The sequence below is a fragment of the Polyodon spathula genome, chromosome 8, assembly GCF_017654505.1.
Source record: "Polyodon spathula isolate WHYD16114869_AA chromosome 8, ASM1765450v1, whole genome shotgun sequence".
Lineage (NCBI taxonomy): Eukaryota > Metazoa > Chordata > Actinopteri > Acipenseriformes > Polyodontidae > Polyodon > Polyodon spathula.
In genome coordinates, this window is record NC_054541.1 from 7,679,161 (window position 1) to 7,952,299 (window position 273,139).

The 273,139-nt window shown below is 39.1% G+C and overlaps 9 protein-coding genes across 17 annotated transcripts; 2 read left to right on the forward strand and 7 right to left on the reverse strand.

The window, feature by feature from the left end:
• Positions 1 to 1,915: 1,915 nt before the first annotated feature.
• On the reverse strand, positions 1,916 to 37,274 carry soga1 (suppressor of glucose, autophagy associated 1). 2 transcript variants are annotated; one of them, XM_041256548.1, is made up of 14 exons: positions 36,084 to 37,274; positions 34,087 to 34,311; positions 29,061 to 29,219; positions 16,672 to 16,734; positions 14,887 to 16,158; positions 13,189 to 13,344; positions 12,579 to 12,704; positions 11,887 to 12,117; positions 11,211 to 11,363; positions 9,808 to 9,975; positions 7,705 to 7,956; positions 6,354 to 6,424; positions 4,716 to 6,135; positions 1,916 to 4,247 (listed from the first exon to the last, which is right to left on the reverse strand). In XM_041256548.1, the coding sequence occupies exons 1-14, from the start codon at positions 36,909 to 36,911 to the stop codon at positions 4,101 to 4,103; spliced, it is 5,271 nt and encodes a 1,756-aa protein (XP_041112482.1). In that variant the 5' UTR covers positions 36,912 to 37,274; the 3' UTR covers positions 1,916 to 4,100. The 2 variants fall into 2 exon arrangements, with proteins under 2 accessions (XP_041112482.1, XP_041112481.1); XM_041256547.1 differs by having other exon boundaries at positions 13,189 to 13,347; positions 36,084 to 37,273.
• Positions 37,275 to 40,314: 3,040 nt separating this feature from the next.
• osbpl2b (oxysterol binding protein-like 2b) lies at positions 40,315 to 55,782 on the forward strand. 3 transcript variants are annotated; one of them, XM_041256550.1, is made up of 14 exons: positions 40,315 to 40,416; positions 45,136 to 45,293; positions 47,438 to 47,576; positions 47,674 to 47,749; positions 47,843 to 47,977; positions 48,420 to 48,517; positions 49,129 to 49,311; positions 50,291 to 50,398; positions 50,490 to 50,579; positions 51,005 to 51,128; positions 51,406 to 51,534; positions 52,527 to 52,650; positions 53,044 to 53,134; positions 53,240 to 55,782. In XM_041256550.1, the coding sequence occupies exons 2-14, from the start codon at positions 45,257 to 45,259 to the stop codon at positions 53,340 to 53,342; spliced, it is 1,437 nt and encodes a 478-aa protein (XP_041112484.1). In that variant the 5' UTR covers positions 40,315 to 40,416; positions 45,136 to 45,256; the 3' UTR covers positions 53,343 to 55,782. The 3 variants fall into 3 exon arrangements, with proteins under 3 accessions (XP_041112484.1, XP_041112485.1, XP_041112486.1); XM_041256551.1 differs by lacking the exon at positions 40,315 to 40,416 and adding an exon at positions 43,231 to 43,484; XM_041256552.1 differs by lacking the exon at positions 40,315 to 40,416 and adding an exon at positions 44,448 to 44,476.
• Positions 55,783 to 58,407: 2,625 nt separating this feature from the next.
• On the forward strand, positions 58,408 to 63,002 carry LOC121319288 (proteasomal ubiquitin receptor ADRM1-like). The gene is made up of 10 exons (XM_041256557.1): positions 58,408 to 58,516; positions 58,904 to 59,123; positions 59,472 to 59,588; positions 59,811 to 59,931; positions 60,240 to 60,326; positions 60,548 to 60,629; positions 60,935 to 61,212; positions 61,616 to 61,773; positions 62,071 to 62,173; positions 62,307 to 63,002. Exons 2-10 carry the CDS (start codon positions 58,914 to 58,916, stop codon positions 62,411 to 62,413), a joined length of 1,263 nt encoding a protein of 420 aa, XP_041112491.1. The 5' UTR covers positions 58,408 to 58,516; positions 58,904 to 58,913; the 3' UTR covers positions 62,414 to 63,002.
• A 639-nt stretch (positions 63,003 to 63,641) lies between these two features.
• Positions 63,642 to 150,337, reverse strand: LOC121319287 (laminin subunit alpha-5-like). Of its 4 annotated transcripts, none has more exons than XM_041256555.1 (82): positions 150,265 to 150,337; positions 143,519 to 143,586; positions 130,606 to 130,887; positions 125,978 to 126,130; positions 110,001 to 110,118; positions 107,149 to 107,267; positions 105,540 to 105,710; positions 105,309 to 105,406; positions 100,763 to 100,878; positions 96,979 to 97,097; positions 96,577 to 96,667; positions 96,139 to 96,273; positions 95,982 to 96,044; positions 95,600 to 95,740; positions 95,376 to 95,513; positions 94,686 to 94,820; positions 94,413 to 94,547; positions 94,141 to 94,278; positions 93,990 to 94,042; positions 93,764 to 93,863; positions 93,188 to 93,240; positions 92,982 to 93,087; positions 92,637 to 92,736; positions 92,242 to 92,398; positions 91,503 to 91,641; positions 90,203 to 90,345; positions 89,879 to 89,985; positions 89,639 to 89,792; positions 89,198 to 89,361; positions 88,967 to 89,075; positions 88,768 to 88,865; positions 88,404 to 88,611; positions 88,135 to 88,261; positions 87,864 to 88,003; positions 87,495 to 87,610; positions 87,188 to 87,399; positions 86,852 to 87,056; positions 85,800 to 85,944; positions 85,350 to 85,490; positions 84,981 to 85,142; positions 84,284 to 84,397; positions 84,061 to 84,144; positions 83,606 to 83,836; positions 83,286 to 83,399; positions 83,020 to 83,147; positions 82,629 to 82,709; positions 82,273 to 82,487; positions 82,006 to 82,106; positions 81,736 to 81,919; positions 81,260 to 81,403; positions 80,716 to 80,867; positions 80,515 to 80,625; positions 80,269 to 80,380; positions 79,334 to 79,498; positions 78,895 to 79,091; positions 78,645 to 78,761; positions 78,139 to 78,293; positions 74,784 to 74,925; positions 74,579 to 74,678; positions 74,379 to 74,492; positions 73,924 to 74,109; positions 73,552 to 73,694; positions 71,763 to 71,939; positions 71,513 to 71,649; positions 70,985 to 71,138; positions 70,565 to 70,698; positions 70,094 to 70,256; positions 69,599 to 69,724; positions 69,228 to 69,382; positions 68,764 to 68,896; positions 68,462 to 68,605; positions 68,189 to 68,319; positions 67,871 to 68,032; positions 67,207 to 67,324; positions 66,811 to 66,968; positions 66,306 to 66,495; positions 65,885 to 66,037; positions 65,391 to 65,550; positions 65,165 to 65,292; positions 64,769 to 64,862; positions 64,251 to 64,370; positions 63,642 to 64,042 (listed from the first exon to the last, which is right to left on the reverse strand). In XM_041256555.1, exons 3-82 carry the CDS (start codon positions 130,879 to 130,881, stop codon positions 63,894 to 63,896), a joined length of 11,061 nt encoding a protein of 3,686 aa, XP_041112489.1. In that variant the 5' UTR covers positions 130,882 to 130,887; positions 143,519 to 143,586; positions 150,265 to 150,337; the 3' UTR covers positions 63,642 to 63,893. The 4 variants fall into 4 exon arrangements, with proteins under 4 accessions (XP_041112489.1, XP_041112488.1, XP_041112490.1 ...); XM_041256554.1 differs by lacking the exon at positions 150,265 to 150,337 and adding an exon at positions 150,173 to 150,242; XM_041256556.1 differs by lacking the exons at positions 91,503 to 91,641; positions 143,519 to 143,586; positions 150,265 to 150,337 and adding an exon at positions 91,158 to 91,287 and having other exon boundaries at positions 130,606 to 131,052.
• Positions 150,338 to 157,910: 7,573 nt separating this feature from the next.
• rps21 (ribosomal protein S21) lies at positions 157,911 to 160,418 on the reverse strand. 2 transcript variants are annotated; one of them, XM_041256559.1, is made up of 6 exons: positions 160,365 to 160,418; positions 159,723 to 159,807; positions 159,057 to 159,120; positions 158,868 to 158,939; positions 158,391 to 158,446; positions 157,911 to 157,966 (listed from the first exon to the last, which is right to left on the reverse strand). In XM_041256559.1, exons 2-6 carry the CDS (start codon positions 159,770 to 159,772, stop codon positions 157,960 to 157,962), a joined length of 249 nt encoding a protein of 82 aa, XP_041112493.1. In that variant the 5' UTR covers positions 159,773 to 159,807; positions 160,365 to 160,418; the 3' UTR covers positions 157,911 to 157,959. The 2 variants fall into 2 exon arrangements, with proteins under 2 accessions (XP_041112493.1, XP_041112494.1); XM_041256560.1 differs by lacking the exon at positions 157,911 to 157,966 and having other exon boundaries at positions 158,387 to 158,446.
• A 2,294-nt stretch (positions 160,419 to 162,712) lies between these two features.
• On the reverse strand, positions 162,713 to 172,173 carry LOC121319291 (CDK5 and ABL1 enzyme substrate 2-like). Its single transcript, XM_041256561.1, has 9 exons — positions 171,604 to 172,173; positions 170,273 to 170,365; positions 169,762 to 169,839; positions 167,990 to 168,098; positions 167,542 to 167,695; positions 167,058 to 167,158; positions 164,684 to 164,790; positions 164,313 to 164,517; positions 162,713 to 164,148 (listed from the first exon to the last, which is right to left on the reverse strand). Exons 1-9 carry the CDS (start codon positions 172,140 to 172,142, stop codon positions 164,008 to 164,010), a joined length of 1,527 nt encoding a protein of 508 aa, XP_041112495.1. The 5' UTR covers positions 172,143 to 172,173; the 3' UTR covers positions 162,713 to 164,007.
• A 1,283-nt stretch (positions 172,174 to 173,456) lies between these two features.
• On the reverse strand, positions 173,457 to 182,678 carry ccm2l (CCM2 like scaffold protein). 2 transcript variants are annotated; one of them, XM_041256564.1, is made up of 10 exons: positions 182,481 to 182,678; positions 180,738 to 180,905; positions 180,433 to 180,516; positions 179,842 to 180,025; positions 179,310 to 179,413; positions 178,454 to 178,589; positions 177,860 to 177,923; positions 176,846 to 177,005; positions 175,584 to 175,722; positions 173,457 to 175,080 (listed from the first exon to the last, which is right to left on the reverse strand). In XM_041256564.1, exons 1-10 carry the CDS (start codon positions 182,508 to 182,510, stop codon positions 174,803 to 174,805), a joined length of 1,347 nt encoding a protein of 448 aa, XP_041112498.1. In that variant the 5' UTR covers positions 182,511 to 182,678; the 3' UTR covers positions 173,457 to 174,802. The 2 variants fall into 2 exon arrangements, with proteins under 2 accessions (XP_041112498.1, XP_041112496.1); XM_041256562.1 differs by having other exon boundaries at positions 178,830 to 179,413.
• A 7,470-nt stretch (positions 182,679 to 190,148) lies between these two features.
• LOC121319317 (XK-related protein 7-like) lies at positions 190,149 to 241,091 on the reverse strand. Its single transcript, XM_041256625.1, has 3 exons — positions 240,507 to 241,091; positions 195,093 to 195,292; positions 190,149 to 191,550 (listed from the first exon to the last, which is right to left on the reverse strand). The coding sequence occupies exons 1-3, from the start codon at positions 241,049 to 241,051 to the stop codon at positions 190,607 to 190,609; spliced, it is 1,689 nt and encodes a 562-aa protein (XP_041112559.1). The 5' UTR covers positions 241,052 to 241,091; the 3' UTR covers positions 190,149 to 190,606.
• Positions 241,092 to 269,049: 27,958 nt separating this feature from the next.
• Positions 269,050 to 271,359, reverse strand: LOC121319293 (transcription factor Sox-18A-like). Its single transcript, XM_041256565.1, has 2 exons — positions 270,569 to 271,359; positions 269,050 to 270,025 (listed from the first exon to the last, which is right to left on the reverse strand). The coding sequence occupies exons 1-2, from the start codon at positions 270,909 to 270,911 to the stop codon at positions 269,151 to 269,153; spliced, it is 1,218 nt and encodes a 405-aa protein (XP_041112499.1). The 5' UTR covers positions 270,912 to 271,359; the 3' UTR covers positions 269,050 to 269,150.
• Positions 271,360 to 273,139: the final 1,780 nt, after the last annotated feature.

The following is a 273,139-nucleotide window of genomic DNA, read 5'->3' on the forward strand; positions in this document are numbered from 1 at the left end:
AATAGGCTAATCCTTACCACTTGTGGTCAATTGCAAAAGGTTATAAAGCGGGTGTATCGCTGGTTTGGGGAGGGTGTGGAGTTAAGGAATTGAAATACTGTGTTTGCTGTGTGTTGAACGGTTTTACTGGGTATAACTGGATCTTCTGTATGACAACCTGCTATGTGTACCGACCCTAGCAAGTGACCTGACTACAATTTGGATAAAGTGTGTTTTGAACAATAAATACCCATACAGGTATTACCTGTTTAAACACAAGCTCTGGGTACCTGTGTATTTCTCCCTTACAAACACTGTGTGGAATATCCCGAAAGGTGACACTAGTTACCGACGCAAGCCAAGCTTTGTCACAATTGAATAAAAGAATGCTGCCCCCAACTTTATCTGCTTTGAGACAAAAATCTCCACAGTGCTCCTAGGTGTTCAGTTCTGTAAAATGGTCACCTGAATGAGTCCATTCTTTGAAACCGGGGCTCAAGGAAAGTAAAGTCTTGTTTACTCAAAGGGGTAGGACGGATCCAGAGTCTTGCTTACTGACGTGTGTGTGTGTGTGTGTGTGTGTTTGTGCAGCTATTTAGAAATGCTAAACCAAAACAAAAAAAAAAGGCTGGAGGCATTAGCACATCTATTCAGATGAGAGTAAAAGCAGCAACTGGCTTGAGGGACCCCTTGAACCCAAAAGTAACTGCCAATCCCTGCATGACAACAACAACATTATTAATATGTAAGAATTTGGAAGACTGGTAACACAGTATATCAAGGGTTGATACAATACAAATAGAATAAGCCAGGAAGGTTCGCTTGTGTTCTCACGCTCAGGTCACCCTAACAGACCCTAGTTTTGTTAAAGCCACTTTTCAATAAAATAACATGAAATAATAAAAAAAAAAAAATTACAGGAGTCTGGTTTTCAACAAACATTTATTGTGAATGATGGCAAACAATAGCAATGATATTTGAGCTGACAAATTCACAGTTCAAATAACCCTCCCTAGCCCCCAAAACCAAATGTTAATTTATGTCTAATGTCTTTTCTTCTTCTTTTGTACAGAAATGTTTAACTTCTGATGGAAACTAACGGTGAATAGGCTTCTTTAACACTGAGCAAAATGCTCAAAATCATTAGCCATTAAACTTTTCCTGCTCAAAGATAGAAACAGAATATAAATGATCAGGTTTATATTTGTTTTAAGTTACAATATCCTGAAAAGATTTTTTTTTTTTTTCAAAAACAGAATATTTTTAAAGAAAGAAAATGTACAAGCATTTCAATAATTTAGCAAATATTAACAGTACTAAGATTTTTTTTTTTTACAGCTACATGATGAAAATGTTTTATTGAATGAATTTTGCGAGTGAGTATGTGCATTTAAATAATGCCTAGCAGGTTAAGTCAGAAAGATCATTCTGGAACACTCTTTGGAATGGTTATTGATGTTCTAATTCTTATTGGCTTAGTGTGTGATTGAACCTCTGAAGTGAAGTAGGACATAGAGGGATCACTGACTTTTAAATTTCATATGAATGCTACTGCTAGACACAGTGGGTTAGGGTGTAATTTAGATGAAAGTCTTTAACTTGATCTGAGAGGTCTGCCATTTGAAATGTGTTCCTAATGATCATTTTGACTAAGCCTACAATCCAGTATTTTGCTATATACAGTATAATGAATCTCTTGGCGATATGCAATAGATGCTAATCACTAAAACTGACTCTAACTTGCGGAAACCACGGTTACGCCCTTTTTATATATACTTTTTTTTTTTTTTTTTTTTTTACAAAAACAGATGCTGTGCTCCCAATATTAAACGTAAATCAAAAACTGCTCTAAAAAAATCTTAACTTTACAAAATAAAAAATAATAATAAAAAATAAATAAAAAGCTACCACACCCAACTATTTACAACAAGATAAAAAAAAAAAAAAAAAAAAAAAAAAATCTGAAATACATTTTTTTTTTTTTTTTTTAAATAGACTAAAAACTGCAGCTTACAAACTGGATCAGTACTTTACAAGTTTTCTGAAGTAATTGATAAATATGTCTATGCTATTTCGGCATTGTGTGCATAAACGATTTCATTCACTTTTCTAATTATTTTATTATTTTTTTAAATTCCACAGGTAAAACACACAGCAATTTGGAAAAGTCGCCCACAGGACTAAAATGAACTTTATGCAATGTTAGCGAATGCTACAGCATCCATTTTACGGCTTTCCAGGGTGTAGAATGGGTAGATAGCACACTGGAGCAAAAGCAGATAAACTTGATTTGTAGGTTGGTTCAATTGGAAAGGTTTGGAAGTTATGTGGTCTGCTCGTAAGGTTTTACTGAAAAGTGTGATCACAGGAGATCTGAGGAGCGAGGGTTCAAATACAAATGAGCCATTTTGTCAATCAGTCTGAATTCACGAAAGGCACACAGATCCTTTTTAAACACAACTTCCATTTCTTTGAGTAAAATGAACTACAAGCATGTGTTCAGCTAGGAAAGGGAGCAAGGTAGGGTTAATAACAACAGCCAGACAGTGCTCTCTGTTGTAGATTGCTTTGTACAGCAGTCCCTCATCTGAAGAAGTTAATGAATATTGACACAGTAATGCCTAATTTTTCCTTGGAAAAAAATATCATTTCATTTGACAGTAATCCTAATGTCATATAACAACATCAGCATTATTAAAAAGTACCATGACTACATCCACAGCACATGCCAGTGTAGACAGTATCTGTGTTTATATCCTCAGATTATGGAACTCTGCTTAATGCACTAACCAAGTTTGATTACAAATGGATAAAGGGTTGTCTAGATTAAAAATTCTACTGTGAGGTACAGGGCGTGACAATGAAACAGATCAGACTGGCAGAGCAGAATGTGACGGCAGCTTTTCAGGGTGGCTTGCAAGTGTAACTGACAGCGGTTCAAAGTCACAAAGAAAGTCTTTTTCTGTTTTTAGAAAATATGTTTATAGGAGGCCATTAATGGGCTCTAATACATTAGTAAAGGTTTGTGGGCTGCAGTGAAGTGAAGTCGATTTGCACTACTGTATATTCATTTATGTCAAAAAGTATTAATACCTATCCTTTATGTAGCTACCACAATAGAAATAAAATCTGTTCTGATCCCATGACAATACGCTTAAACTTTGTGAAAGCTAGTCATTCATTTATTGTATCAGCACCATTAAGATTACAGATAGATATATAACACAATACCTTACACTGTAAAATGAATCCCTTGGTATCAAAGTAATATAAATATTAATTATTAAGAAAGAAATTAAATTCAGCATGATTTCTTTTTTTTTCCCTTCGGTCTTAGTGTTAAAGCATCTGTCCTATCAGGCTGATGCACCACCCTTCATTGTAACATTTATTTCACCAGGACCAGGAGTTCATGTGACGAGAGTCAAAAGTGACAAACTCTAGGCTACTGCAATGCAGTGAAGTGATGGGGTTCAATCTGAACCCATAAGAAGTTGGTGGATTGAATGGCCTTTTGAAAATAGGTCCCAGGTGACAAGTGCTCTCCAAACTGCCCGGTTTGAAACCCCTTTTTTAGAATGGATAAAGAGAAATGTTACAAAACTATATTTCAGACAGGATTCCAGGGCTGCTTTTTCGAGCTAAAAAAGTTTCTCGAAAATTTCCACCACCCATTAATTTGCAATACTTTGCCAGGCTACGCTAGCAAAGACAAATAACATTGTTCATCTTCTCTATCATTCTGGCAGATTTTGCTAACACGCTGACTATAAGGCCCAAGTTAATTCCCTTTTTAGTAGGAGGGAAATGCTGCAAGGCCTTACAAGAGCTAAAAAAAAACTTTTGCGATGCAATATATATTTGGACCTTATTCATTGTGTGTTGCTTGCATCCAAATAAATATGCTTACAGTTATAAATTCATGTTACTAGTCTAATATTTGGCTAGTCATCAAAATACAGTAAACAGTATTGATAATGAAAAGGAGATCAGCCCAGGTAACATTCCGGATGCTTTTAGCTCATGACTTGGTATGGTTTAAGTGAGCCTGGTTTCCTCCTCGTTCAGGGCAGAGCTAGCCTGTGTTCTGGGCAGGGTGCCCCAGTACGAGGGCAGCGTCTTCACTCGGCTGCCTCTCCTTTCTCTTCAGCTGCGTTGGGATCTGTGGAGCGTAGCTTGCACTGCGGGTGTAAGTGACGGGTGGTCGATCGAGAGGGACGTGCAAAACAAGAGGTGAGCGACTGAGATGTACAGTCACACGCTGCATCCTGTGAAGAGGGACCGTGAAGTTAGTACGCTGAAGATCAGAAAGGGGGCTTGTTTTCATTACTCAATACAGCGGGGGATTATTGTGCAGGTTCTCAAGAGCACAAGGCCGCTTAAGTGTATCACAGCATCACTGTGCCACTTATATCCTGAAATTACTTAGGGTTAATGACAATTATCAGTATGCAAAATAAATAATGTAATATATATATATATATATATATATATATATATATATATATATATATATATATATATATATATATATATATTTTTTTTTTTTTAAACTTTAAATGGAGGGCAATATTAATTTATATTAAAATTTATATGTTATACTTAAATATTTATTCTTTAAAAAATGATTTAGGAATCGTTACCCGTTATTGTTTCCATATGTGCATTTTAAGTGTTGCTAGTAGAAGCTACAATCTTATTTATTTCATAAGGGACCACGGAAAATGGAAATTTACCTCATTTGAACTCATGCTTATGTTTCTCGTTATAGAATCTTTGCTGCCATGGTTTAGGTTGTCTTTCATGCACTGCTTCAGAAGCCTCTTGTTCACAATCTTTGCAACGCTATCTGAATGGGTATTTCCGAGTGTAGAAGACACAGCAAGAGCACCATCTAGTTTCTTGCTCCCATCTTCGAGGACGGCTTCTTTCTGTTGTCTGTCCCCACCAGGACCAGGAGTCTGCGTCCTGCCACAGACGTTACGGAAGAATTCTTGGACGATGCCATACTTGGGAACTTCTGCCTTGGTTTTACTCTCCTGTGGGATTCCCTTCCATAGAGACTCGGTGCTACCAGAGTGCTCCACCACGTTGAACAAGCTGGAGAGCCCATCGTTGAGGCCTCTTAATACGGGGCTGTCTCTGGTGGTGGTAGACCTGGCCCATGCTGACCCATTCTGTCCTCGGTGGTGGAGGTTCCACAGGCTCCGGTCTTTAGAGCTGTCCAATTTGGATGAGGATGTCGACAACTTTCTCTGCAGCTTTGGAGAGCCATACTTGGGTGAATAACATGGACGATCAATTTTGCTGTGGACCTTATCCAAAGACGTCGATATCTGCCTGCTGCGGGCTGACATCAATGAAGAACTCCTGGGTGACCAACTCTTGGAGTGCAGGCTGGTTCTTGGGCCCTCTGTCTGCAGGCCAATGCTGACAAACTGTGTAGTTTGGGTGGCAGTGGTGGTGACCCCCACAGTCTGGCTAGCAGTGTCCTTGCACTTTCTCTCCAGAGAGCTGGAACGGATGGCTTGCCTCACGCAGTTTGTCATTTCCTTCATGTCGTCGCTCAGGTTGCCAGATATCTCCAGGCTGTGGAAGGGCAAGGGTAATCCTGCAGTGGCCACCACAGTGTGCGGCACAGAGCTGCTGTCCAGGAGGTCCCTGTGCTGCTTAGAAAAGTTGCAGAGCCATCTGCCGTACGTGCTTTCTGAAGAATTTTCTGAATCTCCAAGATCTTTGGGCTTGGCAGTAGTAAACAAGTAGCCTGGCTCAGCCATCATCTTCTCCTCATTTTTTCCCTGCATAACACAGCCTTCCATCCTGCGCAACACGGGCGGGCTGTAGTAGATCCGGATGCCAGTTTTATCTGGCGCAGTATAACTCCTCTGTATGTGTTTCTGGGATGGGTCATGGTTGGTCATTGTTGGACCATCCCAGGTCTTGAAAGGGTCCAACTTTTCAACCTTCTCGTTTGTCAAATACTCCCAGTTCTTCTTGTTGAATTCCCCAAGGTTGGAGAGGCTGTTGGCGATAGCCTGGACACCTGACTGACCCTTCTGGTCTATGTTGTTGCCATTGTTGCTGTTGATTGTTGGGACGAAGGGAGAGGAATCTAAGAGGCTCTCAAACTTGGACATGGAAGAAATGGATTTGGTCCTGAAAAAAGAAATCCTTTTAGATGCTAGCCAAGTATACATTTAAGGCATGATTCAAGTCACCTTACAAAATCAGATTTTAATAAGAAAAATCACCTGTCAAGAGGTTAATATATGTTCCTTTATTTGTCAGTAACACAAAAAATAACAAAATATAGAAATAAAACGAACATAACTTAATAGCCTTTGCTGATTAAAAAAGCAATCGCATTATCTCACCTCTGTAGATTTGTTCCCATCGCATCTGGTTCACAGGATGTTTCTTTTTCAGTAATTTTTTCGTGTGAAGTCTGTAAATGATCATATATAGAAGTGCTGTAAGTATCAATTACCAATGCGGTTGTGTAAACTCCAATATATAATTATTAAACCTGGATTAAATCAAAATGATAGCATTGAAGAAACATGTTACTTAATGGCACAGTAGTGGAGCCATGTCTACAGTGGCACCATAATTTTTGCTTAATTAATGCTTAAATTGTGCCATGGGTGCATTTGTAACCTAGTTCCATAGCCTGGGCTATTTTAAATCACAAATCTATGCTAGAGAATAAAATAACCACAGCAAGCAATACAATATTGTCCATGAAATTTGACAATATTAACACATTATAGGTTAACGCATACTCCACTATTGTTAAAGACAATTGTTAGAAACAATGAGGAAAAGCTGTTCTTCCATTGAGGAACACCGCTGCAAAAGGACATTTTTGAACAGAGTATTTTTTTGCTATTTTTCAGGACTGGGCGTGTATCCGAGGGAAAGTGAACCGAAGCCTGGGCCAATCTAATCTGTTCCTTGAGAATGGGATTGGAAAATGAAATGGAGAAAATAGTATAAAGACAGGGCAAGAGAGTAACTGCAGCTTGCCACCTCATGAAAGAGGGCTAAAAGTCCAAACTGAGTTCAATTAGAACAGACTGTTTGCTTTAGAAACAAACAGAAATTGTGACATTGTGTCTTTAGTAACAGCCTTGCCTTACATCAAAGACATTTTGTCATACTCTCTTTGAATGATCCCCATCATGTTTACCAGATTTACAGCTCTTTCTATTCTATTCTATTTTATTCATAGAGACACAAATAGATTAAAATAAGTAAATCAGTATATTTCATCTAACAATGACCTCACTCTGTATTTGTGTGTGTTTTGTCATATAAACGCATGCATTATTAGTCATCTAAAGTCATCTAAATCTAAATGTATTATTAGTCATACAATTAACCATCCTCACCTGTCTTTGTGACTAACCCTATAACAGCAACTAGAGAAATATAGAAATAGAGGCTTTGAAAGGTGTGGCATCACCTTCCTGTGAGGACAGCAAGCAAAGACAGAACAGTCACAAACCCCTCACTTACAAGCTGACAACCCAGCACACCTCTTTTTTGATTAGACAATGGGAATTTTGCTAGTTAAACACAGTTCTCCTGGCTTTTTCTTTGGTTTTCTTATTTTTATTCCTCGGGTTAAAGGTAGTAGACTGAATGTTTTTATTAGATTTTTGAACGTTGGTTCTACTGTGTAAATATGAAAAGCGGCAGTGTTTCTCGAAGTGTGTTTTTTACCTGGCTGGTTTTGCCCGGGGTGTTCTGGAGTCTCTGCTCCCACTGTCTCTGCTCCTGCTTAAAGCGTTCCAGGAGCTCCTGCTTCTCTCGGCTCCAGTTCTTCTCGCTGATCTGCAGCTGCTTGGTCAGGTCCATGACTGCAGCGTAGGAGTCGGCCAGCAGGTGCTGGTGTTCCTCGCGTTCTCTTTTCAGAGCAGCTTTCAGCTCCGGAAGTGCCTTCTCCGGGCCAGCCTTCCCTGCCTTGCACTCCAGCTGTCAGACACAAGTGTTTAGAATAACTCCAGGTTACCATTCCACGCAGGTTTGGCTTGACTCAAGTGCTGCTGCACACAATACCCTTTATAAACTCACCTACAAAACTGTAGAGGTCTCAAGTGGGGCAAGATAATGGCTTGGTTGAGTCGATAGCCTGATTACAAGCAAATAAAATAGACCTTACCCCCAGAAAACAGGAAATAATAATAATACTTTAGCCTGAGTTAACACAGAACACCATTGCGATGAACAATAGCTTCACTCTATCTAGCAGGAAACTGTTCAATTACTCCCATTTAATATGGCACAAAGAATGGCCTCTCCAACGTGATTCAGATCATCGGTGTTCATCAAGCAGTTCCTAACTGCGGCAGTTTCAGCTGAATGCATAAAAGGAAACTGAGGTCTACAAAACACAGCAATCGCTTCAGCAACCATCTGTTAAGTTATAAGACAGCTGAAGGTTTGTCTTTAAAAGCCTAATGGGAGCGAAAAAAAAAAAAAAAAAAGCCAGAGCGATAAACAAATCCTTGCTGTGTGAAAGTACGTTGACAAATAAAATTAATTTTTAATACATACATTTCCTTTGCCTCCTTATAAAAAAATAGTGGTGTACAAATTCCATGAGGTAAAAGTTGTCAATTTGCTGTGAATGTAAAACGGATCATGTTTATGCGAAATGGTTTTGTCTCAAGGATGGCCTTTCAAAAATAAAACAAAATAAAAATGAAAAGCAGAATCAGAGTCCTTTTGAAATTCTATAAAAACAGAAAGAAAGTGCGGTCATAAACAGACTTTGCAAAAAGCTAAATTGCCAATCAGCTCGACTAAAGGGCTGAAAATACCTGAAATACTCTAGTTATTAAGCAAGTTTAAAGACCGGTCATTAAATTGAGCTGTTTAGCATTTCAGTTTAATGACAAGCTCTGGCGTAATGCTCGACTCGAACGTTTACAAGGTAATGAAACTCAAACCACAAGCATGGGCACAACTTTGCTTGTCAAAGGACAAAAAAACAAGGCAGTAAAGTGGGATAGTAATGGGGAAACGGCAACTTGACAACCCTCCAAGAAGAAAGTGCACCCTGTTAATGCAGGACCAGTGCCTTGGCTGAGTGTGGCTGTCGACCTCTCAGCATTTCACACAAGTCTGGTTTGGAGAAGGTACAGGACAGGGGATGCCAGACAAGTTTAAATAATAGCCCGGGCCCCCTCTGTAAATGGTGTTCTGTTAAATCTCTTTGTACAATTTGACTGTGGTGCTCTTTACAGAAACACTGAACTGTGGCAAGCCATAATATTTGCCTTCCACAAGGAAAAAAGATAAATGCACTAAGTGTAATTCACTACCTTATAAGTTTGAGAAGTGGATCCTGGCCAAATTCTTAAGCAGGTTGAAATTCCTGGCTAAATTTGCTCTGCCATGGCTGGTTTAATTAGAAAGACTATTTCAATTTCCCTATTAATGGGAATCGGAGAACGATCACTGGGGAAAAAGAGGATACAATTAATTTTATTCACCCTTCTATTTCATATATTAATTAATATAAGTATTTATAGTTATATATATATATATATATATATATATATATATATATATATATATATATATATATATATATATATATATATCTTTTTATGAACCCAGTTCAGTAATTCTGCTAATTTTGTAGCATTTTGTATACGGAAAAAATGGTTACCTCATATAAGGCTGTCATGCATTCACGTCTTCCGTATGTCCCTAAATAAAGAATGTCCCCACATGAGGTCACCGTGCATGTAAGGGTTAATAAATGCAAAATGTTTTGCAGTACATTAGTCTGGAAGGTAGGTGCGGAAAGCCACTCACTTGTGTGGTGTGGCACTTGAGTTCGGTTCTCTCCACCTCCCAGGCAGACTTGGCCTTGGCGAACTGCTGCGTGAGCTCCTCGGAGCCACGCCTCTCCTCCTGCAACTCCGTGCACAGCTCCCACAGCGCCTCCTTCAGGTCAGCCAAGGCACTGCCCGGCTTGCTCGCCTGCAGAGAACAAGGCAGCCGTTTACTTACACTGTCTTTGTGTCAGCAGAGCTGTAGAACAAGAGCGCTAACCTTTACAATCTTGAGGTGAGACAAAAGCCTGACTGAATCATTAACACTCCTGTTACTTTGATTTGATGACTTCCCCCATGCTTACTCTGAATGTAGAAAGAAACAGTGCTATCTGGAAATAAGCCAGACATGTGAAGATTCAGCTGCTTGTGGTGGTTTAAAGCTTTTGGAGAACATTGGTCACAAGGTTGAGTCTGTCTTTCAGTTATTGCATTTAAATCCAAATATTAATTTGTTTGCATTCAGACTAGAAGGTGTTCAGAATACTGTACAGTCTTGTTAACTTGTGTTTCTCTCTTTCTTTAGAAGTGGAATTGATTGGATTACCAATGATTTTAAAAGTTTTCTTTCCTCTCGTTGACATATCAACGTTCTCATGATGCATTGTTGATTGGTTTGTTTTCCACTTTTTTTCACTTTGACTCCCACTGATCCCGCCACATTAGTATGTGGCAATGTTGCCCTGCCCCTGTGTGTATTTCTGTGCTGAATGTTGCATGTAGTGTGTTAATGTTGGTGTATAGTCATTGGTACACGGGATGTAATATGGGTTACGAGCAAAATGGATATTTGTATTTAGGGACGAGGATTGCACAGCACTTCACGTGCAGGTAAAATGTAAAAATATGTGAGCACAGGGAATTGCACTTATTAAATCACGTGCAGTTCCGAGACTTGAACTGAATGATTGATTAGCAATCAAGACTCGGTACAGCTGCATAAAAGCAGCATGTTTTCACTCACTCGGGGTTGTGTGTTCGGTGAGTGGAGAACGTGATTGGAGACGGAGGTTAGAATGATTTTTGTTTTGGCTGCCAGTGTTGTGTCCTGTGTTATTTTTGTTTTTACAACCTTTTATTTTCAATCTGTTCAATTATTAAATGCTGAGTGAAAACAATCGCTCAGCTTCATCAAACTCCACCTCTGTGTATTTTGTGTCTGACGTCACCCACTACAGCCATCTTTGTGACAGGAACTTTAGAGATGCCTCAAGAAAAATGTGTCAAAGTGAAAATAAAGTCAGGACAACAAACAATATCAGCAGCAATAATGTGTTAATGCTTCTTATGAGAACTGAGAAGATGCTGTTTAAACCCTTGTTAGAACTCCTTTGTTCACAAATCTTCAGGCTAATAACTATGCTGTGCTATCCCCAGTAGTACCTGCTTGTAATTTCTCTCCATGATGCTATCAACTCTCTCCAGGGTTACAGAACTCTGAGATTTCTCGTCTGCGGCGGTGGTCTTGTTATCCAGTTGGTGCAGAACCAACTGCTCTTCTTCAATTAGCATGTATAGATCCTTTACGCTGCTAACCTGCAAAACAAGCAGAGGCTTCCAGTCATTTCTCTGGTTCAGAAAAACAAAATAAAACTGGAAGAGCCCAAGCAACCCAATTTTTATTGTAATAGCACAGGAGCTAAAGTAAGAGAAGATCTTCAGAGATCATTCCTAAGATTACAAATATGACCAACTCTCTTATCCCCTATTTATTACTAAAAACAAAGCTGATTTGCAGAAGATTTAGTGTAAACCCTTAGTATGCATGGATTAGGATTTAGAGGGGTTTACAACTCTAGCTGGGTGCAGTTCAAAGTGATAAACTATAGCCAGTAGATTAAAGTTTCTTTAAACACTGGTGGAAAAAGGCAACCATAAATATCAACTTTGAACCACTTTTATACAGACAGCAAGTGAAGGACATGGGGGGCTGGCTGGGGAGCAAAGTAAAGTATTAGAATGGAAAGTGGATGAGTAGAAATGAGAAGTCTTTTACTGTCATTTTCGCCCCTTTGCCCCATTGGTTGCCGGGGAGAGTGCTGAAATGATTGGTTCTCACCTCCAGGAAGTCCGGCCTCTCATTGTCCAGCTTCTTGCCCAGCCTCCACTGCTTGAGGAAGCACTTGAGTTTAAGAGTGAGCAGCAGGAGGCCCTGCTTGAGCTGCTGGGACTCCTGCACCATGAGGTTCCTCTCCTGGCTCCAGGACTTCTGCTCCAGACGGGTTTGCAAGCTCAGGCTCTGCAGCTCGAAGTCCCTCCGGAGCAGAGCTTTCTGGTGCTCCTCCTTCAGCTGTACAGGAGAGGAGGAGCAGCGCAGAAGAACATAAGAGCGCCGCCCTGTATCTTTTCCTCACCTTTTTTCCCCCAGATGGATTAATTTAACAACAGTTGCCAAAACCATAAACAGCTGTACGACCGTCACGTTTACTAATTACTAATTACATATTTTCGAATTCTGTTCAACACATAACTTTAAACAGAGCATTCCATTGCAGCCAAAATGCAAAAAACAAAATGTGTATGTCCTCCATAATTGTACATCTCAGCTTTTCCTAATGCCTTTCCAAAAGAGGCATTTTTCCAGTACCTCATTCCCCCAAGCCCCCCGCCTTGAACCATGTTGCTATTGGTAACCACAACAGCGGTATTGTTGGGGGACTGTTATATAAAGTGTTTCTGTCCCAGCGAAGTAAAGTAGAAAGCCATCTGAACTGAATTGAAAGTGCTCCAGTGACCTCATTCCGCACCGACCTGAGCAATCCTCTGAGTGCAGCTCTCGCCTTCCTTGCTGCGAGTCTGTCTTTCCTGGGAGAGCTGCTCCTGCAGGCCCCGGATACTCTCCTTCGCCTCCAATAGATCTGACTGCAGGGCTTTGATCTGCACAGCGAGCCGCGGGATGAGAAGAGAAGAGAGGCCAGTGAATACATGAATCACCAAACATCAAAAGCTCTGTTTCTTTCCAACAATTTAGATTTACCATTAAAGCATTTCAGCGACTTTAGTATTTATCACCCTGCAGGACTATTGCAAGGCCTTCTCATATTTAAATTAGCAGTGTGTCTGTTGACTACACTGGGGAGTTCTTGAACTCTTAATGAAATTACAATTTTTGGGGGGCTTTGAAGCACTAATAAAATTCTCATGAATACTGTCACCAATGATATAATGTACCGTGCGACATGCAATTAAGATCCATTAACGTGTGTACGTTTATACCTTTAACAACACTATGAAACAGAAGACCATAGCACACACAAGAATATGGCTTTACAGCACTAGAAACAGACAGTTCCTGAGGAGACGACAAACAGGATGTATTGGGAATTGACAATTCTAGAGGGTAAGGGGTTAAAACATGCACCTCAGTAGGGTAGGAATCCTGCTCGTCTTGTTTGAAGGTCTTGGACTCTCTGTTGGTCTCTTTGCTTGGATCCCCATCAAGGCTGTTCGAGTAGCCCCCTGGCTGTCTGTGTCCCTGGCCTCCTAGCTGCCACTCCTTTTGGTCCCTAAAGTCAGGCTGCTGCATGCATGCATGGGCAAGTTAATGAAAATAAAACAAAGGATAAGGAAAGGGGAGAAAGGGGGGGTGAGGAGAGGGGAGGGGTGAAGGGGGGTTTGAGGAGAGAGGAGGGGAGGGGAGAAGGGGGGCGAAACAGAAAAAAAACACAAAAAATGGCTCTTGTAAACATTGAATAAACTACAAGACAAAGAAAAGTAGGTAAAGGAAAAACAGCTTTATCACAGTGGCACAAGACAGTGTGGACAACAAAATCAAAAGAACAGTGAGCAGGAGGATGGGCTGGATTTGCTGGTGGAGGGGGTTGGGGGAATGGGGAAAGAAAAACAAAGAGAGAAGAAAGGGAAAAAAAGTGTGCAAACACCAGTTATGGTGCCCATGCAGTGAGAGGGAAGAGGGAGTTCTAACTGACTGCAGAGGTGTCCAGGTTTAATAGAGCTCTGTACTAACTAGCCTGCATGTTCATGGAAGGCAGCCCGGGCATTCTCAGCAGTCTCGCAGTGAGTAACAGTCAACCTTGAATCCTTTAGTATACTCTCTGGTCATTTTGTATTAATTGTGAGTCACACTAAAAAGCTGTACTGCTGCTATTTAAAATATACAAGGGTGTTTTTTTGGTTTAAAACAATAAAACTGCATACTGTTATGATTAGACCTCACAGACAGATATAATGGAATAAGCCTCTTATAGACTGTGACATTCTTTTGGTGTTTTCCTATTACAGTAGTACTGCTACTGTATGAGTCCTAAAGTTATCTAACCTTATTATGCCAATACAAATACCAGTGAATCCTCCAATCCTTCTTAAAATGAAAGTACTGTTGGAAAACAATTACAGTTGTTTTCGCAAGGGGCACCAGTTGTTTCGATGACTAGTCCAAGTCCTAGTATTTTAGGCAACCGGTAGACCGGTAGACTAAGTTCCACTTTGATTGGGGCAATAGATACACTTAAAGGATTACATTACTGAGGCCATGTGAAGTTAAATATTTATGATGCCCCTAATCATTAAAAGACTACTTCCTGACATGGGATTTATTGGAACCACGTGCACTATCAAAACAGGAGGTGTCAGGGGAGATGCTTTGTGAGCAAATACAATCCCGGCAGGAGTTTTGTTTGCAAGAACCATTATAACAGGTATACAACACAGAATGAAAGAACAAACTCAAATCACATCATTGCATGGCAAACCTTGTGTTTATATTTGTATCCAGTGGTAACTGATGGCTGTATGACAGTTAGACCCCACATAGGCATCATAAAAGCGTTTTAAGAAGCCCAGTTGCCAGAACAACCTTCCAAAACATGCACACGCCATTAGATTAGAGTTCTATCTATGTACTGTTTTGTGGTGATTTATTACCATGCAGAAATGGGTGTTATCTTGAAGTATTAGTGGCTTGACATTTTATTTTTTTTGGCCATGATGTTAGTTTATATTTGTTTTGTTTTTTGTTAATGCAACAGCAGAGCATGGTAAATAATGCAAAAAGAAAAAAATCACTGCTGGGGAAGTTTGGTATAGAGGGGATTCTTACCTTCTGGTCAGTGATGAGTCCTTTGCTCAGAACCTCTGGTGTAGAGTCTTGGGACACTGACGTCATTGTTGATAAAAAGCTTCCTGATTCTGTTAGCATAGGTAATGGCGAGTCACCTTCTATTTGCTCCTTGAAAGATTCCTTGAGGTTGTCTACCTTCTCCATGAAGGAGATCATTTCCCTCTGCAAAGCACTCAGCCTGATATTAAGGGCACTAACCAGCTTCAGGTCACTGGGGGCTTCGTTTTTCTCAACACTTTCATTCAAAGTCTGCTCTGTGGAATCAATAGTAGGACAAACCTTTGGATAAGACCCATTAGAGTCCGATATCAAAAGATCTATGGCTTTGCTAACAAGTTCAGCCTGGTCTTTGATGGTCAGCATGGCCTCGAAGTCTCTTGTTCTAAGGAATCGTGGTGAAAAAACCTCATAATTATCTGGGTTCTTGTTGTTTCTTATCCCATTTGGCCTCTCCCGGTCCTCCCTGGAATCATTCTCCCCACCGATGGGTCCTTCTCTCCTGATCGGAGTTGGAATGCATTCGGCTGAATCTCCAGCCTCTGCGTCCGTCTCCATTGAGGGGCGTGTGGACTGGTATGAGGCCAGGTCGCAGCGCTGGAGGTTGGAGAGAAGGACTCTGTTCTCATACTGGAGCTTCTTCACTTTCCCACTGAGCTCGCCAATCAGGAGCTTGGCGGTCACCAGCTCTTCCTGTGAGGGCTCGCTTATCACCGAGCAGCTGTCCTCCGACATGGTGGTGTCAAGGTCATGCTCCGATTTGTACTTGTTCAGATCGTTCATCAAGAGTTTGTTCTGCTCCTCCAGCTCCAGAAGGGACCTCCTCAGAAGATCGGCCTCCTCTTCCACAAACTGGAGGTGTCTTTTAAGCTCCATCGTGCTCTCCCCACACTCCCCGTAGCTGGCCGAAGCCAGGACCAGATGACCCTGGAGCTCTTGACTCTTCATATCGTCCATTTCAGCTCTCACGCCACGGTTCTCTACCTCAAGCTCCACTATCCTCCGGCTTAAGAGGTTGGCTTCTTCCTCTACCAGCTTGAGGTGGATCTTCAGCTCGGCCTCTCTGGAGTGTGGAGAGTCAGCCATCTCATCTAGAGAGAGAGAGCTGTCCAGGTCTCCGTACAGAGACCTGTACTTGACCAGGTCTTCTTTCATGCTGTCGTTTTCCTTGGCCATCTTGGTCAGCTTCTTGCACATGAGGGCTGATTCCTCTTTCGCAAAGTGAAGCTGGCACTTGAGGTCGGCGCTGTCCTCCTGAAATTCAGTAAATCCTTTTATACAATGAAACTGTATGTCTTGCAAAACACATTGCCGGTATCTAAATACATGTATATGGATGAGTAGTAAAAGAATGTACGACCCTGTCAGTGGAACAATGGGTGCTGTTTGTTCCCCTTTAATAAGATAAAATTCCTGAAGTCTTTGAAACATGTCATTATCTTGGGTGTTTAAGTCAAGGTATACTCTAACAAGATGAAGCAAGAGCTTTCTAAATCGTTTTCACTTGGCGTGACTCTTAACCCTACATTGCAGTATTTTAAGTAACAGACTATGGCATATCATTTCAGTAAATAGCCATGTTCAACCACACTTTCCCCATATTCTGTAATAGCGGGTTTGTATCTGCCAACAATAAACGCCTCATACACAAACCCACATACTGACCCCAAGGCAACAAATTATAAAATGCGTTTTACTGCCAATATTTGGCAAGAAAACTAAAATCTCAGACCAAGTAACAGTAAAAAAACTAAAGAAACACGTTACCTGGGGCAATGACTTCTTGTCGGTTTTATTAATGGCCCGAGCTCCTCTTTTCTTCAGAGAGTTCTAAAAGACCAAATACATTAATGCACCCTGTTATTTCATCCGTGATTACTGTCATCAGGAATATTTTACAGCAAAGCTCTGGTAAATTTACCCATTCATCATTTCAATGCAGGTTTCCCATACTGTACAGTCAAATACCATTCTATTAATAGGGCTGCTATTTAAACATACTGCAAACTGAAAAGAAAAGGAGCAGTAAGATTGCTTATTTGGGGGTTGATTTTTAATCTGCCAGCATTGTAAGTAAGAACAAAAATATCCATAGAATGGAATGCACTGCTTCTCAGTGCAGCAAACACCAGGTCAAGTTATTGAAACATAATACATTGAAAGAACTGAAGATATTGGTAACTTTATATTGTCTATGTGGCAATTTGGCTCTGAACATATAAATGTGTAATACATACAGATAGCCAGCTTTTTTCCTCTTTTGAACCCGCTGACAGGCAGTACAGAGGGCAACACAACACTGCTGTCTGAATGATGTATGGCACACCAACAGAGAACCGGTCGCCCCTCATTGTTCAGGCACATGTTACTCCTAAATCATTTTTTCAACATTATTACCAGTTTACTTGAACCACAAATTACAAAGTGTGGTCTCTTATTGTGCGTGACAATATGCACAACACAGCAAAGAAAAGAAGCCCATCTGGGGAACTCTGGGCAGTGAAATCAACCCATGTAGGGTGTCACACTCTGTGTGCAATTAAATGTTCATTCTTGATTAGTGATTTATAACAAAAAGCTGCTGGGATGTTCATGTTAGTCCAGGCGACTGGGTTTCCTTCCACCAGCTCACGTAAAAATTTTTTTTTTTTAAAAAGTATGAACAGTTACATATTGTAAAATGTGGTAAACATAGAGAAAAAAGAAAAACAGCCTTTTTTTCTCAAATGTGTGAGTCAAAAATTCTTCACAGTGTTACTATGAACTTGTGAAACTAGAATGACCCTCTAGGATTACAGTATGACAGGGTAAGGGAAGTTCCAGAACAGTTACTCAAACACATTACTACAGACCGGCAAGTGCCCGAATCCCTCTCGGCCAAACTGATGCAATCTCCCATGCAGTGCTGGAAACCCAGGGCTGGAACATTGCAAATCACTTGAGTCACAAACATTTTCCAGAAAAAATGAAACAGGGTCTGCATGACTTATAAGAAGAAATAATCTCAAGGCTCATTTAAAGATGTTAATAATAATGTTTCTCTGTGGAAATAATATTATAGTGATTAAAAACTGTTTTGTAGGGGGGCGGGGGCGGGGGGTTATACTGAAATTGTGCAGTATTTTGTTTCATTGAAAAATGTTCCTTTACATAATCCAGCAGGTTTCCTTGGTAAATAAAAAGTGTAATAAACAATGGGCTAGATTCCCAGAGCTATTTACTCCAAATGGTCATTGCCACTATTTTTGTCTGATGTGTGTAAAAAAGCTAAATATTTCCAATTCTAAGACTAATAAGAAGCAACAGTCTGCTCCCAAGACCTAGCATCAAAAGTGATTATTTCTAGTCTGGTAAGTTTTCTGGGTGTGTTATTGCTCAGTGAAAATATTATGCTATTGCCTGTTGACAAATCTCCTTCTATAATTAATTAGATTTACTTGAAATGTTTCTGTTTAAATTTCATTTGGCAATAACACAGTCATGCTGCACTGAATCACGGTGAATAATAAAAACTACTTCTCAGGGTAGTATAATTTCCGTAACAAATATTTCATGAAGCAAAAAACAATGGTGTTTAACCAAACTATGGTCACCCTCATAGCTGTACCATATCAAGATTCATGAAAAAATAAAGTCGAACTACACTGCAATGGCATTTACTTTCTATGGAGAAGATATTCAAAAGCAATCAGCCGCACTGTTTAAGGGGCAAGGGCGGGGAGTTAAGAAGATGCTGAGTTGGCTAAATTGGGAATGCATTGCTTGATGGGCTTTGATCGTCAAAGATAAGAGGGGTCACAACCCGAGAAGGGAACAAATGAGTCTCACTTTCCTGCTAATGAAACTGTCCCTGCTTGAATACATTGAGTTGGGGGGCAGGGTATTGGTAATGAGCTGGGGATCCAATGGAGCTCTCGAGCAGCAGCACGATTCCATTTCTATAGAAATAACCTTTTTTTTTGTATTACTGAAAATATTTCTGAACAGTTGGTGCAATTATTTATTTATTTATCTGGGCAAATGACCATGTACTGTATGTATTTCACGTTTGTGTTAATGCACAAACAGAAATATTTTGAAATGGCCCAGCTGTAAGTATAAAAGATACCAGTATTCTAATTACAGTAAAATATAAGGCTATACTCATATAGGGATATCTAGGTTCTTATTTAATTCAAATGTTACCTCTCTTCTATCAGAGATATGGGTCATGCACTACAGAGGGTTCACTTTGATACATCTGAACCTTCATAAAAATGCTATAGCAGTCTAGTTACAGAAAAATATAAGGATACTTGGCAATGTTGAAGTGCTGAAGTGAGATTGCACTGCTGTACTAGTGCAGTGTTTATATCATATAAACACAACGAAGGTTGTGTTTTGCTGAGCTGCACTGTGAATCCCTACACAGTGTGTTCCACAGTGACTGGGTGCTCCTCAGGGAAAGCAGCTCATTAGTAAGCCTTGCTGTGTGTGGTTGGGATTGTAAGACTAGGAACAGTCAGCGAGACACTCCACTTCCAGCAAAACACAGCTATTGTTAATCCCCAAACCCATAATAGCCATTAGCAGCAAACTAGTGCTTCTGCTCTGAGCCAATGAGAACAGAAACCTTATTAAAAACAAAGAACCCTGTCCCTTAATGATCTGTTTGACTGTGCTCTTCAGAAGTGTTTAACTAGCTAGGCATGCTGCAAACTCCTTCAAGGGTTCAGTGTGTTTCCATGGCAACGGTCTGTGCCTTCAATTACCAGGCCGTCAGCAAATGGAACAAAATGGAACAATAAACAAAAAAAAAGGAAGAACTGAAATCCAATATTGATAAACCAAGCTGCATTTTATAAGGATTTCAGTTTTTAATTTTAAAATGAAATAAACAAATAGCATGCCACTTACTTTTCAAACCTGTTTTAATTAAATAAAAAAGCATTGCAATTTCTAAAAATTGAAGGCTCTCCTGTTTTTCTAAACTAATCTTTATGTTCTTTGCACAGCACAAGCCATATAGGAAACAGTCAATATCTAGAATTCAGTTCAATACATCAATGAACAATGTGAACAACGCTGGAACACCCTATATCCTCACACCCCTCAACATTCCCTAAATCTGTTCTACGGGAATTCTAATTCTAATGCTTCAGTTTCATTGAAAAGGATCAAAGGAATGCCAGGAAGTAGAAATGGAACTTAAGGAAAAATTACAGAATGCTTGGGAGGCACAGCTAAGTCTCCTCTCCCCTCTGCCTCCCTCCACAATTGCTAATTTATATTATCCCAGCCAAAGCATATGTGGAGTTGCTGAGAAGACACTGTCCCAGCAGGCCTTTCCCCTAGGGACACCTAGGCAGTCATTTAATTCAAACTCTACCCCTTTTGTATAATCAATGCCTGCTGTAGGCCTACCTCTTTCATTCCCTCTCCAGCCAGAGATATGGGTCATGCACTAAATATGGTTGACTTGGGGACACCTGAACCTTCATGAATCAAATCATTTTCTTATACACAAGTGCATACAAAGGCACGGAAACCAACTGTGGTGTGTTCCCTAGGCATTTATACACCTCTACAGGGTGGTGTATGGCCAGATTGTGGGAATGTAAGGGAGCACATTAAAAGGCACTGCCCTGGGTTGATGACAACAGTGCTGATCAGAGCAGCCATGTGTTTATTGAGGAGACAAGACTGCAGCGAAGGGCGAGCAGCATTCTGGAGACAGTGAGTGACCTGACCAATCACCCAGCCCTCTGCCCCAGACAGGCAGGCATTCTCACAGCCTGCTGAGGGACAACCCATCCCAAAGCTGACTGACCTCTCTGGCACAGCCCTTTGGAAATAAATGCACTGCAAACTCCTGCGAGAACACGTCCCACTATTGCCGAGTCTTTGCCAAGCATGATGTAACGTCACCTTGCAACATCAATGGTCCATTGGTCAAGGCAGGACAGCAATCCGCAAAATGCAAAACCCTCCATGAAATGATGGCCCCTATGAGGTCAACAATAAAAAGCCTTTTGTGTAAAAGTAAAGATTGGCCTTGAGACACTGAGCTCCTACATCACTAAAGGCCACTCAGTTCTCAATGCCTTCCTTTTGGCAATGTCATCATGACCCGTCTTATCTGCAGTCCCAGACTTTTATATCAAAGAGACTAATGAAAACATTTGACAAACCCAAGAAGTGTTCACACAACACTGATCAGCAGCTGTGAAGTAATTGACATGCCCTTCAAAGGAGGGCATGTAATAATATTGGTACTGCTATCACAAACCTCTATTGCTGTTTTGATATAAAGAGATGTCACTGCTACACATACGATTCTATTGGGTATTTAAACAAGCAATAGCCAAGGCAAAATGTAGCTTTATTTAACAAACATTTAGGTTCATTTGATTAATTATAGTACCATTTTAAAAGTTGTAACTGGTAAGTTTGTTTGGCAACTCTTTCAGTAGTAAGCAAGTTCAAAGGAAGGTTAGACTGTGAATGTATGGCTGTTTATCCATTGGCAGGACAGCAACAGATACACTTCTTGGATCAATTAATATCTGTTCTTGGTTTTGCATAAAAGTTACTTAAACACGTCTTACCACAGTGCGACCAGGTCAATCCTGTACAATTGGGTTGATCCTCCTTTCCCCCCTCCCACCCCCTGAATATCAGAGACAGACATCCTACAGTGACTGCCATTTTAAGAATGTTTCATGCAATTGATGGTGGTGGTGCTTGACATTTCCATTCTCTAACAGCAGGGGAGCTCACTATGGGAGCTCAGGATCATCTACGCAGTTGACATTTCAGCAGAAAGCTGTGTCTATGAAACAGAATGGCCGTGACACACATCCCAAAGTGTTTCACTGCCAACAGGAGCGCGGTGTATTTGGACAGACAAGGAAACTCACAGTACTACCTAGAATTTATCAAACTGTTAAGTAACTGGAGTTTTAAATTGAATTCAGAACTAACTAAATACTACCAATAAATCATGCCTAATATGTGTAACAGCCACTTTGCAGGTCTTCAAAAGGTCACAAGAGACATTGAAAAAATGTGGAAATAGTCCTAATCTTCACTTTTTAATGCATTTTCTTCATTTACATTAATATAAATACATAAACAAACAAATAAATAAATAAATAAAGAACATTTAAAAAATCAAATGCACATTTAACATAATATGTGCTTCGGTCATATAGGAAAATGTGAAACCAACGAAAGAACAGTTAAATTATTTTGGATGCAATATATTATTCAATTGCCTCTGTTCCAACTTGTGTTTGCAAGCAAAACCCATTGTGATGGTTGGCAATGTTTTAAAGGGTTTTCAAGGAGTTAGTGGAGTTGAATTTCAGCTTCTGTTTTCTTTAAGAAAAAAAAGAGTTTTCAAAAGCTCAGCAAGGTGATTGAGTACAGTGTAGTTCTACGAGCATTGCAGGCTCAGTGTCTGTCTACCAGTTAGAGTGCAGAATGTAAAGAATTCCCTCTCACTCACTTGCACATTCAGCTCAGGCAGCCAGACTGGGCAAGATGCCTTTTTGATTGCAGGCTTAAATTAAGTTCTCAGTCCCTCAGGAGACAGTGTGTAACAAGCCTCCAGCAGCCACAGAGAAGGATGTTAAATGCTAAGCTCCCCTTATCAGATCATGTTTTCGCCCTCACACCTGTAGAAGCAATCAAGTGAAAATAAGAGAGGAGTGGGCAGTATCTGAATGCACTGTTGCTGTGTGGCGATGGGCGGCATTGTGCAGCTTGATGGCAATTGTCAATGGCAGACTGATGACTCAACAGCATGCAATTATTATTATTTTATTTTGTGTTGAATTAAGTAGTTAGTGAATGCCAGTGTTTAATAGTCTATTTGTAGAAACAGGGAAAGCACAGAAAAGCTGTCCCCCCCCCCCCCAAGCACACACTGTGGGATGCATTCATTATTCATTTTGGCAACAGTCCTTTGTACAGTACTGTAATACAAGATGTCCTTATATCAATAAATTGTTCAGTTTCTTATTATATGAAAACACGGTGCTATTGTCCTAAATGTGTACACATAGTTCACTAACTGACTTCTGCTCTCAGATCTTACAGAACTACTGCACAGAATATTTTTGCTCATTAAAAATGTAAAATTATTTTTATTGTCATGGGCTAGATACAGAAATGCTGGAGAAGAAGCAAATACCAGCTCTTTAATTCCCTTAACCAAGATGTGAGACCTCAATCTGATGGGCTGGGTTGATTCTTAAGCGGTTCATGGAGAGACAATGGGCTGCACGGAGGTTGAGGAGAGGGGTTACTCTTCTGAAATCCATTTCGACAATAACCACAAGCCGTTTATAGCCAGCAGCATTCTAAATAACGCTTCAATGAAATGCTGAGGCGGTCTTCATTTTACCAGAGCAGTTTCCATGCGGGACGATTGAAACATCAAAGAATACTTTTTTTATCCCTGTCTCCTTTTTCCACGGTACTATATGGAGCAGAATCCTCAATAAGAAGTCTCTTTTTGTTATGCCTGCTGTATCGTCCATTGTAGAGTGAATGAGGCCTCTTGCCAAGATCCTGTCCTGCAATGCTGGCAGCTGCATTAACAGTTCAGTTTATATAAGGGGTTGAAAGAGGGAGGTTAGTGAGTCAGGGCCCCAGCAGCTGGTGAGAGCAAATAAAATGCCAGAGAGAATTTCAAAATGAATCTTGGGGCAGAATCCACAGTGTCTACTCAATGCTGCCCTTGAGTGTTTTTATTCTTCTTTTTCTACAAATTGTGTTTTTATGAATTACAAGTCAAACCTCACGTTTATTTTCAAAGATTATCTCCGAATAGTGACAGCACTCCAGTGAAAGAAGACATGCTATATAAAAGGGACTTCTGTATCGCAAGCTACTGCTACAAACCTAACTGCTGATTATTTAGACAGCGATTTGTCACAGGACAAGGTGACTCAATCTGGATTTTTTTTGTGACAAATAGCAAAGTTGAATAGCTGTGTTGAACATCCTATATATATATATATTGCAACGATATCATATATATTATATCTCTAATATATATATATATATATATATATATATATATATACACACACAGTACCAGTCAAAAGTTTGAGTACACTTGCTGGAAACTAGGTTTTCTTCATAATTGACAATGTTTTACGTCGTATATGTGTCTGTAAATACTTGCAAATGAAAACACATGTTACAATATACAAAACAAAACATAAGGAGTGTCAAGAAAGTTCAAGAAAATTGAAAATTGTCTCTAAATCTTGGATTCCTCAAAATAGCCACCCTTTCCCTTATTAACAGCCTCACAAACACAGGAAATCACCCGACATGTCTTCCCAGGTCTTCTGCAGCAATTCCCACAGATGTAGGGCACTTGTGGGTAGCTTTGCTTTGACTCTTCTGTCCAGTTCGTCCCATACAGGTTCTATGGGATTGAGGCCTGGAGACTGGGCAGGCCAGGTCACTAGATTGAGTTGTCCTTCACTTTCCTTCTTCGCCAGAGAGTTCTTGCACAACTTTGAGGTGTGTTTCGGGTCATTACCTTGCTGAAGAATGAAGGACTGCCCAACTAGATGTAATCCTGATTGAATGGCATGCCTCTGAAGTATGCTATGTCACCAGCAAAGCAACTCCAGACCATGACACTGCCTCCTCCATGCTTGACAGTGGGAACCACACATGCAGAACTCATGTGCTCACCCTCTCTGCGTCTTACAAATACTCGGCGGTTGGACCCAAATATTTCAAATTTTGACTCATCGGTCCATAAGACCGACTTCCACTCCTCAAACGTCCAATTTCTGTGTTTTTTGGCCCAGGCAAGTCTCTTCCTCTTATTCTGCACTCTTAACAATGGTTTCTTTGCAGCAATTCTTCCAGTTAGGTCAGCTTCACGCAATCTCCACTGAACAACTGATGTTGAAACATCTGTACTTCTTGTAGCATTTAGCTGAGCTTGAATTTCAGGGGCAGTTAATTGCCAGTTTCGCAGACTTGACTCAAATGAACTTGTTCTCTGATTCTGAAGTCACCTTGGCCTGCCTGACCTTGTTCGGTCCTCATGAGTGCCAGTTTCTTCAAGTCGTTTGATGGTCTTGGCCACAGCAGTTACAGACACTTGCAAAGTTCTTGTTATTTGTCTTAAAGACTGACCTTCATTTCTTAAAGTAATTACAGAATTACATTATTTTTTCTTTGCTTAACTGAGCGTATTTTGCCATTTTCTGCTCCCTTACATTCAGGAATGACAAATTTGTTCCTATGCTACCTATATTTATAGTACTCATGGACCCTCACCTGTTAACAATAATTGGTGACAAAGGGTTAATTAGGTAACATGCTAGTTAACTCAGAGAACATCTAACAAAGACACTTTTCTACTTTGACCAGTGTTCTAACACTGTGTTATACACATTTCAGACTTTTAACTGACTTGGGCTTCAGACTGAAATCCTCTTTGGGTGACCATTTCATTTTAATTGAGAAGATTTACATTTTCGTTTAAAAATGTAATCTTTGAATGCAATTCACTTATGATTATCAGCTTATATAAGTACACATATCATATGAAATATTAAGTGTTTATAGACAAGTTTATACAGTTAAAAGCATAGATAATCATGAAAAACCTGGTTTCAAGCTGGTGTACTCAAACTTTTGACTGGTACTGTATATATAGTGAAACATCCAGATTATATTCCATAGTAAGAATAGAACAACAAAGAAAAAAAAATACTAGAAACGCCATTGATAAAACACATCCGGGATTCCATTTACATTCGTCCAAACAACACCAACTCAATACATAATTAACCAAAATGATCACTGGTTTCTTCAGAAAGGCAGGAGTTAACCCATTCAATGCACACTGCAGCAAGCTATCTCAATAGATGGGAATTTTAAAAGGACTGCAAGAAAGTAGGACAGATAGGAGGTAAACGGTTAATGTTAACAAACTGTCTGTAGTTCAAAATGATTTCTTGCCTCCGGGTAGATACTGGTATGACTGACAATTCTTACACAACAGCCCAGCGGCTCCTCATCTTCAATTTCCCCTTGAGGCATTGACGTGGAAGAGTAGTTTGGCTACAGTCTACAATTAGAAAATCCAAGGCACTTTACAGTCTTCCTATTTAAACAGAAGTCCTTCGGAAACTCCCAGATGCCAAATCCAGTGGAAGGAAATATATGGAAATATATATAACGTTTATAACATGTATAACGTTCACATAGGGGCATCAGAAGAGCTCAGATACAAAGTGTTGCCACCCCACATGGCTATGCATTGTGAAACCTGTACAAGCCCCCATCTCAAAAAACCACAGATGCGTGCCAGCCAAATAACTATAAGCAACTTCAGTTCACTCTTCATACAAAAAGGTACTGGGAACTCTGGTGCTCAATAGCTTCTAAATAAGCTATATGTAAATTATAAATAAAAACATGAAGGAACTGCTACTACCGCAGTAGAAGTTTCTGAATGTCAGCTGCAAGCCCCCCCCCCAGGAGCTACCGAAAGCAAAACAAAATGGAAAACAGGCGGTCTCTGTTTTACTCATCTACCGAGTTGATAGTTTCACTGTTAGGTTTGAATGGTATTCAATTTCTGAGATAACCACACGGGACACTGCATCATTAATATTACAAATTCCTTTTGAATATGAGCATCTCTTTCAATGTTGAATTCAGCTGGAAGATCAACCCTGTTAAAGGAGCTTGATGACTTGAAGGCTATGCGTGCTGATTCAAGAGGACAGACCTAGCCTGGGGGGTGGCCAAGGGAGATGAATGACTGCATGAATTCTGCCAGTCACCAACTGAGGCACTGGATGCATGAGCTCTGAGCTTGAAGCAATACCTATCGTTGCAGAGTCTAATTACAATCATTTCTTAAAGGGACCACAAAGTGACCGTCTGCCTATAGTAACCATTGTAGTGAATCAACTGTAACAAAATCTCATGTTTACACAGTATCTTAATTGGTTATAATAAACTTTATTGCAGTTCTAGAATTGTTGATTTAATTCAGGTCCAAGTGACTCAATCCTCTGTCCCACTCTATTCAATCCTCTATCATCTCATCCTTTGCACTCAACACAGCTCTGAGAAAGAGAACTCTCACCCCTGTACTATTACAGGTCCAATACAGGGGTCTTCAAGCTAACACAATAGTCTTTTAAAAGATCATTACGGAGTTATGAGCAACACATGTGAGTACAGCACCTCCTTAAACACCTGCTGAGAAGATTTGACAAAAAGGTCAGGCAATGCAAATTAATCTGCTCATTTGCATGGTAGTTACAAATTGTGGCACAGCCAAACCCCAGAAAAAAAAAACTTTAATATGTATACTACATGAGGATCTGTTGCTGTTGTGTTTTTATTACACATACAGCCGCAGCCACATGGGGGAAATTATTACGGCACAAAGCCTTACCGTGGAAACGAGAAGGTAGACTATCAATCAAACCATCTGCACTGCTCCTTGTACAGCAAGTAATGGCTCTCGAAGGACTGACATTTTCATTCAACTCATTCCAGTTCTACTGGAGCTGCATTCTTGATAACGAGTGTAACATTGCAGAGTGATAACAGTAAATCTGTACTCTGTAAACAGAAGCTGTGATCTGAACGGCAGTGCTAGAACGTAGGGCTGAGGAGTAGCAGTTACAGTGGTGTTGTTTTCATCATATACTAATTATGCTACTCTATGTTGGTCTGCTAGCAACATTGTCTCTTATGGTTATTGGTGCATGTAAAGTAACTTCCTTTTCCAGGACCTATACTGTGGATTTACCTTGCCTTCCTATAGTTGTTAGAATGCTACAGTATACTACATCATAGTTTTGCATTACAATTCTCGCGTAGGCATTTACTGCAGTATTCTGCAGTAACCTTTTAATATAAGGGGTTGATGGAGCAAACATTTTAAAACACTGAAGATGATACGTAACTACTTTTGCTTGGAAATGGGCTGTAGCAACCACTACAGTCGATTCCTTTGTTCTGCCTTTATCTTAAGGTATAATGACGGTCATTGATAAAGGCACTAGCTGAATCTTGGTGTATTCTGTGCTACTTGATCTTCAGTAACTAACCTGGGTGTGTCCACTATTTTGTTGAGATATGGCTAATGACTTTGGGCACTCTTCATTACAGCACAGTTTCAAATCCCTGCAAGGCTGGATATGATAGCACCAGCCTGTCTCTCTCGTCTCTGTTTAGGTGATGTTTCTGTCCTAATTACCTGCAGATCAGCACCACTGGTGTAGAAACACTAATCAAAACTGAAATGTAATGAAGGCTCCAGTTTCATATTTAACACCAGTAGTCTATTTAAAGCTACCCATTATTCCTGGCTATTGTTTCGAAGGAGCCCTTTCATAGAAGATGAGCTTCACTGTTTTTTCTGTTTTTTTTTTATTGCTGCTAAAACTATATGGAGTAAAGGTTGATATTCCTTGTAGAACTGGTCTAATAGACCACGCAGCAGACAGCATTACAAACATTAAAACCCAGACACACATCAGCTAACACAAATCAAAACTGACAGAGGGGAAAAACATTCTCCTGCACATCAAGGCCAGGTCAGTTCACAGATTACTGTACACAGTTATACATCATTTGGTATAATATGTAATTCTTTCAAAACAGTGGACCATATCTTGACCATATACTGAATATATAGTACAGGGAATAATTATGGAGACACTCAATATACGACATTATAGTGTGTAGCTTCCTATACAAGCAGTTTTTAAGGTCATTGCTCTAAATGAATTGCTGTCAAAAATGTCACCAAATCAGCCACCGCAGTTAGAGAGATACTAATAGGTCTCAAAGACTCCCACTGCATATTAGTCTCACCTTCCAGGTTTTACTATTAGCTTGATTAACCACAGTGTACATGATTAGCCACAGTGTAGAGGCATATATCAAACTGCTACGCATGGGAGTCTTATTTTCATCCCTGATGTGTATCAACATGGCAGAAAATAGTACTGCACAGCTATGGTCAAAAGTTTTGCAACACCTAGATTTTTAGGGCTGAGACATAATTAAACAAACAAACAAAAAAAAAATATATGAACATATTTTATTTAACATCATGTAATCAAAAAAACTACAAAATGATATTGCAAAGGTCTACCCCCTACCTCCTTGGTTTTGTCCAGCTCTGTCTGAAGGACCTGCTTGGCCACGTCCAGCTCTAGGAGTCTCTGCCGCAGCTCTTCGTTCTCCTCCTCCAGCCTGCTCCGCTTCCTCTCCACCCCGTCCAGCTCGTTGTGCAGGCGGATCGAGACGTCCTTTGCCACCTGAGAACAGAGCGCAGGAACAGGGAAACTCAGACACAAGCTTCTCAAACCACTCCCAACAGTGAAAGATCAATAAGAGTCCAATCCACCACAGAGCCAATATACCCTTCATGTTTTTTTCTTTACATTTTTAGAAATTTTAAAACAGTTTGTGCGAACTCGATGGAGTTTGAGAAGTGGCCTTGGCAAATATTTAAAAAAAAACATACATGTATTATAAAATAGATACATAATGTGGTGCAATTATGCATGCAGTGACTGAAGGGGTTATGACAAAAATCTGTGCTGGAGTTGGACACACATGAAAACAAGTGTCTGCTTATATATATACCAACTACACTTGTCTAGGTAAATTGAAGGACATGTCTCATATTGTCAGCTACATAGTAAGTTATTCATTCATGTAAAATATATGTCCAGTGGTTAAAGAAAAGGGCTTGCAACCAGGAGATCCCCGGTTCAAATCCCAGCTCAGCTACTGACACACTGTGTGACCCTAAGCAAGTCACTTAACCTCCTTGTGCTCTGTCTTTCAGGTGAGACATTGTTGTGACAGTGCAGCTGGGTATAGTTCACACACCCTAGTCTCTGTAAGTCGCCATGGATAAAGGTGTCTGCTAAATAAACAAATAATATATACAATATAGAGTACACTGTGGGGAAATAAGAACAATTGGTCAACAGGAACCAGGAACTTCATCCATAATATTCACAGTTCGGGTTTGTGTAATGGCATTGAATGGAGTTATTCATACAATATGAGTGTTGTATAATGGCAGATGTGTAGAAGGAGCATTAAGTCAGTATTGTATCGCACTGTGTTGTACTATTGCACAGAAATACAATTAGAAACATTGGCCGTTCAGGAAACCGAATATTATATTTAAGGTTCTGCCTCTACTTGGCACCAAACGGAACTTCCCCTGTGTGTGTGTATTTATTGGAATTCTCCTCTTATCAGTCAACCAGTGTTACTCTAGTCTAGCTCTTCAACTATTTTTCTTTTTTATTTCTGCTGTTCCTGGGCAAGATACCAATGAAATGCCATTTAATGTTTCCACTATGGTACCCAACATTTAGACTTTCTATATCTGCTGCAGTGACATCCATCCCAATAAAATAGAATGCCAGCTATGTGACCATGTATGACCCCATTTACACACTGAGGGAAGTTATAATTTTACAAGATCACAATATATTTGGTCCTGCCAATTGCTAGTTCGTTGGCTAAGAGCAGATGGCTCTCAATCCTGCCCGTTCTGAACCGGAACTCTCCTTTAGATCCTGGAGGGTGTGAGTGTCTATATTATAGAGTCTTAGAATGCTTACATCTGAGTTTGTAATCCACCATCTGCTTCATCCATGGATTTAACAGGCACTCTGGTGGATGAGCACCATAGGCCTTAACATTCTGCTATTGCACCAGAAAAATTAGCTGCTGTGACTTTGAGAGGGATTTTCACTGAAGGCAGCCACTTAATTATTGCCTTTTTCATTCAAAGTTAGGTGTACCTGGGTTTGCTAATGAGGTGACAGGTGGATAAATTGCAGTTTAGTAAAAAAAAAAAAAAAAAAATATATATATATATATATATATATATATATATATATATATATATATATATATATATATATATACTTTAAAAATGTATGTATGTCCCGTTTTGCTCAGTTAAGACATGCTTTCCCTGTCATAGGATCTTCGCATAGCACACACTGCCACCCGGTGTTTTATCTTTGAATGAAATGTGCGCGAGCTTACAGCCTACATACTGGTTCTGCACAGTTCCTGATATGTTTGGATGTGTTTCTATGTGTGCTTGTGACTCTTACAACTTGTGAATGGCTTGGTGGATTGATTTAAAAAAATGTTATAAGGGGGGAACGAAACATGAACAGTTACTGATTACTGTAACAAAGTGTGGGAAAATAATGAAACGAGAATAAAACCATCCACTACAGGTCTCTTTGCCAGCCACAGGAAATACATCATTCTTTTTAACAACAATAAGACATAATCAACATATTGCTGTGTAGGAAATATAATGTTGAGCATTCAGGGGTCATATATTAGCATGCATTGGATCAAAAGGGCTAAGTTTGTGCCCTCAGCTTGATATGACATCATTAGAGATTGTTAAACACCAAATGTTAAGGAATGTTCAGAATTAATAGACTGTGTCATCTGGTTGTGAGCATCTGAGGGAAGTTCCAGAGTTAAGCTTGTGACCAATTAACTCTTAATGTAAGGACCGCCTCTTGTATACATCTTCAACAACACCACACCAAACTTGTGTTTTAGTGATAATAAAAAGGTGAGGTCACCAAACATGATCAAATGTCAAATCAGGCAAAAACTGTCTGTGCGTCGCTGCTGGATAGATTAATTACAGCCCCTAGTACCCCAGGTGTAATTACTTTATAAAAGCACCACAGGGTAGTTCTTATTCGTGATGGTTTATTTGACAGGGTTAACACTTCTCAGGCTACCAGTGCTGTTCAAAGGAAAAGCAGACAGACAATCCAGATTGTGAAAGTTCTCTAACATAAAGTTCTTTATGACCTGTTTCAGTCTGTAGCCGGGGGCTTTTTTAAAGTGCTGTTTTATTGTAATTGTACACTTTTGCAAGCCATTAAACACTTGTATATTTTCGCCGTTTGCTGCACATAAAGGTGGAATAAGTACATAGTTTAGATGGGTGTGGTTTCTGTACAAGCATGCACACGTTTTTTTTTTATTCAGTTTGGGCATGTGCTTTATTTATTAGCTGCAGAAAATGGTACAAAAATATTTGTATTTGATTTCCATAACCACCTCGGGGTTTGGAGGTCATTCCAAAAAAGTATTCATTATTTTCTGAAAAACTCCTGCCTAAACCCATTTTTTTTTTTTTTTATAGCAACTGAATAATGCAGTTGACGGATCCAAAATTCCGCTTTCCGTGATTCTGGAAACCACAGGGCATCTGTTGTAGTCAGCCAAGACACCTATTCTTTAACTGATTGATGCATTCTAGCTATTGCTGTCCATTTAATTAGACATACACTGAATTTCTGTGGCTATAATGGCATTTAAAACATGTGTGCTAGTAAAATACATCCCCCACCACAGCAGTTAATACAAAATGAGAGGAGAAACGGGCTCTTCTATATTCTAAAATTGCAATCACAATTGGAGAGCAGTTCTATAGGCATACGGATAGACAGACATGGGACATGCATCCCCAGTGCTCATGTATCTTTATTATATTTATGAGTCTATTGCCAGAGGCCAATGTACACTATCAATATGTTCACTGTTGCGAATGTTGACATAGGCAAAATCTGACTCTATTACATGGTGTTCAAAGCAATTTGGAGGCTGGAAATGAGACATCTGTTCACCCAGTATAAAAAGAATCTCTCACAGCCGCAAACCTGAAGCACAGCACATAACCAGCTAAAAATACACTCTGCAGAAAATGCTTTGCTTGGGAATGGCACAATTGCCAGAATTTGTGCTACTTCTATTCCAGATCAGTTTTAAAAAGCTAGGTTTTGGGTGTGCACCACACTGTAAAAAGAACAGGGAAATGCAGCAGTCTAAGTAGCAAAGTGTTTTGATTCACAGAAGCTTGACCATCATAACAACAGTCAGGCAGTCTTCCCCCAGTCTCTGGAGCTCGAATGGCTTCTTTCCCAGACAAGACTTCCTGCCACTGTGCTTCAGTTTAAACAGCCCACAGAGTGTTCAGTTAAACAAAGAAGCACAATGTTAGAAGTTTTTATAATTGCATCATTTAAAAGTGAGGGACAGCAACAGCAGGGCTGCTGGCAGTGACGCCCCCAGCCCCTCACCCACGTTAGGTTTTTAAAAAGGCCGTCTTGTGCAGCTACATTCCGTATGGTATTTTACAAATTGCTACCTGTAATTCAAGCCTTGCCAATTTACCGACCTAAGAGTTATTAAACAGAAAACGAATTAAGGCCATCTGTGAGGGTGGAAACATTGCACTTCTAACCATATATAGCTTGTTATCTGATAAAGACCACACTGTTCAATAAAAACAGCTTACTACACATCCAGTGTGCGTTTTACAGCATGCTCATAGAAACAGTAGTACACCCATTCAATGCTAATGGGCCTGCACTACCAAAGAACATTATTATACACTTTCTGCACACAGGCTGGTAGACCTGACCTTTCAAAGCAGTCATTGCCATCTGCACCATGTTTAAAAGCAAGTGGACAACATTCTAAAGGTGCTTGTCAGTTTGCTCCAATACAAATACAGACAATGCAAATCAGATTTAAGACAGAGTGTTTTTGCAGAAGCATGAATTTAGCAACCGCAATATAAAATAAAAGCTGATGACAGTGATTAAGCCCACCATTTGAAGGTCTCTAAAACTCAGTTAAAGTCATTTAAGGGTGATTTCTAGGAGACTACACCACAACTTATAGTATTATATATATGATATTGTATATATTATATGAAAAAATAGCATATGACCGAACCAAGGATAATTTTGCTATGAATCTGCTATCTGTACGAGAGTAAATGAGAACAACCCAACTATAGAAACAAGTACTATCTTATCCCCACTTTGTTTAAAATGCAGAAAATGTCCTGAATATCTACCATTGCACAGGAATGAATGAATGTATTCTTGCTCTGTCCGTACCATCAATAAACTACTGAAGATTCAGTATATGTTTAGGATTCAGGTTATTTTCTTAGAAGATGAGAAAACACTTCAAATAACGTACTTGTGCTGAGCTGAACGCAGATTCTCCAGGATTCTCCCCTATAGCCAAACTCATAATGTTCACCGCTATTCCGCTCTCCTCCTGTGGTGGTTTTTGACAGTAAGCGTGAAAGGGTACCTTGACGTCTTGCTCCAGGGTGCGGATGAACTCCCCGTCCACCTGGCCGGTCTGGGCCACCCGCAGGCTCCTGCGCTCCACCTTGCGCAGTCTGTACTGGAGGATACGGCACATCTTGTTGGCCTGGTCCAGCTGTTGCCGGAGGTCCTGGAGCTGATAAACGTCCTCTTCCAGGTACATGTCCCTCATCTCCAGCATCTCCGTCCGCAGCTCCTCAATCTCATCCTGACGCCAAAAGAAAAATCAGAAAAGGCTGAACCACAGCGCGACTTGACCTTTTAAGCTGCATCAGGGGGGAGGGGGAAAGGGGTAAGGTAAGTTACCTGGACCGTGTGAAAGACCGTTCCAACTGTTCCAGTGGAACTGGGCCCGGGCCTGTCAGAGGCCCATACAGAACCTATAAAGGCCCTGGCATTGTTTCAGAGAAGGCTAGGAAGGTCCTTTTTTAAAAGCACTTCGTGTTGATTGGGTTTCAGTGTGTTATAAAACATAGATTTAAATGAAGCATTAGTTAAAGATTTTATATGTATTTTATTTTTTTTTAGTTGAAGTTGAAGCTAAACACATAAGAGATATATATATATATATATATATATATATATATATATATATATATATATATATATATTTGAAATCATTTTACTGGGTGAAGACATAGCAGTTGAAACACTGGGGTCATTAAAAAACAAAAACACAATCATATATAACCATTGCTAGGAATGCAATTACCTTATATAATTTAAATAACAGTAACTGGAAACACCAGGTAAGAATCTTGGCAATAGAGCTTTGATGTAGAGATTCCTTAAAATGTTCGAAAAAGAACGCCATGCAGATCTTTGGCAAAGCACGAATGTAGTTTAGTTGATTTAAAACGCATACAAACCTGTACTACTGCTATTGTAACCGCTGCAGGTGTACTATGAGGAAATCATCTTTACTGTACACCTGCACACCCCATAAAGAGCAGCAGTGATACACAATATAAAGAATTTATGAGGGGGAACGTGCAGTGTGTGTAACCCTTTAATGCCTGATTACAGTAACGCTCACATACAGAAGCACCGAATCTAGGTCATCCACTGCAGGGCTCATCACGTGGGTGCCTCATATAACAATAGTACAGCTGTGACTGCCACGAAATGTTAGAATGCAGCATTTGGATGGAACATTATTGAAAGACAATGCACAGCTGCACTACCGTGCGTACCAAAGCAGATGAACGGCTCGCTGCATTTCACGACCTACATGTTACAGTTAATTACATAATTACTGAATCAATTTATTAATCTGGCGAGGGTGGGTTAAAATGTAGAAATCGTTTGTTTTTTGTTTTTTGCAATGAAGCATTAGCAATGTACAATACCACACATGCTTTTGCCGCTATGTAATTACTGTATGAACTATTCTTTTATGAACAATTACCTATATGACAAAATAAAAGTAGCATAATGGCACAAATAATAAATGAGTATGCGGTGGAATTGTCAGTGTTATCAATATGTTGTTTTTATTGGGAGGAAAAATATTGTATACATGATATTTTAACCCAAAAGGGCTTTGTTTTGGAATAATCATTAAAAGTGTATTTTATTAAGTTAAGTGAGATTCCATCCAGTTATACTGAATCTAAAAGACCTGCTACTTCTGTAAATTACGTTTTTCAATACCTGGCTACTTTAAACCAGAGGATGTTAGACTGGGCAAATCAGCCTATTGAACCTTCCCTGCACATTTGTATGCAGAAGGTTTATTACTATCAGCAGTGTATTGACTCCCCCCCCCCCAATTTCTGTTAAAACCATGCTCTTTGAGACACATCACGGAGCCTGACCTGGGTGTAGCCCTATTTAGAAATAAACCTGCTGTTTATAAGCTGTTGCGGTAGAGGGAAGGTGGTATCAAGTATTTATTTATTATTTTTTTGCGAATAATATTATATTTTTATTGCTATGCATATAAAATGCCAAATTATAAGACACAAAACAAGTGCTTACTTTTAAGTAATCATTTTCAGATCTTAGTTCATCGATCTCCCTGATAAATTCTTCCTGCATCCCGTCCATAAACTCCTCCGTTAGGTCAGAAAATGCCAGCGACGTACTGACATGGAGGCGACTGTCAAGCGAGGCAACAGAGCGCTCGTCGCCGGGGGAGATACTCTCTTCCCCGGTTTCTACCCCGAAGGACAGTCGGTCCTTGTCCACGGGCGTTTTGTCATTCTGGTCACTCATGGTGTCAGATGTGCCATTTTCTGGGTCCCCAATTTGTTTTTCGCCATCGGTTCCTCCACCCCTGCTGCTTGATTCGGTATCGCTGCTCAGAGCATCCGCGGAAAGTTTATTTTCCTCCGAAGCGCAATCAGAAAGCTCGGAGCTGCTATCCGTAGGAGACAGTTTCCCGGGGGCGCAACCCGAGTCTTTGCTCAGATCATCGGATGCATTGCTGGCATCCGATATCTTCCTTCTTGCTGCTTTTACCGATTTACTAACACCGGGACTTTTGTGGGCGCTTGAAATAGACAACGTGGATTTAGCAGCTTGCTTAATCTTCTCGTGTTTGAGCTCCTTTGAGCTCCCAGGGCTGCGTCTGGACGCCCGGCTACCGAGATTGAGACCCCCAGTCCTGATGCCTAGGCTGGTGGCTGCAGACCCATTGTTGCTTCTGTTCTTAGCCAGGGACCATCCAGGGACATCTCTGGGTCTCGCCGGCGAAGGGGCTCGGTTCACCTTCTTCTTTCCGTTGCTGCTGTGGTGCTGTGCAGTAGGTTGCTGCTGAAATTCATGTGGTTGCTGTGGCGCCGTATCAACATTTGCACTATCCATTTTTCACCTTGGTCCCCTTTCCTTAGTAAAACAGATTTTCCAATTTCACATCAGCCTTTGTCTTGGTCTTTCATTGCTTAGGCAAAAGAACAAAACAATTCCCAAAGTCTACCGATAGAAATACCCTGGCAAAAAAAAAAAAACCGAACCGCTTTGTTTGATCTTCCGTTCTTTCCCTTTTTTTTGTTGCTATTTGTATGTGATAATAATCTCGTTTCGGTTTTTTTTTTTTTTCCCCGTTAACACGCCTAGCTATAACGCCTCCCTTTTTCCTATTCAAACATTAGCAGCACCACGACACTGGCAGTAGTTTAAGATTTCTCCTCCCAGCGGCCGGTCTGTGACGACACCAGTCTGGTTTCCTCAAATGATCTCAGGATTTCACAAGCATCGCAGCCTGTTCGTGTAGTAAACAGAATACAGTACAAGGGCGACCTCACTGTAAGGTGACTGTAAAATAGCCCAGCGAAGGGAGCTATTGACAGTTTCATAGCTAGATGTGCAGACTGGTGTCTTACTGAGTTGCACCAGCCACGTTTGAAAAAAAAAAAAAAAAAGCTTTTGTAAATTCTGGTTTAGGTATTAAATATTAGTATCACGGTACAACATTTTCATGGCTAAGAATTCACGACAGCCTGCTCTAAATATTCATCCATTAAATCAATCTGCAGAATTTTTTCAATAGTAGCGTAATTTCCTTTGAGCTAATTTTCGATTTCTTAAGATTTCTTGACACCCGTCATTTCCCCCTCCTCTCACACCTCCTGCTGTCACCTATCTTTCCATCTCCCACCTTCAATATCAGATTCAGTTCCCTTCTCTTTCAATATTGTATGTGATGTTCATTCTATTACCCTATGTATAGAATAACCAGACAACCTCTTATTAATTCCACTGCTGCCGTGCTCTATACAGACGCCCTTGTTCTGATGCAATTGACTGTCACATTAACAATTCAACGAATGTAAAACGATATTAATGGGAGCCCTTAATAATTAAGTAGTAATTCATGTGATACACAGTGCCAAGCATATCACATAATTACATTATGAAGCCTGTTTAATTGCTATATGTGTACAGTGTTAGAATGAGTATTGTTTCTGTGGACTGCTAAACCATGTTTGTAGACTTGATATACTGTCTGTAGAGGAAAAGAAGAGCACGTGAAAACTATATCAATATAGAATATATCAGCTCTAACAAAACGTAGTCTACTTTATAGCATACATGTTTGATGCAGAGTGCAGATGTAAGAATAAATGTTGAGCATGAGTCCATATTATTAACTTTGTTTTTTGGAAAGACAGTTTTAAGGAAAAAGAATACTTATGATAAACAGAGGAAATGTGTTTTTAGATTTAATTATCATTTTAACAAATATGAGTTAATACAATCTAAATAAATTGTGCCCCATGTAATTTGTTAATTGCATTTGTTTTCCCCTAAACTCTTTCTACTCTCCAGTTGAAAGTAAATTGAATTTGGCCTTGTGTCACCACAAACCAATGTGAATGCTTGAACCCTGTTAATCGCACAGGATACCTTTCCAACATCCTGGGTGGACGGTAAACAAAGTCCAGATAGGACAGTACACCTCGAGGTATTATCAAATTCAGGGCCTGTGGGATTTTATTAAAGCAAGACAAATCATACATTTAAATATAAAAATGACAGTAATAAATGATATGTATTATTAAGTAAATGACAGAAATGCAGTTGCCCAAAAGAGAATACTCAACCCTGTGCATAGATCTGAACACAGATGAAACAGTGTATAGATAGAGCGATGATAAGCGCTTACAATTAATTATAGGAGTGATGTTAAGACCTGAACAAGCTCCGCCCTCTCCCTTTATGACGAGTTCACTGGCAACGCCCACTCTCTCAAACTGGGTTAATTGCATTAAGGGAGATGTCAGGGTGATGAATGAGTTCCTGTAAAGCAAACACGTGAGCTGCCCTTGATCAAAATGCTGTGGAAATTAAATGTATGCATCAGTGCCTCTTTACACTGCGATACACATAAATTCGTTTAGTGTGTGTATATATATATATATATATATATATATATATATATATATATATATATATATATATATATATATATATATTATATATATATCACGATCACAACATAAATTATATCAGGATTTCGAAATTTCAAATTGTGATGTCACATTTGCATGAAATCTCGACATAACAAATAACGCTGTAGTGTTAAAGAATAAAGCGCATTTAAAGGGAACCAAAATCCCATAGGGACTCAGAGGCCTACCTATATGAAAAGGGCATCTTTACTAACTGTTACAGCTATCCTAAATGCATATAGATGCATTTGTTTTTCATATGCGTGACCCCTTACTGTTCATTCCTTTAAATCATAAGTGAGTTTTGCAGTACGCTAAAGATTTTCCGGTGAACCTGCTTCATAGCAAGGGTACCTACACGACAGCACTGAAGTAACGTAAGTGTCGAATGCAATGCACTAGTATTCTTGCGCCATCTAGTGGAACCTTATGTGAAATGACACCATATAATATATATATATATATATATATATATATATATATATATATATCTATATATATATATATATACCGGTATATGGCACGTATACGATATTTTATTAACCTCTAGGAAAGACCCACTACGGACAGCATGGTGTATATGCCATTTTATCTGATGTCCACAAAATATCTTTCAGTTTTCTTTAGTACGACTAAATCTGTTAATATTGGGAGGGAAAAATCCGTTTACGATCATCTCAAAATTCAAATCAAAACATCTTTGTCAGGGTCATCGTTCAATTCAGCATAGCACTCTACTAAATGCCCCTCACATATAAATCAGCAACGCGAAATTAGGCACGTTTGCATTAAAAAAAGCAATTGCTGTATCAAAGTTTACTAACTACTACCGATGTAATTGTTAATCACGATTTACGCATTTACGTTTTTTCTAAAGTGACGTCCAAATACAGCGGTAACGCCATGGCTGGGTGCGTGCCAATGGGTATGCAATACACAAAAGCAGTATAATTTTAACATACTTGTTAAAATCTCATATAAACACGTTATATGTTTTACACCTATAAACTCCAATGCATTTTAATATGTGTGTCAATTATCATGGCCTTTGCAGAATGTGAATTGAAAAGACCGAATGAGTGAATTCCAAGGTTTGCTGTACAAAGGAAATCACAGACGCTTCTCCCGCAGCACTAACAGCCCTGGGCTGCCTCTGGCTCCTCTATTCGCTCTTCTGAGGGCATGTTCCCACATTAGAACGCAATGTTGTCCTTCAGAGCAATTCCCTCCCTCGGCTCCAGCTAATTTGTTTACCATCACGTCAGGCGTCCTCATCCTGACACGCAATAGGCGGGCAGGGCTGTCAATGAGTCCGCCCTTGTAACCACTTCCGCCTCTGTGTCAGTAGGTTGTGATTGTGTCTGTTAGTCTCGCAGAACGAAGTGTTATTAACAGTTCCTGACGGCGAGATATTACAGGTAAACGCATGGACATTTCACTTGCGTTGTATTTTATTTTTTTTATGGTTACTCAAGTTTTTTTTTTTTTTTTTTTTTTTTTTTTTTTTTTGTAGTTTGCAATGTCGTCTGAGGCCTAATACCAATCATACTACCACTGTGATATCTTTTATCGATATAAACGAGCACAATGTAAGGTCCGTAAGTGTCATAATATGTCGAAAGTGAAACGGCAGAGTAAACTCATCAGTCTGCTGTCCTGTTTATTAGTAATTTAACTCGTAGCGTGTGTGTGTGTGTGTGTCAGGCGATCTACTGGGTAGTTTGATTTCAATAAAGTTTAACTCTTAGTTTCTTAAATTCAGAAAGCAGGATATGTAGTATGTTTATTAAACACGACCAGTGTGTAGTTTTGACATCTTGGGGGTCAATCCAACTGATCTAAACGGCTGCATTAAATTTTGTTTCGAAAAAAGCTCAAAGGTTAATGACAGCTGTATTTTCTGCGCTGTTTAGATAAGGTCATTTGCTGATTATCTTTTGAGCGTCCTCAATTTGCATAAATTCAATCTACAAAATCAGTTTGCTCCATTTTCTTGACTGTCTTGCTAGCGGCAGTCAGCATCTTTCTTATTTTAGTGTCTTTAGTGTCCCCAACGCTATGTGTTTTTACCTTCAGTTTTAAAGGAACTCATTTATATAATGAGAAAAGGCTATAATACTGAAATTCACAGGTGGTCCCAAACTCTTGCACATTACATGTGTATATAACAATTGTCTGCTTGAGATAGTTTCTTATAGTTTTTCCTATTACCGTACTACTGTTAGTAGTCTTAGCTTAAAACAGTCTTTATTGTGATCTCACCATTGATTGAATTTCTAAACAAATAGACCTATGCTTTTAAGGTAGTGGTCTTAATTCCAGTGCTGGGTTGGGTTATCTTTTATGTTCATAGTATGCCAACACAATGGACAGTTCAAAATATTCTCAAAGCATTTTTAATTATTATTTTTTTGAATCTGTGCAGTTCCTCAGATGAGAAATTCCAGGTGGTAGAAATTGTGGTCAAACTATGAATCTGGAGTCCCAACTGGAGTAGAACCTTAATATACCAGTTACATTTTTGGACAATAATTGTATTACATATGTACTTGCGTTATATAAATGTATGTATATTGTTAGTTAGAATATATGAAAAACATGTCAATGACCAAACTGTAGACACCTCCCAGGCAATGTTATACGGAATTTGTGTCAGAGGTAGGTAAATAGCGTGGCTGTATACTGTCTTGAATAATTAATGATCTCAGTGATATACAGTATATGCAAAATGTGAACTTTTAGTGGCATGAATAACTAGATCACCTTTGCCATAAAGATGAGAGTTATAGAGCTGAACATCACTGCCTGTAGTTGTCTGAGGCATCATTGTTAAATCCTCTATATCTTGCTGTGAATGCCAAGCATGTGGACAAGCTGTTGCAGGGCCCAGATTCTTTGGAAAGAGTAAACTGATCAAATTGACTTAATGATGCCCATGTTTTAGAGAAGTTCATTCTTATTGTTTTCAAGTATTGACTGTCATTGTCTCAGGTTAAACGCTGCTTTGAAAAAATGTATGTAGCAATTCAGAAGTCAACATGGAGTTAAAAGCTTAAAGAATTGTTAATGCTGCATTGTTTGAACTCTTGGTTTCATAAATTCTGTAGAGAATAAACCATCCTTATAATTTTGTGAATAAAGGCAGTTGATGGGAGTCGTCCTGTATTGTTTCTGGGGAATTTGTACATCCATCCCCTAATATTTTTTTTTTATAAGATGTGCCCAACCTGTCACACATCTACCTGATGACATTTTGAAGTGGTAAAATGGCCAGAGGAGATTCATACTGTCCTGTAGGGCTGGTTTGGGATTTATTTGTATTTTTGTAGAAATTGATGCCCAACCTTTGGTATGTGGACCTTTGTACTGAATAGTGTGATGTTACAGGATCTTTACTCTTTTTATTAGTTCACAACTGTGACTGGTACCAAGCGCTAAGCTTGTCTGATCTGTCTCTGACCCACACACTTTCTTTGTGGATTGGTTAGCCCTTCTTTTAAAGCTTCAAAAATAGCTACTTTTCAGTTTTGTTCAATACAGCATTGTTAAGAAACAACATAAAAAAAGCTAATTGAAATACAACATGTGCCACTTTTTCTTTTATAAAAGGTAATTAAATGCACAAAGCATCTGTCTCTTTTTCTATGGTTTCAATGGTGCAGCAGTGGGTTTATTTATTATCATGACAATACTGCGAATTATTCTTAGATCGCATGTCATTTGCTTTTTTTCTGTTCTGTTAAAGGTGCTTGGTAATACAATGCATGTTCACATAATTTTAGCAGATAACACTTAACCACCAAACTTGCTATCTATACTGAACATATTGAGTACATATGTATATGGGTGACTTATTGTTAAACACCATTAACATTGGCTTCATTCTCAGATAATGCGTCAGGGCTTATCAATAGAGGTTCATATTTCCTCACATGCCAAGCCATGCTTGCCTGTTGCTTAGGTTCATGAATGTGTTATCAGGGCTTTCTGCTGCCTGCTGTCAGGTGGGATTCTTTTCAATGAATTGTTCACGTGGAAGCTCACAGAAACTTGCTGGACGCTAGCTGTAATGTGAGTACCAGGGCCCTAATTCTGCTTTGTGTTTTGGGACAGAAAGAAAGCCTCCTCGTTTTACTGTAAGTGTAAATGCACTACAGGTAACTCCTGCATGCTGCTATGTACTCTAGGCTACGAGAGTGTGTATGTTGTTTTAGGGTAAGACCCAATATTTACTGTATGGTTTCGTAGATATCTGTAATGGTTCAGGGTGGGTGCAGCTGTTATTGTCAAGAAAGCTCTGCTGTAAAGGTGACTCAGCTAGTCAAACAAGATTCCATTTAAATTCACCTGCTGGTGTGTTTGTTCAAACTGAAATGTAGTTTTGTTTGAATGACACATCTCTTGGTTAAATCTGTACCTAAGTTTCTCTTGCAGTCTTTCTGTTAAATATGGGGTGGGGGGAGTACTGTAGTGTGTGAAGTCTTTGGTAAGTCATTGTTTGTTTGTTTATTTATTTATTTATTATTTTACCTTATTTTTAAAATAAATGCTTATTTTGTATTTGTAGTCATCTTTATTCCTACAAGTCATAGTTTATTTTATGTTATAAATAAGGTTGTTTGCAGTTCAGTAACCCATATCATCCAAGTTGTGATAGCATAGATCTATTTTTCTTGTGGCTGGTTGCATCTAATCTGTCTGCATGATTATGAACACTTCTTCTAAAGTTTGCTTTGTAAATGACTGATTTATTCATCCACCAGCACCAGCCACCTCTTCCTTGCATTCTCACAGTGCTAATGAATAACATCATGTGCTGTGGTTGGTCTATCCTTTTGGGTAGTGAACAAAAAACTATTGTGTAGATCAGTGAAGTATATAATACAGCAAATCATCTAACCTTCCATTTCAAACAGCCGTTACTGGAACAACCCCCAATGCAATGGTTTATCTGCACTGGGCAAAAATGTGCCTTTTTTCTTTCGACCTTCAGTATTAAGTCATTACTGGATTGCTGGATATTGTAGTCTTTTGTGTAGCTTCCTGGATTTGTTAAATCTGCATAATCAGTTATTATTATTACATTATTATACCTTTATTACAAATTTTATTAAGTGGGAATTACGCAACATTGGGAATTATAAAAAGAACAGCGCTGTCGTTTTTTTAATCAAACTGAATGTTATGCAAAACATATCACTGGGCATGATTCAGCGTTTTCTGTGTAAAGTATTGCTAAATACAAAGTGTTGTTTAATTGAGGGTGAGTGTTCAAGGAGACATAAGGCTCTGCATTGTAAGTTCTGTATAGCGCTGTACTGTAAGGTGCTGTACGCAGGTTTTGCTCTCTACTGTGTGTTTGTATGTGACCATTTTGAAAAATGTTAGTTTTCATTTATTGCAGGGCTTCTCAAACTCGGTCCTGGGGACCCCCTGTGGCTGCTGGTTTTCGTTCCAGCTGATCTCTCAATTACTTAAGTAGACCCTTAATTGATTACAAAAGTACAAAAAGATTTAGAAGTGAGTAGTTTTTCGAGATTTACGATTATACTGTATTTACAATATAATCGTAAATCTCGAAAAACTACTCACTTTAAATCTTTTGTAGTCATTTTTGTATTACTTTAGTATAAATACATGTTAATTTGGATTCATATGTTGTTTTTCTCTGACTTTATGTGAACGAAAAGACACACATTTGCCCGTTTTCCCATTGGAAATAGTGATATTTTGAAATATCACTGTCCTGGCCACAAAAGCAAAGTTTGTGGGGAATAATAGCCATTTTCTATACTTTTGAGGCATAAGCAATTAGGAAATAACACTTACTACCCAGGAACAAAAATTGTGTTACATAGTGTAATCAGAACAATGCTGCTATACTGAAATGTAGAAACATCATCATCAGAATTCTGTTATAAATGTGGAAAACATTTACAGCTGCTTATGTGTTTTTATGGTTATTACTGATTTTTGATAACATTACAAACACAAAACCTAGACTAGGCAAGGACCTTGTAGCATGGTATAGATTTACAATCAGTAAAGATATTGTACATGGACTTATTACATGTCTTTAAACATGAACGTGATTTTAATTTTTAATTTCTCTTTTTTTTTAATTTTTTTTTTTTAAGATCCACTTCCTAGATTAAGAAAGCGAGGAATCTGCAGTACAATAAATATTTCCTCCACTCATAAGGACAATGTACTGAAGGCACATTACAAACAAAAGGGTACATCGTTCCACATTAGAAAATGAACAATGAAGATGAGTTCTATGATGCTGTTACAGGTAAGACTAAATCATTAACATCTTCATTTACTGTAAACAGAGCTACCAGTGTGCTGCCACCTGGGGAATTGTGCAACAAAAAACTGAAACCAATATCTTAACTGAATCTGATGAAACTTTGAGGGTTGATGTGCAGTTCTGACACCTGATTCGCTAAGGTTGATCTTGGTGAACATTTGTCCGGTGTGATTATCTTTGGGCATTTGCTGTGATATATTATTCTGCAATAATAATAGATGTGGTTGTAGGTCATGGTGATCTTGTTTTTACTGACACTTGCAAATGAGTCATTTATGTCCTTGATAAGGATAAGGCTGTTACCAAGCAGCATCCAAAATACCACATGGTGGCCCGTGCAACTTACTTTACACATTTACACTTTGGACTGATGATTCTTGTAGTCACCTGCTGGGGATATAGTGTAGGCAGGTGTGCTCTGCAGTATACTCTACTCCCTTATGTATGTACATGCTTATGCATGTCACTGAAGAGTTCTGCATATACACACTGTAGACTGTAGTTGCAGATATCAAAATACATGATAGAAGTTGTAGCAATTTTTTTTTTTAAATTAGTGCAAACTTTACATTGAGGTAGACATTTTATTAATATGGAAATTGCTATTTTATTTTCACGCAATTCAAACCGGAAAGTTAGGAATGTCTAAAATGAATTATTCATGTAACCACAAAGGTGCAAACATTGCCTGCGTGGTTTTTCCAGATGCTGCTGACGAACCTTGTTGCAAAGGTGTCACACTTGTTCTTCTTGTTTTCATGCACTGTAGGCTAACTACAGTAACTTTAAATAAGTAGCTTGCCTTGCAACCAGATTACTTTTTTTAATTTAGATAATATAGATAAGGGCAACTTAACTGTAAAATGACACGTTGATAAGTAAAATGCAACCTATTTTCTTTTTCTTTTTTTCTTGTTTTAGTTCTAAATGCTGGTAAAGTAAGTTTTCTACTTCTCACTTGCTCCCTGAGGGGATGGGGTTGGGAGGTGGGCTTTTAAATTATCATTCTGAGTTTGGTGATCTTTTCTTTTTTTTTTTTTTTAGAAATTGAAGGAAAAACTCCCAAGAGTAATTTTTTTATTTATTATTTTTTTAAATAAAAATGTAGTCGTCTCCAATTTTTTACCCCGGTTTTCTCCTCATTTTAGTGTGCCCAATTATTATATGTATCTTCGGCACACAGCTCCCCACCCCCTTCCCGACTCCGGGGATGGAGGCTGGAGCACGCGTCCTCCGAAACGTGCTCCTGCCAGTCCATCATTTTTTGCACTGCGGATCCACAGCGAGGCCACCAGACCTATAGCGCCGGAGGATGACACAGATCTGGCGGCTCCACTGCAGAACCACAGGCGTCCTATCAGCCACAGGGGTCGCTGCTGCCCTCCCTACCCGGGTAGCGCTCGGCCAATTGTGCGCCACCCCCTAGGAACTTCCTGTTGCGGTCGGCTGTGACATAGCCTGGACTTTAACCTGAAGAGTAATTTTTTAAATGTAGATATGATTTGTTTGGTTGCATTCCAAGTACAGAAGGTCATTCTTTCAGGGATATTGAAGCTGGGACACTAGGGATTTGATTGTTACCAATATGAAACTCTTTGCTACATGGTCTGATTGTAGTGTGAATCGGCACAGGAGTAGGACTGTATCCAATCTTTAGCCACTATTTTGTCCTTTTGTCAAGGTAGAATATGGCGTGGGAAACTTCCCAAGTAGGTACTTAAAGCAGACTTAAAGGAGGGGAAGTGTTTCCCTCTTTTGGCATGCTTTAGTTTGCTGATCACAAAAATGAGTGTCTAAAGTTTTTTTTTGTAACATACTAGGAAAATGTGTTAATACTTTCCTACCCCCACCCCTTCAAAAAAGAAATAAACAAACTACTTACAAAATATGTACACATATTTTGCATTTATGTATTGATGTATTATAAGCAAAACAATCATTTTGGCTTATGCATTATGCAAAACATGACGTAAGCTGTTGACACAAAGAGTTTTGTTTGGCCATTCCAGCTCATTTGATTGATAGGTTGATGGTAAAGTCGTTCCTTTCAGCAGCTTTATAACATCTACTCTGTGTAGGCTCTGATAAGTCATGAGTTGCTGTTTTTTTTTTTGTGTGTCCTTCAGGCTTGGAGTCTGATGAGTCCTATGAAGGCAGTGCAGAAATTAGCTCTAACGTAACCAATACGATTGTCAGTGACAGCAACAGTGCAAAACAGACAACGAATGGGTCCCAGCCACAGGAGAATGGAATCCGGAAACAAAGGTGCAGTGTGCTCTAATCAAGGTTAAAGGGGTTCGTATTGGTGAGGTTGAAAAGGATATATAAAATATCTGTTGATTTATCTAAACTTGTCTTGCAGAACTACCTTGCCTGCTCCTATGTTTTCTAGAAGTGATTTTAGTGTGTGGAGCATATTGAAGAAATGCATCGGACTGGTAAGTTGTGAGTCCAGTGCATTTACAGAGCAATGCTGAACTATCCTCTAATTACAGAAAAAAATAACTGACTTTTTTTTTCTTGTTGTTTAGGAGCTGTCCAAAATAACGATGCCTATAGTTTTTAATGAGCCGTTGAGCTTTCTGCAGCGAATCTCTGAATACATGGAGCCCACATACCTCATTCACAAAGCTAATTCCCTCGCAGACTCCGTGGAAAGAATGCAGGTGAGTAAGAAGCGTGTGTCACAAAGCCTGCCACCAGGATGCATTCAGGAAGGATTAGCATGCCAGGAAGTGCATTGCATGAACATGATCGAACATGTTCCTTAGATACCGATATCAATGAGTGAAGAGGTTGATCTATAGGGAAGACTTGATTTCATTCAGCCTCTTTGATTAAACTTCATGTAAAGAAATGTCATCTCTAGGTATCCAGTTCACCTGTTTCCATTCTAATATTTTAACCACAAAATACATATACAAGTAGATTCTAATACCTGCATTGAATACTTTCATTAATAATCTTGTCCTTTGAGAATCAATGTCCCTTTCATTTCTTGGCATCTGCCTTCAATAATCAATATACAGCTGTTGAGTTTGAAGAATCATCCTGTCGCAGTGGCGCCTAAACCTGCTTCTGTTGAACACAGGTTGGTTTTTCCTACAGGTTGTAGCTGCGTTTGCTGTTTCTGCTGTTGCCTCTCAGTGGGAGAGAACTGGAAAGCCATTCAATCCCCTATTAGGAGAAACATATGAACTTTCAAGGTAAAAAAAAGGGTGCTATCCGATCCGCTGCTTTTTTTTTGACATGACATGTACATTTTTCGAAGACTACTGGCACCTTGACCATGTCGAGTAACAGTTTCATCCCTCGAGTGATATGTTTTTCCACATATATCTCCAAATGCTTTATTCAAAGCATACATTTTTTCGCCAGTTATGTTTTGTATTTTTCACCCGTCTCCAATTTGGTTAAGCCCAATCATAGTTATCCTATCATTTTTAATATTCTGTTGTGGTTTATTGTAATAGCTCGTATTACTTTGAGGGGAATACCCCAGAAATGTTTATATCAATTCTAACATAACATTGACATGGTTGATTCTCACAGGACTAAAAAGACACAGGAGGTCCCGATGTCCTGTAAAAAAAAAATCAGAGGACCGCTTGACAAAATTAGCTGGGATAAAAACAAATGGAGAATTCACACAGGACTACGTTTCACAGATGTCAGTAAAAGTTCAGAGGCCACCTGTTTGTTTGGTGATTTTTAGTCCTGTGCGAATCAGGCTTAAGTTGCATTGTGGCGTCTTTATAGTAGACATAAAGCTGGTCTTGATTTATACTGAAATCCTTCCTCTTCTCTTTTTTTCTAGGGATGACCAAGGATTTAGGCTTGTGTCTGAGCAGGTCAGCCACCACCCCCCCATTAGTGCATTTTATGCAGAAGGTCTCAATAACGACTTCATTTTCCAAGGGTCTATTTACCCCAAGCTCAAGTTTTGGGGGAAGAGCGTAGAAGCGGAGCCAAGGGGAACAATCACGCTAGAGCTACTCAAGTAAGCTCCCATTTAGTGCTCATCACTTGAAATGCCTTTTGAATTTTATTGTTTATTTTTTATGTGTTATAGTTAGGGCTTCCGATTTTTGGTTTTAACCGATAAAACCAGATAAAACACCCCTGATATAAAAAAATAAATAAATCGGTGGATAGCCAATAAACACTGAAAAACTGTGGAAATGGTTAATCTACTCACGTTGACTTTACTCTTTTCCCATTCTAAAAAATAAAACGTACTACAAAAATAATACTAAATACATTTACCAGTGCTGCTGGGCAATGTCCCGCCTTCCTGACTGATTCGTTCTGAAGACTTTAAACCTGCCCCAACTACAGAGTAACAGCACATTCCTAAATTTCTCCACTTGCAAGATTTAAAACGAGATTACAATCAGGATGGAGGCTTGTTAGCAGGATTTAAAGCTGTATTACAGAATTGTGGCGAAATGTACAAAAATGCCTACACACAAAAACCCCAGAAGAATGTGCCGTGACCATTGGGGATTTCGTTGTGGAAGACAGCAAAGGAAAGAAGGCACAACTTAAGTGTGCAAGTACTGTCGAGTTACTATACGTATTTTAACACGAAAAAAACACTCCAGCATTTTGAAAAGTAACCGAAAACACTAATTTCATCCAGTGTATCAAAAACGAAAGCCTGAAAAAAACGATTTACATAAAACTCGAAAATAGCTCAAAATAAGCACCAAAAAAACCCAATTAATAAAACCTGAAAAACAGAAGCCCAAGTTATAATTATCTACTGTAAAAAAAAAAAAAAAAAAAAAAAAAAAAGCTATCATTACCGCCCAGATATCTGTTTTCATTTTCCTCAGCCCCAAACTTCTTTGCTGTTTACTGAACAGACTCATTTTCTTAGGAATCTGTTTCTCTAGTGTAAATCCATATTCAGCAGCAAAAGGAGTTCACCTGCTGAGAAAGGTGTTTATATAAGTCTATGTACTTTTTTCTTCCAGGCATAATGAAGCCTACACATGGACAAATCCTTCTTGTTGTGTACATAATGTTATTATAGGTAAACTGTGGATCGAACAGTACGGAACGGTTGAGATTATCAATCACAGGTAATGTTGTGTTGTGTGTTATACTACAGTATATAGCAATCTTGACTTCAAACATACTCATAGCAGACTGCCTATGTTCCCTCCTTCACAGTACTGGGGATAAGTGTGTTTTGAACTTCAAACCATGTGGAATGTTTGGGAAAGAACTCCACAGAGTAGAAGGTTATATTCAAGACAAGAAGTAAGTGTGGACATTTTTCTTCTAGAATGGTTTTTCCCCCTATACCCCCCCCCCCCTCCCCAATCTCTTCAAATCCATATTCAAATCTAATTAAAATGTACCATCTTTATTAAAAAAGAGCTTTTTGAAAAAACTCAGCCCTGATAGACATAATTGGTCACATGATCATACTACCCTACACTGACAATTGTCATTTGTCTTGTCACCGCCGGTAGCTTTTTAAAATATTAATTTCAGGTAAGTTAAGATAAATGGCCTGTATTTTTAAACAATTTTTGCTTGACCACATTGCCAATGATGTACCCACTCTAGAAGGATGTATTAGGACCTAGTCTATCTCGAAAACACTGAAAACTATCTCTACTGGGGTTGATGTTCATCACCAGATTTGGTGCTCAGATGTTTAATGTATTTTCTTTAAACAGTAAAAAGAAGCTGTGTGTGATTTATGGCAAATGGACAGAATGCATGTGGAGTGTAGATCCCAGCACATACGACTCCTTCAAAAAGTCTGAAAAAAAATGGGTGGAGCCAAGAAAGCCCAAGCAGGTAAGCCATGTTACGTTCTGTTGAATCGATTGCGTGAAGAGTGTCCATTTCTATAAGGTGTACAAGTTGCCTAAGAACATCTGTTTATAGAAACCTGAGCGACAAAGGAAACACAAACTTTTTGTGTAACATAAGTTTAACTGCTATTTTAAGCTACTTCTATGTAGCAGAAAATGGCATTTTACAGTGCTCTTGTTCTAGACTGTAACAACTGCAGTTTGCTAACTGGCATTATGCGACACACTATCTAACAGCAATTTGGTGTCTTTGTTCTCAGAATGATAATTCAGACAGGTCTGAGAATGATGAGGCTGATGACATGCCTGAAGTTCAGGAAACAGTTCAGGTTGTTCCTGGTAGTAAGCTTCTCTGGAGAGTTGCCTCAAGACCGCCAAACTCCACACAGGTGAGAATACACACATTCATTAAGTTGTGAACATTTCAACAGGGGTGGGAGTGTTCAGTCTATTGACGATTCTCCGTCTTAGTAAAAATATTTTGGGAACTGTGAAAAATGAGTGTGTGTTTGGAATGTGTAATGTAGCAATGGCGGGTGCTGGCGAGTTGAGAGCTGATTTTATAAGCAAAAAGCGAAAAGTTGTTTTCAGCTTCTTGCAATTGACCGTGAAAAATATGCATTTGTAGGTTGTGTAAAAAAACAAACGAACAAAAAACAACTTTTTTGCAGCCAACAACACATTTATAGAACTTTGATATATTTTTAAAGATTGTTTCACTAGTGACTCATTTGAATGCCGTTTGACCTTTGACGTGGCGCAAATACTTCCAAGGTTAGCTCAAAGATATTCTAGTTAATAGAATAGAAATAAATGAAATATCTTTGGTTAGCTGTACCTGAGAAAGTGCAGTGAAAACAAGCAGACATATTTAGCTGGAAACGAGGTATTCTCAGCACAGTAATAAGTTTTTAGTTTTGTTTGAGGCAGCAAGAACATAGCCTAGCCTGTGTTTTTTTTTTTTTTTTGTATTTGGTTGACAGACGCCCGTATGCACGGCACCTTAGCGGTAACAGCTTACTATGATAAGCTAAGAAACAAGCAATTTACAATAAGCTAAGAAACAAGCAATACAGCTTTTTTTTTATATATATAGTTTCTGTTTGCTGTTTTGTAAAATGAAACTGTTTGTGCAATTATTGTGCACAAGTGTGTTTTTTTTTCTGTAGGTTGTATATGCATATTTGCTTTGCATTTGTAGTGTATAGGCTACGTGCAACTACTGTTAAAATATAAACTGCTAAAAATGTTCGCCTCGGCACCATACATTTTCCCTCTTGCCTAGTTTGCTCTACTTCCACCCTTGTTTCAATAAAATGACTCCAAGCATTTGAAACATAGGGTATTGTCAAGTAATGCTATTTGTATGTTTTGCTTTAAGATGTACAATTTCACTAACTTTGCTGTGACTCTGAATGAATTGGATCCAGAATTGATAGGGGTTTTAGCACCAACAGACTGCCGCTTTCGTCCAGATATCAGAGCTATGGAAAATGGAGATATGGGTAAGTCTTCAAAACTGAACTAAAACCTAGTGTTGTAATTTAAAAGTCATTACAGATGTTCTTTTAACATCAACATATAATATAAAGTAACATCAATGGCGTTTAGAACGGATCTCATGTAACATACACATTATAACGATAATAACTTCAAAGCTACATAATGTTGCCCACCAAAAAAAATTAAATGTTTAGGCAGAGCAACAAATGTTTTGGCATCATTATAATGAAGGCACTAGATAAAAACAGTTGTTTCCTTGAATTAGTTTTACCTCCAAAATGCTTTTTTTTTTTTTTTTTACTGTTTCAGACATGATAACCTACAGAAGACCTCTTGTTGAAATGCTTGTTAAACTGCTAGTAAGTTGTTATTTTTTGTGATTGAACTTTTTACAGCTTTGGCCAGCAGAGAGAAAGAACGATTAGAAGAAAAGCAAAGAGGCGCTCGTAAGGAACGCGCCAAAAATGAAGATGAATGGAAGACCAGGTGAGGATATAATGCCAGGACAGCAAAGGAATGTGCATGCTGAAAATCTGCACATCTTTTATTGAACACAGGCTTATTACAGGACATTTCTTTACCCTTTTATAGGTGGTTCCAGTTAAGCACAAACCCACACACTGGGACACCAGACTGGATTTTTACCGGGGAGTACTTTGATAGAAAATATGCTGACTGCCCGGATATTTACTGAGAGAAGAACGAACTTCCATCAGCCTGCCCCATATCATCTCAAATTGGAAATTATGTCAAATTCCTTACAAATGTTTTGGCTTAATGCCATAATTAACAGCTTGTACAAACCCCTTCCAATTGCTGAGACCAAACCAGTAATTTAAATGATGTTAAGCAGTTTGTTAACCAGAAGATTATTCTGAAATACTGTTTTAAAACAAGCTGCAGCATCCAGTGCATTTGTGCATATAAGTTGCTGCTTACAACATCACTTTTGTAGAGTTTAATACTATTTACATATTTAAATGTAGGTTGATATTTAAAAAAAAAAAAAAATAATAATAATAATAGGATTCAAGCCAGACAAAGTTGAGTTGAAAGGATTAATGGAATATATAGTGTGTTCTTAAGTCCCAAAACAGTGATGTACTTTTTTATGTGTGGTCACACATTTAACACACTTGTGACTCAGCTGATTAGGTAAAATGCAGTGTAGATGGTGGCCCGACTCCTCAGCACTGTGCCATACCGGCCCTCGCAGGCTCCTTAATGAACCTCAGAGGTAGGTGCTGCATGTAGTGGTATCAGGACTATTCTGTTGTCAATGTAGTGGCATCCCTTATGAAACGCACTGTAATGTTTCCAGTAAAGCAATGCAAACTGATTCATCCACTTAAGCTTAAAATAATACAGGTACAATATCACCTGCAGGGTGAAATAAAAATGAAACCAATGATCGGTTCAAATATTTTGCCCAATTCTGTAAACTGGCTCTTGGTTTCTGACTCGCCTAGACCGGTGGTTCATTGATTCATTTATTGTTGGAAATATCCGTCACCATACCCTTGAGCATTACTGACAAGCAATATATATATAATATATATATATATATATATATATATATATATAGTGAGGATAAAAAAGCTGGTCATTTTAAAGATGTGTTTTTTCACATGCAAGGTCTCAATTCAGAATGGTTATTGAATGGAATATTTATTAAATTAGCTGACTGAGTCCATAGTCAGTGTGTGTTTAAAGCAAGCAGTCCTGAAGGCCGTGCAGCATTTTTCATTAGAGGAAAATGGAAAAATGAATTATGTAATCCCCTTTGTAACATGTTGACAAAGCAGATATACGGTACTTTCTCAAAAAAGTCAACTACCTTATACGTAAAGCAGCAATACTTCACTAAATCTCACAGATAGTTTACCTCTTCTTGTTTATTATGTCAGACTAAACTAACAAAAGCATATATGTGAATGTTAATTTTTTAAGCTCAAGCAATGATGTATTTGACTGTACAAATGAGGCACTTAAAATGACCAGATCTTGTTTATGTAACCATTGATGCTGTTCTGTTGCCTATGAAGAAGTACAGTTCTGTTGTAAAAATGTCCATACCAACAAGACTAGCAGAAACATGTTGTTCTTTATTTTGAATGGCAAAGACCTTATTTATGTGTATCACATGTAGAACATTTAAGCGACCTGTAGCTAACTTTCAAGCACGCTGTGAAAACCAACTTTCTGCTCAGTTTGCCAGCGATTGGTTTCTATGTGTTACCCATCAGCAATACTTACAAAGAAGCAGCATTTCTACAGGCCTATAGATGTTTGTACATTTAAATATTTAGATGTGACCTTATGATGACATTTTATTTTAATCGGTGATTAAAACCAAAAGCTGCTTATGGGGGGTGGGGGGTGGGTTGGGGTCTAAAGCCATATTGATTAAGTTGACTAGTGGTATTGCCAATACATGAGTTTTGGGGGTAATTTAACTTTACAGCTGGAAATGAGCTTGTATTTATTGCTAAATCAGTAAATACATTACTTGCAAGTCTTGGATAGTTTTTATATATATATATTGCAAGCATAAAAGGACTATGTCATATACTAAGCACACATTTAGTGGTATAAGTCCTTAAAAGTAAGGGTTCAAAGCTTAGTCAAACAGAATTAGATTGTTAACTTTCATTTAGCTTTCAGTAATTCAAATGCAAATAAATATAAACTAACCCTGGCTTATCCACTGAATGTATTTGTTGTAAACGTAATGATTAATTATGTGCTTAACCCTAACCCTGAAAATAGCATTAATTCCTAAAGTGGGTGGCTTGCAGGAATATGTGTTGAATAATTTCTATTAACTACTGTTTAAAATTAAATAAGAAAATAAGGTCTAATTTTAAATGTAAACAACAATCTAAATACAGCCACCCTTTTAACTATGTTAAATTCTGCACCATAAACTTTTTATAAATAAAACTTTAATTTGACATATGTTGCAAGGGGCTAAAGAACAAAATCTGAGTTTGTGTACGAGTAGAAACTACAATAGTCTTCATTAAGAGTAAATGTTGGGTTGTAGTTTTGCAATTGGTAAGGTGTGAACAAAGAATATGTACAGTAGATACTTTTAGAATAATATAGTAATAATAAAATAATGAAAAAACGCATCTCTGATTGCACTATGTAACACAATTTTTGTTCCTGGGTAGTAAGTGTTATTTCCTAATTGCTTATGCCTCAGAAGTATAGAAAATGGCTATTATTCCCCACAAACGTTGCTTTTGTGACCAGGACAGTGATAGTTCAAAATATCACTATTTCCAATGGGAAAACGGGCAAATGTGTGTCTTTTCGTTCACATAAAGTCAGAAATACAAAGATGACTACAAAAGATTTAGAAGTGAGTAGTTTTTCGAGAATTTACAATTATACAGTAAATACAGTATAATTGTAAATCTCAAAACTATATGTATAAATACATGTTAATTTGGATTCATATGTTGTTTTTTTCTGACTTTATGTGAACGAAAAGACACACATTTGCCCTTTTTCCCATTGGAAATAGTGATATTTTGAACTATCACTGTCCTACTGTAAATACAGTATAATTGTAAATCTCGAAAAACTACTCACTTCTAAATCTTTTGTAGTCATCTTTGTATTACTTTAGTATAAATACATGTTAATTTGGATTCATATGTTGTTTTTTTCTGACTTTATGTGAACGAAAAGACATTTATTTTCCCATTGGAAATAGTGATATTTTGAAATATCACTGTCCTGGTCACAAAAGCAAAGTTTGTGGGGAATAATAGCCATTTCCTATACTTTTGAGGCATAAGCAATTAGGAAATAACACTTACTACCCAGGAACAAAATTTTTTATTTTTTTTTTGTTACACAGTGTTGTCAACTATCTTCCATATTCGCAGTTTTGTTGTCAGTGGTTCTTCTCAAAAACACCTTCATGCTCCATAAAGCAATTATAATTTGACTGTAGTGTTGGCTTTTAAAAAAAGCATTTCCAGAATCTATGCAAACGGTCATCAATATGCACTTCACACACAATCTATATTGACAATAGACATACTTTAGTTGGCCTTTTGTGCTTTTTGGCAGCTGGCTGATAGGAAGGTTTACAGTTTATCTTCAGGCTTTATGATTTGATGAATGGGTTGGGTTCATCCAGAAAATGTGTAAACTTTCATTATTAATGTTACAGTAGGACAAATGCTGAAAGGTATTGCAAAAGTACTCCGTTTTCTACACACATTGTATAGAATACATTTAACACTACAGCTAGTTGTATGAATATAATACAATTTTCTGTCTCCTGAAAATGTAAGTTTGGTCATTTGTGAACTATCAATATGGAAATAATGTACCATCATAACAAAAACAAAAAAAAATATTTTTGATGTATACTTGGTTTGTGGAGTGTGTGGAAGAGAATACTTGCCTGTGTATCAGTTAGTATCCCCTTTTTTGGCTGTATTTTATTCTTAGTCTGTTATTTGTTTTGTTTTTTCTCTGTATTGTCTCAACAATTCTGTTTGCCATATCAATGTTGCCTGAAGAAAATAATAAAAATGGCTATTGTGAAATGGATTTATTTTTATAGTATTTAAATTTTTTGAAGCCCATCCTCCTAACTTAAAAAACAAAACAAAACAAAAAAACATGAATTAGAAAGTGTCTGGGTTCTATATGAATATAAGTATGCTGACAGTTTAATGTAAAAACTATTTACTAAGTGAAAATCTTCCTTTTGGAAATAAGTTAATTCTTTTTAAATAAAAAATTATGTTGAACAGCTTTTGTATGTCTGGTTTTGCTTTTTTATGAGTATTGTAATTATTTTTAAAATGTCAAGTTTCCTTTTGAGCCCTTATCCTCTGAAGAGCACAAATAAAACAAGCCACATCCCCGTAAAAGCTTCTACACACCGTAAACCCCTTTTGCATCTTTTCTTTATTCATTTTCAAGAAACTGAATATTTGGCGTACATTTTAGCAATGAAAGACCAACACTACAACTGCTCTATAGTACAATTAGAATATCTTTAATTGAGCTGATGAATGCACATAGTGTCATTAGCTAGAACTAGGGGTTCTACACAACATCTGAGACTGGTAGTTTTAGTTTCACATTGTTCTGTTTTCAGTTAATGTTCTGCAGTCAATTCAGAGCTCTATGAATCATCTGTTTTGCAGTGTTGATGATGAATACAGCCTTCTTGGGACCTGTATTCGGCCATGCTGTCAGGCTAATTGTCTCCTGATGTCTATTGTTTTGGGGTTAGGTGTTTGATCTGACCTGGGCATGAATTAAATCAAAGCTCATGGTACTGCCATATTCTTTATAATGGGCTTTGTGGGTTCAAGTTTGACTTGAATAAACACATTATTCCATTCCACATTTCCAGCGCCACTCAATTTGTTTGGGCTTATGATTGCAACAAAATAAATAAATAAATAAATACAGGTTGCGATTAGGTAAAGGTAGAAAGTATAGGTTTTTAGGTGAAATCACTTTTAATCAAAATTCTAGAAAGCGAGATTGTTTGTACAGTATTCAGTGCCAAAATATTTTAAACATATACTGTATATACACAATGTCAATAAAGTTTTGTTAAAAAAAAAAAAAAAAAAAAAAAAAAACTGCGACTGCGCAGTTGTTTATGACACAGCAAATCCTCTCTACCGAACTTGACCATTTGCGGTGTTTTTCTTTTGATTGACTCTGAATGCGACCAATCGACAACAGTCTCTGTTTTGCCTTTCTCAAGCTTATCCAATCAGGAGACTAGAAGCCCGAGAGTTCTGAAATTGAGGAAGGAAAGTTGTTTTATGTGTAGATCAGTTTATATTTTGCGTCCTGTTTGAAGATTGAAAATAAAAGGTAATATATATATATATATATATATATATATATATATATATATATATATATATATATATATATATATATATATATATGTATATATATATATATATATATAGAGGTCAAAGAGCCAGCTGCCCAACGTTTCGATAGATTCTCAGAATCTATTTTCTGGTCATTTTACGACATAGCTGCGAATGCTGTGTATCTTAGACTTAGATCGTTTAAATTGCAATACTAAATTAGGACAGATTATATAAAATTGTATCTACCGTTACCAACGATTTAATGGACACAAGACTCGTTTTAACGCAACACGCATGTATAGTGTTCTCGGTTGTAACTACAAGTTTACACGTTCAGAGGAAGCAGTAGGTATTCAGTTTTCTTTTTTTTCTTTTCTAGTGCCAGCAATATGTCTTCTGGAGCGCTGTTCCCTAGCATGGTGTCGGGCTCTCGTGGCTCCTCCAGTAAATACCTGGTGGAGTTCAGAGCTGGCAAGATGTCATTAAAGGGCAGTACGGTCACACCAGATAAACGGAAAGGGCAGGTGTACGTCCAACAAACCGACGACTCTCTGATCCATTTCTGCTGGAAGGACAGGACTTCTGGCAACGTTGACGATGTAAGGGCTTTTCATTTATTTGGGACAGAAAGTGATGGGTTACATAAGCACGAATGTAGAGTCGTGCAGCATGTACTTAAATAAGGTCAGCTGGACACTGACGCTGCAAGGCACATTCTCCCCATGTTTCAGCTGCAGTGACCTGTGCAGGTGAGTGGAGTCGGAGTTCATTTCATGTTTTAACCTGTAATTTCTTTTTTTTTTAATACCTTTCTATAGTGAATAATTTTATTTTTGTACAGAAGCATTGAAACGCGGTCAACATGTTTAATCAACCTGTACTCTTGTGCCATTGCAAGATTATTATTATTATTTTTTTTTTAATGAATCCTATTGTTTTGATTTCAGGATCTAATCATTTTTCCAGATGATTGTGAATTTAAGAAGGTCAGCCAGTGTACCACTGGGCGAGTGTTTGTACTGAAGTTCAAGGCAGGATCTAAGCGGCTTTTCTTTTGGATGCAGGTAAAAAACAAAAAAAAGTATAAAGTCAGCGTCCGTTTTTTCTTTTTTCCTTCTCATCTGACTTGGTAGTAGCAGTGCTGCTCATTTATTTATAGTTATTTATAGTTAATCTCTCCATACAACATTAAAAACCCCACATAGCCTTTGTTATGATCAAAGTTTTTCCTTTTTTTTTTTTTTTTTTTTTTTTTTTTTGCCGTAAGGTGAACGAGTTCCTGAAAGCCAAAAAGTGATAAAGATGAAGAGAACTGCCGTAAAGTGAACGAGTTCCTGAACAACCCGCCCATACCTGGAGCTTTGGGAAGTGGTGGAAGTGCCGGCCATGAACTCTCAGCGCTGGGAGGTGATTTAAAGACCTTTCTGCATGTCGCTGATAAGTTGCTGTTGCTGCCACCAGTGTAAAACTGCTTGTTTGTCCCAAGACACTGCCTTTGAAGTGCCTAGGAGTTTATTCATTTAAATTCATATAGGGGCAGTGTATCAAGAGAGACATTGGCATTACAAGCAGTTCTGTAAAAAAATGTGTTTCGTTTTTTTGTGATCCTGATTTACATGCCATCTGTGGTATAAAGCTAAATGATGTTGTTTTTGTTCTTGCAAAGATGGTCAGTTCTGGCAATTAAGTCTTGTTGTTAATGTTCCAAATTGCAGGAGAAGGAGGCTTGCAGAGCCTTCTGGGTAATATGAGCCACAATCAGCTGATGCAGCTAATTGGACCAACTGGCCTAGGAGGACTTGGTGAGTTTCTGTAGTCTGAGAGATTTTAGAGTTGCACCCTGTTCATTACAGTTATTGCCCTACATCCTTTTAAATAGTTTTATTAATCAAGTACAACGTATGGCCTTATTACAAATTTGATTTTGTGTATATATAATGGGAGAGAGCATGGCATGAAAGATGGTCTGTTTTTAGTAGAGCCAGTGTAGGTTACAAGTGTGTCTGTCTCCCTGTCTTTCTAGGTGGTCTTGGTGCCCTGGCTGGGCCAGGACTGGCTAGTTTACTGGGTGGTGGCGGTCCTACCACAAGTAGCTCTTCCTCAAGGTAGTAACAAACCACCTTGCGCTCCTCATTTCTTGGTCACATACATATACAGTCAGGAATACGATATTTTAAAACGGCACACATTTACACTGATTCACGTTATAGAATTTGAGATATATATATATATATATATACACACACCACAATGTACATTATTTTCCTTTGCTTGTTACGGGATTCTTTGGGTTTCAATTGTCAACAGTTCAAAGAGGAATGTATATCTAGCAGTAGTGCAAAGCAGTATAAATTGCTGCTGCATTGCCTCTGTTTCACTGTGGGGTGCTGATTAACTGTCTTGTCTTCAGCTCCCGTAGCCAGTCTGCTGCGGTCACTCCATCTTCGACCTCTTCCACGACTCGGATCAGTTTAGCCTCTGCTCCTGCACCAGCCACTCCTGCTGCCACAGCCACCACTGCTGCCTCTCCCACCATGACCCCCACCACCCCTGCAGCCAGCACCACACCCACCGCCACTGCTGCCGCAGCAACAGCAGGCAGCCCCACGCAGCCCATCCAGCTCAGTGACCTGCAGAACATCCTGGCAACTATGAATGTCCCTGCCATGGCTGCTACCGGACAGACTGGTGAGTCTCTAGCAAATTTTTAAATTTTTTTTATTTATGTAGTTGCTCATCTCTTGTGCGTTAAGTGCATAGCATCTGTTGTAGAAAATGCTTAACTGGCATCTACCTGTTATTGAAATGGTTTCTTTAACTGTATTATGATAATTTACTCATTTTGTTAAACTGCAAAAAAAGTTGTCTAAATGTAATGATAAATTACATAAATACAGCTTGTGTTCAGATTTTTTTTTTTTAATGTACTTTTAATGGGTTAATGTAAAATAAGATATTTTGTACAAAAATCAACATGACCTATGAATGCTATTTATGTTTCAACGAGTATCTCGCTACAGATGATCTGAACCTTCGCTAGAGCATTAATATACAAGTCATTGTGTACTGTGTGCCTCCTTTTGTAATTCAGTGGACCTGGCCAGCGTGCTGACGCCGGAGGTCATGGCTCCTATTCTGTCAAACGCAGATGTGCAGAAGCGCTTGTTACCATACCTTCCTTCAGGAGAGTCACTGCCTCAAACAGCAGAGGAGATTCAGAACACATTAACATCGCCACAGTTTCAACAGGTAACTACCAGCTTCTCTGTAACCTTTTCTAGATGGCAACTGCAGGACAGGGTTCAGATTTAAATTTTTTTTTTTTTTTTGTAGGATTATTTAAAGTCGTATAATGTACACACGATTTGTAAATATTTTATTTTCAGAATGCTATTCTTAGCTATATTCTGACTTCTTGAGTTAACCAGGGCCTGATTTTTGATTAAACTAAACTTAGACATTTGTTACATTAAGACATCTGCATACTATGAATACAGCTACCTGCTTTCTCCCTTGTCCCATCAATAAGCCTTGTTTTACTTACAGGCAATGAGCATATTCAGTGCGGCACTAGCTTCAGGACAGTTGGGTCCACTTATGAGTCAGTTTGGGTTGCCTGCGGAGGCTGTCGATGCAGCAAATAAAGGAGGTAAGTAACTTGAATGGATACACTTAGATAATGACACCTGTTTCATTGTCATTTAAGAGAAAATAAATTGTATTTGTCGCACCGTTATGTGGAGAAAACAAAATCTAATAGCTTTAATGAATTCTGTCTGTAGATGTAGAAGCCTTTGCTAATGCCATGGAAGGTAACGGAAAGACAGACCCAAAAGAAGGGGATTCAAAGGACAAGAAAGATGAAGAGGAAGACATGAGTTTGGACTAGATTACACAGTAGTTAAGCATTTATTCAAACTTTGTTAGGCTGCAATTCTTAGAACAGGGATGTATCTTTCAAATGCTTCACTTAATGTACTCTACTTTTATATAGTTTTCCTAAGCTATGCACCAATAAAGCATCGTCATGAAACAACACTTATTACTCCTGGTGTGTTAATTATTTGAAATGTTGTAAAGTAGATATTAGTAGGGTATTGTTTAATGATGTTTTACAATTAGAATGTAATGCCTGGAGAGGGTGGTTTTGCAGATGTATGTGCTATATATTAGGATAGAAATTGGCAGATATGAAAATGTTAAGAGATCAGTCGAGTGGAACAGTTAACTTGCGTGGACATGGTTTTAACTAAAATAAAATGATTGCATGAAACAGTATTGGAATATATGTAATGCAAGGTAAAATGTTTAGTCACCTTTTATAGATTTTTGCTGCATAAACCAGGCAAGCTATTATAAGAAAGACTTGATTTGGTTTACATTTTTCATAATTCATGTCCCCTTATCTGTATGCTGTACATATGAGTAATGTAATTCTGCAAATAAATCTAGCAATAAAACATTTAAGCATCTCGTGAGGGAAGCTATGTTTTTGTAAATCGTCAGCTGTTTCAACTGCTCAGATCTCCTAAAGTATTTGAGGTGCGAGATGGTGTCCATGTTTTGGGAGCTTATCTTGCAGAATACAATGGTATCATTCATACCAATATGTCATCCTATATATCTACAGCTCCCCTAGATGACAGGCATTCCTGATTGTGTTGTCATTAGCAGCTCTAGACTGTCTGAACTGCATGCAGAAACACCAGTAAAACCACATTCCAACAGAGGCAAAACTAACACTGTTTTATCTTGTGACATTTACTGTCAGTGTATACACCCATACAAGTACAGAACTGTCAGCAGGACAGGGCTAATTGACGTCAATTACTAAAATGTTTAAAAGTGATAAACTTACTGACACCATAAACAAAAATGTGTACCAATGAGTTACTACAATTATGCATACTAAAATGCAGGGGTCATTCATAATAAACTTTTTCAGGTTGAAATATAATATATATACAACCATTGTTTAACAATTTTTCCCATCATACCAAACAGAAAAAACAACAACTTTTTACAAATCAAATACAGTAAGTGGGTGATAATGCAGGAGTAAGTGCACATGTAGATCTGGTGTGAGGGAGTTGTGGAGTTTAAAAACATTTATTTTCTAAACTGTGCCACCTGCTGGAGAAAATAGGTTACAGTACATTATAAAACCATAGCACTTTTGCTACACAGAAATGGGCCTACTGTTAGTTACTTTTTAATATTAATTTAGAAAACAGTGCAATTAGCAGTTTGAAATGAAAAATGCAGTATTCAAAATATAAAAATATAAATGTTTAAATTCATCTATACACTTGTTTTTTGGTGTTGGGACATGCTGTGAACATGTTGAGCGTTGTTCAATGACATGTTCTCTACATAACAGGACAGCCACCGACTCCAACTGCACCGTAGATAAAGCCTGCTCGGGATAGATGGACAGGGGATCGGTTGATGACGAGATTCCTTACACAGCCGTGGAAAGAGGGGCGTGGAGACAATAGTCCAGGTAGGTTAACAGTGTCTACGGACAAAAAAGAAAAGTTAATTTGTCATAAAAGCATAACCTATTAATTTCAGATATGCTAGACGTTTTGGTACAATATAAAATGGTCCAGGTTTGATCAGCTTTGCCTATTGGTTGCAGTGGCACGTTTCAAAATGGAACAAAGGCATACCGATTATTGTGAAACTAGGGTACATCTGTTTACAAACTATAAAATGCCCCTTACCTGGCACTCCTCCTAAATATGCCGTCTCTTTGGTACTGGATGAGTGTGGCCACGTTGGTCCTACAGCGTGCTTTCCTTCTGTATCGACATCCAACTGAATAACGTTGTTGCGTTTAATAACTGAAAGTAAAACAATATGCTCACCTTATGCAAAACAACAGGCCAAGCAGATTCAGGCTGATCTACGTCTACATAACTGCTGTAATAATATGTTTAGAACAGTTAAACAATACATTAAAATGAATTGGGTACTACAGAAACTCTGGATTTCTGTCGCTTGGATGTGAGAAACATTTAAAAAATCGCCCACAACGGCAGTAAATACAAAATGAAAGCTGATCATATAGTGTTGTAGATCAAATATGTAAATGTGACTAACAGAAGGAAGGAAAGGTTTCTCCATATGTCCACAGATTATGATGGTCTCAGTAAACTGTTGAAGAAAGCCATAAGCAAGCTGATGAGTTTGAGTGCTGGGCATTGTCTCGTGTGGTTTCAGGAGTGGCTTCTTCTCTTACCTGCAATGTGGTGCCAGCGGCCGTTACAGAGAGACTGCTCAGGGGTTACCGAAGCTGAGAATTCGCCGCCACCGTTATTTACTTTGACAGTCACCTAAAGGAGCAAAAGCAGGACAGGTTTATAAAGTTATTTACAGATAATGTACTTCTTCCTTATGCAAAAAGATGTTAATATCCACCAGGTGGCACTGTTGCACCACAAGCACCTCTTGCACTAAAATCTTTTAACTACAGCAGGTGTAGACATATGGTACTGGATGAGGGAAAGCAGAAACTACAAAATGCCTTTATCTAGCTTAGATACTAACATTACCCAGTGCTTATTCCAGGGCTGCATCCCAGTCCCTTCAGAGCAAAGTACTTCCAATCAGAAAGACTGAAGCGATCAGTATTTACCTCCTGATTTTCTGCATAAAGAGTGAGGTAGTGTCTCTTCTTTCCGATGTGGAACAGCAGGCCTGTGTCAGTCACAGGACGAACCTCCAGCATCATTTCAAAGTCCTGAGCGATTGCAAAAGAATTGTCTGAAAAAAACAAGGACATCCACAAAGTGAAGTACTTATTCAAGCTATTAGCCACTGACCTTTTACATACCAGTTAATACATTTGTTTTTTTTCTTACCGAGCGTGAGATGCCCCCCGCCAGCTGCGAAGTAGACTCCATTCTCCAGGCTGCTCTCGAAGCAGGGGCCCACACCGAAGGTGCTGGAGGGGGGATCCAGCGACTTGCCGTCCAGTTTCAGGTTCTTGATACAGCCGACGAAGCCTCTCCCCGATAGCTCCTGCAAAAATAAAGGAGTCAACACAAGAGCTTGACACAAGCTACCAGTGTGCCAAGGAGGCTAAACGTCCACACATTCTCCTGTCACCTCTTTGGTAATGTCTACATAGAGTGTTCGTGAGATATGTGCAATCAACATACATAATGTTTGGTTCTAGCCAAAAAACTTCTTAACAAGTGAATACTGTAAATGCAAGGCATTTACTTTTTCTTTAAAACTAACACCACTGAATTTCAGATACAAGTCCTTAAACTGTGCTTCCATTCTGGGGATAAATGAAACAGCCATGTGAGCTCTGGTAAAGCCTGGCACCATGCCATTGCCCGTTACTTACTGTGGTGAGCGTCCTGCCTTTCCCTGCTGGAAAACCTCCCACATAGAAAGGTGGATTGACCAGCAGCTGCCCAGTGCTGGACAGCGTGCCGGTCTGAGCTTTCAGACCATCAGTGACCAAGTGGACTCTGTTCTTCTCTCTGCTGAAAAAGACCTAAAACAAACAAAAAAAACCCCCAAAAAACCACAAGATCCCATTGTTACATCTGTCAAGCTGCAAACAGCTTGTTTTCAATGTAATATTCTTTATTTCTGTAAAATTCCTAAGAAAATGGACTTTAAATTAAGAAGCTTGTTTATGCAAGGTGCAACAACCACCAATGTAGCAGCAATTGCCAGCAAATATATGACTTGACTGATGGAGAGACTTCTGCTGACCAGCAACATCCTGCTTTTTAACCAGGGGAAGAAAGTTCACTCACTGTATGCCACTGGCCATCGTTGTGTTTTTCTCGGCTTCGCATTTTTAGTTTCTTTCTGGCGATGCTGATCAGGAGTACGAAACGTCCGTTTGACACCGAAAGGGCCATCAGCGAGTTCTCCTTCTCATCAGAGACATAGAACAGCAATCCGGAGGAAGAATTCAGCCACACATCCATCGAAAAGTGGGACCTGTTTAAAAAAAAAAGTAAATTAGATTGTTAATTCAATTAAAATACATAACAATGCACTTCACCATGTAAAGTGTGCCATACGTAATAAATCAAGGATATCTGATGGGTTTTAAAATGCTAAGAAGTATAATTAAAACAACATAAATACTAATAAATCGAGTTCTCTTCCTCATGCACTTTCACATTATATCCAATGGTACCAACCCTTCTTTTGGGTGCATACCGAAAACTACTCAACCTTTGCCTTCATTTACTGCACCTTGAATTGTGTGGCACACAGGTTGCGTTTCAAATGAGTGCATTGTTGTTTTACCTGTCCCGGAAGGACTCTGGGACATTGTTGAATTCCAGCCGGCTCGTCCCGGAGCCGCTAAACTGGAATGCTCCACTAATGATTTTGGGCTCTTTAGACCGACAGGATCGCTCCACAATACGATTCCGGGATGCTTTAAGTGTGGCTTCAGACCGCATCTGTGAACAGAAAACAAGGGGTTCTGTATTACAGTATAATGATAAATCACAAACTAACGTGATGTTTTATTTATTTAAATATCAACTAATAATTACACCACACCTGCAACAGAAAGGCTCCAATGACATTAAAAAAAAAAAAAAAAAAGCCTAAGGGCGGGTTTCCTAAAGCAAATACACGCAGTGATGTCAGAAAAGAGTGTGCTGGGGTTAACATTCCATCTCATTCAATTCTTACCTTGTTCTTTTTGGCTAGCGCCCGGATCTGCTGTGGCTCTCTGCTGCTCGGACAGTTCAGAGACACCTTCACCAGAGTGGACTGCAGGAAGTCCACCACCATCTGCTCGTCGTTCTCCCTGTGAGAAAGGAAACACAAACACTGTCATTTTAATACAATGGGGCTGGAGTTCTTCACTGCAGTGTTAAAAACACTGAACAGAATCGTCACTTAACCTAACACTCTGTTATACTGTCTTGCCCCAGCAGAAGGAAGTTTAGAGTTATATTCCTACTGCTATGAACTACATAGTGAAGGTTTATCACAAAACAAACTGATTTCAATGACAAACGTTGAAAAAATCTAAACATTTGTCATTTAAGTTATTTTAATATGTATTAATTACGCACTACTGATATAGTTATGGGTGAAGGCTTATCCTGCACTTGAAGTGCTGGGGGAAAACTAATCTCAGTGGATTTTGAATGTAAAAAAAGCAAGCAAGCCAGCATCTTTAATGATATACTATACAGCTGTGCTTTTGATGTACAACAAGGAACACTTTCCCTCATGCAAATGTTGTTAAGAGAGACTGGATAACCGTCCAACAGAATGGTACGCACTGCGGATTCCATTTTCAGATGATAAATATCATCAATACAGAAACAATGGTGGTGGTCCTCACCTTTTAACAAACATGTTGCTGATGCAGCCAGTCAGGTTGGAGCCCAGGGTAGAATCCGGAGCACCGCCCAAATAAAACTTTTCCAGAACAGCTTCCCGGGGATGTCGCTTCCTTCTCCCCGCGCTGCTGCCCTCCAAAACATTATCCACGTACAGCCGGACCCTGGAGAGAAAAGACGTTCGATGACATCGGGGAAAATGCTGAGGATATTATATAGCTAAACCTAAGGAATGGAATTACTTTACATCTCCAGTTAAAACAGTGTACTCACTACAAAACAAAAGCTGTTTTCTTATCTTCACAAAGTGCTGGACCTACCCGTTTCTGTTGAGGTATAACGCCACGTAGTGATTCATGTCGTCAGAATAAAGGTTTTGGGTTTTAATTGCACCACTGTTAGAGTTCACCACCAGCCTGCTATTTTCCAGTAATACTTGGCAGTGTCCCACCTGTGAAGAAACCAAACCAAATAAAAAAAGAGCCCAGGGACTCACAGGTTGGTTTTTAAAGCCTGCATGCACAGGAGCTGTTCTCTACGAGCCATTCCATCCTGTCTGCTGTAGCCGATCGTGGAGGCTATACTGAACGTACCGTGGTTTTGTGGTAGAACAGGAGTCCGTTACTCTGACTTGTCCTGAAGCCGAAGCCTGAGTAGAAATTATCCAGCAGACTGGGGACATTGTCTAATGACAGGTCCAGGTATCCACTGCCTGTGAACCTAGCTGTTCGAGCAACCTAAGCAAATCAAACAAAAGAAGTTCAGATGGATTCCCATCACTTTACTTAGTCAACACAACATACTACAATAAAAGATGTCCAGGATTTATAATATACAGCTATGGCCAAGAGTTTAGCATCACCATATATAATTATTATCTGTTATTTGTACTTACCAGGAAGTCTGGAGAGCACCCGTGGCTGACCCCAGTGGTATTCATGCGTTTCAGGTCAATGTATTTGTCTATAGCCTTAATGCTCCTAACGCAGCCTTTGATAGATCCACCGTTAGGGAACAGAGGCTTCAATCTAAGCAAATAAAATAAAAAAAAAAGACGCCCATTATGAAATCACATCACATCATTTATTCTGCATCCAACAACCCATATTTACCTTCTTTTCTGGAGGTGAAGATGTTACAAAACGCAGTTCCACTGCCTCAGAATACAGCGAGTCATGCAGCTGACACAGTGCAACAGTGAAATTAAAGGTTTCACTTTCAGTTTAATTAAACCAACATTAGCAGTCACAAGCCCAGGTTTGCAGCAAAGCCTAAAACTGATGCATCTGCTTTGTGATAATAAGAATTGCACTAGTTTTCTTTTTTATTAGAGATTTGATTAGCTTCCAGAATGCTTACTTGTTGGGAAGTACCTCCTCCGGCACGCCTCCAATGTAGTAGACACTGTTAAAGTTCAGCGGACTGCCGCTGTGCTCCACATTAAAGGCCATCTTTCGCTCCAACCTCACGTACACTTTCATGTTACCATTGGGTTCACGAAGGATGATCTGGATCTAAGGAATGGATTGCAGTGATTCAGAACAGCAATAATAATAATAATAATAATAATAATAATAATAATAATAATAATAATAATAATAATAATAGATTTCTTTTCATTAAATAATACAGATGCAAAATAACCTACTAAAGTTCAATGTTCCTCATTAACAATCCAAAACCAAGTAAAGCAAATGAGAAGAATAGGTAGGTATCAGTATAAACATTACCCCTTTGGATTTGGCATCACTGATTTTTAGGTCTGTATTGGAAGTAGGGGCTTCCTTAAGTTCACCATTGAAGTCATAGTAAAGTTTCAAATTTCCATCCTTGACAGCAATGCAAATGAAATGACCCTGAAAAAAAAAAAAATTATAATATATATATATATATATAAACATTTTAAATACAGGAAGAATATGCCAGGAGGTATCCCCATAATTCCAATCCATCGCTTGTTTAAGCGATGAGTATAGAGTATATATTATACGCATTCCTTTTGCCTTTATCAGTGTACAGCCTAGAAGAGCAGACTAGAAGAGGTCTTCAATTCAATGTGACCTGGTCAGTTGCTTGGTGTTGGTTACAAAAGATTGTTTCACCGAGCATATACCTATAGATCTCGTCTGAGCATTCCTCTGCTAGAAGTGGTAGCGCTCTGCCAGTAGAGGCAACAGAATAAACCTGTTTTGGGGACGCCTGGCTCAGTTGGTGAATGGACCTACCTCTCCCTCAAGGAAGAACAGGATGCCGTTATAGGAGAGCACTTTGACCTCCTGCTCAAATCGGCTTGTCCCAGGTAAACTGGACTGGATTTCAACTGCAGCAAAACCAGAGCCATCAAAGTAGGAACCATCGTTGATCCAGGGCTCTGTGACCGACTTCTTTCTGAGGGACAAAGGCAAAACAGACGGGATGGCCAGAAGAATATTTTAAAAAATATATATAAATAATTCTATCATCATCATCATCATCATCATCATCATCATCATCATCATCCTACTAAATACACATACCTATCTTCAAGAAGCACTGGGAAATGTAATAATAATAATAATAATTATAATAATATTATTATTATTATTATTATTAATATTACATTTTTGGTAATCACTCATCTCACCACACATCTGGGACAATGACTGTGCACACATCCTTTTCATGCTTTCTATCTGTTTATTTTACATTAAACTCACCTTCCACAGGGCCGGTCTTTGACCGTGTCGACCATGAAGTTCTTTTCGAAGTTGTAAAGGCTGATGACCTCTTCGTTCAGGGAATCCATCTCGATGCAGCCTTTGAATTTGCTGAGCTGGAGCTCAGGAGGGGGCTAAAAAAGAGGCAAGCTTTGATTAGAGGAGCCGCTAACATTTTCACAGAGAAACACAGGGGACTGCAGGGGACCGATATATATTTCAGCGATTAACCTGCCCTGCAGGAGGTATGCATTGACACACTCCCTCTACTGCTAAAAGGTTGCAGTGTGTCCTGCAGTTCGGCGTTTCTGTCAGCCCACCTGACAAGGTCATTTTTAGGTCCCGTGAGAAGGGGGACCCAGCTTCTGTGTAAGTAAATTACTTCACTTACTTTTTCTAGAATGTTACAAAGCATCTTACCAAGAAGTCTGGAGGGTAGCCACCCACGTAGAAGACGGTGTCGCTCGGAGTGAGTTTAAGTAGACCTTCGTCTCCACCGGCCACAGTATTTCCCTTAGTCACAAGAGAAGTGGTTTTGTCTACAGTGACAGACATCTGTCCATACTGCAAGATCCTGGGAAAGGAAAGCAAAATAGCAATATAGCAGTGCTTTACCAACAAGACTAGGCAAGGGTAGGACTGTTTCAATTCAGTGTGTATGGGGTTCAATGCTCAGCATAGGACTAGGCACATAGCAAACCCCCTGTTAATAACACCAGTGAAGGGGGTTAATCATTCTGAACATGTTAACTGCTACCCCAAATTTCCCAGCATCCCTCTCTGGTGAGCCAAACAATGATTTTATTTTAGGATTGCGATGGGACTTGAGAACATTGTATTGAATCTATACATGTAACACTCATTATTCCCATCACAGGTAAATTAATTTTGCAGCAGGCACATTTATGGTCATTCTAGGAACAATGTATAAAGTTAAGAGAGGCCCACCTTTCTAATTTGATCATGTTGAAAGCGTCTGTGCTGATTGTTTGCTCGTTTAGCAGCTCGGCCGTCTTGCCTCCCACGTTGAAAAACCATTTCAGCTTCTTACCCTCGATCGACATGCCAAGGAATGCCTTAGTTGCCTAACAGAGAGACGAGACAGGGCTACAGTGAGACACGCCAGCACATTCCTCGCCATTTAGGCGAAGGTCGGATATCCTGGGAGTCGTTTCCTTCATCTCGCAAAGAAACTTACATCTTTGTTTCCGAGGTAGAAAACAAACTGCTTCTCTGACTCGGTCTGACGTTTCTTCTTTCCTTCGAGCAGGGAGATGTAGAACTTGAGGCTGGTGTATGGAGCCACATCCAGCAGGTTGTTGGGGTTTCTCAGCTGCACGCCTGAGGTACCATCAAACTTCATTGGCACACTCACCTGTGTACAAACAGACATGAATACAGACAAGGATCAGGACGTATGTAGCTGAATACTGTGCGAAGTTGAAAAACTATTCTGAATATTCAGCTACACATGGATGAAATAAACACAGTTATGCATATGGAAAGATGTAATATAAAATAAGGAAATCAAACTTTATTCCTGTTTAACACTAGAAGCCCTCGTCATTTTGGCGGTTTTTGGTTTTAAAATGTAATTTTCTCCAGCTGCGTGTTCATGTACCTTTCTTTCTGTCTCTATGTATTAAATATTCTCACAAAGCATGAAACGCAGGAGTGCAGAAATAAAGGAGATATATTACATTATACCTAAAAGCTCGGGGAGCAGTCACATTGACGGCCACACAGAAAGCAATTGTATTTTGATTATACAGAACGGTATTCTACTTTATTATTTTTATTTACCAGTCTGCAGTGTGTTTAGCTGTAATCAGACTGGTCTAATCTCTGTCTGAGTGAATGACTGACAGTCGATTGTTTTCAATCAGCCTTTTGAAGGCTGGCACCTGCTTGCCAGCTGCGCTTCGATTAGCATCGGGACTAGTGAAAATAAATACCAGAGACTGTGGAGTTTTACTACGCCAAAATATGGAGTTGATGTTTTGGATCAGATGGCACAGAAGTATTCTGTGATATCTGGCTCCCGACGGTGGTCTGTTCAGGTGTTTTACAATGTATTGGACCTAGCAGCCATCAACTCCTGGGTACTTTACAAAGAATGCACAGAGAAGAATTTACCAAGGAGAGAATATATTTTATAGTTAGCACAGGAACTTCGCAAGAAGCATTTGGCACAGAGGGAGACTGTCAAGTGTGTACCTACAGCTGAAGCTGGCAACCCCGCTGAGAGCTGCAAGAGATGCCAATGCCAGGTTGGCAAGTGCAATAAAAATAAAACTTCGGACAGCTGTGCCCTGTGCAGAATGGTGGCGTGGAGAAGCGCATTCTCTGCGTTGATTGTGAACAGCCCTTAAGGTAAAGGAATACCTTTTTGGTCGAAAAAAAGAAATAAATTATACCTTTTTATAAATTCTTGTGCTGTTCGCTTCTGTGAAATTATTTTTTAAAAGTTGATTTATCTACGTTGTTCAGTTACTTTTGCTCATATTATAATAAACCGATTGCTGTTAAGTAAAAAATGTATTGCTATCGTTTGTTTTACAAATAAGTACAGTATGTTGTAAACCGATATCTGTTCAGATGTTTATTTACATCTTCTTGTTTTGATTTGTAAATAAATGTTCTTCGGTTGTTCAGATGTTTGTGGTGTACTCAAAATAAACTCACTGTTTCTCCTTTCGTTACTGAACGGAGAATACAGCCGCCAGAAAGACTGCTGCGGGGCTTCTAGGTATGAGTCTATCTCCAGTCCTTCTAGTGTTAAATGACTTGAAGTCCTACAAAAAGACAGTAAGTCTCGGTGTACTGAAAATTGAAATGGGCATTGATATACACTAAGATTAGTTTACTGGTCTTTATGTTTTGCGTAGAATTTTCTTTCTTATCCTACAAGGTGAAAGCACAATTTCAAGCTGGATAAAGCTACATGTTGTTGAACGTGCCTCCTTTGCAGTTTCTGATGCCCATACCTTACTGGCAGCGTTCCGAGCCTGTGAGATAAGATCCCGGATTCGTTCAATGTTTTCGGAAATGTTCGGCATCTGAGTCGACCGGCTTTGCAGCTTGTCCAGTTTCTTGATCAGCAGCGGTATTGTGTCTCCAAGCGATCCAACTGTTATGTCAGTCGTTGCAAGAAAGAAAATGCAAAAGCTTGCCATTACAAACCACAGGGGAACCAAGATCAGGAATTAAAGAATTTCAACTGAATTAGGAGGAACTGAAGCAAAGAGGAAAGTCAGGGTCTGTGTAGGAAGGTTTATTATGGAAAAGTGGTCACGGTTTTTAGCATCTACTGAGAAGAGCAGAAAGACAGCATGTGCTCTGGCAGTACTGTGCTGTACCTGAATTGTTGGCATCCTTGAAAGCATTTTTGAAGTCCTCATTGGTGCCGCTGGAGTTGCCATACTGGTCCTTCCACTGATCCAGTTTCTCTTTGATGGGGTTCAGGGTGCGTTCCACGTTCTCTGCTTTCGTCTTGGCGTCTTCTGCGGCCGCCTTGGCGTTTTTTATATTTTCCTCGGTATTACCTTGAGTGTCAACAACTAGATATAAGAGCCTTTTAACAGGCATTCCCGCCTAAGCAAGACCTGTGGAAATCTGTGCTTCGTAAATCTAATAGTGCCACTTACAAGTGTCAGTTATGCAAATTGTACTATCCATATTGAATACACGTTATCAATTTGTCTTTTAACCTTTCACATTTTTTATTCCAACCCAGCTGTATGGTTTCAGAATTATTAACCTTTTCCAAATAGACAAATACATATGAATAGGTGACAAGCGGTTGACCTCCTACCTTTGTCGATGTTGAGCATGCTCTGTGCGTCTTTCAGGTCCTTTAGAAGCTGCTCCTTTTTGTCTTTGGCATCTTGCTGTCTTTTCTTTGCTTCTTTGAGTTGTGGCTTCAGTTCTAAAAGGGAGGCGCAGGGGAGGTCTCATGTTATTACATATCAAGGAAAACAGAAATTAGTTGTGTTTCAGACATTTTTCCCCTACCGTTCAAATTAGTTTGCACATTCCTGGCATCCTCAAACAGCTCGTTGCTTCTCTTTTTCAGCAGGTCCGCTTCTTCACCAAGATCTTCGCTCTTCACGTTCTGCAATTCAAAGCCATGCTTTAATTTGTGTTTTAATGAATCCACACTACATATTCCAATTTTGGGAGAGAAGTCATGCAAGTCCGACAACAGGAGAGGACAAACCTCCAGTGCATTGGTAGCTGCCTCATGAGCATTTTTCGCTGCATTCTCTGCATTCCTGACTGCTTCTATGATGCTGGAGTAGGCGTTGGTGGCGTTGATCGCCCGCTGGATGAACCCGTCTTGGCTGGTGTCCTGAATCACACTGTGGGAGAAGATGGAGAGAGGGCTGATCAGTGGCAGCGCAGCGAAGGTCAGAAAACTGGCTCCCAGTATAAAACAGAGTGCCTGGGGATGATCTGCATAGTCCAACACATATTATATATAGTTTTTGTCCCACATCTGCTTTTAACAATATACGTATTCCTTCGAAATTAAGACACAGCCCAAATTTCTAACCCTCAATTTGAGGAAAAAATAAAACATCAAATATGTATTTACGGAGATCACATGACCTGCCGACAGGAATGGACACCCGAGTCTGCTGTTCCCTTCCACCCTTTAAACTTTATCCGGGCATCATAAAATATGGGAGATGGCAATGAAACGTGATAAAGACAGGAGTTCCACACCATCAAAGAAAAGGTTAAAGGATATGAGTACCGACCTCCCCGAGTCACAGCTGTGTGCTACCGTTGTGGAGTTGCTGAAACAACAGCTCAGGGATTTGCAGCCCCTAATGAGACAAGTGATTCGGGAAGAACTTCAAGGTTTAACTGAGAGGCTTGGAATCTTGGAAAAGGATTTGAAAATATTTACTTCCAAGTTTGACAATATGCAGGTAACTGTTCGGGCGGTCAAACAGGAGTCAGCTGAAACCAGACTCACTGTTTATAAATTGCAGGAGAAACTGGTCCAGTACAAGGACAAACAGCGCCAAAATAATCTAAGGCTTGTTGGGTTAGACTAGGGATGACCCTTCTAAATTCCTCCAACATAATCTTCCTAAATGGATTCCAGCTTTGGAGGGCAGATCTATTGAGATTGAAAGAGCCTACCGCATCTAAAGCAGAAAGGAAGGCCGTAGAGACAGTCCGCCAGGCAATTCTCGCTGGAGCTCGGACCAGCTCCACCCTGGCTGCTCACTTCACTTTTTCCCGGATTACAGCAATGTCACATATCAGAAGAGACGGGACATGGGGCAAGCCAGGAAATGTCTGATTCACAAGGGAATCAAGTCTTTCCTGATTTATCCAGCTCTGGTTAAGGTGTTTCATGTGGGGAACCACTACCGGTTAACCGGTACTTAAGGTTTGATAACACTGACATTACAGACTGCTCAACTTCTTGACAAATGTGGTTGCATTTGTGCTATACTGTGTTTTTTTTTTTTCTTTCTGCGGGGTAAGGTGTATAAGGTTAAAAAATAATAAGCTGATATACAAATATATTTTGTCTTGTGGTTGAGTTTGGAGTCAGGGGGTGGGTTTAGAGATCAGAGTGTTACCTTGCTGTGTTGGGGGGGTGTCACGGATCAGCAAAGTTTTATGTTTTTGGCAGATGAGAGTTATTTCTACCTCTCTGCTGATTGCCTTGTGTTTATTGTTAATATGTTTCAGTGCTGACTTTCTACAGATCTGTTCTTTATTGTTCTACTTGCCAATGCTTGCCTACAAATACATTGTACTGTTTTGTATACCATATATGTGCGATTTCAATTTTAACTGGTATATTATCTTTTCACACAATGTGCTCGTTGCTGCAACTAGCAGAACGCACCCTGTGTCTGTCTTTATTTAGTTTGTTTTCTTGAGAGAGGTTTTCCTTTGTAACCTTTGATCCACCATGATGGCTGATATTAACATTGTATCTTGGAACGTCTGTGGCTTAAATACTCCTGTAAAATGCACAAAGCGTCTAGATTTTTTGCCCCGCAAAAGGATATCTATTGCATTAATACAAGAATCTCATCTTAAATCTGATGACATTCACTGCTTTCAAAATAAAACACTTTCGTGTTGCAGAATACTCTTCTGCAACTAATAAAACTAAGGGGGTTCTTATATTGGTAAACAGGAAACTTATCTGTTGAAGGACCTGGGGGTGACGACTCAGGGTGTTTTGTTTATTTGCCAGGTTCCTTGAACAGTGTTAAATTAGCTTTTGTTTCAATTTATGCGCCTAATGATTATGATATTAACTTTCTTCCTGGTATAGCGAATGCTTGTCTAGATTTCTCCAAGCACCAGTTGATAGGAGATTTCAATGCCGTAAGTAATCCAGTTTTAGATCGATCTAATCCCAATTCCGCTGATAATTGTTTGAACTCATCAGTGGTTTTTAATAATTTTATTAGATTTACTAATTTGTGGGATACTTGGCATTTGAAGAATGATAATGCAAAGGACTACACTTCTGCTCGACACAAAACCTATTCTCGGATTGACTATATTCTTACCTCATCTCATCTTGAATATGACGTACTGCCAATATTAAATTTCGGATCATTCTCCTGTACTGTGTAATATAACACCTACAATACACCCTCCACGTGCAAAGAGATGGCGTTTTAATACTTCTCTTTTACAAAGTGTATTACACAACTTAATAATAAACTACAATAATTTATTAAATTTAATCTCAGTTCTGCTAAGAATCCTCAGGTTTTCTGGGAAGTTTCGAAGTGTTTTCTGAGAGGTAATTGCACTGCATTTTCTTCCCATAGACACACCTCTAGAAACAAGCAAATTATTAACCTTGAAACCCAAATTCAAATTTTAGAAAAGGGCAGAACAGGCATTTTCTGATGATAGAGCAAAACAATTAAACATTCTCAAAACCGAATTTAAAGCCCTGACCTTGTCGTGAGCAGAATTCCTCAGTCATCCCACCAAGCAAAATTATTATTACCACAGGGAAATACCTAGTAGGTTACTGGCTCTGAGACTAAAGCATAATGAATGTTTGGCAGCAATTAGCGCGATTAAAACTGTAAATAATATATTCGTTACAAAATCTAAAAGAAATTAATAAAACATTTCAAGAATACTACTCCAAATTATATACATCAGAGACCACTACGGATCACGCTGCTTGTAAAACATTTCTAAGCGAACTAAATTTACCTAAACTGGATCCTGATCAAAGTAGAAGAATTAAATCAGGGAATTAAATCTATGCAAAAGCATAAGTCTCTGGGCTTGGATGGCCTCCCCCCTGAGTTCTTGCTAGCAATATGGGATATAGCTGGCCCTCTTACATTGAACTCTATAAACTATGCTATTGAAACAGCCTCTTTTCATAGGGATCAAAAAATGTGTTTTATCCTTCAGGATCCCTAAATCTAATATATATATATATATATATATATATATATATATATATATATATATATATATATATATATATTATTGATATCACACGCCATAGTTCAGCCTCCCTCACTGCTGGTCTCCCCGGGGCAGGCTGGGATCTGTACCTGGAGAGGTTTTTGGACAGTTGGTGGAGCAGCTCTGCGTGTCTCTCTGCCTCCTCCACGATGGGGATCTTGGTGCTTGTCGAAGCAAACTTCTGCACCTTCTCCATTAGGCGCATCCTTGCTCCATCCAGATTAGCAGCCAGCTTCTCATAGTCCTGAAAACAACAGCGGTAATTACTTACAGGTGCAGTTTTACAATCATTTCATTAAAGGAATCTCCTGAAAAACAGCAATATTGCTTTTCATTTGGTTTGCAAGGACGAGTGGAGTTTGTAGAAGCTAGAATACGTTTGATTCACACACATCCTTAACTACTGGCATTATAATGATATTATTTTAACACAAACCAAACATGTATGCCTCTTAAAAGATCCAGAATCTTTGATGGTTCACATATCTCTACACATGATACAATTGAGACTTTTATAGTTATAGATAATTACTGTATCTACGGCACCTTTTAATTGAAAAAATCTAATATCTCAATGAACTTTGGCAAACAGTACCTCTTTGGAATCCTCAAGCATTTGCAGCACGTCTGTAACCTGAAAGAGTGTGTCCTCTGCCATCGCCAGCAAGTCCTTCACCTCCGCCAGCGCTCGCTGCAGATCACTGTTCTTTTTCTATAAAGAACAACAGGAGAATGAAAAGCTCTGCAATAGAACGCTCTTCGTATAACATTTTTCCACAAGCAATATGGCTGGTGCATGTAAAGGAGCAGTGTGGCTGCTGAAGAGACCCTGCGAGGCTCCGTACCCGGCTCTCGTCCAGCAGGTTCTCGTTGCGGTTGTTCAGGTCCTCCACCTGGGTGGTCTGGTTCACGGCTTGGTTCAGCGCGTCCCTCAGGTCCATCAGCTCTGTGTTGTACTTGGTCAGTTGGTCCCTAATGTCATCCGCCAGTCCACTGTTTTCCTTTGACCGTTTCACCATGTCTTTGTCCACTTGGCCCAGCACTGAGCAACAGACCACAACGGGAAGGGTTAACATTGCCGACCACTATGACCCTATGAGTCACACCACAGCTCACCCACAGTTAATGCAATTACTCATCTGATCTGTTGCCAAAATCTTATTTAAAAGCCTTTTTAGTTGACATTACAAATACAAATGATCTCTACTGTAATTCTTGTTAATTCCTGACTCTCTCATCCATTGAGAAGTGTAATTGAATGTTGCTGGGTCAAGCGATACTCACAGTCTTTTGCCTTTTTCAGCTCATCTTCAGCTAATTTCTTCTGGTTGCAGAAAGCTCTGTCAGTCATCTGCCTCAGCAACTCCTCCACCTCGGACAGCTTCTTCCGAAGATCCTCTGTTGAATGGCTCTCATTCGCAGAGGTTTTATTCACTAGGCCAACGCCATCTGTGCACAACAGCATAAAACAGCAATCTGTACAATGTAATATTTCTGGAATCATTTCAAAGTAGGGTTGAAAAACCTCATGATGTCAAGGATATGTATCAAATGTAGTTATGTGGCGTTTTATTTCAGAATATGATTCAGTATAACAGACAATATCTTGTTAAGTGTGATGCTTGAGGCAGACCTGGGGTCAAAAACTATTGTAATTGTGCAATTCTTAATTACAATGTAATTGTAATTGCACCTTGGAACACCTGCATAATTGTACCATATAATTGATCAATTACTGTTTAGTTATGCATTTGTCATTCGATCATTATTCTTGTATACAACCACTTTTGGTGACCCCATTTGATTGAACTTTTCTGAGTATTGCTTGATTATTTAGAATAAACAGGGTTCATGTGTTAATGTGTGTAGTTGCTGATGTTACTTTTTAGTGTAACTAATTACAATTAATTATTGCAACAACTGTAACTAATTGTAAATGATCAAAATAGCACTGTAACTGTAATTGACCCCAGATCTGTCTTGAGGTATCCTTAAAAACTCCACAGGACCTACATTATGCGGATGTAAAAGCAGGGCACATACCAAGGACTGTCAAGACATGATAATTTAATTTATCTTGAACAAGCTCTTCTTGGCAGTCGTAATGATGGTGTATCGAGATAAACACACTTCAGGGTTTCTACTGTGCAAGGAAGTATCAACATGATGCAGTTTTGGATGTTTGAGTTGAGCAGCCAGTTTGTTTTGAGCCTACATACCTTGCACAGCCCTCATGATGTCCTCGATATGCTTGAGCAAGTCCTCTGCACGCTGGCGAGTCGCAGCAATGTTGTCTTCCAGCTTGTGCACTTTCCTGTTAGCTAGCGCAGCCTGCAACAAAGGAAAGAGATTCAGAGGAGGGCTCATCCAAACATGTGCTCGAGAGACATTTCACTAAAAAGGTCCTTGCTGTTCTAGAGGATGCTCTGTAACACATTCCAGATCCAGGGCATCGCAGAACCTACCCTCTCCCCCAGCATATCCAGGTCCTGCGAGAGATTCATGTCTTCGTTCTCCAGTTCATCCACTTTCTGCTTGTTGTCATCCAGCACATCCTTATAGTCATATAGCTTGTTCTGAACAAAAAATAAAAACACGAGAAAGAGTTCCTTAGTGTTACCATTCTTGTTACGTAACTGTTTCCACTGTGTCTGGCGTGTACTCACGGTTACGCTGTCGATGGAATCGTTGAGGGCCCGCAGACGGCCCCAGGCGATAGAGCTGGCATTCAGGTTGGTCAGCTGGTCTCGGATCCCTGGGAACAGGCCCTTCATGCTGTCCAGGTCATCCAGCAGCACCACCACACAGCTGTCACAAGCTGTCAATCAAACTCACACTCAGCTCAGCTCAACAAACACAGGGTTCTAACACATTAAGTATAGATTGGCTAAATATCTCCACTATTAAAAGCTTCAACCTTCACTGTGTCTACTCTATTTCCCCTTATAAAAGTTTCCCATAGTAAAAACACAGCAAAGGGTGAAAAAATAATAAAAGAATGGCTAAGCATAGATAAGCACTGTAAAGCCCAGGAGAGGTATTGTAAAGCATATTAAAAATGGTAAATGGTATGACAACGGGAAAAGCATGGAGGGAAAAAACTGCAAAATTACGGTAAAAAACTACTATGGTAAACATTTATAAGGGTCTTAATGTTATTGTGTTTATTATTTTTAATTTTGCAAATTATTCAAAAAATTCTCTACTCACTCTGACAACTGAGAGAGCCCTGTCCGTTCACCACTGGGACGGCAAGCTTCTGAAGACAGGAGTCACACTGCTTCCCAGTGAGCCCATCACTGCAGGTACACTCGCCACTGCGAGGGTTACAGGAGCCCCCCTTACAATCACATCCTGGGAACAAGAGACAGCAAGAAAATCACACCCTGCAGTCTCTCACACATTAAAAAAGGGAATGCGCAAGTCTAGCCCTTCCTGACCAGGTCTCTTTTCTAGCTGTGTTGTTAAAAAAAAAAAAAAAAAGAAGAAGAAGAACTCACACATGTAAGGTGAGGGAAAATCCTTCGACCCCCCCCCCCCCCCCACCCCCCCCCCCCCAACCCCCCCCCCCCCCACCCCGCCCCCCCCCCCGCCCTCTTTTCCCCCGACCCCCCCCCCCCCCCCCCCCCCCCCCCCCCCCCCCCCCACACCCCCCCCCCCCAGTAACATAGCTTGATGACACTTACTTGTGCAGCCGTTCGAGGTATAGCCCCAGAAGCCAGGCGCACACTGCAAACACTGTGGGCCGCTCACCCCAGGCTGGCAAGAGCACTGCCCGTTCTGTGGGTTGCAGGCCTGGGTGAGAGCAGCGGCACTGTCACAGTCACATCGCTGGCACCCCGCGCACGAGTCATAGCCGTAGAACCCATCCTGGGAGGGACGGAGCATGGGTCCATTACAAACACTTTTTACAGTTATATTTTGCACAGTATCCTCTACAATGAGAAAGCCCTTACCTTACAGCGATCACAACGGGCTCCAGTGACACCAGGCTTGCACTGGCACTCGCCAGTTCGAGGGTCACATGATGCAGTCGCACACGGGGAGCAGTTACACTCTGAGAGAAACAAAAAATACAATAGTTTTAAGTCTGAGCATGAGCAGAAGGGACTAAACACTAACAACTAGCCTAACGTTTCATTCTCAGAAGATTAGTGTTTCAGGGCAGTCTCATTACATTAAGTGAATTCTTGAGCAGAGAATGTGAATGCAGCTGGACCTACTTGTACAGTTCTTGGCTATAATTGCATCTCCGAAATACCCAGGAGCGCAGATTTCACAGTGAGGCCCTGCAGTGTTATGCATGCACCCGATGCAGACACCCGTCAGAGAATCACAGTCGCTGAACAGCATGTTCGCATCTGTGTTGCCATTACATTGACACGGCTGACAGGAGCTACCAATCACCATTGGGTTGCCATAGAAACCAGGGGCACACCTGCAGATCAAAAGCAACACAGGTACTTGTTAGACTTGCTTCATGGAATAAGTCATGATACCTTGATATTATATTCATATTATACTCAATACAAGCAGTAGTTAGTGTTCTGCTACAGAAATGATCACAGACGGCTCTTACCTTTCACATTTAGGACCAGAATAGCCAGGCATACATAAGCACTGCATGCTAGTGGATCTCTCAACACATCCAATTGCAAAGCTGGGGGGGGAATTAATGAACAAAACAATTTCAATACAAAAGAAATAGTCCCGGTAATTGTACGTTTAAAACAAGTTTCCGAAGCCGGGCAGCTGACCAGATCAGCTGAGCTAAAAGTTACTGCTTAGTGCTAGCAGGAAACTTCTCTTCGATTTATGGTCGGATTTGATCTTTGTAGAGAAAAGCCAATGCTGGATTTATTTTGCAGCACTGGGGAATTCATCCTGGATTGCATCAACCTACATTAAAAATCAACCCCTTAGCCTTATTTTGACAAAGGCCTGTTAACGGGAAGCGGTGAGGAACATACTTGTTGGAGGAGACCTGGAGGGGGCAGGGGCAGCCTGTGCATGACTGGGTCTGCCCAACAGTGGAGTTGCCAAGGAAACCGTTCCGACACGTCTCACAGTGATTCCCCTCCGTGTTGTGCTGGCAGTTCTGGTGGGAGGAAAGAAAAAAAAAAAAAAGCTGAATTCAAAACAGTTTTTTTTGTACTGCATAGCGTGCAAGCAGACTCAATCAAGAACTGTAATGATTTCATCAGTGTTAATGTACATGGTCTGAATTTACACTTACTACACACATCCCCGAGCCAGGCAGGCACTCGTCCGAGTGCCCGTTACAGTTGCAGGGAACACATTTGCCCAAGAAGAGCCCTTTGGTGTCCCTGTAGAAGCCTGGGGCACATTCCTGCAGAGTGGAAAGAAGAGATTAACAATCATTATCAATACGATTCAATGACAAATAAATGGCACAAATAATAGCCCTCCACTCATTTTCAGGAGTACATTTTGTAATCGTCAGACATGTTGTTGCTTTAGGAATACAGAGTACACATTTTGGACTAGATTCTCATGTTTCACTCTTAAGCAGTGGTGCTTGAGTTTCTTGGGTACCTGGCAGGAGTCCCCACGGTAGTTGGCAGGGCACATGCAGATCTCCACATTGTTGGCGGCACTGCCTGCTGTGGCCTGGGACGCCCCCTCCAGAACAACTCGCTCCAGTGACACGGACACAGAGGACTGCGAGTGCAGGGCGCGGATCTGCAGCACCTCCAGACCCACCAGGACCATCATGAGCTCCTCCCGGGACACGCTGTTCCGTGTCTGAGCGTGACGGAAATTACCCTGTGTAAACAGCACAGGAATCAGAAACTGAACAGTACACTATTACCCACCTAATACGACAGCTGTTACTTTACAATGAGAAACATATAATGCGGGAAAATAGCCCAATATCCATTGCAGACAAACCTACTGATCTCCATTACAAGAAAGTATATTTTGCTTTTTAGGCTACGTCACATGACACCCAAACGCTGCAGACTCTTGTGAATCAGGGGTAGTTCTACCTCAGTCAGATGGACGCTCCCTTCATGCAGTTGTCCAGGGTCCGGGTAGCTCTTATCCTGGTACACCAAGGTCATCTTGTTCCCCTGCAGAAGAAGAAAAAAGTAATGTGTTACTTAATATAAACTGTGCCAATGTGACAGGACCTATAGCATTATATTTTAAAGAAGTGAATAATGTCTGGTCTAAGCAACTCTTCTATGCTACAAGTTTTTAAGGCAATACCTTCAGAATCACATCGGGACGAGCAGATTCCAGAGGAGGAGGTGCAACATCGCCCCTGATAGGTAGAGACTGGGAGTGCAGCCGGTAACGCAAGAACCCCCCGTATGAGGAAACCTAATGGGAACCAAGTTCAGAGCCAGTATTTAGCTTTTCCAACAGTTGAAGTATCTCATGTATGTATGTGATGGTAAAATTAGGAGAATACATCTGTCTTGTCCTGGAATAATCAACAACAACACTTTCGTCTTGGCTTTCTTGCTGCGATGCTCCGCCAATGAGTTCACAATTGTAACTTCTTTAAAATCTTTAATTGTTTTGCAGTGTGCGTGTGTCGCAATAATTAGGAAACTGTTTCTGATACTGCTGGTCCCTTTTAAACTACTTCAAAACAGATCAGCATTAACCTGCACAAAACTGAAGTAGCAGTAAAGGCAGAAGGGTTTGCCGGTTGATTATCATTGCTTGGCTCTGGAGATGAAGGGGTTAAGGGTTCTAAAGCTGCTTTGGATTTAAACTTCAAATCAGTGAAAACGGCATTCAAAAGCCCCCCTTCACCCTTTAATCTCAGACAAAATCCAACAAAACCCACAACAACCCTGCTGATCTGATAACTAATCCAGCCGTCTGATCTTCCACCTCCATTGGCAGTTTCACTATCTGATCTGCTGCTGTCTAGATGCAAGGTCCGTTTCCTCACCCTGTCTCCATGGTAACTCTGCGGAGCATGCCAGTGCAGATCTTGATAGACATCGGGCACGTCCCTGAGGTCTGCCTCCACCAAGCCCCGCTCCGGGCTGACAGACACTGCCAGCTCCTGCCGCTCCCCGCTCAGCAGCACCCAGCCGTTCATGTCCACTGTCTGTGTGGAAAACAGGCAGGCCCATTCCCTTTTTTAATTTCTCTAGGTAGTTTGAATAGATAGTTACTTATCTTTTGCATCAAATGGCATTTATTAAAGCATTTGTTTCACAGGGAAATATCGTGACTCCTAAGAGGAGTGATACAAAACAGAATCAATGACAATAACTTTGTGAACAAATGCAGCTAAGAGTGGTGGACTCATTACCTGGGTTCTGTGCTTGTCAGAGCTGCGACAGCGATCAGTCGCTCCGAAACAGAAGCAGCTGGTGCAGCCCTTGGGATTGGCAGGGTCCAGGTGGAAGGTCCCAATTCGACACTGGTCACACCTCGGACCTTCCACGTTTTCCTATCGGGGAGAGTATAAAGTTTAAAAAACAAAAAAACAAAGAGATTCTAAATGTGTGTGGACTAGCTTAAGTTGGGTGTTTTGAAGGATTAGTCGTTCCCTTGTGTTAGTTTAATTGTACTACTATTCCTTCTAGCTGACGAGTTTTCTAAGGCGATCTTCCTCAGAGAGAACATTGCGATTGTATTTTTTTTTTTCTTCAAACAGAAAATCAAACATGTCTGTTACGTTACGTTTAAATACAATTCTTTAATGTTTCTCAAGTGGATAAAAAGGGGGAAACAAGATGCCATACCTAGCAGCACTCACCTTACAGTGGCACTGCCCGGTGACGGAGTTACAGATATCATCCTCGGTGCCTGCCTTGCTGCAGTCGCACTGCCTGCAGTTGGGGTAACCATAGAAACCAGCGGCACAGCTATCACACTGCCGCCCGATAATTTTGTCCTTGCACCTAAACAAAAGGTTTGAGGTTAATCATTCCTCCATCCATCAAGTAGATAAATGTTAGTGCTAGTGCCTTCACTAGTGAAAGTTGAAAAAAAAAAAAAAAAAAAAAAAAACTTAATCTTCTGTGAATAGGTAAAAATAAATTTGTGATGAGTAAAAGAAATGAATAGGGAGATATTTATGATACGCAAGTCTGTCATTCAGTGTATTTCTAAGTATCTAATTAAACCCTTTCATGCAAGAAATAATGAGAAAAAAAGCAGTTTTGGGTGTGTAATTAATACATTTTTTCTCCATTGCTTTATATGCTCAAAAAATGGCTCTCGTGCATTTGCGTCTTCCATATGTCTCAATTGAAAGACCAGAAGTTATTTTTATTCGTCCGCATATAAGGTTACCATGCATGAAACAGTGAACTTGACACCTGTTCTATACTGATGGTTTGATTGAACTGCATTCAAAAAATATCTGGTGACAACGAGACAGAACCTACAAAAGAAGTGACTGAAGCTTTACTGCAATTTAAAGAAAGCATCAGTTGTAGCCAGACGGTCTGTGTGCATCTGTAGCAGATGTTATAGTTCTGCCGTTTTACCTCTACCAGTGTTTCCTAGAACATCTTTACAACCGGATTGTGTTGAGACAAATTCTAGGGAGATCCACATTCCTGTCCTATCACAAAGACTATGTTTTTTTAACCCATGATGCTTGAGGGTCAGTAACGCACAACAGTTATTCGTGGGCCAAAACAGCAAGCTGAGCAAAGATGTACTCAGTGCTTGGAGTTTACACAAGCTTTCAAGACACATTATTGGATATTTTATTACACCATACAATATCTCCAATTATTAACTCCTCCATTTAACCAGCATGGTTGTCCCTGTGTCACTCTCGGCTTCCACTGCTCTTACTTGCACTGCCCGTTCTCGATATTGCAGCCCATGTCGGTGAGCGTCTCCACCCCTGAACGGGAGCAGTTACACTCCTCACAGCCCACCAGAGGGTGGCAGCCGAAAGTCTGGGGCTCGCAGATGAGGCACTCAGGCTTCACGGTGCGTGGTGGGCAGATGCACTGTCCCGTCACGTCGTTACACAGCCGCGTCCCACACTGGCATGCTGGGGAGAGGGTGGCAAGGGAAATCGGGTCAACTGGTCAATAAAACACCATGAAAAGTGTATGGTGTATCAAACAAAGCCTTGTGCTGTAAAGGTGCTGATGGTCTTTTCTCCCCATTGGAAGCACTCACGTCTGCAGTTGGGAAAGCCCCAGTAGCCGGTGGCACAGCGTGAGCAGTCTCTCCCGATGACGTTGGGCCGGCAGTTACACTTTCCCCCGAAGGTATCACAGGCTGTGCCCACAGCGCCCGCCTCGTGGCACCCACAGGGCAGGGCGCCATTGTTGTAGAACGCTGAGAGCGAGACGGCAGATTCCCGGCAGAATGGAGTCGAAATCGTAGGGCTGGGGAGAGAGAGAGAGAGAGAGATCATGCCTTAAACTTTTATCTTGTGTTGTCTGAATAAAACCCATTACTGTACAAAAAAGGAAGTGCTTACTTGATATAGAAGCTATTGGCTCCACAGTGGCTGATGAAGTCATAGGACTTGTCCAGAGGTTCCTCCACAAGATAGTTGGAACTGTAGCTTGCCTCTGGGACAACCAGAACATAGTCCTAAAGAGAAATGCATAGGTTTAAAAAGGATCATAGAGGATTTGATTGCTCAGGTAACAATGGTATTTTGGGAAAGGGGGGGGGGGGCATGTCATTCTAAAATAGTAGCCAAAATCCTCCAATGGAACTTCTTTCTCTTGGGACAGAAGACAGATGCATTTTACAGTATATATAACAGCACTGAAATGGCAAATTCCCATACACAAGGAAAGTAGCATCAACACAGGTATGCATTTTAATGTTGCGTACATACCAGCCAGACCGTTTTGCCCCTGGGAACTTTGATAGTAATGAAGACTTCATTGTCCGTCACATCCAGGATGATTTGATTTTCCGAGATCATAAGACTGCGGCAGCCAAAGCCGTGTGGGCAGAAAGTGGCATTGGCTTCCCCTGGCAGAAACAAAGTCAATTTATTTATTTATTTATTTTTTTTTAAAGTTCCGTACATGCCTATTGTTAAGGCTTTTTTTTAAATAGTTGTTAACGAGGAGAGCAGTAAAGCTGATAAAGGTTTAGCTTACCTTGCCAGATGCGGCCCCCGTTTAAGTAGACTTGCACAGGGAAGGTAGGGTGGTTGGGCTGGTAAAAGTGCAGAATAAAGGCGTAGCGTCCCAGCGTCTGAACACGGGTCGAATACACAACAGTGTTCTACAGAGGAAGGCAATATTCAGGCACAGATGAGACAGCAGGAATGGGATGCCACATGAACAAGCACATTCTGCAAAGGTGAGTGATTTATTTATGTTTTTTGGCTATCCAAGAAATACACACCACTCAAAGTTACTTTTACCTGGGAACCATCAAGCCGTGTCAGCTCTGGGTTGTCTACAGCAGTCTGCGGTTGGTTCTTGACCTGCTGCGTCCCCTTCAGCCTGTCTGCAGAGAAGGTTTGTGATTCCATTGAGAGGAGATGAGCCTCAGGAAGCAGGGATGCCAGGCCATCCTTCAGGACTGTTGACTGGGAGGGCGTCTGGAATCGGGAAGGGATACAGGCACCACTAGAAGAAAAGAAGAAGAATCCATTAGGCAACAGTTTTTTCAGCATTAAATCCTCATTTCACAAGTGTGGAACATTAAGGCATTTTTTTTTTTTGCATTGAGAAACTCTGCACGTTCACGGAGGCCTGTTATAACTGCTTATATTTTCAGCTTACCTGTCAGGTGAAAAGGTCCCATGTGTACTGATACAGTGCATCTTGGGTGCTACGTACTCCATAGTAAAATTTTCATGAGGGATTAGGTACACCTTGTACTGAAATCAAAACACAGACACTTCAGCTTCACACAGCCTGCATTTAAAAATCCTCAATGCATGTTCCTCAGAATTTGAAAGCGTTTTACAAAAAATCTTACCAAGAAGAAATTAGCTCTGTCTGCAATGAACTGCACATCTCCATCTGTTATTAGTCCGAAGACAGCCACACGATTCTTGCTATCAACAGCCACTCCACGGCACAAGAAACTAGATCAGAAACAAAAAGCACTTTAGTGTCCCCAGCACTGTAGGGAGCAGAAATACCATACAGTTGATATTAAGTATTAACTTCAGGAGTGAAATCAATTTCTAAAAACAGACATGGTTACCTGTACTTGCAGCTGTAGAGAATGATGCTTTCCTGTTGAGTCTGCCTTCCTGGTGTGTTCACAGAGATGCTGAGGGTTTGAGACGATTCGTCTTCGTTCACATACTCCACCACCAAGACGTAGCCACCAGGTCGGGGGACAGTTATCTTCAACTGCACGTTGATCTAGCAGCCGTGGATCAGGGACATGAATTCAGAAGGACATCAGAAATTAAACACACACTTTAACGGTAAGCCAGTTCAACATTTGAAATTTCCTCGCTCGCTAAATACAAGGCACACTCACAGTCAACAGTTTCAGATACATACGTTTAGCTCTCTTTTCAGTGTATACATTCGCCATGTATGCCACATTTATAAAATTGTGGGTTTTGTCAGTCAAGTCCCAAGGAAAGAACATCTCTTTTGTTTCGGTTTTTGTGTTCTTCAAAAATCAACTCACGTCATTCCCGCTGCAGATAGCCATGGGAGGGTGTCTCGGGGTAAGGGTCTTGCTCTGGCAACGTCTAGGCAGGTGGTTGTTAAACCTGCAGGTCCCGTCAACACCAGGGGCTGAGAGGAAATCATTCAGAGAGAGATACTTGTACAGCAGGCAGCTGTAGAGAAGAAAGATCAAACAGAACTCACTCATTAACAGAACCACAGGCAGGTCTGGTCAGAGCAGAACTTTACAATGGCTTACTTTTTCTTGGCTTCTTCGGGGCTGGGTTTGTACTTGCAGGCCTCTGTGACTTTCAGTTGAAGGACAGGGGCTTCATAGTATGCACTAGGCAACAAGACCAAGAAATCCTGCATAATAAGAACAAAAACACCACAAAAAAACGAACATGCATGTTATACTGTATGTCTTGAAGATAACTAATTAACAAAATTCATATGAAACCTCCTGGTATCCCTGTAACTAACACACAGAAGGCTGTAGATTTCTGAAATCCTTTACAAATCTCAGCAGTTGTGCTATTTCTAGGTAGAGGCCCCCTTATCCAGGGCTGACATGTATCCTCACCAGCAGAATGCCTTGGGCCTCGATGACGATGGACCAGGTGCCAGGGTTCAGGACGAAGGGCTCCACGAAGCTGTTCTGGGGCACCGTGACGAAGGAGGGCTCCGAGCCTGGGGCAAAGATGATCTGCTTGGACTGGTCTGAGCCTGGGGGAGGTGGGACAGGTTGGTATCAAACACATGCTACTGCCAGTGTGGTTAGGTTCTTAAATCATAAAATGCAATAAATACAAAAAAGTTTGTTTGTTTATGGTTTACTTGATGCTGCCATATACCAGTTATGGCACAGACTGTAATTATCATGACATCAGAGATTGAGATCAAACTGCACAAAAAATCTCAAGACATTTATTTCATTTTGCATGTGTTGTACAACGATACTAGCCACAGTATTTAACAAGGGGGTTCTGCTCTCTACACCGGTTACCAATCCTGTAGAACGTGAACCGTGTAAAAGAACAAATGAATTACGAATATGCCCACAGCATATGAGACTTGCATCAAAGACCGTGGCCTGGATTAACTCTACTATTATAAAGCACCTCTGTGGCAATGCCATAACCTTTAAATTTTAATCAGTGTTTATTAGGCGCTTTTGAGATCCGTCATTTTATCCACAATAAAAACCAGTACAAAAAAAAAAAAAAAGTTACAAATGTGATCGAATGTCTTTTTGAAATCCAAAGCATAAGTAGGGTACCCCTTTAAGGGTTCCACCGTCCGTTTCAAGAAGCTAAACCGTTAAGCAGGACAGGAAGCAATTCAATTATTCATTTCAGGAGGAGGGAAACACTTGATTTAATTACTTATTGGAGAAACAATTAATGTTTGGCTCAACAAAGACATCGTTGAACAAACGTAGCTCCTACAGTCACTGCATGAGCTTCACTTTCTCAAAAACCATTTCCCTCCAGTTAAAGTTCACCGAGCTGGGTGATGGTGAAAGGCCTGTTCCTTACCTTGCCTTTTTGCCTGATATGCTGTAATTTTACCGTACGAGACGGTAGCTCCTGAATTTACATATCTCAGGATGAAGTTGTACAGATAGAGTTCTGCTTCCTTCACGTGCACTGCAATTCTCACTTTACTCTGTAAAGAAATAAAGGCGTTGGGGTGCGTTAGCAGGCCTGTTTAAAGGCCTGGGCTGGGATTCCCAGCTAATCCACTCCAGGGAAGCCCAAAGAAGAACTCTTCCACTTGAAACAGGCCGCTTCAAAACCTGGGGCAAGGAAATAAACTACCAGACAGCTGTAAACCAATAGAATAAGTGTTAAAATAACATAAGATGGTAAATTAGCACTTACAGTTGCTACAGAGAACATGCTTTCCTTCTTCCAGAACTGACACTTTGCCTTTGACGTCTGTGGTACCCCGGTTGACGTAGCGAAAGACTACGTGAAACAGGTCAGGAGAGCTCACATTGAAAGCCACCACTACCCTTGGCTGTAACAAGAAAGAAAGCAAAAAAAAAAAAAAAAAAAGCAAAAGCCATGCCTTAATACCACCACCACTAACACAGCAAGCCAGAAAACCCAGCGCAAGCTATAAACAAACCTAACGTCCTAAATGCCAGAGCTAACAAGTTGACGTCAGACTCTGCTCAGAATGCACTTCTTTCTTCGAGGAAAAAAAGAAAGACGGCACATATCAAAAACAAAAAGGTGCATAGGGGCTGGAAAAAGTGTTCAACAGTTACAAGAAAGTCACAGTTTGGTTTCTTAAAAACTTACCCTTAAGACTTTTAAAGGGCTAAATATTTTTGAGAGACCTTAGGATGCTTTTAGAAATTAACTGTTGCCAGCCTTTCTTGCAGAAAAAATATATTGCATTCAATTATTATTCCTTACATTGTTGTATGGCATTTCTTTACTGCATAAACAGTTTTTTTTTCCATGACGTCCTTCCTAAATATAACACAAACTGTAACAGATGGAAGTACTTGCAAAGCTAAATAAATATCGGTCTGCTGTTTGTCCCACTAACTTGTGGTCTTTTTATTCCTAACATGTAACTTGTTGCGATGTATTGCGGATGTCTGTTTACCTGTATGGATGACATCTGGGCATAACCCCTCCAGCTGAAAGCCTCAAACTCTAGAGGATTGTAGTTGAAGCGCACTGGCCTGCCATCCAGCATGGTCCCATCTTCAATCTCAAACTTCAGATGATGGAGATCAGGAAAGTAATGGTTCCTCTTTGGCCTGAAATACGCACATACAGAGGCAAAATCAGTGCTCACTAAAAGCCACGACAGTTGTGCTGGACAGCCCTGCTTTAATGCTATATTGGTGCCAAGGCACAGACCACTGGACACCAATATTGAACTGTTACCAGATGGTCACAATACTGATAAAAAGGGTAAAGTGGATGGCACTTTTCTCATTATAATGTTATGGCTTTTGTTCAGAAATAAAAAGGCACTTATTAGGATATACTCACTGCTGGCACTTGAGTCCTCCTACATTCTTTCTACACTGGCACCTTCCAGTTCGATCATCACAAGTCAGACCTATAGACCCGCCGATATCACACTGGCACCCTTAGGGAACAGAAAGGAACAGAGCTGAATGGTCCCACTGATCCATTACAAATATCACAATTCCAACATTGAGGTTGAATGCATTTTAGTATAGGTAAACAAGGACACCTTAAGCAGATGGGATTTTAACTACAATATATCTGTTTTCCATATCCTTAATACAGTATTAAACATAATCCCCAAAATGGGTTACCCATAAAATATCTGATCAAGGATTCATCTTACTCAACTCCCAAGCAACTCACCCTGACATCCAAAGAAGTCTGTCCTCTCCAGATTGTTGTAGCCATCCTTGCATACCGAGCAAGTTCGACTGCACACGTTAGGCTTGCAGAAGCACTGGCCATTACCCTACATGAAGAAGATGGAGGCTTTCAATTTGATGAAAGACTGGAACTGAGTTTTAGCAACTGAAAACTAAAATCAAATGCAGCTGTATGAAAATCCTAACCTGTGAGCATTCAGCGACTGAGCTGATCGTGCCTTCTGTACTGCAGCGACAGCCTGGCAAAAAAACAAAACAAGATGACTGCGGGGCCACATCTGGGAATGACTGGGAAACCAATCATTAAAATGTGATTTCCTTGTGGGTCGGAGAGGTAGAATCCAGACATGCAAATGAAACCAGGTCCTTTAAAAGATGTAATGGCAGCACACACTGAACCACACAAAAAATGCCACTCCAGTCAACATTAACAGAAACCATCCTGCCAGTAAGCAGTCACTGTTTACGATCAAGTGGATGCTATACAAATCCACCTGGATTAATATAATTCATTCATCCCTTCGGTCCTACCATGAGATAGTGAAACACCCACCAGACTGCACCCACTATATTGCGCCTGCATAGCCCAAAACTCAAAGAGATTAGACATTCCCCTATAGCTGCAACATTTCAGGAAACAGTTCGCAGGCTGTTATACGAGTTACACAGTAAAGAAGGAGTCATCTTAAGTAAAACAACAAGTGCTGTAGGAATGGAGAGATTTAAAAACAACAGCTACATGATGGACACTGCTTCTCTTACTAGTGCATCCGTATGGGTTATCTGGAGTGAGGTTCCAGTACAGAGGTTTGCAAGTGTCACAGGCAGCTCCTTGGACGTATGGGCGGCAGTCACAGGAGCCCTGCACAGCAGAGAACATCCTTTAGTTGCATATTCTTTGTGGTGCAAAAAATGAGGTGAAAAAATGAAGAGAGCATGTCTTCGTTTAACAGTACCATGCAAGAAGACATTGAGTTTCTGAACTTACAGCTGAAGGCAAAAGCCCATTCTGAATTGACCCATCAGGATTGCAAGAACCAACTGAAATGCAGAAGAAAAACAGCATGATTCTCTATTGAGCTTGACTGAAAATAAAAAATAAAAAAAACACATCAACATGGAAAGACTAGGAGTGTTACCTTGACAGAGAGGGAAGCCGTAGGCTCCGTGTGCGCAGGAATCACAGTGCTGACCTCCCACGTTCGCAAGGCAGTTGCATTGGCCAGTCTCCTGGTTACAAGAACTGTGGCTAGAGCCCTCGATAGAGCACTGGCATGCTGAGGAAAGGCAGGGAAGACCACAACCATGAACAATAAGTATTTCCAATGGGAATACACTTTTTGACCCACATTTCCATGGTGCTAATCAACAAAACAATAAGGAACAATTCGGAAGTAATATGCATGCTCACCTGTGCAGCTGGGGTATCCATAGTAACCAGGTGCACACTGATTACAGGTTGGGCCAGTGAAGTTGGGCCGGCATTGGCAGTGGCCAGCTGGACTGCAGCCATCACCTGCCGAGCCACGAGGATCACAGGAGCAAACTGCAGACATTCAAGTACACAAAGTGACTTTAAACCACTGCTTCTGTGAAGGCCACATGTTTTTAAAACACTAAAAATCACGATGTAACAGCAACTGGCGAATTCTGCACGTCTTTACAGCAGCAGCTGACTATGTACCTTGACAATTGGGGTAGGAGTGAAAGCCAGATCTGCACAGCTCACAGCGAGGTCCGGTAAACTCCGGCTTGCAGAGACAGCGGCCTGAAGGGTCACAGCCCTCTGGTACCGACCCCACTGTGCTGCACCCACACACTGGAGGAGAGAGGAGGCGGGTTAACAAAGAACACCACAGGGAGAAAAACTGTACATCTGAACCCATTTCACACTGGAGGAATATAGTCATTCAAAAAGATACCAATAAAAAGTAATACACTGCTAGAAAAGCAAACCTTCACAAGGCAATCTGGGCAATACTACTGTATGCAACAATGAGCTTGGTAAACCAGGGAATTATACGTGAAATATGAACAGGCTTTTTTTACAGTAAATATTTCATGCTATTGCAAGCCACTAGTTTAGGGTGAGGTTTACTTCTACAATGATTTATGGTCTCCAATGGTCAACACACACAGTGCCCAAAGGAGATAAGCCACACAAAATTCCCCATATATGGTGCTGTAATGACATTCCTCTTGCAAGTCCAAACCTGAACACTCTTTTGAAAAGAAGCCTCTACTCTGCAGAATTGGGGCTAACCCTTGCAGTAATGAATACAGTACACAATCCCAGAGTGCTCTCCAGTCATAATATTTTACTGTGGCCCTGGGCACTAGTGTTAAAGTACTATTCCAAGTCCTCCACACTTACGCTGGCAGAGGGGGTAGTTGAAGTACCCTGGCGCACACTGGTCACACAGGTACCCCAGGAACCCACTGCGGCAGAAGCACTGGCCTGTCTCTGCATTGCAGCCTCCATCAAACACGCCCGGCCCAGCGCACTGGCAGGCTGGGGAAACACAACATCAGGGAGGGATGACTTTGACATGTGCTGAAGAAAAGATTTCTTCCATTAAAAATCTAACCAGCACTTACGTTGACAGTTCAGTCCGAAATGCCTCGGGGCGCACTGATCGCAGTGAACTCCCTCGAAGTTGGGTTTGCAGACGCATATCCTGCTCCTGGGGTCTGGCCGGCACAAGTTCCCCTCTGTACCAGCAGCGTTACACTCACAGTCTATAGAGGAATGAGGAGAAGACTGGAAATCAGTGGCGGGGAAAAAGCTATCACTGTGTACCTTCAACGATATGTGCCATTATTAGCAAAAACAGGGAAACATATCTAAAGGTGTCCCAATACCTCAGAACATTCCACTGCAAAGCACCAAATTTGCAACAAGGATATAATGAATAATTATGGGCCTCCGTTTTATAACAGATATCCCATTAAACTGATAACAGGAGATTAAAGAGCTTACTGATTATGGATCCAGCAGGAGGAAGCAGTTCTCCATTGTCCGTATTTGGGTAGATAGGAACAGCTGAAGAAAACAAAACAAAACATTCCACCGGTCAGACACAGGGTCCGATCAGGTCATGTTCGCTGTTAGTGTGAGTGCGAACTGCAGGACTCACGGTAACAGACAGGGAAGCCAGTGTATCCCTCTGCGCAGGAGGCACAGTTCTCCCCCGTGAAATTGGGCTTGCAGTAACAGCGCCCGGTCAGGTCCTCACAGGTCCCGTCAGTGAACTCAGAATCACAGGCACAAGCTAGACGGGAAAAGGAAGGCAGAACAGACAGAAAAGAAAGATGAAGCTTTGTGAATAGAGCCTAGTTTCTGTATACACCATATGAAGAACACATTAAGAACACTACTTTTAAAATTAAGAAAACATGAATGTAAGACACACAGGGCCATATTTTTCAAACCATTTACTTCAGTCTTTAACTCGTGTTTTTTTAAAAGAGGTAAAACACCTGTTAATTTAAAAAAAAAACTAGAAACAAACATCATATGCTTTCTATAAACATCTTGTAGAGTGCGAACACACACCAGACATGATGACACCAACCTGCACAGGTGAATGGCGAGTCTACTGGGTGGTCAGGTGACCTGTAGTAACCAGGAATGCAGCGTTCACAGTTAATCCCAGTGGTGTGGTGCTGAGAGAGAGAGAAACATAAAACACAGACCACTACATAACAATCTCACTACTGACCATTTCATGCTATTGCACCCTATCTTTGTAGTTTTAAACTTGTGGTGGTCTCTAAGAAAACTTCTAACAAACCCAGCAACTGCTCGGGCCTCTACTGCTTAAATGCGACATAAACCTATCTTCTAAATGGAAAACTACAAATTGAATAGAGATAGCATTATATTCCTCCCTCGGACCCTGGAAATGGCTGCATCTTGCTTTGTGCTGTGGTTCCATTAACCTGCACAGCTGGAAAAAAGAAGGAAACACAAGTACCTGACATTCCATGCAAAATCCTCCTCCCTGGTATCTGCCATAGATATCGACACTGGCCTTCCTCCGATCCACTTCCGGGTCATAGTAACAGTCAAATGAATGGCTGTTGCAATTACAGGCTGCAGCGGGGAAAAAAACAAAAAAAAAAACAAGCTGCATTCCAAAGAAGAGAATTTGCAATTTGCTAAGCATGCTGCAGGCTCGAGTAAAAAAACCCTAAATAAGCTTTCTGCATACATAATGTGCTTGTTTTTATTAGTATTGTTATTATTAGTTTTACATTTTTTTATGTTGCCATGTACATTGAACAAAAATATAAAACGCAGCATGCAACAATTTCAAAGATTTTACTGAGTTACAGTTCACATAAGGAAATCAGTCAATTGAAATAAATTCATTCTATGGATTTCACGCGACTGGGAATACAGATATGCATCTGTTGGTCACAGATACCTTTTTTTTTTTTTTTTTTTTAAGGCAAGGGGTGAATCAGAAAACCAGTCAGTAACTGGTGTGACCACCATTTGCCTCATGCAACGCGACACATCTCCTTCGCATAGAGTTGATTAGGCTGTTGATTGTGGCCTGTGGAACACGCTGTCGTACACGTCGATCAAAAGCATCCCAAACATGCTGAATGGGTACATGGCTGGTGAGTATGGAAGAACTGGGACATTTTCAGCTTCTAGGAACTGTGTACAGATTCTTGCGACATGGGGCTGTGCATTATTATGCTGAAACATAAGATGATGGCGGTGGATGAATGGCACGATAATGGGCCTCAGGATCTTGTCACGGTATCTCTGTGCATTCAAATTGCCATCGATAAAATGCAATTGTGTTCGTTGTCCCTAGTGTATGCCTGCCCATACCATAACCCCACCGCCATCATGGGGCGCTCTGTTCACAACATTGACATCAGCAAACCGCTCGCCCACATGACATCATACACTCTGTCTGCCATCTGCCCGGTACAATTGAAACCGGGATTCATCCGTGAAGAGCACACTTCTCCAGCGTGCCAGTGGCCATCGAAGGTGAGCATTTGCCACTTGATGTCGGTTACGATGCTGAACTGCAGTCAGGTCAAGACCCTGGTGAGGACGACGAGCATGCAGATGAGCTTCCCTGAGACGGTTTCTGACAGTTTGTGCAGAAATTCTTTGGTTGTGCAAACCCAGTTTCATCAGCTGTCCGAGTGGCTGGTCTCAGATGATCCCGCAGGTGAAGAAGCCGGATGTGAAGGTCCTGGGCTGGCGTGGTTACACGTGGTCTGCGGTTGTGAGGCCGGTTGGGCGTACTGCCAAATTCTCTAAAACGACGTTGGAGGCGGCTTATGGTAGAGAAATGAACATTCAATTCTCTGGCAACAGCTCTGGTAGACATCCCTGCAGTCAGCATGCCAATTGCACGCTCCCTCAAAACTTGAGACATCTGTGGCATTGTGTTGTGTGACAAAACTGCACATTTTAGAATGGCCTTTTATTGTCCCCAGCACAAGGTGCCCCTGTGTAATGATTATGCTGTTTAATCAGTTTCTTGATATGCCACACCTGTAAGGTGGATGGATTATCTTGGCAAAGGAGAAATGCTCACTAACAGGGATGTAAACAAATTTGTGCACAAAATTTGAGAGAAATAAGCTTTGTGTGTGTATGGAAAATTTCTGGGATCTTTTATTTCAGCTCATGAAGGATGGGACCAACACTTTACATGTTGTGTTTATATTTTTGTTCAATGTCTTATAATTGAGTTCAACAAGAACCTATACACAAGGCTGCATTTACTTGACTGAGCTGTACTCCATTAATGCAGTGAAGATTAAAACAATTTAAATTAAAAAGGTGCAAAAAGATGGATATTCCAATAAAAAGTGGAGAAGCAATTTTACATTCAAGGGAAATTCTCCTTTCTGACAGCAAACTGTTACACCACAAAGCAAAGCAATGACAGCATCTACTTCTAGAGACCCCTAGGTTAGCAGAAGAGGTTACAGAAAGCACAGCCATGTGGGGCCACACACTTTCAGTGCGACTCACAACAAAACTCTGAGAATTTCCAGACACAGCAGTCCAAGCACTCAGAAGTCTAAACCTACAGGAAATGGTGGGGCTTAGAGGACAGAGCACTTGTGCGCAGCAACCCAAGGGAGGCAGCAGTGCTCGTTGACAGAACAGGAGGAAAGAGCAAGAGCAGTGAGGTGAAGGAGGAGGAGACCCTAGGGGGGAGAAACATACAGCTCTGTGAAACAGTGAAGTCCATTTACACAAGATGAGAAAGAACACACAGGGAAACCCATTTAGAAAAACAAAACAAAGACCACCTTGGACACAAACAGTTTTGGTCCCTTCAAATTCATAAGTCATGTAAAATGTGATGGCTTTGGAAGTCTAGGTTAAAGATGTATTGGTGGCCTCAGTTGAGTTACTAGTTGACAGATGTCATAATCAAAATCACAATAGCCTACAATTGGATACCTTTTTGGTGTCTTAACACAGCTTGGCCAAAGCTAGCTAGCTGTTGTTGAGATACACACTGTTAAACATGCCTAGAACAGAGAGATTGTCCACCTAGGTTTCCAGCAGGGTTCCTCCCAACCCAGATTGGCTGTGGGTGTCACAGAAAGTCATTTAGATAGGAGAGCTGTATAAGTGAGTTCTACCAGGTCAGCCAGGGACTTAACTGAGAGATTCCTAGCTGACAGATGTCTGATTTCCGTCTCATGCTAATTGGCCCTTTTATTGGAACTTGTTAAATGATAAGACTGGGTGGAGATGGAGACTGGACCTCTCACAGGGTGGTCTGCCAGGGCAGAGTAATGGGGGCAGCAGAGAACACACTGTTGAAAAAACTAACAAATACAAATTCAGCAGTACAAATTCCAGCCCCTGACTGAGAGACGTTAACCTACTTTTAACTTAAACCTACTGTAACATTTTACTCTCCCGCAGAAGGAAAACACCTGTAGAAACTATACAGTTTCAGTTTCTGCATTTTATTAAGGAGGCTTTACATTTGACTCAAGAGGCGGGCAAACATGTCTTTCCTTAAAGACTGTATGCAACTGTCATACTCCTTTACACCCACAGTGTTTGTTTCATCAATGAAATAAGCAGCCATTCAAGTCAATGATTAAAACATACATTGATACACTAGCTAAAATGAATGGCAGAACTGAATAGTTTTTATAGTACTTCACCTCCATCCACTAAGTACACAGAGTGTTAAATGTGTGCATGCCAACCTGCACATCTGCCTTTCCGCACAGCGCCGCTCCCTCGACCTTGTAGTGTGGAGGACTTGTGTTGTTTTTGGCTTTGCCATTACACTTGTCAAACACATTTGTTTAGTTGTTTAACCTAAATGCTGGGAATCAATTCAGAAAATTGGCCCATTTTATACAATTGCCGTTCTTTACATTGGAGCTGTGCAACAGGATATCCAGGGAAAAAATAAAAATAAAGAAACATCAGCAGATTAGAACTGATAAGAGCAGTGCCAGAGTTTAAGACAGGGGTTCAACCCTGGAACCACGCATTTCCGATACTCCACGCAATCTGTAAGAAAACTGAACACATCTTGGAGTGCTAAACACACAAAGGTTTGCAGATTGAGAAGATTATACTGTTTCAATAGATGGAGGTGGGGGGTTAAGCATACAAAAGACACTGGTTACTTATTTACACATTTGAAATGAGTTTGCTACCAAATTAGAAAACCCAGCGAAACATTTTTTTCCCCCCCCCGATATGATACTGTTGTGGCTCCATAAAGTTGCACTCACGTTGACACTCATTGGCATTGTCTCTAGTAGCTGGTTTCCATGGCATCTGGTTGTATCCCGGACAACACTGGTCACATGACCCTCCACAGGTGTTGTGTTGACAATCACACTGCAGCCTGGAAAATGACAGAGAAAAAAGTAATCTGAGCCTCGTCAATTAATCAACTAAGGCAGCTAGAAATTTAATTTCAGACCATTAAGCACCGTTTACCTCTAACTAAACAAACACTGGTACATTAGTATTAATTAGTCTTTTAGCAGACGCATTTCTCCAAAGCGACTTAGAGACTAGGAAGTGAACTATACATACACACCTGCTGCGTAGAGTCAATTACAATATGACCTTGGTTTTACGTCTCATCTGAAGGACTGAGCACAAGGAGGTTAGGTGACTTGCTCAGGGTCACACAGAGTCAGTGGCTGGGCTGGGATTGAACTACGAACCTTCTTGTAGCAAGCCCCTTTCTTTAACAACTGGACCACCAAGTCTCCTACATGCACTTGTCATCTGCCCACAGTACATGTTCTAACATAAAAGCAAAAAGCAAAATAAGTGTAGTATTGTAAAATGTAAACGTAAATAAGATTTCCTGTTGACCCCAGGCATGAACACAGTTATAAAGAAGTGTTTTCCAAAGGCAAAGTGGATTTTTCCAAAATGCAAAGTGTTTTACAGCAATTCAATTAGACAGCACGACACATCTGTAGCAGCTGAATTTACCAAGAATATGACCTTTAGACCTCTGCGATCGTGAATTATGAATGAAAACCCCAAACAGAAACAAAATTGTTTCCAGAAAACAGTTCTGCTTTATGGTCTCCACTTAGCACAGATATTCTTCCCAGCTGGTGTTACAAGAACACACACAAACAGTATGTTCACCTTTCCTGCATTTACACTTTTCATGTTTTTTAAGCAGGCTTGCAAGTTTGCATTACTTCCTTTAACCATATCTAGCACCTCCTTCCCAAGTTAGAATAACAGGTACTTAATACATAATGGAAATGTTATAATAGGACATTACAGAGCAAGCTATACACTGTTGCAGCAACATTTACAAATGCTTACATAGTACATTATTATATCTCCTCAAATACACCGTAGGGTCTTTGGACATACAGTAGCAATGATGACCATTTCATTTAACAGTTACACCAGCCATAATGAACCAAGCACACCCTGGTAATGCCATGGCAGCTTTGGACCCACGGGAACCATCAAGCACACCAGCCTCTTGGCAACGACTAGGTGTCCCAAAAAATAAACGGATTGATCCTTCAGTGATTTCAGAGCTATCACAACAATAACAGGTCATCGACAATTACTCTGCTAGCTTGCCAGATGTGCTTGGATCTAACCAAACACACCTGCTTTTAATTGGTTGTCTTTTCCAATCCAAGCTGGAAGGGTCTGAAGGCCAACATCTGGCCCCTTGTTAGAAAAGGGTGGAAACAAAAGCTACAGCATCAAGGTTCTGTCCCAGTTATAAAGTTCTGGGTTACGCTAGTACTGTAATGTAATAAAACTTGGCAAGAAACATAGAAGCACTTTAAATGAACATTGTTACATAAACATACTGCAGTAATAAATCAACCCCCTCAACTGTCTCACAAACGCATTATGGCTTTAGCACACAGCTAAATTCAACAGACATGCAAGAACCTAAAACAGCTTTAAATCAGCTTTCCCCAGCTGTAATCCTGGCTTGCATCAACTGCTTAACACAGGATTGAGTGCCGGGCTGTCATCTCAATCTGAGGGGCTCCAAGACATTATACAAATTCCAGTGATGATAAAGCCTCACTCCCCTCCCCTGACCCTCTGCTTATCCCTCGCTCTCCTGAACTCTCACATCAACTCTCTCCCAACAAGCTGCATTCCAATGTGCAATATATTAACACCACCCAATAACCTCCACTTCAAATACCTGGGAAAGGGAAATAAATAATGTTCAGAGTTTACAAATGCGTCATCATAATTTCAAAGCCCATTCCCACTTGGTGCCTTTGAGAGAGCAGCTTGGTTAATTTGAAAGCATATATAAATTAAGGAAAGGAAAAAGTTTACGTAGCTGTAATTAAAAGCTAGCGGACTAGCAATGAATGAGAGCCGATAACAGCACGCACTGAATTCTAAGCAAATCGTATCCAAAATGTGTCCTGTTCAATGATCTAGCACATGGGAGATTGATTGGGATTTGACACTGCAATTACAGCTTGAATAGAAGTTAAATACAGCCTCAAGACAGTGCCTTCTCATACAGACCCTATATACCTTTGTAAAACACATACAGTATACAGCCAATGCAACAGGGCAGATTCTAATGACCAGCAAAACATTCTACCTCAAAAATGTCAGTTTCGGGTACAGTTTTCCACAGATGTAGTTACTAACAAAACCCCTGAGGCTAAATTAGGTTTTGGAAACTGTCCGTAGTTTGTTTTACAAAAAAGGCAAGAACTACAGAGGTTCAGTTTGCTTTTTTAAAGAAATGGGACTTGGAAAGGGGATGTTTTGAGAACGTACCTGGTCTAGGCAGGAGGAGACCAGAATTCTGACCGTAACAAGGTAACAAGAATGGCCTTCATCAAGAGCAGTGTCATAATAAAGCCACAGTAAAAAAAGTTGTTTGGTTCAGACTGACGGAGGATGTCATCTCCCTGGTTTGTATTGGAAGTCTACCACCCAAGTACTTAAAAGGCCCATTCAACTGCTTATCTTCATGATCTAATGGGATAAGAACTCAAGGCTCCTGGAAAGTTCCATGCTTGAGGTTTTGCAGAACTTTCCAAGTTGAACAGATTATAGATGTGGAGAGGGTGGGATGAGGGCAAACTGCTCTATTCAATCAAGATTTTACAACCCATTATCTTATGAGCATTAGGACTTGGTCCAAGATCTTTTGGCTCTTGTTTTGTTTTCTAGGTGATCATGTAGCATATGTACTACAGATCTTTCAAAGGCAATGCTTCCTGGTTCCTAATCGCTTCCAGTTTCATAGTTTAAATCGGTCAATGTGACCTACAGCACAGCTCACGAGGAAGCAGCAGGCATTTTATTTTCTTATCTACAGCTTTTCCTTTTAAGTATTTGCATATCTTTAATGTAAAAATGACAAAACAAAAAGTTGAAGCACAATGAAAAGGGATCAGTGTTAATGTTGAGAATGCTGATAAGTAGTAAATTGATTTAAAAACCTTGGTTATCACATCTTTATGAGATCATGGATACATCCCTTTCTGTGCCCTTTTATGCTGGAAGTGGAAATAATGCTGGGATGACTGATCATGGAGCTGCTTCTTGCGTAGCTCAATCCAGATAAACAACACAGTTAAAACAACAATTGCACAGTCCTAACTTACAAAAAAACAAACACAAAAAAAAAACCCAACAACATGTGGGTCTGTGGATTATTTAGCATGCTTATCAAAATCAGTCTCAGTTCTATCTTTTTTCAAAAAATAATTTTGCATTAAAATCAAGGTTTTACAATGAGGAAAGATCATCACACACAAGCAGCTGTGTTTTAATGAAACCTCATCCGTTCCAGTGAATCATAACTCCCCAAAGAGTCGGGTTGATCCTTTTAAACAGATCGACCCTGTGACAGACACATTCTCTAATGCAGTTCACACAGCTAGTCTAATGGCCAACGCAAAACACCTGGGCTGATCGTAGAAAAATAAGAGGTCTAGGTGACTGCTGTGCCAAAAGGTAATTAGCGAAGTAACAACAAAAAATTATTTGTGACCTGCAGCCATATCACCTTACATTGTGATCTCTGACAGACATTACTCTAAGCCAAGTAACATTGGACCAGATTAGCGTCTAGACTGCAACAGCAGTGAACACCAAGTTCTTTAAGAAGTGATTTTAGTGACTTAAGCATTGTTTAATGTTCCTTTCTAACAACTTAAAAACCAATGACATGACAAGTAGTATAATCATCCACACAATATATTGTTCTTATAAATAGGCACATACTGCAATTGTTATTTTTATTGATGACTTCATAATATTTGGTACAAATGTTCAGCTAATTCCCATGATGTGTTCCAAAATTAACTGTGAATGCTAAAAATATATTTTTAGCATTCCACATACAATGTGTTTGTTTTGTCTGACACATTTTCTGCTCTTGAGATAATAACAGATTTTTAAAAGCACTGCAGAGCTATTTTTAAGCTTATAGACAGCTTTACTTGTTAGCAGTTGCCTGGATGCCTTATCTGCTATATGAAATGCAGACAGAGTACTTTAAAAGGATATCTGGTCAATGGGAAAGTAGTTGCAGAGTTGATATAATTCCAAATCAAACATTACAAATGATATGGTTTCACAATCCCAGTAAGCCCATAACATTAACAGAGTCATGCAGACCACTAGGACTACTCTTTGCATTAGCTGTGCATAATTTACAGCTGATTTCATAGACCATGATTATTACTTATCTTGGATTACTTCACCAATAACAGTAGGTTATTGCTAATCTAGATCTGTGAAATCAGCCATTTAATGAAGTTCAATACAGGACAGTGAACCTACCTGTAAGGATTAGTAGGGTCCTTGGCATCACAAGCCTCTGCATGGCCATTGCAAACACAACGCCCCCCTATGCTGATATCCTTGATGCTGTAGTAATACTAAAGAGGAAATAAGACAGTTTTTTTACATCTGCGTCTCCAAACCTGTTTTGAATAGCTATTCTTTTTTAACTGTTTTAAAGCATCACACACGAAAGGTTTCATCGCAGATCATTTGGACAGCAATACCCACCCTCCTGGTGACAGTTGGGTCGCGCAGAGCTTTGCCCATGAGGTGCCCCAGCAGGGTGTTGGTCCTGAGAAAGCGCAGTCTGATGTTGGTGGCTTTGGTGAAATTCCGCAGGACGGGTGAATAGGAAAAGTTCATTGCCCCGGGCCGACCATTAACCAGGGAAACAACAATCTACAAAAACAACTCCAGGTTAAAACGCTTCTACGGTAGAGAAGGTTTGCTCATCACCTGTATGGAGCATTATAAATCACATCCCCACTGGAACCCATTAGCAGCAACTACACTATACTTTCGCTGAGTGTGCTCTCACTTGCAGAACATAGAAACAGATTACGTACATTAACATCAGGGTTTTGTCAGTTTTCTGTTTAGATTTAATGACTTATAATATGTTTGTAAGCATTTGGTGGTTGCCTCTAATCAAGTTGAGAGGGTACTTTCTCTTGCACTCTTTATATGACAAACTTGACACGCTTCCCTCAAGGACCTGACAGAGCAAACAGTGTGCGAGAAATACACTCTCGACTTGATTAGAGGTAGCCACCAAACACATTACATGGCATGGTAACGCAACCCAACATCTAATCTTTATGCATCTATATTAAATTCTTAAAAGGGTATTCAATGAGAGATTTAAATTCACAGCTGTGCATCTGTAAGATAACAGGTTAGGATCCAGGGGGCTTATCACGACACGTGTGTGTGTGTGTGTGTGTGTGTGTGTGTGTGTGTGTGTGTGTGTGTGTGTGTGTGTGTGTGTGTGTGTGTGTGTGTGTGTGTGTGTGTGTGTGTGTGTGTGTGTGTGTGTGTGTGTGTGTGTGTGTGTGTGTGTGTGTGTGTGTGTGTGTGTGTGTGTGTGTGTGTGTGTGTCAACAGCTTTTAAAACTGAGTTCACGTCTCCATTACTGCTGGACTCCAGCTTTTTTCAACATTATTTATTAATCAAACACTAACAGAAATTAAACAGAATCATATAAGATTAAGATGCTAAAATCAGGCTTTGCCTTGTGCCTAACAACATTGCTTTATGCTAAATTAAAATACAACAAATATAACAAACAGTCCTGCAGCAAATTATGCTGAACTATTGCATAGTGTGTCTATACAGAAGACACTGAAATTAACCATATTTTTACTTGATATGAGAACTACGTTTATAACTGATAACTAATGAAAACAAAGGAACAGGCTGTGAATAATCAAGATCCCACTGATCAACAATTAAAACGAAACAGCAAATCATGTTTTGTTGTGACACACTCTGTAGCACAGTGGTCTCCAAACCCAGTCGTTTTGGTTTCAACCGAGCTCTCAGTTATTTAACTGAATCAATTATCTGTTTAATTAGTCAAGATTAAAATGTGTTCCAGATCTTTAGCCACTGATGATGTAAAGACACCTATAAAACCAGCAGGACCGGCCATCTCCAGGACCAGGGTTGGAGATCCCTGCTATAGCATGTACAAACAATTCCTATTTCTCTGCCACTATAGTAGCTGACTTCTAAAAAATAATCCAGAGAATATAATCTGGTCTCCTATTAGGCCAGGGACTGCTACTTTAAATTAGTTCAGTGAAGTTCCAGTCAAAGAGCTTTTTGGAAATGTACCTCGCCGTTCTCCAGTGGGACAATCCTTGAATATTCACTGGTGCAGATGACATCATTGTCCTTGGTAATGCGCTCAATCGTCCTCTGGCCAAACCTTTCAATGCAGTCCCTCTTCGAAGCTGAAATTGCAGTGGATTCAGTTTAAAGAACTGTAGTGTTGGCGAACCAAGACACAACCATCTCTAAAAGGATAAGCTACAAAACTTCAGTGGGACAAAAACTTGCTCTAGTCACGACCATTCCATCCCTATCTTCATGGAGTTTTTCCATACATGTTCATTACTATCATGATAGGGATTGCATGGGTAGCTAAGGAGTACAAATAGGGGAAACAGCAGGGCTTTTACAGTCCTCATTAACCAAGGAACTCATTTCCTCAGCAGGCTAATTATCCCAGAGTAACTTGAACATACAGTTTACTTTAGTACACACCTCTCTTCCAGTCACACTACCAGCCTACCACCGCACAATCCCCAAATACAAAAATAGTTGAGGGTTCAAAGATTAAAAGGGTCCTAAGATTAAGAGAGTGTTCTTTTATTAAGGCTGACTATTTTGACAAGCTTTTTGTGCTGCACAAATCACACACTGTATCTGGACAGAGACTCTCTCGAGCCAATGAAGGCGTTTTTCAGAAGGACTGCCCGAGTTGGTAAAAACTCATCTTATACCGATACTTGGTAGTCTACCTGAAGATTTCACACACCATGCAAGTAGACAGAAATTTTGTCAGGAACTGGTGTTACAGAATGGACAAGCATCTCAACAGTCACAAAAAATATAAATAAATCCTTAAACAATGTGGGTGATCTCTACTGTATGACAGTACACACAGCATGCAGAATCCTGTTTAGAACAGAGTCCGGGAGGCGAAGAGGGTCCGCTGTACAGCTTTATCACGCAATACTATACTAATACTTTTTGCATTTGGCAGCAAAAGGTCCATGAAGTTGCATATGGCACGCTTACTACAAAAAAAAAAAAAAGCAATGGGTCTCAAACTGTTATGAAACTAGTATCTGCACCTACCAACTCCATGCTAGAGTTGCGGATAATATTACCAAACGAGGGATTTCACTGTCACACCTTGTTCTGGACATATCTTTGAAATTGGAATGAAATCAAAAACAGCAGGACAGGACAGCAGCACAGTGGTGAGCCCACAGGCCCTTTACTCTGCAAAGCAGAATCAATTCACAGAATCCTCACTTTCCACCCCTACAACCTGACATACATTCACACACACAGTCAGAGGATGACAGCAGATTACTAACCCACACCAGATCATGTTGCTGGCCCTTTGATGTGCTCAATACACAGGGATCAAGGAACAAATGGTGAAGTTTGCTCAACCGACATCAGACACACACAACGCCCTCTGAAACACCACCTTTTCAAACATGGCAGCTATTTTATGCATAGAAATGAAAAGCAGGTAATGCACACCTTGGTAGGCACCAACAATCCAAAACAACACCTAGAACATTCTTGTAGATCTACTGCTCCAGTTCACAGTACATCTGAGATTCATTTTTAAGACAGATGCCAGGACAAACAGAATGCATGTCATACTGATGATATATAAGCACGGATAGAGCCATGGACATCCAACATGTTACAGGCTATTGTAAATTTTAACTGTTTTGGCTTATTAGATTTTATCCAAGACCAGGTTTAATAATGTTCTTCTAAGGAAGGGGTCTCCAATCCTGGTCCTGGATGGCTGGTCTCCCTCCTGGTTTTTGTTCCCTGTACCCTAAAATTACATAATTAGACCAATTAAGCTTCTAATAAGCACTTAATTGGTCCAATTAAGTAATTCAGTTGGAACAAAAACTAGGAAGGACACCGGCGCTCCAAGACCAGGATTGGAGACCCCTGTTCTAAGGCATAGATTGATCCCCTCCCCCAACTGAGGAACCAAACCCAAGTCCCTCCATCCAAGTGCTAACTGGATTCAACTTTCTCACACTGGATGAGATCAGGACCAAATGTGTGTGTCCCTCAACTTTATTCAACTTCAAACAGTTTTTCCAATGGGGACCAAACAAGACAGATTTCAGTTGCTATATATACACAATTATTGAATGGAGGCGCTTCTAGACTTCAGTTCAAATACAGCATTTTTCTCTGGTTCTGTGTTGAAAATCTCTCCGAAAGCGGTTTGAACAACAAAAAGCATAGTGTCCTTGCGAAAAATACAGCCAATAGGAGCCAAATGCAGAATCAACAGGGCTCTGCTCTCTTTTTCTCTCTCTCGACAGAGAACAGCAGAGGAATGTAGCTGCTTACTCTCATGAAATGTACAGGGACAACATTCCATACAAGCACATGTCAAACACAACAGCTCCTTCAAGCTCCCACAGGGCTTCGGTTCAAATTACAAAGATCCTGGAGGTCTGAAGGACTTCATTGGAGAGGGATGCCAGCACAGTGCTGATGAGTTACATGACAATCTTACGTTAAATTAAAAAAATACTCTTGTGCTACTCTGGAACATTTGTGCCATGGACTGAACCAGTTTATGCATTTCAATGGACAGTTTCAAACAGATATCACTTGGTGAGCAGAACATTTTTCTTTTTTGGGCTTTCTAAGCTGTAACGGTAGAATCCAATTATCCAAAATATATATTTTTTGCAGTATATTGCAGGGATATGCAACTCGGAGCAAGTAAATGGCAAGCTTTTGTCTCACAAGGCACATCTATAGGATTGTGATTTGTAGGGATCCCACGTGAGAATCCAAATTCTAATCCAAAGTTCTTAAAACCACTCCACTCCAATATGGCTAGTTGACAAAAATGCTTACAGTCTCAGAAGGAGCCACAGATAATCAGGACTCATACTCACAAGCAAAGTACTGCCAGGGCTGGTAGGTGTCTCCAAAGTTGATGGATCTTTCAAGTACCCAGAGATCTGGCCTAGGTGAATTGGCAAACTTGATGAGCACATAGGCAACGTGGAAGAGCTGTAGGGAACACAAGCAGAAAGGTTAGCAGAGGCCCTCACAGTAGTGGCTGGTGTTAGATCTTTCATCCTGGGATACACGATTCACTGATAAAATAATTACATTTCTTCATTGTTGACAATCAGTTGCCACCTTTCAGATTTCATCTCAATTCAAAAGGCGACCAAGAAGTGTTCGAAAAAACTCACCAGGAAACCACTTCCACCGACGATTCACTATGATTACAAAGGTTGAATTATCAAGAAGAGAAATGCTACTGTTAAACAGTTGAAGTCTACAGTATGCCTCTACAGAACACGAAACCCAACCATCAGATGTGACTGGTGACCACACCAAAAACACACAGTATGTGAGGGTTTAGAGGCTGGCAGGTACCCATTAACTGTACTGTAGCTGCTCCAAATATCCAGTGAGGCGAATTCCTTATTAGTGGCCTAGAGAAACACTGCCCTAGTAAGCGAGTTGTTCTCCGTTACGGTTCAGTTCCCACAAAGCTGCGTTCATCTGCTTCTTGGCAGAGCCACTGGGAGAAAGCCAGCCAGTGAACTAATGCATTCCTTCTGCATTTGGAGGGGTATCAGTTACTTTTAGTTTATACAACAGATCAATTCTGTCCAGTTTTGTAGTAATGTAAGTATTTGTTCTTACTGTATGTCTTACAACAACCTTGATTTAAATAAACAAATTTTATAACAAAAAGATGACGTTTCTTTTAAACTGACTGCATACAACGACAACAGGCTAATACTACTACATAGAGTACATTATAAATGTAAGTATCTGAAGAATCCCCATTTTGTAATCCTGAGATAAAGGAAGCCTATATAAACCTTTATACTACCATAATGCTTTGAAGGTTTGCCGAATCTTCCAGTCTGCTTGGCATGTGGAGATGATTAAAAAGCACAGCGAGTTTTAATTAGTGCAAGTCCCCCCGCCCCCTCATATCCAGATCCGCCATCAATGCCCAACCCTTAACGGCTACCCTGCAAAGCTGGTCAATAAAAGACAACCCCCCAGCCATCTCCAAAGTGTATGCATGCTCATGACAAGTACCTACCAGCAACTGTCACACAATAAACTACACCTTCCTATTAATATTGTTCATGCTCTTGCTTGACTGAAGAAGTTGAACTTGTACAATACCTTTCATCTAGCACTAACTAGAAGTCCCTCATAAGTCTACTTGGTATCGATAAGGGAGATACTGTGCCTACATAGAACAATAAAAAGATTCATAATGAAAACTTGGTAAAACCCATTTAGCAAAGAATGTTAAGTTCTTGACATTGAGTGAAAAGGTATAGTAGACTAATAATGGCAAGTGTGTAACACAATGCAGGTACCAGTCAGATTTTACTACTATATCAGTTTAAAGACATTACATTGTCATGGGATAACACTCCTAGACTGTGGTTTATGGGAGGAAGTGTACATTGTATTCTGTAATCTGTCGGTAATAAGGTGAACTTTTACGTCTGCAAAGGTTTACCATTCCTTTCCCATTAACCCTTTAAAATAACTCAAAACAGATTGCTGATAACATCTAAAATCACATTACTAACAAGTCTTTAAACATAACCAACATAAGCCATGGTACTGTGCTTGTGCACTCCGCAAGAATGCAGTTATTCTGAACGTCCTCCCTTCTGTGGGCTTCTTGATTGGTTCATTACACAGTATGGGGCTTGGTGGCAAGTGCAGCCAGTATTTTAATTTACAGGGGTTTGTGCTTGTGATGGCTTCCAATGGCTGTACAGTATCCCAGACAGAGCAAGGTGGTTGTACTGGTGTATGAAGTACAGTCACACCCTGTACCACTGTGTGATGAAATCCCAGGTCCCTATCAGACAGTCTGTAGAGTAGTCATTATGCTCTCTTTGCAAACACGCCCCCCCCCCCCCCACGGTGATTAATCCAAAAAGCATCTTGGTAACCTGAACACTATTCACTGTCTCTTAAAAGGATTTCCAAGGGGATCCTCACTAGAATTTGTTCTGGTGATCACACTGGCTAACTGACCCACGGTCTTGTCTGGGTGAATAATGAAGTGCTTATGACAACTGAAGATGCTTTAGGGTAGAGCTACCACAGCTGTTCCCGTCAATACACCCGGTCGCTCACTCCTCCGCCCCACTGTACTCAGGAATTCACCAGCAGTGCATCTTAATTGAAAGCAGCTTGCTGCAAAGTGAACCTAGAGGTTCTCTGGTTCATCTCCAGGAGGAAGCACCAGGAAGCAAGCCCTAGGCTGGTTTACATCAGACAGGTTACTTAATTATGAACCCAGGAGCACAACATGAGGTTGTGCATGATACGTGCTGCCGCTCCCATGATCTCAACATCTTTACTGTTTTATGAATGGGATAAATAATAAAAAAAGAGGGAGAATTGAGCGAATCATACAGGATGTGAACAAGAAGGGCAACTTGGATAATGCAGACCTTCCCATTCCAGCAGAGTTCAATTTATTTGCGACTACTGATGTGGACAGTAACTGAAATGCTTCTCTTGTAAACCTTTTCCATACACAAGTGTCATGCTAGGCAAGAGCTGGGTCTTATTTGTCTGCTTGCTTACTTACTTAAAAATAGCTCTTAGGCAAATTGAAATGGCACAACAGGTAAAACGGGACTGTGATGAGTAACGCATCCTCCACCATGCACAGTATTAATTTACTTAAATAAATAAATGCATAAATGCAAATTACCCAAACATGTCGCGTTAGCTTGCATTGGCTCTTGCGCAATAATGAAAGCCTGGAGGCAGTGTGGGGGTGGGTTCAAGGTTGACGACACAAGGCGGTGGCAGAAATGCTAAATCCTATTTACAATAATGCTTTCAACATGTGCCTGCAGGTTCCTTCTTTGTATTTCAGAACAGCAGCTCCCATCCACAAGAGCAGATTAAAAGACAAGTGCAGAACAAAGGCGTTCCGGAAATCCCAAACTAATCAGCAAGTGGTGTGTCAAATTAAATATATGTGCATTAGTAAAAGCATTGGTCTTTATAAATATATTAGCCCATAACTTGCAGTTCACATGGAGCACCCAGCCTTACTATCACATTTCAGATGATCTGCATCACACAGTGCATTGTGTTATTTCCTAGGATTTCTTTTAAGAGTCATGTTTGTTTTTCAATGGGGCAAGTTTCCAATTGGGCAGGAAAAATCAGGAGGCATGAAAAACAAATGCGTTATTAAAAAAAAAAAAAAAAAAAAAAAAACACAGTAGAACCTAAAAGTTACAGTATAAACTCCATAGTCATCCTGAGCACATTATTTGAAACCTTAAATAGGGTCTTACATTAAAAGATGTCAAAGAACAAAGGCTGAGGTTTCAACAGTTTAACACAGCTCTCCTGGCTTTTCTTTCTAATTATCTCTCTTCATGTTAAAGATGCAGAACTTTATTAATATTGTAGGCATTTATTAAATCACTGAAAATAAGAAGTTCAGAGTTAGACATTTCAGTCTTCTCAACATTCTCCTTTCCTGATGAGTTTGGAACTTTGGGGTTCCACTGTACAAAAATATCTGTCTGACAGTTCCCAAACCTGACCCTCGTGGTCTGTGACGTCTCCAAATCACCCTTCCCGAACCTCAGGAGTGGGTCTAGTTTGCAGAATCCTATTTGATAACATTTCACAGGCAGTCTTGAAACAGAAAACCACGCCTCTGTGTAAACACTGGGATGAGAAATGGTCTTGCACGCCGATACAGTCCTGTCTACAGAAGTTATTCATCCAGAAATAGGTAATAAAAGTAGTCATATAAGGCCTGCAGAAAGAAATTATTACTGCATAATCGATGACCTAATATTTTGCCGTAAAACTAAAAGTAATTTAAATATACGTACATAATGTTTGTGACGAGAGCAGTAGGTAAAATTACAACTATTAAAACAGCAGTGCTGCTTGCCACAAACAACAAGAAACTCCAGAAGAAATAGCAGCTTGAGTATTCCCCTGTAATTCATACAGATTTGCTGCCATCATTAAAAGGTGCCTCAGGCAGTAGAAGCTAAAGAATGCACTTCTCAAATAAAGCCTATTCATTTCTTTATACCTGGAGGCTGTGGGTTCTTGAAACACCTGGTTCAAATACACTGTCACCGGCTTTAGCACCATCTGAACCAGAGACAGGTAACCCAGAGACCTGCTCCTCACTCTCAGCCTGCAATTACAGGCTCCACCAATAGTACTGATCCACTGCAAGCAGACACTTTAAAAGAGGATTACAAAATTCCAGATGAATACTTTCCTGTGGTCTAAGATCTGAAGAACACCAATTTCCAGACTTCCCTTTACAGGGATTAGCAAATGTTCCCCAACCCCCCCCAACTCCCAGATCACCATTGACTTAGATTTGTTCAATTACACGTACTCATTAAAAATCTTGAAATAAGGATTGTGTAGGTAGGGTCAAACAAATACCTTCTGTTAACACAGCTTTTTATTATGTACAGTATACCATCCATTTACATATACCATCATGACACACAACACATGCTCATATTGTAGACGTTCTTAAAAACTTTTGACACTTTTGAACTTTGTTTTGGTAAAAGCACAGAGTACTGGGAATATTCCAGAGAAAGTACACATTGTACCACAACGCTTGAGAGGAGTTCCTGTGCACCCAGTATGGCTAATTAAAAAATCCTCATGGAACCCACGCCGGACAGCTTCAGTACAAATTAATATCTTCTGCCATGGCTCAATTGCTTGTCATCTGAGGGAGTGGAAATCATTTTTGTTGTGTCATCTATTCTAAGTCATTTCTTCCTCCTCCTAGCCACAAAGAAGCCCACATTTCAGACTAATGATCTGCTGCTTTTCAAGTGCTCAGTTTTGGAGATCAGAGGAAAGGCAGATTAGATATTCACTTCAAAAACCTCTGGCTTTTTAAAACCAAGCTGGAACCATGGCAACTTTATATATATATATATATATATATATATATATATATATATATATATATATATATATATATTATTAAAAACCACTGTAATACCACCAGACACTGTGGACTCAGCTGTAACTTTAATCTTGTTTCTGCAGACATACAATTATTTAGTGCATGCTGGTTAGATCAGATAAAAGTGTGGCCCACAAATGTGTATTATAAAATAATTCAAACAAAACTCTTTAAAAGAAAAATGGGCCATGACTGAGATCCCTGTCATGGCTAGTTGGAGAAGTCCATCAGAAAGCTACAGTACCACACATGTCTGGACCAAGTCCATGAGAGAAGAGATAACTCGCCCCCTGGAAGATAAGCCAATTGTTACTTCCAGCAGATTCCTTGACTTAATTGGTCCCTCAAGCCCTGTTTGCAGAGGCTTTGCAAGTACTGTAAAACAAATGCTGGGATCATCCAAGGCTATGAGCTCCTTGCCAAAGTATATATATATAAATATACATACTGTGTGTTCTTAGTGCCAAAGAGAAATTAACTTAAAATTAATGGTCTGGCCAAAAATAAATGAAGGAACATAGAAATTACACTAACACTTCACCTAAGAAATGCCATTGTAACAAGCCACGAACTGCAAGATAAAGTACCATTCATCTTAACTGTCTTTGACAAGCGTATGGAGGTTCTCTCCTTTTTAACAATCAGCTACTTTTGGCAACAACATTTCTGCAGCTTAAATGAGTTTCTCGACTAGAAGTCCAGCCAGACTAAATAACAACTGCACACGTTTGACACCCAAGGGGTACTGCAGTCATAGAAACACTGAGGCTACTTTAAAAAGAACAAGAAAAAAAAAAAAAAGTCAGCCATAAATGCCTTTTCGTTTCCTAAAGCAATTTGCAGTGTTATGATAAAATTGTAAACGGAACATACCACACTGTTTTTAAATCTTAGTAGTATAATTACATAAGACTCCAAAAGAAAAACACATGAATACCGTAGCAAAAGATCTCATGGACAAATACAAATGTAATGCCTAGCACTCTACGTAAGCCAAGAAGCTTGTCTTCCAGTTTATAATGGAACAATAATAATAACAATAACAAAACTGAAGCAATGAATACCACATTTATTACAGAACATAAAACCATAGCTCAACACAGCCAGAACAAGGCAGTTTCCTGCGCCAGCTGCTTTACCAGTTTCTCTGTCAGAAACACCTGCGTTCAAGCAGTGCTTAAAGGGTTACTGTCAAGCAAAGTCCCTTGCACAGGCAAGCAGGCCATGTTGTGGCTTCTTGGTTGGCACTGGCTTTCACTTGTAGATCAGAAATCTGTACCGCCTCATTTTCAGAATCAACACAGTTATTTTAGCAAGCGAGAACAAAAAATATTTAATTGCAGCCCGGGCATCACATGTCCCTCTGAAGGTAGCCACTGACAGCCGGTGACACATTCAGAGTCTAATACAAGCCATTTTAACCTCACCTCAAAAACACCATAATACACAATCCCAATGGCCAATAATGCAAATACCAAGAGCAATGGGCAATTGCCAGCTGGTTATTCTTTTCAATTGGTAGTAGTTTCAATTTCATCTCTTCCGAGTCATGTGGCATTCAAGCAAGTCACTAGGAGTGCAGGGTTCTGATAAAAATCCAAATTCACCAGGCCTACTGTACATCACTTGCTTAAAATGGATTCAGGGTGAGTATCCAATGGCTCTCTTCACCTTTTCGAATGGTTTGTAGAACTTGATTTTCAACTGGAAAGGAACGGCTCTGGAGGTACAGCACCTCTTAACATACTTGCGAACATTTGGAAACTGTTCAGCGAGACGCTCACGGGGTGGGGGGTGGGGTCATATGCATCATACACATGGGAGGAGTAATACACGTATCCCCCACAACTCAACAAGACCACGACAATAAAAACAGACATAATGAAGCGTTCTTCCCTTTGTATAAGTTAGTGATCAGCAGATGTGTCAGCCACATGAGAGCACAGCGTGTGGTTTTCACTAACTCTACTGTGCAGAATAAAATATTTTTTTTCTATAGGTAAATATCGGGACTTTCTTCCTATGCATCGGGGCGTGGGACATTTGCTGGGAAATTGGGGCTGTCCCGACCATATAGGGACTGTTGGCATGTATGCCTTAAGCATTTGGGTCTGGACTGCTTGAGACAAATGGTACCAGACCCAATCCTGCAGCTAGTGTACAAGCAGAACCACAGGGAGTTTGGGGAGAGAACAGTAATGATGTTTACTAAAAGGCTCTCCAGACCTCTACGGTCATTATTTTAAGGAAAGGTTGATGCTTTTTGTTTATGTTTTTTAGGCTCCACATTGGCCCACAGGAAGGTGGTATTTTTGTGTGTAAACTTAACCACTTAACCTTTCCCCCCACAGTACCGGTGAAAGTGGGTGTCTATAGCTCATGTTTTCACAATATCCTGCCAACCCTTTTCATTGTTACTGTTACATCCGTCAAAGATGAACAGGAGCTAAACTTTGTGAGGAGAAACACAGAGGTAAACGTTACTTCTAAAGCTGCCTCATTAAAGGCACAGGCCAGATATCATCACGGCAGCCAGTTTTGAGTGATGGCCTTGTAAAGAAACCTGGGATAAGGAGGTGGGGGGGGGGGGGGGGGGGGTTGGGGGGGATGTTAAAACTTGTCCACCTCCAAGTCAAAGACTCAGAAAAAAATTAAACAGCCGACGGATCCGAGGAGCATGTTAAAAACCCTCACAAACGTCAAACTGACTCAGGATAGCTTAAATCAGCTGTAAAATTCATAATGAAAACCAACCCAGGCATGGTAAAACTGGGCTGCTTTCCTTTTTCATTCACATATTTTGTAATAACAGTACTTAAAAAAAAAAAAATGCATTTGTTTGTTTATAAAATAAAAAGTAGTCAGTGTGAATTTTGTTTTTGTGTTTAGAGCTTCTCTGTCCCTGATATTTAACAGAAAGCTAAAACTGCAGTTTCTAACACAATATCAAAATATGAAATATCCGCGCGATATCCAGTTTCTCAGTAGGTTTCCCTCTTTGGGCAATATGCGCAGGGAGCTGAGAGTTAAACTCATTGTTCATGCTAGAGTTCCACCCCCACCCCATCCCCCAGGCTTTATGACCTGCTGAAAAGCAGTTGTTTTTGGTTCTCACCAAGTTTACCTTACAAAAAACCGCTGTGACAACAGAAATGATGATTGGCTCTGTGCAAGTCCTGTGTTCTTGACATACAGCGGGCTACTCGTTTTCCTATGAAGTATATAAATCTTTGAACACTCTCCACTACAAAACACAAGCAGAGGCTGGAGCACTTCTAAAAGACCGAAGCTTTGTCTTTGTAGCCACTGCCCTTTTGATTCTGTCATTACTAGAAAGCCATAAGGGTAGTAAGAGACAGATGGTAAGAAGCTATACAGCCTGGAAAGGTAAATCGGGCAATCCACTCGTATTAAAATCGCACTGAGGTTCAGGGTTCAGACTAACAACAATATATAGGCTCGTTAAGAATGGACAAGCGTATTCTAAAAAGACTTTTGTACAGTGTCATTCTTGAAGGTGCTTCCGAATACTGAAGATAAGAACAAACACCACCATTACAGGCTCAAGTCCACTAAAATCTGAAAAGGCACGTCTGCGGTTCAGACACGAACAGGATACAGGCCCACACAACAAGATCATAATAAAAGATGGCAAGTCAGAAAGCCCCTTTGTCTGCAAGGGAGGAACAGTCGGAAGCACCTGCCGTTTTTGCAAAGAGGTAAAGACAACAGTTTCAACATCCACCTTCCTTAGTACTAACCCTCATCTACTATACCAAGGAAAAAAAACAAAACAGGCCAAGTAAAATACTTCAAACCTATATGCCATTAAAGGCCCATTGTAAGAAGGACCACCCAGTACCTAAAGCTTAGGGAATTCAAAACACCCAGGGCAAAAGACAAAAACAGTAAGAGGCCTTTTTACTTTCTACATGCCAAGAAGAGTACTCACTGGTATGGGGATAACAGACTAAAGCTTAGACAACATGAATTGGCACTGGGTAACATCAATCAGAGGTAGATTTCTATATTATTTATGGGAGACCTCACACATGGCTATAAAATCACGTACTAAATTGTGACCGACTCTAGCATGGCAGATTGATGATCTCTCAGAGTTGTTATTTACTCTTGACAGGCAATTTGGCAATACTCAGAAAAAAACTGGTGGGAGGTAATTGCGTCTTCACAAGCAGAATGCCACGCATGGACAGTAAAAAACCTACAATACAAGCATTCTCTAATCAAGTGTGTGCCTTCCTTTTATCCAAACATCTCCCAAAGCAAAGTTTAACCAGTCAGAGTTTCCTTCAGCACCTGTCCCAAGGTTTAGACAATCCTATCCATAACTCAACGTTTGCACTGGAGTAAAATAAACTGTAAAACATCCTAGCAATCAATGTGGAGGGTGGGGGGTACAGTAAGTGAGACCACTGTGCCTGAAAGATGTAGAATCTTGCACAGTCATTCTGGGGGTCTGGTTAGTGAACAGAGAGAGGTAATCGTATAGAAATTAACACTTAGAAATGTGAAATTCAATAGATTCTCAATCAACAGTTTATGAGATGAGGCAAGTAGATGTGCTGATAATAATTCAGTCTAGTTACTATAACCAAGTGATAACGTAATATGCTTTTGAAAATGTATAATAATTGTTACCAATATTAAAATATTATGTTGGATGAAAATTTGTCAATTTCAAGGGCAGTTATGAAGCAATTGCTACACCATTCACTATTAAATAAAAAGACACTTGCTTAATGCTTGTGGCCAATAGCTAGTAAGAAATTCCACATCTTGTGTTGGCATCCCACTATTTTGTGACTACAGCTAGCAGCTCCGGCATGGGCTTGTGAGGCTGGTTTGCACATTTTAAGGAATTGTGGGTTGAAGTATGCCCTCCTTATCTTGAGTATTGAAGTTAATAAATATTATTATTTAAGTCCTTGGACTCTGACCATTTAAACAACAGAGGTTCTCACAGACACACAGAACACTTGGAAGTCTTTGATTTGCAATCACAGTGGAAACAAAAGGGTCAATCTGAATTCTCAGCACACCACCTTGGGTAAATACTAGATGAGGGCCAATTAAGGAAACATTAGCTCTTGGTTTAACCATTTTTCCCCCTATTTTTTAAAGAGCAAACAGGTGGTGTTTTAAGAGCACGACATGCTTATCGTGGGAATTACCTCCCCAATTCAACATTGTAAAATCGAACCAGACTGCAACATCTCACCAGAATGAAAAGGTCAGGTCCTTCCGAGCAGTTACTTTCTGAGGGATAAAATACTGGAAATTGCTGAATCACTATGAAGAGTGCATGTTGCCTAAGTTGTATCTCAGTTATTCCATTTTTAAAATACATATGAATTATGGCAGCCTGGCTATCACTAAAGCCTAGAGCTACAGCCCCGCATTCACAAGAGCAGTGTAAAGTATTTAGCACCAACAGGTACTGTCATATTACCCACTTCATACAAGAAGTGCACACACATTTATCAGTTACATTCAACACAACAATTATATTATATCCCTTAATCAGGGATAGGTGTGGGTTGCTATAAGTGGTACTAAAGCTCGTAAAAAAAAATAATCATGTCTCGAGGCTGCCGATTCATATATTGATTTTAATAACTGTTTTAAAAAAAAAAAAAAAAAAGCATGGCCATAAGCCAATGCAGCAGGTGTGATCCTGACAAACAGGTGAACGCCAGTATCTGACTAATAATATACAACAGGTGTGATCCTGATATACTGAGTGAATGCCAGTGTGACTAATAATATACCTTATGCCAACAAGACTGGGTTTAAGTGGTGGAATCTGGGACCTGTACTGGTAAAATGAACGTTTGATTAAATCCTTCAACGCCAAGAGATCTTATACAGAAAAACAGAGTGCCACAGGATAACTAATTACATGAGAGTGTCTTCATAACTGGAAACTAAATCAAAGTGGGCACAGGCATACACAGATCAGTTTGCTGCTGTTTTGGGTGGAGCTACCTTTTCTAGACCTGTATACAAGTCTACAGTGTTGAAAGAATGAAAGTATATCCTTTCCGCGACTGTCAAGCTGTCACCTCTGCACATTAATCATTCAGCCTTGTGGTTCATCTTTTCTTCTGCTTTAGTCTCAGACCTCTCCTACTAAGGTTGGGTCTACAGAGCTGAGTGCAGCCAAGCTCATTTTCCTGCTCAGTAAGCACGATGAAGGAGCGAGGGGTTGGGAGAGAGAGGAGATCTGACAAGACGGCTACAGTTCATGTCCTGACAGCGAGGTAATCACAGGCCCCATACAGCGAGAGCACTGTAGGCCCCTCCTTTGCAGGAGCGCTCCACATACCAAGACCATGATACCCCAGCGATCAAGGCTTCTAGAATGCTCTTGAAAGACAGAACAAAGCCCATATTATCTGTAGGTGTGTGTCACCAGGTGTGCATGTTAGATCATTTTGAACTAAATGCATTTCTGATTTTTTTTAGATGCATGTTGTTTCTCTGTATGGGGGCGCTTTAGAGGTCAGGGACACGTATCAGTTAACAACTCTCGCACTACATAGCAAGCTTTTCAATAGCCGTGCCAACAACAGTCCATGCTGAGTTCCCAGTCTGTACACGTGCATTGCAACGGGAAACCGTGAGAACTGGCAGGGTGTACGGATCGCAATCAGAAATGTGTGCGTTAACGGAATGAGAGGAAACAGAAATTAAACAGAACAAGGGCTGCTGCTTTAATGCTGTACGCAGCTCAAATGAAAGTACAGTAAGGAGAGGTTCAGTCACAGTTCAGGAAGTCTTGTCCATTAAAAAAAACAACTGAGAAAAGGGCAGTGTATATCCCCACTGGAATAGAGGCTGGAGATGTTATCACTTCCATAAACAATCAATTTGAATGGAGGACCGGATTCTGGCACACTGTGAACCACAGTCAAAGAAACTGCACACACTAACATTATGGCTATAGCGACACACTAAGCTACTGGTCTGGTTGACACTGGTACGATTTAGAAATGAATGGCAGAAACTTCACTGGGTTAAAAGGATGACAATGAGGCATATACTTAAAAGGGAGAGTGTTCCAAGTTTCTTTTAAAACATAATTATGGATTCATCTCAATGCTCAAAAAAGATAGTCAGGCAGATATAGGAGGCTTTGCAGGGTCAATATATTTTAGTGTTGCTGTTTAGCTCTGGGTGTCCAAAAACAGCTGCAGAGGACGGGGTTAATGAAATGGACAAAGACCACAACCCGTTCTCTACCACAGAGCAATGCTAGCATTACAGCAAGTATGCACTCCACAATCTACCTCAATTTATACACATTGCTTCATCTTATGGCAATTCTCCAGGGGACAGTATGGAAAGGAGCCATGTTATGACTACTTATTTGGCTTGCTAGCTAACACTTGCTACTCTCTCATTCTGACTGACTCAGAGCACCCACCCCAGCTTGAAACAAATGTTCAGTTGAGCTCTCCTGTGCAAGAGATTATTCAGTAGAATAAGAAATCAGGGTCTCTCCCTTCAGAGCGTTGGATTTGACCTATACATTACAGCAGACATTATGTTCAGTATACCCACCAACACTGTAGCATGACAAAAGCAGCAGGCCTGAAGTCAATACAAATGTTCAAAAGGTATTTGGGGTGGAACTCCCCTACCATGCCACTCAGCGGAACTAGCAGGCAGAGGTTACACCAGATTCTCTTTGCAAATCCATTTTTAGAACATGAAGAGTTTGCATTCTTTCTGATTCTCACAAGGTTTGGCTCCAGGGAAAATGGCGACTTGGATAAATGGAATTAATCAGGGAAACTTTAACAGCCAACCAAAAATGCACTCGCCAAATAAAATCTTTTAATGACATCAACCAAGTAACGTTCACTGTTACACCTGAGCCTAAAACAGAGAGTCACATTCGCCTCTCCTGGCTGGACTGATTATAACATACAGAATATTCATTTTTTTATTGGTATCAGGATTGATGTGTGATTACATAAGTTTTTTGGACATTACTTAGTTAAAACATGACGTAACAAGGCCTCTTTCATGTTCTTTAAAATAATTTTTACATTTCAATCACAGACAACACATAAGGAAATCCTAGGGTGTAACCCCTACTGTATTTAAACATGACGCCTATAACCTGTGGAATGAGCCAAAGTATTTCAACAGTAAGCAAAGCACTAATAAAAGAGATTCCACTTTTCCAACATCTGTGTAGTAGAACCTAAAAATAAACATTGAAGCATAAAGAAAATCCTGAGAGAGAGAGAGAGAGAGAGAGCGAGAGAGAATCGTTATTGCCTATTATCTTTTACTCTTTTTCAAGTGTGTGATTTGATTCAGCCCCAGAACACGCATAGAACAATACTGAAGAATCCCTTGCCATAATACTGACCAGGCCCAGTGTGGTGTGAGTTCAGCACCTTAAGCAATGTAGCTTACTGTGTTTCACATACTGAAAGAAAACCAGTGGTCTATTCAGTGCTAACCTCTTCCTTACAGCCCTGTAATTAAGACTGCAAGCACAGACAAGTGACTAACCACAGCAAAGGGGTAGTTTAAAAAAGTCATGTACAGCACCACAGTAACAGCAGGAATGCTTGAACCCTTTACCTGAGGAATCTCCTATTTCTGATATCTTCTGCATCTGGAATAACAGGGCTAGGATACTCATTCCTGAAACCATGTTCTAAAGTCAATTAAACACTGTGTTAAAAATCTGATTTGATTTGAACAGCTTAGTGAACAAATGTTTTAATTCCACAATCACTGGAGGTTTTCCATTCAGTTCTCCAGGTTTTTTTTTATTTTTTAAAGTTCATACAGGTTGTTTGAAAGATAAGAATAGCATATAGTGTGTGGAATGTATGAGGCAAACATTATCTTCAAGCAGTTTACACACAATAAGGTAAACAAAGGACAGAAAGAGGACCTGGAAATGAATGCTCAATGAACACTGGGCGTGGCGATCAACTGTTAATGTTGTTGTGCTAGGAGGCCCCCATAGGGCAGTGTGAACTCTTCTGAAATGCAGTCAATACAAGATCATATCACTATTTTAAAATGAGCCCCTCCACTGTTTCTTAACAGAAGAAATAGACAATACTGTAATACAACTAGTAAGAAAGAAAGTTGCTGTAAGTAGTATTTATTTGGTATTGATAAATTGTGTTCAAACATGTTACTGCTTTCAGAAAAGCAAGAGCAAACACTTGCTTCTGAATTCTCAATAAGTTTAAATGAGCAGAGGGAAATTCATTTGACATAGGAATCCAAAAATAACTCAAATAACTTCTGTCAGTTTAAAAAAATTGTAAATAAATAATATATATATATATATATATATATATATATATATATATATAGCTGTGATTTCAAAAGTTGTACAAGTATTTATGAAATGGCATTAAACAACTTTAGAGATCTTGAATGTATAAACTTTACAGCTCCATTATTTTTGTCACAATAAAACCTGTATTCATACTACTGAAGTAGCTTATTCCTACAGTATGTCATATTTTGGTGTTCTTAATGTTGGTTCCACCATAGAAAATGTTTTCCGATAGTCCTTCCATAAGCTGTTCCCTCCAGGGAATCTTTCAGCCCGTCTTCCAATTGCACCCCAAGCAGTCTCACCAGCGACAGCTTGCTGAACAGAATACACTTCTGAATTCATACAGTGTTGCTATTATAACTGTGGGCTGAGTACTGCCTTCACACTTAAGACTAACAGTAACAGCATTATACGTCACCATCTTCTTCTTCTAAAAGCGTTCATCTGTGGAATGCATGGAATATTGTACAGTGTTTGCTAGCTATGTATCATGTGTGTGACAATATCACAATTGCAGAAAGGCTCAAGGGAAAATTCGGTTTTAGCTTTGTACTGTAAACTTGCTGGTTTGTGTTAAAATATCAAAAAAGAACAAAAAAAAGCCAGGCAAGGGAGAAATTAGCAGATCCCTTCAGGTACAGACAGAGATCAGGCTAGCATGCTAATACTGCTCAGAGGTCAAGCAAGCAGCAACCACCTTCTCTGCAGATACCCGGAATCCAATTCAAGAAAGATTTCTCCCTAAAAACTAAACAAAACTACCCTCCTGCAGCGTACGCTGCATTTCCGGTCAGGAATCTCGGCAGAGTCCTGTTGCAGCACAGCCCTATCATGCTGTGTGCTCCAGGGTTGCCCGATATATCTTTATAACAAGACAGTTTATTGACTCATAGCTTCAAGTCACAGGTCTTTAATTACAGAGATGGGGGGTCAGGGGGGTTTACAACTAAAGAAGTACTGATTAACAAAATACAGTCTGAAATGGCAGCGTAATGAGCTTGAGAAAGCAAATCCACCATGAAACAGCTTTCATAACAAGTGCTGGTTTGATTGTATGCAAACTGATATACGATTTCCTCTTGAAAGTAAAAATGCATTTAGATCCATCCTACACACTGTGCTCATTCAAACTTATTTATTTATTTATTTTTTTTAAGTGTGAATGTTAGGTACCACAAAAAGCCGAGAGAATTTGTTAATAACAGGAAGCACTATTTCATCGCTAGTCTCTTTCCAAAAGACAGGTACTTTTTTTTAAAGTAAACACTAAAAGGAAAAAGTCAATCATTTTACAGCCAGCTGCCAGTTCTTTATTGGTGTAAGAACACTGCAATTAAAGAAAGAAACACAATCTGTTAAAAAAAGATTTTACCAATCACTTTGCAACAAAGCATGGATGAAAATAAGATTCATATATATCACACACTTGCAGTTTCACATATTCCTGCTTTTCCTATGAGCTTGATTAGCCACAGTGCATATGTAACAAGCTTACAAAAAATCAAATTTGCTCAGAGTCAGCCAGACTGCCTCACCTGTCCGAGGTCCAGGGTGACATTGACCTCGTTGTACTCCAGGCTCCGGGAGAGAGGCGGGCTCTGCCACCAGCGCTCAGTCCCGTCGATAGCATTGGTGATGGGGTGGGCTCTATCGCTGTCCCCAGCTCTGCAAGTGTCGCAGTACTGACCCTATAGACCGATGGAAAAGAAATGAGTGGAGGGTACTAGCAACACATTAGAGAAGGCAGCATCATCAGAAAAAGAAGGTGAAGGTGATTTCTCGTTCCAAATGCCCGTGCATACTTTCATCACAGAGATACAGACTATATGTGCTACATTCACAGCATTGCATCAGATTTGATGTCATTAAGGAGAACTAGGAGGTCTAAGGAACACTTGCTACTAAAACCGAAGCAACTTTGAAATGTTTGTCTACTTGTTTAGCTTACATTGTAAATGTTTGTCTAGTTTGCTTCACTGATTACACAAAGTAGAAAGATATCCACTCCAGCATCCACATCTAAACAAGCTGGCTGTACAGGTGTGAGCCTCTCAGCTGGATCTTCCTCAGCCTTGCTTAAACCCAGGGCTATCACCACACCTTCATTGGACTGAGCTGTAAAGAAGTTACCAGAGAAAGGTTTAACGGGTGGAATGTAATCCCTTTCGAGATCCAGGACTTCACACACTTTGGAGTTCATTATTGCTATTTTAAACTACACAAACTGAATGTCGTCCCCCCCCCCCCCACCACCATTGCATTTGTTAAAGGCTTGTGTTAAAACCGACGAGAGGCTCAGCTCAGGATCCTGACCTTTTGTACCTCCTGCTTTCTTTCACTGGTTGGCTGGCTGCTTGTGAAAGATTCTTAGGTTCACTTTTTTAACTTTTACAAGAATCCCTTTAAAGTGCAGTGTTCAAACATAGGCTCTAGAAATTCAAGGCACAGTGCAAACAGTAGGGTTTCAGCCTAACATCTTTAAAAGGCAGGAAAATCTGTATAAAGCAAAAGCACCCAAACTAGTAAATCAAGTCAACGTTATAGTTTTGACATCTAAATATGTTATTTCTTATATGCAATTGGCATATCAACAATAATATTTTTGCACTTTTATGCAGTGTGACGGAACAAGTGAAACACGATGCAGGAGGTCCACTGAAGGACAGCCTGGAGTAAACAGATGTGAAAAATAGGTGCACAAGTATCTGTGCTTCTCGCTTTGTAAATTAACAGTCAAGCTTTGAAATAGTTTTTCTGCTAAACTGATAGAGGCTTATTGCAGTTTCATTATGAATATCAACAAGGACTGTTTGGAATTTGCTAACTTGATTAATGTCACTGTTTATAAAAGAAGTTCATGTATGGGCCAGAAAATTTGACTACCAAGTGGTCGGCAAAAATAAAAAGGGTACTATTATGCTTACCTCAGTCCTATGATAACATTTAAGGATGAAATGACATTATTTAACTTAACAAATTCCAAACAGTTTTTACACACATTTGGCAAAGCTGGTCTAACAACCAGAATGAACTCAAGTCACTGCAGAACATTTCAGAGCTTAGAATGCCCTCAAGGCAGTTATAATCATGCCTTCATTTTAGATCCTGTTATTCTCAGGGTCTCCTTGTCAGACTGATATTTTAACTACTGAATATAATTTCATAATTATCCCAGATTAGCACGATTGTGAGAAATGTCACTTACTACATGGCTGAACAAATCTAAATTAGTGCCAAAGCGTCATGAAAAAAATAAAAGCAAATGTGAACCCGTGGATCAGCAGTTTATGATGTTAAACTAGCTCTGGTCTGGGTGACAAAGTGTCTTTTTCAATGGAATTTAAAATGCATTTTACCACCAAAGAGTGACAATGAAGGGCATTGTCGTTTCAAAGTTCCACTTATGAAATATATACAAAATGTCAGTGTAGTACACAAGCTACGGTATGGATCTGTATGTATGCTACTGTTCCAAGTATTCTCTGATGTATTTTTATTTCCTGCTGTCTGTGCTTATGGTAATTATCAGAGCTCATCCTAGACTTGAGGGCATATTTTAAGAATGGCATAAACAATTCTGGAAGTTGTGATATGCACTCTGTCTGCTGTAGAGATACACTCACCAACTCACCTCAAACAACTACATGGGTCATTCTACAAATGCTGTGGCTTTTGGATCTGAAAATTTCTTGGAAATGAAACTCACCATTCATTAAGAAAAAGTTGTGTAATGCATTTGTGAACATCTTATCTTTCATACACAACTAATGTTAGAGCTTAATGGATTTCAGTTATTTAAATATTTTTAATCAAATAGTGGTTAAGCTGCTTTTTTGTCAGTGGTGTTACTCATACTTAAAATGCAAATATTGGTTAACCACAATCTTATTTGTTAATTTTTTTTGCTCAACATGTTTAGGAAAGGAATGTCTTCTAACAATTCTAAAAGAACAGTTTTGTAATTATTTCTTTTATTTTTTAAAGTAAGCGTAAAATTGCATTGTATGCTGTTTATCGCTTGGAGCTGGCCCATTTTCCCTATAATTTAAACAACAATTGAATATGTTTCAAACTCGCTGAAGTATGTCCTTAACACATTTTCTTCAAATAATGTTACAAGTAGGCATACTGAAATGATGAATATTTAGGTTGTGGCATTCTTGTTATCAGAACATCAATCCTCCGTGCATTAACACCACTGACACAGTGTAATACCAATGACATTGACACATTGTTGTATCAACAAACTTCATTTATTTATGAACTGTTAAGAAATATAACACATTTTGAAAGCTGACATTAGTTTAAAATACACTGAAAAATATCAATTAAGATGTTTTATTCTAACAATTCAATCGTTTAAAATATTTTGAATACATTATATTTTTTCTCTAGCCCATCCTACCCTTACTCCTGGCCCCTAACCTCCTTTTACGACCTTGCCTGCCCGATCCTGACCTAGCCTCTGGCCCTTGCTTTTGATAAGCTATTAATCTCCTCACCTTACCCCAATAATCTTACCCTCTTTCTTCACCCATTTTTTCAGAGTGTACAAATTCTAAAAACTTGTAAAGCGCCTTAGTTAAAGGCACTATAATAAATGCTAAATAAATAAATAAATACTTTTTATGTTGAACATTTGTTTAGGAGCTGGATAATGTCTAAAAAAAGACACAAATAGCCAGTGATCTTCCCCATTGTCAGTGGTGTTACCGGCAAGACCAGTAACACCACTGACAAACTTGAGGAATGAGAGATTTTCCAAGATGGAGACCATAGCCTCCAAGATACAAAGTTAATCAACCCTTTATGTACCAGTTAGGTATTAAGTGTATTTGATATTTTTGCTGAAATTACATTTTCCCATCAATAAAAGGAGGTAACACCACACACCACACACAAAATAACCATATAATTCATCAGATTTATGGGAAAGCGCAAGGTTGTGCTCACTCACCATGTGCTCATCACGCAAGCCCCGCCTCCAGTGACCTTTTGCAACAGTAAGGACTTCATGAGGCCTTTTTACTTCATCGTAACGGAAAATTTTCATTGTGGTTAACACCACTGACATTAAATTGAGTGACACATTTTAATTAAACATTTAAATAATTATTTAAGGCTACTACTTCTCCACATAGCTAAACAAATATTTAAATACACTTCTTAACAACCAAGCGTTAAAAACTATCAAAATATATATTTTTTACACTAGAAAAATGTCATAACACCTCTGCTCATAATATGAGTGACGGACAATTTTCATGCACTCACTGATTTTGAAATGTAAAATAACTTGCAGCTAAGAGTAGAAAATAATGTGAATATTCATAAAGACCTTAATTAAACTAAGTATTATGTGATTATTTGCCATTTTTATTTGAATTTAATTACTATAAAGGTGAGTGACAGCATTTGCCACCGCATTTGTATAATGACCCAAGCCCCACTACCACGCCCGCACATTATACACGATCCGTTCTTATCTGTACTTTGAAAGAATCAGACATTCTTCAAGGGGTAAACCTTTGTAGAAAGGAGAATTGTGTAGGTCCTTACTGAAAACGCACTTTTCGAGTTGGGTTTTTCATTGTGAACCTAATCTCAGACATATACATTATATTTTTGTGAAGCCGAGACAAACAATGTTTTTTAAAAAAAAAAGTATGCTGCTGGGTTAATTTTACAGGTTATTTGGACTGAAATCCATTTTGAAGCTTTTATGTTTTAAAAAAAAAAAAAAAAAAAAAAAGGAAAATATGTTTCTATGCATAAATAATCCACCACTGGATAAATCAGTTTCAACTAGACAATAAAATATACAGTATATACTGTTTATTTGATCTACTAGACATTCCCCATACAGATTTACAAGACATAACAGAATCTGGAAATTGAATAATTCTAAAGAAACGAGTGTTGTATTTTTTTGCAGTGTATATAATACATCTGTACGTTATCGTGCATCTCTAAATGCAAAACTGTTGTCTAAAATAAACAGGTGTAAGTTTGTCTCTAGCTTTAGAAAACATAAAAAAATTAAAACATATATCGCAGTACAATATGGTGTTTATGTCTGGTACATAAGACCACATAAACAAAATATTATTAAAGCGCTTTCTTTAACCAATAATAACAGTCAACAAACAACTCTGACATGCACCTGGATAGTCTGGCTCGGATCCCCCGATACTGGCCCTCCAACAAGTTTGCAGTAAAGATCCTGGATAGTTTTTCCGTTTCCATCTTCCCCACAGGTTGCGGTGGCCGTGATTTTAGTGCCTTCTGCTAAATTGAAGTAAGGCGGATGCAAACTAAATCCATTCACTCCGTTTGAGGGCAGCGTCTGTCCAGAGACTACCGATACAGTAGATAAGATCACTAAAAAGCAAGCAGTACAAGCCATGGTCCCATTTAATTCCACCGTTCTTTTCGCCATCTCCACCTGGGAAAAATAAATTAAAATATACTAATCCCGAAGAAAATAAATGAATAAATGTACAGCCCGTAATTTAGTTCAAAGCCGCAGTACTGTACAGTCTATATAGTCGACTAACTCACAAGCACCGCTGCACCTCGCGTCCAAGTGAAAAAAGAGAGTATTGGGATTCTCAGCATTCAACTCACCAGGGAAACCTAATCAACTGATGATGCATCAATTTCGGTTCCCCCCACTCTCTCCCTCCCTCCTCGTTTTTCTCATACAATAAGAGTTTGATGTTGGCTTTAGATCTTGCTTAGCAAACAATGGGTAAGGGAGTTTTATTATTAATTCTTTGATTGTGTTGTGTAATTGGAGATGCTTTTATTTTGGGGTCGTGAGTGGGATGGACGGAATTAACCACTTTGCTTAAAAAAAAAAAAAAAGAGAGTTCCTGAAGTGCCTTTGTAACTTTGTGGAAGATCAAGGAGGGTAAGATTGGGCAGTAGAGCATGGTTAAAGTGTAGCAAAGTGTAATAATAAGCTGAAGCATGAAGCACAGGCAAGCATGATAAATCAAAGAGAAGTATAGTAAAGACCACGAATAACTATGAAAAAGCACAGTAAATGCAGAGCATTTAAGAAAGTGCAAAAATACAGTGAACATACATGGCTTTACAATTGCATAACACAATTGGTCACCTTTATCTTTATGCCAAAGTACAATTTTTTGTGCAGATTATTTTGTGACAGGAAAATGTAACCTATCTTTATGCTTCAAACTAGGAACAAATAACGAAGGCACACATATGAGAGTTTAAATTAACATTTCTACACTCACCAAACAAATCTGAAAATTGTAGACCTTGATTTATGGTCCAAAGGGACCATGCATTCTGTTATCACTGAATTATCAGGACTCCATTGTTTAAGCAGAAGGCACATTTGGCAAAAGATGATCAGATTCATGGGATCTCTGCAAAAGCAAAGGGACTTTGTGTGGGTGGATGCTGCATTACCTTCCTTCCTGGGATTGCTCCTAAAAATACAGATCAAATCTCACCCATGGATGAGGGAGCAAATAACAGTCATACTGAAGCTGGCCAATGTCCAGAATTAACAGGATGTGCTTTTTTAGTGACCCTTCGGAAAAAAGTGACCAGTCATCTCAGAATAGCCATTCCTTTTTTACTGTGCATGCAAAACTGTACAAGCTTACAGTACCATACTGCAGAACTATAATGCAGCCACTCGGAGCTCCGTCATGCTTGTGTTGTATCTTTCATCACAGAGCATGTGTTTGTGGCTGAGAGGGGGTTCATTCATTAACCATGTAACCAATGCCACAGGAGGAGTGGAGCGCAGAGAGAGAGACACTAGGATACTCAGGGGAATCAAGGGAGCTTAGTCGCTGCTGTACTTTTTGTTTATTAGAATTATAAGTTTGTTCAGTGATCTTTCATCTCACTCTTTTCATCATGTTTTAGCATGGACTTCCATGTGAATGTGATATAGAGTCTGTCTGCCCTCATCAAATATTCCAACAATGACCATCTCCCAAAACATATTTAACAGTTCAGAGGAAGGAGACAGGGCCTCGCCCACATTACAATTATACAACAAATCATAAAGTTTGAGATTTGTGATTTCTTTCCCAAAGCTGCTGTCTGGTTTCTAAACAACAGTTTAAAACCATTTGATGAACACCAGACTTGTTATTACAGTAATGATGAAACAAAATAAAATAATTCATAATGAAACAAAATAACTTATGAATACAATTCTAACAGCTGCAACTACCTTAAACACAAACTCTCTCTCTCTCTCTCTCTCTCTATGTATTCAGAGGGTAAATGGGTAAGATAGAAAATTTAAGTGCCTTTGAACAGGGTATGGTAGTAGGTCTTAAAACGGCTCATTGAAGAAAGAGGCCAAAGGAGGCTGACTCTAATTGTGCAGAGTAACAGACTGGCTACAGTTAGTCAACTGACAGTCCAGTACAACATTGGTGCCGAAAGACCCATAAAAGAATGCACAATTCGTCGTACCTTGACGCAAATGGGGTATGGCAGCCAACAACCTAACAGAGTTCTGCTTCTCTCAGCAAAACACAAGAAACTGCGGATGCAGTGGGCTAAGGAATGAAAACACTGGACACTGGAGAACTGGAAAAACATTGCCTGGCCTGATGAATCCCGGTTCCTGCTGTTTCACGCTGATGGGAGGACGAGGGTATGGAGAAAACCACATGAGTACATGCATCCATCATGCCGCGTGGTGGTGGTGTGATGGTATGGGACGTGTTTTCATGGCACACATTGAGCCCCTTGATAAAAGTGGAGCAACGTTTGAATGCCACAGGATATCTGAACATCATTGCCAATCAGGTGCATCCCTTCATGGCAGCAGTGTATCCATCTGCTAATGGATTGTTTTCAGCAGGATAATGCCCCACGCTACAAAGCTAGGATTGTCCAGGAATGGTTCCACGAACATGACAGTGAATTCAGCTTACTGCAGTGGCCTGCCCAGTCACCAGATCTCAATCCAATTGAGCATCTGTGGGATGAGATTGAACAAGCTATTCGGAGTAGAGATCCACTACCAGCCAACTTGACACAACTGTGGGAAGCATTGGAGTCAACATGGGCCAGCATCCCTGTGGAATGCTTTCGACACCTTGTAGAGTCCATGCCCTGACGAATTGAGGCTGTTCTGAGGGCAAAAGTGGGTGCAACTCAATATTAAATATCCAGCATTTATGGAAAGCATGACACAATTTAGTAACCAGAACCAAAATAATTATTGTATATTTTATATTGTAAACAATCTTTGATCTTTAATGAATAGAGCTGTAGGAGATTTTAAATGTTTTAGGATTGTTTTCTAATGAACCAGGGGGATGGGGGGTCGTTAGAGTGGATTTTGTATCCAGGTGTGCTGGGGGCCCGGCAGAGCTGAAGAAAAGAAGGACACCCTAAGTATCATCTGCTTCTCTTTATAAAGTGCTCATCACTGTGCTTTCAGATTTGCAGGCTAAGTAAGCAGCCTTTTGATCTTCTCTTGAAGCCATTATCTTATCCTTTGGCTTTGAATGAAACTGCAAAGGACACTGAAAACGAGACCCACTCTTTCACTCCTCAATACTGATTGAATCAATTACACATGTGGAAGATGCTCCAATGCCTGGAAAATAACACAGAAATAAAAGTAATTTAAAAACATAAAGAAACTCAGAAATCCCAGAGGCATAGGAATCCAGTCACACCAATCCAGTCTCAATGAGAAAGATATCTTCCCAGGGGTTAAGCTTCTAATTGCTGTTATTTTCAGAGAGCAAGCCATGCTGGGCTTGAAAGACAGCAGCATCGATGACTCTCAGGTAATGATTTGATGTCATGCTCTCAGAGTTTAGCCTAGGGCAGCACTGTGCATTTGCATTAAACACTATTATGTGTAAACAGACACACTTTGAAGATCTGTTACATTCTAGAGACATCCAGTAGAGGAGTTTCTCTGGATCATTTCCATTTCATTTTAAACTTTAAACGCAGAGTTGGGGTTCGCAGACGTTGGGTTGTATCCCAATATTAAACTACTGCATTTTTTGTTTAATTTTTTTAAAGTTATATTTTAATACCAAGCATATATTTTGGAATAGATTTATTTAAATCCATTATATATTTATGTTTTACCCCTTCAATTACCCCCTCAACTGTATTGAGGTCTAAAAGGTCAGGCCTGATTATGGACAACGTCTTCAAATGCACCTTAAAAAGTATGATCCTATTATTCTCAACATGGCTTATTCATGTCTTTAACTAGAGCTGAGTTGTATTGAACATTTATAATTGGGCAAAGCATACAGGGCTTCTGGTGGTCAAATGCTAAAACTGTGGTTTCTTTGATTTACGCTCCAGATGGTTAAATGCTAAATGTATTGCTGTAAGGATCATAATCACACTTGGATTGACTACCCAAATAAATCCCAGGCTGAGACAAATTTAGCTTTGGGATGGTGCCACTTGGAATAGAATTTTAATGTTACTCAGCCGCTCCAAGGCTTCTACTTTGAAGCACTATTATAGGCCTTGTATTACTTTTAACCTGACAGGCATTGTACTGGCAGCGATCTGCTTCATCCACCTGCTTTAAATTATAATGGAAAAATCTGCTGGAACGGCCTGCATTAAAAAGTCAAGTTAATTGCTTGTTTAGTTCAGGATGAAGCCTTAAATTCTGCGGATTAAACAGTCAGCCGGGATTGTTGTGGTGTCTGGGGCGGGAGGATGTTTGATTAAAAAAAGAGACATTATACTCTTGACAGTTTCCGCAGCATGAAAGTTACAATGTGAGGGTGGTCTAGGTTTACACCACTGGTGTAGAGCCGAAATGTGTCGGAGCGCTATGCCGGTTCTATTTTCTATAGGCAGCAGTGGTGCAGCCCAGTCGAAACGCGCATATAAAACAGGCATGCTAAGTCACATGACTCACACACCCCGCACAACTGATTCAGTCAGTAGTCCTCTTGATGCACTAAAAAGAGCATTTGGGACTTCTATTACAAACTACTTCTTTAAGAAGGCTAACAATGCTGATGAAGACAACAGCTACAGTGCATTGAGTAAGCAAAGCTCTTCCATGTGAGATCCTCTCAGCTGTGCTAAAACTTGTCTCAGACATCATCGCTCTGCTACTGACACACACACACACAAGTAAAGTAAAGCATTCTGACAAGATGGAGAAAGAAACTTTCTCACAAATGCTTGTAGAAATGAGATAAATGCATTACGTATGAATTTGTTTAATATTTCTTGATTTAGAAAATCTATATTTTAGTGGTGTTCCAGTACCTTCAGATTTAGGACTACACCACTGGTTTACACTAGATTCATCCTCACACTAGGCAATAGACAGTAAACACAGTGATGTCACCCCTGTGTTATAAAGAAGGCGGCTTTACATTTAATGTCAGGATTAAAAATGTGCATTTCTCCTCATGAAAGCTAGGTTGGCTGCCTGCAGGTTCATTAAACAGAATCCCACCTCCTTAGCCTGTTGAAGCCTGTGCATTTGGTAGTTTTGTACTAAAGGGAAACAGATAGTTTTCAAGTAGGCTCGAGGCATGTTTGTGTCTTAATGCTCAAAAGATTAAGCCCACCATCCCCAGATTCCATGCGCACCTGCTCGCTATCAAAGATGTCATGTACAAAGCCTCAGTATCAATATCTCACAGCAGGAGAAGCAGTTAGGTTTTGTACGTTATTAAAATGTTAACAAAGACTAAATGTTAGGTTGGGAAAGATTTGAAAGCCGCAATACCGCAAGAGTCACCTGGAAATACAAGGAGAGGGGAAGAAAAGGTAACAATCCACTCAATGGAAAGTAAAACGATGCTCATGTGTGCTTTGGTGATGCAACAAACATAGCAAGATATTTGCTGAAGAGATTGAACAGAACGGTAACCTCCATGCTAAGGGGGTCAATGCCCTGCCAAAGACACTGGCTGAGTGTCACTGTACGTCTCATACCTGTACTTTTCCAACTATAAAAACAAGTCTTTTCATTGAATACACAGAGCTACGTTCTCAAAGCTATTTACTCCCAGTCATTATTAGCATTAATGTTTTCACAAAGGAGAAACACATTCAATAAAACCAGAAATAACCAAGTAAGGCTTTTAAGTCAGGTAATAAGTTATTTGTTATTCATTTCACACTTAATTAGTGCTTTTTCCATTCAGAAAAAAAAGTGCTAATGACTATGTGGAGTAAATAGCTTTGACAATTTGCTCACAGTCTTTGATCTCAATGATCTGTGAAGTTGGCTTTAATGCCTTATAAAACAACAGGGTACCTGATAGAATGGATTAAACCTACATTCACCGATGGGTAAAAATGCTGAAGGCAAAAGAACAAAGGAAAACAAAAAAGAATTGGGAAAAACCAACATTTCCAGCGTGTGAACTTCTCCAGCTTATTACAGAGTTGTATTAACTAATGGCATAGATTGACTGGCTTTAATTATAGTGCTGTTGTGTCGAACAGTACAAAGCCAGCAGGTGTTTTTCTCACATCCTACCTGGCTGGTGTCCAGGGGATGACTCTGCCATGGAAACCACATGCCGCTCTGGTGTTCATCCTGAGGAGCAGAGAGCAGACAGTCTCCCCAGACAGACAGCCCCCCTCGCTGTTTCCCAGTGCCATCTTTAACATTCTGTTAGCATTCATTCTATACACAACCCGGAATGGTAAAAGCTAAAGATTGTGCAATACATGGAAAACGGGAATTTTTCAAGTGCTGTGCCATGTGGATTATCAAGTTAAAGAATTAAACAGATAAACAAATGTTTATGTCCCATCACACTGATATAAGGTTATTTTAGTAATTTATTTATTTATTAATATATCAAAAAAATTGTAACATCCAGTTGCAAACATCAACCTACTGTAGCTAGCTGCTAAAAATACAGGTTGCTCAAATCTCATTTGCAGTGGCTAAATAAATAAACATATACATACATATGCAAAAAATACAGCAAGCAAGCCATGGCCCATGGATTTTCAAATGGAGAGTCAGAAAGTATACTGTTAAGAAAACTTGAGAATAGGGGCTCCCAGTCTCGGGGGAAATGGCTTTCATTTCCTGCACTTTAACCCCTGGTTCTTTCAAAGCAAACTGTTAGATACTTGAGTATTTCATTAGGAAGTCTTTCCCTAATGTAACACGGTCTTCATTAACAAGCAAATATAACAATTCCAAGACTGGCTGTACTGTCAAGCTGACATCAACAGGCGACGGGCGTGCATGTGAGCAAAGAGGAAATGCCCCAGTCACTCACACCATATCTTAAGTGCACACAGTCAATACAAAAAGCAAATATAAACTGAACCTCTCCTTAAGACTGCCATCAGTCCATTCATCTACTTCATGTCTTCCTATACTGAGAAACTTATGAGTAGCTAAGGAATCCTTTCAGTGAAACATAAGCAAGCAGTTACCTTGGCAACAGGTTATATGCACTCCACTCATCTTCCCATTGACCTTTGCTGTGTGACTAATACCAATTGTCCCTTGTTCAAGCTGTTTGGAATGTCGTGCATGCTTAGCCAGGCAGCCAATACAGCAAAGGCACCATTAGAGATGCACTTTACAATGAACCACTCAGGTTACATCTTTATCTAATTCAATTTAAAGAAGAACAGGGGCAGACTGCTTTTTATTACCATAAATGGACTTCTGAGTTTGTTGCTAGCATTACCTTAAAAATCATTTGTTTGAAACTTTGTAAGCTCTTAAGCCCATTTTTATTTTCTCTCAGAGTTAAGTATCTGTTCATATTGTTCACTAGACTATGATCACTGATTAAGTGTTAGTGTTTTACATACTGGTGAACTGCTTTCAAGATCACAGCTGCCTCTCCTTTGAAGTTCAATGGGAACTTTACACAACACATAAATGTTTTCCCTAACAGAAAATGAATTGCATTGCAACATGTCATAAATAGCATATAGACTCTTCAAAATGTTCTAGTCTTGAGTAATAAAAACAAAATAAATATATAACATGTCTAGCCAGTAAATATTAACAGCTACTAATTTAGTTATTCTGCTGTAGATCCATATTTCATACTGCATTGTCCATTGTTATGTTTCTATTGTGTTTTATTTTTACTGCAGTCTACCTCTGTATAGCTTGTGTTTTCAGAATGTGTATTTTACTCTGTGATTTGATGTTTGTCATTATTTTATAAACTTCTGAAATTGTCCATTTTTTCATTCTTAAGGTCTCAGAATACAGTGTTTTAAGCAGTGTCATAGATTCCGGCTGCAGTGAGCTGTGTTGCTGCTGGAGGATTGTATCCCTGAAACTTGTTTTTAGGTTTATTCTTTCAGAATAAACCTCCCTTCTTTGCCAAACTACACAGGTATTAAAGACTGAGCAGCAATGCAGTGCTCCCTCCCTCCCTCCAGTTGAGAGAGACAGGATACACATCATTTTGTTCAGCCAGACACATCATAAACACCTAGTGGCAATTTCTAAATAAAGTTTGCATGAGTGAACACTAACTTTAACAGATGAAAATATTTGAGTGCATTAGTAACACGTTTTAATAACCTTGTCTGTCAATCTGCATGACAGCCTGAGCTGCAACATCTGCTCTGTGCATTGCTTCTGGGTGCTGCTTTTTTCAAACCTAGCATTTCATGTTTAAATAAGAAGCAATGCTCACTGTCACTGGCTGATTTATGTTTTAATTTGATCATTTTGCAAGTGCAATTCATGCACAGTTCATGTCTGCATACACATTGCTATTAATGGGGTGTCTAAATAGTTTTATGAAAACTCTCTCCGAGCAGCAACAATACTTTCCAGCATGGCTTTCAACGCTGATGTTTTATTAAATGATAAAAGGGTTTCTGGCATGCTCCATGCCACCCCTAAAAGGCTGTGTCCCACATTCAAATGCTCTTGAATGCACATCAAAACTAGATAACTGGCTTGTTTGGTTTTTTTTTTTTTTGACAATATTAAAGTGGGGCTTAATGACAGTCAGTGACTTGACTTAAGTGACTTGCTCAGGGTCACACAGTGAGTTAGTCAGCGGCAGAAGTAGGATGTGAACCAGTGACCTTCTGGACCACAAAGCTGTATTGGAACCATTCCGCCAAATGTGGTTCTAAACAGAATAAACACAAGCCTGCATTTTCCAGGACAATCATCAGCATTAAAATCAACTTTGAGTTCCGTGAGAGTCTGTCACATAGATGGCTGTAGTGAGTGACGTCAGACCAGGAACCAACAAATAAACAACAGAGAGGTGGAGTTTGGTGAAGCTGAGCGATTGGTTTCGATCAGCATTTAATAATGAAACAGACAGAAAATAAAAGGTTGTAAAGACAAAACACACCGGACACGGCACTTTCGCCAAAATAAAGAGACAAACAAAATGGACTACACAGACAAAACATGGTGAGCTTGTATTTTAACTATTACTATGATTATTACCTCTGTCTCCAATCCCGTTCTCCACTCACCGAACACACAACCCCAAGTGAGTGAAAACATGCTGCTTTTATGCAGCTGTACCGAGACTCGATTGCTAATCAATCATTCAATTGGAGTCTAGGTACAACTGCACGTGAATTAATAAAGTGCAATTCCCTGTGCTCGCATATTATTACATTTTACCTGCACGTGAAGTGCTGTGCAATCCTCATGTCTAAATACAGATATACATTTTAAACAACTCGTGTTCCACAGACCCATTTATATTCCATGTACCAATGACTATACACCAACATTAACACACAACACGCAACATACAACACTGAAATACACACAGCGGCGGGGCAACATTGCCACAGAGTCTCAGTTAATTTATTCTTAAAAAGCTCAGTGTCCAAATTTGTTTTTTGAGAAAAAAAAGAGTCTTCTAGCTAACAGCTTGAATCTCTAGCATGCAGATGTAACTGAATGTTTTAGATGACTGCGATTGAACCTGTTCCTTCTCAATTCTTGACATAAACCAAAACAGGCTCCACTGTGAATAAGCCTTGAGGAAAAGTGTTTTGTACATGCTTTGCAGACTTTTCAACTGCTTTTGGCACGCACTGTATAAACAGATCTAATACATCAACTGACATGAGGCTGGGCCGTCTTCTACCAAAGCAGTGCATTCAGCCAAGGGTAAGAAACACTGGTAAATATGCACTGAGCAGCCTGGTGACAACGCTGAGCTACCAAAATACAACTATCCTGCAGAAAGACAGAATGGGGCTTTGTATGGTGCTGAACAGATCACCACAAGCAGCTGGATCCAGCAGCTATGGGGGTCAGAACCCCCAAGTGTTCCCACCATAGGGAGCTTTACAAGACATAGAAATATTTCCCTTACAGATTTAAGGGCTTGTAACCAGAAGGTCACCGGTTCAAATCCCACCTCTGCCACTGTCACACTGACTGTGACTGCACAGCATGTAGGAAAGACCATTCCTCAAGGCTTATTCACAATGGGGCCCTGTGGCAAAGTGACAGTAGCAGGTGTGGTGCTGGTGCAGTAATCCCAAGAACAGACAACAAAGTACGGGTGAAATGGTTTATTTAATGGTTATTAATCTAATGGTCTGATGACCAGCCAGCAAATAGTAATGAGCTGGCAATGCACAACAATGTGTATTACACAGTAGTGAAAAGGGTTGCAGTCCCGTAAACAATAAGCACAGTACTAAACACACACAATTAGACACACACACGATCACAAGTCCAAAGTGAGTGCTCTCAGTGCTTGTGGTGCAGTACAATATAATACGTGCTACATTTGTGAACAGGTGGTGATAACAGTGTTAACCGTGACTGTAGTGCGGTATTGATCTGGCTTTGTGCTAGCCCATATCGACAGCTCCGGATCTGTGATTAGCCATCTTGTGATTTAACAAACAAGTCAATTACTAACACCACGAAAAACAAACAAACACTCATGAAATACTTTTACAACGTTTTCTCTGCGTCTCACACGGTCCTTCCAGTTTCTCAATATAAACCAAGCGAAGGAAAAGATTTACGATTCTCCGGCCCCTTTATGCTATCACGCATGACCCCTTGGTAAGCGATTATAGCTGTCTCTATTGTTTACAGCTGATACCTCGTTTACAGTCCAGGTCAATACGTTCCTGCAACGGAGTCTGGCCGCCTTCCACGATGACCGACTTCCCGACCCAGGAAATGAACTGTCAGGCCAGCCCATCCAAAGACTACCCTTTTCACTACTTAGCGCCCTCACAGGTCGGGAGGGAGCTTTCCAACCAGAACTCATATTTCTGTCACAGGCCTGTTTTGGTTTATGTCAAGAATTGAGAAGGAACAGGTTCAATCGCAGTCATGTAAAACATTCAGTTACATCTGCATGCTAGGATTCAAGCTGGTAACTAGAAGACTCTTTTTTCTCAAATAGAAATTTGGACACCACGTCTCACTAAATTGCAGGGCCTTGTCCTTTTAAAGGTAGGGATGCCACTCTACACTGAGCTTTTTAAGAATAAATTAACTGAGACTCACGGAACTCTGCTGATTTTAATGCTGATGATTATACTGGTAAATGCAGGTTTGTGTTTATTTTGTTTACAACCCCATTTTGCGGAACGGTTCCAATACAGCTTTGTGGTCCAGAAGGTCACCGGTTCAAATCCTACCTCTGCCACTGACTCACTCACTGTGTGACCCTGAACAAGTTACTTAACATCCTTGTGCTCCATCCTGCAGATGAGATGTTAAATCAATGTACTATTGTAAGTGACATATAATGCACAGCCTACCTCTGTAAAGCGCTTTGTGATGGTGGTCCACTATGAAAAGCGCTCCATAAAAATAAAGATATTTTTAATTACTATTATCTAACCTCTAAAGGAGTGCATTTTGGCAGTGTTTTTTTTTTTTTTTTTTTTTTTTTTTTAAAGTAAAATCTCAAGTCATGGGGCTTGGTGGTGCAAATTCATTATCCTTATATGCCTTTCACCTCTGGAGAAATGGTGTTGAATCTGAAGTGAAATTAGTTTGTATCATGTTAACCATCCAGCAGGCGCTAGTCCTCTTCACAAAATAGAATTGGTATTGAATAGCATGTGGCAGAACAATGCCTTTATCATGGGCAGGGTACAGGTATACATGTTTGTTCTGGCATGAAACTGAAAACTTAATGCCTGCTTAGCTGTGCAATTTTGTGTCTTTCCATTTAAAAAAAAAAATTGAATAGAAATAGAAAGCAGTTAAAGCTTATGCAAGACAAAAAATAGATGGCAACCTCACAAGTTTGAAATGTCCTCAGTTACCTGTTGGGTTTTGAGAGTCACTGTTACAAGACAACTCAGTACTCCTCGGATAAACACACGTCACAATGGGTATATAGTGAGAGCTGTCTGTCACCAAGTCAAATAACTGATTGATTTGAAGTCAGACCCAGAGAGAATTGCACACACACACACATTTTAGATATATATATATATATATATATATATATATATATATATATATATATATATATATATATATATATATATATATAAACCTAGAACTTAAAAAAAGTAAAGACCTAAACAGTTGTTGTGTAATAACCATAAGTACAGGGTGCATCTAGCGTAGACCAGTCTCCCACCCTAATATATAGCCCTTAAATTTGACCTGCTCGTTATCTCCTCTAACAAGCACTGTGCCCTGTAGTTAGGTATCGTTTGCATCCTTCTCTGGTGAAGGTCAGAGTGCTGTGTTGACAACATTATATATAACAGAGTACATCAACTCGACAATAATAACCTGCAAGGTTGCAATTACCGAAGTAGTTTATAAGCAGCGCTAACAATGACTGCAGATCAAACTGACACCGCGAATGACTAACAATGTTCCAGAAGTTACAAAAGATGCTTAAATTAATAAAATGTTTCCATCATATTAATTTCAATAATAATAAACAATAAAACAATTAGACAAAGTAACCGGTTCTCCCTTAAAAATGACCTACCCCTCGACATGCATCGGATTGTATGACACCACTAAACTGAATGGTGTTTTTTGTTAGGTTAGATTGTGTGGAAGCTGCTCTTTGATATCTTGCTTGGATCAGGTGTCTGCTTGCTGTGTTGTGTCTGTGGCATTATCATACCTTTCTTAACTTTCCAGCTGGCCTTTTCAGGTTATTTCTTGCTTTGATGTTAGCATCTTCTGTATATGCTGCAAATAAAAGATTGTTTAAAATAAAAGCACCAGCAGCATCAGCAAGCACATTTTAAGCAGCAAAAGATACAACCATTATAACTTCTATGTAGTTCATAGCTAACTGTGTTTTTTCATTTAGAAAAAATCAGCATCTAGCCCTATATTATAGTAGGCTAAATAAAATTGCAGGCGAAACAAACTAAATTTTAATTTCTTGATCTGCTACTACCCTTACTCCTGGCTTTCTGCCCATCATGTTTCATGTTTCAATGTTTTTTTTTTTTAATTCTAGACTTACAATGCTTTACAGGAATGTACCTTGGGGATACAAAGTTAATGTTTTGTCATCCTAGTCACAAGAAAGGTCATTTACTTTCTGATAACAACCTTTATTGTAATAGTTAACATGACGACAAAAGCCACACAGGCTCTTACAAGACAGGATCAGATACCAATTCTTAGTAGTTTGAAAACCAGACATTCACTCTGACTATTGATATTTGGTACAGATATATTCCTATGCCATTCATCTTCCGCTCTGCTTCATGCTGTATGAAGTCTAAACACGTGCATGTCAGGACCAGAAACGGTATGGTCACTGCCAAGCTGCCTTTCTTATATCACTTACATAATGGATTATTATAACAGCAACTCTTTGAGAAACACTGACAATGCAAATCGGTAACTGACACCTATACCCATAATTAAAAGCACAAGAATATAAAGAGCGTTTTTAAGAACCAAGAATGAAAGGAAAAAGGTCTGGAAAACAGTGATCCATGCAGCATGTGCCGAGGTATTCGTGACACAAAATAACTCTACTTTTATAGTATGGGGCAGTAGGGCCTATAAAATAATGGAAAAACTTGAAGAACATGCAGGCAGAAAGGTTCTAGAATACAAGTTTTACAGATAGCAGGAACATTATTACTTTACTGTTGCTGAGCATTATATGTGTGTGTGTGTGTATATATATATATATATGTATACACACATACAGTACTGTGCAAAAGTTTTAGGCAGGTGTGAAAAAATGCTGTAAAGTAAGAAAGCTTTCAAAAATGGACATGTTAATAGATTATATTTATCAATTAACAAAATGCAAAGTGAGTGAACAGCATCAAATCAATATTTAATGTGACCACCCTTTGCCTTCAAAACAACATCAATTCATCTAGGTACACTTGCACAGTTTTTGAAGGAACTCGGCAGGTAGGTTGGCCCAAACATCTTGGAGAACTAAACACAGTTCTTCTGTGGATTTAGGCAGCCTCAGTTGCTTCTTTCTCTTCATGTAATCCCAGACAGACTCGATGATGTTGAGATCAGGGCTCTGTGGGGGCCATACCATCACTTCCAGGACTCCTTGTTCTTCTTTACGCTGAAGAGAGTTCTTAATGACTTTCGCTGTATGTTTGGGGTCGTTGTCATGCTGCAGAATAAATTTGGGGCCAATCAGATGCCTCCCTGATGGTATTGCATGATGGATAAGTATCTGCCTGTACTTCTCAGCATTGAGGAGACCATTAATTCTGACCAAATCCCCAAATCCATTTGCAGAAATGCAGCCCCAAACTTACAAGGAACCTCCACCATGCTTCACTGTTGCCTGCAGACACTCATTCATGTACCGCTCTCCAGCCCTTCGGTGAACAACCTGCCTTCTGCTACAGCCAAATATTTCAAATTTTGACTCATCAGTCCAGAGCACCTGCTGCCATTTTTCTGCACCCCAGTTACTGTGTTTTTATGCATAGTTGAGTCACTTGGCCTTGTTTCCACGTCGGAGGTATGGCTTTTTGGCCGCAAGTCTTCCATGAAGGCCACTTCTGACCAGACTTCTCTGGACAGTAGATGGGTGTACCAGGGTCCCACTGTTTTCTGCCAATTCTGAGCTGATGGCATTGCTGGACATCATCCTACTGCGAAGGGAAGTAAGCATGATGTGTCTTTCATCTGTTGCAGTAAGTTTCCTTGGCCGACCGCCGTGTATACGGTCCTCAATGTTGCCCGTTTCTTTGTGCTTCTTCAAAAGAGCTTGGACAGCAGATCTGGAAACCCCTGTCTGCCTTGAAATTTCTACCTGGGAGAGACCTTGCTGATGCAGTATAACTACCTTGTGTCTTGCTGCTGTGCTCAGTCTTGCCATGGTGTATGACTTTTGACAGTAAACTGTCTTCAGCAACCTCACCTTGTTAGCTGAGTTTGGCTGTTCCTCATCCAGTTTATTCCTCCTACACAGCTGTTTCTGTTTCAGTTAATGGTTGTGTTCCAACGTACATTTTGAATTGATGATCATTAGCACCTGTTTGGTATAATTGTTTAATCATACACCTGACTATATGCCTACTCTTGCCTAATCCTTGACTTTGTGCAAGTGTGGGGTGCAGAAAAATGGCAGCAGGTGCTCTGGACTGATGAGTCAAAATTTGAAATATTTGGCTGTAGCAGAAGGCAGGTTGTTCGCCGAAGGGCTGGAGAGTGGTACACGAATGAGTGTCTGCAGGCAACAGTGAAGCATGGTGGAGGTTTCTTGCAAGTTTGGGGCTGCATTTCTGCAAAAGGAGTTGGGGATTTGGTCAGAATTAATGGTCTCCTCAGTGCTGAGAAGTACAGGCAGATACTTATCCATCATGCAATACCATCAGGGAGGCATCTGATTGGCCCCAAATTTATTCTGCAGCATGACAACGACCCCAAACATACAGCGAAAGTCACTAAGAACTATCTTCAGAGTAAAGAAGAACAAGGAGTCCTGGAAGTGATGGTATGGCCCCCACAGAGCCCTGATCTCAACATCATCGAGTCTGTCTGGGATTACATGAAGAGAAAGAAGCAACTGAGGCTGCCTAAATCCACAGAAGAACTGTGGTTAGTTCTCCAAGATGTTTGGGCCAACCTACCTGCCGAGTTCCTTCAAAAACTGTGTGCAAGTGTACCTAGAAGAACTGATGTTGTTTTGAAGGCAAAGGGTGGTCACAGCAAATATGGATTTTATTTAGATTTTTCTTCTGTTCACTCACTTTGCACTTAGTTAATTGATAAATATAAACTATTATATATATGTCTATTTTTGAAAGCTTTCTTACTTTACAGCATTTTTTCACACCTGCCTAAAACTTTTGCACAGTACTGTATATATATACACACACATACACACAGTGGCTCTCAAAAGTATTCACCCCCTTGGGCTTTTCCACATTTTATTGTGTTACAACATGGAATCAAAATGGATTTAATTAGGAGTTTCTGCCACTGATCAACACAAAAAAAGTCCATAATGTCAAAGTGAAAAATAAAATCTACAAATTGTTCTAAATTAATTACAAATGCAAAACAGAAACTAATTGACTGCATAAGTATTCACCCCCTTGAGTCAATATTTGGTACATCTTTGGCAGCAATTACAGTCATGAGTCTATCTGGATAAGTCTCTACCAGCTTTGCACACCTGGACACTGCAATTTTTGCCCACTCTTCTTTGCAAAATTGCTCAAGCTCAAGCTCTGTCAAGTTGGATGGGGACCTTTGGTGAACAGCAATTTTCAACTCTTTCCACATATTCTCAATTGGATTGAGGTCCGGACTTTGACTGGGCCACTCCAGGACATTGACCATTTTGTTTTTAAGCCACTCCAGTGTGGCTTTGGCTGTATGTTTGGGGTCATTGTCCTGCTGGAAGTTGAATCTTCTCCCAAGTCCCAGGTCCTTTGCAGACTTCAGAAGGTTTTCCTCCAGGATTTCTCTGTACTTTGCGGCATCCATTTTGTTCTCTATCTTCACAAGCTTTCCAGGCCCTGATGCAGAGAAGCATCCCTATAGCATGATGCTGCCACCACCATGCTTCATGGTAGGGCAGGTGTTCTGACGATGATGTGCGGTGTTAGGCTTGCGCCCAACATAGCACTTAGCGTTGAGGCCAAAAAGTTCTATTTTGGTCTCATCAGACCACAGAATCTTCTTTCACTTGGTCTCAGAGTCTCCAACATGCTTCTGGAAACTCTAGCCAAGATTTGATGTGAGTTTTTTTCAACAATGGCTTTCTTTTTGCCACTCTCCCATAAAGGCCAGTTTTGTGAAGCACCCGGGCTATTGTTGCCATATGCACAGTGTCTCCCAGCTCAGCCATTTAAGACTGTAACTCTTTTAGAGTTGCCATAGGCCTCTTGGTGGCCTCCCTGATTAGTGCCCTTCTCGCCCGGATACTCAGTTTTTGAGGACAGCCTGTTCTAGACAGATTCACAGTTGTGCCATATTCTCTCCATTTCTTAATAGTGGACTTTACTGTGCTCTGTGGGGATATTCAATGCTTCAGAAATGTTTTTATATCCTACCCGATTGGTGTTTCAGAAGAACCTTTTTCCGGATTTGCTTTGAATGTTCCTTCGTCTTCATGATGTAGTTTTTGTTAGGAAATGTAATAACCAGAGACAGGTGTATTTAACCTGAAATCACATGAAACACCTTAAGTGTACACAGGTGGACTCCATTCAACTAATTATGTACCTTCTAAAGACAATTGGTTGCACCAGAGCTTAATTAGGTGTGACATAGCAAAAGGGGTGAATACTTATACAATCAATTATTTTCTGTTTTATATTTGTAATTAATTTAGAACAATTTGTAGATTTTATTTTTCACTTTGACATTATGGACTTTTTTTGTGTTGATCAGTGGCAGAAATTCCTAATTAAATCCATTTTCATTCCATGTTGTAACACAATAAAATGTGGAAAAGTCCAAGAGGGGTGAATACTTTTGAGAGCCGTGTGTGTGTGTGTGTGTGTGTGTGTGTGTGGTGTATATATATATATATATATATATATTATATATATATATATATATATATATATAAGATATATGTATATAATATGTATGTATGTATATATCATATATATACACACAAGTGACAGATAAAACTACACATGCATAGATATATCTATGCACACATATGTATAATATATATATCTATATATATATATATATACATACATACATATATATATATATATATCAATATTTATACACACACACACACACACACACACACACACACACACCACACAGTACCTTGCAAAAGTATTCAGATCCTTGACCAATTCTGTCATATTACTGAATTACAAATGGTACATTGAAATTTCGTTCTGTTTGATATTTTATTTTTAAACACTGAAACTCAAAATCAATTATTGTAAGGTGACATTGGTTTTATGTTGGAAAATATTTTTAAGAAAAATAAAAAACTGAAATATCTTGCTTGCATAAGTATTCAACCCCTGTGCTGTAGAAGCTCCCAGTTTGCACCGAAGAAAGAAATTGCCCTAACGAGGACACAATTACCTTACCATTGGCCTCCACCTGTGAACCATTAAAGTTCCGGTCACATTTTCTGGATAAGGGATGCTTCTCATCAGCAGGGGCTGGGCATCTTGTTACAATTGAAGGAAGAATGGATGGAGAAAAACGCAGGAAAATACTGCAAGAGAATCTGCTTCAGTCTGCTAAAAAACTGAAGCTTGGGAGGAAATTCACCTTTCAGCAGGAAAATGATCCCAAGCACAAGGCCAAAGCAACATTGGAGTGGCTCAAGAACAAAAAGGTGAATGTCCTACAGTGGCCCAGTCAAAGTCCTGATCTCAATCCCATTGAGAATCTATGGCACTATTTGAAAATTGCGGTCCACAAGTGTCGTCCAACCAACCAGAACAACCTGGAGCAAATCTGCCAAGAAGAATGGGCCAAAATCACTCCGACACTCTGCAAAGCTGGTACATACTTACCCCAAAAGACTTAAAGCTGTTATTGCAGCGAAAGGTGGCTCTACCAAATATTAATGTGTGGGGGTTGAATACTTATGCAAGCAAGATATTTCAGTTTTTTATTTTTCTTAAAAATATTTCCCAACATAAAACCAACGTCACCTTACAAAAATTGATTTTGAGTTTAAGTGTTTTAAAAAAAAAAATATCGAACAGAATGAAATTTCAATGTACAATTTGTAATTCAGTAATATGTGAGAATTGGTCAGGGGTCTGAATACTTTTGCAAGGCACTGTATATATACGCATACAGCAACAGTACAGTACAGTAATAATGTTCCTGTTATCTGTAACAATTGTATTCTAGTAACTTCCTGCCTGCATGTTTTCATTATTTTACAGGCCCTACTGCTATTTCATTTTTACATTCTCCTTGGCCATTGTTTACAAGTTCAGACCACTAAACTCATTTTTCTTGTGATCAGGGTTGGGATCAATTACTTTTTTAAAAATCAATTCCCAATTCCAATACCAGTTCCCATTCCCTTTTAATCAATTCCAACACATCACTGATCAAAATTGCAATTGGCAGTATTCTGTTAACATGAGCTTCTCACAGTACAGCAAATTACTTACACTGAAGCCACTGTCAGTCAATGAAATTGGCTTTGAAGGAATTGGAACTAGGGTTTATTTTATAAAGGAATTGGAATTTAAAAAGCGGAATCCGTCCCACCCTTGCTTGTGATCGATCCTGTATTCAAACCCAGCCTTCCATGAAAGGGCTGAAATCTGCCTGAAATAGATCCCAGGTGGAGCACTTCTACTGATTCTCTGAATACCTGTCCTGTTTCCTCACAGGGTTTCTCCACTTCCATCAGTGGCGCACCTGTGGACAAACAAGAACGGCTTAAACAGGCTTGCTGAGTGTTACCTCCAAAATGAACAAGGGATTGGAACTGACAAAAGCAAGCCAGAGCCTTGTTCTATTATTCCACCGTGAATTTCCATGGGATACATGAGCGCTGGCCTCCCTTGGAAGGGTTTCAGGTGCTCTGACAGTTCAAACAGCGTCACTTAAAGCTGTGCCTCAGGCAATGGATGGATGAATGCCACCTTCTGTAACCGGAGAGGAAAAAAGGACATTCCAAGAATGTTTTGCTTCTTTTATGTTCAAGTCACTTTATGAAAACAACTGATATAAAAGCGAGTAATGTAGGACATTTTAAAACATCTCCAAAATTCTGCATTTTCCATTTTGTATTTTAGGGCCTTTTGTACTCTAAATTGTTATTAGCACATTTTTTAGATAAAAGGAAAAAATGTGTTAAAATTATAAAACTACAAACAACTAAAAACTGCTTATCTACATCTGGGTAACTGTTTCTGCTTTGGTAACTTTACTGGGTGAATTATCCTTTCTGAATTGAATGCTAAGTGAAGAAAAACACCCTGATCTTAACAAAGACACCAACAGCCACATTTTCAAAGTGTTTACTCTAATCTTTAATCAAGTCCTACTGTTTGAAAGGTGACAATTCAACAGTAACGGATAAAACTGAGAAACAAACGAAAGAGATTAAGCTGCCTCCAATTACATTATTGTGATGTTTTATACTTGTTAAGCCAGTAGGTGTTTTACTCCTTAAAAAAAAAAAAAAAGTCAATTAAAGTGCTTTGAAAATAACCCCAATTGTTTTAGTGGATTTATTAAATTTATTTAAATATAAAAGTGCAATTTTGTAACAGACAGGGACTATGACTGGGAGATTAAAAGAGTTCCTTGGTTGGCTTGATGGAAAGGCTTATTTTCAGAAAACTCTCAGAGGACCATCTACAGCTTATGCTAAACCACTTTCCATCCATTAATACACAGGCACTTGCACACCCTCAGATTCTCTTATTGATCATGCTACAAGAACCCCATTTCAAACTTTGGTTTGACTGTATTTGAAACGAAAAGGGAAACAAACATTGTGTTTTATTTGATGTAAAATCGAAAACACACTAACCCTCTGTTGTAGAAAAAAAGTTGTTTTGTGTGAGTTTCTAATTGGGTGCAAGAAAAGGCCGAGGTGTGTTACAGATCCTAGTCTTGAAACTGCTCTGCTGGTCACAGACGATGAGAAAAAAAAGGTACCAATTAAAAAACTGTAAAACTGCTATACAGTTCTGACTAATCAACTGCTGTAATTGATTAAAACCCCTTCAGCTAAACTATATCTTTTCAATAAGATAAGGAGAGCACATTCCAATGTATTTTCTCAAGCAAATTAAAATGGCTGTGTTGTAAATGCTGGCAGCTTTGTAGATAAGAGGAAACACATCAAAGATACCCTCTTCTAACTGAGCTGCTTATTATAAACAGTACTGCTGCCCCTGCCAGGTGCAAGTGGCAAAACATGAGAAATTGGCTGGAGTGTGAGTTTGGTGTGTGTGTGTGTGTTTCCGTGTATTGAGATTACCTGGGTCTGCAGCTGGGAATCTGTAGACAGATCATTATAGCGTTCTGTTATACTCTCCAGTTATGGTTGGCTTATTCTGTAAGCCACACTTTTGTTTATTATATCCTGCGACCTAATGACAGAATTCTGACAAAACATAATATGGATTAGCACAAATTGACGTGATTATCAGAAGGTATGTGACCTGCTTTTGCACAGACATTTATTACAAGTCACATCTGATACTATATACTACATGCTGATACTATTATTAGTATTCATCTTAACACTCAAAATACATTACAGCCATGCGGGCAAATATAGAAAAAAAAATCAGCTATTACTATAAAAAGTGAAAAAAAAAAGTTGCATTCAGTTTCAAATGTCAAACAAATTACCCTCCTGTAAAACGGATGATTCACAGGAACAATGAAAAGCACCATGCCTAGAAGATGCAATGATTCCTGCCTTCAAAGGGGTTAGGATGATAAGAGAGGTGTGACATTACCCTCCTGTCAGCAAAGTAACCACACAAGCAAATACACTGCTAAGCAAATACACTCAAGAGCATTGGAAAATAAAAACAGCTTGCTAGGTTCTTCAAAGGGCTGGTAAGCTGGTTAGCGCTTACTTTTGTAAAGAAAAGTTATGAGCTTTTCTGTCAAGTGTACCTTCTCACTCCCAGGATCCTAGCTAGCCATTTATTTCTGAACTCCAAAGGAAAGGTGCAGATTTTTCTTTAGGTTAATTGAAGGGCATTTTCTAGTTACTTAAAAGGAACAGTTTGTGCATGGCTTTACTTCTGGTGGGGGACAGATAGATAGATAGAGTTATGAAAAGTAACAGTAAAACCAAAACAAATGACAATAACATTGTCATCTGCTTCCAAACTGAAATGTTAATTTAAGGACACCAATTGGCCTTTCAGTGTTTTAATTTTGTAACATTTAAAGTTTGTTTTACAGAAAACAGTTGTCAATTGGGTAATCTTTAGCAGACACATGTTCACACCTCGACCTCTCCCACAGAACCAATGATACATACAGAATGCCAAACCAAGTTCAATGTTACCGAAAGAAGCTGGAGACAAGACTCAAGTGGTTATGTTCAACTATCAGTTGACAGAAAAAAAAAAAAGTTACTTATTTTCCAGAAAAAATAAAAATATATATTTTTTTCAGCCTAGGGTCAAAAAAGGCATAATTTTGCCCTGGAGAAAATGCTTACTAATCTATACACCTCAAATTCCACTTTTCTTTATAGAAGGGCAGTCTAGAGCTGCCCATTTACGATTCAGCCAGCTGTCCGAACCTTTCAACACAGCCTGCAATATTTACAAACAGCAAAGACTCATTACAGTGTTAATGTACCTGCATTCATTCTCACCTCTGTTACTGTTGACTTCCGGACTGGTGAAGTCAAAGGTTGACCCAACACACACAGGACCCCAGCAGTGTCACATAACATTCCTATAGGTGTAGTGTTCAGATACTGTTTCTAAAACAGCTTCCTTAAAATGGGACAGCAATGTAGTGTTAACACGAACTGCTTTACTGATGGACTGATGATCGGCCTGTTTGTGATTTAGAACATTGGTCCAATGACTTCCCATTTGAGAGGTTGCAAAGTGAATCCAGTTTTACAATCAGTACTAGGAAGCAGCCACTTCCTAGTTTACGAACAGTGAAGGCTGCAGTCTAGAGGATAGATAAATCTGGGCGCATTAAGGGTTTGCTAGCACCACCTGCTGGGCAGCCAAAAAAGTACACACATCCTTCCTGAATTAAAGTGAAAAATCATAAAAAAATAAAATATTACTTTGTAATAAATATTGATGGATGGATGCAAATGTTAAACAATCCAGCAATGTATCTGCAAGTCACAGCCACCTCCCGTGGGATTTAAACTATTGCACGGCCTATTTCTTGTAAATCTCTTTTAATAAAGAAAATAAAGTGTTTCAAATTGAGGCTATTGGGGTTAATAAACCTGGTGATTGTCTTGAACCTGCTGCCTCTGTAAAGTTGAAAACCTATTGGCTGTCTGTGAACAGCAGATGGTAATATACAGGCAAACAATCACTGCTTTTTAGCAGCACTAGGGGAGTAGGAGGTTCTGCTCAAGCAATAAGCCAGCTGCCTGGTGTACATACACACTTGTAATCAGATGCCTGGTGTATATACACACCTGTAATCACACTGCTCCTGACCAGATATGGCTAAATAAAAACTTGATCTGGAGACAGAGATCTGATCTCATCCTCTTTTACTCCTAGTCTAAATATTATAATCAGGAAGTATACATCAATTGAATAAACTCCAGCATAGACAACAACAATTTACACTACTTTTGTAAATAATAAAACAAGTTGTGAAACAGTAGAGTTCAGTAATATGGGTGAACGGACGCCCCCTTAGAAGAGTTATTTACCTTTGCATATACCACCCATAACTTAGAATACATCTCAGCATAGATTTAAAATGTACAACTTCTCCTCTCTGATACAGGCACTAGCCATGACATTCATCATCTTCAGTTTCATTAGTTTCACCCTTGCATTTTCTGTTACTACTTAGTTGTAACAGTTGTTACTTAGCAGTGTTTGGATACAGCATTGTAACTGCAAGATCTTTGTTTGTAAAGAAAACTGATGCTTCTCCAAAAGGGTCACATTTCTACTAATCCTGTATCTCAGATGGATCTTTTCAGCAGTGATGAGACAAGCAGCAACACGCATCAGTTGTGTTAACCCTATCGGTATTGGAAAAATACATTCACAAATTTAGCACACCGATTAAAACACAGCATGGCAATTCATTTAGCAGAATGCGTTATGAATACAGTCCCAAACATCTGAATTCAAAATCTAATGGGTAACCAGCTATTTACACTTCAATTGTGCTTGGCAGTTTTGCTTTGGATTTCACTTTTATTAAGCATAAAATCACCCCCAATATGTCAACTGGAAATCTTTTAAACATCAGAATCAGTTCTGCTTGGCTCTCCTCAAACCCCTTTTTTAGCACTGGAGACAACAGGTTCCTAGGCTGTGTTTAAAAACTCCCCTGCGAATTCTTCATGCTGTTCCATTACACAAATCTGAAAGAATGTTGCACTTCATTAGAGTTCAGTCACCATTACGAGGTATTCTGACCTCACCTCCCACCCTTTATTCCATCAGTACTCTCCAGCTGTGAACAGGGCCATATAAAGACCCTCTCTTCAACCTGTGACAATATCTCAATCTGTCAGGACAACTTCTAATTCGAACATTCCTCTGGTCATGAATATTAGACATATCTTAACAAACTAAGTAAAAGCAGCACATTTTCTCAGAATCTAAATTTGGACTATAGAAAAGTAGGTGCTAAAATCATTGAAAAATTGGAAACATCAGACCTATTAAACTGTGCAGATAATGTTTACCATCACACATCCCATTAAGTAATCCTGATCAGTACTCTCTAGTTACTTTAAAACATTGACTAATTCACTCTCTTTGTAAAATACACCGAACTTGGTGGCTTTGTACATTAATTACTTTACCAAAAACAGTTAATAAAAAGCACTTTCCAGTCAAGTGACAGTCCAGCTCCACGTGATACCAGTGACTGATCTGTGGAACTTTCTGCCAAGTCTTTGGGAGCGAGTTTCTAAGAATTTCCCAGCTTGGTGCAATGTAACCGTTTAAGGCAAAATCAGCTTTCTTCTAAAGGGCTAACAGCAAGAGTTCAAATTCCCTGTCTAGGAACACGGATGTTTGCATGGCTTACATCATCTGTAATGTATATGAATCTAGAGTGAGACAGAATTGTTAAACTGTTTTAATTCATTAAAACCCAACAAAATAAAACCAGGGGTCTTCACATTGTCCTGTTGCAATATCCAGTTTACTGGTCAAGAGAAAAAAGCAAAAGGATTAACGTCCACAAAGCTGAACATGAGAAATCATGGAGTTTGAGAAACCCAAAAGCAGGAACATGTTTTAATGACAGCTTCTGCAAAATGGGGGTGAGCACCCCCAGTAGTAGCTGCATTGAGTCTGATGTAGGAATGGATCCTCGAGTTCAATCAGTGTGATGGACTACAACTATAAACACTAGAAAGTAGATTTATTTATTTGTTATGTATATAACTTACTGAGAAACTAAAATAGTTTTTTTATGAAGTGTATATTTATGAAGACTGTCTGAGATCCTGTCATAACTGCAGCCCTGTCAGTTATCATAGATACAGATTGCGCGCTTAACTGGTGGCCTGCATAGAATTGCTTTATACTACTGTATAAAAAACACTGGCACCTGCACTGCCTTCAATTGTAACCATCTTTAGGGCTACTAATTCTTTATTCTTGGGAATAGCAAGTTCCTTTTTTCAAAAATGGCCAATTCCACCCGGCCACACACACTTTCTATCAACGTATTACCTAAACATGGCATTTGAACATAAATATAATGTTGATAGTTAAAAAGTAAATTAAGTAACCACAATTTATTTTTATTAAAGCCAAGCATTGTTTTAATAAGACTCTTGTTGCAGTACTAGTAAGTAAAGCACCTGAAGACACTTCAGACCTGTGTTTAGAGACATCACTTGACTCATTTCTGGCATTAAAATAAGTGGAAAACCCAAGCATTAAAATTACAATAGTTCAGAAAATAAAATGTACAGCACTGTTGTAAGAATCATATTTACAGTCTTCCACTAATAATGTAATTCAGTCTACAAAGAAGTTTTGAAAAGACCTGTATTCTATTGCTGCTATTACAATAACAAAAATGAGTTTAGTAAGTCTAGCAATGTCATGTGAGAGTAATCCTGTGTACTCCACAAATTTAGTTTTACTGTATTATAATAACCAGGTCACAATATGACACACTGATAAAGTGTATTTATTGACTGACTTGTTGCTCTAAACAGTTTCACTGCTGTGTATTACCTGATTGTAATTTAAGGAGCGCCCCTTTTAATGTAAAAATGCATAATTAATTCTCTCAATTGTCTCTTTGCTAATTCTGCTTTATTTGCAAGATTTAACAAGGTATCTCCAGACAAAATCTTTATGAAACAGTGTGTAGTAACTATATTTTATACACAGTAAAGCAACCAATGTCCGTTGAGGAATGTATAGCTAGAAAAATAGCTTTCAGCTTGTTTGTCACATAATATTTAATTAAGAAACGGCCATGGTTCAATATTGCTAATTATAGATTTACTAAAAGGCTGGTGGCATGGAAAGAAATAAACTAAACAATAATTAAACACTCAATTTCGCTTACTTTGGGGAAAGCCACAGATTGAGCGCAGTACAAGCACCTTAGATCTAAGTTTTTCAGCATAGAAGAATGCAGTGCTTTGCCATTGATGCCGTCTTAATTGCTTTCTTGTTCTCTACATGTTTACGACTGGCAATATGATCTTTTAATGGTATTGACTCGTACATAAACCAATGGAATGACAGCAAAACTATCTATCCCACCGTCCTCACACAGATCATCAGATTTTTATTTAGCTCTAGTCTTTTACTGAAATGTTGCATTTTTTTCCTGTTGGTTCAGCTGCCATGTTGAGTTTCAGCAGACAAGTGAGCAGTCAATTACTAAATTGAACATGCAAAAAACAAATGCACACGTATGTGTTCAGTTACTATACACTTAAATGTATATTTGACTGAATTAATATTTTGATTTCATTGTTTCAAAACACTTTGATATTTCTGAACTTGTCGTTTTTTAAAAGGGAAATAAAACAAAAACTGTCTTAGCAGGAGTACTGTAGGAATAGGATTTATATTAATGTTTACTGGAGTATTTATAAATATTGCTGAAAGATGGTGTTCTTCACTGATTAGTATTCAATTATATGAAGAGTTTAAAAATGCAAAGTTCATGAGCAGCAAACGCTTGCTTCATGTAATGGTGTCCGAGCGATTTCTACACAAACATGATTTGCATTTTTAGAAGGAAGTCACAGAATCAACTGCAAGACAGACAAATATGCTTATGTTAATGCTTTCCAATGATTCTCTCAAAATGATGTTGGAGTCTCGATTGAGATATTTATGATAACTTGGAATGCTGCTTATGACATTCTTGGCTTTATAGTCAAAACAAAAATAAATGACAAATTGCATTCATCTGTTTTTACTTTTTATTTTACAAAGAACAAGTTTAGCATCCTCTGTTTCAGTTCCTGAAAAGTGAAAAGGGAGACGTTTAAGGAGATGTTCAGCCATGATTTAACAATGAAACTACTAACCACTACTTCACCCTTATGTAAAGCTTCATTTAAATATTTTACAATTCCAAAAGTGAAAGCTCACATTAAGTTGTGAAGATATATTTTTACCAATAAACTGTTTTCTGTAACCAATGACACCTTTATTAAGTTAGCTGGCATGAAAACAAAAGCTAATTGAGGTTTTGTATATTATCCCTGTATTGGGAGAAACTGGATGTGCAGATTGTTTTTAGTAATAAAATGAAAAGTTTGCCCTCCTGTGCATAAAACAAACAAAAAGAACAAAATACATTGGTAGTGTGAGTGGCAACAAACCATGCTATATTTCAGTATGGGCTAATGCCTTTATCAGAGATGTGTTCTCAAATGTACTCACTTTGAGACTATGCTGTCCTCCCTCGCCAGCCTCAAGATAGAGTCATCAGATTCACCCTGAAATAAAGCCACTCACTTATTTTAAATGCTGTAGACAACACTGAAATCCATGGCATTTGCTCAAAGAAGTTTTCAACGGTTGGTTGACCACAAAAAACAGCATCTGTAAACCCCCTTTAGACTACCTAGTGTCAATAGAAGCTGCCGTTTAACATTTCAATGCATTATTTTTTTTTTTTGTATGCTCAGTTCGGGTAAGAGTTGAAATGTACAATGCATTTGCAATGAACGTTGATTTTTTATTCTTACAAACGTATGGGAGCTGTTTAAGGCAACAGCCATTCATACAAGAGAACATGAGACAAGTGGTCTGGGTGAATACCTGAGGGAAATCATTCTGCACATGGCCACGTGCTTTAGAATTAGGCTTGATTTTTAATGAACACACCACAGTGCATTAAAACAAAGCTATTCTTACCATTCTACGAATAGCTCCACAGATGGCATAGGTCTTGAACTGCCCATTGAACCTGCCTGTTACCTTGTCAACCTAGAATAAAAAAAGTTTAAACCTATAACATTACCTACACAATCTCAATGTTCACTTTTTGCCAAAAGTTAATTCTACAACAAACAAAAAAAGTCCAACTTGCAAGCACAAACTTACCTCAGCAATGTTGATCTGGATAGAAGCATGGTCCTTGGCCCCAATGATTCTGTTACTAGCAGAGCTGAAAAAAATATAGCGTCAACTATAAGCATACAGTTAATTCATCATGGAATTATCTCCAACTGTAATTTGACATGTTACACACATTCATATTAACACAGTACAAGAAAGTAACAGTGTGGATATCAGGGAGAAACACAGTGCATTGTATTAATCATGTACTGTAAATACACACAAGCAGTGTGTGTGTCAGGTACAATAGAAGTTCCTCTTTATCCAAACTGCGCCAGGTGGAGTTTGTAGAAAAGGCTGGTTTAAACCCATAGAGTTGATATTGGTGTAAACTGTAAAACGTTCAGGGACAAACACCTCTCTCACAAGGCAAACCCACCTTGTGATAGATATTTAAATTAAGGCCCGGTACTGACTTGAGTAAAGGGTTTATTTAATCTTCAGGTTGGAAAACACTTGGGCTATAACCTACATCAATGCAATCTTAATTACAGGAAATGGGCACATCCATATGCAGCAAATATACAGCGGACAAATAGTTTGAATGGAATACTACTCGATGTAATACACTTCGAACACGTTCTTTCACAAATGGTAGTTTACACATACTGAATTTCCTCAGGACCATAGCCACAGTTCAAAGTCACTTACCATTTACGGGGGACGTACAAGTCCACAAATTCGCCAGCATCGTTCTGCATGTTTGTTTATTTGTTTTCAGATGTCACACGGTGACCTATAAAACAGAAATACGTTGTATTATTAAACACAACGGCATCCACACAGATTGTAAAGCCACATGTGTTCTACAATTATAATTTAATAATTTATAATCTATAATTTACATATAACTTGCGTTGTGAAGCGTCCGTTGTACTGGTACATACACCGCTGTCTTAGCAATCGCATGAAAAGGCCAAGGTACCAGAACTTCACAAGCTTGCAGTGACTCATGCACGCTTTCTCTAAATACAGTTAGGTATACTCTTCGAGTCTATACTCTGAACGCAGAAACTGCATTTTAATCAACTGGCCACGCGTTACGGTACACTTCATAAAACACGCAACTGCAAATGCATACACAGTCACCACACATGTGGCCGGTTCCACTCGGTCCGACTGCAGTATTTTATTTAATTTTATTAAAATCCATGTTACTACAAGAAACACAAAAAATATATCAACATAGAACAATCACTTATTTATCTTCACAACTGGGAAGGAACTATTTATTATTTTGGAGTTTAATGCGCATTGTTTTTACATTTTCCCAGAGCAGCTCGGTTCTCTTACCTCCTCACACAGTAATGGCTGACACGGGAAAGGGAGAACACTGCCACAGGAAGCTGTCCTAAAGTGGAGGTTCACAAAAACTGCTTCCGGCTCGCTTCTAAACGAGTGTTACTGAGTTACACAAACAGTAAAAGTTAAGTAAAAACTTATTTGGAAGTACAGTAGGGATTACATTTTCTAAACGTGGCTTTAAACATAGGTATGTAGCAGGGATTAATGCTTATTGTCAGTTAGTTAAAATAGGTGATATATAATCAACGTTGTGTCCTAAGTTATATTTCGATTGATTGTTTACAGTAGACTACAAACCAGCTGTGCAGTCCGGACAGAGAAAGATGGCAACCCTACTCCCATCCCCATGTTATTATCTACATATACTTTGAAAGCGGTACTTTATGACTTCTACATTTTCAACATATTTGATTTCTTACAGTACGGAATGTACTATGTTTTAATATCCTAATATGTGTGTTTAGTCATCATCTATCGTTCCTGCTTTCATGCAGTAACAAAATAAATAAATAAATAAATACAAAAAAAATTAGTAAATGTGTCAACAATTGAAAAATCTGTGCTACTGAGTCCATGACATGTATCTGTAATGCAGGCCTACAACCCGAGAAGTCTTGTCATTTGCATTTCGGAGGGCAAATCACCATTTAAATTAGCAGCTTGTATAAAAACTACCTCTAATCTGCATGCATTGCACTGCAACAACGACAACGACAATTTCCTGCAGTCAGGTGTTAGGCTAAGATTAGAACTTGTTGGTTTAGAGTTTTAACATCAATTATAAAAGTAGCGATCCGGTGCTTTTACAGAGCTATCAACAGTAACTGTATCGTGGGGTATTCACAATATATTGCCGTGCTGTAGTGTCTCAAATTGAAATACGAACAGCCTGACAGGAAACACAGAACCAGCTGAGTGATACATAATGAGGAAATATATTTGAAAAGCTATTTTCATCAGTTATAAAATAGATAATTAAAAATAAGTTTCCATTCCCAACAGCAGTTACTTCACAAACTGAGTAATACAGTATGCGACATGGTCACACAGACACAGAATTAACAGTTAAGCCACGAGGTAATATAAATGCAGGCTATACATTACAGAACATAAAAGAAAAAAAAAAAGTATTGTTTACTATAACTTCCAACTGAAGGACAGTACCCTGTCTTACTGCATCTTTAACAGCATTTATGTTGAATCAAATGCAGATGTGTGTATACAGTAGCAGCATTGAGAGGTTATGATTGAACAGAGATAGCTGACACAGTTCAGCTACAGATTCTGCTTTAGGATTGTCACAGTGTTAAAGCAGGACTCTTAGAATTCATTGATAAATTTGTCACAAGCAATAATATAGAATAGACAAGTCTTATTGGAAAGATGCCAGACAGGCCCCCTCACATATAACTGAATTCTGAAGCACCGTGTGATTGTAGCAAATAAGTCCTAGTCAAAATAGTCAGTGTCGACGCAAAGACCAAGTTTCTCCCCAGACAGTAGGGCTTGCAAATAGATGATGCAATTTATCCATTTTGATTAAAACAACTGACATCTTGTACTGGAAAGTTATTAACTTTTTACAAATACTTTAACTGGTATTATGATTCAGGCCCTTGTGCTTCACTAGATATAGCAGTGAGCCCTGAATAAACTACACACCTGATATTCCTACTAGTATACTGGGACAGCCTACTTTACTGAAAGATACTCATCTTTTCTTAACCTTTTAAAATAAATGGTTAAAAGCATTCTTTTTAAAATATCTAAATGTATACAAAACCAAATACCAAGCCTAGACAGATGTCTTTAACAGTGATTACTTAATTAACTTAAACTCCATGATCTGCTTATAAAAAAAATAAGATGTTTATTTTTATTTCTTCCTGAGAACATAAAATATGACTGCTGGCTTTGAACAATGCTGAACAAGTTTTCTCTTGCACATAATCATTGATGTCATAGCAGTTTCCCACCACAGCTAGCATTTGCAATGTTATTTATACAGGCTTTATAAAAAAATAATACCAAAACATTATATTATTCATTATTTTTGGACTAGGATAGTTCAGTACCCTTTTCAGACAAAGTGCAAATATCAAAATTAACTTTCTGACACTTGTATTGGACTGTAGTGTACAATAGAAAATATTTTGCACTACTTGCTGGTTAACAGATCAAGTTGTCTACAAAGTTAAAAATGTGGTAGGACACTACTATTGCAGTATTACACACAAACTCCATATATATATATATATATATATATATATATATATATATATATATATATATATATATATATATATATATATATATATATAAAACACACACACACACACAGTTTTATTTTATTCCCCACCCAGGTGTGAAAACAGACAAAAGCTATATATGTATTATATATTTTTCTCTCAATTTCAGTACATATAACCATTGCAAAAGTACCACCAAATTATGCAAACCACAAACAAATGACTACAAAAACCATACAAATCACAATAAAGATAAAACATTTAAAATAACAAGTTAGATTAAGTTACTGTAATTGCTTTTCTAGTGGATATTGACATTTACTAGCACTAACTGGACACATTTTATATTCTGACACAGTATAGTAGTATTTGTATTACTTTCTATTATGTACATTGTGCTTTAAAAAGAAAAAAATCATAACAATATCAATTGGATTCAAGTAAAAAAGGGTGGGGGGTGGGGGAGTGGCTTTAAAAATCACTAATATCTAGTTGCCATATAAAGCAAAACACACAGCTTAACAATAAAACAGACTGACAAGCAGAAGATTATTGAAGTTTTCAACATTGTAGCACTACAAAATGTGCTTAAATGTAACACCTCTAACATAGAGTGCTGGACTAGATGTGCAACAAAATGCCATGTCCATAGAACCAGACTTGGAAGAACAAGCTTTTTCAAATATAATCTTTGCAGTTAATGTCTTTCATTGCAGCGATTTGTTTGTGCTAACAGTTTACTGAAAGAAAGAGTGTCAAAAGAACTTGCATATGTTTTTTTTTTTTTTATATAAAATTATAAAATATTAAAAATAGGAACATAAATAACAGCACTAAATCCGAAACAAATAAACATCTAACCAAACCTGAAATTAGAGTACAAAAATTTTTTGGTAAAATTAATTAAAACCCCATATTAGATGAAACTCCTAACCCTACAGGCTAAGTTTTTGATTACTCTTTATTAAACACTTATTGAAATGCATATAGAATACTTCAGCAAACACACATTTAGGAACATTTTCTAATTTATGCTTAAAAAAATATTAGTAGTCACAAAATGTTCCATTTACTGGAATTAATTAAATAACTTCAGTTAAAATGAAGCTATTTATATATAATTTTATTATAAAACTTTATGCTTCAAGAAATGTTGGGTTTTTGCTACATAACAAGTGCATCTTGCATTTCATATCTTTAAATTTGGAGACTAAATGCTAAATTTGTACAGCAAAATGGACAGAATAATGGTCGTGTTTAAAGGTGCATATTATTGGTATCATGCATTTTGGCAAGTTTGGGAGAGCTTTTTAAAACTCTGGTAGTTTATTTTTTGCAGTGCAGCATCTCAGTAGTGTCCTGTACCAGAAGCATGACTGGGACTAAGGTTTCTGGATGAGACGCCTGTAGTGAGGCATTACTTTGCTCTCAGGAAGATAGAGGGCCATCTCCAAAGCAACAAGGACGGTAAACTCAAACAGGATCAATTCTCTTCGGTTTATACGGAATCGCTCTTCTAGTTTCTGTGTTGAGGAAAAAAAAAAAAAACATTTTTCGAAAGAATTAACACATTTTTTACATGGTTACATTTTTGGTTATTTTTATATAATTTTGTTTTGGATTTGTATTATCATAATAATGATATGTAAAATCGACAGTCCATACTCTTTGAAACAGTATAACTTACATCAAGAAGTTGCTGGACTTCCAGCTTCTTGAGGTCACTGCTGATTTTGGCTGCCAGCAGCACACAGGCCCCACTGCACAGCTTGCGGTTCTGCTTGTTAAGCTGGCCCTGTAGCACCAGCTTCTCAAAGTAGACATACGCCATGGCCACTGTCACCGGCTGTAGGCTGCACTCCTCTGCCACTCTCAGCATCTCACGCTTCAAGCTGCAAGAAAAAAAACAAAAACAAAAAAAACCTTTCAAATAAATATGTTTTACCTGTTCAAAAAGTGGGAACTGTTAAAAAGGTTTAAAATGTTTTAAGTAAACAAGCATTAGCTTCTTAAAAAGAAAGTGCAGGCAGAAACACACAAAAAGAGCAAGTTACTTACCTTCTTATCTTGCTCAGTGCAAGTTTTATGTGAGGAAACTTTTCCCTAAACATTTCGTTCATGTCTTTTTTGAGATCAGATGGCTTCACATGTTCTATTATGGTGGTCTGAGGATAAGAAAAAAAAATAAAATAAAATTATCACGTTTTGGTTTCTATACACATGTAACAAACCCAATCCTCAAGCAATGTCCAATAACTAGTATTTTGTGACGGAAATACAAATAAACTACCCTGAACAATATAACTCTCCAAAGCAGTAGGATTGCGCGACAGAACCAAGAAAAATTGCTGGGTAAGTCAGGATTGTTTACAACAAATAGAAAATAGGAAGACAATTAAACCAGCAACACCAGAGTTCAAATAGCAGATGTTATTGAATATGCGTGGAATATTATACTTGAGACAGATGTATCAAACATTTGGTGTACATGAGTTTTAATCAGACAGCATTTGAACCATTCAACATGCTGGCCAGAACACGCATTAATACCAGTCATAGGACAGATCAAAACTTTCTGTAATGTACAGCCTAACCTAGCCATTGTTGATTAAAGTGTTTACCACTCGTAAAGTCCATCAGGCAGTCCTTATTGAAAACAAAACAAAAATGAGACTTCTGTGCTGGGTGCTCGTTAATCCCCAATAAATAAACAAAAATGATAATCCAAAACAGTCAGAAACAGCCCAGATAATCCAGCAGCAAAAAAAAAAGATTCCTCCCCATTAGGGGATCTCATCCAGTTCTTCCTTAGTCCTGTAGAGCTAGGAGTTTCCACCCAGGTAAGAAGACAAAAGGTGATGATTTGGATAATAAATGAATTAGTCACTGTTGTTGTTCTTAGGACTCAGTGGTAAACATTTTGAATGGGTCAAATGCTGTCAGATTAAAACTCATGTACACCAAATGTTTGATACATCTGTCTCAAGTATAATATTCCACGCATATTCAATAACATCTGCTATTTGAACTCTGGTGTTGCTGGTTTAATTGTCTTCCTATTTTCTATTTGTTGTAAACAATCCTGACTTACCCAGCAATTTTTCTTGGTTCTGTCGCGCAATCCTACTGCTTTGGAGAGTTATATTGTTCAGGGTAGTTTATTTGTATTTCCGTCACAAAATACTAGTTATTGGATGTTGCTTAAGGATTGGGTTTGTTACACACAAATATACATTAGCCTTGTTAAAATAGGATAGACTTAGTGTTGACGTAAGGCCTCCTCATTTCAAATTCCCTAAAACATTTAGAATTTGAAATGTAAAATGTTTATAAAACCACAAGACAGCAAACATGAAGTCATCACATTCCACTAGCCTGTTGAGACAATTTAAAAGTGGATACCAAGAACAGATATCACACAGGAATGCAATAAATAGTCTGGTTCTAGTCAGTAGTATGGTTATATATATATATATAATATATATATATAATATATATATTATGTGTTATTTTTATACATAAATTTTCTTTAATAATTATGTAAGCACTTTTCGAATTATGACGTACTCAGTTTAACCGTAACAGGATAGGTTGTATGGTCTGTGGCACTGGGGGTCAGTGGCACAGGGGGTATAATCTACCCATTATTTAAGGGCTACCATTTAGATCAGAACATGAAAGACGCCTCATTATAATCCAAACTATGTCTTGTCTGTCTCGCTGTGATACTAAGGCCTTGTTAAGCACTGTGCAAAACACAAGATCCTTTGTAATCTACTGAAACAATCTAATACCCAGGAACCTTGCAGATGTAGGACAAGTCCTACATTTATATTTAGAAGCTGGTATCAGAAGTTCTTTATAAAAAGCAGCCTGTTTACTCTGCAGTCACCTTTCAAAGACAAAGCTGTCATAGCTAAGCTATTTGAATATGAGCACCTTCAGTTTTATTGTGACAAGAACCCTAGCCAGTTCCCCAGACTTGTCTTTGCCAAGTTCTCCTAAGGGCTATTCATGTTTTTTTAGTGGCATAAAAAACAAATTAATTACGAAGCAAGTTTCAAATGTAACACTACTTCCACTATGTGTCCTAACATTGTCCTTAGTGTAGCAATAGATGTGCTATTTCTAATAAAATGAGTCAGCTTGGGGCTACTTAAGTGTGTGGTACAAACACATTTGGTCAACTTTAAAATTAATACATGGTAAACTATACTAATAGATAATACACATTAAATACAAAGCATAATACATTGTATTATTATTATTATTATTATTATTATTATTATTAATAATAATTACACTAGGGGCAAATGGTGTACTATCAGCCTTTTTAAATACGATTTACAACACCCCCCCCCATCTGACAGTGTTTCTATTGTTAGGATAGAGTACATTCTCATAATCCTAATAAAATCAATACAGCTGTTACCATGTAGGATGCGAAGATGAGGACCCTCTTGTGTTTCCCACAGGGCCACTGAGGATCGCTGAGGAGATTTGGATCATATTCTGCCACATCTCCTGTGTCACCTGGACAGCCAAGCATCAAAAAGCGAATCAGTAAAATGCATTTCAGGAGCAACAGTACATCTTCTTGGAAACGACACTGTACCCCATTCTCAGTGATTCTCAGGGAAATTGGGAAAATGTGTTCAAAGAATCTATTTGCTACATAGTCATGTGATGTTATTTTCTATTACAGGAACCAACTATCATCCACCAGGAGCTGCTGGCAACTTATCAGTGTATGTCTGAATATAGCCAGCAACACACACACAACGTACATTACAATAAACAAAACAAACAACATTTTTTCACACTTCAATATAACAATGCGTTACAAATATTAAATATTATTTTAAAAGTTGTTTCCTGTCCAAGAATCCTAATCCCACTTAAAATAAAAGACATACCTAGTTCTGAGGCTGCAGAAGTAGTTGTGAACCTTGCTGGAGTGAAACTTCTATTGACATTGACACGTGGTGTTGGAACTACAATTTCAGGTGGTGGTTTCTTCTGTTTAACCAATGCATTGGTTGGGTAAAGGAATCTAGCATATGAAATGGTCTGCAAGACAACAAAATTATGAATGAGCAGAATTAACAAATCAACCTGCAAACCACACTGCACAGCATTTATTGGACATTCAAGAAACAAAAACAAACAGCTCCCAACAGCATATTAGTGTATAACTTTCAGTTTGTCAGTTCTGTTTAATCTGACTTTAAAGGTAATCCTGAAACATGTTTTTTGTAACATTTAGGTACGCAACTAAGAAAACCTCATAACCATGCTTTCTGGTACAACAAATATGTGTGGAAGCATTGAAAATAACAAAACCAATAATAGCAGGCTTCTTACCCTTCCATCGGCTCCAAGCTCGACTCCCTCCAGCCTTGGGACCGTCTCTGTGGTGGAGGCTGTGCCACCTGAAGAGTGCCGCTGCCTCTGCCCATCCAGCTTGGAGTCACTGTGCAGGCAAAGAGGGTGTTGAGAAATAACAAGTATACAAGCCAGGTGTGTGGACTGATTAAAAGACTGGTACAATACACAAACAATTAAAAATAAATATGAATACAAGATTCATATGTGGTGAAATATACCCACCTACTCTCAATCCATCCATCCAACTAAGCTACAAACTAAGTGTATTTTCATTCAATGTAATCACAGCACTAAGATTTTCATCCTTTGCACAGTGGGAGTAAGATTTGCACCAAGTCTCTTCATGCTGCAATAGCACAGTACCACTTTTTATAATGAACTTTACAACAAAGCCCTGACTTTCAGGTCAAGAATCTCTAAAATCAATAGTTTAGAGCACAAAATCCTCTACCTACATGCAAAAGTGCATTACAGAGCACATTTCTCCCTGGTGCCCTATACAAAGGTATACTTTATTGATATTACTGTCATTATTAATATGAAGCTGGTGATTTAAGGCTTTGTGTTGATACTCAACAATAAAACTAATTAAGATTACATGTCTAGACAAACAAATTTAAAACAGATTAAAAAATAAAAGATAATTAAACCAACCTGAATCACATAAACCAGAAGATCCCAGATACAATCTTGAGTTTTTAATTTCTACAGAGCCTGGGAAATCTCTTCTTATATCTACATGAACAATTTATATAACCCATAAACAATTCCTTTCCCAGCTTTCACAACTGCATTGAAGATCTAATTCACAGGGTACCAATGCCAGGTCAGGGCGCTATGCTTCTCTCTGTGCCTCTAAATCCCACCAAACAGCAGAGGGAATATTCCACTTAAGAAACAAAAACAGAAAATGCCAGCAGCATACTGATGCTTTGTTTTGTTAAACCTTCAGTTTTATTTTTATCTTTATAAACAAAACCAGGCCTTGTAATTAAGAAAAATGGAACAGAAGTACAGCTGGAAGAATGAACTGAAAAACATGTATTGAAGGGTGCTCTATAGACCACTGCAGACTGAATAGCATTACACCATTTCTAATCTTATTCACTAACCTAGAGAGAATGGAGGTGAAACATAAGAGATTGTTAACCAGACTTGAACCACTACAACCAGGGAAAGAAGCGTGGTCCAATAGTTAGAGAAAACATCTTTTAAAATCCAGACAACAAACACAGAATACTGCTGTTCCATGAACTGTGAGATGTATATTGATATACTACAAACATATCTGATGCACCAAGGACTGCTTCTTTTTAAAGCACGGCCACAAACGAGTCATGGGATGTTTATTCAGAGAGGGAAATTAACCAAACGAAAAGCTACTTTTACATCTTTGTAACAAGAGAGCAGTATATACACTTCATTTATTTCCCTGGCTCACGCAAAGAAGTGAACACACCCTTCCTAAAGTAAACATAAAACTCCCATTGGACATCACTATCTAGACAATGCTTCAGTACAGAGTTTCAACATAGGTGTCTACATTTAGGGACAGATTTAAAACTAATGAAAAATGTAAACTCCAATGTGGTTCAATTCAATTTCCAGTGCGCATATAGGCGTGTGCTGACAGAGTCTAACAGTTCAGATAGAAAGTCCTGTCTGTTAAAGACTTGGGGTGGCTGCTGTATGCTACAAAACAGAATGGGCATTTTAATCTTGTAAATATACTATGCACTTACTCTTACCCGATGTGAAAACTTGCTCCATAAGGCAGTATTGAAAATGCAGCACACAAAGACCTTTTGGCACAGATAAGAACTATCCTGGCAACAGAAAACAGGAAATATTAGTGATGAATGCCCTCTAAACTTCTTGCCTTGAGCCTGTTAAAGTTGATTTCTCTGGGAGAAAATGTATGAGACAATATATATATTTTTTTGCATTAAGCCAAACATAATAGTAGAAGTACCTTCCATTAAATATTAAACTATTCTGTTGCTGGGCTCCAGAATCTCCTTGTAGTTTTGTAATCCAGCTTCTGGTCACATTTTGCAGTCACCTAATCATAGACTTTTCTGTGTTTCAGCATCAAAGCTACACACACCGTGATGGATTATACTTTTGGCTGACAATTCAAGATGGCTGATAATGTCCATTTTAGTATTTCCTCTTTACAAAATATTACTTTATCTACCACAGAACTAAAATATGCTGACAACATTGCGAAAAGCACAGTGATTGTATCACTATGCATACCTGCTGTTTCTGGTGTCATACTGTCTCATATTCTTGATAAAGTGAACTTTCTTCACACCTCTGGGATGTAGGGGACCTGACAAATTCCTAGATCTAAGCAGAAAGGGGAAAAAATGAAGTAGATGTAACAATTACATAATACAAGTCAATTGAGTACTCAAGGTATAGACAAAATGTGATATGAATACAGAAGCTACTGAACAGTCTCCTCCCTCTTTGCCACTGGGGATAAAAATGCTATTAAAAAAAAAATCAATTGTCTATTTTGGAATCTATTTATTCTCCCAGAATGAAACACACTTTCTACAGCATACATCTCAATCTTAACAGGCTCATAAAGAAATAAAGACAAAACCTTAAGGCATGGTGACCTTTTCTCAATCATTTTGCACTGGATACACAACAGGGTATACAGTACTTTCATTATAATTTACCAATAATGGTTTTGTTTAAACAAAAACAAAAAAAATGCTTAGGGTTGCCAGTTTCAATCTCGTTGAAATTCCTAATGGCCTGGCATCTTCTGGCCATTTCAAAATCAGATTAAAAGTAGACTACAGCAGACCATTTAGGTTAATCCAACATTATCCAGATTTGCTTCAAATGTAAAGTCTGGCAAACAAATTCAAGTTTATTTTCTCCCCAGCAGTAAGCTGCGTGCCCATGTGTACTGTGAAAATGCTGTATTTGTCTTAGGAAACACAGATGAATAAATAATGATCATTTTAAATGGAGGGGACAAACATCCTTTTTTTAGCAGGTAGTATTAAAACCTGGTGCCAAATACAAGAGGAATCCTCTCCAGAAAGCTGCTAACACCCAGTCTTTTATTTATTTGCATTTGAAGATTTAAATTTTGATGATGGGTTGATGCTCTTTTCTTTTTGATATACCGTATGCTCCTTACCAAAAGTGTACTGTATATTCCCCAGTGAAGCCCACCGTACTGGCAACCAGTAAAACACTGTTGCCGTGTTGCTCAGTTTATTATTCGTCATGGTACTCTTGTCAACTCTTAAGTGAAAGTCTCATATTGGCACCAGGGTACCTTCAATAAACTTTCCAATCCGAAAGCTCCTCACTAAGGACCTCTCAGAATGGCACAACTAAACACAGAGCAAATATATAGTACGTATACGTGTACGATTCAGACCGATTGCCCCGGTCAAGATGCCAAACTAAGTTTTGAATTGTCATTGTGACGAAGTAGTTTTAACTTTTCTTATAGTAACGTTACAGTAAATAGAGTTATAACGAGTGTATAACTTAACGACTGTAAAGGATGAGTCGAGAATAAAACGAAAAGATACCGCTCCTGTAAGTACACCTACCTGTGCTTCCGTGTCTCCAAATTCAAATTGTTGCAGTTCTGTACAGAGAGTAGAGTAGCAGGCTTGGTACAGCAGTTTCCTAGGAGTGGAGTTTGTGGCAGACCGCTCGGTGACAGCAGAAGAACAGTTCCTTGCTGTGTTAAAGGGCCGACCCCGCTTCCTTCTAAAAACACCTCACTGCCAAAAACAGTGTTAACTTCAGAGTTATTGGGTAGGACCAAAATCGGGAGGCCGTTGACAACGCCGCTCCTCGGCGCTTGAGTACCATAAGCGCCGCTCAAGGCGGCTGGCAAGTGGGCGACTGTTCCATAGCTGGTCGCTGAAGCTCCGCCTTCTTTATCCTGGATATCGGCCTCTCTGTTTTTGTGGTTATAGTTACCATTGCTCAGGTGATAAATGGGCCGCCCATCAAGAGAAATATTGTTTAGGAAAGAGAGGGCGGCCTGCCTTCGCCGGGAGTCTCTACTTTTCCTCTGGCGGTCTTTAAGAGGTTTACTGCTGTTCAAAGCACTGTGCGAACTGCAAGCTGCAGTCGCCATTCTTTGAATGAAATAAAAAAAAAAAAAAACTAAACACCGTCAACTCCGGATACATGCCACCCGACTTGAGACAGCAGCCCGCCCCCCGCTTTCTATTGGACTAGACAGGAGATATGCAAAACAGGTAGAGGGTGGGAAGCTGTCTGTCGATAATATGTATTATGTTTCACTTGTTATGTATCAATATACCATGGACAAACTAAATATTTTTTTAAAAGATGCAAAGGGATGTTGTACTGACACACACACACACACACACACACAAAATTAAATCACCAACTCAAAAAATGCATATTTTCTTTTTTTTTTTTTCAGTAAACCAACTTTATTTGTAGCATAGCAATTACAAAAGAGTAATGAAAATTTAGTTGATAGATCCACCAACATATTCTTAAAATATAAATGAAAATATTAAGTAATATTTGACACCTGAGTAAGCTTTTTGTTTACAATTATGTGTCCTTGTTAAAAGGGTAAATCAAGGGTAGATAGATGTCTTTTCTCATATAGTGTAAAAGTTTCCTTTCATGGGAAATTGACTCTTGTTTCCCCATGCTTCATCTGTACATTCTATGGATTCTGCCCCTGGTTGAGCACACCTCTAGGTGTTTTATCACACTTTAACAATGCTTTACTGTCGCTTGCTATACCATACTAAACTGTCAGGATATGGAGAAAAGAGAGCAATCTCATGCTACTTAATAACCCTGATGTTTAGGAGTGGTTTGATTCTCCTTCCTCTCTTCTACCTCTGCTTTGGTGTCTTTACAGCAAGTCTTTTTTTTTTTTTTTTTAAAGAATTCTGACGAATGCTAGATATATACTAGTAACTTTATATTATTATTTTTGGTTGCCTCACAGTTTTTCAAAAACGATGGTTTTACTTTTAGGTACAGTAGGTAGAGGAAATTACAGAGAGGGCTATAGGAAGGACATACTTGCTTTTTTCACTCAGTTAGAATCCCAAATCATTTGTATGCTGCTGTGCTCTCCTGTTAATATTTGACAAGCTTGTCTTGTAGTAAAGTACTGTATTAGGACATAATGGGGCACATGGGCTCTCCACTAAACCTGTCTCGCAGGGTTGCCAGGTTACTATTTCCACCTGACCATTTTCTACCACACGTGTCTTTACTGACAATGAATTCAGAACACGAGTGCACCCCCAGTGCTGTACCGATGTGACGTGACTGGAAAAGAAGGTGGTTCTACAGCAAAATGTACTGGTTGCGATGAATATGGGTCTTGACAGATCCACATAAAGGTTGTTTGGGTTTGATGAATACACAAATAAAGCAATACCGCACTACAAAGTCCAGTCTGTTCTGATTTATTGAATCCATCTTGAGGAGTCTTTACAGAAGTATTTTTTTCTTGAATAGTAAACTGTATGGCAAATGATCTAAGCATAGACAACAGCCGAGAATCACACATAACAGATAAGAAATAAAATGTAGGAAATAATAGATTAGTACTGCAGATAATACAAAGTATTCCTTTATCTCAATGTCTTGTCCTGTAGTAACACTGGGCCTGGCATAGTTTAAATGATTAACATATCTTTAGACTAGCCTTCATTTCACCACTGGGACCAGATACAGCACAGCAACAGTCTGCTTTATGATTCAGTTATTGCTTGGTTTGCAACAATAGTGTGAGTATTCTAAGATTTCTATGGCATTGTTTTCTACTGCATGTCTATAATGAAGGTGTTATGAAGGTCAGGTGTTTATGAAGGGCTTGATAGCACCCACATGAATACAGGTGGGAAAGTAAATGAATTAGATACTTTAAAAAGCATGTACATAAACTGGTTGGATTAATTTCAAATTGGACAATTTTCTGGGTGTAAACAGGTCTAAACAAGTGGAATTGACTGTATTTATTCTGAAGGCAGCTGAGTTTACAGGACAGTTGGAAGACTTGCACAAAAGGCAGCAAGTGTTTTTCTAAAATTGCTTAAGGACAAAGGCGACGTGTATAAAAAAAAAAAAAAAAAAAATCCTGTTTTGCAGTTCAGCGTGGAGAGTGTGTTCATTTGAAATGGCTGACAGTTTAACTCCTCGAGTAACAGCAAAGCAGCCATTTCATTGCTGAGTAGAAAGAGACTCAGAGGGTGGAAAGTACACCTGACCCCTCCAGGTACTGCTGAGCATGCACTTCAGATCCATACAGCCCTGCCTAATAGGATGCTGTTGGGTTCACCTAGCCCCGAGGAAGGTCACTCACTCAAACACTGCCAGGAACACACTACACCATGTGCTGCACTGACTCCTGTTTTAGAATCGCATATTGCAATGCAAATTAGAATTGTTCTATTTTTTTATTTCTATTCTGTAGTCGTTTTATTTGGTATGACTTTTTATGTTTGTGTTAAGTGTTGAATGATTACTTTTCCAATTGATTTTCTAATTTTAATTCTTGCCGCCTTCTCCTGCCAGGACCCCTTTGGAAATGAGATGTATATCTCAAGGGTTCTATCTAAATAAATACATTTGTATGCCTGAAGGATTTCTTTTTTTAAATCAACCTTAACAGGAAAGATTGACAGACATATTGGAAATATTACACACTGTAGTCCCAGAATCCCCAGCTTTATTGCGGCAGGATATAGGAAGTCCTATATGTAGTGTGTCACTGGCTGAAGAGCTCTTCTCAAATCACAAATAATGATCCTCTTCCTCGATGACCTCGATGTCCTCGCAGCCCAGTGCCTCGATGTCGTGAGTTATGTCGGTGATCATCCTGTTGAAGTTCTCGGACTCCGAGCGCAGTGACCAGCTGTCGTAGCTGCGCACTGCGGAGGCCGACGTGTTGCTCATGCTGCGCTTGATCCTCCCAAAGCTGTCTGTCAGGATCCCACCCTCTCTGATTCCAATGCTCTCCAGGAAGCTTTCAAACACGCCCACGTCATTATCTGGGATGAAGGGTCTCATTCCTAGTGCACGGGAAGACACGAAGAGCTCACTGGGTCAAAGCTGAGAAATGTACACTGAATAACCATATATTCTGGAAGTCATTTAGTAAATAATATGTTCTGTAAAATTACATAAAAATGTGGCTTAACAGAAAAATAGAAGAAAAAAAAACCCAGAACGTAGTCTGTTTCAGTTTTTGAAAGGAAAGTTATTTTGACAATAATGTTTTATCCCAGAAAGCTCAACAGTGGACCTGTTCACCAGTATGAAATCTCAGCTTTGCTTTCCTCCTGCTTTAGAAGTCGCAAAGAACTAAGGTAGAGGCAGCTTTGCTGTTTTGCAAAATGTACACCTTGTTTTTTCACTTTAATAGCAGTTTATTTTTCTTGGTGTAAACTTTACACAGTAGCAAAGGCTTAGCACATCTGAGCCCTCTGCATGCCAGCTTGCCAGCTGTTGACATCAATGCCAGAAGCCAGGGCCTGAAAAATCAGCAACACATGAAACAATGTAATCCTCTTACCTAACAGAAGGAATTTCCTTTTCTCTCCATACAGTTGAAGGAGATCAGAGCAGTACTGCTCGATAGAGGCTCCCATTCTGTATTCTCGTAGAAGGAGGGCAAAGTGCTGGATCTCTAACGGGGAAAGCTTGCTTCTCAGCTAATAACACAGGCATTTAAGTGAAGAAAACATACACATGATTCGCTTTTTTATGGACCGATAAACAGCAGCAGCTTTGTAAGTATCACTGACAGTTTGATTTTCATTTTACAAAATAAAATAGTGCAAATTGACAGTTTTGGTTTTTACATGTACCATACACTTTGGAGTCAAGTCAGGTGGACACATGCTTCAGCTAGGGCCTTCATCAGTGTACAGTATAAATAATAAAAGTTGAATTAAAATATATATTAGACACCTTGATATTGATGTTAGACAGTCTTTTGAAATGTATCAGATAGTTTGTATCCAATTGAAATGATGTCATACTAAAATTAGCTGTTTTATTCTTCTTATTTACTTACGGTACTGTATATATTCTAAAATATATGGTTGTGGCAGGGAGAGATCTGTGCTGACTCTGCTGGCGTGTTCACAGTACTGCAGGAAGAGGGCGGCAGTCTTCCAACAACCGCCTGTGAGTCATGGCAGTGACACGGAGAGGTGGTAAGGTAGGTGTGTGGACTTTCCCCCTCTCTGAATGGCTGAGAGGCGAGTCTTGGCAGATTGCTAGCCCTATAAAAAATGCTCTGCTGTTTCCTCAGGTCTGCCCACTTAGACGCGCCGAGAGTGCGGAAGCTCTGATTCAGGACCGGGAATCAGCCGGGAGAAAAGAAACAGTTTCACAGCGAGACAGAGAAAGCGGGGAACCCTTGGGCAGACCCCGGCGTATTGTAAAAGAGCAGGCTAGTTAGCCGACAGAGTAGGACGGTGATCCGGGTCATGCGAGTAGCGGCAACCGGGATAACGCTGCCGAGTGCAGCACCTTTTATTTGTAGTTTTATTACTGTTTTATTTTCCCTTGTTCTCCCTTGACTCGCCTCTCAGCCATTCAGAGAGGGGGAAAGTCCACACACCTACCTTCCCACCTCCCCTTGTCACTGCCATGACTCACAGGCGGTTGTTGGAAGACTGCCGCCCTCTTCCTGCAGTAGTGTGAACACGCCAGCAGAGTCAGCACAGATCTCTCCCTGCTACAATGGTGCATAAAATTCAAGCTCATTTCTACCCACTGAAGGTCAGATATTCTCTCTCTATGACAGTATGTGTATTGTATACGCACAGTTATCATGTATTCCTGTAGAAGCTCGACTCCTGCATTGCTGTGGTCGCTCTCACTGCACAGTGTGGCCAGACTGTGCCGGGACTCCCTGAACGACAGCGATGAGCTATCACTGTAGTTCTCACTGTAGTACGGGTCAAATGTTTCCTGGGAACCATTGCTAAAGGGACAGAAGACAAGACCACTTCACACATGGGTGCTGCAGTAGATTCTTCAAAGCTACTTGCAAGACCCAAAGTAAGGTGTTGTTTATTTTTGGTTTCATTCTTCCTGGCTGATGTTGATTTGGAGTACATAGCTTTGAGAATCTTGCTCAGTGTGTGTGCTAACACTTGAACAACTGTGGCTGCATATTCAAATTGGCACTGATGTTCGCTTGTATCGATAGAGTCAATATCCTTCCTGGGGTATACTGGGTGTTAACGTCAGGAAGCTGCACAGTTCAGGCAACTATAAAGACAAGTTTTAGATCATACATTTTTAAAACAGGTTGTAATTTTTGTCTTAACACTAGCAGCAACCACTAGCAGATGGCACTAAGCGTTCCAAAATTTGAAACTGAAGATTTCCAATTCAATTAATATCACATACCAGAGGCTGTCTATGCTAGTTCCAGAATGCTGAGGATACTTGATTTACCCTCCAGTACTACGGTACAGGGACAGGATATATTAATGACTTCTTCTTCTTGCTGTCAATCAAGCATGGTTCAGAAGCACAAAAAATTCAGATAAAAAGAAGATGACAGATTCTCCAATGTAAGGACAAAGGTCACACCTTAGAGACCAAGCTGTTAAAACAAGACTTTGTAGCCGAGACCCCACAGTGACAAATGGCTCTGGTATGAAATAACTCTTATCTGACAGCCTGACTGGCAGTGGTCAGGGATCCTAAGACCACGAATGCTCCTGGTTGGGACTGCTGTGTGCCCCATAACACAATGCAATCATTTTCCATGGACTCGATATCCAAGACGCACAAAAGAAACAGCAGAAACGCAAACGCTTCACTCACAAAGAGCTGCAGCAGCTGAAATCTGCATCGTAGTTGTATGTCATGTCTGTCAGCCGGCTGTCACCTGGGAAAAACAAGAAAAGGACTGTTTTTTTTTTTCATCAAATTGGCCTTGAGATTATGCTTGTGCTTTTAGAGTTTTAACTATGAGAGCCCCTTTAACACAAGCAAAGCTGAATAGAAAGGATCTATCCACTCCAGTGTCCAGTGACAGTTCCAGCCTGTGTCCTTACTAAAACTAAGACAAGCTAAGGATGGATCTATGCTATACAACGTTATGCATAATACTGCACCCTTACTGTTCTACACATACCAAGATTACAATCAGTTATAAAACAACAAGCATACAATCGTGTGGGTTTGTGACATCCCTACTACATCAACTCATTTACTTTTCATGAGGTATATATCTATGGCACAAATCCTGCTATGTGTGCCACACCTTCTTCTGTATTACCCGAAAGACATACACGTTTCGCAGACTCTGATTAGCACTGCTTATGGACTACCTTAGCTAAGGTTACCTTAGGCAGTCCAGGTTAGTGCTGATCAGGGTCTGTGAAACCAGCCGACAGGCTACAGCTGCAAACGTACTCCTCTGCAGAAGCCAGCGTCGGTCAGGTGTGGAGGTGTAGTGATATCCCGCCCGGTCGACACACTCAATCGTCTGATCACCGTAGATGATCTGAAACACTTGGCAAATCAGAGCGCAGTACTCCTCTGCTGCATCCTAAAAGCAAGAACAATAAGACTCAGGGCTGGCAAATAAAAGGCTGAAACCTTCCAATGAGAGTCATTCCATCTCAGGCTGGTTCTAATCAGTCCAGATCCGTGGCTGCAGTGCAGGCGTGCCGGTGTATTGCCGCATCGTGCACAGATATACGTTGCTGTGACTGGGCTTTGCTGGACAGAAACTCATGACGTAAGCGATAGATAGCATACAATTGGTATGGACGGTGTTCACACTAACCTTGTTGGCCACAGCCAGGATAATTAAGTTACAGTATGCATCTGGGCTGGGGGTGGGCTTCTGGGGGTCTAGTGGGTTGATGCCGGTGTTTCTTCTCTCCCAGCTGCCGTATGACTTGCCTCGTTCCCAGCTCCCGCTGTAAGCCTGTCTCCGTTCCCAGCTTCCCCCATATGTGTGCTTCCTTTCCCAGCTACCCCCTGGCTTTCCAGTATTCCTCCTCTCCCAGCTTCCCCCTACGCTGGCTGTGTGCCTCCTTTCCCAACTCCCGCTGACGGGTCTCCCGCCAGTTTTCCGGGTCGGTCTCCTCTCCCAGCTGCCTCCCACCTGCTTGAGCTCCAGACTGCCCCCTGGATGTTTCCTCTCCAAGCTTCCCCCAGTCTGCTTCTGCTCATGAGGGCCGGACATTTTCCAGTCCAGGCTGCAGATGGTGTGCCTGCGTTCCATAGTGCCCCCTGCTGGCCGGCGGTCCATAATGCTCACCGTCTGCCTCCTTCCCTCAATGCTGCCCTGTTTCTTCTCCAAGCTCCCACTCGGGTGTCTCCGCTCCAGACTGCCCCCTGCTGGTACTAGGTCAACCCCCAGACCTGGAACAAAATTAGTTTTCAGCTGAATGGTTTGAATTAAAGATATATTCAATTCACGTCCATTCTACAAAAGCACTAGTAAGCCTAATAGGAAAAATATACGGCACACTCTCAAACACTGTTAAAATGTCATTGCCGCCTCTTTTTTTACTTTCTCCAAGTTTGCTGTATCATACCTCCAGAACTTGCCACTTTTGAAGAAATTACCATTCATAGAAAAGGGCAACAAATGAGTAAATAAGAAAAATGACAACACTTTCAAGCATTTTATCTAACAAAACATTTTTATGAGATGTGGCGGTCAGTCATAGAGGGTGCAAAGATTCACATATTCTTTGCTGTGCTGGTGTCATCCCTATCCTCAGTACCGCTCATTTAATAATTAAAAAAAAAGCTTCTTTAGTGCTTTGAACAGATGGTAGCAGTACCTGTTTTGAGAACGAGGAGGTGCAGTGCATCGTCCTGCAGATAGGAGGCAGCAGCGATCTCATGGGTGGGGATTCGCAGGATGAGCTCCTCGTTGTCTCTCCAGGTGAGGAGCAGGCAGCGGGCTGACAGGCTCAGGATACTGTCCTGCTCAGGAGTCGTCTTCAAGGGCAGCTCTTTCAGTTTCTACAAACCCAGTAGTACCGCAGTTTTAAATCTAAACTCTTAGCTGGAAAGGCTGTTTCTGTGTCTACAAAGAAAGTATGGCCCAATAGGCAACTGAGGGCTGGTTAATAATGTTGCACCTTCGTTTAAATTAAAGAATATATTGGAAAATAACCTTCTAAATAAGTTATAATGCAGGGGAGGCCAACCCTGGTCCTGGAGAGCTGCAGGGTCTTGTGGTTTTCATTCTACCTGAGTTCTCAATATTTTAATTGAACCAATTATTTTCTTAATTTGCCAACACAAAAATGATGCTCAGGTCTTTAGCCCCTGAACTGGTAGGATTGTATCTCTCCAGGACCAGAGTTGGCCACTCCTGATCTAAAGCAACCCATGTCTGTTACATGCAGAAATCAATCTCTGCCTACCCTTGCCGTGTCGAGAAGCTGAAGGAGTTCATCTCTGCTGGATGGATTTAATGAGCATGACACCCAGGTTAAATGACCTAAAAACTAAACGAAGAAAACAAAGATTTGTTGAGGAAGCTAGGTGGAGCAGCATGTGATTCATGCCTTTTACTGCAATCCGACTCAGATGACAAGCGTTGAGGGGGTTTGGTGGTCTCAGTTTAGCTCCTAGTGGACACTATTTCCTGTGTGGAATGTTTGCATATAGGTTTGGTAAGTCACATTTAAGGGGTACCCCTGGTTTTGCGTGATGAGGACAGCCTTACTTTGACCTCCTTCTCTACGTAGTCATCGAGGAGTCTCTCAGGGTCGATGAGGTAGTCAGGGGGGTACAAGGGGACAGAGTGCAGGGGTCTCCTGTATAAGCTGCTCCTGTCTGCCTGCTTGCGCGCAGCTTTGGGAAAAACCAGACGCTTGATGGGAGAAACAAAACCCTGCAAAAAAAAAAAAAAAAAAAAAAATTCTGAATAGAACCAGCCCTGGAAGCTGTACCAGTTCATTTCACAAACGGAATCTGTTCTTCAACACACTGCCTCATAAGTCTGTTAGCTTATGTCCTTAGGTAAAACAGAATGGATTTTCTGTCATGTTTTCATGCATTAGTGTAGATTAAGAAACCTGACATAGTGTTTTGACCTATGACTCAACTGAAAACTGGATTCGTCAAGGATACCACAGCAAACAAATCCACACATGTTTCAAACACTTTTAATACTTAGAGAGAGCATGTTATGCATAATTATGCTTTGGGTATGTATTAAAGTGCACAGAAAGAACCATCAGTTATGAATTACCCATTGGCCAAGTTCCTTTCGAATTATTTATTTTGATAATTCAACTCAGAAAACGGTCATGCAGGCAACTTTCAAATTATAACAAAATAAATCCTATTTAAGACTGGTGTTACTGAGAAATACTACTATAAAGCAAACAGTACCATAATACAAAATGGCCCAATTCAATGGGCTTCTTCTGCTTGGAGGGAAATATTTAGGAATTTCATCAAGTATTTCATATAAACTGCTGCCTATTAGCTCTTTTATTGATATTACCCTGGGATGCCACAGTAGACTACTACTACTACTACTACTACTACTACTACTAATAATAATAATAATAATAATAATAATAATAATAATAATAATAATAATAATAATAATACAAAACAATCATTTACAAAGTTAATAATCATGTACTTTCTGTACAATGTGAAGTGCAACAGCAGAACAACTAAATCAGAAAATGCACTGCTACTAATAACAAATGCATTAATACATTGATTATTGATATAATTACTCAACAAAACAAACAACAAAGGGCCCTTTTCTCCAAAAATGTAAAGAGGTCTGGAGAAATACTTAGTTGTCACTCTTGTTTTTGCGTAAGTTCTTCAGTTGTTAATGCTTTAATGTATTGTTATTGAAATGGTTTTTAAAAACGATTTGAAATGTATTTTTAAAGACAGCTTTACGGTGAGGGAAGTTATAAAACTCAGCCATTTTAATGCTGAGATAGCCATCCATTTCCACAACTGTTATCAGCTAGCCAGAACCACGATGCTTAACAACGGAACATAGAACATTGCTATGTGATATTGTGAGACCTAATAACATTCGTCAGTGTTGTTTTGTATAGACAATCCTGTTACAATCCATAAAATGTACTGTATGTAGGGTTTGGTTCATAGTTTTTTCTTTCTTTCATTGTAACAATAAGGCACCTTAAAAGGGTGACTACCACAAACGCTAATAATATTCATGTGTACTTTTACAATAAAATAAAGAACATTGAAATTCAAAGTGTAGATTTAACGTATTAAAGACAATTTAAAACAAGTTAAAATGCTCAAATCTCTTCCATGATTCCCTCAAGGAAAACAAGGAAACTGGAGGGTGGGTTTAATTAGAGTTCCTGTCTCCAGTTTACGCCTTTCATTTCTACTTGCAGACAGTGTCTGCTGTTACTGGTGAGCTTGGCAAACAAAAAACAAGAAGACAAAGAAGACTCACTCTTTTCCCCTTCTTGGTCTCATATTCCATTCCTTCTTCCCACCTTGATCCAAGCGCTGGGAATCTTTCTCGAGTTGTGTGGGGATATTGTGGTGTGTGCCTGTGGGTCTAGAGGCTGCTGTCCCATTGAGGAAACCTTGTTTTCCTGTGCTAGAGGAAACTCCACCAGAAGTCCTGATGCAAACTCGGTACAGCCTCTGCTATCCTGGGACTGATAAGGGCTCACGTGAAGCAGCTTGTTTTTCAAACAACACAATAACACAGTAGGGCAGTAGCCGGACTGCGTTGGAGCATATAGTATAGTGAGAGCAAATATAAGAGCACAGTAATCTTTATCAGCCTCTACTGGTGTCACAATTGCTCATATTTCACTGTAGCCTATATATTTGGTTGTGTGTTTTATTATTCCTTTATTGTTCATCTTGTATAGCTTTATGAAATAATTTTATAAATCTTAACTGCATTGCACTTACATACGTTATGTCCTGTAGGTCTCCTGTGTAGTTTTGACAAAAACAAACACACCATTATTATTAATACAAGTATCACACTAGAAGCCTTATTTTCCTGTAGTTTGCGCTTCCTAGGTAATTCCACCTTTAATACCTTCTGTTCATTAACCATGACCTACATGCTTTTGCCCTAAACAAGCTGAGAAGGTGTATTAACAAAAAATTGGAAGTGTAAGACTGAAAGACTATGTGAAAGTAAAGCTTTCTTCATCCTAAACTGATAACATGAAGGAATTAAAATACAGGTTAGCTCTAAATGGGTCTTATACAAATTTCCATTCCAAGTTACAGGGCTCTATTGATGAGCTCTAACTCAAAAGTTAGTTGAAATCTGTTCTGATCAATCCGACAGTGTTTGGTACGCATAAACACATCTAGGTTACAGTTAAGGAACCCAAACACCACTCAGCACAACTTCAATAAGATATTTTTCTTCCCTTCAGCAGAAGCTGACAGTTACAGATGTTTCATATTTTTTTGTGATGTTAACCGGGGTTAAAAGTTGAGACACACAAACAAATAATAATAATAATAATAATAATAATAATAATAATAATAATAATAACCTAAACATGCAGAAATGTCAAAATAAAACATGTTTCTTACAGTGCTGCTATCTCATATCTTTGATCAGTAAAAGTACTTTATTCATTCCTGTAAGTCAATCGATTTCTATATAAGGGTTTTGTTTTGGTGCAGTAGCTTACTTCCTGCTTACTAATGGCAATTTCATTGTGCACTTTAACTTTTGTGAAGTGTTCTCTCTCTCTCTTGTGGTCTGAGTTAATGCAGCAGTTATTTATACATTATGAGTACAGTATTCATTATTTTTATCAAGCTATGTTGCATTGTTCAGCCTTGTTCATGCATGTACAACTCCTTAATCAACTAGAATGTTCATTAGTGGGAGTCTGAGAACAATGGGTTTTGTTCCAAAATGGATATTAATATCTATGTCCATTGACAGGACCTGTACATTTGTGGGAATGTGTGTTTTGAGAATATCCAAAAAATAATGTAGATTGGACAGTTAGAACAATATCAAATGAATCTTAATATAATAATATTGAGAGCGACATATTTCAAACAAGATGAACGCTGCAACACATTATAAATAATGAGAGAAACAGACTTTGCCAAGTCTTGTAATCTCATCAGTTACTTGCTTTCCACATGCTTTTGTACCTGTCTGACTTGGGTACTTACAGTGTCTAAGGACCAATTCAATGAGCAAGAGTTTATGGACCAATACAATGGATTATGAGCAATACTGGTGACATGTACGTTTTTTTTTTTTTATCTGTCAACCTAAGTGCATTAGGATGTTCTATCAAAACTTGCATGAGGTTATGATCACTTCACCCTATGATCACTTGTTGGCCTATCCAACTAATTGGAACCTCCACTCACTCTCCAATGTATATCTGCTAGCTTCCTGTGTGAGGCTTGCTGCAGAGGAGGCTAAGCTCAAACCTGCATCATTAACATCCTTTACATTCGGATAAGGAACTAAAGAGCAAGTTGTGAAGAATGAAGACTCTCCATCTTAACTCTGACTGGTTAGATTTCAGTTTGTTCCAGATGGAGACAAACAGGCTTTCAACACGGTAGCAGTGGCCCAGGGAAACCTGAAAACTTTGTCTCCTGAATATGTGTATTGATTTTCTTTCAGCTGTAAATTCTTGTTGGTGTTTTCGTGGTTCTTTGTAACATGATTTCATCTACTTCATTGTCTACAGACTGCAGAGAATGTTTCTTTTGAATTAATCAGCATTTTTTTTTTATTTTTTTTTTGGTTTGACCATTTATTGTTTAATTAATAGAAAGAGCTTGGTAATGATGAAATTGAACATTTTAAAGAAAGTTAGCAAGACACAATGTAGAAAACAATACATGAATCTTTGAATTATCGGCTATATAACAGCACTAGTAAAGAAACTACTAAGAAATAAATAGAAATACAGGTTCAAAAGCTGTACAAAAAATAACAGCTGAGGTAGATACAAAAATTACTTTAAAAAGCAAATTCAATTCCATACACACACAAAAAAAAGGAATATTCACATGGCACATTTACAATCAACCATGTCATACAAATAGTGTCAGCAAAAATCTATGAAACTGGCTATGTGTAGACACACTGGAGCTGTGTTACTAGAGCTGCTTACAGTAATAATAATAATAATAAAAAAAAAAAAAACAGAAAATCAGACAGCAAACTCAGGAGTGGCTGAGACTACACAACTAATAATCATGAGTTTGCTGGAAGTTATCTTGAGCTGAGAATGAACTGCTTAGTCGGTTAATTACAAGTCTTTGTCAGTTAGATTCCAAATTCAATAGTCATTTTACGCCTGCACACAGAAGCCCCTGAGCTTAGAACCTTCTTATTGCAGAACATCAGACTAGAATAAGCAATGCATGCAGGAGAGTCGCAGGCTGAAAATAAATATAATATGCCTTTCAATTAAAACAAAACAACTGCTAGAAACAGGAACTGTCCAGCTACCAGGGGTGTCATTTTGAAAATGTTTCTCCTTTTTTATCCAGGAGGGGGAACTATTTGACTGCATTTGTGAGCTGGCAGGAGCAGATGAGGTACCCAGAGTGCTTCACCTCCGCACAGCCGCCAGGTGATGTTTGCTGCTTCGCTTACACTGCTCAAGCTGTTGCTGTTCTGCGTTTTGCATTGAACTTGGCCTCTTGATTCACACGCTATAGCCCCCACAGTGAAGCTAATTGAAAAAAAGCATGGTTGCTGATTTACTTAATTTCATCAGACGTACTGCAGTGAGCACAATTTTGAAGGGATGCATTTAAAATGCTACGGCAGAGTACAAAGCTTGTTGGTGGCATTGCACTGTTCCACTATTACACCTTACTAAATATTACAGTACAGTAAAACCTCCTACACAAACTACCTTATTTCTAATGCACTTTTTATTAGTTTTGATGTTAACTGATATACATCCTTACAGCAGACTGGCCCTACAGGGTCTTATGGAAATGGCAAAGATTAGTCAAAGCCAGTGTTCTGCAATGCCTTCATACAACACAGAGGTTATTGTGAAGTGGCTGTTCTATCACAATGAGCAGATCTTCCTGAGCGTTTACAGGATATTTACATTAAAACACAATGCTGTTAGGACTGGGACTCCCAGCTCAGGTCTGGACTCGCCACACTTAGAAAAACCTTCTCTATTGTGATGCTTAATGACCGTTTCAGCCAATACAACTGACCAGGAGACCAGCCAACCTCAGTTCCATAATGCTATGATAAAGTTATACAAATGCCACTTACAACAGAAGTGGACCAACAATCCGCTAAGATGCAGTAACCCTCTTTTCACTCTATTTTAATACTGTGAATCAAAAAACATTTTTTTTTTCAAGAACTGAATGTTCCAATAGTTTGGTACATCTCTCAAATAATGAACAAAGTCCCAGTCAAAACACAATCCCAGTTCTTAGAAACGCTACAAGCTTCCCACAGATAGACAAATTGCAGTTACCACCCCAAGCTGGAAGCTATTGTAGGGAGTGGGGTCCAGTTTGATAGGGCAGAGAAAAATAGGCTCTAGAATTATTAACAGCCTATTATTGTTTTCATTAAGGCCTTAGATAATATCGTTTTGAATCCAAGTTCACCAAAGTGTGAGATCTTGTTCAGGTGACTTCAGTTCTTTATAATGTTGAATTGAATACCAGCTCTGTTAAACTGATATCCTTAAGAAATAGCCCATTGTCTAAAGAAACATATTTTTACAGACACAAATACACTAAAAAGATATACGTGCACCGTAATATGTTTGGTTTTAATAGCCATGGTCCTCAGTTTTAAAATATCTCAGTGGAGGTATTTAGAGATCTAGCTCAATTGAATAGATTCCAGTACGTATTTTGAGAATGAGATCTTGCGGACCCCCTAAAATGTGCAGCGGACTCAGGTTGGGAAACACAGCTCAATACAGACAGCATGTATAGTAAGCCTCCAGGGGCCATGTGCAATGTGTCATTTTATGTTGTAAAGCTGGACGCTGTGTTAGTTCAATCAAAAAACAACAAACGAAAAGAAATGGGCTTTGACCAGTTGCTTGTATCCAGCATACTGTTCACCCCCAGCCTTTTAACACAGTCTCATCCAGCATTCAGGCATAGCAGTTTCAAACTGATCTGTCACTAGAGCATTAGTCAAGGAATCAAACAAAATGTGGTAAATAAATAAATTGGAAGAACACAAGAAAAGAAACATAGTTGACATTTCCGCCAGACAGGTTGGTATGTCTTAAGCAGCTGCTAAATCAAGACAGCATACCACTGTATGGGCTTGGCAGTAAGACCCCATCTCATTGGCTGTTTCGTACAGCACTTCTAACCACTAACTCATTGCATCGGTCACGCCAGCGTAGATGCTTCAAAGAACACTCAAAGAAACAAAAATAACATATTGCATATTTGTTTTTTAAGGGATACTTTTTTTAATAGAAAAAACACATACTGTGAGGTGATACAGAGAAACAAGTTATGACTCATGCTTTTTTTTTTTTTTTTTTGAGAATGTTTCCCGGAACAACCGTTTATTTTATTTTACATTTATAAATTTGATAATATTACACAAATCAAAGAATGGTGTGGTCACCACAAAGTTTACTACACGTTCATGGGCTCGCTTCAGTGGTTTGTTTTGTCCTTACCACTTTTTGCCACTATCAACTTCTGAGAATAAAATATGGAAATCTGGGTTGCTATAGAAACCTATTCAAACCAGTTTTACAGCAGAAACCGAGTCATAGATAAGAAATGAAAACACAAAATAGACAATCAAAATAATCGATGTCTTCTGCAGGGGTTTATTCCGTAGAGCTACAAACATGATGAAGTGTTAATCGACACACCTGAGTTTAGTGATTCCACTGTACATGCTTTGATAGAGCCCAGAGCCCTCTCATTTTTTTTAAACACATACATTTATGGCCACCTTTCCAATTGTATTTCATTTTCCCCAAACACTATCGTCAACTGTGAGTCTGCACAAAGATGGAGCCTGACTTCTGGATTTACCGAATCTGAGTGTATTTAGAAAGCTGACTCCTTTCACATCCTTACTGTGTATTTTAACCTGTGTCAAACTGTTTCTTGGGAGCGGGTAATTACAAATCAATGACAATGCTGTAAAACAAAAACAAGAAACAAAACAACTAAAACTGACAGGTAATTTGTGTGGTGTTTTGAATGTGTCTCAGCAGACAACTCATATGAACAGCACTCCTAGTTATAGCTCTAGATGGCAGTTTAATGAATATTCATGTTGAGTCAAAACAGAAAGTAAAGGGTTGTATTTGAAGCACATACAGTCTTACATTACAGCTTTACATTGTTTTTACGGAAATATAGTACCAGTAATAGGCATTTATTTGTGAATTGATTCCTTAATCCTTTTATCATTTTACAAACGAAATTTAAATTGAAGTCTGGTTTTGCATTACAGGGGAAATTAGTTTAGTGGTTTCTGGTCTTTAATAGTTCATTTAAAACAAAAAACACTGAACAGCTCAGCGTGTTTTGGCACAGCTGGAAGCCTTCCTCTAAATCAGCCCCAGATTGAATAAGCACAGAGAAGAATCAAATCTCTTGCTTCCACAAAGAATAGTCTGTGTGGTCAGGTTTGAGGCACATTGGCAAATCATAGCGGCAAAGACTGGCCCCGTGCCCATCTGCCTTACCCTTGTGGTCTGATTTTCAAAAGCTGGGTTTACTAAAGAATTAATCTGGAAGGGATGAAGAGCATCGCTTCCTGTGCCGTTTAATCATCTGAAGAAAACTGCTGCATTTTGTGTTTGTGCTCTCGGTTTGTTTTTCTGAAGCATTTACTTATATCCTAAAATATTAAGGAACAGGTAAATGTTGATCTATCAACTTGAAATTCACCCCCTCTGATCTAACAGCAGGCTGACGGCTTCCAGGAAAGTTCAGCACCAAAAAATGTATAGATAGTATCCCGGGATGTCAGCAGACCAGGTGTTCTTCTCTTTGAGGCTTGCACGACCAATTCAGTGCAAACCCCATGACCATGGCATTTCCAATTGCCAGCACCCACCAGTAACACACAGTAAATAATACAAGATTACATCACTGACCCCACACCGAGGGTCTCCCACTCATTTTTTGTTTATTGTTGTTATATGTTTTGCAGTGAAACACTGGTGATAATAAGGCTTCACTGTATCTGTGTGGTTTCTAAGTGGTAACTGTAGTATTCTCAGCTGTAGAACCAATGTTGAACTCATTGATACTGAGTCCTCTGTGGTTGCCCCAAAGCTACTGTCCTCTATTTGTTTTCTGTTCTGTGTTCTTCAATATACTGCTGCTTTACAAAAATTCCTTGCTACCTTCCCCGTCACATTGTCTTTGCACATTACACCCTTCTTTACATGTAGAAAGTCAGAGCAAAACCGAGCAAAAACTTGTAAGCTGGTTTTTCAAATGGTAGAGATAGTTAAGATGGAAGTGGTGAGTTGGCAGAATATGTAGTAAAGTGTGTTTGTGAAAGAACATTTCTTGGATTTGTTTAAGTCGGTTAACACAGTGAGGGCATAATGGCATATTGCTAAACGTCTTGGTTACTCCACCTATTTCAAACATCTATTACATGTAACGCATACTACTACAAAGATACTAAAGTGAAGTCTGCCTCGACGTATTTCATTTTCAGTCATGAGAAATTGCAATAAATTGCAGATTAAGCATCATTTTACTTTAACAATCTCAATATTAGAGTGGTTTCAAACAGCTTCTGACAGTCTACCCATTCACTTTAAAACATATCCACAACCTATGTACCGTTTTTAAGGCTGTCAACTTCAGCCATTTTGCTAATTTCCTAACTACATTTAGTCAACAGTTTTGTTGTGTATATATATATATATATATATATATATATATATATATATATATATATATATATATATATATATATATATATATTATTTGTATATAATGAATTAAATTAAAGGACTTGATTTTGAACCGGTTTTGACATTTGAATCCGGAACTGACTGTGAACAAGTAGATTCTGTTTGGTTTTTATTCTGTCTGTAACATTTCCAAAGGGTAAACAAAACAAAACAAAAAAAACAACAACAACAGGACATGGCCACTTGAGACAAGGTTGCTAAAACAATTTGCTAACCTATGAGAGATCCTTTACCATATTGACGCAAACCAACATACAACCTTTTGCTTTTTCATTAACATGTTCACAGGTAATGTATTTCAGTGCGACAACTGATCAGAATGTGCATGACCCGAATCAGATACAGTCAAATGCAATTTAAAATGAGTTATTTATTCATTTATGTATTTCTTCGGGACAGCTGTAGTCACAAAGAGCCAATGGAAATCTGACTAATGCAGTCACAGCAGTAAAGTTTGAGCTGCCCCCTTCTGCACAAGCTCTGGTTTTCAAACGCAGCTGTGCTCGGCAATCGCTAGTTCTGAAGTTAAGCTGCAAGGTCAGGAGTTCCGTGACCACCCCCTACCCTATCTCAATGTTGACTGCACAAAGCCTTTCAAAGAGACAGGTTACCTCACATCAGCCTTAGAATTTGAGCGTGTCTACACTGTGGTTTCATACTCCATTACTTCCTTGGGAGCACTGAGGCTTCGGTACTGTAGCCGGGGGGTGACAGGAGAGGTGTGCTCCAGTACTAAGATAGTCTTACGCAGCCTCCGGTCAATGAAATGAGCATCCCAAGCTGGATACATCTTCCTGGGCAAGTCTATCCTAATGACAGGCCCTTCTGTCCGTGGAGTGCGAGCAACTGGGGTTTGTGGGACGCTTGGCCTCACCTGAAAAACAGGCATGCAGCTGTCCCGGTCCCCTGGTACCTGTTCCCTTTCCGCACCCATAGTCCTCTGTAGAGATCTAGGGGGACTTGTTACAACATCTGGGGGAACGGCAGTAGGTTCTGGCCCCTCGTCCTCCACACAGCCCCACTGGGACCCAAACAAGGGTCCATTTGGGTGCAGCAGGCAATAGTAAATGAACATGAAGAACATTCCAAGAGCGAAGCTGCAGACCACCACACAAACTATGATTAAGGCGTAGAAGTCTGTGGTCTGCGGATCCCGGTACAAATACCAAAGCACCGTCAAGGCAGCATTTTCGGTAAGGGTAATGAAATAGTAGATGCACATTCGATAGCGAGTCCGCCCCTCCTTGACATTGAACCAGCAGAAGATGTAGATGATGCCCACTACCATGTTGTAGATGATCTCCTCCCACTTGGACATGCAGAAGTTCGTCTCACCCTGGATGATCCAGAAGGTCATGATGCACCAGTGGGTTACGATGAAGATCCCGAAGTAGAGCTGGAACACAGAGACAAAGAGGGCAAAGGCGATGGTTCGAGCACCGATGGTGAAGAGGTGCCACAGGATCTGGATGATGACTGCCTTATATGACAAGGACATCTTATCATCGCGGGAGTCACGGAGTACCTTCTGATAGGAGGCGATCACCCAAGCCAGGGCGACCAGAGACGCAGAGGCAGACAGACCTGCATGAAAGAAATAACAGTACTATAATATCAATATACAATCCTTTTTATTAAAATGTATAAATTGGCTTTGTGTTAACTGACTATCAACAGTTAATTTTATTCATGTTTTTTTTTACTATTAGACTGTTTTTAATTGTTCGATTTTTTTCAAACTGAACTCATTCTAGATATGATAAATAGTAGCTGGATTATTGGACTACATGAAAGTACTAAATGCACTGAATTTATGGCCCTTTTGTCAGCTGTTTTAAAACACATTATTCCCAGGCGAAACTCCATTCTGATCAGACCTTTAGCAGATTGTGGGCTGTGCTCAGGTCAAGCTCCATACTGCGTTAGTGGCAACCCCATGTGGTGTTACAGTGACCAGCAGGCTCAACAACACTGAAATATTCAAGACTCTTTCATGCTTAACATCTGTATCATTCACCAACAATATTCACATGAGCAACAAATTCATTCAAAAGAGTTCACAAGGTAAGCAACGGCATCATTCACAGCTAGATCACTTTAGTGTCATCGGCTTGGTTTTAGCTAGGGTTTAGTATGATAATTAGGTCTACTTTGGCTGTCTATTAGAATCATTAAAAGAACTGAAATGGAAGTGGTACAATGAGGCCAATCCCATTAGTCACTTGAAAATCACGAGAAAGGTGTTGAAAGCACACAGACACAGAAAGTGTACTACATTGTACCAATATTATTTCAGTAGTTTTTAGTAAAAAATTGTTTTCAGACGCTGTTGGAGGAAGCTTGCAGACGTCTACTGCTCTGTGTTTTACTGATTTCAAAGCTGTCATAAATATTTTATACAGTTCCTTTCTCCTTCCATTTGGATGAAAGCCAGATCAAGGCACATCTTAATTAGCTGCAGCCCTGCTCGGCTGAAAGCATTATTCAATACATCAAACTCCTTGGCTACAACTACTGGAGAAGTGTGTTCAAGCTATTTGAATAGAATGTCTGACAATCTTAATTGAATCTAACATTATAAGAAGCAGGTCTCACACAAGCAAATAAAAAAATGTATTAAAAAAATGAGCAGTTGTAACAGCCACTGTAGTGCGAGGTTAAAATATCTAAAACAATGAATGCAGACAAGCATTGTGCCTTGTGCATTGTAGGTTAAGATTCTTGCTTGCGGTATGTGGGTTTGCTGGTACATTTGTGCCATGACCCAAATGGAATGCATGAGCTGCAGCCAGTCACCGAGGTTAAGAGGGGAAGGGCCTAACAGGCAGTGCTGAGTGATGCACTGCTATTACAGATTCTATCCCCTGTAGAGGAGATGACATGAGATTAAAAGCTCTAAAGCCACGAAAGCAGATGAGCCTGCCTCTTTTGCATTGTGGTTAAGCCACTCCCTTGCAGTGTGCGGGGTTGCCAGTTCACGGCCAACCTTCATCCTTTTACACAAGCATCCCAAGATCTGTGATGTTTCAAGACTGTACAACTACCTCCATTTCATCTTCAATGGCATGGTTTTTAAATGAAGTTTGTGTGTTTTTCTCCACTGTGAAAATAAATGAAATTTCTTACTTTCTTAAGTACAGTAAATGGGAGGTGGAGCGTAAAGAAAGAATTCATAAGATGACTGGAAGATGGTAACCCTAAGTATTCATTTTACATTGCTCTCTCCATACGATCCAATCATTCACAGATTTGGTTAATTCACTGTTAAAACCATGTTGGCAGTAAATTGTACAAGCCCAATGTTTTACTGTATAAGGGTCCTTTACTAATTCACTGTTTTTAATACTTTCAAGTTTTTTTGCTCCACGCATTTTTCCAGTAAGAATCAATAAAACGACTTAGATTAGTTTATTTCTAAGGTTTCCCTGGTATGCCTGGTGTTTCTTCATAACTTTGTTTGTGGCGCTATCGGTTTCGTTCTCATGTCAGACATGAAAAATTACAAAAAGGGAATAAAACCTGATGCTTTAAGATGAAATGTTTTATGTCCATAAGGCTGGATTATTATTGTTGGGTGCACCATGACTTTGAAACATTGCTTCTCCCGATACATAAAAATGGACAGCATGTCTTCATAAAGAACGACAGCCTGGTTTCAATTTAAGAAATCATTTTAAATTCCGTCGGGCCTATGGCTAGCATGTTTCATATATACATTTTGCATATGAAATTTACATTTGTTCTTTACTGAAGTCATGGCTTTGAAGAGTTTTAAATTAATTCTAATGATAGCCAGGCCCGCATATACAACAGGCAGTTACAGAGTCTGAAGCCTACGGTGCATTACCTTCTTTTACCGCACGGGGTTCGGTTTTGTACATCAACTCTCCTCCCCTTCTCATTGCACTAACCATATTTGGTCACTGGTGGCAAAATTACTATAAATGGAATTACAATGGCAACATTCTGGCAAAAATCAAACATGAATGTAATAAGGATGATCCATAATACCAAGGTTTTCGCATACCGTTTGAACGGGTGGAGGTAAAATACAATAAGAATTCCCTTACAGATATGCTTAAATGAAGCCCCATGTTTAATGTACTTTGTCAATAAAAGTCTCCAGTCTGGTTCAATGGGATGTTTAGGCTTGCAGCTTTTTATCTGTGAAAATAATGAGGCGCCAATGCCATAATTTGACTCTTATTCTGGGGATCTGGTTAATAAGTATTCCTTTATCCTGTCACCTTCTGTTAATGTTTTTTCACTTATGATGATTCATCCTGCCACATTTTCAATCACGCTCTTTAAAAGTGCAAGATGTTTCTTAGAGATCTCTCATTTTTTGGCTCCTGTTATCAGCCCTACGTTGGCTCGGTTCATGATTAAATAACAAAAGCTGTAAAATATGTAATACGTAGATGAGGGTCCCAAGAGGTTAACACATCGTGTAACAATGGTGTTCTCTTGGTGAATGCAAATGGAGTTTAAAGTTTGTTTGGAGAAATGATAGTGCCTTGAAATCATTAACAACAACATCATAACCTTCCTTTGCTAGGTAATGTATTGTTCAATCAATGTTTATTTGTTTCCCACTGTCAATTTGAATACAGTAATTAAATATTAATTCCTATCAATGCCTAACAGCCAAAGACAGATTAGAACACCCTAGTTAGTATTCACAAATCAGAAATGACACTCAATGGCTAACCTACCCTACTATTTCCTTACCAATTTATGTAATAGGAATCTAAGATTAGGAAGGCATCTTAGGCTTGTAATTATATACATCTTACTTCTGTGTTGCCTGGAAAATGCCTGTTTACTCTCTTCAATCCTCTATAATGAACACTTAAGTTGTTTAGTGACTATAAATTAGATACTTAAAAACTGCCCATGCACACATATGGTCATTGATATAACAGGTTATAACTTTGGGTAGCAGCAAAGTTAGGGTCCTTGATGATCTCATAGGCACAAATATCAATGGTTTTGCATTATTCATTTTTAAAAACATATTTTTAAGTGCAACTACATTCATTTATCTGCACCATCTTAGAATTTAGCAGTCATCCGCTTGACTGAAGCCTCAACTAACTTACAAGAAACGGATTGCCCATCCTTACCCTGCAGCGGCTCCACCTGGTTCCTCTGGATCATGACGCTGAGCTGCAGGACCAGCTGGGGGGCGCTCTTGAGGAAGGTCTCCAGCAGACGCAGCATGTTGATGTCCGCGCTCTCGAACATCATCCGCCAGTGGAAGTGACAGCGTTCATGCTCGCTGCGCCAGCGGCTCTGGACTCCCAGGTAGAGGGCGCGCAGATACCTGCAGAGGTGGGTTACATATTTCTAATCAGAATAATGAACATAATATAATGAGACATAATAAAGTGCAGATGATAGTTTACCCATAATTGCACTAATGTGTTTTTATTTAAAGGAGTAAAATTACTACTGTGTGGTCTTAGACACAACTGGTGTACACAATTTGCATGTGGTTGGTGCGGCAATATGATGTGCCCAATCGCTGCTTTGTGCGTGGGCAACAAAGCTGAAACAGATCTGGTCAATCATTTCTACTGACAAGTGATTATTTTTACTAGATATGCAGATGAACAAGTCTATTGATTTGCGATGGTTGTCACCCTGAAGTGCTAAGCTCATTCGTAAAGGATCGAAACCCATTCGCACAAGAAATACTTCTGCATGAAACAATTATCACTTTAAACAAGCATTCAATACAGGTCTCAGCCTGAGTCTAAGATAAAATGAACCAGGGCTGTTTGCACATTTATTAAAACATTCACTTCAAGTCTTTTTTTTCTCTAGTAATGTGCAAATCTGTAAGCCATTTCCTGATGTCAGTTTGAGACAGACTGCTTTTGAAAGCATATATACAACGCCATATAAGTCTTCATATGAGTTTTCCCAAATGGCCATGAGGACTATTTGACCCCATAACCAAAAACTCCCGTTTTCAATCCTCTATTTCTGCTTCATAAATGTTCATTTCAATTTGAGTCCCATGCAAAGGGAAAATGATTCCAGAACAAAAGACCCCAAAAGACCCCAGGACTATTATTTCTCATCATGTCTGTCAGATCCATAGTTAACTCAGACTGTGACAAATAATTTAAATCAGCACAATAAGTAGGCAGAGATCGGCCACATTAGGGAACTAATGAAGATTAAAAGGCCTACAGAGGAGCCATCCATAGCTGGATATTATAAAGAAACCGAGAGCAGAGCTTCAAAACAGACTTTAACCGGAGTGACGGTCAGTGGTATAGAGAATATCCACTTTGTACAATAATTATTTATGCCAAGGATGACTGCAGTTATTTTTAAAAGACTATATAAATACTTAACATCTGTTGGGTGAACATATTAAAAAAATAAAAATAAAAGCAAGCAAGCTCTGTATTAGATTTAGAGCTTACAGATTTGCAAATCAAGATATTTAAAAACACTATTTCTGTCCTATGACTACCGAAACTCTATGGTTTTAAACTATGCGGCATAGATCGAAACAAAAATGCAACATAATGTGCTCCTTTTTATCTCAGAATTAGAAAACAGCCTTTTCTTTCTAAAACGAATTTCTCTGCTGAGTATATGGCAGCGAATAACTACATACTGTACTTTATAAACATGACAGCATTAAGGCTATGCTGGCATTTAGATATGCAAGTGGTTTCACAAGTGCTTGTGGCAAAACTGTACAGGGACCTGTTTTTCAGCCAACGCTAACGAAAACAATGCTGCCTTGCCAATGTAAACACAGAACAGTGAGCCAACTGAGGGATGACACTATTCAGCAACATTCCAGCACAGCAGTAAGAAAACCTATTTATTCTTTACATGCTGCTCTGGGCAAACAATGATTCAGCCTCACAGCCTGGAGCTTGCAATATTTAACATGCTGAAGCTTGAATACCTGAAAAGCAGCAGTTGCTTTGCTAAGTACAGGGGAAAACCACAAAAATGCTGTCAAGTGTACTGCCAGGTCTTTAAAATGAATGCCTCCATTCACCACAGCAGCCCTACCATTGTTTTCTAGAAATTAAAACAGAGATAATCATGAACTTTCCTGGTTGAATGCTTCTAAATAATTACTATGATTTTTTTTTTTCTCTTTCGGCCCAGCTGTCATTTTAAATGTGCTTTTCTAACAAAGTTTTAAGGTGGTTTTTTAAATTTTTTTAATTTTTTTTTTAACGACAACATTCTTTTTAACATTAATTAAAACCCTTATTTTCTGATATTATTATTATTATTATTATTATTATTATTATTATAATAATAATAATAATAATAATAATAATAATAATAATAATAATAATAATAATAATAATAAGATTGTCCCTCTCAGGATTTTGTTTTGCATTCTCTTCAGTTCCCCAGCTGGGAGAAGCGCTCCCCCCCCCCTTTCATCACAGATCTAGCTTCAAACCTGGAATAAGGGTAAATAGTCCTTCCTCTGCACCCTGTACTGGCTCGACCTGGTTCCACTGGGTATATTCCATAGGCTGTTCTAGATACATGTGAAGTTATTGCTTTTAGTGGGATTTCATTATAGTATAGTAGACTCTTGCTAATCTATACCCTGTTAGTCAGAATTGACCTGAACCATGCTGACATGCAATTCATGCTAACAGCAGCAGCAGAAACAAAACTTCAACATTATTATTCTATGATGAGGGTATAAAACATTTACAGCAGCCTTTGTTATTCAAAGGTTTATAACTTATTTATGATAAGGATCAAAAACACACCACAATGAATACTGTACCAGGTACTGAACACAAACATATTTTAAAAAATCTGTGTCAAATTCATAACTCTCATGGGTTCAGGTGGTCTCCGTCCAGTGTCTGTGAATAACTATTCATGACAAAGACAAAGTGCCTGCTATCCCAACAGTGATGTTTTGGTATGCACGGTGCTATCTATGAATACTGAATCTATTATATATTTGTAGTTCAACAAAATGTGTTGTTTATCATCTAAATCAAATGGATCTGTCAGAAGACATCACGCATACAGAAATATCCAATCCCATATAGCCCCCCTACCAATATAATGGCAGATAGCTTTGAACTATATTTGTTGGTTCATGTTTCTTCATTGGCTGGGCTCACATGCAACATAACAATCCAGTCTTTGCATGCACATGAGGTGTCATCACCATTTTGATCACGCCTACTAATGTTTATTATTCTAACCCTTGACCCGACCCATGCAAAACCAAGACTTCCATATGAATTTGATCAAACTTCCACCAAGGAGCTTTCACTTTTACAATTACACTTTGCTATTTTATCTAAAGAAAGTGCATCCACCCTCAGTACTTTAGAAACTGTTTAACTGCATCAGCAATGTTCTGGTGTGCCACAGCCAGCAAGCTCTCCACCAGGATTCAGTGTTGTGTGGGTCTTTTGTCTTCCCACAGACTGATCCCCCTCCTGCTAACATGCCCTTCAAACTCTTGTGTGTCTTCCTAATTTATGGCTTACTAACTAGCTAACTAACAGCACTGCCTCTAGGCCTTATCTATCACACCATCTATCACATGGTTCAGCTCCGTTGCATCTCATTGACTCATGATGTGCCTACATAGTTCCTCATAAAATATTCACACACTACATCAAACAAAATATTTCATATTGCACCCTAACCATCAATAGCATAGGTTTACCATACATAAAGGTCACTTTTGCTTTTTGTTGTGTCCCTGTGCTAGACTATCAATTAAACCCCAATTATAACAAGGAAACACACAAGTACCGTTGTTTCTTAATCATATGACCCAATACGGCTCTCTCCATGCTAACATGCTGCAATTATGCCAGACAGAAAAAAGTGTAATCAAGGCACAGCCCATAATTAATAATCTGCTGTTAATATTTTGCTGGGTGACTCTGTTCTTGTGTCTGCAGGGAGGATAAATCATCACTGGCTGAAGTGCGGCATGTGATTGCTATATGCTTTCTGCCTTTGATTAGTTTTATCTCTGCCTACAAAGCTGTGTGGCACCGACAGCCTATGAAAGAGTAATAGCTGTGCCATTCACATCCCTGTCATACATCCTTAACAGTAATTAGCACTTACCATCCCCATATGTATGCGCTGTAAAGGGTTGTGTCTGCTGCCTTCACAATCAAAGCTTTTCAAGTCACACAGACCGAGAAAGGCACATCAAAGAATGACATTTTATCATGACGGATATATAGATCAGCTGTCTCTCTGTTGCAAAAAACACAATGCACGATTTGTCACTATGTGCATTTGTGCCATTATTTGTACATTGTGTACTGTAAAGAAACACACATTTGCTGACACTTGAAATCAATCAAAGTCACACAAAACCCTGCAAAGTCACACCACCTGCTGTAATAAAATAAAATAAATAAATTATTTGTGACATGACATGACATATTAACCCTTGCAGTTGTAATGCACAGTGGCTCTCTTTGATATAGCACTTTACACTACTGATAATTAGTTGCTCTCCATTGCTTTGTGTCACTATTCAGTTTAGGATGCCTTTTCTGTATCAGACTTGCATTGTTCCAAAAAAATCAGACAATTCTGTTCTGCTTTGGAAACACAGGCAAATGGCAGCTTCCATCTGAAGAGACCTTTGAGGACTTGAAAGCTATAGAGTGTACAGAACACTTAATCTAATAATCAAACCAATCCATACATCACATATTTTAACCACACGTCCCAAAATATTAATGAAAGTGTCTCTGGAAGCTTTTTACTGAAAAACAAAAACCCACGACAAACTACTTGTTAACATTAACTCCTAGGAAATACAGCAAAGAAAGCATTCTGAAGTCTGGCATCTTTAACAAGTTTTGAAAACATCTTACGTTTCAAAATTTCAAAGCACTTGACAAATGGAAAATTGTCACTTTGATGTCTATGTTTGTGCCATCTTCTGCCTGAGAACAGGGCTGTCACTCTCATTGCAAGTCTTCCTGTGGTCAGGGATATTACAGCTAATGGCCTCAGGTCACACCACATTACACCAACACAAAGCTACTGGCCCTAGTGCTGGCGTGATGTGTTAGTAAATATTCCAAATCGCTCTACATACCCACATAGGTGTTCAGATGCTTTTTGTATGACATTATTGGTCACCCCACCCCCCCCCCACCCCCAAAAAAAAGCAGTCAGAATGACTCTTTAAGGAATCATCGGATACTAGGACAAGGCCTGGGTCCCATTATGCATTTCTCTTTTTATTTGAACATACGCAGCACCCCCAAACGAGCGCATTAGAAATGAAATTAACACAATGCGGTTTATAAATAGCTGGTTCTCTGTTCTCCTCGCGGTTGATCAAAGGGAAATCTGTGCACAGTAGGCTCTCCAGGTCCCCTGCACAGTACTGTATGTTTTTGTATTTAAATAAAGGTCCTTGTAAACTTTAAAATCCGATGCAATTCATTTAAATAATACATTTTAATCATTGTAGCTTGGAACTGGTGTTTATCTCAGCTGGCTGCCTGTAAAAAGTACCCATAATTCTGATCTTAACTATGAAGATTATAATTGTGTAAATGTTCTAAACAGCATGTACGGCCAAGTTTTTTTATGATAATGAAATGGATGCTGTAATAAATACACATTTCTTATTGGTTTATTGAACTCGTTTATAGCATAACAGATGTGTTCTTGTTGTTTGACTCATACCTGCAGACTATAGTATATTAACATACAATTTGACATAAGATGATTCAGTCTCAGTTCTGGAATCAAAACAAAACTAAATGACACCAAAGGTAAGGGAACCCCATTCAAATCTAGAGCTTTACCTTTAACACAATAACTTCAGACTAATATTGAGTACAAAGCCTTGTGCGCAGATCAGAGACGAATTAATTGACCAACTCAGTAGAAAGGTTTAACCTACTTAACCACTCTCTAGGCAGTGCGTGCCTCCAACGGCCCTCAGTCTCAGAAAGCAATATATATATATATATATATGCATTTGTTTTAAAAAAAAAATATGTATATATATATATATATATATATATATATATATATATATATATATATATATATATATATAGTATATATATACATACACACACACACACACACACACACACACACACACACACACACACACATTTTTAAAACAAATGCATTATCGTGGAAATTGATCCTTTCAGTCCAGTCGGGCTTGCTCTGAAGAAGTCTTTTTTATAGTTTCAGCCCTGCTTAGACCGGGAATCTTCAGAAAAAAACATTTTTTATCCACCACCTCACCCCCTCAAAAAAAAACTTGCACAGTATATTTCTGACACTTTGTGAGAAGAGGCTAAACTTTGCTCACACAACACTCCTTTAATAATTTTATTCCATTAACTTTTATGCCGTCTATAGAAATAACCAAATGTTTTTTTTTCTTGTTTGATAATTAGTCGATCGAAAATAATTCAGGGGTCGCTAGGGGTTAAATATATAAGACATGCAGGAGTTAGGATTGACACCCAACCTCTAGTACATTATCTTCAACAAACAAACAATTTGGTTGATTAAGTTCTAAAATACTGCCAAGGCTTGGCTCATCAGTGAATGCAAATGGGATCATAGATCAGTTCCTCAATTGTCTGGTTGTTGCTGCAAGCATCTATCATTTATAGTTTCCCATCGATCTTGGAAATGTAGTGACTAAAGGAATATTTACACAGTCCTAAAAGAGAGGACATTCAGACAGCTTTAGTAGACACTCTTTATTAGTACAGACAATTTCAACCTTTATGACCCTACAGATGGGCAATTACTAACCTCCCATTGACTGTGATTGTAACAGACTCTCATATCACTCAAGATTCCATCCATATTCCATGAGCTATTATAGTGTAGCACTGCTGCAAGAGCCAGCATCAGAACTACACGTTTTTATTTTCCTGTGCATGCAATCTGTAACCAATCTGCTTATACCCTTATTAAAAAGTACATTATACACATCTTCTAGAAAGCAAATTTATTGAGGATTAGTTTATCTATGTTTTTTTCCCATTATAATATCTACTTACCTCATGGTGTCCACTAAGTATTGAAGCCCCTGTGGCTTAATTAGACCCTGGAGAGTCCACCAGTCACTGAAGACCACAGGGTACAGGTTAAAAGGGGTCAATAGCTATGTTTAGGTTATCTATGCGCAGAAATCCAGTGCATTCTTTTTTGAGCTCTCAGATTTAACATAAAGATGCTAGAATCGAGAGCTCAGAGGAGGGGATAATAAAGAGATAATCGCAACAGTCTACCTTGATAAAGTGCAAGCATTAAACAATCACTGATTAATAGATTGCCAGGAGGCTCCATTCATCTCATTATCTCAGGATGCCTGGGGACAACAAAGCTGATAATTCAGCACCCTCATGCGCAGACTTGCAGGGGGGAGCAGTGGGAGCAAATTGAGAAGCACTTACCTTGTTCAAAGCTTGTCAATTTTCAATGTTTGAAGGAATTCTGAAGGCCTGGTTTGAACTAGCAAGTTCAAATCCCATCAGAACAAATTCATATGTGCATGTGGCACAAAAATATGCATTCACAAAAAAGCCTTTTGAGGTATTATGGGCTGTATTTGCTACACTCTAAGGACCAGTATAAGAACAGCTTTTAAAGTAATGTTTCTTGATGTCTCTTGTAACTGTCTTTAAAACAACTGTTGAAAAAGTTTTCGTGATCTGAAAACTTGATTTAATTATTTAAAAATGGGCTCCAGAAAAAACAAAACAAAAAAGAAAACCTAAACGACCCATACAAAACTTTCCTGAAAACGGTGCTTAAAGGTTTTTGAATGAGGTCATAAAAAATGCATTTACATGTAATTATACATTCAAACCATTCACAGGAATTCCTAAATTTGTATTTTTTTTCCCTTGGGGCCTCTCTACAGCTGCTGTGCTTCCCCACTGCTATTCTCTGGCAGAAGATCCACAGGGAAGCTAAACTTTCACCTGGGATTTGCATGCCGCACTCCATTCATACAAAAGCATTAGGTGGAGACACACCCTTTCTCTGCTTGCTTTGTATGCAGATTCACATTTATACACAATTCTCTCCCACCTAGATGTATTGGGACACTACTGTGAGGCAGTTTTTTTTTTTGTTTTCCTATACTGGACTTATCAAACGGTAGAGCCAGTATATAGAGGGTCAGTATTATGACACATTGTTTTTTTTTTTAAGGTGTTGTGTGCAATAAATACTAAATGTCAATCCAATCCTAAACATCCAAATCAAAACAGTCCAAAATATGTATTTAACTTTTGTTTTCAAAGTTCTTTAAAGCATATTTTTTTTAAAGGCTGTTTTCAAGTTTAGATGTCACTGTCTGCCAACGCCTTATAAAACACAATGTTGCGTTATCTTTCTGTAGCTGCGCCAGCCAAGCGAGGACCTGCTCCTGAAGTCTATCATCTCTCAAAATGTGCTGACTTTACCATGGCAACGAGGGATGTGAATGCAAATGCAACCCGCGAACAGCTCCTCACAACAGGTATCAATCTGCTGTGGTCAAGTGCATGACAGCAACGGCAGATGGGATGAGGAGTGCTCTTCATGTAGGTTGAAATGAGCAGTGAACCACACAGAGCTGTGTGCCTCTTTCAATTTTACATTTCAAAATAAATCCATACTGTCTATATATTTCAACTGTTTACCGTTTATCTGCCTGCAATGTGTAACAAGCTTTCTTCCCTTTAAAGTGTAGCAGATCCATTTTGAAGGCAGTAGACAAATCCTTTCAAAAGCCAGAGCATTAGCATGGCAGTTGACACAGTGGTCAGTCACAACAGTCACAATTGCCAGTCCTGCTGTCTCTGTATCTAGTGTGTCAGTGTCACCAGTGTCTGCACATCAGGCTTGCAGTTCCACTATAATAACCCTTCTGAGCTGGCCTTAATATTCTTATTTTTTTCACAGGAGGGATGAGGGGTGACAGCCTAATTCTTGTGGAGCAAAATGAAAAGTTGGCAAATAATATGTATTTAGGATCATTCTTAACTAAAGATATATTTTCAGTTTATAGCTGCAGGTGACACAGCCTCTTCTTGTCTGAACTGAATAGTGCTCCTGATAAAACTGTCTAAAACGTCAACTGTAATCTACCAACAGAAATGGACAATTATCTCACTGCAGTGGGTATATGTGACACCCAAACTACCTCAAACAGATTGCATTTAATACTGGGTGACAGTGAAGGCTATACTACAGTAGCACTGAACATTGTTAAAAATATAGCCTTAATATGCAGACTGCGTAGCTGTACTGTTCATACATACATACATACAATATCAGGTTGATATAACTAGTGTAGAAGGAATGAGGTACACAGAGGGTACAATAAAGTAAACGAAGTTAAAGAAAAAGGTTGTACCAGAATAAAATCTGTGAATACATCAAAGAATTAACATAAATGTGTTGCTGTGCCTTTAAAAATCTGTACTTGCAGAAGTAAATGGTAGAGTGAACTACACAACCCATAATCATTAGCGTAACGAGCCAATGCATACTGGGTAAGGAACACAGGTTTAAATTGACTGGTGAAACTAATGAGAAGGGGGTCATAGGAACGGCTGGAGAGTTGAGTTTGGAACATAGAAACGACAAATGTTTACGGTGTTGGAGTTTGAGCGAAGTAGTTATATATGAGAACACCTAACTACCTGCAAGGGAGAGATGGCATACCTTAGAGGAATCTAGATTGAACAACGACGTACAGTGCAGTTTATTAAGAAGAAAAGCTATAAGTATTCTTTTATGATGGATACCAGGTTGTGCAAATCAACCTTAAAATGCAAGTCGGATTTTTAAAAGCCAGCAACTGAAGTGTATTGTATAAACCCAATGAAGTACTGTGGTTTAAAACCCAATTGTAAGAAGACTAGCGTTTCGCATAGTTTATTGAATCGCTGTTCCCGAGCAAATGGACTGTGTTAATGTGCACAAATTGTAGAAAGGGAACTTGCATTATGTGCGGAACTGTCTTTTAAGTTTCCTTCCGTGCACTGATAACACTAAGAACCCTTGGAAAGAATACCACAGTTTGTGCACGCAGAAAATGCCACGACTGTTTTGGTACAGGGTATGGGGCCTTAGGTAACAGCGTGTTTATTAGTTTTATAGTTGTAACTGAACAGAGTGTAATATACAATGCATTTAAACCTGTGAGTGTTAAATCTCTGGGCCACGTGGTACGAAGGCTGACAGGAGCAGAGATGTTTGCACACACGGTGAACTGGGAAAGAAGAAAGACACTGTGTGCTTTATTGAAGGACTGTTTTATTTTTAAGTTTGGTCACTGGACGGTATAGTTTTAACTTTGAATCCTGTGGCATATAAAGGACACTTCCACCAAGTTCCAGGAGGGGCAGTAGTGTCCACCCTGCAGTGCAGGACCTTGGTAATTTAGGAGGGGCAGCGCTGAACCAACTGACTCACTCACCGGGGGGGGGGGGGGGGGGCCTGATGGAACGACGCCCCCTAGAGGCTACTTGGGGAAGATCGGCCAAAGGGAAGAAACAAAGCAGGATTAAAGTAACAAAGGATTATAATGGTTGGGAGTGCACATTATAAAGCCAAATATACTCGCCTTGCAGTTCCACGCCAGGAGGTCTAAGTGGACGGTAAGCGACGGACCCGAGAGTCCAACCTGAACTTGAGAGGCACTTGTTGAGAATTAGACTTGGTGTCCTACTCAAGAATGTTTCGGTGTGATTCACGCCCTCAAAACTTTGGGGGCAGTCTGTTGTGTTGTGTCGTTAGGGCCAGAAAGAGTAGCAGAATAATAAAATTCACTGTAGTTCTACATTTCCTGTGTCGTGTCTATCTGTTCACCCTGTTCTCCACCTTCTGGCTATCCTACAAATTATACGTGACTAATACCAACCAATCACACTAGATTGATAAATCATTAATATCGTGCTATTTAGTGCCTCTAAAGCACTTTACACATGAGCATTTGGTTATATATCACCCTCAATAATATATAACATACTTTAATGTAGCCAGCTGTTCACATCAGTTAACAATGATCAATTCAGGTATATTAAGCAAATGTAAAGGTAGTAAATCATAGGAAATGAAATCATACTACCAACATGATTACAACTAAGATCATACTGACCAAAGTATTTTCAGCCAGGAACAGATGATTTACTTCCAAACATAATTTATAACAAAATCATTTTATATCATAGTGTAGATGAATATGTTTAATCTGCTTTTAAAGAAATGTTCCCCAGCAGCAGAAGGGCACTAAGCTCTTCTGGACCAGAAGATTAGTATTATTCTAAATAATTTCTTATGCTTCTTTCTGTTGAAGGAGGGAATTCCAATTTATATTCAACCCTCATCCCATACAGTATTCTAGAATGACTATTCCTTTTAAAAATACAGATGCTTAATGCATGCCTGTCACTTGAAATTGTATTTATTCAAGCACTCATTTGCATTAAAGACAAACAGTGCTTGCTAATTTAACTCTCAGTATTCCTCTTTCCATCCATTCCCTGGTTCTTCATTGGGATCATGCCAGTGTGTAAAGCTGAGGTTAACTAAGGAAGCACAGTTTATCCCATCTCAAACCCCACCTTGTTTGATCCAGAGCAGGCTGGCAAATCCATGTACATGATCTCTTTCTGAGACTCTTTATACACAAATGATCTCTGAAAATTTACAGAAAACCTCTAGTGACAATTTACCTGCCGACTTTCATAAAACACATGCCTGTCTGGATTAACATTTTCCTCACCCAGTTTCATCGAAAAGCATCCTCTATTTTTGGTTCTGAATGCACTCATGGAACCCCCCCTACCCCAACATTAATGAACAAATATGAGCATCCAAATGTTCTGAGTAGTTATATGCTAGTCTTATTACAGTCTTTTTCATTATAAAATGTGCAGCTTACACTATCCATATATTCATTTAGGATTGCTGAATTGATGAAAGCTGTTGCACACCCTCCATTCACATAAGAAATCCAAGATGGAACTCTGGTATATAGCAGATTGCCCTTTGGCATTCTAGTAAACACTAGGGATGTCACGGTATCAAATTTTGAAAATATACCATGGTTATTGTGGTACCGCGATATTATGCCATTTTTTTGTAATCCATTTTTAGATGACTATTTTAAAGAAATGCACTTGTCAAGTTATTTTTTAGCAAGAAAAATAACTTTAATTTAAAGTTTTAAAACAATTACAACACACTGGTACTACAGTTCTAGCAGACACTACCCAACTGTACTGGAAGTGATGTTCACTCCAGCTCACACAGGCTCAGCAAAATAATGCTGCTTTTTTATTTCAAATTACTGTGGAGCAACACCAACATATCATCATTTTCTAGGCTCAGTCTGGAATGACAAGGATGTGACCACTGCAACTGAGCATCATCTTTATCAGTTTGGGAGGAATCCTATTAGTTAAGACTGGAGTTTTTAACCAGGGGTACGTGTACCCCTTGGAGTACATCTAAGGGTCATAGGGGAGACGCAAGACAACTCAGAAAAGCAAAAATAAAAATGAAAGTAAGAGAAAATAATTTTTTTTTAATGGTATTATTATATATACTCTAAATCACGATGTATACTTATTTAATCTTTGTTTAGCAGCTCAAAGTAAACGGCTAATGAAAAAAAAACAAAAAAAACACAGTCTATCACGTCCACATTTTTCCCGGTCGCGTTTCGATTACGTGGATTTCCACTCTGATATATAGATGAACCAGGTGTCTGGCAATTGCTCCTGGAGAGCGGTTTGTTTTGCTTGCGATCTTTGCTGTTTTCACCTTGTCCTGTTAGTGAAGCACCGTGTTTCTGCATTTTTTAGAAGCATAAATGGTAAACATGAATAGTCATCATTCTTTGACGGTTTTTGTTTATTACCACAGCTGCATTTTATTAATAGCAATAGCGGCTGGTTGAATATGTGTTCAGTGTTTGACACTTGCAACAGAAAAAACAAGGAAAACACAAGACAGAAAGTGCAAAGCAACATAAAGTTATACAGTGTCTTTGGATCATTTTTAGTTAGTAATTAATCATAGTTTTATCTCGAGGTTAATGTTTTTGATACTGTACATCTTAAAGGGCATACAGTTATACTGAGGTGAGAAGTAAATAGTAATGTGACAAACATTTACAGCGCAGACTATGTTATATTATTTATAATGACTTTTCCCACTAGAACGCGAAAGATTCCTAAATACTACCTTTTAACTGTTTGCATCCAAGTTTTAAGAATGAGGCCTACTGTTTGGTTTTCTGTCTCGGAAATTTGTCCCAGACCGTTATAAAATTATATATTAAATAAACAGGAGGAAAAAGAAACATGTTAACCAGATTATTCTGCCTTTTATTGCAACTGTGGTATCGCTCATTGAGCGAAAATTGTAAAGGGTACTTTAGATGAAACCTCGACAGAAGGGGTACAGTTTAAAAAAAAATTTTAAAACTCCTGAGTTAAGAGAAGTTGTTACTGAGCAGTAGCCAATCGAGTGCGCTTTAAGACATGCAGTGCCCGCCCACTGATCTCTCAGCAGAGTGCAAAACTTAATGATGAGAAGACAGCGCCTGCAAATTTGTTTTTTTTTTTGGACTGCATGTTAACAGCAATGAACACAAAGGAAACATGAAAAGTTAAGGTGGGTATGACACCGTTGCAAATTTAAACGGCATCTAAGGAACTTTTTTTTAATGGGAATAAAGTTGTATTTATATTTGAATACATAAAACCAAAATCCCTACAAAACTATCAACGCGAGGCGATGGCAACATCTGTACAGTACAGTTTAAAATAAAAAATAAAAAAATAATACAAATGCCTGTAGCATCTTAGACTTGGTTACATAGTAGTGAATAGACTTTTTGATCTGCATTGGTGTGTGCTAACAGTGTTTATCTTGACTGATAGGATAGATAATAGCTACTGTTATTGCTTTGGTTTGGTAAATGAATAGGAAGGCAGTGATGAAAAGTTACAGTGTCTTGTTCTTGCTGATATTTTCGTGTATTTGTTTCATTTCCTGACAATCACCTTTGCTAGCAATCATTGTTTAGTAGGGCGGTTTATATTAAATATGACGTCACATATTTAATAACCTACTCAGAAAATCTCATGCATGGTAGCTTTCAGAACTTGAGATGTCTGTGTTCATTAGTTAGTTCTAATGAACACAGTGGCTCACCGATGGACAAACAACGAATAAAAAAAAAACGCGCCCATATCACCTTAAACTGTGTGAACTCAGTAATCGCGGTATAGAAACATGGCTGTGGTTTCAAAACGGTGGCAGTTTATACCACGGTTTACCGTATAACCAGTGTACTGTGACATCCCTAGTAAACACAGTGGTGTTGTTACCATATGTGGAGTATTAGTGTAAAATGGATGCCTTACTGAATCTCCTCTCTTTCAGTCAGGTGAGAATGCCCTCATGCTTGGTACTAGTAAAAGGAGGATCTCCATGGTAATGAGTCATGTGCACCCCCCCTGGAAAAAACAGAAATTACTGAGGCAGTTCCTTGGAGAAGCCAGCAGCTATTCCAGGCCCACTTCTCCCAGCGCAGCACACCTGGGAGTAAAAAGAGACTTGGGGATATGAAGAGGGGAAGTAACTAAAATTTGCCAATTGGAAAAGCAAGAATAGGTCACATTTTTAACCGTGTACCTTATAACTCAGTGTCGATGCTTTCAAATCCAATGCAACACAGTTCTTCAGTCAAGGCCACGTTTGTTCTCTTGTCTTAGTGAGATGCCTTCTCATTTATTCCTTCCCCTAATAGTGATGTCAGACACACCACCTACTACATCCCCTGATGACCCAATTAAAACACAACTAAACCATGCATGTTAGAGCAGAGCTGTTTCTCATAATGGAATACTGACCCCCCAGAGCCACCGTTGGGCCCATCAGAGCCTGTTGAAATGGCCCAGTTTACTTTCTTCCCCAGCTTGAAACCCATTTAAAAGTACCTTGAACACATAACAGTGTGACTTGAATGTTGATTCACGACCGAGATGACACTCTTACTCATATTAAACCCTAACAATAATTCATCATGAAAAGATTTTTAAGTGTGACTGGGTTTTTAATCAACAATGCCATATTCTGAATCTTAAAACAAAATGGCTTTCCACTCAAAGGAACTGCAGCAATGGATTCGAAAAAAATGACACCCAAAGAGAGACTACAAACTAAGCCTCATACACTCAGCAGCTCTGCAGTCGGTAATTATCGCAGTACGGAAGCACAATGTGAAGCCAGGCAAAGTCAGCTACATGAATTAGCCATTATTGCTGATCTTGCTGTTTCCATGGAGACCTCTATCAAGTACAATACCTTTTTAGTGTTGGGGTATTAACTGCTAGGCTCTTTCATAGAAATCTATAGAAAAGCAGAGGGAACACAACTTGTTTCTTTTTATCCAGCTGACACTGAATACAACAGCTATCAACTGGCCATTTAATGGCTTGAATTTTCAGTACATATCAGTAGATGATTTATAGATACTTCTTTTGGAAAGATTTGTGTGTAGCAGAGAAGGAGGGGGTGGGGAAGGGAGCACTAATCAACCCAAACTAATCTCATACAGAACTCAGCTTGAAGTCTTTATCTTTAATTTAATGGGCACACAGAATTGCCTTGGCCATGAGTCTGATTATCATAGTTACTGTAATTTAGTTGAATGGATGATCAAAGGATTGTTTTTTTCAACTGCACCATACTGAATATTTTACATGTGCATTTTTTTATTTCCTGGGGTATCTGATAATCTTCCTGGGGTATCACCTGTCCGGTTCCTTGTTATTGATGACTGTTGGTTTAAATAGGATTTCATTTTACTTTACATTAAGGGGCTCGTTTTACAAGGTAATCAACATTACCCATGTGGTTACATGGCACTATAATGACAAACGCAGTGTATTTTATGTGTTATTATTATTATTAGTTTATTTAGCAGACACCTTTATCAGAGAATAGGGTGTGTGAACTGTGCATCAGCTGAAGAGTCACTTACAACAATGTCTCACCCGAAAGATGGAGCACAAGGCGATTAAGTGACTTGCTCAGGGTCACACAGTGAGTGAGTGAGATGAAGCATTCAGAAAGGGTTAAACCCCTACGTTTGCTACACTTTACAGCTCCATATGGGATCACTGCTCAATTTAGCACTAATTCAGTGCACTTTTACTGCACCGCACATCGATATCTTCTCTCTACATAGCTGAAGTTGTTGTTTTAATTAAAATACATGCTTTAGTTACTAGCAGAAAATAGATGGAATCATTAAAACAGACATAATCAACTGCAATGTCTTACACTATGACATGATTCAGTAATTCAAATGCAATTTTAAATTAAAGATGGCTTGCTATCGAATATAGATGAAAGAAGTAAAAAGTCCACATATAACCTAAAGGAACATTTTCTCACCATTTTGCATTTTATTACTCTGCTCTGATTGGGTCTGAGCTACTGTTTATCAAGGTGTTCTGTACCTCACCGAACAACACTCCAAGGTGTTGCGGATATTCAACCCTATTTTAATACCCTGGAGTGTCTCATTGCATTGATACAACATGTAGTGTCAATCCAGGACACAATCTCATTATCAGGAGCGACTATCTCTGATCTTATACATCCAGGGTGCGATTTGTCAAATTTCCAGTGGGGCGAAGATAAAATAGACAAACAACAAAACATTGTGGCAAGCTTCGATACACCTGTAGTACACAATTTAAACAGTTAAGAGAATCACTAAGTTACTTATTTATTATACTGAATCAACTGCTAAAAAATCTTTAGTGCAGTTATTTTTTTTTATGGATATGGTCATACTTGCCAACATTTAGAAACTGTTCATCATGTATATTATCATAAAATAGACATATCCTTCAACTCAACACCACACGACCATCATGGCCATAAAAACAGACATAATGAAGTGTTCTTACCTTTGTATAAGTTAGTGATCAGCAGATTCAATTCAATTTTATTTTTATGCAGCGCCTTTTGCAACAGGTCGCCACCAAGTGCTTTACAAAAACAAAACCAATACATGTTACTGAACAACAGTAAGCATTAAAATAAAGAATAGAATAAAAACAAAACATAATATATAAGCTGTATAATGAAAATATGATTTTTTTATTTAGTCTTCTCCAATTTTTCACCCCAGTTTGTGCCCAATTATTATCTGTATCCTTGGCTCACCGCTCGCAACCCCCCCCTGCTGACTTGGGGAATGGAGGCTGGAGCGCGCGTCCTCCGAAACGTATGCCTGCCAATCCATCATTTTACACACTGGATCCACGGCGATGCCATCAGACCTATAGGCCAGAGGACAACCCAGATCTGGTGGCTACACTGCAGAACCACAGGCACCCTATTGGCGACAGGGGTTGCTGATGCTTGGTGAGCCGTGGATTCCCCTGCCCACCTAAGCCCTCTCTACCTGGGCAGTGTTTGGCCAATTGTGTGCCACCCACTAGGAACTCCTGGTTTCATGGTCAGCTGTGACATAGCCTGGACTTGAACCTGTGATCCCCAGACTATAGGGCACATCCTGCACTCCATGTGGAGCACTTTTACTGAATGCACCACTCGGGAGCCCCTTAAAAATATGATTTTAATCTAGATAAAAAATAAAATAAAATAAATAAAAAACAGTGGGAACAATATAGTGGGTAAGAGGATATTAGCTCTTCTGGATGAAAATGCCAGGCTATAGAAATTAGTTTTTAGTCTAGACTTGAAGACATTGACTGAAGGGGCTTCTTTAATTGTGATGGGCAAGTTGTTCCATAATTTAGGTGCCATATAACTAAAAGTTTTCGGAGCGGCTGATTGAGGACATAGGGTTCCAAAAGATCTTTAAGGTATTGAGGTGCGAGACCATTTAAAACCTTATAAATTAGCAGCAACACCTTAAACTCTATTCTAAATGATGCAATGATGCCAGCACCAGGGTGATATGGTCTTACCTCTTGACCTGAGTTAAAGTTATAGCTGCATAAGGTTGTACAAGTTGAAGATGAGAAATAATGTTGTGGTTAGTCCCAGACCATTGTAATAGTCAATCCTAGAGGACATAAAAGCATGCACTAATCTCTCTGCATCCTGCCGGAAAGAATACTCAGTCTTGCAATATTTCTTAAATGAAAAAAGAACATTTTTGTGACATTTTTTATGTTTGCTTTGAGAGAAAGTTCTGTATCAAATATAACACCTAGGTTTTTTACTTCTGCCCTAAAATCTATAGAGTCCCTTAGATAAAACATAAATCAAATGTGTATCTTCATGTTTTCTCTGAGGTCCCAGTATCATCACTTCTGTTTTGTCTGAATTAAAAAGTTATTAAACATCCAGTTCTTAATGTCAGCAGGTATTCAAAATAGCAGCCAATACATAGCCTTGTTTAAGAGATAAGTAAAGCTGAGTATCATCAGCATAACAGTGGAAACTAACTCCAAGTCTACCAATAATGTCACCCAAGGGTAACATATAAAGAGAAAATAAAATTGGGCCAAGAACTGAACCTTGAGGGATCCCACAAGCAACCTCTGATAAAAATATATTTTTTTATAAACTGAAATCTGTTTGAGAGATAGAACCAAGAACCAAGACAAGACAGTGCCCGACAATCCCACCAAATGTTCAAGACGATCAATTAAAAGAGAGTGTGTCAAAAGCCGCACTTAAATCAAGTAAAACAAGAACCAAAGGTGAGCCCAAGTCAGAGGACAGCAAAACATCGTTCACTGCTTGGATTAAAGCTGTGTCAGCCGCACGAGGAGCACAGTCTGTCGTTTTCACTAAATACTGTGCAGAATAAATGCATTTTTTTCTTCCTATGCAGGAATCATGTTATTACAGTGTGCTACTGATCTTATGGTCTGAAGTGCTGAAACCGAGATTTTTTTTTTTTTTTTAAGTCAGTTTGCGTAAAAATGATTCAGCATACATTTATCATTTTAAATATGTTTACAATTTCCTGAAGAAATCACTGTTCAATTCAAAATCTTTCATCGTGGAAAGTGCAGACCCAGGAATAAAAAAAGAAGAGCCAGGGAAATCCCCCCATCAAATTGCACCCTGTATATAACAGTTCAAACCCTTGCATTTATTCAGGATAAATTTGTACCTTTGGAAACCTGTGATAACAGCAGCTGTATCAAATGGTGAGGGATGTGATCTTATCAGGGTTTCCAGGATGAGCGTCTCTCTGAATCTAGTCCCCTTAGCTCTTGGAAAGTGCTTGCCAGTGTATTTCTAATTTTAGCTGTCATTGTATTTAAAAGCAGCAGAGCTAAGAAATATCCAGAGCCTTTAAATCAATTTCAATTTTGGCATTTTGCTAAATTGGCATGTAATGGTGCCAACTCCAGAATGCGCTTGGGTTTAAAATAAATAACAGAGAATTGGAGGCAACAAAGGAAACCAAAAAAAAAAAAAAAATGTATTTTTGATTTTGTTTTACGCTTAGAGAACAGTCTATTTTGTTAACCTGAAACAGTTCAGGGCATGGGGCAAACAGTCTAACTAAGGCGCCTCCCACAGCAACAGGCCTGTGCTGTCAAGTCTGTCTCATTTCCATGTAAAAAAATGAAGATTACAGAGCTAAACCAACCAAAGACAAATGTCGGAGAGATACTGGGCCCTGTTCACAAAGCTTGAACTTGTGAGTTATTTAAAAGGTAGTTTTTTTTCAATGTAATTTCCCTCTGAATAAAATGTAGTTTGACTTTGTTGGCTTCAGTGGCAACTGTCTAGAAGTGTGTAATGAATCAAACAAAGAAAAAAAACATAATCTACATGAATTATGCTGCTTTTTAAACTTGCCAGATACATGGACCATCTCATTCAAGCACTGAATAGTTTTTACGATTCCGTTTGGAAGAGCCTGGGTCACAATTGCTACACATCAATGAGTGTGTGCCATTTGAATTGTCTGTTAATGGGTTGACTGTAATTGACATCAAACAAATGCTATGCAGCCTGTTGGAGGGGAAAAATTCTTCTTCAGTTCAGTGTCTATACTCGGGAGCTTGATTTTTCTTGCTGGATTTGAGGATTAATGTACTATTGCTCATGGTCATAGCGAAGGTTCCAAGGAGGTACTCTTTTTTGTAAATACTATCCAGTACAGTAATTATTCTATAAAACACAATTGCTGTGTTATCTGTGTTGGTCCACAACAATGAAGAAACATAGAATCTGAAAATATACAAGCTTTCATGTACTGTAGATCCCTTCATCAGTTAAAAATGGACTCAGGAAAATAAATTGCATGTAACGTTTAGTATCAGAATTATAAAACCTGCCCCCACTGCTGTTCATACTTGCTTTTAAGCACAAAAATGCACAAAATACAAAAATGTTGCTATATCTGTGAAGAAAAGCAACTTTATTATCAGTGCATATCAGGAAAGTACTCATTTTGGAATTTATCTTGTATTCATTGAAATCCAATGTTGGGTGAATTGCACTGTTCTAAATTGCACAGCATTACTAAGAGGATGCAAAACGTGGTCATCATTTTGCCATTCCCATTCAAGCTGCACTACTCTGTGAACGTCCATAGTTTATCTTGTATTTTTCATACGGGAGATGCATAAATGATAATGTCCGATTGTAGGTTGGTTTTTTGCTCAGTACCGTTAACTGCAATCTGTAACATTAGCTTGGAAAGAGTAGGAATTAACACAGATAGACAGCCACTTTCCTTCTGCTACCCTGTGTTCTGAAAGTCTGACATCGTGTAGAGTAATTAAAGATGAGCTCTAGGCTGAAACTACCTATTTACATAATCAAGGCGCAAAACAAACAGGAAGGTTCCCTTTTTAGCATGTGGTTCAGCAGTTGAAAGACACTTACCTATCAAGCTGCTTGCATCAGCCTAATGCATGGGAAATAATAACGTTAAAGGCATGATTAAAACAATTCTATTTAATATATAATAATTTTCTTTTCATTCTTTGGAGCATACACTTACTAAAATGTACAAAAGAACATTTGTTAAAAAAATTATATACCTCGAATGCATAAAATAGGTAGTTCATGACTTAAGTTACCTTAATCATTACATTTTCTACACTACCTAGAGGATTAGAAAGTGAAGAAGTGGATTTCATTTTCCCAGTGACATGTATTAATGACATTCCAGATTATCTGACTTTTCCTTTCTTAAAACCTTTCTTAAGAGGTACAGGGTGCTTATCTACATTTCCACAAGCGCCTTTCCAAGCATCACCGGCACTGAAGAATACTTTAATACAAAACCATGCATACATTAACAGATGCATAGAAATACATAGTTTTATCCTGGAGAATAAGAGTTTTACATACAGTAAATACATACATGCATTCTTTCACACACAGACTTGTGTACCTGTCAAAGATATATAACGGCACACATTTTTCTCAAGCTTGATGATCAAAATTAATAAAAGCTACAGTATACAGTACTTCTATAACCAAAATGTATTTGTGGAAAATTTAACAATGTGAGACACACACACACTCTCTCACACACACACACACACACACACACACACACACACACACGTTTTAAATTAAAGCAACAGTTGAATCATTAACCCACTTAATAATTTAGTTTGGCAGTGTCAGATATATGACATATCCCCGTGCATCAGGGGCTTCCTTAATCTGTATGTTCAAATGTTAGGCTTTTTCCTTTACATAAAAGCAGATTAAATACTGTAGTGGAATGTAAAGAAATATAGTTGCATTTGGAAACCACAATGCCCTGTATTTTTGAGCTTTATATAGAGTAGGCTTCAGGATGCCCGTGATACCAAATGCCATTTTAAAATCAATCACTTCTAGTGCTACCAACCTATAGTACCAACAGTGCCATAGAAAGCTTCAATTCAACTGATTATTTAAACAAAACCAAAGCAACAAGAAACCAATCAGTCAGAATTTTTTTTTTCATAAGACCCCATAGTTAAGCAGAGAGCGTGACAGAAACATGCTGATAGTACAATAACCTTACTTTACTAATCAGTGGAAATTAAGTTTGATTAACGAGCAAGGACCCTTTTAGTTATTTTACTACAATTAACATTGATCCATCGCAACCTGCATACACAAGCATATAATGATTGCTTTCTGTGCATGCATAAATAATAGCTGTCTTTAGGGGGGAAGGAATAGTGTTGCTTTTTGCAGTGAGTCTAATTCACAGGACCAGTACATGCAAGAGCTGCTTATGTTCTCTTAAGTATCCCCTGTTATGATTAATAATGCCACATAATCCTCACTTCCGATCTGGAGATTACCTGACTGCAATTGCCAGTGATGGGAGGTATCTTCTCATCAATGGATTAGTGGAGGGTACGCAGGGCAAATTAATGTGTAAAAAGTCTTGTAGGTGGAGCTGGACTATTATAGACATCAGTAGAGGTTACATAAGCAAAAAGACGTTAGTTCTGGTTTTATTATAGCCTAATATCTACAATACCCCAACCGCACCTACCGGTACTTCACACAGTCATCGAACGCACACCCCATGGCTCACTGGAGAAGTGCAGTATATTGTGTTTGTTTTATTGTGAGCAAAAACAGGCATATCAAAGATGGAAACAGGACTAGAAGGGAGAAGTTTGTGACTTGAATATTTTGAAACTCTTACAGGAGATAAGCAGAATGTGTGTCTGGGAAAAGGAGATGATCAATCGCTTTTAGAGTCTCTATCCTCTTTTCTATCTTAGATCCCAGCATGTCTTTGCAGGTTTTCTATCAAAAGCAGTTTTTATTTGTTGTGTTTCTGTGTTCTTGTTTGCCTCCAAGTGATTCTCTGGCTTCAGCTTTGAAAACAGACAGCATCAACAATGTATGACTTATATAACAACTGAGTATGGCTTTATGAGCCTGGGTGGGGAATAGGGTTTATTAAAACGTGCAATACTGTAACTTCTGCTGCCGTGTTGATGCACCAGTGCAGCACTTCATCAACGTGCTTTTATAGCTGCTGGGCAATGCAGCCCAGACAGACAATTCAATTCACTGGATGTTTACTGAAAAATTTACAAGAGGAGCACAGCATTGGAATTGTGTTTGAAAAAAACAACCTGATCCTTTCAATAAAGAGGTGTATCTGTGGAAGAGAAGTTGAGAACTGTGGAAGTAAATACTACAGGCAAGTTCCCTCACAGACTCACAGGCACCTGACTGTAGATTTTTATAATTTTTTTAGTATTTTATGTAGTAAAGGTGTGAAATTCAGAAAACCACGGTACAGTGCACTAAAGCAAGCCAAAGATAAGGCTAACCCTAGAAATATTAAAGCACAGCTCACGAAGTATGAGAGGCCAATAATAACACAGTAAACAGGATGGATTTATAAAAAAATCTAAAATACAAAATATTAGTGACAGACTGTTGTGGGTCACACTCATTACCAAAAAAGTGGATAAATGAATGAATAGTAGGAAGCTTTCCACAAGTCTATTTTTATGATTAATAGATTACAGGGAGGAAAACTTGTCAATATGTCATTCCAGAAGCTTCTATTAAATGCATAAATACATAGTGAAAGTTGTCATTTTCTGTATATATAATAATATATACAGTAGCAGCACATGTTATAAATAAGTTGTCTCTCTTTGAGCAGACCCAGATGCCCAGTGAACTGAACGCTGCTGCTGTTACCCCAGAACCTCTCCCTGGGTTTACTTACAGCTCGGATGAATGGCTTGCTGGATGTGGATTAGAAGATGACTGAGACTGGATGGATTAAACCACACCATCAAAAATACTGTACACGGGTGTCATTTTTCATTTCTCAAAGGAAGAAACATCCCTTGTAAGAATCATTCATGGAGAGAACGACCACATTTTTTGTATACACACATATCGCCCCACTGCATTGACATGAACACCAGCTTTCAACAAACACATTCTCTTACAGGTACAGTAATTACATTTAGTTTACATGGAAAGGTTAGCATCATTTTATTGTAAGCACTGATGAAAAACACATTATTAATGTTTTGATGCCACTCACTGAGAAGTACACCAGTGTTAAACACAACTTTAAATAATGCATTCAGATGCAATTACTGTCCCAGTTGTGGCAGGCAGCGATAGTGGCCTCTGGGCCCGCTTGCTGTGTTTAATAGATAAGTAGCTGAACAGGACAGGCCAATGTCATTTGATGAGCTGAGGAAATGATTTTACTATCATCCTCAATTATCACATCTTGCTTGCTAAACCACTTTCACTAAAGGGTCCTTATCTCTCTGACATTGTTTACATATCCCACAACAGCAATGCAATGCTGACTCTGAAACTGAGTGGCTCATATAAATGTTTGCTTCATTTCCCCTCTTGTATCAGCACCTTTTAAATGTCAGAATCAGACCTGCTGATGTGAAATGGTGCTGGAAACACTCGACAGGATGTGCTCAGAATATCTCAGCTTCGGCAATGTGGTTAACTCAACACGGATCTGGAATACAGATTGAAATACTGCAAATCTGCAGTCTAAGCCCTTTTCACACTGGCATGCTCTACCAGGATTACCCTGCCGACCTGAGACCTCCCCACCTGGGCGGTGCACGGCCAATTGTGTGCCACTCCCTGGGAACTCAAGGGGAACGATCGGCGATGGCATAACCTGGACTCGAATCTGCAATCTCCAGGCTAAAGGGCTCCACGAGGAGCACCTTTACTGGATGCGCCACTCGGGAGCTCATTTCACACTGCTATTGATAAAGCAGAACTAACCTGGGTGACAGATGCAAGTAAACAATGCGCGTATTGATGCCCTGGAAGCAGCTTGTTACAGACGCTTCCATCCAAGCTTCTCTGGATTGAACCATCGGCCCAAACGTTGATTAGAGGACATGTTTCCTCATCCCTGCTGCAATCTGGCTCATGGTGTGGCAACAAAAATATGGCTATACAGAATAAACAAAAACGTTCCTTGCGGAAGTGAAACCGCTCAATCCACATCAAAGCGTGTTCACCCACAACCTGGGTAGGAGTGCCATTGCGAAAGGGGCTTAAGAATGAGTGAGCTCAGTGTTGAATTTAATTAAAGAAGATATTGTTCAGCTGGTTTGCTGTTCAGTTGCCAATATTCAGTTAGACTTCCAAACACAGGAAGACAATTTAAAAACCTGTGCTGCTGCTGCTTCAAAAAAGAAAAGATAAAAAAAGGATTCAGAGCAAAAAAGATGACTGCGTGGTTTAAGAACCTTGCATTGTATCTAAAACATCCTACCTGAGGGTATAGTGTCTCTCAGCAATGCTGGGCACATTCAAGAGCAGTCAGCATGGCTGTACTGATACATCACGGGCAGCATCTGAAGATTAATTTAAGAACCCAGCTCCATCAATAATTTGTTTGGTTGCATCACATTTTTACAGTAGCTACAGGGTCTGACTGTGTTTTCAAAACCTTTCATGATTTCTCTAAGGAATTGTTTCAACAGGATAGCCTAACTCAGATGTCACACAGGGGATTTTTTTTTTTTTTTTTTTTTTTTTTAGAAAACTAAAATGGTATATTAGGTTGCACTTTTAAAAAGCAACTACAAACCACGATTACATTAATAGTTCTCAATTTGAATTTCTTTCTTTAATGCCATTTTTTTTTTTTGCCTGCTTTGAGGTGAAACAGTTTCTTTAATCGACAACGGGATCCGAATCTCTCCCTCCCGAGGATCTACCCATCTCCTGTCTTGCTAAATAAATGAACCAGCTCCTACTGGACCAGCAGCTGCTTTGTATCTTTTAATGACAAAGAGTGATGCGAGCAAAATGAGGGGCTGATGTAACATAATGTGTGTTGTGTGTTGTCAGAGGTGCAAATCCGTTGCTATGGCGCTAGATTCTAGCACCAGGTTAACCATATAGTGACAGCAGTTGACATGTTTACATTTTATTTTTATTTTTTTTCTATTCCTTAGCAACCACAGATGATGCTAGTTTCTCATTGGGTCTGGATTGCTCACATGACCTGCCCACACTCATCCACATACACAGGAGAGAAGGTTTGCGTCGTGTGGGAAGTTGTGAGGGGGGCTTGATGATGGCGGGGTTTGATAATTTAGCACCACTTAGCTCTCTGGTGCTAAACTTTCAAAACAGTTGAGCACCAATTTTCAAAAAGATGTGCAGCACTGGTTGCACTGACCTGCAACACTGAAGTTGTGAATGAAGTCCTTTCTGTTGTCAAGTGTTTATGAAGTCAGAGTGCTAACAAGGAATCAATACCAAAGGTCAATAGAAACCTAGTTATTCCCCCTAACAGCAAATACAATTAACTCAGCACCCCTCAGCCCCAATATCCATATTCACAAAATAAAAAGAGCCAAGAGGTTCCTATGTACCACACCAATTATTTATTTACACTTCAACCGACTCTATATTCATTACTAGTGCAGAGTCTTGCCAGTTATTCACATTTGCTACGTCTTCCATTTTAGGTGTTTTGGGCAGACTAGTACTGATTAGAAAAAAAGAATGAAATGTGTTAATTGCACATCTACAAACAACATGTAGGTGGAACATGTAAGCGTCGTTAGCATATTTGTTTCTGAAAAAAAAAAACTTGAAAAATAAATAAACATTTTATACCTTAGACTAGAGCCTTTAAATTTAATTCCTGGGTTGTTTAATTCAAGTTCTGGAACTTCAGTGGGTGTTTCATTTCAGAAAGAATGGTGCTAATGGCCCTTGTGAATTTCCTCCCATTGTGTGATACTATTATCACAAGGAGAGCAGCACAGTCTCACACACGGACAAAGAAGAGCCTAATCTAGTACCTTTCTGAGCTCTGCAACATGCTGACTGGGGGAGGAGATTTCTACCATTTCTTGTATATATGTCATCTGATTCTCCTTTCAGAATACCGTTCTGAGGTTCATCGAGTCTGGTTAGCAAATGGCTGAAATGTATTCACTGTGCACAAATACTGTTTAAAAAAAAATAAAAAAATTATATATATATATATATATATATATATATATATATATATATATATATATATATATATAATGCATTTACTAATTTTTACGGGGCTTCTAAATGAGAATGTACTGTATACTCTACATTTTTAATTTTTTTTGATAAAAAAAAATGGTGTAAAGGAATTTACATTGAAGAAACTGAAGCCTTGACTTCGGAAATTTCTAGTATTTAATTTCTAGGCCCCCCCCCCCCCCACCCCCCACCCCCCCCCCCCCCCCCGTTTTCTGTTTTTTTTTTTGTTAATATGTAAACTGCGCACCAGGTGCCCGTGTCCTTCAAACACAACCCAATCTTTTCACAAGACTCCTCTTATTATCTTAATACAAAAAACATACTGTGATCAGGCTTCCACAGCAATGACCCTCCATTACAAAGCCATTATTTCAGGTAGATGTATAGCGTTATACATTTGAATTTCTTTCTTTAACGTTTGTAGCAACACGTTAAGATGTATAACGCTATATTTTTCGGAACCCTGCAACTTACTCTTTAAGAGCTGAAATTTGCATTTTTCAGTAATCTGAAGTTATGAAACAATGATAGCTTTGACAGGTTAGCCGCAGTCTATTGTTTATTTATACAGTAATCCGTTGTATATCTGATTGTGGTGGGACCACAGTAAGAGCAGATATGTAAAAGGTTGGATGAATGAATCCTGTTTTAAATAACATTATACACAACTGTAACAATTACTATATTCCAGTGTGCAAAATCCTCACCTGCCTTTCTGTCCATATATATAATATATATATATATATATATATATATATATATATATATATATATATATATATATATATAATATGGACTGGAAAGAATAAAACCAGACATGGCTCAAGAACAAAACTGGAGAGGATTAGGAAAACACCCACCCCATAAATCCTTCCTAAAGTCCCCACATTAATGGCTATAGAAAAAGCCACATCAACAGTTTCCATTAGTGAGTGAGGGCTGGGGAGAAAAGTTTATGCTTGCTCTTTGGAGGCATTCATCAATGTAAAGAAAGTCTCAAAGATTACAGGCCTGGCTTAAGGTCTCCACACACCAGACATGATGCGATTTTAAACTGCCGACAAGACACTTTCACAGCGCCATGACATGCTGGACCACGTGCACTGAAGTTGTTCTCTGATTGCTCAATGCCATAGTTGATGCGTGTCAAACCGCAGAAAACAGAATTCAATCGTATTTATTTTGCGCCATCCAGTGCCACCCTGGTGTCGCCCCCGCGTCGCCTGTCGCATCACGTGTGGGGTGAAAGATACTTATCAGAAGTATAGGTTCTATTCATTTTGACGCATCGCTACACAGTTCCGCTTGCCGAATTGTGTCTGGTAAGAAGCAGCCTTTACAGAGCAGAGGCTTAATCTCTGCGGCACTTCTACATCAACTTGTATAGATTACTCTTTGATTGTAAATTTCACTTCTTCTGCTCGCAATTAAATTCTTGATTTAACTGTTGAGAGTTACTTTGCTCTATCTGTTTTGTGTGTATGACTGGATATGGGCGAAGCTGGTGTTAAAATCAACCATTAAGCAGAATAGTCAATTATTTCACAGTGTCACTCGGTCCCACTGAACATATAGTTTGGCTGAAAAAACTTCTATTCAGTTTATCACTCTTAAAACATGGGAGGCTACAGCTTGCTTTCTGGGTGGGACCTCTACATTGTGGTCTATTGGTCAACACAGTCCAGAGATCTTAATGCGTAAAATTAAGTGACTTCAAAATTGGATATAACGCTCCTATACCTAACTAGCTATAGGTAAATAAATACAAAAACAAGCATTGAACAGACAACTACAGTCTAATAATTATCAGTAAAATACAGAATAATAATAATTAAAAAAATGAAGCCGTAACAACATTGAATCCCTAGCAGAAAGGTTAAAAAAGTAAACCAATGCAGATCTTTGTGTCAACATATTTTACAATAAGTAATACTCAAACGAACAGGATGATCCCTCACAAAAAAAACTGCTGTTGGCTTTTAACCTGGCTCTTGTGTGACTGGACTGCTTGTTCTGTGACGAGAAAAAGGCTTTTGAAAAGTACTGTACTGATAATTTCATGCAAGTATGGGGGATGGAATGATCAAGACCAGCAATGGCCCTGTGCGATTAACTTTCTAAACTGACAGAACACTTCATCTTCCTGCCTGCCTGTGGCGCTGTTGGACAGTCACAGCGAGTTACTAAACCATGGCTGACTAGGACCTGAGACAGAGAGTCTGATCTCATAGAAATAGTGATGACAGCAGGGGCTTGGAGATGTTCCACTTCCCTGGCTAATCCTGTGCCATATTATTCAAACCACAACATTACAAGAGGGACTGATTTACTGAAGAATGATATGGGAAAGCATCGTTCCATAGCCCTGCATTTAGCTGCACTTACTAATCAATTTGACACTATCTTACTCCTTAAGATGATGTCTTCTTTTTTTAACTGTGCATGTATTTGTGGGGTGAGCCAAGTTTGGATTATGCTACTGGAGCTTAAATAGGTGTAATTTTCAGTATTTCAGTAGAATTCATCATACTAAAATAAGCTTTGATCGATAGATAAACTGTATAATGAACTGTGTGAATGTACCCTAATGTAAGATTGTAACCTGGTACTGCTGCTTGTTTTGGACTCCACTACAAGATTTCTCAATTTGACCTAATGAGGACGTTGGCCTAATGACTTGTAGTTTACTGCACTTAACCAGTGAACTTAACTTCTAATGACAGGATAGAAATGCTTTTATCAGGCCACCAGAGGGAGTTGTCACAGTTTGATCCCATTTTGGCAGATACTGTAAAACAGGAACATTTCGTGAGCAAGAAATATTTGCTAATTTCGCGTTATTAAAAATCTGCAAAATGTATGTGTTGTGAAATATATTATTCATACATGTGCCGTACAAAAAGAAGTACAAACATTTACTGCAGCAACAATGGACCTTAAAGGCCACTAGTGAAATTAAGTTGATGCAAAAAAATACTGTTTTACAGTAGTTCAAATGTATTTTATTTTAAATTCTTAGGGGATTTTTGCCTAGTCAAACAAAAAGATATTACTGAAAGGTAATAAAGCAAGTTATTACAAAACCGTGAAGCACATGACTGTAAAAAAAATCACCTGGAGATGCAGTTCTGTCTTCATCTGGGCTATTCTCTTTGAATGCTTGACTCAATGATTTAATTAACGTTTCTGTGCTGAGATTTCATCCAGGCTATTGAGCGCTGTTCTGTGTGCTAAGCATTCATGCTGTAGCTGTTAGTACAAATCTTGATAAAACTGTGAGAGACCAGGATTCTGCCTCCTGTGTTTGTGCAGACAGATTGCTGCCTGTGGAATGCACCCCCTCCTGTCTTTCTTTCCCTTGTGGTGTTTTCTAGGAGCGTAACGGATAGCAGACACCGACACCCTCAACTGGGGATCTACAGCTATGGACAGCTATATATTGCATCACCTAGAATTTTGGGATTTAAAAAAAGGGTTAGGGTTAGGGTTAGGGGGTTAGGGTTAGGGTTAGGGTTAGGGTTAGGGTTATATATATATATATATATATATACACATAGTTAGTGAATTCTATAGGGTGATGCAAAACTTTTGGCCATAGCTGCCCTCTTTAATGTATCCTAATGCAGTCTATTTCATACTGCTGAGATCTACAAGGCAACAGCACTTTTCAGCAGCTGAAATGTTCAGCCTATCATCCTTTTCCCAATTTTTACTGCCTGAAGCCTCTCCATTAAGCAGTATTCACCAAACTATGCACTAGCTGGCACTATTTTAAAAAGTTCATAAGTACAGGGGTCTCCCGAGTGGAGCATCTGGTAAGGGCACTCCAAGTGGAGTGCAGGACGCGCCCTTTAGCCTGGAGATCGCTGGTTTGAGTCCAGGCTATTCTATTGCCAACCATAGACGGGAGCTCCTGGGTGGCGGTGCACAATTGGCTGAGCGCCGCCTGGGAGGCTTAGGTCAGCCAGGGTGTCCTTGGCTTACCACGCACCAGTGACCCCTGTAGTCTGGCCAGGCGCCTGCGGGCTTGGCTGTAAGCTGCCCAGAGCTGCGTTGTCCTCCGACGCTGTAGCTCTGTGTTGGCTGCACTGTGTGTTTGCAGTGTGCAGTGTGAGAAAAAGCAGTCAGCTGACGGCACATGCTTCAGAGGACAGCGTGTGTTCATCTTCAAACGCTTCCGAGTCATCGTTGAGCTAAGCCTAAAAATGACTGGACATGCCAAATTGGGAGAAAATAATAAAATAATTGTTGATTACTAAATTTAATAAGTACGGGTATACACACTCATAGGTCTTTATTGCGAGCACTGGGGGGGAGGGGGGAGGGCGACACAAGAGTACTGTAAAGGCTCAGTTCAGGAGTTCAGTCAGCCAAGTTTAGTTACATCGTAGTTAACATACGTGTTAATATAGTGCAATGAATCAGACTGAAAGAAAAGTGTCCACTACTTATGCACCTTAGTGACTACACCCCATGGCTTCTAGTGTACAGCGTAGATGGGAAGGATTACTACTATGACAATTAAAGATGAATGAAAGAGTGACTGCAATTAATAAAACCGGAACGAGGAAGAGAAGCTGCCATTATTATGAGGTGGCAGCCTGATTAAAAAACCTGGCAGCAGCAGAAATGGCAAACAGTGGAGCCTATTGTTTCAAGAATAGCGGAGCAAGCCAGGAGCAAGAAAATGGGACCCTCTTTGTGGAGGACTCAGACAGCCGTTTGTAATGAAAGGTTTTCAATTACACAGTATTAATCACAGCCAGGGCATATTCCATTAAATATCTCCTACAGTACTACTGTGTGGATGGCCTACTTTTAAAAGAATACACAATATGCACAAGGAACACGTAAAACTGTAGCAATTGAAATGGTATTTTCAAATTCACAGCTATTTGGCTTATAATTTTTTTATGATGGGTTGATATATAGTATTGAGTTTTCCTCAATCCTTCAATCGTTCTTTCAAAAGTATCAGTGATTCATCCTGCTATTAGCAAAATAGGTAGTAAGCAATGCCAGTTAATCGCAGTGAACTTCATTTCTGTATGTTATCTCATCCCAGATCGGGTTACAACCCTTTTAGGCACACAGCTTACTACTCCAGACAATATGCCTGCTCGGTTCTCCTAAGAAATTATGAATGAAACATTTAGAAAGCATTTGTACTCCAGAGTGGGCTCCGGTGGGATTTGGAGTCTCATTCTTCATAGATCAAAGATTTCCTTTCATTGCACACACTGGCTGGAGGATGTCATCTGACTCACAGTCCAGTGAGGGCCTGGCTGTGTAATACTATCCTGGGATCCCCCCTGGAATAAGTAAAGCTCTCTGTGATTGTGCCTTCCAGCGTTACTTGAAATTTCATTTTTGCAGGTCCAGCTTTCTGAAGTTAATTGCCACTCTTGCTATTAATGAAACTAATCAGATGATGGATATCTTTTTCAAAGTCTGCACTTAAATTGTGTCCCGTAAAAATGGCTCTTTGATTTAAAGCACTGAGGTGTAGCAAATTAGAATAAATGTATAAAAAGGACGGTGCACAATACAGGTTTCTCCTTACCTGACCAGACAAGTGGACAAGTTAACTTGGCAGATCAAGCCTTTATTTTGATATCTTATCTATAAAGCATCCTGTTCTCTATATACAGTTCTATCCTCTTACCAGTTCTCTCTTGTATACTATTGAGCTCCATGGTAATTATGTATGGGTGTTATTCTGTTTTATTCCTGCCTAAAATCTGTTTGCTCTTAATTCACAAATTTGTAGCATATGCCCCATAGGCAATGCATGCAATGCAATGTGAACAATTTGTCCAGAACTACTTCACCAATTCCCCCCATGCTGTGAGACCTCAAAGCATGACTAGAAGTGTAGGTGGTAACTAACTCAGAAATGTAAGAGGGAGAGGTACCTCTATTGGCTTTAAAGGTCAACAGCAGTGCTTTGTAGTCAATGAAGTATTTGACCGATAACCAGTGCAATGATTTCAGTATAGGGGTTATGTGACCGCCAGAGCGAGACCTCGTCAGCACCCTAGCTGCAGAATTCTGAACATACTGGAGCTTTTGAAGGGCATTCTTTGACATCCCAATAATTAAGGCATTACAATAGTCAAGCCTGGAGGAAACAAACACATGTACAAGCTTTTCTGCAGCAGAAAACCGTAGTAGCATTTCTCCATGCAAAATACTTACAGCATGGAACATTTTTGTTAACTTGTTACTGGATGTGATATATGGTCATCTATTCTTGACCAACAGAAACTGGCTTTGATTAAACCCTGAAAACTGAAATGATAAAAGCAACCTGATTCCCTTTCCACGCCTGTCACCTACAATGACTCTTGCTGGTCACAGAATCTCCGATGCCTGGTTTACACCATCGTTTTAAAACTTCTCAATGTTCCATAAATGACATGTGTTGCATTTAGGCCAACTGTTCTGCAAACTTGACTTTCATACAATAGAGAGGCTTTTTATCAATGAATTAGGCAGAGACCATACTGAAAGTCTTACTATTAATAAGAAGGAAGGGACATCCATTTGTGACAGTTTTTTTGTTACAGGGGCTGGTTTAATGGAAATGTATCAGGGACAGCTACTTACTGTCTGACTGACCCCTGTCAGGTTATCACTCTTTGTACGTGTCATTCCACAACCCCAATAGAGTCAGCTGTCTGAAGAGAGAAGGTGAGCAAGGTTCTAGTCAGGCATGGCTAGGTCTATGACAGTTGATGATGGGTTTTAGTTCTGCACCTGAGCACATGGTGTCATAGACCCAGGAAGTTAAGTGAAAACTTCACATACATATAGAGAGAGAGAGAGAGAGAGAGAGAGAGAGAGAGAGAGAGAGAGAGAGAGAGAGAGAGAGAGAGAGAGAGATTAACCTTTTCTTCAGAGGATTGAAACTGATTTGGTTTGGAATAACTGTATTCAGTTACTGTATACTGTATTATTATTAATCTTGCATTACTAATCTCAGTTTGACCCAACCAGAGATATTACTGCATTGGTTGACACCTATCAATTAGAGAATTTACTTCTATGTAAAGTAAAGTATATTACAAAAGCATATTGTGAAGGCTTGTTTCCTGCTACATTGCCATTTTGAACCACCTCCATCTCCACAGGATTTTGAAACAAGATAAAACAATTCAAATAAATGATGGCTTCTACCTGTGTGTACATAAGTAAAGGTTTGATCCACCAATAATAAATCTTTCGTTCCTTTCTTCATTATTCCAGGGAACAGACGCTCTATTGGAGCGGTAATGCATCAAAAGCCACAATAAAACTCTGAGGAGCTCTTAGAACTAGATCAAACTCGAAGAGTTTCTATAATTCAGGACGGCTGAGAATGCTGGTTTCAAGCACAGGAGCACATAAATACAGACTGAAGGACTTAGCAAGGAGAGCCAGGCTTGTTCCCCTTTATATTATCCCAATATGTCAACAGTTTTGTTATGCAGACCTTGTGTGTGTGTCTCAGAAGGGGACAGTAAATAGCCAGCAATAAGATACTTGTCATACTTTTACTGCCCATATATCTACGTAATTATAGGTATATCAGTAGATGGGTGGATAGTTTACTGTTAAAGCTACAGTAGTGCTCAGAATAATTACTTAGATTATAGTGCAATATATGACAAAGGGGCAAGAACTGCCTTGCTTTCTAGCTCTCAGAACAGGTCATTTTCTTAGCGTTTTAGTGTAGCATGTGCTTTTTAATGTGTACTAGGGTTAAAAAAAAAACAAGCACACATGAGGTCAAACATGGCCTTTGCAACACTGAGGAATCATTCTCTAAAAACACTGTCAACACCCTCAGATTCAATTAGCTTGATCCTTTAATAATAATCTGTTTGGCTATTGTAATATGGGCCTTTTATTTAGAAGTCAGATTACATTTGCACAATTTTTCAATGCTAATTTGGTTTATTTTCCATAACCCCCAGGGTAGGTGGTGGAGCCATATTTTCCTATAAGTAGACATTTCACATTCTGCACAGGAATTAAAAAACTAGTTAACACCACAAACATAACAGCCCATGCATAAAAATGAGCTTGCATTCTGAAGACTGCCAGCTTACTCTACCAATAAGACAAGACTACTTAATTGAAGCAAAAGAGCCAGCTTTACGACTTGCATGCATTCCGAACATGGTGCTATGTAAACACACATGACAATAACTTCATAATTAATAAGTTTTTAGTTTAAAACACATATTTACCACACCTATGGAAAGTTTGATTTAATATCGCCATAGAACAGTAAAATAACCCAGGTGGATTATTTTTGATTGAATCCCTCCTTTGAAGTTAAAGGAACCATGAATGTTTGTATGTATATTTCTTTATATGTTGTATAAATTCAAGTCCAGAGGGTATAGCGCTATCTGTTTCAAGTGCCATCTGTAAATTCTCTACCCATTCCTTCTTAAATACATTTACTGTTTAATTATGTATATCTCTGTTAGACGGCCAGCCATCTGCTGACCTATACATAATATCCATAATACTCTTTGCACTAGCACAACAAATTATTAGCAGGGCTACATATGTGCAAACTGCAAAGTGGTATTTTAGTGCTGTGTTATGTAACCACACAAGTCAATTATTGACTCAAATCAGATCCAACATTCAACATTAAAATTTAGATTTTTGTATTTAAGTCACTCTTTTGCAATCAACCATAATCAAACTGGCAGAACACCATTAAACTAGGTCACAATTTAAACCCATCTGTAAGTCAAATGTGCAGTATCAGTTGCATTAACCCCTTACCTCTCTGTAATTGTCACACTGCAAACTGGATGTGATGCGATTTGTCCTGCAATACAATGGTACTTTTGCTGCGACACTACATTTCACACCAGTGGCGACAGGCGTGCGCGATTGTGATAGGCGACTATCCTCTGAGTGTATCATCAGCTGGAAAAAAACATACGTCTGATAGTTACTGGCAACCTACTCTGAATCAAATATCTCAGCTGTTTACTTCTGGTTTGGTAACACTGTCAGGTGCATTTGTCCTTTCTCAAAACAAGCAAAGACGAAGAACAACGTTTGAAGTAAAAAGCTTTAAGAGTCCATCCCTGGGGGTTGTAATGGCACTCTGGTAACTATGTAAAACTTGAAGGCTGTTTGTGTATTTGATATGAGTAATGCACATGATCAATGTGTGGAATAGTTTATTGGGTGAGGCTGTAGCTGCTAAAATCCTTTGGGTCATTCAAGAAACAATTAGAAGAGGCCCTGGGGCTAATGGAGTGTGCTAACAAAGAATCAAGGGTGGAATCGCCTCTTCTCATTTCCGGCATACTCTTATGCACCATTCCCATCGCAAGGCAAATCCAATCAGGGCTTTATTTGGGCAGTGCCGGCCAGCTGTGGTACAGTATGTGGAAGCTGCTTTGCACGCAGACACACAAAGGGGTTTACCGGACTGAAACGCCTCTTCCTGGGGGAGCCTCCAGAGACAACCAATCCGAACGATTTTATGTCACTTTGATCTGGTTTGAACCAAGGACTCTGGAGGTGAAAGACCAGTGCATTAATGTTGTGCATTAACCCCACAGCAGCTCCCAGCCTCTATGATTACTCCACCCCCATCCAACCATAACAACAATGAAACGGTAGAACAATGCAGCGGGCAGGCTGTCATGTTTTGGACTGCACCTTAAACACAGCACTTTAATATCAACCAAACCTTTACAGTACTGTTGCTTCCCCCCTAGTACTGTTGCAATGCTTTTTTTAAAACATAACGCTGATTGTATTTTTTTGCACGTTTTTCCCAATGCATCCAAATGAATTACCACTCCTACTACTGCCATGAATACACAAGGAGATTATCCATCTTACAGTGACATTGCAGTCTATCTGTAATCACAAGAGCATTATGTTTTAGAAAGCAAAAATGGATATATACAGTATATGTGATGGCGAGATAGCAGATAAGAAGTGGAGTACTGAAATTAGTTTGGGAGCTGTGCTGATTAATGTGATTAAAGATGTGAATAAAAATATATACATGTATAAAAAAAAATCATTGCGACACGAGGCAGGATCTTTATGTAATGAGAATTTTGTGACCAGAGACTAGAGAAACTGAAGGGTCCAGATGTGCCGAGACTGGAGTGTGTGTCTGGTTTCTTGTGCTTTGATTGAAATCCCTAATGGATCATTCAGCCTGGGACTGGCATTGGCAGTGGCGTCTCAGCTACATCGGGTGTGACATAACAATGCTTCTCTCAAATGAAGAGCTACATTGTTTTTTTCATAGAACACACTGGCTGCCTTGTTCCCTAATATGCCCTTTAAAACTTTCTTTAGATGCCGCTTAATCTCACACAGAGGGTCAGATTTATTATAGATACAGTTACTCACCTGAGCTTCTCACTAGTCAGAGTACAGTTACACTGCACTGATGAGACAGATAGATTTAATAAGAAAAAATGATTAAATAAACATTTGTGCCATGATTAAACCTTATCTTCAAACTTGTGACCTCAAAAAGCCCATATGTTCACTTCTGCATTGCATAGCAAGTGACCTATAATAGGCTTGGGCTGTCTTGTTAAACTCAAGCCTTTTGTAGCAGAGGTCAAATAATGGCTTGTCTATTGATCATAATGGGTGGATATTTTCAATTGAAACATTGCGAGGGGGTGGCGGTGGGGGAGGGAGGGCGGATTACAGTGTTGACCCAATGAACAGACTTTTCACCCCAGAGTTTCCCATTTCAGTGAAATCTCATCAAAGTGTCACCATAATACTCAGCCAGGTTTTAACTGAAATGAGTCCAGGCAATGCTGAAGAAGCAGCAACTGGGCACAATCATTGCCTTGAAGGGCTGTGAATAAGATAATGTACAGAGATATTAACTGGATAGCTTTTCTTCTGGATTCTTCAAGTATTGAATAAATAGAAGTGACACAGCGGTGCATGTTCTAAGATATTTCTAGATCAGATAGCTTACAGTAATAATGCAGGATCTGTGTACTGGGCTTTTTTTGATCAACGGAGTATGAAAGACATATATAACGCACAGCAATAAACTCACAGAAAGAAATGTTAGGTCCCTGACAAATATTAGAGTTTCCAGGTATAACCTGACAAAATAGACAATTGCAACGTGTCATTGTGGTCAATCGGGTAGAAAACTAAACTGAGAGAACAAGCAAACACCCCTGCAAAAACTGATAACAAAACACAATGGACCAGACACCGTGGCTGAACTAAGCTCTCCCTTCAAAATACAAGAACGAAAGGGAAGCGTTTGAACATGAGCCAACGAACATGCACAGACTAAGCTGGTGTCTTGACCACAGCAAAAAAAAATAGACAGGTTGGGTTACAAAACTTTTAACCTCATCTCACCAGCAGAATATGTACGAATAGTGCATCCCACAACATTGACTATTAAAATAGCAATCAGTAGAGGTTTCATACCTTTACCAATCGATTGAAGCCCTAGCCTGCTGTGCAAGAACTCACCTACTGACGCCTGCAGGTGAGACAAGGTTACAAGTTCCTGGACTGCTTGAGAAACAAGCCTGGCTCTCCTGTAGTTTACAGTGGTTAAGATGCCACTCACTGTGCCCTGCCTCTGCCTGTTTCACCTTGATAGAACATTTTCCCATTGAAAATAAGTCTCTTCAATGAGGAACAGATACATTTCAGTAAGGGATAAAGGAATAAGTATGTCATATTCCATAACCTCTGAGACTCAAATAACATAAAAACACTCGGCTGGAGAAATACCCTTTCCTCCTCATCAGCAAGTAACCTTACACATATAAATCTTCTGGAGGGCAGGTAATCCCTTAACCAGCTTTCTCTGTTCTGCACCGAGTTTAATAGCATTACTGAAATTCCAATTACTCATTACCAGGAGGACCCAAGACTACTTAGAGTCAATAGAAATCAAGAAGCCTTATAAAAACAGAACCAAGATCGATTTGAGGGTCATGGATTAAATCTCTCAGGTCCTAATGGGCTTGAAATTGCCCTATGTGAATACAGAGCAAGTGCATTGCAGAATCGTATAGAATATAACGTATGCCCTGTGTAAAACATGCCCCCTGTATACAATGCATGTGACAGAGCAAGCCAGGGTTATATGCATAATGAGCACAACTTGTACGAGCACCTCTGGTATAACGCATACCTTTTGTATACTAACTTATCAGAAACACAACACAATACTAGAAAGAATTCCACCTTGTACCCTCTCCAAACAACACACCTGCGTTCACCCAAAATGTTTAAAAAGGCTTCACATTATATTCAGAACAGCCCAAATACCAGTGTGATGATGAGATTCACAGCATAAAAGATTCAGGGTGGCTCGTTAGTGCAGTATCTATGCTGTCCTTTGGTGAGCTATGACACCTTCAATGCTACAGTGTTGCAGATAGCTGGCAAAATTGTTATACATCAAAAACATTGATCGATCTTATTGCATGAAAATGCACAATCTTATTATTAGGACAGGAACATGACATGAGGGCCATCCTGGGTACATTAATTACGATCCGCCTGATTTGGTTGTCTGTTACATTGTAGGATGTTACATGCCTTCAGGAATTAGGGGCCATGACTATAATTATGTGTGAAACCCTATTTTGTCTGTGTTTCACAAACTGTATGAAGTATGATCCCAAATTATTAAGAGGTTTCCTTAAAGTGGTTATAGCTCATGCTGCCCTATACATCAGATACAGTAGATGGTTCAGGCAGGGTTATATATCACAGTTGGGAATGGTACGAGATTCTTTACAATTAGTTGAGAGTCAAAGCACACATGGTACTTCCCTGCTTTATGACAATATTTAATTAAACAGAGCACTATGTGTGTATTTTAGCTAGGTTAGTCTGGGTTGGTTGAATGATGACATAGAAAAGGAAAAATGTGGGTCTTAAAGCAGTGCAGAATGATTTGGTTGAATCCACCACCTAGACCACAATATAAATTACAAGGCTCCTTCATTGTACCAGCATTGACATGCTGATGAAACATGCATCTCAACTGCTCTCCTCCTTCTTTCAGTAAGCGGTCGACTGTTACTTGGCCAAATCATCTATCTATGTCTTTGAAAGGCAATTTTAAGAATACTTGATACAGCCCTTATGAGGCTTGTGTCTGTGAAAAAGATGTGATTTTAATAGATAATTTCTAGATCATTTACTTTTCATTCAGCGAATGCCACGGCCACAACAGCGGTAATGAGGTCTTTCTTGAACAGTAACAGGGCCTTGGGATGTTGTGAGTGTAATCCTTCAAAGTGCTCACTGCTCTACCTCCAGGAAAGACATAATAAATGGATGTGAAAGAGCCCGGTGGAGCACAGGGCTAATTGGGAACCCTTTCCTTCCTTGCTAGCTCTGGAGTCCTGGGTTTGAATCTTGCTCAGGTCAAATGAATTTGGTGGAGCTGGTTATGTAGGATTCTCATTGATTTGAAAAGTTGCCTTGAGACAGACCACCTTTACTGTATTCCCATGTAATATACTGTATATATATATGAGGACCAATCAGAGTTGCGGTCAGGCTTGATCTGACCAGTATACACTTGGAACATGCTTGAGCTGGGTTCTCATTGTTCAGCTGGCTTTCAGTAACAGAGCAAGTCAGAGGCTATTTTCCCAGGCCATATCCCAATACAGTATTGTAGTAATCGACTTGTTCTGGATGGGAGAGGGGGTGGGGGAGGTGAAGCTTCCTGAAGGGAATCAATCAGAGAACAGGATGTAATGCCCTGCGATTTTCTTTCACAAGTGCCCATGGGACCTGTAACACAGCAGATGGGGCCTTTAGTCTTATCTGAAGTACTGTCTAGTGTCTAGGAGCAGAGCCCCCCTCACACACATACAGTACTGTACACAATGCTTGGGTGTGGTACAGTGGATGAAGCAAGCCCAGGTTAAGCCAACCAACAGCAGTAACTATATACTGACCTACTGACTTACTAGTGAGTGTACTTCCCCTCTGAGATATATCCTTACTGAACAAAAAGGGAACACTTTAGAAAAGGGCCAGTAATTCATATTAATGTTCTTATCCATGAACTCATACACAATTTCCTGTTGAATTCCTATCATGGAAATGACTTGTCGTGACACATTTCCAGAGGCACCCCAGGCCAAGGTCAGATTGTTCCAATGAGAGATTTGTGAATGCTCCATATGAGTGAGACTTGTCATGCCAGCCTTTCACATGTATACCCTTTAAATCAATACATCTTCATTATCTCACAGATGTACTTTAAAGTGTAAACTACAAAAATGTAATCAGTTGGGTTCGTAATGTATTTTCTCACTAGACATGTGAATTAGTGGCAAGCGGAATTGATTGTAAGCAGTAACAGAAATATTCAGTCATAATTAAATGCCAAACTGTAGATTTAGTAATGAAAAGCAGAAAGATTAGAAAATGTAACGCCACATATGGAATCTTTATACAGGCTAACAACACTGTTCACTTAGCCTTCTTAAATGTGTGCTTTCTGGACAGTTCAAGCTTTAAAATTGGCAGGGAAAAAAACCCAATATTTTTTATCTAGAAACTTTTGTTTTTTACAGCCAATGGGCAGGATACTTTAGAAAACAAAAACACATGTAGAATGAATGTACATGCCAGAAAGTTACTAAAATGACTGGATTATGTCAGAATGGTCAACCATTAGAAATAGAAGCCCATCTGACCAATGGCTGTTCCCTTCAGTTTGGATTGAAGTAAAAAGTAATAGAATTTACTTGTAGTTGTTTTGTTAAAAGGTGCAGAAACATTTGAAAAACAGCAGAAACTCTGACGAGTCTTTAGTCTTGTTGCGGTTGTTGTTAGTTTGCCACAAACAGTGACAGTTTTTAACCCGGCAATGCAAAAAAAAAAACCAAGAAATATGGATACTGTTTTAAAAACAGAGTGGATAAAAAGAAGTGTGGAAGAAATCACAAAACAACTGGCTAGTGTACAACGTTTATGATATTCCTACAGTAATACGATGTAAATTATTTATTAATAATTAACAGACTATAAACTATTGTGCCTCACTTCAGAGGAACAACAAAGCCTTCCACTGTTTCTTATTGTCAAAAATGTGCCTTGTCATTTTTTACATTAGATTTTTACCCTTTCCTCTGAATTCCTCAAGAACTGCAACAGTCAACACAATTAACCCCTCTCCCCATGGAAAAAGCTGCACCAAACAGAGACAGCTGTTTACAGTCAGAAAACTGCTAGGAGGCTGTCAAGAAGAATCGCAAACAGTTTGCATAACATCACGAGTCTGAATCGAGGGTCCACTTACAACAGTATACCTTTTTACATTCAGCAGTGGCACCAGTTTTACAGTGTAGTCTATTGTGAACACTGTCGGGATCTGCAGAAATGTAGCTTTGCAAGATTCAGTCATCTCTATTTTCCAAAGCAAAGTTGCCGTAATACTAAAGGATGAGTTTGCATATATAATATCAGTGCTGTTAAGCAACCCCTGCCTTATGATCCTGTTTAATGAGTTGGTTTGGTCGCTCTCTTCTTGTTCGAGCTTATCCATGCGTGTCAAAAGAAGGTACTTTCCCTAAAGGACTAAAGGCATTTTAATAGCAGGAAATAATGTCATTGCAAGGGGAGGTTCATATGTTGTTCTTGTTTGGCAGTTTAACCCCATTAACATCTTTTTTTTTCCTTTCATGAAAGGTTCTTTTAATTTAAGTGAACATTTACAATCTCTTAAAATAAAGAATGGCTTTCGTGAAGACACTAACAAAGTGTGTGACACATGCTAAAACTAAAGCAATTGAACATAGGGTGAAAAAAGTTTTGATGAAAGAAGAAATATAGTATATATCAATTTGTTAAGAATATTTTGCCCAAAAGCCTTTGTTACAGGCTGATTCGGAGCAGTTTCACAAGACGTGCCAGCATGACTGGCTTTTGAAATTATTTTTCGCTATATATTCTTGTTATACCATCACTCAGTTCCCCAGTCAAAGAAATGAAATGTCATATGGTTAATGCAAGGAAGACAGTTGCCCCATAGAAACACACAGAGAGCTACAGATTTAAAAAAATCAACACAACACACACTTTCTGACATGGCTCTTTTGAGGTCAATTATTCTATCAAACTGGTCCTGCTCAAGCAGCACATGTTCACTTTTGAAGTTGTCTGTCTGCGCATGAATATAAAGATAGATATGAAATATCATAGTTTGCTTAAATAATGTCTTCGTCTTGTTGTTTAGAATCATATTGTATTTAATTGTATGTTTCATCTCTCAGCACAGTTGGTACACCAAAGTATAAGACTGAACACATCATCCTTTTGATCTTTCAAACAGACACCCAATATGTTTGTTATTAACCTATAAAAGATAAATCCTGCCTGTTTCATAACACCCTGCCTCCAGAATAATTCAGTTGAACCAAAAGGGAAATGTATGGCCTGTGAGGTTCTGGTAAATACACAAGAGACATAACCTTTAGATTTACATTAGGCTGAAGGCAATACTTGACACACTATTTATAAACAGATCACCTGAAACATACAGGACATCTATACTATATTCTTAGCATGCAACACCATGAACACTGTTCAGTTAAAAGTTAAATATATAATATATATATATATAGATATATATATATATATATATATATATATATATATATATATATATATATATATATATATATATATATATATATATATATATATATATATATATACAGTTTTTTTAATATTTATACTGTTTTTTTTTTCAGGCTTTTGACAAGAAGTCGATAAATGACCTGTCCCTTAGCATCTTTATACAACAGATCACTGATTTAGATTATTATTTATGACTGGGGATGATAGCTCCAGGGTTCGCACTCTCCTATAAATTACTCTTTTATGATTTGATAAGAAGTAATGCAAATGCAATAGCTCAGCATGCTGCTGATAAAGAAATATCACCACTTTATTTACATGATGACATTCTGTCTGATTGTTAAAGCAGGTTATTGAACTAATAAACATGGACCATACTGAAGCACTTTCCTTTTGCAGACAACTAGCTGTGAATAATACACATATTACGTTCATATTATATTCTGTTGGCTAAAACAACTTAAACATTGAAGAAATATTCTCATTCATAAAAAAAGAAAAAAAGTATTTTCTTTAATTATAAACATCCCCTTGACAGGCTGTATTTATAAACCGTTAAGTGGGGACTATGGCATAGCACAAGGTTTTGCAAATATGGTAACAACTGAGAGTGTGGTGGGAAAACTTGATAAACTATTAACATTTCCTTGGATATGAAGTGTTTGACCACACCCCCTAAATAAGCATATATATATATATATATATATATATATATATATATATATATATATATATATATAATATATATATATTGCTAAAAAAAATTAAAACAGTTTAAGGAAGAAAATTATTTTGTATTGATCAAATCTATGCTGGCATGGTAGCAGGTGTCATCAAAGCTTCCTTTAACAGCTCTGCCCATACTGACCTGAAACTAGCAGTCCCAGCACTTAGGCAAAGGCAGCTCAAATGTGCAAAACTGCTGTGTTGGGATTTTGTGATGTGGAGTAATATCCTTGGGAGACTGAGTTGAGCCCACCAATGTAACCATTCAAGCCCATTGTCCATAGGTCGCCCTGAAAATCTAAGTGAATATGATAGGATTTGCCGCGTGGAATGCACCCTTACGGGTTACTGCATGGCGATATTATTACAAATGATGTTTGCAAAGTAAGTGAGGTTAGCGCCTACTTAATATGTATATTATTCACAGCTATTTGCCTGCAAAAGGAAATGCTGTATTACCTTCCAGTAAAATTAAAAACTGCTATTGAAAGTTAATAAAGTTTACATAATTTTTTTTTTTTTTTTTTTGATTAATAAAATAACACAGAATAAAATATTCTACGGGCTTCATCTATTAAATTCTACATAAATTGGCACCACAAGTAGTATTTTTAAGTATTATTAGTATTTTTATAATTAGCATAATTCTTCTTGTCGTTTATTTATTATTATTATTATTATTATTATTATTATTATTATTTCATCACAAAACGTAACAGGTTTCGAGAAGCCGTCTTCCTCCGGAGAACATGGTCCAGTTTACTATCACACAACGCCACTCAAAAAACCAGGGACACAATGCACAGTGTAGTACACATCGTAGATATATCCTTGAGCACAACTCATGCATTGAGTTACGAGATTACCAGTGCTCATACACTTTAGATACATTTACAACGATCAGCTTTTTACCCACAGTGCACTAAATAAATAAATAATTATACAAAAAAATACATAGAAGAATATCTCACTGCAACACAGTATCTGAGAACCCAACCCTGCCTTCCTTCTAATCCACCTATACTGCAATTCACATTCCCAGCCCTGCCTTCCTTCTAATCCACCTATACTGCAATTCACATTAAATGTATAAAACATATTCTTACCGCCAGACCTGTCCGAGCTGGAGGATGTGTATGATGGACTGAAAAAGCCACACGCAGACCCTGCAGCAGGTCTGCGGGCCGCTCCTGCTGCTGCTTGCTGCCGTAGTAGGCATTGCCCTCGCCCCGGCGGTGCTGCCAGCGCCCCGCTTGCCGCTGTCCTTGGTGCTGAAATTGAAATCCCCTCCGGCCGCTGCAGCAGCCGCCGCCGCCGCCGCTCCGCTGCTGCTGTTGCTATCCGAGTAATCATAGACAAACCACCTGAAACTTAACACCTGCACCACCACAGAGGGAACTACCACGAACACTAGCGTTAGCCCGAACCACCAGTAATCCCGCTTGAGGTAGTAGTCCACCGCCAGCCACAGGTCGGTGGCTCCGTCCGAGAAGAAAACCAACATAGCACAGAGAACCCAGCAGCAATCCAGGAGGGAGTATCGCTTCCCGGCATGACGGTATTGGGGCTGGTGATGCTCCGGGCTCGGCTGGCTCCTGGACGGGTTCACATTCTGCACAGACACGGCTGCTCCATCAGATTTAGCGGCCATGTTTGTTGAAGAAGAACAAAAAAAATCAAGACTTCCAGAAAGACTGGGAGGATTTAAAAAAAAAAAAAAAAAAAAAAAAAAAAAATATATATATATATATATATATATATATATATATATATATATATATATATATATATATATATATATATATATATATATTATTATGTATGTATATTATATAATATATATTGATATTATATATATTATACATATAGTGTATCACAGAAAAGGCAGCGTCAGGGCCGGGTGACTTCCGGATTGAAGAAGCGGAGCTCCCTTTCTGATTGAATGGTGGATGAGCTGCAGCCTGCCTCTGCCTCTGCTTCTGCCTGCTCGCTGAACCTGAGCTGGTTGTCTTGGAAAGGGATGGTTTGGCTCATTAACATAGAGACCAAACCTCTAGTAATATGATATTGATTAGGACATTCATCCATTTATTCATGCTGCTAGCCCTTTAGCTATTTGCAAAAAAGAGATCACTTTGTTCTTAACAAAAGTAGACTTTTAGTTTACATGTGGACGAGCTATATATATATATATATCTATCTATATATGTATATATATATATTATATATATATACACACACACACACACACACACACACACACACACACACACACACACACACACACACACACATACAAATAATTTCATCTAGGGTTTTTGAGACGTCATAAATTACTATCACAGAAACCCGAGATGGAATTGTTTTCCTGTAACTCACTAAAGAGGCCCATCTATTATTTTTTATAATCCACAGATGCTAATATTAAAGAAGACGAGGTTCAGCGGTACAGTTGGGGTTTTTTAAACGTATTGTTTCAGTGTTGTACAGACGTTTTGTGTCGTTATCCGTTAGTGCTTCAGCTTTATTTGGATGATTACCTTTAAGTTGTTTTAGTTTCCCGTTCTTCTCCAGTTTCTCTGAGATACGAATATAACAGCTTTACGTATTATTTTTGAAAAACATATTCTCATTTTGTTGATCATTAATGAACATTTCAGTACTGTATGTGTTGTTGAAAATGAGACATTTTGTGTTTGAATTGAAAGTGATGGTATCTAGGAGTCAAATATATTTTCCTCTAGAGGAATTATCACTTATTGACTTCACTACTGTGGTATTATGCTTTTTTTCCCAATGGCTAAGGGTGCAAATATAGCCTTCATTCATGTATGAAGTATAGTACATATCTATATATATATATATATATATATATATATATATATATATATATATATATATATATATATATATATATATATACCTTCAACTGCCCCATCTTTCAAGAGTAATCTAGTTATTGTTGAATGTTTTCCTTTATATAAATACAACTCTGAACACCAGAATTACTATATCGATTAAAAAGTCAGCAGCTGCATCTCTTTTCAACCGTGATGTCCTTTGTGCTCAATAATCTCTCTCTGAAACTCCTCTTCCTATGCATCAGCGAGAAGTAATCCAATTGTCATGGTAGACTGTTAAAGAGAAGGGCATGGGCACAAAATCCACCCTCGGCAGAAGCACATGGTATTCTTTCCTTGCTGGTATCTTGTGTGCACCATCACTCAATTTATTGGCATACAATTACATACAGAATTAAAGATGACAATGAAAATAGAATGCTATATATTGTCTGAGGTGAAAAAAAATGCTTTTGCTCTTAAAGATACCAAATGCTTAAGAATGAGCCCTTTACTACCCTGGCTCTGCTCCCATACCTTTCGAATACATGGTTTCTCAATGTGAGATGTATTGGGTACTGTGTTAAATAGGGTTAAATAGTATGAAACACATTTCAAACATGTCTACTTGGTGTCTATTTTAATTGTTTGAGAAAATTCATCAGGAATATAAAATGACTAAGAAAAATAATAATTGCTACCTACTGTATTTGCTCCTATTCTATTTCCTTAAAGACTGGACAGGGCACAGTATTCTTCAAATAGGTAGCAATGTAAGCTGTCAGCTCTTTAACTGCAGTTAAAATAAATCCCACTACTGTGACTTTATTAGAGATGACTCCAAGGGAAATAATATTGGCCAGTCTGAGAGTTAGAAAGATAATTCTCCCGATTTGGAGAAGTCCAATTTCTCTTGTGTTGAATCTCATACCTCACTGTCAATACACGGATGATACATTTGTCCCCAGTGATAAGTTTTCTAAAGCAGAGACAAAAATAATAATTATATTAAGCCTAAATTATAGGAATTTGCAATAAATAATTGTTGTAGCATTATTAAACCATGACAAAACTTAATGTAAACATCATTTTAAATTAAATATTTGTGTATTTATATTTTTGTATTGAGGTGAATAATATTTATGTATGATAATTTTTCCCCTTCATTAGAATTGCAATCTCATTATTAATATATAATAATGTTACTTTCAAAAAAATGCAATAATATATTCAGTATATAATAATCATTAATAAACATGCAATGAAGTACAGTAAAACTAAATCCCTCACAATAAAAAGACTACAGCCAAACTAAAGTGTGCTGCTTCAGTTCAGAATACCAAACAACAATCTGCACACTGCATTATTAATGACTAATGCCTGTTCTATACCACTCAATGTTGCAAACATTACATGGACATGGCCTTCCTGAAAAGACTGCGACGATGACAGCCACCTTTTTCCTTTCTTACACAATCCCTACATATCTTATTTATCGACCCTGCGAATGGTTCCGAGTTGCAGCTTTTCTTTCATCTCTGTGATTCACTTTCCAGTGTTCATAGCTTTTCTTTCGCATAGCATCTTGGGGCTACTTCCTCTCAATCTCTTTGCCTGACAAATATTTCTCTGAATTTCTCATTTTCATTCTCAATTTTATCTACTGCACTGACAAAATCATCTTCGCTCCTTACATTCTATAGCATGCTAAATTGCATTCTGATATTATCAGCTTCATATAGTATCCAGGTTGAAAAAAAAAAAAAATTTTCCCAAGCCCTATGAAATGAGATCATGTATAAATATAATATCAGAGTAGAATAGTAAATAGTATTTTCAATGCTTATTTCCTTGTTTAGTCACCATCAAATTAAATATAAATACAGTCTACTTGCTTGTTTCTATCTACCTTTAGGATTGTATACCTGAGGTGATTTGTCTTCTGCAGCCTCTTCAAGTCCGCTTTATTAAATGCTGAGACACTAAGCAATTAACTACTTCTCTTCTTAAGCCACTAGTTGTGTGTTGCAAATGACTTCCAGTAAACCTGTGAGATTCTAAACAGATTATTTGAAACTCATTTGTTTTGCCAGATTGTTGGGGACAACACATTTCCCTGAAGCCCATCTTCTGGTGCCAGATCAGCTATTCAATGCAGCCAAGGGACATAACTGCCAACCTATATACATTATGTATTATTAAAATGTTGCAAATTCACTGCAACTGATAAGAGGAAAAATCTACTGGCTACTTAGTACCTAAAACTGTTCTTGATAGAATCTCCTTTATTTAAATATAGGGCACATTAATGAAAGCAGACCCATTTCAAAACAGGGACTAATACCCATCCCTGAATGTATGGTGATATTTGTACAAATGAATACCACACTTTGCTTGACACGAATATACAAATGGTTGCTATTTAATGAATGCAGTTCAGAGGGTGCTGAGGTCACATGAAACTAGTTACTGTTGTGTTAATCTTGCATAGAGAGTGCTTAATACAATGAAACAATGTGGGGGTGGGTGTAATGTTTTAATCTTGTATCCATTATAGTCGTGTCACTTCTGGAAAGGACAAAGACAGAATTCAATACTATTACTGCATAATGAAGTGTAAAGCTGGACCAGAAGTAAATTATCCCTCACCAAGGCTCGGTACTGCATTAAATAGTCTGAGAACTAAAGCTCCATTGTCAATATGAGTAAAAGGCCTCCTGTTCTCATATGTGACCTGAGGACCAGTTAAGGACCTCATATAGTTTTTAACACACCACTTTGACCATGCATGGCTAATTTGGGCACACAGTATGCACTAAATGCATTACATTTTAACTGAACAGAGATCAGTTCTATTTTCTAAATGGCATTTGGCTTTGGTTGGCTATTCACTAATGAATGTGTACATAACTGCAGTATTTCTCCTTTACAAAACTTGACATACTTCCCCAGTTCAATTTCTTATTTATTAACTTTCCACTCATTTTGACTGCATGTGTATTTTGTCAGACTTGGCTCCCCATAAAGTAATTTATGGATATTTTTCACATAAATGTAACTGACAGATCAATAAAAATGTATAGACAATGCAGCACAATTGGCCTTGAGCGCAGCATGTTATGAACTGTTCTGTTTTATTATTTGTAATTCACTCTGTTCTTTAAAAACACAGGTGATTGACTGGAATGTATCTTTTTAAATTGTGAAGATATTTCAATTGCACAGATCCACTAAGTTTGTAAAGTAGACTGGGTAAGGGGAAATGTTGCTAGTTTTGACCCAGAAATGAACAGCAATTTCTACATGTGCTCTGCTAGTACTGTATAACTAAAAAAGGTTTCAGTTGGTATGAGACTTGATTATAAAGAGAAGTAAAACTTGTATCAATGGGTAAAGTTAAAAAAGAAGCCACCAAATGTTGGTTTATTGCTTAAATATGTCTACTACTATGAGTAGTAATAATAATAACATATCAATAAACATGCCTTGGCTGCATTATTCTGTTTTATGACTTAATGTTACCATGTTGTCCCTTGGTCAAAGAACAATAAATCCAGACCTTCATTTATTTTGTCAAATGTCAAACGTCAAATTGTTGACTACTACACATTGGAAATAATACCGTTATATATATATATATATACACACACACACACACACACACACACACACACACATATACATATATATATATATATATATATATATATATATATATATATATATATATATATATATATATATATATATATATATGTAAATTAATTATTATAATAATGCTGGACGATCTGGAGGGCTATTTAAATCATATCTAAATTTGAGGGACACCCGGGGGTGAGTTTTTGTCTCTACTACATCAAATTGTGTTACCGCCCCAGGGTGAGTTTTTGTCCTACTACATCAAATTGTGTTCCCAGTGATTTATTATCCAGTAAAAATCAGGTGAGATGAGAGCTATTACTGCATGAGCATAGCAGAGCATTGCACAGACATTTCTTGGGTTTCCTACTTGGCAACACCTGTGTAAGATCCTGACCTGAGTTAATACCTCACAAGAAGCAGAGTGTGTAATTCACTATGCACTACATAGTACATGATCACTATAATCTACTGCCAGACTGCCTACTTTTTCAGACTACCTTTACTTAACTCTGTTCACCAGCAGTTCATTCCACATTTTATATTACCAAAAGGCAATAGCTCTATAACCCAACCTGTACTGGCATCTACATTTGTGTCAGGAGGCACCAGGGACTCAACAATCTTAATTACAATCATTACAAAGCCAGTACGATACAGTGTAACCTATACTTTATCAGAAAGAATGATGTGCATGTAATTTCATTTGTAGGGAAACCAGCTTCACTCTAAGTCACTACAACTTTTTGTGAGGCAAACAGGTACAGCATGCATGTTCCTGCTATTGTTTATATCAATAGGATGTGACAAAATACATCTTCAAGTCATAGCTTAAGGAGCTGAGAGAGAGAGAGAGAGAGAGAGAGAGAGAGAGAGAGAGAGAGAGAGAGAGAGAGAGAGAGAGAGAGAGAGAGAGAGAGATTAAGGGTTAGTTAAAGAGTGGACAGATGCTTGAACAAGAAGCTTGATTCCAGGAACTCTGCTACTCGTCAGCACTTCATATGCATTCAGGGCAATATCTTAATGAAAATAGTTTTAGGTGTCTGCCTGCCATACATCTTCTATAGGATCTGATTAGGAAAACTTCATTTACTTCAGGATTTATTTTTCCTTTTAATTACCTAATGCAGCACTGATGTTACAGTCTGCTATTTCATCAGGAGTGCCATCCTTTGTGATTTTACAGTGTAAGCCCTTTTTCTTACTAAGTTGGTATTGACTTTTTTTTTCATGACCACAATACTTTACTTAAGTAGATCATGTTATGTCCCAAAAAATATACCATGGCGCAGACTAACATTCACAATGTGCCAATGTATTTTTGGAGTGAAAATTATATTCTTTTAACAGTCTTTACTCCTATAAAATTTCTTGTTCAACTTTGTGTGGTATATTTAGTGCAATATTTTCATGTTTCTCTGTGTTTTTAAGTTTTCACTTTCAAGTCACACATCCCACTTCATAGCTTCCTCTGCCTTAGGCATCAGTGTCAGTCTGGAAACAGTATGGAAACTTGATAAAAATGCTCCAATTTGTAACTTGAATATAGCTTTGGTTTTGTGACTGAGATTGAATTGACTCTATTGTGACGGGTGGGGAGCAGTCTTACCTGTTTCTGAATGAATGAAACGCGGATGGATCTTTGTCTTTCACAGCACAGCTGCTCATCTGTTTGACTGATTGTTGTTGTCCCAGATCCTAGGCCCACAAGTCTCTTAATCTCACATGGCTCACACATCTTTAAACATGGGGTCAGTTACCAAAAGGGGATTCTGCACAAATCAAATTACCATGACACGAGAGATCAAGATTTGGAAATGAGACTGCATGTGACTCTTCAGTATCCCAAGGTGGAATTCATTTCAAGGTAATGCAATATACAGCATTGTTGTCAGAGTGAGAAAGCAGAATGCAGTAATGAAGAAATACTCAAATACAGTATATTACCCTAGCATCCTTGACTTCTGTTTTAAATAGTAGGAATGGATAACTCTGATTCTTTCAATGTTTTAGCCAATGCAGTTTGTTCCAAATGTTAATAAGCTAACCAGGGAAATATCCTCACCTGTACTGTACATGGTGATTGATTAAGCTGATTATAAACCCTTGAATCACTCAGGTTGATAAATACAACGAAGCAGAGTCTTATTTCCCAGATTCTAGGTAAATTACACACTGTTCCTAAAATGGAAATCCAATGATCCAGTATATTGTTACTATTATTGCTATTGTCATTAGACATTGTGGACTTCTTCTCTAGATTAACCACACAGAACATGCTGAACAAAAAGCAGCAGCTTTGCACACTAGCTACCATAAGCAACTCAGCAGAGAGATTTTCAAGAAAGCAATGAGCAATTAAAGCCACATTAAACCTGCCTTCGAGAGCTATTGCAGGCAACTACCCCACTCACAAGGTAACTGTCTACGACGCCTTATCAATTTTATTACCTCCCACAGAAACAAACTTTGGAGTAATAAACCCTGACCCTGCTGAGATTCTAATCAAAGTGATATGCTGCATTCCACTACCTTGTTGTGAGCAATCCAAAAACAAGAGCCATGTGAAAACCAATACAGTCTCCTTCTCTCAGATGAGTCGTACCTTTCTTGTAGCACAAAGCAACTTTACAATAACTAATAGGATAGATATGTCTATTGGTTCAGTGCCTTATACTGAAAAACAAAGAAAAATGGACATAGATATACATATTAGTTTCTTGGATTAGACTACTAGCATGAATTTCTGAGTGGATCTTTCTTATGTAGGTATGCAGTATTTAAAGAGTAGTTAATGTGTCCTATACACCGCTGGGTCCTTTATGAACCATGGTCCAGGAATTGGGTTGCTTCTAAGTTTCATTGCCTTGCACACTGTATAATAGGTAGAATGGAAAAGTACAAAGCGGTAGCAACATTTTTTTGCAAAAGTATTTTATTGTGGGAAATTCTTAATCTTTTGCAGACATGCTTTTTCAAGCTGCTCCTCTGTGTCCATTGCTGCTGACAGGGCTTCATTAGACTCTGTCTCATCAGTTGGCTGCTTCATCACCTATTCATTTGCTGTGATTTTTGGCTGTAATTGCCAGACACTAATACAATCTGCAGTTTGTAGATGGAGGCAGATTGCATCAGAGCTATAACACCTGAGGTTCTCCATTGATAATTGAGAGAGAGAGAGAGAGAGAGAGAGAGAGAGAGAGACTTGACTTTTAAGATCCTTTATTTAAATATTCCAAATAAAATCCATTAAAATTCAAATAAAGGTAAAACACAACAAAAGTTAAGATTCCTACTGCCTGAGCAAAATTTAAAAAATCCTAAAATATATCGTGTTCTCCTTAAAAACAGATTTTAAACAAAATAAAAGGATCATTAAAAAATCAATATTAAACAGTGTTTTTTTTCTTTGTTGAAAACAGATAAAAGCCAAAATAAAACACTGTAAAACAAAAATTAAATAAAATTAGAACAAAAACTGGAGCTCCCCCTCCTCACTCACAGCACACAAGGCGTCTCCCACACACCACCTCTCCTGAAAGTCCTCCAGGTTACTGACCAGTTTAAAATACTTAAACTCTACTCTGATCTGGCTGACCACGAGCACCCTGAACTAAACTGGTCAGTCCAGAACCAGAGAGTTGATTTTCCTTGTCTTTAAAATAGCCAATTTTGCCTGTCCAAATAAAAAATTAATAAGAACACACCTGTTTTTCATTTTAAAACTGTATAGAACCCCAAAAATAAAAATTATTCAGGATTCCCTGCAGTAAATTAAAAAGTGGCCGCAGCCTCTCACACTCACTGTAGGCATGAAAGAGAGTTTCCTCTGCTGAGCAAAAAGTGCACTGCTCACTGATGCTGGGGTCCACTCTATGGAGAAACCTGCCTGTGGACACAATGCAGTGTAGAATCTTCCACTGCAGGTCCCCCACTCTCTTGGCGAGAGGCGGTTTGTACAGCACCCTCCACACCGGCCTGTGCCCCTCCTCTACAGCCAAGTAAGCTCGCCACTTAGAGTCTACCAGACCCCTTAGCCTACTATACTCTGTGGCTTTAACACACAATTTGTATATCTGTTTTCCATTCATTGTGTGAAAGATCATTTCCTCCACATTCTGCAATTTAAGCAAAGTCCCTCCATTCTCTCCACCGCCCTCACCTTCCTCACCTACTGCTGGTGACACGATCATCCCTGGAAATAAGGAAAGCTGTCTCTGCTCTGTGCCTCTGGACAACTCCTCCCTCAGGACTGCCTTGAGCCGCGGGGAGAGGCAGCCCCTCAACTCACCCATCAGTCTTTCTGCAAGCCTCTCTGAGTGCCAGCCTAGCTGTGCAGTTAGCTGGGAGGCAGTTAGCCAGCAGGAGAGCTCAAGGTTTAACAGGTGGACCATCCTGGTTACACCTGCTTTTAAAAAACTGGCACAGAGCGTCATCGACTGGAGGAACTTAACTGGAAAGAGTGGATTAAAAAATAGGGGCTCCTCAAACAGGTCCTGCCCTGTCAAGGACTCCACATCCCTTTCCACCCTCACCAGCTGCCAGGCTTTTAAAATACTTTGATAAAAAGGAGGAAGTCCTGCTTTACTAAAACTGGTGTTCTCAATTAAAAACAGGTGTTTTCCTAACCCCAGCCCCCCAAATCTATTGAGAAGGAAACAGGCCAGCCTCTTCCAATGAGCCTCCTCCTCAGTGTACAGGAGTCTCTGAACCGCCTGCAGTCTGAAGGCTGCCACCCTGCTGGCAATGCTGACTAGCCCCTGCCCCCCCTCATCACTAGGGAGGTAGAGGACTGCCGGCCTCAAACTGTGTCTCCCGCTCCAAAAGAACTCCAGCAACACTCTCTGGATCTCCTTCACCAGGCCCTGGGGTGGGTCCAAGCATACCAGCTTGTGCCACAAGCTAGAGGCCACCAGATTATTAATAACAAGCACCCGGCCCTTGAAGGACAGTTGAGCCAGCAGTCCCTTCCACCTCTGCAGCCGCCCCCTCACCCTATCCAACAAACCCTCCCAGTTCTTTTTCATGTAGTTTTCTGTTCCGAGGTGCACCCCCAACACTTTAATACCTGTTCTGTTCCATTTCAGCCCCTCAGGCAGGAAAGGAGGGGTGCCCTCATCCCAGCCGCCTGACAGGAAGGTGTCACATTTTGCCCAGTTTACTCTGGCAGAAGATGCTCTCTGGAACTCATTTAGAGTCTGCTGCAGCGCTTGGACATCTGCATCCCCACTCACAAACACAGTCACATCGTCTGCGTAGGCAGACACCTTCACTGTGGCAGAGGAGGGTGTGGAGGGCGAGGAGGGCACTGTCCATCCAGCTAGCTGACCCTCAGAGGTGCAGCAGGGGCTCTCAGCAGGACAGGGCACAGCCCTGCATACCCCTGCACACTGGGAAGGGCTGACTCAGCCCATTGTTGATCTTTAAAATACTAAAAATGTTGGAATATAAAAGCCGAATATAAGAAATAAAACCAGGACCGAACCCGAAGGCTTCCAGTGTATGAAAGAGGTAGGTGTGGTCGACTCTGTCGAAAGCCTTCTCTTGATCCAGGGAGACCATTCCTACATTAAAATCATCACTTACAGTTAAAAAATCTTGAATAAAAAACAAGTTATCAAAAATAGAGCGATATACAATATGTTTGATCCATATGTATTACAGTTGCGATTGTTTTGGAAAAATCTTTAAATCAGAACATAAAATTGACACAGGTCTCCAATTTTTAAGCTGGCATAGGTCTCCCTTCTTGGGCAGCAGTGTAACCACTGCCCTACGGCAGCTAAGAGGCAGTTCCTTGTGGCTGAGGCTCTCTCTCAGAACCTGGAGCAAATCCTCCCCCATTATATCCCAGAAATTATTATAAAATTCTGCTGGCAGTCCATCGATCCCGGGAACCTTTCCGCTGGAGAGCTGCTTGACAGCGGCGGTCATCTCCTGGTGGGTCAGCGGTGCGTCCAGCTGAATCTGCTCCTTCTCACTGAGGCTGGGTAACCCCTGGAGCAGCCGCTCAGTGTCCTCTATGTTGCACAGTTCTTTATTATAAAGTTCCTTGTAAAAACGCACCGCCTCTCTGCTGATTTCCTCCCGGGTGTGCAGTTCTTTCCCACCAGGAGTCCTGATACAACACAGCTGTCTACTGTCCGCTCTCTTCCTCTCCAGGTTGAAGAAGAAACTAGTGGGGGCATCCATGTCTCTCAACTCCATGAATCTGGAACGCACAATCGCCCCCTTCACTCTTTCCTTCAGCAAGCTCCCCAGCGCGATTTTCTGCTCCTTTAGGTTCTCCAGGGTCTGTTCTTTAAATTCTGAATTTAACCTTTCCTCTAGGAGGAGGATTTTGGACTCCAGTTCTCTCACGGCTGTGTTCAGTGACCTGGTTGCATTTATAGTATATTGTTGACAAAAACATTTAATTTGTATTTTGCCAATGTCCCACCACTGTCTTAAATCTTTATATTGTGCTTTTTCTTTTTTCCAAATTATCCAAAAAAGTTTGAATTGTTGCTTAAATTTTACATCTTGTAATAATTTTACATTGAAATGCCAGTAAGATGCTCTGTGGGGTTCTGATTGAATTAATACTGTAATTAATAGACAGTGGTGGTCAGAGAGACTACTGGGGATGATTCTTGCTTTGATAAATTTATTTAAATCATTTTTAGAAGTATAAAACCGGTCTAGTCTTGCTCTATATACACAGTCTGTGTGATACTGAGACCAGGTGTATTGTCTTGAACTGGGGTGCAGGCATCTCCATATGTCAACCAGGTCACTGGACTCTAACAATGCAGCCAACTCTCTGGAGGACTGAGGGTGTGGTTCATCATTATTTCTATCAATATTAAAATTAACAGTACAATTAAAATCTCCTCCTACTACCACCACATCATTATTATTAATATTAAAAAGAGCTTGCTTTAATTTCTTAAAAAATAAAATTCGTTCGCCCCCTCTATTGGGGGCATAAATATTAATAAAAACATACACTGTACTGCCCAGCCTAGCTCTTACTTTTAAAATCCTCCCTTTCTCGATTTCATCCATATCTAGTAAAACTGCCCCCAGGCTGGGTTTAAAAAGCACGGCTACTCCTGCACTAGTACTAGCGCCGTGACTCATCACGCACAGCCCCTTCCACTCCGCTCGCCACGCCTCCTCATTCTCCTGATCCGAGTGCGTTTCCTGCAGAAACACCACCCCCGCCTGCTTCTGCTCTAAAAACTCGACTAGCTGCGCCCTCTTAAAAGACTGTCTGCAGCCGTTTAGATTAAAAGAAATAAAAACGCACCTTTCCATCATAGCTAAAAAAACTAACACACTAAAACAAGTAATAAAAGAAGTTTCATAAAACACAGCCATTTTTAAACAAGAGATTTTGAACCACTTTTAAGATCCTTTTTAATTTTCTGAACAATTTTTTTTAATCTATAACGTTTTGGCTGATCAAATTCTTCTATTGTGGCTTTCCTTGTTATAACGTGAGCGGAGTGGAGAAATAACCTTAGATCAGGGAAAAAACTCTCTATTTCTACTCCCCTTTTCCCTTTTGTTTCTATCATAAAATCATTTACCTGCTCAAGCGTGTATAACTTTTTCTTACTGACGGGTTGGCTATCAGGGATGTCTGAGATAAGCGAGGAGTCAGAGAGCTCCCCCTCCATCTCATCCGCGCTGTCCTCTCGCTCGCCCCCGAGAATCCGTTCCTCCGCAGCTCCCTCCGACTCCTCGACACCGGTCTCTGCCACAGCCGGCACTATTTCAGGCGGCTGAGATTCAGCTAGCGGAGAGTCTTGCACCGCGCCTGGCTCACCCTGCGCTGTGCTCTCTTCCTCCGCGTTGGGAGGGACTGACGCCCCGCCTGGAGCCCGCAGTCTCCCTGTCTGCACGGGTTCGGAGTTCTGCACTGGCTGCGCTCTGCCATCCGGCAGCTCTGCAGCCTTCCGTTGAAATCGTGTCTTTTTCGCTACTACCTTGAATGATTCTTCACCATTCTCAGTAGTAGCGGTATTATCCTCCGAACCCGTCAGTGACAGGCTGCGGCTGGGTTTCTTTGTGCGAGGCCGTGGTGTTGGTGGTTCTGCTCCGGTTTCCTTCTGGATCGCCCCCTCCTCGGTCAGCACGGGCTCGCTGCTCGGCTGGGGGAGCCGACTCTTCCTCCCGCTCACCCCCAACACCCCCGACTTCCTCCCCTCCAGCATCGCCCTGATCCTGCCCTGTCTCCGCTCTAGCCTTTCTCGGGCAGGCTTTCCTCTGGTGTCCCTGTTCTCCACAGTAAAAACACCTCATCGTTTGGGAACTGGCGAACACCACACAATTCATCCCTTCCACGTTAAAATTCCAGGCAACATTAATGACTTTGTTAGGATCATTTAGTAAGACAAACGCCTGCCTTCTAAACGACATGACGTGCCTAACACTGTTATTTTTGCACCCCAGCGGGATTCCCTTAATCGGGGACACCAGTTTACCAAAACGAGCTAAATTCTTTTCTAATTGCTCATTTTTTAAAAACGGAGGCACATTAGAAATAATAACTTTCGTAACCGGGGTTACTAGAGGGGAAACCTGAACAAATTCACTTTTTACTGTAAATCCTTCCTCTACCAGCTTGTGTACCAGAGACACCTCCAATAAAAATATTACCAGCGCTTTATTCATTCTTGACGCCGACATAATATTTTCAAACCCCACCATCTCTCCTACTGCCAGCAGGCACTCCTCCACCGAAACCCCGGGGTCAGGCAGGCAACGGACCCCGTGTCGGCGGGTGAGAGCCTCCTGAACGAGACCCCATAACAGGATCTCCAAACACCCTACAAACAAACAAACAAACACACACACACCACTAACCTACGAACAAACAAACACACAAAAAGAACAACTAAGTAACTATCAAACAAACAAAATAAATAGATATATAGATAAATAAATTAAGTTTTAAATTTCCCGGTCCTACCGCACCGGCGTTCCACCTCTCTGCAAGCCCTTCCCACAATCCTCCATGAGAGAGAGAGAGAGAGCAGAGAGTTGTGAAGAAGGAGTCCTGTTTTAGATTGGAAGACACCTTTGGGCAAAAATCTGTAATGCCATTTATTGTTGGAAGGAGGGGGTTGATGCTGAGATGCCAGAATCACTGTCGAGCCTTCTTGAAGTGTCGTGGGCTGGTCGACGAAACACAGAGGATGGAAAGTGTCCACTTGAAGACCCCAGAGATGTACCCTACTTAGCTCAATCCAGACGGTTGTCATGCTGATGCGCTGGGGAGACCTCACTGTGGTTGATCCCCGGAGCCAGGATCGCAGCCGTAGTGTGTGCTGATGTGCTGGGGAGGCAAAGTAAGCTGATCCATGGAGCCAGCATTACACTTCAGCCATAAACACTAGGCATAAGGATATCTACATCATCAGATGAAAATAAATGCAAATGGATGGAGATGCAGATGGATCACATTAGTTTACTGTAAAGCTATGTCTTAGTTGGCGCTTATCTTGGTGAGATCTGAGTTCAAATCAACATGAAGTTTTAACATCTGCTATCATGTAATGGAAATCAATCTTATCCACATGCAGATAGACACAAATACACACTGGCAATTTTTTCTTTTTGCACCAATTTGCTCTACTACTTGTCTAGAATATGTATGAGCTACTGTTAAGTCGTGTGGTTTAACATCCTGAACTTGACCACTGTTTTGCACCTCTCAACTCCTCCAGCCCGGTTCAAGCTGCCTTACCCAAATCAGAGGCTCTGAGTTAGAGTTGTATCTTGTCATTATTTAAGGTTGCTTGTGTTGCTATGGTTTGACAGGATCAGAGTCTTGATGGATTTTGGGTGCATGTTAATATGACAATGTACTGGCGACAAGAATGTTTGCAGTACATATAGCAGCCTGAGTGTTTGAAAGTATTAGAAAGAAGTTCAGGTTCCTTATAACCAGTATAAGGTGACAGAACTTCCTTGTTTTCCAAAGTGTTCAAGGACCAACAGGGTGCAGTCTTAAAGACACATTGTTGCTTTGTCTGGAGGCAAATACTCCAGGAGAATCAATCACGTAAACCAAATCCTAATCACAACTGTATCCCAATCCTTTAATTTATTCCTAACCCTAAAGACAGTATCAGATCTCCTCCTGGGGTTCAAGTTAGATAGAAAGTAGAATTACATTCAAATATTTTAGTATAAATTTGCAATTTGACTTGCTGGAGTTGGACCCTAATGGTTCCATACAATCCTTATTTAGTTTAGTTAATAATTATTCTCCATTTTCTTCACAGTGTGCTGTTTCTAATAAAGTGTTGTATAGCATATTAATAGTATATTACTACAGTAATTTCTGTACAATATGTATCATTAAAATAATATCTGTATTTTAAACAGATGAAACTGCCACAGGTGACCTTTTAAACCTATACAATGCTGAGCAGAACAGTTTTGCATCAGCCTGACCTGGATAAAATGAATTAAATCAGCATTTTATTCCATTGGGAAACATGGACAACTGGAGATATGAAGGCAGGGCTATGAATTTATATTTTCTGTGTGATGCTGCCATCTAGTGTTGAAACCAAGCATTACTCTACATCTTTCAATATTCTGCTGTCGGGTATGAATGACACCGATTTTTCACTAGCATTGTGCACTTATGGGAGGCAGGGAGAGGCTAGTCTGTACCACATGACCCCTATTGGAGTAGTAATCTTTTCAGTAAATGAGTGGAAGTTTTGTATCTCTAAGAAGCACTGAATTCCAATGCTAGTAAAAGTCTGGTCTGGCTTACTTATTTCCCTTGATTACACTATGGGCTCACTATGCTTTTTCCATATTTAAACAGTGTCATATTTTTGTATTTATCACATCTCATAATACTAACCAACATACCGCAGAGTGAAGCTGTTTAAAGAATTTTAAAAAATGAATGAAAAGTATTAAAATTACAAGCGGGCCTACATCGGATTCTGTACCCATGCAACCAACAAGAATGATGCAAATATACCCTGTGGTAGTTTCATTCAATTTGCAACAACTTCCATAATAAAGATTTCAGTTTCCCCATCTTACAGACCCTTGTCTTTTACTCAGTAACTTGACGTATCCTGTTATCTACTAGACATATTAATACATATTAAGACCTACTAACAAGTCTGTTCTGTTTTTTTTTTTTTTTTTTTTTTTTGCCAGTCAGTGTATTTCCAATTTATGACAAACATGTTATTTTTATCTGTGTTTTTTTTTCTTTTCTTTTTTTTTTTTTTTTACCGTGCAGGAAGAGTACACACGTCTGTCAAAGTATTGCGGTGAAGTGCCAAACTTGGGAATGCAATTTGTATAGCACACTGAGCGACGCGTTCTGAAGCACATTAAATGCAATATGCAGGCTATTCATAGTTCTATCTCAATATGTAATTGTTTTAAAAGTGTGCTCTTCACATTTTAATGGGCTTCTGGAGTTCAAGAACGTCTCCAGCCAAGCAAGGGTTAACACATTTCTTGTTGTAATGGTGAAGGAAGTGCTATGATTAGCTCCCGACAGGAACGGTTCATCTGCCAAGGTCAACTCCAGCCAATTCATCTTATCAGTGCTGGAGCAGCTGGCGGGCTTGGTGCCTCTTGTAAACAGACGGAGGCTTGGCCCACCGCTTCTGTCCCAGCTGATAAGCCACAACAAAGCTACGAAAAATCACGGCGAGCAGCAGAAACAGCCAGGCACTAGCGCTTACACTTTAAAGATTCTTGAGTGGAACAACAGTCCACAGTGCTCCAGGACTGGGCAGGACTGTGCAGCCGCTGAAGGATTTACACACCACCCTGGTGTCAATGCTTAGTACCGGGAATTCATTTTGAGCATCTCTTCCAGGAAAAATATACTTTGTATAAATGCACTTTAACAATGCAACTAGAGTAAGCAGTGCACAATATAAAACTCAAGTGTAGACTTTTGCTTAAAGTTTGGACATTTTCCAAACAATGAAGAAAAAAGTGATAATTGAGTGAAGTTTTCTCTGTGACATGCAATGGAGAAGTGCACAACATAATCCTTCCCTTTATCATTGTACTTGCAGGTCCCATCTAGAAACAAACAAAGCATTATTCTGATTTTCAACTTAGCCCTTCAAGATGTTTAGGAAAAAACTGTTGGGTTTCTAAACCATCCAACATTTTTATTATAAAGCGCAGGCCAAATTGTAGAACTGAGCCCAACTCTAAATTGCTGGTTGGATTTGTTACAAATGTTGCCTTTTATTGTGAGGAAGCTCATGAATTCCAATAGCAGCTTCAGTTGAATTTGATAAAACTGCCCAAGCAAAACAAAACAAACAAAAAAGCCTCCATGAAAGTGGAGGAATGTTACTACTGATGGCATGTGGACTACACAGGGTTCAGCATTACAAAGAGATATCGATTTTTCTCTTTCAAGAAACTAGTATGAGTACGCATGCCTTCAATGAAAACAAAATTCTAAAATAAAGAGAGCAACACCAACTTCAATATAGTGCATCATTCCAATACAATGCTATAGAAACAGCAATTCCATTGGAGTATAGGGCACATTTTACGTAACGAATGTTTATAACAAACAGAAGGATTAACCCCAGAAGGGATGCCGCTCTGTGGGGGATTCCCAGGGCAGGTATTTTCCTTAGATTTATTTTCCTCCTCCCTGCTGATCTTACATATTGATAAGACTGCCTGCAGGTTTAAATATATGAGCTCAGACGTTTCACATACATTTACCAGGTGGTGGTCCAAGGTGCACAATTGAAGCAGCAAAAAACTGCAAATGAAATCATGTGCTTACTTTCAGAAAGCATTGTTTTTCTGTTTCCCAGACCATATTTAGGCTGCATCCTGTCAATAATATTCCCATCCGAACGATCCAGGAAAAAGCTGTGGGCTTGCAATGAAATGGAGGTACTGAACCACATGCTGGAGGAAGGGGTTTTTCACTTGGGCAGGAAACATGTTTTCAATGAAACACGATGCAATGAATCCCAAGCACAATAGTGCAGATACTTGTACACCTTGAAGCAGAAAAACCCGAAGCAGTACCAGTTCACAAATGGTACAAAAGAAGCAGGTTGAACTGGCTGGAGGGTTAATGCACTTACCTCTTGCTACCAGAGATTGTGCTTCATAATTGATCATTAATAACTGACCATGGCAATAGTAAGGTCAATTATCTACAGTTAATGAACACTGTGGTGGGCGTAACTGCTTTTATAAACCAAACAAATGTGTGAAGACATTTTGTAAATGTTTTATAGGCCGCATTTCAGTCTGGGTTGTTTAAAGTGAGTAAAGTTTAATTAGCTACCTGTGATCGCTCTACTTGGAAGTCTGAGACAATCTGTTAGGGTTATTATCTCCATTAAAGTGACAGAGCATGAACCTTGAAGTAGGGAGAAAGCTTGCATGTTTGCAGCTCTAAAACTACCTTAGGTACATGAATCATACTGTTGTATTAAATTGAACAATCAGGCATGTTTGTGGGATGCTGGGGTTTTAACAAGGCTTGTCAGATTTCAATAGTTTATCTCACTTCTGCATCCCTTGGTTAAGGAACCTCATTCTTCAAGGCTGATAATGGCCACATGTTTCCTAGCTGTTTAGAACTGTTATTTGAACTTAGAGTATTTCTGCATTTTTGGCAACAGTGTTTCTTTAACATGGGATGGGGTGGAGTGCTGGATAAATGTTTGGTATCTGTCACGATGAAGTCATTCTCCTGCTCTGCAGCCTGTGGCATTCTGCAGACTGACTAAGGTTATCCTGGAACAGCAGGTATCCAGTCACCCAAAAAACACATTCCTAATTATCAAGTAAAGCTTGCTGTTTGTGTTGGATGTGATTCCAAACTGATAAATGTGTTTTACTTGTGTTGAACTGCAGGGGTGGATTACAGAATACCATGCTCAAAGTGGTCATGTCAAAGGCTGTTACATTTTGCCATTTAATCTTGTTTTTTTTTTTTTTTTTTTTTTTAAATCTGTTTCCGTTTAATATCTCCTAACACAGCAGGCACGTCCTTTATGAGCTGTCTCTGTCTCGATGCGAGGTGAAAAACCAACAGTGTTGTTAATGCTTTATTTTGTGTGGTATAAATAACTGCTGAAGTGATGTGCTGTTACCCATTCATTGAAATGTGTTTTGCTTATATTATCGTCATTCATAACACGAGAGCTGAGATGTACTATCTTAAATTCAGCTCTGACCATCTCTTTAAACAGCTGTCCTGTATGATACAAGCTCACATGCCTGCAACAGCTACCTTACAACAATACTTTATATTAATACAAAAACAAGCCGTATACTGCCGTATTTTGGCCACACTAACATTGCAGTGCATTGTATCATAAGTGGGTTCCATTTTGTTACTGCAAATTAACTGGGTATACATTAATGAGCTATACAGTGGTAGATCTTAATACTGATGCCCTAAACCCACTGGTCTATTGTACTGCATTTTGTGCAGTTAATAATGGGGTCAATTAATCACACCTACATCATTACTACAGCTTTAAAGGCAGGTGGTATTTAGACCATTGAAATAGTACTTTGTTTCTTTAGCAAGATTGATGACTGCAAACGTGTAGCTTAACACCAGCTGGCTGGATTGTAAGTAATACTGTGAGGTGCTGTGCCGGTTAGATAAACACGATTTCACAACCCCCGCTTCCAAATATCCTGTCAGCGTCCTTGTTCTTCCTCGTACCAGCAGTTCTCTTGTTTGTCTCCTTTCCGTTGCATCATGCTGCTCGTAGTTTCCTGTTTTCATCGGAACTTTCAGCGGTGCCTGTGTGCCTCTGGAGCTCTTTCTCAAACATATTTTCAGACTCTATTGACGACTTCGTGACAAATGACAAAATAATAATAATTAAAAAAAAATACTGCTGGTCCCTGTAGGTACATGCACCACCACCCCCCCTCACTACAAAAGAACATGCAGTACAGGTACTGGAGAAATCTTCAGAGCCACTAAAGAGGAAATACCCAAGTCTTGGCCAACCTTAACAACTTTCTAGCAGGTCTTTTAGTTCTTTCTTCTGTTTAGTTTTCCAGCCATTATTTTCACTTTGACCCAAGTCCATTTAACACCACGCCGTTTAGCTGTTTCAGGAATACAGTACCTGCTGCACAGGAAGTGAATTTATAGAGAGGTGGAAGGATAATTGAGGGTCATTTGAGTTGAGTGAAAGTGAATCTGGTAGCTCGATAGTTTGGCGGTAAAAACGACTCCTTCAGTATTTTGCACATGGTATCATGAAGTTGATAATGCTTATATCTGTCACATTAGATTGTTTTTTAATACCCCATTTGTTAAAACCACAGAGTTAATACACTAGTCTTATCCTCAGTTGAAGTGAGGAATGAGTTTGGTAAGTCTAGCTCTCAGTAGCATTCTACTGCATAGGATCACAGCACTAGTGGCATACCAATGTGTCTCTGTTGAAGGAAGAGGCCTGGGGATGTATAAATGCCAGGCACTGTTGTTCAGGTCTATTGAGTGCAAATCTCTTTGTGTCAAGACGTGACAGCACTTCATATCTCTGGCAGAAGTGTGGATGTTATAATAAAGAACAAACACCATTGACTTAAGACATTAGAAGTGGCGTAAATTAGTGGTAAAATCATCTTCTTGTCCCTTCTGAGCCACTAATTGTTCATTTCAGAGCTCTTGTGCAAGTTATTTTCTTCACAGATTCTTAAAGTAATACCACTGTTGCACATCAGTACTTTGGGTCCTCAATATAATGGCAGCTTTGACATAAATAAGGTTATCAGGATATTGATTTCAATCGTTACTTAAAGTTTCTTATTTATGGTAGCAAATGATGTTTATTCGTCATGTTAAAGGTCTGGCATTTTCAGTAAAACCCTCAAGGTTCCAAGGTCCCCATACTCTGGTACACTATTAGCTCCGTAGTCTGTGCTCTGTTTGGAAAGGGAGCGGCCTGTTTCACATACACAATTCTTTTTTTTGAGGATTTTGTAGGGCTGTCTGAAAACAATTTCCAATTCACAGTAGTGACTGGAGGTCTGGAAATCTTTATTTGACAAGTAAATTAGATATCCATATCCTAACTGAAACGCCATCTTTCAATATTTGGAAAGTATTATTTATTAACAATTCCATTGGAATTCACATAGAGGTGCTACAGGTATGGAGGTTGCATTGGACTAAGCATGCCTCATCAACCTTAACGTTAGTTCTAGGCCAAACAACATAAAAAAGATTATGTAAGTTTCTTCAATCAGCCTAGGAGCCAACATTCCACAATTCATTTGTGTGTGCTTATACCAGGGTTTTTAATTTTTTATATATATGTATTTTTTTTTGCAAGTTTTTGACATGGCAGAGCTGGTTCTTACTGAGCAGGAAGCAAAAAGGCAACTGAAATAACAGGAGAGAGGAAGCAGTGGTGACATTCTCAAATTAAATAAATCAAATAAGCCACAGGTGATCTCTGCCAGGAAGAGACAGCCAAGAATAAGGCACTGAAAAAAAAAAAAACGAGAGGAAGTGCAAGGGAGTTACGTGCCAAAATCACGCAAGAAATGTGTCAGCGTGGCTTGCAAAAGAAAAGTGAATATTCAAAGAGCAGTAAAAGGCATGTTAACATGTTGGTTCATTTAAGAGACAGGATGTTTAATAGTTGCAATTTATTTGAAATTACAGTCGTGAAGCATAACAGGGCTACTTTGGCTTTATTTTTGTTCTTGTCATCGTAAGGAAACAGACTGCTTTATACTGACATTCTTTTGCAGCATCAGCAGGAAAAACCTGTGTCTTACTCCCTTGCTGGAGTTTGAAAGTGTTTATTATAACAAATTGAATTTTCAGAGGTTCGGAATGTGAATTCTGCTTGTTTTCTCTACCTGTTTGTTGTCGCATTGCAAAATTCCCAAGATATCACAGATTACTTCTTTCATTTGTCTGTATTTATTTTTTTAAACTTAAAAATCTTTTAAGAAACAAAACATAAATTTATCAAGGACTGTTAATACTCCTGTAGACTCTCTCTCTCTCTCTCTCAAAAAAAAAAAATCATGGTGTGTAGATAAGCCCTGACAGGGGACTAAAATTACTGCTTATTTGAAAAACTGAGGTCATTAGAATGTAACATTTCTTGCATACCTTAAAACAGCCAGGTCGTAGGGAAGAAGCAAATTAAACATTCCAGAGCCTCAAGGTTACATCATGTCCTTCGACGAGTCGACAGGGAAAACCTCGAGCAAAGCCAAAATGTCTGGACTAAGACCACACAATTCTCATACTCTGAGTCTTACAACCCAACTGTTACACACAAAACCACACAAGCATACGAAGAGGTCCATTCAACTGATATAAGCAGCGGGGGGGATTGAAATATAACTGTCACTCTTATAGGGGCCTACTGTGTATCAAGGTTCTTATAATCAAACATTGAACATATCAGTCTCTTTAGGCCATGTCTGTCTTTTAAGAACACGTTTAATTTAGTTCAATAAACAGACCCCTAAATAAAAAGCACTCAATCACATTTCACCCATGCCTGCTTTTACAGCATGTTGGGATTAGCATGGTCCCATGTAGCAGATGGGAAGGTACCTCGCTACAGGTTAGAGCAGGTAAGCGTGTCTACAAAGACTTGCATGAATCACTGAATAAAGCTTGGCTGCTGCCGCTAAGAGCATGTCTGTAACAAGGTGAAGGTACTGAAGCATGTCCAGTTTTCTGACTATAGGTGGCGCTGATGTCAACTGTAGGCTCCCCTCGCAAGGATGGTGGAGAGAGCCCTTAAGGTTGCCGTCTTTGTGAGGTCAGGTAAGGTAGATACAAGGAGGTACCTCTCTCTGGTTGGCCATGTTGGTAAGGACCCCTGTGGGTAGTCTATAGGTCCAGGCTGATTGGAGAGGAGGAGCCTCTGATAGGGAGCTACTTTACCTGGAGCCTCTGGCTGGAGCTTGAAGGAAGACAGGCAGTGAGATCAGGGCTACAGAAGGGAGTATTGTGTTTTTAACTTTTGTCCTGAAGATTGTTTCCCTTTATACTTTTCTACAGAGGCTCATTCCAGGGGATACCAGTGGGCTGAGAGTGGAGAAAATAAGGACTGGAAACAAGGGGGACTTGAAAACCTGCCTTGAAAACATTTTGGGGAAACTCCCTAATAAGGCTTCTCCCTGGGACATTAACCCTTCGGACTGCCTATGGCCTGTTTTGATTTATTTTGTTATTTTGTTCTGTTTTCCTGTAAATAGTGTAAATAATAAACTGTGAGTGTGTTTCCTGCAAAACCTGTGCATCTCTGTCTTATTCTGTGCCACCATTTACAAGGTCCCTGATAGAAAATGTCACGAATTTAACAAATAGCTATGGATTGTATTCTAGCCACCTCTTTAATTTGTAGTGGCATTCCTGTACTGTATTTATTTATAATATTTTTCCAGGGAAAGCCCAGTACATTGTATTGAAATTTGCATGCCTTAGAGTGTTAAGGCACTTGGAAAACGTATAGTCTGTGTGTTATAGCCACCTCCAGACTACATTCAAGACACTGCTTTAGTGTTAATGACCAATATTTTATTTAATTATAAACGCCTTAACCCCTAAACATCCTAGTACGGTCTGTTTTATTATTGTATTCTTGTTTTCATAAAAACAAACAAACAAACAAACAGTGTTTCTTGAATATTTACCTGTTCTGGATCATTAACCATATCATTGCAGCTCAGTCAAATTATATATATTATTTTACACCTTTTGCAAACCACGCTGGAAATCCAGAGTTATATTCGCACATGCATGCATGCTGCTGCTGCTACTAATTATTTGAATTAACAATTTGTCTGCTAAGAAAAAGTGAAAAAGTATACTCTGCTATCAGCTAAAGATGGGTAGAGTTGATGTTATGAAAAGTGAGCAGTTAAGCACAGGCCTTTTTCTTGTCTTACCCAAAAATGAATGCCTAGGCTTGAATCCCACTCTAGAAAAACAGCAGCAAAGATTGTTTAAAATCCTACAGATGTTCTAGTTATACATACAAGTCTTAATTTGCTTTGAAGGCTTGCTGTATAGAAAGAGAATCTTGGCACTGTTTTGAAAGTATTACTGTACTTACAACCCTGTACAAATCCAAACCAGACCTTTCTATCAGGGATATCATTCTTGGTTATTAAGGGAACAAGTTAATGGAAGACAATGTTGTAAATTGTGGGAATCTGCAGAGATGAATGGCAGCTTTAATTCCACAGTTCCTCTGGGATGCAGGTTTTTAAATTAGTATATCCGTTCCTGGGCTCCCAATGGCATCCTTCCACCAACCGCTGTCTTGTGGTTAGACTTTTATTTCCCTCAAGGAAAACCACAAAATGTAAACAAAAAAAGTTTCTGTTTTCTGGTTTTTAAATACAATTTTACCAGTATGAGAGCCGTGATAATCTTTAGACTTAGCTGCTGCTAATGAATCATTTATCGAGGGGGAGGGTATCACAGCTGATGAAAGAGGATAACATTTATGAGGTTTGGAGTTTTTTCCCCACATGAAAGTTTTGTTCTTGCTATTTCATTATTTGATTCTTTGTATCTATTTGATGTTCTAAATTAGTCTTTTTCTCTCATGTTTTGCATAATCCATCTTTTGCTGCAATCCACAATGTTTTCATTAAAAACATGCCCTAGATCTACCAAACATATAAACATTGCTTGTGTTTCAGATAGCAATAGTGCATGCTGTTCTGAATTGCATTTATCTATGGTTCCCATACTATGCCGGTATTGGTGCCTAATGTTATAAGGGATTTACAGTACTTTAGTTTAAGCTACAGTAGTGTCTTGGTTTCATCATAGAACCAAAAGCAAACTTGACAGTTCTTTGGAACCATCATATCACCAGTGGGATATCCATCCGCCTGTCATTATCCAGGGCAGGTCAGGTCAGGCCGTCTCAAACGTGACCTACAATTCTGGCCAACATTTTCTGGAGGCTTCAATATGAAGAGGATATTTAAAAGATATTTACTGTCCAAATGTACCAGTAACCGAATGATCATAGGGAAACATCACTCGCAAATTCAAATATACCATGAACACTAAAAGCAATGATTTAGGGAAGCAACTTATTATATATCATTAATTCAGGAAACAAAAACCAAATCAAGACCCAAGCAGCTAGGGTTATAAAAGTTAATTGTGAACTAGAAAAAGTACAATTATTAATCTGCAGTCTTCTACTGTAGCTCTCCAGGCATGACAAGATCTCCATCCGAATGAGTACAGTGTAGGTTACCCTTTGATGTGGTTTTATTGATTGGCTTTCTACCTGAAACAGTAGCAAGGTGAGAGCGTATAGAAGTTCCGGGTGAGAAGAAGCTGAAATGCTACACCTGTAGAGTGATTGATTGTTTTTAGAGGAGAGTCTATCTTTCCCCATATATTATTTATCTCTTAGCTTTTAAAGACAAAACAAAACAAAAAAATCCAAAAAAACAGAAAAGCACATACTTTACAACCAAGCACTGAATTAAATCAAAATATATGGTGGTGCTATTGCTGTAATATAAATGTGCATATCATGATCCTGTTACTCTGCTGAGTAGCCATGTTCTGACTAACACTGCATCTGTGTGATTCACTATGTGTCATATTCTATAGGGTGTTTCCTCTGTACATGTCATCCTTACACAGGATACCGACTGAGATATTCTGCTTCCATTGCTTGCTATGGAGTCCTGCCAAATACCCGGGCTGTTTTTAAAAACAATGACATAATGTTTGCAGTCTATTACTAACTCTAATTTATAAGCTAATCTTTTTAATGGAATTTACCAAAAATAACAAAAAAACCCAAAACAAAACAAAACAAAATAAAACTGCATAATGGTTTCTAAGCAAAATGGGGCAAGGGCACTTTAAATAATATTAATAATAAAAATACCGAGACTTAATAACTTGTGAAATTACTTAGAATTACATATCTATTGCTGGAAAATTCAGAAACTGATGTGTTATAAAAACACCTAATTATCTAACTATATGCAGTGAACTCTGTTTGATGTAGCCCGACTCAGTAGTAGTAAAGACAGTAGAGTTGCAGTGACAGGTGAGGGAGGTGAGGAGGGTGAGGCCCCACTCCGCCCCCCTCCCCCCCACGTGAAATTGTTCGGTACTGTGAAATATAAAGGCATTACACTGGAGAAATGGTGCCGGAGGTTGAACAGAAGGCTGTCTCAAAAGGTTACACAATATCTTTCCACTCTGGGAAGGCTCATCAGAATGTGATATCTATTCAGGAGAGAATATCTCTCCTTGAATGCACTTCCCAGACATGAACCAGTGATCCTGCCGCTGTGTGGTTTAGCAGGGCTTGCCTCTGTCTTGACATTCTAACAAATTTTACCACCCGTCAATTGGGGGCAAGAAACAAGCAAACACTGAACTTTATTTCCACATACAACAATTTACTAAAACAAGTGCATATATGATTTACTGTGGTATATATGTGCATATATGCACAATGCATTTTTATTTGATATATATATATATATATATATATATATATATATATATATATATATATATATATACTATATATACATGTATAATATATATGTATATACATATAGATATATATATATATATATATTTGATATATATATATATGACATACATATATATATATATATATATAGATATATATATATATATATATATTGACACATATATATCTATATACTATCTATATATCTATATATATATATATATATATATATATATATATATATATATATATATATATATATATATATATGTGTGTGTGTGTGTGTGTGTATTTGTATTAAAAACCTTTTAAAATAGTCCCTATTTTGTCCTCTTTTGAAAACATGCTGTGTTTTTAGCTAGTGGTTTTGAAATAATTGGTTTGCTGGCAAAGTCTACTCTGTGGTTTATCAAAAATGGAATAAGAAAGTGCTGTGAACTAAAACCTAAACATTTTGGGTTTTTAAACATGTCTTTACTTCTCAGATGCTCATCATGTTATCACAGGGTCTAATCTTGGTATAGTAGTACTAAAAACAAGGGTGAGTCTTTCACAGCATACACAATGAGCTGTATTCATGAAGCAATAGCTGTGACAGTAAATGTGTTTTAGCCCTATATGAATGCAGCCGTACCTCTTAAAATGTGATACTTTCAAATATCGAAATATACCAAATGCTTGAAACACACACACAATAAGCATTACAAATTTTATTATTAAAACAATTAGAAACAAATTTCAAAGATAGTAACAATTGTAACTATTTACAGAGATGATACTAATAAAAAAAATGTACAAATAATTTTGTCCTTTTAATTAACTTTTGGAATGTTCTGCAAAATCAGCAGAGATATTGTTTCATGATAATCCCAAACACACACACTTTTTGTTTTGTATAATCCAATATAAAACAAAGACAGCTATACCGCAGGCAGACCCAGCAGTTTCAGCTAACATAATCTACAATGCATATTCAGTTCTAAACTATTCCTGTAAAATCCCAGTGCTACCCTCCGGTGCTGTATGGCATGCACTCTGGGAGAAATGATCTTAGAAGAATCTCTCTTCAGATACACGCAACAATCACTTCTCTCTGGACGGCAGATGGTTCCAATTAAATGCTTATTACATATGGGCTTAAACAGCTAGTATCTTTTTCATTGTATTCGAAGGGTTGAGGCCCATGATGTTACCACATCTGGTAAATCTGATCATTTTGTCAGCAAAACGTTAGAATCACGTCTTAATGAAAGAGTAACGATTGCATGAAACTTTTAGATTTTTATATATAAAACAATTCATAGCTGAGAACCAGTGAATATGATAAAAATAAAACAAAAAACAATATTATAGTACTGTTAAAATTACATCACAGATTTGATATACATTATGCATACTAGAGTACATTATGTGTAAGCAATTTCCACTTGAAACCCATGTTTATAGTTAGTCTGAAAAATATTTGGTCAGGCATCAACATTGTATCTTTAAATTATCTAAATGGGAAATCACTAAGTTGAAAAAAAAATATATATCCATCATTTTAAACGATCAATCATAATAAACAATGTCTCTAATAATGTAAAAATATTATAAAGACATTGATAGAGACTTTTCGTTAAAATGTTTGTCTAAATTTCCTTTTTAGTAAGAGTGAATGTATTTTTTATTGGGTTATCTTTCGATTTATGTTTACTATATGACATACATTATAGACCTTTTTTTTTTTTTTCCAATAACCACACATTGCAATTTACCCTGTGATGCAAGTGCTGTAGTACACAGCATTACTGGCATCTGACAAAGCTGATATCAAAGGGCTCTCCTCGCAAGATACATGTCTAGGAGTCACCTTGGACAAAGAGACGTTGTACGTCTGTCCCAGCCCATCAAGACGAGTCCTGCTCATGTTGAGGTACTGGTCAAACTCATTGCGGTCCATTTCCGTCCAGAACTCCGAGTGCTCCACATTGTCCACCTGGTGAGCCTCTGGTGGAGGAGAAAGCTGGCCAAGATGGCCTGAGAAACTGGGCTGGGCTCCTGAATATAACTGGTTGTAGTAGACACTGCGAGTGTGAGGGTTCTTCATGACATCAGGGCTCGGGGAGAAGGAGATGTGCGTCCCTTCAGCTCTCGTAATGTGTGCCTTCTCTTGATGGCACTCTGATGATTTCTGGGAGTGGTGTTGTGGGTGGTGGTGGTGGTGTTGGTGGTGGTTGTGGTTGTGGTAGTTAATCCATGGCACCAGGTTCAAGTCTTCATGCATGTGGGGCGGGAAGAAGACTGGGTCACTCTCCTCCAGCACGTCCAGAGGAGACATCTCAGGGGTTGGCAGCCCATAGCTCTCAAGCTCAGAGCCCATGGGATGAAGGTCTCTGAAGTGGGTAAGCGGAGGCAGTTGGTGGTGGCTCCCATTGTGGTGATTCATACTGAAGTTTTCACCACCACAAGTCTGGGAAAGGCTGTGGAGAAGGTTTGGCTCCATCCTTTTGATTTTCTTGGCTTGCTTCTTTCTCCTTGGGCGGTATTTGTAATTGGGATGATCCTGGAGATGCTGGACTCGCAGCCTCTCTGCTTCTTCCACAAATGGACGTTTTTCAATCGAACTCAAAGCTTTCCAGGACTGCCCTGTGCAAATCAAAGAAGAAGAAAAAAAGTTTTTTTTTTTTTTTTGGTTTTTACTAATTTTGTATTTCTGTGAGTAATGTATTTGTTAACTGCAATGACATCCATGAAAGAATGTCCTTTTTTTACAATAAAGAATCATATTTACTAAAGTTATGAAAATGTTTTTTAACAATCAAAAGGCTGTCAATGCTTGTTCGAAACAAATAAAGTGCATGTACAGCTGAAGCATTTAAACTGCAGAAGCATTAAATTAATAAAAGAACAAAAAGGTGCACTTGAGAAAAATATTTGCATATCCAAAATGTCCTTATGGATAAATTATATGAAAGGTATATTTCTCAATTCACAGTAATCATAATATGATTATAATTATAATATAATTGCAGCATTGAAAAATAACTCTGGAAACCATAAATGTGCAGTATCAAGCTGTCTGGTTAATATATATATATATATATATATATATATATATATATATATATATATATATATATATATATATATACAAATAAAGTCAGTGTTAGCAATTAAACTTTTTTTTACCTAACATTTTGCTCAGGACTGCATTGTGCAGATCAGGGTTTTGCAGAGCCAGACGTTTCCTTTCGTCTTTAGCCCAGACCATGAAGGCATTCATGGGCCGCCGAATCCTTGATTCTTCTCTGGATTTCCCCTCCAAGCTTCCTGGAGTCGTATCTAATCCAAACCTGGACTCAGGGCTGGCAGTCTGGATCTCAACGGCAGCAGCAGAACCTGGATCTCCCACTAGTGTCTGGTCGAACCCAAGCCCTGGATCACAGCCTGGGCTGTGGGCTCCCACCCATGAACAGTCGCCCCTGGGCTGAGAATTCTCCTCTCTACGATAACTAGACTCAGATATATTCATTCCAGCAAGAAAACCTTGTTTTTCAAAATCTATTTTATTAAAGAAAGCTGAAGATGTTGCGATTATCCTTTGATAACTATTCAAACTAGATCACTGGCCAAACTCTCCTCTAGACCTTTTTTTCTAAAGATTTGAAAGTTGTGGTGTGTGTTGATATGTTGATGGTGTAAATATATAAACTCTTCACCAATCAGAGAGCAGGAAAGGAGGAGCATTGTTTGCAGTATATCCAGAGGAGGAGCTGAACCCCCCCCCTTCCAATCCATTGTAATTTGAGAGGGGTATTGTTCATAGGACCAATTGAAATAAGATTTCCCGCTTGGCATTATGCTGCATTCCCTAACTCGGCCTCCTCAGCTAGTCGCCTCTTGAGTTAGAAGTCTCCAAAATCCTGACTGCGGTCACCTCAAACCACAGTCAATGTCGCAATTATTAACAGCCCATTTTCATGAGAAACACAAATCTCTGAAATCTTATTATGAACAGTGTATTTTAACCCCTTACTCACCAACTGATTTTGGCATGGTCTGTTCACAGCCTGGTGCAATGTTAAACCAGCACCAGTTTGCAAATCCCCCTGTTTTTATGAGACATTGTTGGATTCAGTCAGCTCCTTTGACAAGTATTTACTGCAGTAAAAAGTAAAAAGGTATCCCAAATGAGCCCAAGATTCTGCAGACAGGTTTCTGGGTAAACACAACTGAAAGGACTTGCTAGGAATTGAGACCACCTGCAGGTCAAGAGTGCATGGTTGTTGGGTTAAGGATAGATTTAGATTTCCCAGGATAATATGCAGGTGCCGGGTGATGCAAATGGAACTATCAGCTCTAATTAGGTTTTAATAACCACTGGAACCCCAAGATGACAAGACTGAAGTGAACCACTTTTTGTAGTAATGCACTGGAGTAATGGAAAATGATGTCTCAATCCTGAAATTATAGGTGATGCAAACCTTTTGGCCAGAGCTGTATACTGGGAGATATCAGACCATTCATATTACTTTTTTTCTACCGAGGTCAACTTTATCTCTTGTCTTTTGATCAACTATTAAAATATTTGATTCATTTTTTAAATCAATCGATGTGGTATATCTTTATAAGCATCCTTAAAAACAATGGATTCTTCATGGAATTACAACAGCACAAATATGAAATAAATAGAGGCTTGCATCCATGTGAATAGAACAGAACCGTTATTATATAAAGCCTTTGTGAAATATTCATATTGCTCCCTGAATTGAAGTTTCAGTATCTATCTATTTTCAGAGCATAGTTACCGTACACACAATGAGTTGACTATTGAAACAGAAATTGGTGAATGAATTACTCTGTCTTTTATAACAGTGTAAAACAAAACACCAGTTAATAAATGTTATAAAACAAGAAAATGTAATAAAATATATTTATGGTGAAAAAAAATTGACCCTGTAATTAATTATTGCATATCCTGGGTGACTTTGTGTATTGTCAAATAAAAATATACCAGCATATAACCATTTAATATATATTTTGTTTGAAGCAATTAGACATTTTTGGTCCAGTTTATTTTTTGTTTTTGTACCTCCCAAATGAAATCAAATTGAGTTGATATTTTTGACGTTCACGTTAAGAGTCAGTACAAATGTTATCAATGCTTCTTGCTCGTGTTACTTCTTGTAGCAGAATTAATCTATAAGTACAATCTTCAGTCTCTGTTATGGCTCAGATAACAAAATGAATATATTTACAAAACATCACAAAACTTAAATCTATGAGGCACAGTACCTTTACATGTTGCTTTTGCTCTGCTGCAATTCAGCAAAAAGGACTACGTTATTTCTGGATTTAGCCAGCTGCTTAGTATTGGTAAAACATACATACATAAATACACACTGTACATACATACAGAAAGCAACAGTTGTAGAATATTTTCAATAAGAAAGGTATGCAACAAAATAACTTTAAGAGAAACTGAATGCACACTTATAAAGTGACGTACCGAAAAACATACAAAGCAATGGTATTTGTGAAGCATTTACAATTTCTATACTTTTTTTTACAAAACAAAGCAAAAATTAAATGTTACCTGTTTTTAAAAATCCAAACTTGTGTATGCAAGGATCCTACTGTCTAATTGTAATTGTGCAGCAATCAGCCCTAAGGTTTTAGATGTTAATTCAATAGAGCGAGTCTTTCAGGAAAGGTGTATTGTGTTCTCTGTATACACTGGCAAGGTGAAACCCTATAAAT

Excerpts from the sequence above, each read along its gene's own strand:
- rps21 (XM_041256559.1), bottom strand. The coding sequence starts at position 159,772 with ATGCAGAACGATGCTGGCGAATTTGTGGACTTGTACGTCCCCCGTAAA. Across the intron at positions 158,940-159,056 it reads TCCAGATCAACATTGCTGAG|GTTGACAAGGTAACAGGCAG; the intron begins GTAAGTTTGTGC and ends TTTTTATTCTAG. Across the intron at positions 158,447-158,867 it reads GTGGAGCTATTCGTAGAATG|GGTGAATCTGATGACTCTAT; the intron begins GTAAGAATAGCT and ends GCTTTATTTCAG.
- soga1 (XM_041256547.1), bottom strand. The coding sequence starts at position 36,911 with ATGGATAGTGCAAATGTTGATACGGCGCCACAGCAACCACATGAATTT. Across the intron at positions 16,735-29,060 it reads AGCTGGACAAAACCAAGGAG|AACTCTCTGAAGAAAAGAGG; the intron begins GTAGGGGGTAGA and ends TTGGTCTTTTAG. Across the intron at positions 16,159-16,671 it reads ACAAGAAGTCATTGCCCCAG|GAGGACAGCGCCGACCTCAA; the intron begins GTAACGTGTTTC and ends ACTGAATTTCAG.
- osbpl2b (XM_041256550.1), top strand. The coding sequence starts at position 45,257 with ATGAACAATGAAGATGAGTTCTATGATGCTGTTACAG. Across the intron at positions 45,294-47,437 it reads GTTCTATGATGCTGTTACAG|GCTTGGAGTCTGATGAGTCC; the intron begins GTAAGACTAAAT and ends TGTGTCCTTCAG. Across the intron at positions 51,129-51,405 it reads AGCCAAGAAAGCCCAAGCAG|AATGATAATTCAGACAGGTC; the intron begins GTAAGCCATGTT and ends CTTTGTTCTCAG.
- LOC121319287 (XM_041256555.1), bottom strand. The coding sequence starts at position 130,881 with ATGGCGAAAAGAACGGTGGAATTAAATGGGACCATGGCTTGTACTGCT. Across the intron at positions 110,119-125,977 it reads TCACCCTGGACCTCGGACAG|CTCTTCCACGTTGCCTATGT; the intron begins GTGAGGCAGTCT and ends TGTTCCCTACAG. Across the intron at positions 90,346-91,502 it reads GCATGTTCTCTGTAGCAACT|GCTCAGACCAGTCCAAGCAG; the intron begins GTAAGTGCTAAT and ends CACCTCCCCCAG.
- LOC121319291 (XM_041256561.1), bottom strand. The coding sequence starts at position 172,142 with ATGGCGACTGCAGCTTGCAGTTCGCACAGTGCTTTGAACAGCAGTAAA. Across the intron at positions 170,366-171,603 it reads TTGGAGACACGGAAGCACAG|ATCTAGGAATTTGTCAGGTC; the intron begins GTAGGTGTACTT and ends CTTTCTGCTTAG. Across the intron at positions 164,518-164,683 it reads GCACTGAGCAAGATAAGAAG|CTTGAAGCGTGAGATGCTGA; the intron begins GTAAGTAACTTG and ends TTTTTCTTGCAG.
- LOC121319288 (XM_041256557.1), top strand. The coding sequence starts at position 58,914 with ATGTCTTCTGGAGCGCTGTTCCCTAGCATGGTGTCGGGCTCTCGTGGC. Across the intron at positions 59,932-60,239 it reads TGAACTCTCAGCGCTGGGAG|GAGAAGGAGGCTTGCAGAGC; the intron begins GTGATTTAAAGA and ends TCCAAATTGCAG. Across the intron at positions 61,774-62,070 it reads CATCGCCACAGTTTCAACAG|GCAATGAGCATATTCAGTGC; the intron begins GTAACTACCAGC and ends TTTTACTTACAG.
- LOC121319293 (XM_041256565.1), bottom strand. The coding sequence starts at position 270,911 with ATGAATATATCTGAGTCTAGTTATCGTAGAGAGGAGAATTCTCAGCCC. Across the intron at positions 270,026-270,568 it reads AGTCCTGAGCAAAATGTTAG|GGCAGTCCTGGAAAGCTTTG; the intron begins GTAAAAAAAAGT and ends TGATTTGCACAG.
- ccm2l (XM_041256562.1), bottom strand. The coding sequence starts at position 182,510 with ATGGAATATGAGACCAAGAAGGGGAAAAGA. Across the intron at positions 177,924-178,453 it reads ACGCTGGCTTCTGCAGAGGA|GTGACAGCCGGCTGACAGAC; the intron begins GTACGTTTGCAG and ends TGTTTTTCCCAG. Across the intron at positions 177,006-177,859 it reads TTCAGCTGCTGCAGCTCTTT|CAATGGTTCCCAGGAAACAT; the intron begins GTGAGTGAAGCG and ends CTGTCCCTTTAG.
- LOC121319317 (XM_041256625.1), bottom strand. The coding sequence starts at position 241,051 with ATGGCCGCTAAATCTGATGGAGCAGCCGTGTCTGTGCAGAATGTGAAC. Across the intron at positions 195,293-240,506 it reads CAGCTCGGACAGGTCTGGCG|GTATCTGCGCGCCCTCTACC; the intron begins GTAAGAATATGT and ends CCACCTCTGCAG. Across the intron at positions 191,551-195,092 it reads CCAGGTGGAGCCGCTGCAGG|GTCTGTCTGCCTCTGCGTCT; the intron begins GTAAGGATGGGC and ends TCTTTCATGCAG.